Source organism: Malus domestica, chromosome 12 (assembly GCF_042453785.1).
Source record: "Malus domestica chromosome 12, GDT2T_hap1".
In the NCBI taxonomy this organism is placed as follows: Eukaryota; Viridiplantae; Streptophyta; class Magnoliopsida; order Rosales; family Rosaceae; genus Malus; species Malus domestica.
The window spans coordinates 24,897,922-25,182,261 of NC_091672.1; the positions used below are offsets into that span (position 1 = coordinate 24,897,922).

Genomic DNA, 284,340 nt, shown 5'->3' on the forward strand with positions numbered 1-284,340 from the left:
CCACTGCATCACTTCCTCATAGATTTTGGTATCATGTTGTGGCTTATGTTGTGTTTCTAATAATTAGAATGCCTAGTAAGATTTTACAAATGATTTCTCCATTTGAGAAACTTTTTCATAAGAAACCTGATTTGTCTACACTGAAAGTTTTTGGATCTGCGATATATCCGTACCTTTGACATTATAATGCTCATAAGCTGCAACCTAGGTCTACTCAGTGTATTTTCTTGGGCTATATCTATGGCTACAAAGGTTCTGTGTGTTTTAATAAGTTGACAGACAAGCTTTTAATGTCCAGAAATGTGATACATGATGAAACTTGTTTTCCCTTTGCTATATCAACTTATGCTTCATCACCAATTGATACTGATATAAACCATGGGACATCTTCTTCTACTAGGCCTATTGTTGTTCAGTTGGGTACTAATATTACTATGCCACATAATTCTTCTCAGTCTGCAACCAGTTTCATAGTGAATCATTGAATTCACCTATGAGTTCAAATATGATGTCATCTGCATCTATTTCCAATTCTTCAAGTCAGGATCCTATTCAACACTCTCACATTTCAGTTACTACTTATCCTAGTTCTCATGCTACTCTTTCCTCTTCTCCTTCCATGTTGCCTGTCCACTCCTCAAATCAGTTGGAAGTTAAGCTGCCTTCTCTCCCAGGTTCACTTGAAGTTTCTCATGGTATTCAACCAAGGCTTAAAACTAGTGCAATTACCAGAATTGATTACAGTGCTCTCATGGCTACATTTCCTGAGATTACTTCCTTAAATTTGCATGATGATAATCATTTTTCTGGAAGGTTTACATTTATTGCAGATATCACTGATTCCTCAAAACCTACTACTTTTAAGGCTGCTTCTCAATCATCTAAGTAGAAAAAAGCTATGCAAGAGGAGTTTGATGCTCTTCAAACTCAAGGTACATGCTCCTTCTGATAAGAACATCATTGGCTATAAATGGGTATATAAATTGAAGAGAAATCCTAATGGCACTATGTCTAGGCACAAAGCTAGATTAGTTGCTCAAGGATTTAGTCAAGAATAAGGTTTAGATTATACTGAAACCTTTAGTCCAGTAGTTAGACACACAACTGTGAGATTGATTTTATCTTTGGCAACTACTAACAAGTGGTCTCTTAGACAACTTGATGTTAAAGATGCCTTTTTACATGGAGAGTTACATGAGGAAGTTTATATGAGGCAACCTCCAGGTTTTATTGATTCAAAGTGTCCTTCTTATGTTTATAAGTTGGTTAAGTCATTTTATGGGCTTAAGCAAGCACCAAGGGCATAAAATGCCAAATTTACCTATTATCTTTCTGTTCTTGGATTTACTGCATCATTATTCGATTCCATTTTATTTGTTAAACAAGTTGGGATATATGTGGTTATATTACTACTTTATGTAGATGATATAATCATCACAGGTTCGAATTCACATCTTATTCAGTCTGTGATTGATGATCTTGGTAGAGCTTTTGATTTGAAAGATCTGGGACAACTTACTTATTTCTTGGGATTATAAATCCAATACAAGTCCAATGGTGATATGTTTGTGAATCAAGAAAAATATGTTAGAGATCTCATTCGTAAAGCTGGAATGGAAAGTTGTAAGCTATGTTTCACTCCTTGCAAACCTAATAACTCAATTTTTGCTACTGAATGAGTGTTATTATCTGATCCAACCTTTTATTGAAGTCTTGTATGAGCACTACAATACTTGACTTTCACAAGACTAGAAATTGTTTTTGCCGTTAACAATGTCTGTCAGTTTATGAATTCTCCCACATATGTTCATCTTGGTCTAGTTAAAAGAATTATCAGGTCACTACTACAAAATTACCCATAATTGGCGGTCCAAAAACCGACAAGAAAACATAATTTATGTCGGATATTTGGTAAAAATCTAACATAAACTCATGCAATGTCGGATAACAAAACTGACGCCATTGCTAGCGTCACGAAAAGGCTTTTGATGTCGGTTAGTCCCCTTAATCCGCCACAAAGAAGGAAAGCAATATAAAATAAAAAAAGATAGTAGCGTAAGTTAAAAGTGAAATTGAGGCTCACGTTGGATACAGACGACATTAAGTACTGACAATAACTGTCGGATAGAGCAGACTGGTGTCGGTCCTAACCGACACCACCTAATAATTTGATAAATAAAATAATCACTATAATGTCGCACATAAGCGACACCACAAACAATTAATAATAATAATATAAAAAAGTCTGTCTTAGTCAACCCCTTTACCTAACAGTACTATGCAATGCAATTCTATTATCAAGGTACGAAGTCGTTCAGAATTGTGCATAAGATCTCGCAAGTTAAATGCTTTTCAACTTTTATAAAGATAATGTATATACGAAATAATCAAACTGCCAAAAAATACGTACTCCTGTAAGCAGATATTGGACTAAGGAGGACTGGAAAAAATTAACATCCTTCCATTTCCATCTCAAGTACACTGATCCAGCCGCTGGCTTTCATTCCTATACCCAGTATCCGTTCCCGGTGAGCAAACAATAATTAAGAACCTCAAAATTAAACCATATGAGTTATCTCAGCTCAGCTCATAATTATAAGAGTAAAAAAGTAAACCCAAGTTCTGAACTATTACACTCGGAATTTAATACAAACTAAACCCAAGTTTTGAACTTTAATTAAAACCCAACAAATATTGGTAAAAAAAAAAATTTAAAAAAAAAAAAAAAAAAAAAAGAGTTCACTTTACAAAATCTAATGCATCAATTTTGCCTAATACTACTTTGCACAATGAAAAAGACTCAAAATGTCGTTTTCTTTTCCTACATTTTCTCAGTAACCAATCAGGCCAAACACCCCAAAAAATCACAATGAAAAACCAATAACAGGCTAAAAATTTCTTCACAAAAATTCAAGAAAACTAACTCAATCTACAGAAGAATTTTCTGGTAATCCGAATGGAGATCCGCCCACTTGGTACAATAACTCGTCGGAGACTTGTCATTAGCAAACAAATATAGTTGTTATTGCTGCTGCTGCTGCGGTGGTTGTTGGGAGAAGAATGAGCTGCTTTGCTGAAATGGCTGTGAGGGCTGTTGAATTTGAAACGGTGATTGCTGCTGCTGCTGTTGTGGCTGGTTGCGTAGAGAATAACGATGTGAATGCCATTGTTGTGGTTACTGTGGGCTGGTCGAGTGGTGTGAAATAATTTGGATTTCTCTTCATATTTAGAATTTTGTGCGGAAGTGTGCTCGAGTGGTGTGAATATTTCAAATTTCAAAATGTTTGAAATTTTGCAAAAGTTTAGTGACCCGCCTTTTAAATTTTTTTTATATGGATAAATTACATAGTAACCCCTCAGGTTTGAGGTCTATTACAATCTCATACAACATCTTTAAAACATTTCACTTTCATACCTCAAGTACTATTTTATTTCAATTTCATACAACCGTTAAAAATTCTGTTAAGTTAACCATTAAGTGATGACATGGCAAATATGAGGTCCCCATTTGTGCTGATGTGGCTGACACATTTATACCACGTGAATAAACACTTAATAAAAAAAATTAAAAAATTAGAATAATTAATTAAAGAAAAATATAAAATTTATAAAAAAAATTATTAAAAAAAAAAAAAAAAAAACCCAAAAGTCCCTTTTTTTCTTCCCCACCCCTTCCCCCCCACCAGAGCCCATCCCCCCAACACCCACCCTCTTCTCCCATCCCCCATCACCCGAGCCTCCCCCGCAACCTTTAATCTCCATCTTGCTCCAGATCCGTCAATCTCCATCCCAGAAGCCAAAAACTGGAAAAGTTCTAAATTTTCCCACACTCAACAGAACACATAGAAATCCAAACATTTCCTACCCATTTTCTCTCAATTTCCCTCTAACTAAACACACCATGTTGTCTTTCAAAAGAATATGCAAAGCCTACCCATTCGATTTCAAATCCTCAAAAACCCAGCAAAACCAAAAAACTAAAATATCCAAAATTTTCCCCTCACCCTCTATCATTTTCTCAGCAACCAAACACAACCCAGAATCCCAATTAAAAAAAAAAAACCTTAATCAAACAAACCCATTTAGTTGAAACCCATAAAAAATAAAAAAAATAAAAAGCAAATTCAAGAACAATGGGAAAATTATCAGCCGCTGGAATGCAAAATCAAAAGCATAATAGATTTGATTCAACTCGGAATCTAACCGAGCAAGCCCACTGTGGTCCACTGGAAGCATCGTTGATTGTAAGACGTCACTGGCAGCTATTTGGCGGAGCTGAGGTTGCTCGATGCGGTGTTTGATGTGCTCGGGGACAGACTGGGCGAACATAGCCTGGAAAGGTGGACCAGCTATTCCAGCTCTTGCTCTGCGAGTCCAATGACTCTTCCCCTTATTCGAACCGGACCACCCTTTAAAACCTTCAGTGCTCGAGTTCGACCCGACCCACAAACCCCCATTGCGACGAGGCTTCAATCCACTCCTAGATCTCTCATTGCCTTGAGCAACACAGAGCACTCGAGATCGATGACCGAGTTTCTCTAGTTGCTCGGTATGAGAATGGAATAGGGTTTACTGCAATTTAGGTTTTTACGAGCTTGAATCGTAGAGAGAGAATATTAGGGCTTTTAGCTTAAATCGCAAAGAGAGAATGAAGCTTTAGGTTGGGGAAACTGAAATTAAGGTTTTTACAAGCTTGAATTGCAGAGAGAGAAGATTGAATTGCAGAGAATTGGTTGTGATTTCGAGGGTTTTGGATTAAAGGACAAGGGTGCATATGTGGTTTTGGGGGTGAAGGTGGGGGAACAGATGGAAGGGGAAGGAATTAGGGTGCATATGTGGTTTTGGTGGTAAAGGGAGGGGACGGACGGAAGGGGAACCAACAGAAGGGGAAGTTGAGGTTTTGGTGGTGAAGGGAGGGGCCGAACGGAGGGAGGTAAGTTAGGGGGGAAGATGGGTTCTGGGAGGTAGAAGAGGGGTGGGGAAGGGTTGCGGGGAAGGTGGCAACCACGTGGCACACAGGTGGCAGCCACGTGGTATAAATGTGGCAGCCACGTCAGCTTTTAATGGATCAATGGATGAAAAATGTAACGGAGGTACTATATTGAAATAAAATAGTAGGTGAGGTATGAAAGTGAAATGTTTTAAAGATGTTGTATGAAGTTGTAATAGACCTCAAACCTGATGGGGTATTATGTAATTTACCCTTTTTTTTTTAACTTAGGTATATATGAATTCATCACACATTATGCTCATGGCAGATAACAAAACAACACCAGGTTTTAAAATATTTAAAAATAATTATTAGTGTCGGGTAGAAACGACACGATTCTTTTTTAAACCGACACTAACTTTATATCAGTAGAAAGCGACAGGGTTTTCTTTTTATACGACACCATCATTTAAAAAGATTAAAAGCTATGTCGGTTATAAGCGACATAGACACTTTATGTCGGTTATAACTTATACCCGACATTAATTCCAACACTATGTAAAGAGGGTGTCAGTCATATCCTGGCCTAGGCCCCTACCACATCACAGGCTCGATTGCACCGTAGCACGATATTGTCCGCTTTGGGCCCGACCACGCCCTCACGGTTTTGTTTCTGGGAACTCACACTAGAACTTCCCATTGGGTCACCCATCCTAGGATTGCTCTCGTGCGAACTCGCTTAACTTTGGAGTTCCGATGGAACCCAAAGCCAGTGAGCTTCCAAAAGGCCTCGTGTTAGGTAGAGATGGGAATATATATATATAAGGCTTACAGATCCACTCCCCTGGGCGATGTGGGATGTTACAGTGTCAGAAATGTCTTATCCGCCAGTATATTATATAAAACCGGCACCAATCATCGACACAATAAGCCACTTTTGTAGTAGTGGGGTTTTGCAAGGAACAATCAAATATGGTTTGAACTTTACCTCTGGTTCTGGTATACATCTCAGTGGCTATAGTGACTTAGACTGGGCTGTTGATGTTAATACTAGGAGGTCCATAACAAGGTATGTCATCTATATAGGTGATAATCCAATTTCTTGGCAATCCAAGAAACAAAGTTCAGTGTCTAGGAGTTCCACTAAAGTTGAACACAAGTCTTTAGCTCATGCTGCGGCCGATATAGCTTGGATAAGGATGATATTGAGAGATCTTTGCATTGTGCTTCCAATCCTCCATTGCTGCTATGTGATAATCAATTTGTTCTTGCTCGTAGTCTAAATCTTGTTCAACATTTCAGAATTAAGCATTTGGAAATAGATTTTCATTTTGTTTGAGAACACGAGTGCAGAAAGGAGATTTGCTAGTTCAATATGTTCCAACCAAGGATCAAGTTACATATATCTTAACTAAGGGTCTTCATAGACCAGATTTTGTTCGACACTGTAACAATCTTAATCTAGGATATCCCAGTTAAGATTGAAAGGGGAGTATTGGACACACATAAGCAATTGCCACATCAACAATTGCTTATGTCGGTTTACATTTGTATTGCAATTATATAAAGCATTTCTCTCTCTTCATAGTCGGTGAAGTTTGTAACAAGTAGAAATGCAGTTATATGAGATAAGATCTTTTAGCCCTTTTCTTACTCTCTAAGCTTCTTCTCCAAGCTTTGATTTGTTTTTTACATTCCATAAATCTGTGGATTACAGTGTTGCTAATAATATGCTCCAATCAAATTGACCATTACTTGATCATAAAGAGTTGTAATCACTGTCATTTGAGTAGAATCCTTCATTTTACTTCCCTGGTGATTGGACTGTCCATCAACTCTGGACTTTGAGTTTAAACCGGTCCTAGAAAGTCCTACCCCAACTCGAAAACAAAAAAAAACAAAAAAAAAAGAACAATTATATGAACAATTATGCAAATCTAATAAGTTTGGTCCAATGATCTATATGTTCACCAAATATTTGTCAGAAAACATTCCTGAAGTTTTATGTTCAGTTAATCATCCACTAACGACCATTATTTGACTCCAAGATATATTAAGGTGGAACGTCCATGTTCAACCCTAATTCATGGTTGTACTTGTAATACTATTAAGACTAAGCTCAAAAAAAAAAGAACATTATAGTCCAGTTTCACTTACATACATCAACATCTCACCAGAAAATTGTAAGAATATATAAATATATCTTGTTATATTTGCTTAGCCTTGACACATTGCTGCAAATACAATCCAAGCAATATTATCAAATTGGTCCATTGCTGAAAATAAAAGATTACTATTTGGGTCAATTGTCATACCAGACCAGGACCACCCAACTCAAAATGTATTGCTTTCAGCAAACCACCAGGAAAGTGCAATTTTCACAGACTCCTAATGCTGAACAAGAAAAAAAAAATTAAACAATGAAAATTGTTTCTCACCCACCACTCTCATCACGAAGCTTCAAAAGGGAGAAACCAGAGACTCCTCCCACATGCACCAAATAGCTAGCTAGAATATTTTTGCAATGAATCAAATGGCCAAAAAGCAGAAAATTGTGCTTGTTCCCACAAAAACATGGAATATCCGAAGCAGCTTGCATTCCCTCATTGCAATCCTTGTGACTACTGTACTAGTTGCAGCTGTTTATCTAACCCTAGATGGTGGACTGCAATTGTTGTATCAAGATTATTGTCATATAACAACCACACTGGAAACTTCAGCAGCAGCCGCAGCTGGGGAAAACCCTAAATTGCCAAGCAGCAGCAGATGCAATTTGTTTTCAGGGAAATGGGTTTTCGACAACCAGTCTTATCCTCTGTACAAGGAGAAACAGTGCACTTATATGTCAGACCAATTGGCTTGTGAGAAGTTTGGGAGAAAAGACTTGAGCTATCAGAACTGGAGGTGGCAGCCTCACCAATGCGACCTCCCTAGGTCTCTCTCTCTCTCTCTCTCCCTCTTCTTATTATTCTGATAAGAACTTCGCTGCACCTGGGATGCCCCAGAGACAACATTCTTATAACCCAATAAAACACATGATAATGCATGATTAACTTACAACAGGGATTCCAAGTGCAGGGAAGTTTCGATCTCCCTAAATTTTTCTTTAATTTAAAATATGGATTTTTACGTGTGTATAATTTTTTCGTTTTCTTGGGCAGCTGGATAATGAGATTGTAATTTTAAATGGCTGTTTTTTGAGTTTTGTGGGATTGTGTTCATGTAAAATTACATAAGCTAGGTTCAACGCGACAGCGTTGCTTGAGAGGCTGAGGAATAAGAGGCTTGTGTTTGTTGGGGACTCGTTGAATAGAGGTCAATGGGTTTCTATGGTATGCCTGGTTGACTCAGCCATCAGTCCAAAGCTCAAATCCATGCAGACAAAATTCAATGGCTCCTTGCACATCTTCAAGGCCACTGTGAGTTTTCTTTTCTTTTCTCTTCTCTAATTGTAACCCATTTATTTGGGCTTGGCTTGGTGTTTCTTTATTTGGGCTTTGTTTGGTATTTCTTTTAGTTTGGCTTATGTGTAATTGGCAAACTTAAGCTCAAACAATAGTAGTTAACGTCAGTCGCCCACATACATGCGTTAACTATTCGTATTATTGATCATGTGTAGCGTCCAATCAACAACCAAAAACTCCCACACGGAAAACCTTTGTATAATACATTACACTGACAATAGTAGCTAAAACTGAATATTGACGATTTCTAATCATTGACAAGTGTAGCTTGGATCCAATCAGCTGTTAGAAATTGTCCACGCAAAATCCTTGACATGATATGTGTTACATTGATAATAGTAGCTAATGTCAATCGCCTATGCATATGTGTTGATCACTTATGATAATTTGATCATGTATAGCTTGCATACCATCAATGGTAAAAAATCAACCACACGAAAACCTTGAAATAATATGTTATTGAACTGTTAATCAAGATCAAGGTATAAAATATCGATGATATCGGAAATATCGGTAATTCAAAAACATGGAAATTTGGATGGAAATATCAGGATATTATTAATATTCATAAAAATTGAATAAAAACCACGGAAATTGTAAGAAAAACTTGGAAATTTTTATTAAAACTTTGCAGGATGTTTATTTAGTAAATTATCTATTAGTTTATCAAACAAAAATTGGAATGAAATGCATTGCATGATGGATTTAACTGATTTAAGTTAATTATATAGCGAGCTGGCAAATATTGTGAGTGTAGAAAATATGTAGTAATTAATGAAAGAAGTTTAAACACACTATAATCATTTATATATAATGAATTAGTACAATATTTTGCACTTCATACATTACATGGTAAGATACATGAGTGACTTAGTACCACATAGAGTTCCTATCAAGGTCTGAAATATCAATGATATCGGAAATATCGGTAGTCCAAAAACACGGAAATTTCGATGAAAATATTAGAATAATATCGATATTTTAAACCTTGATCAAGATCAACCTATTTAAACACGATTCATCTGAAAACACAACATACTAGTTCAGAAGAATACACAATACTTAGCCAAAACCCAAATAAGATAACATTTCCATTGCACGTATTTCACCAACTTAGAAATAGATTAACAAAGAAGCAGAACCTTCTGCTGTCAGAATCCTTAGCTTGTCATGTTTTCTTTGTTTCATAGCTGTCAGAATCCAATATTATAATTCTGATCAAACTAACTAATCTTTGTTTCAATCAATGTGATTAAATTAAGGAATACAATGCCACAGTTGAGTTCTACTGGGCCCCATTGTTGGTGGAGTCAAACTCCGATGACCCAGTGAACCACCGATTGCCAGATCGGATTGTAAGAGTGCAGGCAATTGAAAAACATGCAAGGCACTGGACGGACGCCGACTTTCTTGTTTTCAATTCATATCTTTGGTGGAGAAGGGATCAAATGAATGTCTTGTAAGTAAAGTTTCTAAATACCAAAATTTTTTGGTGCTTCAAAGTATTTTATATTTCAACATTTTAATCATTAGATATCGGTTATTTTATTTTTTACTCTCAAAATATGAAATACCCCAGAGTTATTGAAAAAATCTTGAGTAATATTAATACAAGATTAGGTAGAAGTTATTTTTTTGGATACAAATATTAGGTAGACGTTAGATAGAACTACTTATTAGACTTTGCGATTAAATTTTAATTTAATTATTGTGAGTTTTGTTTTTGGCAATGATTGAAGGTGGGGATCTTCTGAGAGCTCAGACGCGATATACAAAGATGTCGAGATGTTTAGGGTTTATGAGATGGCTCTACAGACGTGGTCGGATTGGTTGGAGGTCCATGTCAATCGAACCAAGACGAAATTGTTTTTTGTTAGCATGTCACCCACTCACCAAAGGTATCAATATGGTTTTTCCATTGAATATTACTATCAGTGTCACGTTTTTGGACCATATTGATTTTGAAAATATTTATAAAATATAGCATCAACGTCGTCGCACTTGAGATTAGTGGTCTAAAAATGAGACTCATTTAGCCTTTTTTTCCCTATTTGTTTCTTAACGTAATACATACAAATAGAACATGAAACAACTTGTAAAGAAAAAACATATATAGAATTTTGTAGTTTTTACAAAGCTTTAATGAAAAATATATAACACGTTTTAGTGTAAAACGTGTCTCTTTGGTTAAAAAATTTAGGCTAAATAGCCAAAATGGTCATTGAGATTTGCATAACTTATCACTTTTGTCCTCAACATTTCAAATCAATAAAAGTGGTCCCTGAGATTGTCCATCATCCATCATTTTGGTCATTCCGTTAAGAACTCCGTTAAGTGTCCCGGAGCTCTTGGCCGGAAGTTTGGGCAATTTTCAAAGCTGTATAACTCAATCGTTTCTTAACCAAATTTGATCCATAATATATCAAAAACGTTCATAACTTCTTCAATACTCAACGAAATCAAATGATTCAAAAACGAAAATCATACTTCTCGACGAGACGAAGAGAATGGTACCTTTTTCGATGGCTAAATCGTCATGGTTTGGGCGGAAAACTGCTCGAAAGTGGTTTAAAATTTTATATCCTATTTTCCAAATTTTAATTAAAAAATAGAACTATAAGACACTAAGCAAACAATAAGCTTTACATAAGCTACGGTTTAGTGTTTCTTTAGTGTCCCTCTAGATCTACTTTTTTATTATTGAAACATTGTCTTCAATTCTGTTTGTGCATATTCTCTATTTGTATGCCTAAATAAATTTATGATTACGTCATATTTGTTAGTCTAATGGTATTTATCTTTCCTCTTAATGTCAAAAGACGTCCCAAATTAGAACCTCTACTCCTAACCCTAACAAAAAATAAATATACATGCAGTGCTAAAGAATGGGGTGGGGAAAGTGGTGAGAATTGCTACAAAGAAACAAAGCCAATCACTGAGGAGGGATATTGGGGAAATGGATCAGATCCCAAAATGCTACGTTTAGTTGAGAATGCCCTAGATGGACTGAAAGTAAGAGGTTTGGATGTTCAAATGCTCAACATAACACAACTCTCAGAATACAGGAAAGAAGGGCATCCATCAATTTACAGGAAGCAATGGGAGCCTCTGACTGAAGAACAAGCATCAAACCCTAGCACTTTTGCAGATTGCATACACTGGTGCCTCCCTGGAGTGCCTGACGTGTGGAATGAGATTCTCTATGCTTACATTTTCCAACAATGATAAGTTCAGTTTGGAAATAATAAGGTTCCAAACAGATCAAAACTTGTACCTTTTTTTTAAACGAATTAGTAAAAACCACGAATTGTGAATTAGGATTGAATGCAATAGTTGATGTGTTGAACACATCAAACCCATTGCCGCCCCACAGAATGTGTAGGATGAGTTTTTATTGGGTGTTAAAAGTACTTTTTTTTTTTTAGCTATATCTTTCATCACGTGACAAAATTGTACAACAAAATTTCCTCATAAATCGTTTAGGTTAATTTCATTGACGTGGGTTTTAAAGGAGACTATGATGTGGGTTTAAATTGCATGACAATGAACAATGTTGGTGTACTTACCAAAGGAAGATACAGGCATTTATGGGTTTCTTAACAATGATTTCAATGTCCAAAGCCTAACAAAGCCGAAGGGTTTCGCTCAACTTAACCCTTTATGTTGTCATTTACCTTGTTTACTGAATGTACTTTATAATTTCCCAAAAGAAAAAAAGGTAAAAGTATGAATTAAGAAATTTGGCTTCAAAGAATTCTCGGTATATTTCGCTCTTTGTATCTTATAAATCATCCAATATGAAATTGAGAGAGTATCTACCCCCGGTTGCACGCTAAAATCCATAGGGAATAAAAGACCTATTATTTTAAGGGTCATTTGATAACTATTTCGTTTATTATTTTTTATTTTTTTAAACTGAAATCTTGTATGGTAATCACTTTCAATTTCAAAAAAAAAATGAAAACTAAAAATTAATTTCTTGAGTTTTCAAAATTTGGCCTTGAGTTTTCAATTGTTGGTTTTTTGAAAAATCAAAAACTAAAAACGAAATAGTTATTAAACGGTCCATGTAAAATGCATAGTTTCCTGACTAGGAAACCAAAAGAAATAATTAGAGCAATGGTCCCTTAACTTTAACTCAATTGAAATTTTGATTCCTAAACTAAAAATTCATGAATATGTGTCTGGAATTTGTAATCATATGGACCAATTGTGCTTTTAGTTAGCTCTAATAGAATTTTCGTCCATTTTTTACCCATTTAAAAATGCTTATAACCTTCTAATCCTTTTCACAGACCAATACTCACAGAATTTTATTGTGAGAAATTCCAATTGAAGCAAAATTCAAGAGCATTGCTCTAATTTTCTCTCTCAAAAGACAAACCACAATCATATAGAAGCTGATTAAAGTATTGATTTAAAGAAAAAGCTGATTAAAGTATTCATTAAAAAAAAGATTCCGGTCTAAGTGACATCATGTAATGTGAATTTCCAACAAGTCATAAAGTAAAGAGCAGACTAGTTCAACTTTAAAAATCCCAATTCCACATACGACAAATCCAGCGGATGATTTTACCAACAGGAGTCCAACTAGTAAATTATTAGCTCCTTATTAATAACGAAACAATTAATTTTCTATTAACCCGCACGATTATTCATTAGTTTTCTTCTTCGTCTTCTTACCTGCCGCCCTCTCAGTCTCACTCTTTGGACAACGACTCCATCATTTCATACAGTCTCTGTCCCTTTTCATGCGATAATGATTGAACAAATTCGAACCCCCTTTTGATTTTTATTTCCCTTTCAATTCTTCGGTCAATTAATTTCCCGAACCAAGCAAAAAGTCTTAATCTTTTTCACGATGCAGCAGTGGCAGAGGTGGAAGTGGAACAAGAAGAAAACCCATGTTCCTGCGCTGGTGTTCTTCTTCTTTCTGTTCATAGTTTTCTCGAATCTCCACAGCCAACGCAGAATTCTGCAAATTCAAGAGAGCCCTGATCGCGTTTATCACCGTCAAGATTCAGTCACTTTTGTAAAGCCAAATCTTTTCACCCAGCAAAACCATGCTCCAGGTAAGGCAGTGTTTGGTTCTGCTAAACAAGCTTTCTGGGTTTTGTTTTTCTGCATTTCTTGAATCTTAATCTGAATTCTTGATCGATTTCTTTACTGGGTTTTTAAATTTAGTGGTTCTTCTTTGCTTTGGCGAAGTGGGTTTAAGTTGGTTTTTGTGAAATTTCAGAGGTTTTGGATAGATTCAGTACATGCAACTCCACCAGAGAGTACAGTGGCCAGAAAATTCTGTGGACTGACCGGACGCCGGAGTACGGTCACCGGAGAGAGAGTTTGGAGAGGTGTGATGTGTTTTCCGGCAAATGGGTGTTTGATAATGCGTCGTATCCGCTGTACAAGGAGTCGGAGTGCCCTTACATGTCGGACCAGTTGGCCTGTCACAAGCATGGGAGGCCTGATTTGGGGTACCAGTACTGGAGATGGCAACCCCACAATTGCAACTTGAAGAGGTAAAGAGGTGTTTTGTTGTTTGGGATTGGAAATTATAATCCCACATTGTCTTTTCAATTGTTTTATACAGTATAATTGGAAAAAGCACTTAGTTCCGATTCGGTTTAAAGCAACTTCTAGTTCAATATACTTGAATCCTTGAACTGGAATTTGTTTTGCTCTTAATAAACTCATTGGAAAAATTGTAGACTTTGACTTGTAGGACAAGTGTGGTATTTTTGGTTGTTTGAGAATGGAAAGGTTGAATTTCCTTTTAATTTAATGTATGGTTTTATTGAAATTGTTTCTTTTTCTGTATAGATGGAATGTGACTGAAATGTGGGAGAAGTTGAGAGGCAAAAGGCTAATGTTTGTAGGGGATTCATTAAACCGAGGGCAATGGATATCAATGGTCTGTTTGTTACAATCTGTGATTCCTTCAGATAGGAGATCAATGTCACCGAACGCTGAACTTACTATTTTCAAAGCAGAGGTAAACAGAGTTTTCAATCTGGGAGAAAACTAATTGGGGTTGGTACAACTATGTACAATGCATTAGGCTGTTCTCTTATGACTAAGAGAAAATTTTGGAGTTTTGATCAAAGAATATCCTTAGGAAACAATTGAAAGTTGGTAATAATTGTCGTCATGAAACATTCGATTTTAGTTTTGACTTAAATTTTCAGTAGAATCAGTGGCGAGAGTGGAAGAAATTTGGGTGCGGTTCCCTGCAGTAGGTGAGTGCATAAATTGAATTTGTGTCATTTTCAGGAATATAATGCAACAGTGGAATTTCTCTGGGCTCCGCTTCTTGTAGAATCTAATTCTGATGATCCGGTGAATCACCGAACATCCGATCGGATAATCCGACCAGATTCAGTTCTTAAGCATGCATCAATATGGGAGAATGCTGATATATTGATATTCAATTCCTACCTGTGGTGGAGACAAGGCCCGGTTAAGCTGCTGTGAGTATAATCGCGATACTATCCGGGTTTCAGTTTAGAAAGAACTGAGTTATATAGAAATTTGAATTGGTATCTAAATTGATCTGACTTTGAATTCATACAGATGGAGCGCGGAAGCAAACGGTGTTTGTGAAGAAGTAGACGGCCTTGGAGCCATGGAGTTGGCCATGGGGGCTTGGGCAGACTGGGCTTCTAAGGTCAATCCCCTCAAGAAGCAGGTCTTCTTCGTCACAATGTCTCCTACACATCTCTGGTTAGCATCTTGCCCTTCTATATATTCTTTGATACCACATTGGCTGTTATTTCTATAAAAATTTCAATTTTTGTAATAAATATAGGCTTCTTGTTACTTGAATGGAGACGGTCAACTAGGCATTTCAAGGCACACACAGTCACGTCTGGACTTCTTGCTATATGCAATAGTATGCAAAAATCTAATTCTCTAAAGATTTAGAGGTTCTCCACGGGGTTAGACCTGTCAAAGATACTTGACCACAAAACATCCTTTCCTTTTTTTGTTTAATTAAAACAACAATGTCACTTCCACCCAGCCTTATGTGTTTAACTTCGACTGGAAAAGAACAAGGAGAAAGCCGAAGAACCTCATTTTGATTAAAACAACAATGTCACTCCAAGCGCTCTGATAATGCAAACCTCATCAACTGAGTTTAATTGAATAAATTCAATTCATGTATGAATAACTCCTAGTTACTTAAGTCCAAGCTCATTTTACAAAGAAAGTCAACCCTTGAACCAAACGCTCGAATAATTGTACATTTGAATAACAACCGTGCTTACTTTTTCTAAGAAGTTTTCTCAATGTAAGTAGATGCCTTCTAATTTTTTTTTCTCGTGACTATTTTTGGCTTTGATCTCTATACACCACCTATATATCAACACTTCTTTCTAAATATGTTGGGGCAACCTATCCTTCAGATTTTGGAAATTGTTCGAAATTCAATTATATTTGTATCCTCGTACTGCGGACAACGTTAGTTGATGACCTGTGTATACAAAATCGTCGTACTAACCTAGTTCTAGTTGTACAGAGGACAATTTCATCATTTTTGGAAATTTCTTATATGACCTGCATGTATCTAATACGTAATTTCCTGAATTTTTAGGAGTCGAGAATGGAAACAAGAAAGTGAAGGTAATTGTTACAGTGAGAAATCCCCCATTGACTTGGAGGGCTACTGGGGAAGTGGTTCTGACCTGCCTACCATGAGCATGGTGGAGACGGTCCTCAGCAAGTTGAGTTCCAAGGTTTCTGTCATCAACATTACGCAATTATCGGAGTACCGGAAAGATGGTCACCCTTCCATTTACCGCAAATTCTGGGAGCCACTGAAGCCAGAACAATTGTCTAAGCCCACAAGTTACTCGGATTGCATACACTGGTGCTTGCCTGGTGTACCTGACGTATGGAACGAGTTGCTATTCCAATTCTTGTAAACGAACGTATAATTTTTTCGAGGCAATCTTAGTGGTTTCATACAACAGATTGCCTTGTCTTCTCAGCTCATGAGCATTGCGAACCGGACCAGCAACCGTCAATGCTGTTGTTACGTAATTCGATTCTTCGAAAATATAGTGCTTGTATTCACTTTGTACAGAGAGCTTAAGGGGAGGGATCCCCATTTTTTGAAAAAAATGGGGATTAGGTGTGGGGTCAACTTCACATCAATTTTCAACGATCCGAACCGTCTATTTTGTTAGTCTCGATTCATAGATCATCCTTGCAAAAATTCAATTCAATCCGAAACCATTTGCCTATTTAGTTATCAATATCAAATTTCCTATTTTCTTATATAACAAAGTATTCGTTCATTTCCTTGAACCCAATTAGATGTCTTAAACATTTCCAATTTAGTTAATATTTTGCAAGGATGATCTATGAATCGAGACTAACAAAATAGACGGTTTGGATCGTTGAAATTAGATGTGAAGTGGGCCCCACACCTAATCCCTATTTTTTTCAAAAAATGGGGATCCCTCCCCTTAAACTCTTTGTCACTTTGTATATCCTTTGTTCTTGCAATATTACATCCATGCTTGCTGGGAATTATGATGTTAATTTTTGTTACTTTTGTCATCATACATGAATCTGGGTTGGGATTTGGCCCAATCCAAATAAGTTTAAGACCTAATGGTAAGTCCACATTGACACAGGCTCATGACCCGTAAACTGATAAAGGGAAATGATTTTTGTACTCGTTATTCGACGCATTTCTTTTTTGGGAATTTTAACGAAAAAATTCTGGTATTATTTATTTTAACAAAAAATCATAATTTTACACTAAAAATCCAATCCAGATATTATTCACTTTACCATTTATCTTGTCCTTATCGTTAAAACTCAAAATTTTCAAAACATTTTCATTAGTTTTCCTTTCTTTTTTCTCTCTAGCGTTTGTATTAAATAAATCGAACCAGATAATTAGGCGACAAATAAAAGGAGAGGATTAGAGCAAAATGAGAAAATAAGAGTGTGAAATCGGTACACTGATAAAGGGGAGAAATTTTTCATTGTGACAGGAATACGAATGGTACACTACGTGTTTTTATGTAAGTGGTAAGAAATTTTATTTTTTACGTTATTAATTTTTTAACATACAAATCTTACCATTTGTATAATGACACATGGTATACCACCTCATGTGTCGCTCACACTGAAAAATTTCTCAATAAAGGAAGCATTCATAGTATTTGATCAGCACTGACTCTGAGCAACTTGAGTTGAATGCAGATGGAACGGTTTCCAAAGTAAACTGGAGAGAGTCAGATGTGTGCTGTAGCTGCTGTAAGGGAGATAGCTACAAGGCCTTTTATGGCTTTATGAAGGGTTTGTAATCTCAATTCATTAATTGTTCATTTTGAATAATGAAAAAAATTCATAATTTAATCTGTATACATAATCATTAGTAAACTATACGTATAGGTAGATTTTGATGTTTTTGTGCCTACAATAGTTTAATGACGTTTCATCTATACTTTGTGATGGGGACGAATCAAATTGAGGACAAGTTGGATTGAGAAAAAGTCAGAATTCGGATTCTTATTGAAGTTGTTTACTACACTATTTAGATTTGGAGTATGAATGACACTGATTATATACAAGTTGTTTACTAATCCGTCGTGAATTAAAATTGAAACAATTTTCATAATTTGCCATCATCATTACCCATTGAGCGATACTTTTGACCTAATCAATACACTTGGTTCGTTATGTGGTGTAGCACCACTTCAAGGGTTTATGACACAATTTGGTTAGTATTTATAAATATTTCTACTTAAATACGCTTTCATACCTAAAATTTGAAAAATTACTACAAATTCAGAACTTTTTACTATGTACCGCAACATGATGTGAACTGGATTTAGACCGTTGAATTCTTTAGATTCCTTAACCCAACAAAAAAAGAACCAATTTTAACTTTATTTCTCTAGTGCTAAAACTTCTGTGAATTTAAGGTACAGTATTCTTTACTATGAAGTTAGTACACAGCTCATCAGTGTCTATATATACCATATGCATATACCTGTAATACGTTGGGGCCATTGGCTTTTGCGACTGCATGATTGCAATGCATTGCCTGCAGGGCCAGAGGCAGGATCAGTAGAGCCATTAACATCGCCCATTCATCACTTGACAATTGACATCAAGATAGGGTGCCTGATCCGGTTATGCCGTTGGCTGCATTACTCACGCCACGACAACAACACTGTGTACAACTATATTATAATATAATTGAACATGAGTGGTATCCCACCCACGATATATTCCTGGCAGAGGAATCCCTTATCCACAGATGGTAGCGTATTTGTGATCCATGAGTTATACTGTACGCTAAAGTAGAATTTGTAAACTAAAATACATTCGTGTAAATTCAAACTCAGACTCGTAACTCGTTGCTTGCTTTCTAGTAGACAAACCCCAAGTTGAGAGAAGTTTTTTTTTCATGTGTTCCTCTACTTATATAATGACATATGATGAAAGTACCTGTGTTTCAGACATACTGAAAAATCTCTCATCTGCATGAACTCATTGTAACCTCGCCGTTTGATGTCAATTCATATGCTTATATTATAAAACATTGTGCAAAAATCATGAGGTGTTAGAGAGTCTATGAAAAAGTTGTATTTTTAAGAGAGTTCCTTAGAGTTTTTCTTAATATAGAGCAAGGTTCTAAAAGAGCTAGGCGCTAGTCGGACTGCAGGCTAGGGCCTAGCAGCTAGGCGGGGGACTGAGGCGGATTAGGCGAATTTAAGTGAACTTATTACATTTCATATAAATAAGTGTATGCTTATACTCAAAACATTCATAATAGTGTTAGGATACATAAATTACAAAATAAAATGACATATATATTATAAAATATTAGAACATAATGAAAATATGAGGAATAAGCATATAATATATGTTCATTTAAGTATTCAAAAGTCTCGTACAATTTATTGAAAAAAAATAAAATGCAAAATGAAAGTTATCGATTTCTATTTAAGTGAAAGTCGCAACCTAGGAGAATGCTTAAGCGGGTTTGGGCAGGTTAGGCAGGCACGTGGTCAGTCTAGGCATGATGCCTAAGCAGGTCTAAGCATCATTTTTTTTATTTCAAACGCCTAGGAATTTATCGGGGGCTAACAAGCTACCTAGCGCTGTCTAGTGTTACACTTATAATATATTTGTACCATCACATGTATCATGTCACTAACAAAGATAGAGTCTATAAACATATGTAGATCTCATTTCTTTCTATTATAAAAATAATACAAATAGGCTATAAGAACAACATTTTTGGTATATTGTGCCAAAGAAAAAGATGCGTCTGGGGCTGATTCGAATGGGCGGCAACAGAAATCTTGGGGGTGTGGGGGCTACGATATGATGATCACATTTATGCACAGTAAGGGCCCTGATCTCGTGGTTTGACTTTTTGACTCGTTTGGGGTCATTTGGTTTGTCCGTTCCGCCGTGGAAGAAAGATCGATGATATCACTATTTACGGGATCAAGCAAAAGATTGTCCTACCATATTACTCTCTCTCTCTCTCTCTCTCTCTCTCTCTCTCTCTGTGGGTATACTTTCAACGTGTGCCAGTTGCCTTGTCAAAGACTCTGCACGTATGGAATTAACAAGTTTTGTTAGTTTTAATCACGTTTTGATTTATCTTAGTTAACTCACCTCGAAGAATGATGATCAAATTTGTCTCGTTTATGATTATGATTAGAGAAGAAAAATGCTATGGTTAATCAATTACACTCACACCAATTATTGGCCATTGATGCAAGTGACTTTTTTTACCATAAAAGTCGTTCATGTACAACTCCGTAATTATCGCTAGCATAATTCGTATCTGAATAGTTTGTTAGTGAGACAATGGTATTAAGATAAGGTCAAATGTTGATTTAGGAATACGGTGAACTATATGGGAGTAAGACATAATCATGAACTTACCGAAAAACAATAAAACAAAAGAAACAATGTCGGTAAATGAGAAGTTAGCATCAATCATGTACGCGTTTTCCTAAATGATTGGGCATTAAGGTCTTTATGGTGACTGTAAACTCAAGTATTTCAATCGTGTTAACTCAATACAAACATGAATCTAATTCTAATAGCCGGATCATGAGCTTGATCTGTATGGCCCCAGTTTCCCACATTGATAGCCGATCAATGGTCCTGAGATGGCCACCACAACCACTGTTTTCCACACTAACACGAGCTCACTCGCATAAAACTCATCATTTTACTGACAAACTCATGGGCCTAATGATTTGTTTAAGACAACCCTTATAACGAGAGGGACACTTGTAACTTAATTAGGAGCAGATTATTGCAATTTGCATAAAAAATAATAAGCTAATGATGATATGGTAAGGATGAAAGTGGGACACGTGGTGAAAAGGGTTTAATTAGCTCAAATTAGAAGAGAAAAACATGTTTTAATCTTACCGTTTTTGTTTGGTCCAATCAAAAACTAGAAGGTGAGAGGTATCTTTCAGTTGTATCGCATTAGATAAGGGAGGAGGAGTAATTAGAAGAAAATTAGCATAATTAAGATCAAATGTACTCTTCTCATAAGCTCACATTGTGTGCAGAATCTAATCTAGCACAAAAGGACGTTTAAAACACAAAAAAAGTTGTCAAATAAGTAGATACGTATCTCCCTAGTGGTCAAGTCCCAACCCCCAAATCCAACTAACCAATGACCAAATGCTTGTAAGAAAGAAAGATCCTCGGGTAGGGTCGGTAAGGGCAGAATCATTGTGTGGGCTGAGTATGATTAAAATTGAGAGTGTTTTATAAGTGGTAAATTTTGTTTTTTTCACTAGAAGAAAAAAGCTCATCTACCATAGTGGATGCCCTTGATAAATTGCAATCTATCATAGATATCGTGCCCGTTAGTATTCTAGATGTGATAAAAAATCTTTGTTTCTACTATGGGCTATGTTAGTTGTCAAATGCAATGTAACCACGAATTATGCTTAGGGTAGATTGAGAGCTAACACCATGTGCTATAGCCGTTGTAGATTACAAATTGATCATGGCTAGCGCTCGTTATTAAAAAAAAAAATTATTTAATAAATATATTTATTTACAAAATTGCACATTTACACATTTATGAACCAAAACATGTATAGACTTTGTTTCACACTCCAAAACAAAACTCAAGTCCTAGTTCCAACCTTGATCCTCCAATGATATTTGTCTTCTCTGCAATTGTTTCATCAAGAAGACACATATCTTCAGCAAGCTAATCACACTTCAAATTTGCAGGTGCCTGTAAATGTAATAGTTGATATGAGTTATAAATCCTCATGAATTAGAACGACAAACCATCTATGAGGCACAAGGAAAAATATCAAGCTTAGAAATCAAAACTCATCACTCAAGGACATCATATACAAAAAAATATTTAAATCCACGAAACCAATTACACAAAGGTACAAGCAATCATGGTCCAAGTGAGTACATGGTGCCCATAAAAAATAATTGATCGCTATTGACTTTCTTACTAGAAGAGTATTGTGACATGAAAAACAATAGTGATAATCGAGAAGGAGAGACGCAAAGAGACCTCATGTATTAGTATCAAGCATATGAATATTAATGTGCATGCTTTCCTCTCCGTGTGTGAGATAGCGAGAAAGGAGAGATGACAGTTTTCCATGAGACTTACATTACAATAATTAGGCAGTGGCCATTTACCATAAATATGTTCTTAGTTAGAGTAATAGCACTTAAAATGTCCGTGGTGAAATTTGACTTTTTATAATGGGCTTTATATGTCCATGGTCAACCAGTTGTGGTAGATGTGGTGTTGTGGCGTAGCGTTTGTTTAATTTATTGTGTTCGGGGTTAAACTCTCACTCTCCTAATTAGATAAGTGTAAATATCACTTGTACTATAGTAAAAAAAATTGACTATGTTTTTGTGTCACACCCCGATCCTGAGATACGCACAAAATCGACACATGACGGTAGATTGTAGAAGGATGCCAGGAAATACAAACTGAAAAACTGAATTGAAAATAACAATAATCACATCTGTTTAAGGAAAAGTATAGGGGTAACCTAATGCTTCAAGCTCTCTGGACTCTGTCTGCTACCCCAAAGCTCCTCGTATCTACTAAAACCTGCACAGTCGCCCCTACACCATGGGAATGGTGCACCGGGCAAACAACAACCCGGATAAGCAACGAAGCTCGTGTGAGTGACAATAATGCAATGTATGTGATAATAATAAAAACCATCCATTGATCTTAGTTTATAAACATCAAATATAAAATCATACTTTATAATATCGTAAATAAACCACTGAAAATCTCGAAGGAGTCACACAAACATCCATCGGCCCGTCCGAAATCAAACATAAGGTTATCAATCAATAACTCATACAATACACCAAATGCAGGGCTAGAACGACACAGTTCGCTCGAAACCTACATCTTTGAAAAATGGGATTTCAGACCACTCAATGAAATCCAACAACATCGGGTTCCGGACCACTCAACGGAACCAAAATACTGAGCGGGATTCCAAACCACTCAATGGAATCCAAACCAGGATACGATTCTGGACCACTCAACGGAATCACGGAATAGAAGGGATTCCAGACCTCTCAACGGAATCTGAATGGATACAATTCCGGACCTCTCAACCGAATCGTGGAGTACAATGGATATCGGACCACTCAACGAAATCCAAGCTGGATACAATTTCGGACCACTCAACGGAATCGCGGAGCACGAGGGATTTCGAACATCTCAACGGAATCCAGACGGAGTAAGAAACCGGACCACTCAACGGAACCCCAGCGAAACCCAGTTTTGGATCCCTCAACGGAATTGAGTGGAAGTCCAAGAATATGACAACGACTCGAGGAAACAATACATGAACCAAATACTCAATTTAGAAGGGTTGAACGAAACGAAACAAAGCACAAGTATTAAGTGTAGAACGACTCAACGAAACGAGAAATGAAATAATGAAACGAGATATGAAACAAGTTTCGAAACAACAAATCCCCATGTCAATGGGTTAACAGTCCACTACTAGCACTCACATTTCATAGAAAATTCACATGCATTTCAAATCACAATTCACAACCATTTCCAATACACAAGTCAAATCACATTCAATAAAAATAGATCGATGGCTAAATATAAAAATAAGGGTTAATCTCAGTTTTCTACCCTCAAGTTTTGTGGTTTTGAACATTTAGTACATGAAGTTTTTTTCGTCACAAAGTCATACCTAAACTGTTAATTTTGGAATAGTCTCATACATATGTTAAGTTTTCCATTAGAACTTCTGTTAACTAATAACATGACGCTTATGTGGACAATTACTAGGCACCATGTGTCAATGTGGACCCACTTTAATACTAAAAAAAAAAATACAAAAACCCAAAAAACACAAAAAAAAAAAAAAAAAAAACAAAAATCATCTGTACCCACCTTCTCTCATGCACCATCTCCCTCCATTCTTTCTTCTGCAACCCGCACCCCTTCCCTCTTTTCTTTCTTCTGCACTCGCACCACCCTCCTTTCTCTCCTCTGCAACCTGTACACACCCTCCATTATCTCATATGCAACCCTTACCCACCCTCCTAGCTGCGAGGCCTCAGCAACCTCGTCCATGCACAAGGTTCCACCTTTATCCACTTTCCAATTGTTGGGTAGCCATTTTGATACCTGTAAAAAGGGCATGATTGAACTGGCTTTAAATGGCGAAATCCCCATGGCGGCTAGAGTCGAAGAGACGCCGGTGGCGATAGCCGTTGACTTCAGAAGCGAGATTAACCCTAGCACGATCAAGCTCTTGCGCTCTAGCCTAAAATCTCTTCGACGATGGTGGTGTATAGCAGCAACAGCGGCCGACAAAGGCTTCGAGCAGGAGATTTGGGTTTGGTATTTGCGGATGGGGACATAGGGGTCGATATCGGGCTTCTGGTTGGATTCGAGTACCTGAGATCTGACCCAGGATTCGTGAAATCCTTGGCAGTTGCCCATGTGGAGGTTTGATTAGGTTGGTGAGGTAGTGGTGCAGTATGCTCTCAGAGAGTAACGTGATGGATCTAAAAAACCTAGCAAGCGATGGATGCCATTGCAGAGGTTGACGACGATGAATCGGCGGCTGGAATGTTGAATTGAAAGGCGGGGTTACATAACTAGAAGTGATTTGGGGATTGGGAAAATTAGGGTATGTGAAGAAAGCTCGGAGGTGGTTTACCGGAGAGAGAGAGAGAGTGTGTGTGTGTGTGTGTGTAAAGCTCACGAGTGCGGATGTTTTTTTTTAATATTGAAATGGGCCCACATTGACACATGGTGTCCAGTAATTGTCTATGTGGGTGTCACGTCATCAGTTAACAGAAGTTTTAATGGAAAACTTAACAGATGTATAAAACTGTCTCAAAATTAACACTTTAGGTATGACTCTGGGACAAAAAAAACTTCATGTACTAAATGTTGAAAACCACGAAACTTGAGGGTAGTAAACTGAGATTAACCCTAAAAATAATAATTTTATAGAAAACATATTTATAAAACAAATTCATATCCACAAAGGATACTAATACAAGAAAATCAGGGTAATAACCATATCACATATATTAAAGGCACTCACCTGGAGCCCGCACTACGACTCATTTACCCGAATATTGAGGCGTCATGAACGATCGTTGCCTAAAATAAATATCAAATCACGTCACAGAATCTTATCGATAGAACATGTAATTGTAGCTTGTACACGTCATCTAGGACATTCTACAATGATTTGGAACCAGTTGACCAAAATTCAACTGTCGATCAAAGGTTAACCGTAGGGTCCACAACCCTAGCAATTCAATTTGAAAGATCCGCATATCGGATTTCAGATCCGCAACTTCCTAAGGTCCTCAAAAATTACAAACAATAACATTTCAAAGTTTGGTGACGATCCAACAGTCGGATCGTCGTTTTCTAGAATATTCAAGTGGCGGACCTTAACAAAAATATAATTAAATGACAGAATTCTATCAATCAAATGTCAAATATGGAATAAAGGCATCCAAAATAGCTTAGGGAGGCCAAGAGGTATTTCAGCCCACGCATCGCCACACGCGGCGGCCGACCGCCTCGATTTGTCGGAAAAACCATCTAATTTCAAAATTCACCAAATTATACCAAAATAAAGATCATGAGATGAGGATCAATTTGTATACCTGTGATGACGTCCAACTTGGCTGGGAAGTGGCCTGAAAATTCCTTGAACCGTCAGAAACCCTGAAATTGGGTAAACCTCTATTCGTCCACTCCGGTGCTCCGCCACCCCCAAACTTGTTTGGGGTTTGTTCCTCGCCTCAAGGGGAGTGGTTTATTGGTGGTGGTGGTCGACGTAGCTTTCAGGATCACCTGATTTCCGTTGTGGCACCCCTAGAACCCACGGGTTCCATTTTTCACGAATACAAGTTTAAACTTGGTGCAATTTGGTTGGAAATGGAAAAAGAGAAGATGATGGTTAGTTTGCAGGTGGTGGCGAGGTTTAGATCGATGGAAAACTAACAGAAAAGCGTCGAAAAATTCACGGCATGGGTCGGGTCCAATGGGGTAAACGGGTCAACCCGTTTCTTTTTTTTTTCTCCTCTCCTTTTTCCCCTCCTTCCCCTCTTTTTGATTGGTATGTTCCCCTCTCCATTCACTCATTTCTCTTCTTTCCTTCCATCACAGCCACACATATAGCTCTTGATCAAAACTCCAACAAATCTGAAATCTTCCAGATTAATAGTTTAATGACCATTTTGTCCCTATCTTTGTTCGTTTATAACTCTTTTGTTATAACTCCAAATTACATTTTGTTTGCGCTCACACGTCCATATCGACGAGTACTATCCAAATATATAAGAAAATTATGAAAGGATCAAATACATCCTAAAAAATTCCGTTTAGTTCATTAAGGGCGTTTTCATCATTTCACTTGTCGAAAAATTTATACGTCATAAATATAAACGCGTACAACTATGAATAAGAATACGAAATACGAGATACGTAATTTTAAATAGTGAAATTCGGGGACGGTATTTCACATTTTGCCAGTATATAGTTGGTCAGACTATCTATATGATCAGGTAGCCTAACCGAATGTTTATGCAATAAAATGTTGAGCAGAGCAGTTAATTATGAACCATTGATCCATATATGTATCAAAATAGGCAATCAGTTATGAATTCACAATAGAGAGAGTTATCTAATATATCCGCATATATGAGTTACTAGTCTTGTCTTACTAGTTCCTGACAATCTAATTATATCTCTAAGGTCCAATTCCATCCAACCACCAAAAGGGCTCTTAAAATACTTAGATCTAAAATAAAACTGAGCACATTGATATCCCAGAATGCTTTCAATTGATTTCACTTAATGGAATAAGGGTATGTTATTATTGTGGTTGTTCACCGTTAATTCTCGGATTAAAAAAACTTCTTGTTATAGTTTAAAGAGATACTTTGGATGCGGTCCTTAGTTATGAATATTCTTTGATTAAAACCTTGTTGGTTTTTAATTTTTGATCGAGGTCCCTGAAATTAATGTGATAATTTATTTCTGTGTACGTTACTATATTTTTTAAATTAAAAATTAGAAATTTTAGTTGTTTATATAAATGAGATTTTAAATGATAAAAAAACCATAATTTGTGGGATTTAAAATATTAAAATATAAATATACTATTGTGTGTGTATATATATATAAACATGGGTACATTCATCAAAATTAACCAAAAAAATTATTGTATCAAAACATGGGTACATTCTTCAAAATCACAAAAAAAAAAAAAAAATATTAGGCTTAATAAAATTAGTAAATTTCTTTGATTAAACTTGACATGGATACAATTTAAAATCAAAGAAAAAAGAATGTACCCATATAAGTTTAAAAATGGATTAGAAAAAAATTGAATAGATTTTATATAAAAAAAAGGGTACATTTTACATATAACAAATTGATATATTTAAGAATGAGTACATTTTAAGATTAAAAAGTTTTACATGAATGGGTACATATAATTAGCATAGGTACATTTAGCAAAATAAAAAGTACAAATAAAAAATATATATGGGTACAACTACAAATAAACTTTAAAAAATATGGACACAAAAAGAAATTAATATATGGGTACAAATTAATACTGAAAAGAAAAATGGGTACAAACTATAACTAAATATATATGATAAAAAATTTAGTTATAAATATAAATATACTAATTGTAATATTTTTAACATTAAATAAATATATTTAGAAAAAAAAATTATTATTAAAATAATTAATGATATTATTAATACCCAATAATCTTGATCAAAAATTGAAGAAGAATATGATTTTAATCAATGAAGCAGTAAAAGAAAGAATAAGAACTTAATTTCTCTTAGTTTAAACTTGTCCTAGTCAAAGTAAGATTTCTTGGGCATTTGACTATGTCAGGCAATATGAGTGATGACGAGTGAATTCAGCGATCCGAAATACTTAAAACCTTTGAATTGAAGAGAGCGTGGAACAGCAGTATGGCAGGGTCCCGTCATCAATTCCTGCCCCCAAAAGCATGATGACCTAAAAGCTGTACGATGACTGAAATACCCTTGTATTAGTAACAGGAAGGTGGGGTCATGGGAGGGTATTCAGGGAAGAATGTGCATCGGGAGCGTGAAGGGGAGTCTGGAATTCAGGTAGGTTCTGATCCCTCCTTTCTCTCTGGGCATGTAGTAAGTAGGAGACTGCTCTCCTGTCTGGGGCTTCGGGTTGCAGAAAATGAAAGTCAGGACTATGCGATTCCCAAGGCACTCCCATTCTCTGAAGACTAAAGACTTTCCATTACTTTTAAATGGAAAGGGATCATCTCCTGATCTCTTTTCATCTAATTCACAAAGCTCGTTAGTCGAGTCATTGAAATTTGATGTAACAATTATAAACAGAGAGCTTCCTTAAAAGATATAATAATTGTAACCATTAGATCAAATTTCAACAGTCTAAATCTCAAACTTAATGATTTAGGTGAAAAGGAATCCGAAGATAACCTATTTCCCTTTCAAATATATAAATAGGAGATATGCCAAAAAGAAACTCTAAAAAATACTCTTATTTCTCTATAACCTTATATTTTAGCATAGTATTTTACAATATTGACATAAAAAATAACATTAAATTATTAAATCTCAAAAAATCTATTGCGACTCCTACTTTAAAAGTCTTCTTAAGATATTCACAATCTGTATGTTTTAAACACAAAATGTTTCATCTCATGTAATTAAAATCGAAAGACATCAAAAAAAATAATTTAAAATGTGACACCCGTATCGTCTATTTATAATAAGACTCGTCGAATACCTACATTTTCAATTAAAGTTCTTAATTGGTATTTTTTAAATTACGGCGTACTACGTGCGATTTACACGTTTTAAATATATTTAGTGTAAATTGACAAAAGGAAAGTCAAATATTTGAAGTAAATGAATAATCTTATATCATACTAAAAGAAAGCTCTCATAAACCAATTAAAGCAGCTGAATTCACATAATAAAATCAGTCTTTATAGAATTTACATTAAGAATAGAGAAAATAATACTTAATAAACAATTGATTGAATCACATTATTGCTAGACCATTATGAGGTTAAGCCCACCCACTTCTCTCTTAGTGTAGATAATATCGTTTGTTAAAAAAAAAACAATTATTTGACAACTAATTTAATCACATTATTATCCGTGTGCGAAAAACATTTTTTATAACCAGCATTACACGTCTCTTAAGATGTTTTGAACGTGTATAAAAATAGAGAAAATAATGTTTAATAAACAACTAATTGAATCACATCATTGCTACCCCGCACACCCCCTCCTCCTTAGTGTAGATAATATCGTTTTTTAAAGTAAAATAAAAAATCATTTGACAACTAATTTAATCACATTATTATCTGCGAAAGACCTTTTTTTATAACTGGCATTACACGCTTTTTAAGATATTTTGAACGTATTTAAAAAATAGAGAAATTGAATTACATTATTACTAGCCTATTGTGAGGCACTAATTAAAAAAATAAAAAATAAAAAGCATCAAAAAAATTAATTATTAAAAATACTATTAAAATGACGAAAATACCCTTGCCTGATTTGATGCATTATTTTGGGATACCTTTGAAGTTTTTGGTCTTGGGGGCATTTTTGTCCAAATATTTTTATTGAAAGACACCAAAATCACTATTCACTATTCCATTCTCTTTATATATAGATTTAGTATGATGGTATGTTATGCGTGTCATAATACATATTTTATGTATTTTGATGCATGCAACATAAACATGCATGTCATTTATGATTTTTTTTGTCAAAAAATGATCAGCTGGTGGTAAAGTTATGACAATTGATTTTTTTTGGAGCTAAGAAGACTTACAAAGATATTTCTACCTCTCTTTAACTACCATTGTGTGATTCATGAGTACAAGGAATAAAACTCAAAAACAACCGTTTGAAATATGAACTTTTTATTTCGTCCACCACTGAAACACCCTTGATGGTTGTCATTTGTAAATTGATAAAGATTTTGTCTTGTTTTACGATGGTAAAGTTTAGGACCGACACCAAACAATTAGGAAAACGTAACTTTGGCGAGGAAATTCCGAAATCTTGTCTACATACAAATCACAATTTGCATACCAAACTTAAATAAGAAGTCATACGCGTAAAAAGAAAATCACAATTCCTTATTCTGTCAATCAACTTGACGCGTATGCATAATTGATTCATTAAAAACGAAAGATTTTTTTTATGTGTATATATATATGAGTTAAGATTCGGGACACACGCTTTTCATATGCCTTTTGACACATTTTTTTATAGATTCACTCTGTAATATATTTCAATGATCTAACTGTCTATCTTTTATGTCTCACCTCAAATATCGTCTAATAAAAATCATCTAAATCCGAAATCACATAACCGATGAATTAAATGTAGTATTTCTTTGTAGAATCGTATTTATGCATTTTCTTCATTATAAATGAATATTTGATAGTTTTGAATTTGTCTAATTTTTTTGTAAGAATAATCGATGACTAATGTATAAAATTTAGGCCGCGTGTGTACCCAAAACTAACTCATACATATACATATTGTTTTTTCTTTTGTTTTTGGTGAGTTATGCATATGCCTCAAGTTGATTGAGAGTCAAGAAATTGTGGTTTTCTTTTAAGCTTGTATGACTTCTTAATTACCTTTGGTATGCAAGTTCTACGTACGTTCATGATCGTTTTTCAATAAATGTCAATAAATTATTATTAACTACAAAATTACAAGGCACTAAATAGTATGTGATCATATTAATAAACAACACTTCTTCGCATTATTCCTCCAAAAATTATGAAAAAAAATCTCAAAGTTTACTATTGAATAATTGCTAAGATAACAAACTAACGGCAAGATGAACTATTTAAAATGTAATTTAATCCTCGAAATAACCTAGTAAAAAAGGAATCAAACAAATAACAAAATACAAGAAACGTCCTAAAATATCAAAATCCGATTTTGGGCTAGTAAACGATAGAATCTAGTCGAAAAAATCCGATTGCCGTGCTCTTTGAAATGTCAAGTCATGGACCTAAATCGAACATCCAAGCTCAAATTTACAGTGCTTTGTTCTGGTCCGGTTTATGCTTTTCGACTTCATCTTTAATTCATCTACCATATCATACACGATGAGGATTTGTTTGAGAAGAAAGTGGTGCCTTTCGGTTGGAGACAAACATTTCCATTAGTAGTTAAATTATTCAGTGAGATCCAATAACTAAAGTGAATTATGTAATGTCATAATGATAGATCATAAAGATTAACCTATTAAGGGAAAGAGATTTGTAATTATAAAAGAAAAGACTGAAAGAAGGGTTGGGAGTCCACTCTAAAGTATTCTAGGAGGAAAAAAGGGTAACGTACGGTAAGGGCATAAAATTATAAACCTACATAAAATATTAGGTAGACCATACAAATAATTTGTGAAAATTAATGTAGTTTTTTCAAGCTTTTTCATGGCTCCAAGCCTCCGAGAGAGAGAGAGAGAGAGAGAGAGAGAGAGAGAGGTGATGAGAGAGGTGATGTTTGTAGTTTTGTATTTTATATCCCTCACGCACCCTCCTTAGCTATTCTACTGCTATAAATACTGCTGCCCTTCCCATAACTCATAACCCTCCATACTCAGATATTTCAGAAGCTCTAGCTAGCAAGCTTCATCTTCTTCTGCTTCTGTTGCTGCTGCTGCTGCTGGCTCATGAGTTTAAAAAGTGTGGAAGAATCTGTTAAGCTCAGGAGGGATAGCGCCATTCTCGGTTTGGTTTAACCACATATAGCGCTATCCATCCTGAGTTTCATGGCTTCTTCTTACACACTCCCTGAGGAATTGTGGCCTTTTGAGTAAGGTTTGTAGTTTGTTTTCGCAATCTTATTACTCTCTCTTAGTAATGCTTTTGTGTTATGTTTGAGAAGGCTAATATGCTTTACTATTTGAAAAATCTCTGTTGCAAGTGAAACCTATCTGCTTGAAAGCTGAAACATTAGCAGACTCAAAGTTCATTTTGTTAAATAAGGGGATCTCGACGTGTCAAGATTTCAAAGAGACGGACTTTAAAAAGGCAGATTAGCGGGCCTTACATTTGAACAAAGAGATTTTTTTCTAGATTTTAAAGAGACATATCAACAAAACTTATATCCGAATGATGGGATGTAGGCCAGTTGATTTTGATGTTCAATTTATCTCTTCCTTTTACATTTGAATTTGATGTTTTCCTTTAATTATTTTGCTATTTGAAGCTAAATATCTCCTTAATTAAACTCAACTTGTAAAACCCCCAAAAGCCAAAGATTAAGCTAAATATTTCCTTAATAAGTTGATGATTTTCATCTGATTATTATTATTATTATTATTATTTGTTAAATTCCTTTGATTATTTTTGTTAATGACGAACTCCCTTTCATTAATTTGTTGCTTTGTTTGCCGCCATAGCTAAATAAAAACAGATTAAAAATATGCAAAAACAAGAAATATGAAAGTGAAGGACTTATCCGTAGTCACATGTGAAGAACTGGAGGTTGTTGACCACTTCCCAACCCAACCTGGTGAATAAGTCAGGGGCCTCTGATATTTCCCTTTCAATTGCCTGAAGTTTGGCTTAGAGATTGTGCAATTCTGGCACCTATTTTCGTACTCTTTGATTACTTGCTTACCATTTCGGGTAATAATACTTCCTTGGCTTGTTGCTTCCACTAAAATAAATACCATTCACTCATGACTGGCTTTTAATTTTCTTTTTCACATTGGGGATTTTATTCTCTCATGTGGGTTTAGATTTTTCGAGCTCCGTCATAAGGTATGATGGTAATCTATGGCCTGTTTGGAATTGCACTTGGAAGACTAAATGTGTTTTTGACAACTAAAAATATTTTTTTGATTGTATTTGGTAAAGAACATAACATTAGTTATGTGCTTCTTCAGCAAATACTTAACTTTAGTTAGCAATTTATTTATACGTAAACGCATTTTCAACAAAGGCGAGAAGAAATGCTTATATTGAAACAATCCAACGCGAGCTCTACATGCAATTGATTTTATGATAGCTTATTATTGACAATTCTTAAATATTCATCATGCAATCCTTCGTAATTAAAAAAAACGAATAAATTTACAAAAGTTAAAGAATAAGAATTAGTATTAGTATCTAAACCGCAAAGATTATCAACTAAATTTGATGTTCAATGACTGCAGGGCTTTGCCGTTTAGGGTATGGAAGGATGGAGATGAGGACCAAAGCTCAAGTCATGCAGACCTTAGCTTCAGAAATGGAGGCTGTACTATAAACATGTTTACAGATATTGGGGGAGAGAGGGAAACAAGCAAACGTAGAAATCAGGGAACTGAGAAAAAGTTCCATATAAGATTTTTGTTTTTTCTATGCGATTAATGTATAAATAAAATACTGAATTTGTTATGTCCCTTTCACAATTTGATAATGTCCAAGATTAAGATATCGTAATGTCATGTTTAATTGGACAAGGATTGTCTGCCCTTCACTTCTGGTGCCCTTTTTGTGCCCTCCTATTTTGTGTGGTCACGGTTAAGTCACGTCAACATTTTATATTGTTTTTTTTATACATATAATAAGACAAAAATGAATAGTAATATAAAATGTTGACGTGGCTTAACCGTGACCACATAAACAGAATGGCACGGGGAGGGCACCGAAAGTGGAGGGCAGACAATCCTCATCCTGTTGAATCACGTGAAATGAAAACTAAGATTATTACGATTCTTGGCTTTTTTGCATTTATTAAAATGGGTATTAAAATATGTTAATTCCTAACTTTTCTCGTGTTTAGTAACACATGAAATAAGAGCTGGAGTCAATTCTACTTTAATGATTCATTTGAAAGTGTTTTTAAAATAACTGAAAACACTTTTGATGAAACGAGCCCTAAAATCCGTCATGCAATGAATGCGTCCTCTAAAAAAACTTTCAATCATTCTAACATCATTTTCAAACAAACCATTTTTTCTTTCCTTTTTCGATACGATTTTTAGTCAAAGAGTTTTTCCCTTTTTTTTTCATTGGATAATATTAAGGAGACTAATTTTTAGATCAAATTTTGTAAACTAAATGATGTGGTTATTGATGGTTGAATTATTATCTAATTATTGATCAACATGCTTATTCATTATTAGTGACACATCATTTAGGGGGGGTGTAGTCAAACTTGGATTTGAAAGGATTTTAAAATCCTAGTGTAGTCAACTAATGGATTTTAATGGATTTTAAGAATACATGTAAATCTAGGTGTAGTGACTGTAGTCAATGGAGATTTTAATTGTCAGTTTTAAAGTCCATCTAAATCTAGATTTATTAAAAAATTAAAGATTTTGTAGGATTTTATTAAGTTGTGAGAGATTTTAATTGTCAGTTTTAAAGTCCATCTAAATCTAGATGTATTAAAAAATTAAAGATTTTGTAGGATTTTATTAAGTTGTGGATTTTGTAGGATTTGAGAGGAGGAAGTATATATAACAAAGACCAAATAGAATCCTACCTCACACCATAGGATTTGAAATCCTAGTTGAACGACTCCTCTTCTTCTCATTGCCAGCCACTTTCTTTGCTTTATCTTCTTCCTTCATTTTTGCCATATTTTCTTCAATTTTTGTTGTTGGGTTGCATCATTTTATGCGATTTTTTCTTCAATTTTTTGTTGTTGGGTCGCAATCTTTCTTCATGTCCGCAATGTTTTCGTTGCTGCTGGACCCTCATGCTAATTGCTGCTATGTGTGCGGCATGGGTTCATGAATGAATAAGGTGACAACGAAGGAATTCGGTTCTTCATGTCTGCTTATTTATGCTCTTTTTTTTGGTACCATGAATGAATTCGTTTCATTAATAAATATTAAGAATAAATAAGGTGTCAACGAAAGGGATAAGAATAAAGTGAGGGAGGAAGTAGGATTGGAAATGGGTGCACTGGGGATCTTTGAGGAGTTGAGTTTATGTGATAATCTTGACTTCTTTTTTTTCGGCTCCAAGGGATGCAGCTCCAGATCATGAACATCTTCATTTGATTTATTTGATGATTAAGATTCAACATTACAAAATCTATAGAAATTTGTCATTCAAATCTTCTCAAATCTTCCAAAATCTATAGGATTTTGTAGAAGTTTATAATCCTATGAAATCCATCACATATCAAAATCTATTAAAATCCTCTCAAATCCAAGTTTGACTACACCCCCTTAGTTTGCAAGTTTGGCTTAACAATTTGGTCACCCTAACATTATAATATTTTGTGCTTACCTTTTGTTAAAATCACACCATGTTTAGTGGTTATGAGAGGAAAAATTCTAATTTTCGACTTCTCCACATTTATTTAAAACATCGAGTACCTTCAAAATTTAGAAATTAGGTCAACTGGGAAGAGTAATTGATTCAATTCTCATTCCTTACCACCCTTATTTTGGACTTCCCCAATTGCTTACTTCTTTGATACGTAGTAAGTTTTTTTTTTTTCCTAAAAGACTTGTTTGCTTACTCGGAATGCGATGCAAAGAATGATTATCTATACCCATTTCAGTCATATCATATTATTACCAGTAGTTGTTTATCTCGTGAACAATTAGATATCATTACGATATCGTTACCATACCTAAAAATGTAGGTACACATGCCCTATAGTTGAGGTAAGATATTTACCCACAAAATATGTAGAGGAGGCCACCCCATGAGCACTTGTAATTTTGGTAATCGAATTTGCTTGTGGAAGATATTTGATGGCCCATTGGGCTTGAATTGATACGCAATTGGGCTTCGTTACGTTTGGGCTTTGACAGCTCATTGGGCTTCAATTCATGGTAACCGCACTTTTAGTTACGGCATCAGGCCCAACAGAGATATTTTTCTGAGCGCGAAATCTAGCCGTTAAAATCGTCGCTACAGATAAAGATATAACAACAAAAACATATGGTTGCAGGCCTTCTGCAACATTCACTCTTTTCTTTATAAAATGGAGTCTGGAATTTGTCTGTTTAAGAATTTGAAAAATGGCGAGTGGTCTCTCACACCACCACCTTCTCTGCATGTATTCCTCAAAAACCCACCCACCGTTTTCAAAAACGCAAACACTTTTCAGAAACCCGAAATCCTCCTCCGTTGCTCTCCGGACCCTCCCGAAGTCGTTGTCTCCGAAAAACTCCAACACTTCGCTGCAAAGTTCGCCGGAAGAGTCGAAGCCCGCCAGCGCTCTTAAGCGGGCCGACCCGCCCGGCCAAAACCCACCTCCCAGATTGTCTTCTTTCGACTCCCTCTTCGTCCGCCTTCGTCATTTGAGGTAGATTTTAATATTATTTTTATGTACACAATTTCAAATTCATGGGTGATTAGCTTTGGTGTGTTGTGGGTTGTTGTAAATTTGTGATTTGATTCATTGGAATATGATTGCAGAGATGAAAGGTTTAAGCTTGATGGGATTTTTGTGGACATTCTGTCGATTGCATTGCCTGCTGCTCTGGCTCTTGCTGCTGACCCCATTACCTCTTTGGTTGACACAGCCTTTGTTGGGCATTTAGGTATCAACTTTGTTCCTTGATTATGCTTAACTAAATAATAATGTTTGATTTTTTTTTTGTTAATTGATACAATTATGTGTGTATTTGATAAATAATATAAGAATCCATGTCGGATTTGACAAAATAAATTACAATTAACAAATGGTTCTACTCCTAATGACACTGAGGGTTATGTGATAAAACTCCATACCTGCTGTGCTAATAGGCGGTAAGATATTAGCAGTGGTCCTTCGTCCGTGTATCTGAAATCTTGACAGTTTCTGCATTGTGTAGGGTCGGTTGAATTGGCAGCAGTTGGGGTGTCAGCTTCAGTATTCAACTTAGTTTCTAAATTGTTTAACGTTCCATTGCTCAACATCACTACATCTTTTGTTGCTGAAGAGCAGGCATTGGCTAGCAAGGCCGAGGATGGTAATTAGTAACTTTTTCTAGAAAGATTTGTTATATTTGAAGTTTAGTAATAATACTTCACTTTAATCAAAATGGTTTTGTGAAGATTTGCAGGGTGACAGGCAGAGCAAGAAGCTCCTTCCCTCGGTGTCGACGTCATTGGCTCTTGCTGCCACCTTTGGCGTAGCTGAAGCTGTTGCACTTTTTCTTGGGTCGGGTGTCTTGATGAATGCCATGGGTATATATGCTGTATGTCAATCTTCACCAATTATCAGTTTAAAGTGATGCATGCTACTTTGTGCTACTTTATTCTCCAAATGTATCTTAGTAGTACTTCCGTCGAATTCAGTTTGTTTATTGTCTTGGTGCAGTTTCTTTCTTTCACATGATTATGAATATCATGATTGATTTTGGAGTTGAATTTCTTGTTTGTTTAGGTAGTTTTTACTGTCGCTTTTTCACTAGTATGTAGCAAACTTTTTTTCTTCCTTTTCTGCGTTATTAGAGACTTTATCACAGCATTCAAATGAAATTGAAAGGGGTATCAAGGTTTCCATACCTTGAAAGTGGCTTCAAGGTTTCAAAGTTGGCTGATAAGGATGGAAGAGAAAGACTAGTATATGGAGTAGGAAATTTTTCTCACCGTGGGATATGTAGCATTTTGACATTAACTGACTGATGTGTTTCTGGATTTTTTTAATGAAGTTTGATATTGTTATAGGATTCACCAATGCGAATACCTGCGGAGAGTTTTCTTGCCGTAAGGGCATTTGGTGCTCCACCGATTGTAATTGCACTTGCCGCACAAGGCACATTTCGTGGCTTTAAAGACACAAAGACGCCTCTGTATGCTGTTGGTATGTATTGTTCTGCATGTTTCTGAACTCAACTGTATTGTTTTCCAACTGAGAAAATGACAATGTCTGCTCTTTTATCTCAGTTGCTGGCAACTTACTTAATGCTATATTGGATGCAATATTGATATTTATTTTTGATTTTGGAATCCGCGGTGCTGCTATTGCTACGGTGATTTCTGAGTACGTCAACGATGTGGTAAACTTAATTTACTGGTGGATTTTGATCTTGATATTCCTATCATAACATTCTGTCAAAGTTTTCTTTCTAACACAACTCTTCATGTCTATTTTTCGCAAGGTACATGATCGCTGTTATTCTTTTGTGGAAATTGAATAGCGAAGTATTACTTGTCCCTACCTATATTGATGGGAGAAGAATCATCGGTTACCTTAAATCTGGTAGGTTCTTTGTGAACTTGTTTATGGAATCATAGATGATGGGGATAATTGAGTTTTTTCTAAATGCCCCTTGTATTTGTCAGGGGTCCTTCTTATTGGCAGAAGCTTAGCAGTTGTTGTAACTACGACACTAGCCACATCCGTGGCAGCCCGGGAGGGTCCTATCCCCATGGCTGGCCATCAGATTTGCATTCAAGTTTGGTTGGCAGTATCTTTGCTTACCGATGCTTTAGCACTGGCTGGTCAGGTGTGACATTTTTACTTTACAAGTTTCATACGACGTGAACAATATACACAGAAGAACTGAATGAAATAAATTATGTGAACGAACTAGATCTAGTTTAATCATTACAATGATGTTTCTTCACAGACACTTCTCGCCAGTGGTTACTCCCAACAAGATTATGAACAAGCACGCCTAGTAATTTATAGAGTTCTACAGGTTCTTATTTTTCTTTTCAACTGTTTCATTCTCATCGTTAATTGATATCCTTTTTTTCCTCTGAATCTACATTAACTGTTCTTTGAATTTCAAACAGATTGGTTTAGTGACGGGAATTGGTTTGGGAATTATGTTATTCATCGGTTTTAAAGCGTTTTCTAGCTTATTCAGCACAGACCCTCAAGTCCTGGCAATTGCATGGTCTGGTTTATTGGTAGGAAACTACATATCTCAACAGTTTACTTTTTGGAAGCCTATGGACTATTACTTGCTTCATGTGTGCATTAGTTGCACTGCTACACATACCTGATATGGATATTATTTGCCAGTTTGTTGCTGGATCTCAGCCAATAAACGCTCTAGCTTTTGTTATTGATGGACTGTACTACGGAGTTTCAGACTTTGGATTTGCTGCCTATTCAATGGTATTCCCGGATCCTATCAGGAACAACAAAATGGTTACATCATATGGTCTCCTCTCACCTCTCTTTTTGTTTGGGCAGGTGTTAGTAGGACTGATTTCTTCCGCGGTCATACTTGTTGCCTCTCCGTCTTTTGGCCTTGCTGGAGTCTGGACCGGGCTGTTTCTCTTCATGGCATTGCGCGTAGTAGCCGGGATTTGGAGGTAAACTAATTTCTGTACGAGCTCCTGTCATCACGCAACTTGAACTTCTTCCTGACAAATACTATTGCACTCCAGGTTGGGCACAAGAACCGGACCATGGAAATTGGTCTGGGATGAGAGGAAACAGGAAGGTTAACGTGACGAATGTTGAATCTCCTGGGACAGGAGGTAAAAATACTCATCGGGGGGCTATCGAACACAAGTAACTGTCTGAAGTCTGATGCTGCTGGTGTAACCTGTTTTCAAACACAGGTTATCCTAAGGTGGTCAAGGGCCTGCCGGATTATTAAGACGACCTGGATCAACAAGAAAGAGTGACTTCGACTGGTTTCCGACTACTCACTAAATTTAGTATGTCGGGATGCAGATGATGATCGGCGTTCCAAACGAAGCTTTCTTCCCGTCCATACTTCACCAGGTTCTTGTATAACATATGATAGCATAAAACGCCAATAAATGTTTACAAAACAACATCAAAGATTCTGAAATTGAAAGGGAAATCTTCCTATTTCGATTCAAAGAAAATTTCAATAGAATTCCTTATCAAGTAAAAATCACAACTAAGAGTAAGGGAACCATGAATAATGCAGCCCCTGCTCTTCCATTACACCGGAATGATAGCTTTGTCTAACTAAATCTGAATCGAAATCCACGTCTAAATATCCGTCCTGCGTATGATTCGAGCTTCCAGGTATGTCGACTTGTGGTTGTGTCTGAAATTGTATAGGGAGACAATGCATCATCCTCTCCCATTGTTGTTCTTGAGCAGCATCAATGCCATAGGTTTTTTCTGCAGACCAGCAGTTATGCATGTAGTCAAGTCTGTCGTAGAGCTCCCTCTGCATTCCGATGTCATTCGATGCATTGATGCCATAACCTGGACTATTGTTGTACTTATCGTCTAAGTCATCTAAGTAAGCATAAGTATGTATGAAGCCATCGTGATTATGGCCATTTAATTTCGTAGTTTCTGCTAAACCTCCCTGCAATTGTTGACCAGTTATCGATCCCTTCATTCCAGCATCATCAGATTGAACATTTTTCTGCTCGTTATGCATATTGTTGTACATATCATCTAAGCCATTTTGGCTTCCAGATTCCAGAATCACCGGGAACTCTTTCACCACTGCTTCCCTCATTGCCGGTGTCTCAAATTTGACATCATTTGAAGGGTTGCAACCGTCTCTTAAGGTAGCATTGGAAAGCTCTAATTCCTCAGTCACCAATCCCACAGCACAAACCATTTCCTGCTTCGGCTCTCCGGGCAGACAGTCCTCAAAGAAACCCGATCTTTCCTTTGCCTGATCCGCACTGTTATATGTTGACGATGACTCGTAGGACGATGGTTTAGTCGTTGTGGGTGACACAAAATTAGAGCAGGAGTCCTTCAAATCCATGGTGTTCTTTGCGAAGTTGAGCCGGGCCGAAGCACCATAAATTGCCCAAGCAGCTTTATCATAAGCAAGTGCAGCTTCCCAGGCTGTAGGGAAAGTCCCAAGCCAAAGACGGTTATTCTTCTTCTTCGGTACAGCGCCGCCTGTAGCGTGAATCGGTTCTCGGATTTCCGCCACCCATTTTCCCCAAGTCCTCTGCCTAACACCCCTGTAAACACAAGCGGAGTTCTCAGGCCCTCCTTTCCCTCTCATACACCCTTTTGTGGAGCCCTTCGCGGGAACCCTCCGAGTCTTCTTCCCTCCATCTTTTTCAAAATCAAGCCTCTCATTGTAGTTCTTCCACCTAGCCAGAGTGTCCTCTATCGAATCGCACCCGTAGCGCCTCTTCCGCAATTTCCTATCCCTGCAAAGTTGAACCACATCCAAAGTTAGTGTCAGCTTTCAAACAATCAACACGAACAAATTAGCTTCCAGGCACCTCTCGTTTGAGATTGGGATTGCTTCGGTCGAAAACGCTTATGCTTATAAGCACGCTTTCATTACAAGCACTTTGAAAATTTATTATAAAAATCCAAGTACTTCCGTTAACTTAGAGCTTTTGCTAAACGTTCTTTCGTCACAATTACATTGCCAAAAGCACCTTACTAGCACTGCTCCCGAAAACGCTTCTAACTTTTTGCACCAGATGCAGTGTTGAACCATTTTTAGCAATTTCAGAAGCAATCCCATCCCAAAGAGGAAAACGTTCCAAGATTTCCTAAAACTTGGATTTCTCAAAGGAAATGAACCACACAGAAGAACCCAGATGAAATAACAGATAAAAACCCAAGAACTCACCCGTCGGAAGCCTCGGACGCCATGCGAGTTCAGAAATCTGCCTGCTTTCTTCTTCCTTCAGGGCGTCAAATATGCAGAAAATATGACCTTTTCGTTCTAATTAGCTGAAAATCTAATAAGGGTTTATGTAGGGTTTAGGTTTGAACAGGTTTTTGCCCCTTGAGCAAGGTTTCGAGGCGTTTTTGAGGAGCTGGGGTTTTCTCTGTTTGCGGCTTTGTGGGGGCAGATACCAATAAAAAACAACTAGGCAATGGCGTCGCTGTCTGACTTGGGGACGAAGGTACTGTGAGATACTCCCGAAAAGAATTAATATGAATTTGATGATATGAACAGCTCATGGGACGATTCGTGGCCCCTCTTTCGACACGTAAGAGTCGTACTCTGTTTTGTCCTTTCGGTTTCTTGCCCACGAAGGCTTTACTTTACTTTTCTTTTGCATTTGCATTTATAACTGGCAGCTGCGGCTGGTTTATTCAGAGCAGTTCCAATGTATGAAAGGCTCGCCTACTGCCTATTGAAATTTGAATTATTTGATTTATTAAATCTAAAATTTTAATGAACTTTTTTCGTTTTCAGCAATTCATAAAAGAATGAATCGAAAAAAAACCTATGAATATACCGGCTGCAACAAAAGACTTCATGATAGTCAATATGGGCCCCCACCACCTATCAGTGCATAGTGTTATTTGACTCATCATTATTTTAGATGGTGAAGATGTTATTGACTGTAACTCAATATTGGGTTATTTACACTGAGGAATGGAAAAAATTGTGGAAACTCGAACAATTATACAATATTTGCCTTATGTAACACGGTCCGGAAATCACTTAAATCCCCTCTAATGAACAGTAATTGCCTTTTGTATCTCCACCCTTAATTTGAATAGTCATGACAATATGCAATAAAATAATAGTATTTTTTATTTTATGAAATAATAAAAAATAATTTTATTTCAAATTTCAGATATGATTTTTAATCGGTCTCATTGTACCACGTTTCATTAAATAAGAAATTACAACCCAAAGTATTTGAGAAAATATAAAATGATGGTGTAAGGTGGAAGATACAGATAAGATATTTATAGAAAAATTAAATCTTTTTTTTTTTGGATTTTTTTATTAATTGTTTACATTTTATTTTACATTTTTTTTTACATTTTATTAATTTTTTATTGCTTTTTTCCAATTTTTTTATATTAATTTTATAATGTGGCTGACGTCATCCTAACATCAGCCTTGCATCAGTTTGCCCTAAGGCACTTGCCCTTGCGATTCGAGCCCGCCCTCTCACTCGAGCCCTTCTCAGTCCAATCGCCTACATGGGTTGGAGTAAGGAGGGAAGGCAATTGGATTGAAAACCTCCTCGGTCCACCGGGCAATCCACATTAGTGGAGTTGCTCTAAGAATTCACTAGTACAAGCATGGACGAGGTTGCTGTTCGAAAAGGCTCGGAAAGACTCTTATGAGTAGAAGTGCTCGAGAATTATTAAAGTACTTGTTAAAAAAGCACTTTTAATATATAGGTGTTTAAGAGCCAAAGTGTTTTCTCCTAGAACAGTTCTAAACAAACGCTTAATTTTGGTTTGAATGTTTGAGTTCACATGTTATAATTCCTTTTTTAGATAGTAGCCTTGCCAGCAGGCACAGAGGTGGGCATCTTGAATGGGCTTTCAGTTGGGCTTCATTGGCCCATCAATTGTCCTTCAAATATTGGGCCGATGGAGCAAGTTTTGTGAGTTTTGGGTTCTATTGCCTTGGCAGGGACGTCAGCCTTGTCAGCAGGCGCAGAGGCGGACAGCCCTTGAATGGGCTTTCAGTTGGGCTTTATTGGCCCATCAACTGCCCTCCAAATATTGGGCCGCTGGAGCCAGTAAATGCAATAAAGGAGGAAGTAAAAGCTGAATTTTACAACACACATCACATATTTACATTTTACTCAACCGAGTTTGAAATCTTGGCTTCAACCTCCAATCTCAGCCGTTAATAATCTTCCTCGCAGCACATACCGTCCATCTGTAAGACTCTCAAAGCTTGTAGCACAAAGCTTCCCTGCATCCAACGTCATTTAATCACGTACACATCACACGCATTCGAGGTCCCTCCTGCAAAAGCCGCCCTTTGTTCTCGCGCGCTTAAAATCCGTTAATATTTGCAGAGAGCCAAACACCCACACACTCACACACTCACTCTCCGCCATTACCATTTGCCTCCTTCCTTCTCAGCTCCCTCTCTCTCTCTCGCTCTCTCTCTCTCTCTCTCTCTCTTCGACTGATCCATCCCTCTCTCTTTTGCCGTCGTACTCACGCCGTCGACAGAATGTTCTACTCGCACCAGCTTCTAGCTCGGAAAGCTCCTCTGGGTCAAATCTGGTAAAACCTCACTCAGATTCTCCGATTTCTCTCACTTTTTCTACACGATTTTTCGTTGAATCTATTTTTCACATGTATTGCTCTGTTTTTTTTCCCGTATACTTCACTTTTTTTATTCTTGCATTTTTATCGTAATTTCATGCAGTTTGGCCTAGAAACTGACGTTTTCGCTGGATTTTCGAGTTTTATTAACTATTTTGTTTTTATTTAACTATTTTTTCTTTGCAAATGGTGAACTCGCGAAGGAGGGCTGCTACAATGCACGCTAAAATCAACCGCAGGAAGCTCGATAAGCTCGATCTCATCAAGATCTGGTAATTCCTTACCTCTTTCTCTTCCTTTTTCACTTCTTCAAATTTTCATAGTTCTCAGCTTTCGCCGATAATCGTCACTGGTTTTTTGTGCAGCTAAATCCCATGGGATATAATTCTTCATGATTTTTTGCATTTTTGTTTTTAAATTTTGCAGCGAAGAGATTTTGAATCCTTCGGTTCCCATGGCTCTTCGTCTCTCCGGGATTCTCATGGGTAAACTCTCCCTCCCTTCCTCTCTCTCGCTCTCTCCCCCCCCTATGTTACCATTTCGCTTCGTTTGCGTTTCCAGGTGGAGTCGTCATCGTCTACGAACGAAAAGTGAAGCTCCTATACGGTGACGTTCCGATCCTTCTTTCTTTTTTCGTTTCGAATTTCGGACAATTTTGATTTCAAAATTTTCGAACAAATGTTTTCTGACTTATGTTTCTGTGTGTTGCTCTCGTTTCCGTACAGAGGATGCGACTCGTCTACTGGTACTATTTCTCTTCGAATTTCTTAATTATTTTAATTTCCGATTTTTCTCTATTTGTTTAATTGATTTTTATATTATTTTTCACATCCGAGTGTGCTGCTGTAGGTCGAATTAAACGAAGCATGGAAGACGAAACCTGTTGGGGACCCCACCGTCCTCCAGAAAGGAAAATCACAGGCCAGGTGGGTCCCTCCCCCATGCTGCTTCTTCCTCTCCAAGTTACCAAAATTTTCAGAACCGGCGCATTTTAGAACCACCGGCGTAGTTTAGAGTGACATTTGTAGTGGAGGGGCAGGATTGTCATTTGACACGTGGGTTATTGTCGTCTCCTTTTTTCTGCAGAAAGGAAGCTATTACGCTGCCTGAGAATGAAGACACAGAGATTGAAGGAATGCTGAATTTTTCCCACGGCCGCAGCGCCTCCATGCAGTTTCAGCAAACCTCCTATTTTGCTATGGTAAAATGTCGAAACTCTCCGGGTTTTTGTACAACATTTACCTACATTTCAGACTCTCATGGATGGTCCATTGAGGGTATTTTTGTCAATCAGGGGAAACTGTCTGTGTGCCTGTCACTTGATAGTGTATGAAAGGTGTTTGAAGAATTGCCTGAATAGGGTTTGTGAGTAGAAGATTTAAATGATGGGTCAAGTTTATGTGCCCTGATTATTCAACTATTTTTATTGCTTGTGTTTTATGAATTTACGAAACTCAAAAATATTTGATCTAAAAACGCTTTCAATCATTTAAAAGCGTTTCCCGAATGAGCCATGGTTTCCGTTTGAGGAAAGCTATACTACCAGTTATGACACTGATTTATACTTTTTTGTATCTATGGCGATGAGCCAAGGCTCGTTGTTACATTAGAAGGGACGAATTGTGTTCTTTTCCACTGTTGTATTATGCCTTACAGTTTTTGTGTATGATAGGAAGATGCCTATGTAGGAACTGCATACAAAAACATTCTGAAATGATTGAACCCGCTGCATTGCCTCGTTGAGCTATTGTCTATCTTTGCAGCGGCTTGATAGTGTCGATGAACAATATGTTAACAACAACGCAGCAGGGGAGGAAGATCCAGCTCCGCAACTCTACCAAGGTTGTATCATTCTTCTATCTGATTTTGTCGTAATTTTAAGGTTTGAGTCTTTTGTCCACATGTCCAAAGCTTGTTCATCTGCTAACACAAGTTACTCTCTCATTCAGCTGATGTCGAGAATATCACCTTAGCTGAACGCTTTGATCCATTTCAAGCTGATCATTATATGTACAATCGCTTGGAGAGGTGAAACGTGTTTCAAACCTCCTACATGCAAACCCCATGTTTTTAAAGTTGTAGTCATAGTCTTATATGTGTTTTCTATGTGGATGGAAGATTTGAGATCGAAGGGGATGAAGAGACACAGTTTAACTTCACGTCAGGAGAGCACACACACATTCCCATACCCCCTTCCCCTCCTCGCGATGAACATCAGGAAGGTCAGATCATCCCTTTACCTATAAGATAATTTCTAAATTTCTAAATTTAGATGAATTTAGGAGTAGGATACAAGTCAAGTTTAATTTACCTAGTTACAAGCATGAAATTCTTCCTGATCTCAGGGCCTCCTGCAGCTCATACAAACCAAGATGATCAACATCTAGATCACCAGGCCAATCAGCCAGATGAAAGCAAGAAATTTAGACAGGTAGCCAGTAAATATCATGTTTTCATACAACACATCTTCTAAACTTGGAAAAATTAACTACAAACTAATCAATCTTGGATTGTAGATGAAGCTGGTTCAAGAGAGACAGGGGACTAGAAAAAGGAAAACAAGAAAGCAAGCATCTGGAATGGATTTTGAACAAACAATCATTCCTGGTCATGTATACCAATCTTGGCTCCGAGATCCTTCAGATCTATCACGAGATGCAAGAAAACGAAAGGTTTGTCGCTGATCTCTAAGTTGTATTTATCAGCTTAAGCCAAATCCATTTAAGGCAGGTGAGACTAAATGCGTACATACTAACTCCAAGTTGAACTAGGATGGGTTACTTTTCGATTGTGGCTCACAACATAAATTTTATTTCAAGGTTGTTGAAAAAACTGTTGGATTGTATGTTACCAAGTACAAACTATAACTGAGAATGCTTTATACTCTGTGTATTTACAGCGCAAAGATGTAATGGCAACTATGAAGATGGCTAACCTCATGGACCTGCCACCTAAAGTACTAATTGAAGATTTATTTACAACTGGAAGTAAAAACGTATATTATCCACGTCCTCTCCTTGACATGTGGATGAAAAGTGTCCGAACTCCCCGTGAGTCTCCTGCCGGTCAGTACTTGTTATTTTGTTTTGAGAACTTTCTCATATATGATAATTGAAGAAGTGAAGAAAAAGTACCTAATAGTTGCTCTGTCTGCAGGACGAACCACTTCACCCCTGCCCCCAGGACCATCGTCACCAATACCGCCTGAGAGACAAAACTCTAATGGTCCAGTGGAATATGTAAGCCAGTCCACCTTCTATTAGTTGTTCATTTTCCAAAAAGACGATTAAGCTCATGTCTGACAAGTACAATGTGTTAAAATGTGAAGCCTTTTCAAGATTTTCGTAGTGGAGTTGGCTCCCAGTCTTCCATAGATAAGCAACGGCCAAGTTCTGGTGTGGCAAAAGGCAAGAATGATCCAACAAGTGTACTCATGGAAGGACTGACTGCTAATCTTAAGAACATTGGCTTAGAGGGAAATGATACCAATCCAATGGCCACGCCTGGAAATTCTGGTACAGTTAAATTTGTTTAATACTTTTCATACCTTGGATATTTGGTTAAAAGCATTTCAAACATATTCAGTGATTTTCTAATCAGTTATTTGCTTCACTCAAATGTACAGATGACGTAAGATCCATCCCGAGCTCAGCATCAGGGCAGGCAATTCCTTCAGAAGGCAATTCAGGACGGTTAGTAAAATGTTTTTATCAACCAATATATTAAGATTTTCAAAGCTATAAAATGTTTCATGAATTCTTTCTTTGGACAATTGTCAATTACCATGAAATGTCACATGCAATTAGAGATTTGTTGCTTCCTCCTATATCCTGTGATAAAGTACTGGCTGTGGACAGATCCGGCAAGAAAAGGCCTCATTCTGCATCCGGGGGCAACATTAGACTTGAACCACTATTGGAAATGAGTCACCCCGATGTACATTTCGAGTTGTCGAGGTCACCTGAGCAAGGCCCGGCATTTGATCAAGGTATATTATACCTTACTACTCCTTCCTGTTGTTGCAGCAACCAAAGTCATGGTGGTTAACTTTTTTCCTTTCAGTAGGATTTTAATCACCATTGTAACTCCGTTTTGCAGAACTCTTGGTGGAAACAGGACCAACTCAAACTCAAAAACCGATCGTGGAACAACCGCTTGACAAAACAACTGATACTATCAGAAGGTAAGGTCGTCTATGAGATCTGCTGCATTTGCTTGGTGCACAAGTAACTTCCAGTTTCGGTTGCCTGATTGCGTTTTCCTCTTGTGTTTAAATGATTGCAGGGTTCTGAAATCACATTTTGAGACGGAGGGAGCTCCTCAGGTCGAATCCCTGGACAACCTAACTGCTGGAAGGAACCGAAAAGAAGCAGCTATGCTCTTCTACAAAACTTGTGGTACTTACCTATCCATATGTTACGTGCTCCTTTAATTGCAATGATTTGTGTTACAGCATTTAACATATGAACCTTGTTCGAAACTAAGACGGGATCATAATGTATAACTCTGCGCAGTTCTGGCTACACGGGATGTCATAAGAGTCGAGCAGAGGACCGCTTACGGGGAGATTCTCATATCGAGAGGGCCGAAAATGTGAACGAGGTGAGATCACACCTAGTGTCCTACACTTGTAGGTCGTTAATTCCCACCTACATTACGACCTAATCAACATGGAATTAGTGATACAATTAGAATTAGATGAAGAGATTAGAGATTACCTCATCTTTTTACAGTTTAAGCTTTTATCAAATTACTCCTTTTTTTTAGCAGTTAAAACAGCCTTGTCACGGGGAAGTTGCTGTTCCTCGCCAGAGCTCCTTTATAAATTAATAATATCGTTAATTTTACTTTTTGCTAATTGAGTTACTCTTTTTTTGATATATTTTTAATTCAATCTCAATATCTGACAAAGGAAAAATGAAGTTCAATTTTTGTTTGGTCCAGAATATTTTCAATTTTATTATATGGAAAAATGTACATAAATGCTTGGATCACTTGCCCACATGCGAGTTCGTTAGCGGCGAGTGTGTCATGAATCTAAATTTTACAATAACGAAGTAGAATCCAGTGGGTTTTATAAAAGTTCAAAATGTATAAAGGATATGAGAATTTTTTAGTGTGGTGGAAACACTGCCAAATACACCAAATTTCATAATACAAGTAGTTAATTTTTTTAAAGTATTTTGGTGCATCGAGCCGTGTTTCCGGCACATTAAAAAATCTCTCAAATGATAGGGTTGGTATCGATAATACAGGTAATTCTACGCATTGTCAGTGATACTGTGACAAAAAATCTGTTGTTCAAATTGGAAATCATCAACGTAACAACACCATACAAGAAAAGAAATTTAATTGGACAAAAGAATTCCTCCAAAATTTAATCGCCTCGTTCAAGGAGAAATTATGTCCTACAACCGAATATATATCTTTTTGATCACGAGACCACAGAAGCGATTCTTACAAAAGCACAGATAATGCACAGGGCATGATACACTAAAAGCATATGAATACAACAGAACATCTTCAACTACCACCAAAACATGCCAACCATATGACTACAGAAAAACGTCCATGATTCCAACAAATCTTCATCTCAAAAAGTCGTCGACTGCATGATGCACCGAAGGCAATGCCGTGACTGCTAATCTTACATACGTGGTAGTACATCAGCTACCACACCACCGAGTCGGGCATTTTCCTGCATCCAGTGATTCCAACAGAAAACCAAGACAAAAGTGAGACATAGAAAGAACGACGTATGCCCAGGACAAACTTAATTACTTTCATTTTTTACCATGAACGATATTCACCAACTCCAAAAGAATATCAAGAATACAAAAGTGAGACGTAAAAAGCTGGATTTTGTGGGACGACTTAAAATCTTTATGCTTGTTGCGCAAGGAACTTATCATCGACTGATTTGAGCCAACCTACAACAACTTCAAACACAAAATTTGGTGCTAGAGAGACCTTCCATTTGTTGTTTGATTCACTTAAAATCATGGTCTAAAATATCCATAATATCCCGATATTTCCATCGAAATTTTCGTGTTTTTGGACTACCGATATTTCCGATATCATCGATATTTTAGACCTTGCTAAGTCACTCATCTATCTTACCATGCAATGTATAAAGTGTAAAATATTGTACTAATTCATTATATATAAATGATTATGGTGTGTTTAAACTTCTTTCATTAATTACTACATATTTTCTACACTCACAATATTTGCCAGCTCGCTATATAATCAACTTAAATAAGTTATATCTATCATGCAATGCATTTCCTTCCAATTTTTTGTGATAAACTAATAGATAATTGACTAAATAAACATCATGCAAAGTTTCAATAAAAATTTCCAAGTTTTTCTTACAATTTCCGTGGTTTTTATTCAATTTTTATCGATATCGATAATATCCCGATATTTCCATCGAAATTTCTGTGTTTTTGGACTACCGATATTTTATACCTTGCTTAAAATACAATGCGACTCCACACAAAGGCAATTATTAGTTATCATCATAAAACCAGATAACGGAAACCAAACATTTATACAACCATTTAAAGACAAGGTTAATGAAAATTTGTTAAATTTTCATACAGAGGGTGCATGCGACCAAGAGCAAGTTAGGGTAGCTGTAGACTGTAGTGCATCGCTTAAATGTTGTGCACCGCACACAAGGAGACTCGACAGGAATCTAGAAAAAGCCGTCCTAGGCATAAGATATGTCTTTGAGTCCTAAAGGAAGTGGACAAGCTCAGTTACCAGAGAAAGGGTTCGGAAAAGAACCCTAAGAGGGACTAGAACCTGGACTGAAGTAAGTAGATATATTGAAAGCTAGGAAACTTCAAATTCAAATGGAGACGATGCAAGTTTCGATATGTAAAACAAGGAACACCAAGTGACGTGGAAGAAGCAAAGATCACACAGATTCAAGAGACAGTGCAAAACATGGGAGTATTGGTCATCCATTCAAATGTTAAGCTGTGTATAGAATCTCAACCCTATCGGAAACAAAGGCACATGTATAGATGGATGGAAAATTTGACACACTCCAGATTAAATGCAAGGGACTTTGACACGATTTCTCTCTTTCCATGATCTCTCACAACATCTAGTACACGGCACAAGGATATGAAAACTAAGCATGATAAACAATTGCGAACAACACCACTATAATTTTTCAAGGTTTTAAAAAACGAGCCTCAATGCAAGCTTCTGGTGAATTTGCGATGAGATGTACAGGGGTACGTGAGTCTCCCACCAGGCATATGACTTTTTCGCAAAAGTGTACACTTTGCATAGGAAACTAAAGTAAAATATCATGTATTCACACTGTATGAATATAGGAACTAAACTAGCCAGAAAAAGAAAATCACCCTAACATCACCACCACAAAACACCACCAGCTAGAATTGCGCAATTACTTCAACGCAACAGACCTAGAAGCTTTGTACCGTAGCTTCCTATTGTGATTTTCCTGCCGAAATTTTCCAAAACAATGAGTTAACAACTTCCTAATATGGGATGCAGGGCACACAATCTTAACAAATTAACGATTAGTAGGCGGCATTGTCAAAATTCCATCAAGACTCACATGAAATTCTCTGAAAATTTACTAAATTCAGTAAAGGGAATCACAGCATACAAACTCCATATCGGAAATGAAATATCATGATCATTTGACTGCATTGACGAAATCCCATTAAAATTCCACTGCAATCCTCCGAAAATTTACTAAATTCGGCAAAAATGCTCACCTGCTCAAGAACCTTAGCGGAGCTCTGCTCAACGAGCCTGGTCAAAGTCTCAATCTTGACAAGCATTTTCTCATACAAGTCCTCGACGCCGGCAGTGTAATTCGTAGCCTCCGAGCCCATCAGCCTACTGAGGCTCCCAACATCCAAACCCTCACTGCACATATCCAGCTCGCTCTGATCCTTGTTGTACTGCTTCCGCTGATCCAAGGTCTCCTCTCCCCGGTCGACATTCACCGGCGAAACCCTAAGCTCGCAGTGCAAATTTGGGAACGGCGAGCTAGGGCTGAAATTCCCGTAATGGGCTCAGAACGCAGGCCCAATGTTGACGATTTGGATCCGTTTGGGCTCGAATGAGTGCTTGGATGGACGGAACTGGTAGGCCCGGTACTCATGAGTGTGGATCGTCTGATTGAAGCCGGAGAAGCGAAGAGGAGAAAGAGGGAAGGGGTGAGAGTGGGAGCGCCGTCGGAGCCCTCGGAAGGGCCTTGGATTGGGATGTTGCGATTGGGGATGGAGGATAGAGAGTTGGAGACAGAGAATTCTCGGAGGGAGGGGCGGAGGTGGGTTCTGAGGCGGCCGGAGAACCAGCCGAGGAGGTGGGAGGAGGGGGATTGGGCCTGCTGGGCTTGGGTGAGGCGGCGGAGGGCGATGGGGTCGACCCGGCCGGAGGAATTGTAGAAGGAGAGGGTGGAGGCGGAGCAGAAGAAGGCGGTGACGGTGGCGATGAGAGTGGCGGAGGAGGTAGAATTGGGAGAGTCGTCGGTGAGGGTAGGGAGGATGTGGCTGACGTGGCCCAAGATTAGGCCGTCGACGGAGCCTGGTGATGTGGAGAAGCGTTGGATCATGGAGGCTAGGGCAGGGCCGGATATTGTTACCTTGTCTATGGAATGGTCTTCCATTGCACGAGAAGATTGGCAGACGCAGAGAGCGCGCGAAACAGAAATGGGGAGTTTTTTTAATATATTTTATTTTATTATATTATTGAGAGTGCGTGAAACAGAAATGGTATCCCATCAATATTAGGAGGATAGTTCGGCTAAGCCACACAATAAGCAGCTTAATTTGGCATTGAATTCGTTATCTATAAGATTCGAATCTAAAACCTTTCAGTTCCAAGTACAGAGGAATATTACCAGACCGTAGTACTGAATAATATTTTATTATTTATTATTTATTCTACAAAAAAAGTACAAAGGTTTTTTTTACCTTTACATGGTTTTACTCTTGAATACTTACACGTTTCTAAAATATTAGACGATTTGATAGTTGAAATACATTACGAAACGAGTCTCATAAAATTTATGTAAAAAGATAATGCCACAAATTTGTCTTTAAATATATGTAAGTATACAAAAGTATATTTTGAAATGTGAAGTGTTTATTCCATTTCATGAGATATTTTGTGTAGTTTACGTTGTTACAATTCTCTTCTCCCTCATTTGCTTGACATAGTTACTTAATCGAACTCTTCACTTGGTTCGATTGATGGGAAGTTAGAATTTGATATAAATGATGCAATGTTTCGTTTGCTTCAACGGAGACAACTGAGTGATATCAATGGGTGCTTGTTAAGTAATAAGTTACAACGACTCCAAAAATTGTTTGTGCAAATTCTTTTATAAGTTTTTAGATTCACAAGAAATTAAGTGTGATTGCAAGAGAGACAGATGGGTCAATAAGTGAAGCTAATTCCCATTTCCAAGTTTCTTTTGGCAACAATTAAACACATAACCATGTATTTATCAAAGTTAAGCAATCTCATAATATAACATTAATTTACTGATGATTCATTCTTCTGCTTTGTTAACAGAAACACAACTTGAAACAAAAAGAATCGAACAATATAAATCAAAACCTATATTTACATATACCAAAGAATATACCTATATCTCCTCCTTATCCTATCAACAAATTAACCCACATTTATCCCAGGTAAAAGTAATTAACCCATTTTTCACTCAGTTGCTGCTGCCTGCTGGTGGTGGTACTTCTGCTCCTTCTTCTTCTGCAGAACCACCAGTTGCCTGATCAGGCTTAATCTCCTCCAGCTGCTCCAGAACTTGCTGAGCTTCCGGCCGCAAAGCCGGCGATGGATCCACACAATGCAGAGCCAACTTCAATGTGTTAAGCAGCATGTCACCAATGGTTGGCACATCCCTCATGATCTCCAAATCAAAAACTTCATTTGTCCACTCCTCTTTCACTATTGAAGCCACCCACTGTGGCAAATCCATGCCGTTCATCGGCTCCCCGGGGGATTTTCCTGTCAGGAGCTCCAGAATGATCACCCCAAGGCTGTACACATCAGTCTTTGTTGTGGCCTTCTTGGCCTTTGAGAGCTCAGGTGCGTTGTAACCGAGGGTTCCTGCAGTGGCAATCACATTGGTGTTGGCGGCCGCAGTCATGAGGCGCGAAAGGCCAAAGTCTGCAATGTGAGCATTTGTCTGCTCATCAAGCAGAATGTTGCTGGATGTGAGATTTCCATGTACAATGTTCTCCTCGTTGTGGAGGTGGCATAGTCCACGCGTGATGCCAATCATTATGTTCATCCTTGTTGGCCAATCAATGATGGTTTCCGGCCCTCGAGCTGCACAAGGAATATACATCACAAAAACAAGATGGTTAAGGGGTTAAAACCAATAGCGCTTCTGATATATGAATAATGTGAATTAGAAAAGTTGATGAGCATAGATGAATAAACTTACCATGAAGGAAGGATGCAAGGCTACCCTTAGGCATGTAATCGAAGACGAGAAGCTTCTCTCCCTTGGGTCCCAAGTAATAAGCCCTCATAGCCAAGAGATTCGGGTGGCGAATCTTCCCAATTGCTGCAGCCTCCATTTCAAATTCCTTCTGACCTTTCGCCGTCTTTTCCCTCAATCTCTTCACTGCAACTTGGTTCACTTCCTCTAATGTCGCCTTGTATGCAGTACCATATGTGCTCTTCCCGATTATCTCAGCCGTGGCACACAACAGATCATCAGCTGTAAAAACAAATGGCCCATCAAAGTGAACAAGCTTCCCACCAGCCTCGCCACCATATTCAACTCCAGCTCCGCCAGGGACTGCCTTAGCAGGGGCCTGCATGGTGGTTTTACCATTCTTTCCTTTTGAAGCAGACCTTTTCCTGACCAAACAAACAAGCAAAATGCAGCAGAGTAAAAGCAGAACCGCCAGGAGGGCACCCGCAGCTATGAGAATTTTGTCCTTTGTACTAAATTTATGGTGATGCTTTTTCTTCAAAGGCTGCTCCGTTGGCGTAGAAGATGGAAGAATCTGAGGCGGGGGAGAAGAGCACGGAGTTGAAGCACTGTACCCGCACAGCTGAAGATTCCCCGCGAAAGAGCTGGCATTGAACTTTTTCGAGAGCAGAGAAGGGACGGCGCCAGAGAGATTGTTGTGAGAGACATTGAAGGAAGTGAGATTGGCAAGGCTGGAAAGTGAAGCAGGAATTTCACCACTGAATTTGTTTTCGGATAAATCCAGTTGGTAGATTCCAGAGATATTCCCAACAGATGCTGGAATGTGGCCACTGAAATTGTTCTTCCTCAGGTTGAGCAGTGAGAGGTTCTGCAACCTTTCCAGGCCTTGCGGGATTTGGTTATCGAGGCGGTTGCCCTCAAGGTTCAACGAAACAAGGGAGGAGAGGTTGGAAAAGCTAGAAGGAAAGCTTCCATTGATGACATTGTTGGATAAGTCTAGCTTCTGGAGCCTTGTGAGCTTCCCTATTTCGTCGGGAATGGTCCCGGAAATCTGGTTGTTGTCCAGATAAATCTCTTGAAGAAAACCCAATTTGCTCAGAGAACTTGGAATAGTTCCGGAAATCAGATTATGATCAAGGGTCAGGTTCATAAGTTGGTTACTTAGATTCCGATTTCCAGCACCCCAAGTGCTTGGTATGGAACCAGATAGATTGTTGTGTTGGAGTGCAAGGATGGTGAGAGAACGGGATTTGGTGAGACTTGTTGGGATGGAACCCGAAAGCGAGTTGAAGCTCAGATTAAGTCTATACAACTTCTTAGGATTTGCAAGACTAGAAGGAATCGTGCCAGTAAGCGAATTGTTGCTTAAATCAAGAGTTTGGAGAAGAGGGCAGTTACCAATCGAAGGCGGGACAGATCCCGAAAGCCGGTTGTTGAAGAGGTAAACCCCTCTGAGACTGGGAAGGAAGCCGAGAGAGACAGGGACAGGGCCAGCCAAGACATTGTCGTGCAGGCTGAGCTTCCGAAGCGCTTGCAGCTGCCCAATCTTTTCAGATATTCGGCCCCCGAGTCTCCTCCACGGAAGCTGGATTGCAATGACCTGTCCGTTCACACACTTGATCCCTGCCCACCCGCCTGAGCAGGTTCCACGTCCGCTATCGTTCCAGCTGCGCAGAACGCCGGTGAAATCAATGAGCTCACGCTTGAAAGCTCGAAGCGCTTGGTAATCGGACCGAATCACAATCATTCCATCATTCCCTCGCTGGCCCGAAACAGGCCGGTAAGTGACAACCAAAAGATGAACAAATAGTAAGGCATGGATGAAGAAGGACTTATATTCCATAAACATCGAAGGACTGCAATGTCTACAAAGAATCGAAGAAGTTAGAGGAAACAAGCTCTAGAAAACCCGAAAACGATGGGAGAAGCGAAGGTATCGTTTTCGGGTTGAGCTCAAGGTGTGAACTATATTATTGTGTGTGAGGAAGAAACGAAATGGAAGATAAATAAGGAGGCAGAAATAATTGAGGCAGTTGGAGCATGTGAAGATCTGAGCGAGCAAGGAAGAAAAATAATGTCAAGAGGTCAGGCAGGAGAGATTGGATGGGGTCGAAAGACTAGTTCTTCATCATCTTTTGTTTATCAGATAACGGCTATTTATTTATTTTTATTTTTTATTTCTGTGGTGGAATTCCACCATACAACGGTTAGGGTTGAAAAACCTGGAATTTGGTCTTCACTTAGGTAAAGAGTTATAAGATTCTCCAACGGCTATATTTCGTAGGGCACACTTGGCATCCAAGGGCAATGAGTTATGGCTTGCTGCAAGCCGAAATGACCATAATAACCTCTAGTGTCTCTGTCTGAAAAGTGAATCTGGAAAAAGTTGAAAGCCCTTGTTCGAGACGTCCTAGATTGATTCCGGACCAATTATTCCTGGGAAACTTTAAGAAACAATCTGGTGTTTCTTGTAATCATGGTCATAATGATTATAATTTATAAAAGACCACGAAAAACCTTTGGTTTATATACGACTTAATGTCAGGTTATTCTCAAGTTCATTATTTATGTTTTCTATTAAATGTTCGTAAGCGGTCTTGACGCAAAACCAAGCACAATGACGTTCTAGAATTCAAACAACTGACTCTATTTAGTGAGATAGGACTTGACTGTTGTTGTTCGTAAGCGGTCTTATTTGTGGATTTTTTTGGTGTCTGATTATTTACCCAGAAGAAAATCTGGTGTACCGTTTTCTGGTGTACAATTCCTTGAACTCTGCAAACCGAAACAAAACAAATTTGATGGAGGGAGCAACGCAATTAATCCGACGACTATCCCCGGACTAATCACAATACCATCAGTTTGTATGAAGAATAGTAGGACAAGGATCAGATCAACCCTTTTTGTTTCTCTTTGCAGCAGAAAATCATTCATGAATCCGCTAGCACGAGGACAGTTGAAGACTCGAGCAACACATATTTGCTAATGAAAGTAGCTCAGTAAATTCAATTGCAATCCGACAGAGAACCAAAGAAAACTGGACAGAACTTAAATCCTTCCAAGGGGATAGGAAATAACATAAACAACACAAAATAGTTCTCTCAGGTCAAAACCTGATGCAATCCATCCATTGTACTCATAGAGGCAGAACTAGCTTCAAGTGCAACAGTTAGAAACGCTCACGGGTTCTCATAAGCCCATGCCCGATTCAACATTCACTATATGGTTAACTTGAACAACGTCACGCTATAGATTCTATCCCGAAACCTCTGAATCATTTCTACCCACATTCACCAACAATGAGAAGAGCCTAATACCTAGTTGGTTTCGTGAAAATGTTCTTATCTAAGATTTACAGATGTCATGGAGATTATCTAAGAAACTGGTGCTTGCTAGTCCACTCCATGAACAGTTAGCAACCAAGGAAACGACCAGGTATCAGCAATGGCATCTCAAATGCTTGCAAAACTAAACTAAACCTGATTCGGGCAACTTAGCTATCGATCACATAGACGATTACACAATCCTGTGATCGGTTTCAAATGAGTCAATGACATTACATAGATTAGATTTACGGGCAATCTCCTAAGTCCTAACCAAAGCACAACTGAATTGCCTAAACAACAAGAAACATAGAGATCACTACCGATTCAGGATCGTTTGATTTGAACTAAATTTTCACGAGTTCTAACCAATGAACCGAGAAGCATACAGATCCGAAACTCGTGTTAGAGATAATCACAAAAGATCCAATGCCACGAGATTTTTACAAACAAACTGTATAGTAAAAGATGCACACTGCCAAAAAGAATGAACTATACCATAGATCTGTAGCAATTACAAATTGTATTTGACAAAACCAAATGACGACACCAAGGGACAGAAGTTTGATTGATAGATCTACCAAGAACCATGAAAAACCATGAATTTTCTATCTAAATCGGAACGAAGAAGATACACAGATCCATACAAATTCGCCAAGAAAATCCACCCTACATATATATTTATAGAACAAATGCTTCAAATTTATTGTACCATCATCGTCTTGTGTGCGCTATCCAACCACAATGTGGGGAGGTAGATCAGATCAACCGCGAGCGGCGGCGACGATGGCTGGGGATGTGGCGACAGCGACATTGGATGCGGCGTTGTTCAGGAAGGAGAGGAAGCCAGTGGAGGCGGAAGGCTCTTGCTCGTCGAGGAAGAGGTCCTCGGGAACTCTGAAGGCGCCGTGAGCGAAGACAACTGCGGCACCGATGGCGAGAGCGGAGATGAGAACGGATCCGACGGATGTGAGGAAGACGACGAAGACGGAGAGGGCGATGAGGCCCCAGAGGGTCTGGGTGTCGGAGTATGTGCGACCGAAGATGACGAGAGGCTGATCGGAGGGGCGGAAGAGGTAGAGGAAGAGCCAGGCGGCGAGGAGGCCGAGGAGGACGAAGAGGGAGAACGGGTGGGTGACGAGGGAGACGGCGACAGTGAGGGCCAGGACTGCGAGGTAGTTGACGCGGAAGTAGGAGTAGTTCTTACGGACGCGGACGGTGGCGTCGGAGAACGATTCCGGCTTGGAGAAGGCGGATCGGTCGAGGAGCTCGGACCAGGGGCGGCGCTGGGCGAGGCCGTTGCGGCAGGTGTCGGAGATGTTGTTGATGAAGGCGCGGAAGGCCGGGGTAGCGATCGGGGCCTGGGACTGAGCCGTCCCTCCGCCGGCGGCAGTGGCTGTTGCGGTTGTGGAGACCGGGAGGATCGGCGGGGCTGTCGGAGTCGACATTTTACGTTGTGGTGTCGGTGGATCTGGTTTTCTGCCTCGGATCTCTCTGATAACTTTTTGGAGGGATTTGTGGAAAATATTTAGGGGGTTTTGGTTAAATAAGGGGGGACTTGTGAGGTGGAAGGTTGAAGTTTGAAGAGAAGTGGATGGAAAAAGGAATTTATACGGTTCAACTTCCTTCGTCGTTACGTGTCGCCGACGGAAACCAGGTGAAAAATATTTTGACTATCCGATTGGTGAAAGGTGGTTTTTCTTCTTCTTACTGTTTGCTGGGTGGAGGGCTGTACTTGACCCAAAAAAAACCGCGTAAATCGTCCCAATCGTCACTCTATTTTGTGGTTTTTATTTACTTATTTACCATTATTATTATTTTAATCGAGTCGATAGTTAATTGTTAGGAGGAAAAAAAAATTTACTTTTAACCATTGCAATAGAACATCATTTAATAACGGTAAGATATATATTCGATTTCAACCGAAATGTTGATATACATCAACAACAACAACAACAACAACAACAAAGCCTTTTCCCACTAAGTGAGGTCGGCTATATGAATCCTAGAATGTCATTGCGCTCGGTTTTGTGTCATGTCCTTCGTTAGATCCAAGTACTCAAGTCTTTTCTTAGGGTCTTTTCCAAAGTTTTCCTAGGTCTTCCTCTACCCCTTCGGCCCTGAACCTCTGTCCCGTAGTCACATTTTCGAACCGGAGCGTCAGTAGGCCTTCTTTGCACATGTCCAAACCACCGGAACCGATTTTCTCTCATATTTCCTTCAATTTTGACTACTCCTACTTTACCTCGGATATCCTCATTCCCAATCTTATCCTTTATCGTGTGCCCATACATCCCATGAAGCATCCTCATCTCCGCTACACCCATTTTGTGTACGTGTTGATACTTCACCGCCCAACATTATGTGCCATACAACATCGCTGGCCTCATTGCCGTCCTATAAAATTTTCCCTTGAGCTTCAGTGGCTTACGACGGTCACACAACACGCCGGATGCACTCTTACATTTCATCCATCCAGCTTGTATTCTATGATTGAGATCTCCATCTAATTCTCCGTTCTCTTGCAAGATAGATCCTAGGTAGCGAAAACGGTCACTTTTTGTGATCTTCGCTAGATTGCTCCGGTCATGAGTGTGGATAAGTATATAAATGGATGGAATTAGGAAAGCAAACACAAGATGTACGTGGTTCACCCAAATTGGCTACGTCCACGGAATAGAGGAGTTCTCATTAATTGTGAAGGGTTTACACAAGTACATAGGTTCAAGCTCTCCTTTAGTGAGTACAAGTGAATGATTTAGTACAAATGACATTAGGAAATATTGTGGGAGAATGATCTCGTAACCACGAAACTTCTAAGTACCAGAGTGTGGTATCGTCTTGACTTGCCTTATCTGTCTCATAGGTAGATGTGGCATCTTCTCTGGAAGTACTCTTCCTCCATCCAGGGGTGGTATATGTAACTGGTGGAGATGCACAAGGTAATGTATCAATTTCACTTGAAGCTTACTTGTAGTTTCAGGCTTGGTCAAGCGCGATACAAATCATGTAGTAGGAGTCCCCCAAGTCGCCGGACTAGGGGATCTGCTGAAAGAGGTGATAGACAAGGTAAGCAATCAGAGCTCCAGCTGATTGTTCACATTCTCCCTATCTTGCAGGCAGCATGAAGGATAAAGAGAAGAAAAATGAGAAGAGATGATATGGGATACTTTTGCTTTTGAAGAAGTAACTTTCCACAGGCTTATTCTTGAACCGGGCTGCAGGGTTTTCTGGTTTCCTCCAGAGTATAAGGCCGACTGAAGAATTTGAGGGTCAAAACAAGTCCATCAAATCTAGAGTACGTTCGACCCTGCTGATATGTGATACTTTTGCTTTTGACAGAGTAGTGGATGTATCGGCACGTGTGCTGTTACGCTTGTCTCCACATGCTTCCTTGTATCCTTCTCACTTGCCCTATCTGTTCCTCAGGCAGATGCGGTATCTTCCCTGGAAGCATAAGATGTTGAAGATGAGTACTCGAGAGCAATGCCAGGTAAGTAATCAGGTAAGGGGTTCCAGGCAGTCAGTTCCTGGCTGGAAGCTTGATTCCAAGTGCTGACTGATTGCTCTCGTTCTCCTTGTCTTGCAGGTAAGAACAAGGCCAAAGGAAAAGACAGGGAAAAAGCATGATATGGGATACTCTTGCTTTTAACCCTGATGATATGAGATATTCTTGCTCTAGTATAGCTTGTTTACAGAGGTATTATCGGGGGGAAAGAAAGCTGAATATTTCGAAAGGCTTCGTTGGGAGTGCCCTCTCAGATAAGAGAAAGGGTTGAGCATTTTTGCAGGTCTGCCTGTCCGTTAGGGATGGAGGTCAACATATATAAGAGTCTCCCTAACATCAAGTAATAATGCTATTCCTTTACCCTGCTTGGTCATAACACGGTAGTGGGAGCTGCCAGCTTCACATGTTTTAACTCTGTCAGAGCACTTTGAAAAAATGGTCTGTGGTATCTGGAAAGCTGATGTTGCGTGTGAAGATTACAGACAAGCTTTATCCAAGGAGATCCAGCTCTTGAAGTTGGGAAAGTGGTGTCTCTTCGGTTTTCGAACAAGCAATCCTGTCGGGGATCTGGCTCTCGAGATTTGGAGAACGATACCTCTTCAATTTTTGAGAAAGCAATCCTGCTGGGGGTCTGGCTCTCGAGATTCGGAGAGCGGTGTCTCTTCGATTTTTGAGAAAGTAATCATGTTGGGAGTCTGGCTCTCGAGATTCGGAGGGCGGTGCCTCTTCGATTTTGGAGTAAGCAATCTTGTTGGGAGTGTTTTCTCGAATGTGAGTAAAGGTTGGGCATGTTTGCTAGTCTACCTTGCCACGAAGCACAGAGGTTGACACACAGGGACTTTCCAATTATCCAGCAGTGGTACTGTTCCTTTACCCTCTCTTCGATTTTTGAGAAAGTAATCATGTTGGGAGTCTGGCTCTCGAGATTCGGAGGGCGGTGCCTCTTCGATTTTGGAGCAATCAATCTTGTTGGGAGTGTTTTCTCGAATGTGAGTAAAGGTTGGGCATGTTTGCTAGTCTACCTTGCCACGAAGCACAAAGGTTGACACACAGGGACTTTCCAATTATCCAGCAGTGGTACTGTTCCTTTACCCTCTCTTCGATTTTTGAGAAAGTAATCATGTTGGGAGTCTGGCTCTCGAGATTCGGAGGGCGGTGCCTCTTCGATTTTGGAGCAAGCAATCCTGTTGGGAGTGTTTTCTTGAATGTGAGTAAAGGTTAGCATGTTTGCTAGTCTACCTTGCCACGAAGCACAGAGGTTGACACACCGGGACTTTCCAATTATCCAGCAGTGGTACTGTTCCTTTACCCTTGTGGTTAATAATATGGTAGCTAGACCTTCAAAATTTATGTGTCTAAACTTTGTTAGTGTTGTTTCTTTGCAATTCTTTTACCCTTCTTGGTCAGAGCGATGTAGCGGGAGCTGCAAGCTTCACGTGTCTCAACTTTGTCAGAGAACTTTGACAAAGTTATCTGTGGTACCCATGAGTTACTGTTGCGTATGGGAAATGGGTGATTGAACAGTACGATTCATGTGCTTTCTACTTCGCCAGAAATCTTCGACAGAATGCCCATAATTTCTGCAAAGCTGAGTGTGCGTGTGACAGGTGCTGACAAGGCTGGAAAAGTAGGTGCCTCTTCGATTTCTGAGATCGGCCTTCGTGGTCTCTTAGCAGCCCAGCTTTTGAGAAAGCAAGCCTCTTTGATTTCTGATATCGGCCTTCGTGGTCTTTGAGCAGCCCAGCTTTTGAGAAAGCAAACGCCTCTTCGATTTCTGAGATCGACCCTCGTGGTCTCTGAGCAGCCCAGCTTTTGAGAAAGCAAACGCCTCTTCGATTTCTGAGCAGGCGCCTCTTCGATTTCTAAAGCTTCGTTGAGTGCAGATTTTTATAAGGGCTAACATTAAGTTCCAAAGCACACTTGAATATCCACCAGTAGAAGCTCCATTCTTGCACTTCTAAGATCTTGATTTGTCCGACCTCTTCTCTCTTCAACACCTTTGAAAATGTCTGGCCCCTCCGACCGTCGTTTTGACTTGAACCTTGTTGAAGAGGCAGCCCCGCCTTCTCCAGACAACATATGGCGCTCATCCTTCGTCTCCCCTACTGGTCCTCTTATCGTTGGGGATTCCGTGATGAAGAATGATATGACCGCTGCGGTAGTGGCCAGGAACCTTCTCACTCCCAAAGATAACAGACTACTTTCCAAACGGTCTGATGAGTTGGCTGTTAAGGATTCTCTGGCTCTCAGTGTTCAGTGTGCAGGTTCTGTGTCTAATATGGCCCAACGCCTATTTGCTCGAACCTGCCAAGTTGAATCATTGACGGCTGAAGTGATGAGTCTCAAACAGGAGATTAGAGGGCTCAAGCATGAGAATAAACAGTTACACCGGCTCGCACATGACTATGCTACAAACATGAAGAGGAAGCTTGACCAGATGAAGGAATCTGATGGTCAGGTTTTACTTGATCATCAGAGATTTGTGGGTTTGTTCCAAAGGCATTTATTGCCTTCGTCTTCTGGGGCTGTACCGCGTAATGAAGCTCCAAATGATCAACCTCTGATGTCTCCTCCTTCTAGGGTTTTGTCCAGTACTGAGGCTCCGAATGATCCCCCTCCGGTGCCTTCTCTTTCTGGGGCTCTACCGACTGCTGAGACTTCTCCTAAGCAACCTTTGTGAAGGCTCCCTCTTGTTTGTTTATTTTGACTCAAGTATATGTACATATCTGTAACTTATCGGGAATATCAATAAATAAGTTTTCCTTCATTTCAACGTATTGTGTTAAATATACCAAAGCCTTCTTTGCTAAGTTCTTTGAATTTTCTTTTGTTGAAGCTTGTATGTTGAAGCTTTGTGAGTGGAGCATGTAGGTTGAGATAGTGTTCCCTTAATTTCCCGAGTGAGGAAAACTTCTCGGTTGGAGACTTGGAAAATCCAAGTCACTGAGTGGGAGGTGGGGAGGATGCAACACGAGGATTTCCCAGGAGGTCACCCATCCTAGTACTACTCTCGCCCAAACTCGCTTAACTTCGGAGTTCTGATGGGATCCGGTGCATGTGAGTTGGTATGATCGCATCCGAAATGTTGATATACATATCGAATAAAATTTCGTAGCTCAATTGGTTAAAAACATCCACCTTGAATTTAAGCAGATGCCAAGTATGGGTGTGTTAAGCGATCTAGGTGAGAGGGGGATCGGTCTAGGGTGGACTAGAGCTACGCTAGTTATAGGATGTTTTTCTCCGTAAAACCACCGAGATCCATTCGGTTCCATCTCTCCCACTATCGCTTGTATAAGAAAAATAATTATATACACGTTGCCATATTAATGAATTTTATTAAACCACATTAAGTGCATCATATAAAAGAGTTGTCACATTAATTTTGTAAGACAATATTTTCAAAAGCATTTGACATGGTGCAATGCAAGTAATTGTTAATTTGTTAGGCCATGTTGACCACCAAGGGGAGGGAGGAGGTTGTGGTGCCACTTTCTCTCACAACTCGCATGATAAACGCACATGCGTTTGTGTAAAACAAACGAAAGAACAATCCTAACTAATACCAACCAAAGCAATTTAGCTAGACAGATTTTCAACTCAAGGCTCCAAACACGACATTTAACAATTCCGCAATTTAACTACGGTGAGATATTCAGAAAGTATAAACGCAGTTATGCAGATGCAAACACCAAACGGATGAACATAACACTATGATTGCCAACTACGGGTTCCGTAACATCATTGATCAATCGCAGCTGAAAACAACTTACGCCAAACTCGATCGAAGAGTACAACAAGCCTTCGAAAGTTCCATTACGTTCTACTTACGCACACATACGGAAAATGACAATAAACTTGTGTATGATTTCAAAGTAATGCGATAACATGAAATCACCACTTACATATAAAGCTGTCTGAAAGTTCATGGCGAATTTAAGACATTGTTTGAATGGTAACACGTACTCTAAAAGGTAGACCCGTTCCATCCAAAGTTGGAACCCTGCAGAATAGCAAACATCGGAATCATTAAATGTATCAACAAGTGGAATAAATGGCTACTAAACATGAGTTTGATTCTTGAGAAAGGCCAACAGGAGCAATGCTCAGGGTTTTAAACAGTAGAGATTTATTTACATGATCTAGTTCTGGTGTAAAGCATGCAAACACTGTGCATATTCTTGACTCTGATGGGCCTAAACAAGCAGGAAGAATGCAATGAGAAGAAGCGCATGCAGATGCCAATGCCCCTTTCTATGGAAAATTAAAAAAGCGAGATGGTGGCTTGCCTTGGTGTCATAGAACTTGAGAAAAAATCGTGACTTGGGCACAGACAACTTTGTCTCCAGAATTGCAGCAATTGCAGCACTCAACTTCTTGTTCACATCAGGATTAAGGCCGCCAATGGAGACCAACTCCCCATAAGCAGCTGGGTCCTCAGTCCCGCCAAAAGATATGGGTACTGATCCCTTCAGAACAATCATCACATACTGCATATCAACACGCATGAACACAGTTTACATATGTGTTCGACATGATCACCATCAACCAAAGAGTAAAAAGTTTAACCCCAGTAAGTCACTATGAACCTCGCATCCAATATTAGTAGAACATTACCTTTTTTATCATCTAATTTAGGAATAAAACAACATTGAAGTTATCATCAATAAGGCATGCCTATGAGGCTAAAAGTTAAGGGAAGTCATTTCCGCACACCCTTTTACTCCTCCTACACGCCCTGCTTATTTACTGTGTTTCGATTGAACAAATTAAAGGATACTCAATGGACACAAATAACCAGGTTGTGCAGAGGAGAAAACTGGTGTCCGAAGATCATTCTCCTAACTCTATAATTGTCCTCGTCCATGACTAACAGTTTGGGAGTGATTACGGGCAGGCCAAAATAACTTCTAGAGTGTTCAGCAAAATTTAAAAGTTCTTTAGATAAGTGATTACAGGCAGGCCTAAACCCCAAGATTATTCGACGTTAGCGCAAAATGAAAAATGAACTTTTCTTTCTATTCTAAGTGAGGGGCAGGAGAGAGGATCTTGCATCCATCTCGAGTTGCAACCTTATCCGAGCAACTCGTTCTATTCACTCCGTGGTCGAGTAGGTGAAGTGTCTAGCTTATTGGGTCTAGTCGAATCGCTGAAAAGGCCTTGGTGATTCTCCAATTTTGTGAAACAAACCCTAAGAGCTACATTATCTCCAAAACAGAACAAAACAAAATAAAACCAAAAAAAAAAATCCACAATCTCGAACAAGTTCAACTTACTAAGTATTATTTACCATTTCTCCGAGTGTTCAAGTTATACATCCTACAAGTAGAGAAATTACTCAGTCATCCCCCAAAATTCTAAACAAAATCTTGCAAATTACCAAAAACATTCATTCTATTTCTGTTTTAGAAAATTTACTGTTAATTCAGCAGAAATAAATAAACGTAAATTTGAAAAAGCAACGCATAAAATTTCCAATTTGGGACAAATATTCTGAAGTATCAGTAAAATGTTGGTAAATGTGTGTGCTCGAGAGAGAGTGGGAGAAAGTCGTACAGCCTCGGGTTTGCCGATGATCTTGGCGACGGTGGAGGTGGCTTCGGAGAGGACGGCGGAGGTGTCAACGCCGTCCAGGTTCACGTTAGCTGAAATGTTCAGGCACGGCATCGTTTCGTCTTCCCGGAGTCACTCGCACTCTCTGGCTGTTTTCTGGAAATGCGTTGGTAAGTAAACCCTTCTGTCTTTATATGTGAGAAAAATATCGGTGTAAACATCACACACTTTTCAACTACCCAAAATGCCCCTTATGGGCCTGGCCTAATGTTTTCACTCTGGGCCCATTCCAGTACTTGGATTTCTGGGCTGAGAAGCGGGTCCGAAACGCGACGAGAGAGTCTAATGGCTCCAAAATCTAAGGCCATCTCTGGCATCATTTTTTTTTTTTTTTTTAACAAACAATATAATCTATATTCTATACTAAGAAAATGGGTTGGAATTAGCCTTACAATGAGTTAGTAATAATATAATTTAAATTATTTTTTGGTGAGAATCGAACCTAAGACCTCTCACTTACAAATGAAGATGAATACCGCTAGATTGTAGTACTAAGTGGTATCTAGTATCCCTGTTACATTCAATTTTTAGTTAAAATAACAATGAATGTATCTGAATTATTGGTACTCAGTTTTAAAATACAAATTTAGATTCTAGAAGGATACCAAACATGCCTTAAAGAATTATGCTCGATATTCGTTTTTTTTGTCGTTGTTGTCGAATATGGTGTCTGTCAAATTGAATATATGGAGAAATTCTAGCGTTTGAAATTGTCACACTTCAAAATCATTCTAAAATTCGAGGTGTGAGATTAAGAGGAACAAAAAGTAGAAGGTGATAGTTTAAGAGTGTAAATAAATTATTAACAAAAAAAGTCAGACAAAAGAAAATTTAAACTCATTAAATCATATATCCAAAAACTACCAATGGAACTTTAAGATTCCAAATAAAGGACTTCTTGTTGTAATAAAAACTCTGAAAACGACATGTACCTAAAATTCATTAAACATAGCTCATTTGTCCAACGAAAGTGAAAATTTTCCAGATTCATAGCAGACATAAACGACTTACTTGTGTCGAAGTTTTGCAGGTTTTTGAGTTTCAGAAGTATGGATAACTGAAGTCTAAAACAAACATGCTTAAGTTTTTTCAACTTTTCGAACCAAATGTCAGTCGCATATTGTATTTAATCTCATTCACATGTGATTTGTATACCATCTTTTGACATGTTAGTTTGTCACGAGCGATATGTGAATAGTAATAGGGCACAACCCTCCCCATAGAATGGAAAACTACTACTCCCTAAAAGCTGCATATGGGTGGGAATCAAAATTCCCTTTCCCTCTTTCATCTATGGTTCCACCATTTGGATGTCGTATGGGACTACTTCTTTTTGAAGCATTTTGGAACAAAATGCTTTTGTTATAAACTCATTCAAAACTTTATTAAAATTCAAGAGCAAGTGCTTTTTGAAAAAAGCAATTGGGGGAGTACATTCTAGATGTGCTTTTCGGAAGGAGCTTCTACGATGCAAAATTAATTTTAAGTTTTTCTGCAAACATAATTAGAATATTATTTATTGTTCCATATATTGGGTCTCACTTATATAAAAGGGGAGAAAAAACTTGTTTTATAAAAGGATATTTCACCCTCACTGTAGGAGGATGACAAACCGTAGCCTCTCTAGTACCAAATCTCTATGTACAATGTAACCCTCATTTTACATAGTGAAAACATGGTTTACACCAATGTGGACGTAACCCCAACTTAAGTTAAACCATGATATATCGTTGTGTTCTTGTGTGTGTGATTTACGGTCGAATTTACGTTGATTCAAGATTGCATCAATATTTTTAATTAACATAAAACATTTCTAATCATTCTAAAAGTAATCCTAAACAAACTCGAACTCTTATACAACCATTGGATTTGAGATCAAAACCAAATTTGAGTTTTGTGCCTATGATTTATTGGAGAACCCTCATCTATATGGTCCCCCTATGAAAAGAAATTGAAATTGGCCTATTGCGTACATGACATGAAAAAAAGTAGGTTAAGCGTCATTCTAACTTGGTCAAATTCATCCAAATTCTTACAGGACTGGAAAAAGAAATGGAGATATGGCCTCTCCTTTCTGTGTCCAAACTTCACTATCCTTTATTCCTTTCACAAGAAAATAATTGGAATTGTACATAAATTCATGATTCATCTGTCGAGTTTATGCACCACAAGTTCACACCGTGCATAAAAACAACAGATCGATCAGATTAGCCTCTCCTTTATTTTGTTGGAGAACAACATTAGAAATTTTCATTTACAGTTTAGATCCTGTAGCAGTGCTTACATCAACAACTTTAAGGAAAAATCGAGTTTTCGGGATCGAAAGCTTGGACTCAAAAATCGTGCCGAGAGTGGCGATCAGCAGCCTCTTCACTGCCGTGGTAATGCCGCCCATTGCTACTAACTCCCCATATGCCGCCGGTATAGTAGTACTCTTGCCAAACGATATGGGCACCGATCCCTTAAGTAAGACCATCACAAACTGTGCAAGCAAAGAGAAGTTCATCAGTTAAACAAACAGAGGGTGGTTCGAAAAATGCTAAGTACAGTCGTCCACGTGCGAGTGAATAACTCCTAATCGTTATTGATGCAATGTAGAGCCCACATGGCCGAGACTGAACCACTCGCACGTGGACGGTGGACGGCTCGAGTACAACCCTAATTAAGATTAGTGGGTGCGAGTCAAATTAGGCATATATGTGTAAGCAGTACCGATTATTAAGTGAGTAAAATCCTAAAGATCCGGAAAGAAGGTAGTGGGATTCCAACCAAATGGACAGCTACTCCAGTGCTTTATATTATGTCAACAGACAGCAACTGGCTTATACAATTTTAAACCCTAATCTCCATGTAAGCTAGAGACCTTCAATCACTGCCACAGACAGTTTCCTGAATAAATAAATAAATAAACTAGGAAAAATAAAAAATCACTAGCAGAGTGAACATATATAGTTCAGCATCCCTTGAACAGAAGGGCTTTGGCCAAGGCAGGAGAAGAACTTACTTACACTCGGGCAAGTTATTACGATGATATCCACAATCAGTAAGTAATACATCATATCATCAGCAAAGTTACACGCGTGACAGTAAATTATTGGCTTGTGATACTCACACGGTGACTTTTGAGGTGTAGGTCGCTTCTCATTTCTGAACCATCAAAACTCCCCTTATTCCTTCAGATTTGGACATGGCATCCCCATCTGCTTGAGTTGACTTTCCAACTTGGCAGATGAACGAACACAGCCCAGAAATTACCATTTTACACAGATGAGATTTTGAAGTTGATGAATAAAAAATATTATAAATATATATTAAAAATACCCAACCCAGATCAAATCCCACTGTTGATCGACCAAAAGCTAGTTTAGTGGGTCTTTATTTCTAGACTCCAGAAATAATTAATCACTTAGGCCAGTCAAAGATTACCTATTTTGCGTTGCAAACAAAAGTCAAATCTATCGTTCTCTACATGACGATATAGCAACTGCGATTAAACTAATAAATGGTGCAAACTGTTGATGCCCCATCTCCAACATCGGTTGTGTTTTTTTTTGTGTGTGTGAGAGAGAGAGAGAGAGAGAGCTTACGTCTTCGGGCTTTCCGGTAATGTCAGAGATGGCTTTGGTGGCTTCGGAAAAGATGGAACCAGTGTCGACTCCGTCAAGGGTGACGTTTGTGGAGATGTAAAGGCAAGGCATGTTTATCTTCCGATCTTCCTTCTTTTGGAGTTTTGAGTTTTGACCTCCAAAACTAAAACTTGTTTGTGAATTTGTGGGTGGAAGTAAATATGGACTGAAGTTTGAGATGTGGGATTAGAACGAGACCACTGCTCTTTCAAAAAGCAAGCTCACCTCAATCTTGGTCTGGATATTTATCTATAGAGTAAATTGTAGTAATGGTCCCTCAACTTTAATCAAATTGGAGCAATGGTCCTTCAACTAAAAATCTATTACCATTGGTCCCTCAACTTATCAAAATGTGTAGCTATAATCATTTTCATCAAAATTTTGTCAAAATAAGTTATGTTAGAATGACCATTTATACAATTAGGGTCCCTTAACTCATAAAATTATGTAATTATGGTCCTTTTTGTCAACTACGTTAAATTTGTTGTCAAAACGAGTTATGTTGGAAGAACCATTGCTACAATTGGGTTAAAGTTAAGGGACCATTTCTCTAGTTGAATTAAAGTTGAGGGATCATTGGTAATGAATTTTTAGTTGAGGGACCATTGCTCCAATTGAGTTAAAGTTAAGAGACCATAGCCACAATTTACTCTTTATCTATACGATAATGCTGGAGAGATTGGGAGTGTATTCAATTGGGATTTTGAGGGATTTTAATTATTTTAATGAATCTAGGGGTATTCAATCAGGATTTTAAGTGATTCTTTAAAATTGAATGTGTATTCAATCAAGATTTTAAGAAACTATCTTAAAATCCTTGCAAATCTGGGTGTATTCAATTAAGATTTTAAATAAGTTTATAACATTCCATGTATATTCAATTTGAATTTAATTTTGGAGAAATTAGGTTCTCATCCTTCCTTTTACTACTCCATTGATTAAAATCCTATTCCTTTTCAATTTTTGATCAAGGTCCTTGGGTATTAATATATAACATCATTAATTATTTCACTAATAAAATACTTTTTTTATTTCTAAATATATTCATTTAATGTTAAAATGTTACAATTAGTATATTTATATTTATGACTAATTTTTTTGTCATATATTTTTAGTTTTAGTTTGTACCCATTTTTAATTTGTAATTCTTTTTTAATTTGTACCAATTTTATTTTCATTTTTAATTTGTACCCATATATTAATTTCTTTTTGTGCCCATATTTTTTAAAGTTTATTTGTATTTGTACCCATATATTTGTTTTATTTGTACTTTTTATTTTGCTAAATGTACCCATTCATATAAAACTTTTTAATCTTAAAATGTACTCATTCTTAAATATATCAATTTGTTATATGTAAAATGTATCTTTTTTTTACATAAAATGTATTCAAGTTTTTTCTAATCTATTTTTAAACTTATATGGGTACATTCTTTTTTCTTTGATTTTACAATGTATCCATGTCAAGTTTAATCGAAGAAATTTACTAATGTTATTAAGCCTAATATCTTTTTTTTTTTTGTGATTTTGAAGAATGTACCCATGTTTTGATACAATAAATTTTTTGGTTAATTTTGATGAATGTACCCATGTTTACACACACACACACACACAATAGTATATTTATATTTTAATATTTTTAATCCAACAAATTATGGTTTTTTTTATTTAAAATCTCATTTATATAAACAACTAAAATTTCTAATTTTTAATTAAAAAAATATAGTAATGTACATAGAAATAAATTATCACATTAATTTCAGGGACCTCGATCAAAAATTAAAAACCAACAAGATTTCAATCGAAGAATATCTATAACTAAGGACCGCATCCAAAGTCTCCCTTTAATTTTAAAGAATTTGAAAATGTTAAGGAATTAGAGGGAATTGAAGAGATTTCGTAGTGTATTTTTAGCATCCACAAATCTCACCTCTCACCATGAGATTTTGAGAGAATTGAATCAAAATTTTACATGGAATCTCTACAAATCAATTAAACCCCTTAAAAATTCATGGATTTATAAATCTATTGAAATATCTCAAATTCCCAATTGAATACACCCCCCTTTTTTAAATCAAATTTGTAAATCAAAAGATGCAGTGATTGATGATTAAATTATTAGTTAAGTGTTAATTAACATGCTTAATTCCTATTACTGACACATCATTTGATTTGTAAATTTAATATAAAAATTGCGTCTCTTAGCATTATCATTATCTCTATGTATAAAATGAGAAGGAGAAAGTGAAGTTTTCAAAATACTATAAAATACCCTCCAATAATTAGAGATTTAAAATACTACCATTTAATTTGTGAGGGACAAAATAGTAAATTTGAACATTTTGAATGAAATTAAAATCTTAAACAAAATAAATAATTAAAAAAAAAACCACGTTTGTGGTGTCATTGTCACATCCCGGCCCGAACCCCCACCACATCCCGAGCTCAACTCCACTGTAACACGATATTGTCCGCTTTAGGCTCCGACCACGCCCTCACGATTTTGTTTCTAGGAACTCATACAAGAACTTCCAAGTGGGTCACCCATCATGGGATTGCTCTAGTGCGAACTCGCTTAACTTCAGAGTTCTGATGGAACCCGAAGCCAGTAAGCTCCCAAAAGGTCTTGTGCTAGGTAGAGATGAGAATATACATATAAGGCTTACAAAATCCACTCTCCTGGACGATGTGGGATATTACAGTCATGGCGTTGCTTCATTTTTTTAACAAAAATATCTCCTAAAAAACATAATTTAATATTAAAAAAAAATCAAAATACCACACACATGTGTGACAAGAGGCTAAATATAGCAATAATCTTTTAATCATCCATTTTTCAAGGTTATTCATCTTCCATAAATTCAAGTTAGTGTTAAGGTTGTCGGAATGAGCTTGAAGGGGAAATGTATATTAAAATATTAAAAAAAAGGTAATGCTAGGTAGATTAAATTTGTACATAAAATTTGTAACTAAAATGATGTGTCAGTAATATGAATGAACACGTTTATCAACGCGTAGGTCATAATACAATTATCAACTTCCATGTCGTTTAATTTATAAAATTTAGTTTATAAATTTAGTTTCCTTAACATTACCCTTTTTAATAGTTTAACATACATTTCCCTTTAAAGCTGGTTTCGATAAACATACCAGTAACTTTGAATTTATGGAAGACGAATAACTTTTAACGGGTTGAAATAGGCAGAAGCGCAGCTAGAAAGTTAGCACATCTTGTGAAGCTTTCAATATCCTTATATTGTCTCACTTTAGTAGAGAAGAATAATGAACAACTACTCAAATAAAATTGTAATTTACATATTTTAAATCAATATTCCAGCACATCGTGGGGAATTAATTATTCTTCCTTTGGTTTTGATTTTTTTTATTAAAAAAAATATGTAACTAGACTTAAAACATAAACAAAACTTAAATTTAAAAATTTAAAAAGGCAACAGCTACACCCGAATTGCATATTTTATATATGTAGTTGGAAGAAAGGCTAGTGTGTGTGTGCGCGCGCGCGCGTGTAGTTGGAAAAATTAGAGGGTTGCTATTTTTCAAGACCCGAATTGCACAAGTCATTATCCTTGTTTTGCCTATACACTAAAAAATATATTAGAGAAAAGGCCATATTTAGGTCTTGGCTAGTTGAAACTTTATAACTTGTTGAGATAGGTCGATATTAAGAATTAATTTGGCTCCTTAACAAATCCTTGTCAATTTACTATATGCTTGATTTACAAAATTTTATGTTTATTAAAAGTGGTAATTTTCACGCACTCCATTTTACCTTCCACACATTTTTTTAATTTAGTGAAGATGGTAAAACTATCAATATTCCTATAATACCCTCACTTTGATAGAGAAGAACATTGAACAACTACCCAAACAAAATAGGTACAAAATGGTAATTCTACACGTTTTAAATGAATTTTCGAACTCACTTTGTGAGTGGTTAATTATTCTTTCTTTATTTTTGAATTTCTTTAATTAAAAAAATATGTAATTAGATCTAAAACAAATATAAAACTTATTTTTAAACAAAAAAAAAAAAAACCAATTGCCAAAAGGCTAGCATTTATATATGTAGTTGGGAATTTTGGAGGGGTTCTACTTTTTTGGACCCGAATTGTGTAGTATCCCTTTGTATTTATCTAAATTCTTGAAAAGAGCAAATAATTAAAAAATAAATTGAAAAGGTATGTCGGAGGTGAAATGAAGTGTGTGAAATCATCATCCTATTATTAATGGTGCATAATTTGTCACATCTCGGCCCGGGTCCCCACCACATCCCGAGCTCGACTCCGCCGTAGCACAATACTGTCCACTTTGGGCCACGACCACACCCTTACGGTTTTGTTTCTAGGAACTCACACGAGAACTTCCCAGTGGGTCACCCATCATGGGATTGCTTTCGCGCGAACACGTTTAACTTCGGAGTTCTGATGAAACTCGAAGCCAATGAGCTCCCAAAAGGTCTCGTGCTAGGTAGAGATGAGAATATACATATAAGGCTTACAAGATCCTCACCCCTGGCGATGTCAAATCTTACAATCCACACCCTTTAGGGGCCCCACTTCCTCGTCGGCACACTTCCGACCAGGGATTGGCTCTGATACCAAATTGTCACATCCTGGCCCGGGTCCCCACCACATCCAGGGCTCGACTCCGCTGTAGCACGATATTGTCCACTTTGGACCTCGAACACGCCCTCACGGTTTTGTTTCTGGGAATTCACGCGAGAACTTCCCAATGGGTCACCGATCATGGGATTGCTCTCGCGCGAACTCACTTTACTTCGGAGTTCCGATGGAACCCGAAGCTAGTGAGCTCCCAAAAGGCCTCATGCTAGGTAGAGATGAGAATATACATATAAGGCTTACAGGATCTTCACCCCTGGGCGATGTTGGATCTTACATAATTCGCCAAGCACATGAGACTTAAAACTCATATTAATTACAATGCTTGGCTACTCAAGAATGATAAAAATGAGGATCGAATTCCTCCAAAACATTTAGCTACCAATTTACATAACTTTGTACTTATGATCAAAATTGTTAATATAATAAGTGACTCTGTAAATCTTTGTAAAAAAATCAATAAAAAATGAGATCGTGTAGTTATCGAACTATATAAAAAAGACTTAAGTAAAACCATTACGAACCATCTATATATTTGCTATATTTAATCGACTAAATGACCTTAATTTTAATTGATTTTTTTTTTGTTTTTTTGTTTTTTTGTAAAAATAGTCTTTACATAGTGATTCATATATTAACGATTCATGCATGAATTTTCTTAAACAATCACAAAATATTTTGAGAAGGAACTCCTCCTCATCTTTTGGGTAGCCAAGTTATTTCCCCTTGTAAATTATAACTATACTAAAATGATAGATAAAGAAGAAATAAAACGAAAAGCCAATACAATCTTTGTTGAATATAAGTCCCACATTGGGAATTAAGAATATAGTATAGAATATATAAGTGTATGGGAAAAAAACCCAATACCTAACAATAGGCGAATTTCAGTAACTTAAATTGGAATACTATCGGTATAGTTAAGAGAAAGCTAATAACCCGCCTATTTGAATATTTGATAACCTTACCCACCGGACTAACCAGCAACCTCCATCGTCGTTTGTCGTCATCTCTCCGTACACAGTACACTTAAAACAATGTAAATAAATGTCTTTGACAAATTGAGTTTTTCCCCAAGTTTGCCCACATTGAATATACATCATTTATAGAAAGTGGCCCTTTACCACAGTGGTAAAAATATGTTGAGCCATTGCATAACGGTGTGGATTTAAACCCTGCAGGTGGCTAATCTAACAAACTCTATCGTTTGACAAAAAAATAAGGTCTTTATCACAAATTGTCCCTGAAATTGACTAACTTCATCAAGATGGTCCCTGAAATTGAAAATCAATCAATGCAGTCCCTGAAAATAGGTGTCGCAAATCAATGTGGTCATTTTGTCATAATTCCGTCAAAAATTCTATTATGTGCTGACGTGGCACATAAGTGAGTCCCACAAATCTAATTAAATATTACCATGTGAAACTAAAAATATGTAAATAATTAAAATTTTATTTTTATATAATTAATAACTTAAAAAAATAAAAATGGAAAAACTTGGTTGAGTTGGGTTTGGGATTCGACTGCGCCACGGATCGAGTCCGGCGAGTTGGGATTGAGTCTTGGTGGGACAAACTTGGTTGAGGATGGTGAGTTTTTAGCAAGTTCCGATGAGGAAGAGAAGGCGATGGTTGTGGCGAAGGAATGGAAGCCACTAGAGCTGAAGCCCAAGAAAAGGCGATGCCGATGTTAACTATTTAACTAGAAGAGAATGTTCTTTTGGAATAATTGTGTGTTATATTCATCTCTCAAGGTGGGATTTATAAGATGTTACAATCCTATCAATAAGGAAAGAAATAATTTACATAAAAAACATATTAAACTAAGAATCCCAAGATTACAGGAATATACACAAAAAGTCAACACTCCCCCTCAAGTTGGTGCATATATGTTACACATGCCCAACTTGTGTAAGAAACTTGAAAACTTATGACTTGAAACAACCTTTGTGAGGATATTTGCCAACTGATCTTCCGTTCTTATTGTCGGTACCTCAATTATCTTCCCTTCCAATTTTTCTTTGATGAAGAACTGGTCAACTTCAACATGCTTTGTTCTATCGTGTTGTACTGGATTATGTGCAATGTCACGGGCAACTTTATTATCACAAAACAATTTCATAGGCTAATCATGTTTTATACCCAGATCCCTTAGCAGAAGCTTAAGCCATAAAATTTCACAAATCCCTAAGGCCATACCTCTGTATTCAACTTCTGCAGTAGATCGGGCAACCACATTTTGTTTCTTACTTCTCCATGTAACCAAATTACCCCCAACGAATGTCAAGTAACCTGATGTCGAGCGCATGTCATCCACTGATCCTGCCCAATCTGTATCAGTATAACCTTCAACTCTAAGATGATTATTCTTTTTAAACAAAATTCCTTTGCCTGAGCTTCCCTTCAAATATCTCAAAATCCACATCACTGCATTCATATGGTGTTCTCCAGGATAATGCATGTATTGACTCACTACACTCAAGGCATATGCAAGGTCTGGTCTTGTGTGTGCCAAGTACATTAAACGGCCTACTAACTTTTGGTATCTCCCTTTGTCAATTGGTACTTGATTCGGATCAACACTAAGCTTCAATCATTCCTCTATTGGTGTAGCTACTGACTGACAAGCTGACATGCCGGTTTTGTGTAGCAAATCAATAATATACTTCCTCTAAGATAAGTAAATTCCATAATTGCTTCTCGACACCTCAATCCCTAGAAAATGTTTTAGGGATCTAAGATCTTTCATCTCAAATTCTGTAAACAAGTATCATTGCAAGGCCGCACGTTCTTCCGGATCATTCCATGTTACAACCATATCATCTACATACACAATGAGTACAATAAGCTTCCCATTTCATCTTTTCAAAAACAGAGTATGATCGGAATTACTTTGTATGTAACCAAATGCTCTTATAGATTTTGTGAACTTCCAAACCATGCTTGAGGGGACTGCTTCAAACCATACAAGGATTTCTTCAACTTGCATACCTTTTTTTGTATTTATCCGGAGCACTACATCTTGGTAGAAGATCCATATAAATTTCTTCTGTCAAATCTCCATGCAAGAAGGCATTCTTCACATCAAACTGTTGTAAGGGCCAATTAAGATTCGCAGCCAAGGACAACAAAACATGAACTGTGTTGATCTTGGCCACATGGGCAAATGTATATGTATAATCGATTCCATATTTTTTAGTGTACCATTTTGCTACCAGTCTTGCCTTGAAACGATCCATTATCCCATCAACTTTGTACTTGACAGTATAGACCCATTTGTATCCCACAGGTTTCTTGCCAGCTAGCAAGTCCATGATCTCCCTATTAGCATTCTTCTTCAACGACTTCAATTCTTCATTCATTGATGCTTGCCAACATGGATCAGCTAAATCCTCATGCACACTGTTAAGAATAGATACAGTAAATAATTGAAACATAAATGACTTATTTAATTCTGATAGGTGGCTGGTAAACACATAATTACCTAACTGGTAAAACACATTAGATTCTTGGTTGGGTCTATTCACCGGGTACCTAGTTTTGCATTTAGGGTCAGCTTCGTAAGTAAGTTTAGGAATACCTCGGTTGACACGGTTAGGGAGATGATGTGGTGGTGGTGCATCCGGGATCGAAGACGATTGATTATGGTTATTAGGGCTCAAGGGTGGTGAGACCGACTGTGAGGTAGCTGGCGATAATGAGTTGTCCAATGGTGATGAGGCTGGCAGTAAGTTGTCCAATGGTGATAAAGGCAATGAATTTTTTGATGGTGTCTGTTCATCAACATTGTTTTCATGTGAATGATCACTATTTAACTCCAAGGCATTACCACTTAATTCCAAGTCATTCACATCATTATTTTCTTATGAATCATCACCACTTGTCTCTAATACATCACCACTTAAGTCCAAATGATTCACATCATTATGTTTTTGTGAATCATCACCACTTGTTTCCAATACATCACCACTTAATCCCAAATGATTCACATCAAGAATAGTATAATCAAGAGTTTGAACTTTTGTCTGATTTTCCCCCTGAAGTGCAGACTCAAAATGGGCAAAGTACATATCGTTTTCATGAAATGTAACATCCACAGTGACAAACATCTTTTTTGTTGGAGGATGATAGCAGCGATATCCTTTTTTATTAGAGGTATACCTCTACAAACACGCATTGTAAGGCTCAAGGTTCAAGCTTACTCCTCTGTTGTTTATGGAAATAAACGAAAGCCACACATCCAAACACGTGAGGTGAAAGATTTGGAACTGCATGAGCATCAACATGGGAGGAAAGAGCCTGAAGAGGTGTCTGAAAATCAACTGATCGGGATGGAAAGCGATTAATGAGATATGCAGCTGAGGTGAGAGTTTCTCCCCAATAGGATAACGGGAAACGCCCTTTGAGTAAGAAAGCACATACAACCTCTAGAAGATTACGGTTCTTGCACTCTGCAACCTCATTTTTGTTGTGGAGTGTATGGACGTGTAGTTTGATAAACAATACCATGATGATCCAGAAAGGCACGAAGTTCAGAGTTCACATACTTGCCACCATTATCACTCTTGAGAACCTGTATTTGTGACTTATACTGTACTTGCACCATTTTGTGAAATTGCTGGAACAAGGAAGTAACTTCACTTTTTGACTTCATCAAACAAACCCAAGTCATACGTGTGCAATCATAAAAAAAAAGTAACGAACCAATAAGCATCACCAAATGTAGCAGTTTTAGATGGTCCCCAAACATCAGAATGAATTATCATAAATGGAACATAAATTTTTGTCAAACTGGATGGAAACGAAGTACGATGACTTTTAGCTAGTTCACAAACACCACATTTAAAACTAGAAACGTCATTCTTAACAAATAGGCTAGGAAACAACCTCTGTAAATAACCGAAAGAAGCATGTCCAAGTCGACGATGCCATAACCAAACCTACGAAGCTTTATTCCGCTCCCCCTGAGATCCTTTCACAGTAAGAGCTTGAGTCAACATTTGGGTACTGTTCGATGTCAGCTCCAAGTAGTAAAGCATCCATTTTTTTATACCATAACCAATCATCTTGCGAGTCTGAATATCCTCAAAAACACAAAAAGAATGCCAAAAAATAATAAGACAATGTAGGGCGACGATTATTTGAGCAACAGATAATAAATTATAATCAAGAGAAGGAACAACAAGCACAATATCAGGATTAAGGGTATATGAAAGGAGACAGTGCCTTCCCCAATAATGGGGGCATGATTACCATTGGCAACACTTACAACAGTTTTGGTGGATGATTTTAGGGTTTGTACCTGTCTAGAATCACAAGTCATATCTTCAGTAGCACCGAAATCAATTATCCATGTATTATTCGTAACAGATGCAGAAACTTTTAAAGCTTTACCATCGTTGTTTGTATGTTCAGAAGCTACCTTAGCTTTGGCAATCAATGCACACGACTCAATACAGCGAGGATGACGAGTCCAGCGTGTCATTGCTCTGCATGAGTTGAGTGCAACGTCTGACGTGATTAATAAGGCCAAGATTCCAAACCATAGAGGTCAACAATGTGAGACCCTGGAAAACAAGCAGTAGCACAAAAAAACAATCTATTTTTTTTCCTTTTTTTATTTTATTTTTTATTTTTTTCCTTTTTCCTTTCCTTACGCTTGGGGACTTCCTTCGAAGCACGACAAAGCAAGAAAATTGCAGATCACAAAAAAAAATAGTTTTGCAGAACACCGGTTGGGCTGCAGATTGGTAAGATGGTTAGTAGCCGTTTCGCGGGTCTCGTCTCTAGTGTAGACGGAATTGCAGACACAGGTGGTGACTCTCAATCGAGATTTGCAGCTGTAATTTCTGGGTTTTGGACCTCGGTTTATGGCCATGTGATGCAACATTGGGTAGTGGTAGGTGGCTGCAACGATCAACTCAGTGAACTCAGGTCAGCAACGACGGCGTCACTCGTTGGTCGAACGGTGTGCTGATGGTTCTCGGTTCTGCGCATGGCGCGCGACTTTTATATTTTTTCTAACCTAGGCTCTGGTGCCAAGAAGAGAATGTTCTTTTGGAATAATTGTGCGTTCTATTCATCTCTCAAGGAAGGGTATATAAGATGTTACAATCTTATCAATAAGGAAAGAAATAATTTACATAAAAAACATATTAAACTAAAAATCCCAAGATTACAGGAATATACACAAAAAGTCAACATAACCAACCAACCAAATTGGGGGTTGATCATGTGGTGGACTCTAGTAACGAAAATCTATCCAAAGTGTGAAGGATTTCTGAAATCCCGAAAGCTTTAAAAAGCAACGAAGGTTTTGAATTGGGGAGGGGAAGAAGAAGATGTCTATTCTTTTTTTATTATATATATATATATATATATATTTTTTTTTTAAGTTTTCGATTATACAAAAATTAAAATAGTTTTTTTAATATTTAAATATTTTTAATTTCAAGTGATAATATTTAATTACATTTGTGGGGTCCAGTTATATGCCACATTACCACATAACAGATTTTTTGACGGAATTGTGACGAAATGACCATATTGATTTGGAACACCTATTTTCAGGAACTATATTGATTGATTTTCAATTTCAATGATCATCTTGATGTGATTGGTCAAGGAATCATTTGTGATAAAAACTCAAAAAAATATACAACATTTATACAACTATGGAATTTCTAGAACACGAATCATGCCCGGTTGGCCTCGCCGGCAGCTCCCCAAAGTGAACAAACACATTCCCAACGAGTGAGCAACACGACTTTATCTCTCGGTTGGTATGGCCTAGAATAAGTAGCTATATCAGATTTTATAGTGGAATTTCACCAATAAAATTCAACCCATCAGCAAGCAATTTGCTTGGGAATCAGAACTTCTTTTCAGTATCAAATGCCCAAAGCCAAAGGAGAGAGATAGAGAGAGATTTATGAATCGAAAATAGATGTGGTGGTGGAATTGGAGATGCATGCAATAACTTATGAATATCATGCACGTTTGTCTACTTACAAATATAGAATAATAACACTAAATTGTAATGTTAGATACACCGTTCTTATATTAAGATAAAAATACATATGTTAATGAGTAATGACCCATAAAAATGAACTAAAAAGAGCATATTTAAATGAGATGTCAAAAAATCCATATCAGCAATTGTTTTCCAAACGAAATGCCAATTCCTATGTGGCATGACAGGGAAAGAAAGCATAGGAAATTGTTGTCAAATTTGGCAACAGCTTCAAATATATTTAGTAATTAATAAATACTTTTCATAATATATATATTTATCTTTTGTTTTAAAATACTAATTACAACTATAAAAAGTAAATAATGTAATAAATAATAGTTTAAAAATTTGACATATTTGTTGGAGAACAAAATTTATAAAAAGATCCATATGCCACATAAGCCTTCAAATCAAAATTTTCTTTGAAGATGGTCTAATTAATCTCCTTTTATGCTAGTAACTAAAAGAGTTCAAACCCTTGGAAACTTTGATTCATCGCAAATTTGTGAATCGGGTCAGAAAAACTAGGCCAAATATCTTAAGCATCATAGTCTTTGCGGGCCAAATATTTAAGAATCATAGTCTTTGTGGTCACACCGTGCTCTTACTTTGACGTTTCTGATGAAAAAGTTATTAATTAAAGTTTCGTGGCGAACTACATTAGCAATTTAGTCCAAATTCAAACTTCCGTTATTATTCCCATTAAAGAAAAAAAACATGTGAGCCTCAGGTAGGGAGGTTAAAGTCGTCTTTTCAAACTAAATTAAGAAACCTAAAAGTATCTGTCCTAAGATTTGGTATGACTTAGAGTTCGACTGCAATTGGATTAGAGGAAAGATAGGCTTGAGATTTGAAGGAAGTCAAATGGTGAATGCAAACTGTGGGAAGGTGATTGTAACAAAATGAAGCTTTGACCCACTTCCAAATGATAATGTTATCATAGTTTAGAAAACCAGAAGCAGAATAAAAACGTGTTGAGATTAGTCAACATCTTGTTTGTGATCAAGCGGCCAAGCTTGACATTTCTTCAAGAGAAGAGAGGGCGTTTAGGGAATAACATCAGCCCCAACAGATTTAACAGAAGATTAAAACTTTGCTCGATCTGCGGTTTCTAGGAACTTTGGGAGCAGACTTGTTTTAGATGACGATTTTTATTAACAGCCTTTTCATCACAAATGTCACAATAAAAGTGGAGTGTCACCACAAACATTACAAAAAAAAATTCGGCCCAAAAACTACGACGTTAACACCAAATGTAAATATATAACAATAAGGATAATTAATAATGTCATAGTAATTGAATCATTTACTCCTTCTCACCATTTTGACCTAATTCATTGTCTTCAAGCCCCTCATATTTTAGTAATGAATAATATTAGGAAGACTAAAATTTTAAATTAAATTTATAAACCAACTGATGTGTCACAATATAAAATAAGCACGTTAATCAACACTTGAGTGATATCTAATCATCAACAATCACCTCATTTGGTTTTACAAAATTTAGTTTAAAAATTTTGATTTTCCTAGTATTACCCTTTAGTAATTTTACCCAGTCTCTATTTTTCTAAAGTATCGTCTAATATTTTCTGTATGTACCTCTGTTTGTTTGTTTGTTTTTTTTTTCTTTTTTTTTGTTTGAGATAACCGTATATACCTCTGTTACACATTAATGATAGATTAATTATTCTCTCTATGTACTCAAAAAAAAATTATTCTCCCTATGCATCTCCATCATGAAGCAGCAATATACTTTTGGCATATAGGTCAAACTCAAATTAGAATAATTTAGGAGCGACCGTATAAAATTATAAACGCAGAAATGATCTGAGTGGAGATGTTGACTAACATGATTGGTCCATGATTGGGATATAAAAACACTATTTAGTTACGAAAATGACCAAACGAACAATTAGGAAGAGATCAAGTCATGCTTTGAACGATTTAGAGGCTTCGAGTATTTGTTCACGACGTAGTATTTTTTTTTTAATAAACGATATTATCTACATTAACGGAATGGACGAGTAGGTTAAGTCTTACAATAAGCTAGTAATAATATGGTTCAAATTCGCTTTTGGCGAAAATTGAACTTAAAAAATCTCGCTTACAAGTAAAGAGAAATATTACTACACAGTAGTACTAAGTGGCACACCATAAGTTTTAAACATCAACATATGCACTGGTTTTTAAGGATTGAATACAACGAGAGGTTGCTCGGTCGATCTTCTTCTTCTTGCATGTGCGTCAATAAAATGTAATATGAGAAAATGAATAGTCAGACATAGAATAGCATAGAGAGTTGTATCTCTTTCTTTGACACGAATTAATATGAGAAAATGAATAGTCAGACATAGAATATTATATGCAGCGGTAAATAATTTTAATAACTTGAATTATTGACTTTTTACTTAACACGAATCTAGGAACTTCGAAATAAAATAGTAAGGATAATAAACTATATCAATTAGTCTCCCCAAGGTGATCCTCATTTCTGATTTTCAGGTATTAATTAAATCACAGAATTTCACATATTTTTCAGTTTTTATATGGTTAATAAACACAGAGAAAATTAGAAACTGAAATGATATCAAAATCCAAATTTTAATAGCACATGGAACTCAAAAATCACAAAAAAAAAAACCATTTTTAATTGGGTACGTGAGTAAGCATGACATGTTTAAGAACAATTCAGAAAATAAATAATAACAAAATTTGGAGAAAGAAAAAACAAGGTTCGCGTTGAGAATGTGGGATTGATATTTAATCTCTCCACCAACTTAGAGAGAGAGAGAGATAGTGAGAGAGAGAGAGAGAGAGAGTTCAACATGATTCATGCAAGTAATGAAATATGAGCGATTCACCCAATTAATAATTATGCATGATTTTGTATTCAATTAGAAATTTAAGAGATTTTAATATAATTATAAACTCACATGGAGTATATGGATTTTAAATGATTCACACATACTCACGCGGATTGTAAAAGAATTTGATAGAATAACGCGGATTGTAAAAGAATTTGATAAAATATTATGTTACGAAGTTTAATGATTTTGGTGGAGTCTTATGGATTTTTTAATTGATTCATTTTAAACTCATCAACTCCACACACATAGCCAACTCAATAAATCATATGACTATATTTGGCTGCAGTGGTTTAACCAAGTCTCAATTCTGAATAAGAGTATTATTCAACAATTATAATAAAGAACATATTGGTTACGAACAATCCTTGCTGCCTGTTTTTCTTCGTCATTCCTTTCCAGCAATTAAGTGTTATTTTTTTTTTCCCATCTCTAATGTTATTCCATAAAATGTAAAGAATATCTTCTAAAGAGGAGAAAATATAGTATATAGACCTCTGTGTGTAGAAAATGAGACTGCTCGTATTTATAGAGGAATCACGCTGAAATCTTGAGGGGATGCATGATTTGTGAGGGCTTTTGATATTTATACCTCACACCTTAGAGTCCATCAAATCCTCTAATTCATTGAATTATACAAATGCATTGGCTTTTTCAATACCTCCAGAGATTTTAAAGACACTTTCAAAGTCTATATTGAATACCACCATACTTGAATTGAATCCTTAAGATTCTGAATTGAATACCACTTGCGTTTAAAAGACTCATTTAAAATCAGGGAAATTTAACGAAAAGTTCATGGTACTGTTCACTTTAACGAAAAACCACATTTTTACACTAAAAAGTCAATCCTGGTACTATTCATTTTACCCTTTATTTTGTCTTTATCGTTAAAACTTAAAGTTTTCAAACTCTTTACATTAGTTTTCCTTATATAATATGATCAACATCTTCATTAATTGAAATTTTTTGGTTATGGTGTCATTTGATAACAATTTCGTTTTTAGTTTTTAGTTTTTTATTTTCATTTTGTTGTTAAATTGAAATTTAAAACTTGTTTGGTAACTAATTACAATTTTCTTATTTCCAATTTTTTTTTTTCGAAGCTTAAAACCTCAAAGTAGTTACCATGAAAACTAAAATCTAATATTTGGCTTCCATTAGTTTTTAAAATCATTCATATTAGTTTGGATGAATGTGGTGTTCCCAAACACATAAGTTTGAATCCTTCTTCAAAAACAATTTAGATTAGTTGAAAATCAATCGTAATTATAACAAGTTTAAAATTAAATATCGTTTATGAAAAACGTAGTACAAAGCAATATTTATTCTAGGGAAAAAAAACTAGTGGAGTTTAAAGCGTTTATCCTCGCATCTGTAGTCAGAAGTTCAGTTTAGAGCGTAATATTAACTTTATACAATAAAGAAAAAACAATTCAAGGTTCCCAACAATAAAGAAAAAACAATTTGAGGTTCCCAAAAAAACAAAAAAAAAACGATAAAAAAAAAAAAACAAAAAAAACCAAAGGGCTATAGTAGTTAAGCCCACCCATAGTTTAGGAGCTGACCCATCTTACTTGAGTTATGGACCCCAAACAAAGACACAACTCCATGAACCGGCCCAAGTCGAACCTTAAATAGTGCATTATTTTATGGATTCTATAGTAGTTGACCCTATACAACCTTAGGAAGCTACTTTGGCGTCTAGGACCATTAACTTCATGTGTTTTAAACTTTTTTCACATGATATTATTTGTGTGTGACGCCAAAGTGGCATCCTGAGAGTATATGTAAGTCTCCCTTCTATTGGTCAAATCTCTTCTCGTTTTTCTTTTCGGAGGCGATTCATGAAACACTAAAATTTCTCAAACCAAAGTGTCAGATCACAAAACGTTTACTTCAATCCTCCAGTATCCCCACCATGCATTTTTTCTACTAAAAACACATTTGATGGACCAAAAGACTTTCCTGTCTAAGTTAACACCAACGAACATTGCACGATCAGGTCGAAGAAGCAGCCGCAGACATGAAATACCTCCTACCGATGGTCATCGTGGCTATTTCCCGCCAATCTTGCCCCTCCTTGTAGTACTCAACCTACCATTTTATAGAACTGTTAAAATTACCCACAAAAGTCTTGCTCATACTGATGGAAACTGGAAAGCATGATAAAATGAAACTTACCGTCTCTGCTATGGTTTCATCGTCTTTCATCCCTCCGATTACATATATGGTATCTTCGACAACAGCAGCGGCTGAATATCCCCTGGGGAAATACATTGTTCAGCCCGCATCCATGACCCGAGCTGTGGATCAAAACTTTCCACACTACGGACCAGTGAATCTCCATCAAAGCCTCCCAGAACATGTCTGCAAAAGTGAATGTCCATAATTGTGAAGGTGAAAAAACGAAGTTAAAACACCAAAATTGAACAAAATAAAAGGGAAACTTGCTGTTGACGACTCGATGTATATGAAGTGAAGAAATGGATGTCAACTTCAATTTTTTGTCGAAGTTAAAGGTAGAACAAGAAGGAAACATATCCATTTCAATCCCCAAAAAATTGGTAAGATTGGGAGGGATAAGTTTCCCCTGCAACTAATCCCACTCCATCCTTTAACATACATTTAATCTAGTGAGTTATCTAATTGATATACAACCAAGAAACCAGAAATTAGGGTTTAGAACTAGAATTCAGAAAAGAGAGAGGCCAAAGAGAAACTTAGAAGACATTAATCTGCATCACTAATCCAACTCAATCTTGACACCAAGTGATGCCCTAAGTGGTTTAGGCAACCGGATAGTGGAGCAATCATGGACTATCTTGTGCAGAGATGCTCATCAAAAGAAGTGATTTATGTCTAACTTATGACAAGTTCTCATTCGAAAACGAAATCCGAAAAACTTCAATACCTGTCTGAGTTTACGACAAGTTCTCATGTCAAATTATGTGCATGAGTTGTGCATTTAGCGGAATATCCATGTCTAAGTCATTGTGGGAGCGCGTCTGAGATGCTGATTGAAACAAGTCAAAGAAATGTACTTACATTTTTTCACTCAGAACAACTGACGAATGGCAGCTCCTTTTCGAATGCATAGAGGCAATTTTGGTCCAACTGCGTGCTCTGGGGTCGAATCTATCAACAGTGCTGAGATATGAATATTTCAAGTCAACCGTCGATATGGGAAAACTAAACAATAGAAAGGAGGTTCAATATCTTACTTCAAATAACTATTCCCATCATATCCACCGGTGGCATAAAGCACACCTTTGAGTTCTACCGCAGCAAGAGCCATACGCTGGAACAACAAAAGATGCGCAAATCAAGAGCCACGAGGTAAACTTTTTGTACAAGAAAAACACATCATAGGAAAAGGGACCAAATATATATTACTTTTTGTAACATTGACTGTGTATGGATCCATCGTCCCGCGTCTAAATCAAGCATCTCAACATCTGAAAAGCAATCAACTCTGTTCCCACCATCCATTGCAAAAATTTCGTTGTTTGTGGTAGCTGCAGCCAAGCTACCTTTTTCTCTCTCTCAGAGAAGGGCACTGCTTCCACTCATCGGTAACAGGGCAGTACAATTCAACTTCATAGAACGACCATAAATAGATGTTAAGAAAGTATTCGTTCCAGTAAGAAATAAATTTCAAATGACCAAGATCTAATACCTGTATCATAGCACACTTGACCATTGCTACCACCAATTACATAAAGATTGCCAAAAAACCTACCATAGATTGAGCAGCAGAAGCATATGAACGAACTGCACTCATTGGGCTCAGAGGTTTCGTCTTATCTTCAGAAGGATAATAAGCATCAAATGCCGATAAACATGATTCGCCATCATATCCACCAACTAGATATATTGACTCATCAGGATCATAATGCAGCACATTCCATGATTCAGTATCCTTCTCATCAGTGTGTGCCTTGGAAGGTGTAGACCTAGATTCCAACCGTAGACAAAATTTTAAGCATCGAATTTCCGCCTCTGCCTGCTCCTGAAATGCCAGTGAAGAACTTCAAATTAAGAAGAAAATAAGATAAATGAAGTTGATTATGAACTATTAGCTATAGAGAGTTCATGGGTTCTGACTGACACAGATCATAAGAAAGGCAATGAAAGATTATCTTAATTGTCTAAAAAGAACAAAACAACAGGAAAGCCCAAACAAACAAGAAGATATATGTAAAAAACATAACAGCAAAGGTTCTCTACCAAAATTTCTAACAATTTTCCAAAAACATAAGGCAGGAACTTAAAACCGAACTCCTGACAAAACTATGCTTCCTTCTACAAATAAAAGTAAAAAAAAATATCCCTTCGTCTTTCAAACACCGCTTTCATCAGGTCTGGACGTGGAAATCCTATATTCATGAATTAGAACAGAAGGTGTGTATGTGGTTAACAGAAGCAAAAAGTCCGAAGGAAAAAAAGGTTTGACAACTTCTTGTGTCAATCAAAATGCCTTGAACCTATTCAGTGCCAATGATGAGACAATGCATCCGCAATGCATGCTACTGAATGTTGCTTGCATGGCTTAGCATTGTATTAAGTACCAGTTTATGCTCCAAATAATCAATCTTTTTAGATTGTTTGGTGAACTCTGTCTTAAAAGCCTTGACCTCCTCCACCTCTTGAATCTTAAAAGTCTTGAGCTCCTCCACCTCTTGAATCAACTGATACAAGTGTAATAACACATAAGGTCGGTTGTAATTTAACAGAAGCTTACAGAGATACCTAAGATTGGAAATTTTAATTTATGGACAACTAATTGTTCATTTACCTTCGCAATGATTGCCTGATACTCAGTCAAGGATTGAGGACCCTCTCCACTCTTCTGCTCAGAAGAGTAGTGCGGACTTTCTCCCCTCTTCTCCTCCAAACCCCATGGCTCCCTTGGATTCTCAATGTCCTCCAAGGTCAATTCATTTATGACATGATGATCTTCAAAAACTCCTGACAACGACGTGTGTTCACCTTCTCTACTCTTGAGGTTAGGTTGAAGTGCTAACTCTTGCAGTTTCATGTATAAAAGTTCCTCCTCCGCTTGCTCAGCTTCCATGATATCTATTTGGGCGTTGAATGGATCGTTTCTTTCAATGAACTCTGTGGAATCCTCTGAAGTAAGCGGTTGAAGAAATTCTAATGTGCGAGCTGAGGTAAGAGCTTGAAACATATGACTCCACTTTTTAATCCGTGGTAAAGAACCTACAGATGTACCTGAAGTGATTCCCGTAGTTGCCAACAAAGATATCACCTTACTTGTTTGAGCATGGTCAAGCTCAAACCAGAAATTACGCTGACTGTAGTAGTTGTCGACAAGTATCGCTTTAAACTGACTTTCAAGCACTGGTTGGCACTGCACCCGTACACGGATTGTAATATTACAAAGATAATGCTTTCATCACCAAGTCTCACTACAGGACACTATTATGCAGGTATTCATAAAAATCTTAACAAATTTGAAAAGATTAACAGCATCAAACGGAAAGTTAATGCAATGCGGGTAATCCGCGGAATCAAGCAATAAATAAACAATTAAAATTACAAATTGTAGGGAAAAAATCCAGCAAAGAAAACCCATTCATTCAATTTTTGTGCAATGAGCAAGCTCATAAAAGCACAAAATAGCTAAAATATATCGGAATTCACAGTTTTGGAACCAGAAACAAATAAAAACGCCATTTAAAAAAAAAACTTGAGTCGCTGATTAAAAGAAAAAACGAAGGATATATGCACAAAAACACTAATTTATTATTTAAAAAACCAAAAAGATTATATCTTGATGAAAACAAATATCCTCGAAACAATGTCTCACCCTAGAACCCTAAGAATTCCATGCAACTCTGCAACAAATCAAAAACAAAAAACAAATAAAAAGGCAAAAGCTTTTCGTCTTGATCAAACCGGATGATTCAGATAACCAGTACAATTAGCTATTTTCGTGTAGGAAATAAAAACAGAGACAAAAAACAGTTAGAGGAAGAGATGAGAGAGAGAACCGTATGGTGAGTGTCTGACAAGGGTTTAAGCGGGACGAGGGGACCTTGCCGAGAAAGGGAACGCAGAGTGCGAAAATAAACCAGCTTCTTCTCTTTCCTTCAAATCACGGTTTGGCACATATTTTTTACCCTTTTTCATATTACCTTTTGACAATATATAAATTACATTTGTTAAAAACACCATGATAAAATTTGTACATACTTATCAAAATGTGTCAACTAAAATTTGTGTGTATGCTAACACTTTGATTTTATTCTGGTGAACTTGTCATTTTTAATTTATTGCTAATTGATACCAAATTAGATTTGTTCATTGTGTGGCTTAACCGAACTCCTGCATCCTTTAGACCATCTCCAACCCTTAGGCTAAAAGCCAAATTTTTTAGCCCGGAAAATTTGGCTTTTAGCCCATAAACATCTTTTCTGCTCCAACCTTTATGCCCTAAAATTTTAGCTCGGAATTATTAAAGAATGAACTTAGGCTAATTTTTTTCTTAAATCAATTTAAAAAAAAATAAATATGTAGATTATTGTAAATTAATTTTATGAACATTTTAATCTAAAAAAATTTAAATTCCGATAAACATTTGGCATTTAGCCCGGGGGGAAAGTTGGGGGGTATTTGGCCCAGAAATAACATTTGGCATTTAGCCTAAAATTTTAACATGGGTTGGAGAGTGTTTGGGGGGGGTAATTTGGCTTTTAGCCCAGGTTTGGAGATGGTCTTAGTATAAAATATATTGTCGTACTAAAAAAAATTGTTGAAGGTATATTTTCTTTTTTAGGCCCATTCCATCAGGAGGCAGATTGTCTGCCCTCCTGTTTGGGTGCCTTTTCCATCCCCTCCTATTTGTGCAGTCACGGTTAAGCTACGTCAACATTTTATATTAATTTTTTTTATAGAAATAATAAGACAAAAGTAATAAAAATAGAAAATGTTGACGTGGCTTAACCGTGACCGCACAAATAGGAGAGGATGGGAGGGGCATCCAACAGGAGGGCAGACAATCTGCCCCCATTCCATCAAAGGGTAAAATTGATAAAAACAAAATAATAAAATAGAAATAAAAAGAACCTATGAAAACAAAAAAACCCAAAAAACAAAAGAAATTCCATGAGACCTTAAGAGCCCAAAGAGACAATGGCATGAAGTGAGGCCCAATGGGCTGGAGTTTGGAGGTGGATTTCATTTTATTTACAAAATTGCCATCGCGTGCTGTTCAGATTAGAGCTTTCGATTTACTTACGAACTTGCCACCGCTTCGCAAAGTGGAACGAGTCAGTCATCGCTGCGACTTCTTCTCCCGCTTTTTCTTTGCTTTTTGATTCTCTCTCGCCATTCTCAGTTTCTGCTACTCTCCACAAACCCAAATTTCTTCATATCGTTCCAGTATTCAACGACAAACCAAAACCCAGATCCCTAAACCCAAATTTCTTCATGTTTTTCCCTCCTCGAGTTCCTGCAGGAGCATCAGATGTACCCATATGAGCAGATCCTCAAGTCCATTTCATGCTCCTTAACAGGACAAACACGGTCGACTACGCCATGGACATCCACAAGTCCCTCCATCACACTGAAGATGCTCCCCAAGGTGATTATATAGACACCCCTTCTGCATTTATAGGTGTATGTGTGTTTGTTTGTGGTAATTTTTGTATATATAGGTCTGTGTGTATGTTTGTATATGCGCACCCATTAGGTGTTTGACAATTTGTCTCTGTGGATGTTCAGATATTTACAGGGTAGAACTTTTAGTTACGGTGGGGAGGGACGTAATGGCATGCTGATTTAGTATTTTTTTGGTACGTAGTGATGAGCACCTGAATTTTGTGATCAATTTAATTGAAGCTTTTTGTTTTTGGCATGTTTGTGTTTCTTATTCGCATTCATGATTCCATTATTATTTACATTTTCTTTTTGCATGATTTCTCATAAATTGGATGTGAATCTATTTATTGTATTTTCACCTTTTTAGCCAAGCAAATGATTTGATTGAGCAACAGATGCATCAATCATATACCGCAAGTGTGCGATGCCCAAGACATTACAGTGAGTTCAAATTATCACTCTCTTTGGTTTTTGACAGATTACATTAGATTTTATTGTTGTTTATTTGATGAAGTTCTCGATTAAGAGCATATATTTTTTCAATTTACCCCATTTTTTATTTAGTAGGGGAAAAGGGAATGAGGCGGTTTTGTGAGGCAGTACAGATAAAATTTTTTAGTTCTTGCGATGACAATCTATTATTTTACTCTTCCACTTGATTTTACAAATTTGTTCGAAAACTTGCAGGAAGGTGTGCATAATCTGTGGTTCGTTTGAACTTTGATATATGTCAAACTTATAATACAGGTACTGGGACATTGTTTGGAACAAATCCTCAAGTCCAGACAGCCACCACCGCCGCTTTGTCCAAATCTGACGGCTCGCGCTGTAGCATCTGCATGAATCTCCCCACACAACTGGACTCCGGGACTTTTTCCAAATAAACTCCAGACTCCAAAGGGTGTGGCTGAAAGGGTAGAATCTGAGGCAATCAAATCCAATCCAGCGAAGAGATTGGATAGTTTCTGAGGTGTGGCTTTCTATTTTTAATCAAGTTTTTCTTTTTACGAAATTGTAAAACCACTTCAATTTTTCAGCAGTGGTGTTTGTAAACTGGGCAGGCTAATCCGGAGAATACAATTGGGGTATTGACAATGGCAGGCAAAGGGGTTCGGGTTTTGGCTACTCCAACCTCTGATCTTGGCAGGATTTTGGCATGCATGCAAGGTAAAGTTCTCAATTCATAACTAATTTGTTTGTGTGGAACTGTGGATTCATATTTCTACTTTCTTTTTTTTAAATATGTCTAGAAATCATAAAGATGCTTCTGAAGAATGATAAGTTACGATTTCCAAAATTTTATTGTAATATTTTTTTAAAGGTGTCAAAGAGCTAAAACTGAAAGATGGGTTCTTTTTTGTTATGTTTATTGTTGTTGTTTTTGGATTGCTCTTCTGGTTGACAAAGGATGAATATTCTTTGTTATTTTCTCGCTCATTTCATTATCTATTTCTAGAAAATCTCATACTCATGAATATTGTCATCAAGGCGGATGGTATGAAAATGTTAATGCATTTTCCTCTGCCAGTTTATCAATTTGAATTCCACTTTATTTGTGGTTTGTTAATTGAAATATGCACGCGAAATTCATTATTTTGAGTATGTTCTTACTTGGCATTTGTAAGCTTCTGATTACTTATGAAAGGTTATATATTTTATGCGTTTATAAACTTATGACATGGAATTACTTTCTTTTTGGTTGGGTTAAAATGATATTGATTGTGGCGTTATAAAGCTCCTTTTTATAGTTAGGTTAAAATAACATTAATAGATTCTTTATTTGGTTGATCCGATTTAATCCTCCTTTTCTTTTAGTTTTGTGTTAGCACATGGGGTATATTGCTTTGCTTGCTGGCTATTCAATGTGTCGTCAAATTTGAGTATCTTTATGTGGAAATGATTCATGGTTGTTGCGGATTATAGCAATATTTCGTTTTGATTTGTAAACAAACTAGATACTTTATCTTTGTCTTGGGTTACAGTATAATGTTTAGCAATTGAATTTGTAAGCCGGTTTAGCAATTTTTTCTAAAAATTACTATTCCTGCCAAATGCTCAAGTATTATGTCTTCTACTTTTCTACTTTCCCTTTTCTGTGTTTTTTTCTCTATGTAGTAGGCTGATTACTTGAAATTATGATATTGATGACACAATACGAATGAATGTTTCTTATAGCTATCCATATATAGGAAGCAAAATTTGACTTCATTGGTTCTTTGGTACTACGTCTTTTTAGTTGCTTTGTGTGGAAACTATTCATGTAGTTATGCCTGAAACAGTTGGTTCATGTCGCAACGCGTGAGCTTATTTTCTAGTTTGGTCTAAATAAAGACGTTTCATTCCAAGTAATCAAATAAAACTCGCATTGGGAAGGTGCTAGATTTTCGCACTTTGGATTTATCCGTTTGTATTCACTTTTTTTTATTTATGTAATAAAGCATAAATAAAGTGCAAACGGATAAAAGTGGAGTGTATATGGTATTATAGTAAGAACTAGTAGTTTCAGTGCTGAACACTCAATAGTAGATTAACTGCTAATTAATGTGTTAATGCAAACTATAATTTTGAGTGGTATATACTACAAATAGAAACAGCCATGATTTGATTCTTCAGAATTCGATTGTGCAGCATTAGCTAGAGCATGAGAGTTTTTGAGTTTTGACCGATATAGATTCATAATTAAAAAATGTAAATTAAAGAAAAAATAAATTACACATTGGTATTTACACACCCAAAAAGGTGTTTATTTTTTTTATTTGTTAGTTTTTATTATTTTATTTTTATTGGTAAATACAACAAACCCAAAGGTTAAGAGATACAAGCAGTCCAAACTAAATAAAACGAATGAAAGCATGATACAATCAAAACAAGGCAGTCCCAAGACAAGTATGTGTGCTGCCAAAAGAAAGAAAAAAAAAACTCAAAATAATATCAAAACACAGCAGAAGAAACTTGGAGATAGATGGGGAAAGATAGCAGACCCAGCCCCCTTCAACATTAGAAATCTTTTGCCAATCTTCGTTGATTTCGCACTAGATTCCCCTCTTCAATTGAGGACAATCCTCTATTTTAACTTCGAGTGGATGCATCCCTTCTGGCAGAGCCAACAATTTTGGACAACCTGAAAGGTCAAGTATTCTAAGGGATGTGAAACTTGTCAACCACTCAGGTAATGCATCCAAGTTTTCACAACCCCAAATATACAAGACTCGTAGGGTGTTAGCAGCTCCCTGCAACCATTCAGGCAATGCCACCATCCTTGGTACTCCACCAATAGCCAATCTTCGGAGCCTCAATGGAATTAGTTGATAGTTTCCGTTCTCCAAATCAAGCTGCTCACAATTGCCTATAATTAGAGTGTGTAATGCATCAAGATAACTCATATCACGTGGCAAAGAGGTTAGATTACCACAATCCGTAATACAAAGATACCGAAGTGATTTCATGCATCCCACTCCATTGTCTGGAAAAGTAGTTTGCTTTGTAGTTACCTCAAGCCATCTAAGGCTGATCAACTTGCTTATATCTCTAGGCAATTCTTCAAGATTCACACAGCCAAAAACATTTAAAATTTCCAAGCTTTGCAAATTACAAACTGCATCAGGGAGTTTCGTGATTCTTTCATTTCCAGTCAAGTCCAGGTATCTCATATGCTTCAAGGAAACAATGGAACTTGGAAAAGCTTCAAATGTTGTAGCATGAAGAACAAGCATCCGCAAATACTTGAATCTTGAAAAGCAAGTCTGAAGGAAGGATTCATTGATATCTATATCTTGCAAAGTTATAGATCGCAACCTGTTCCGCTTATCCAAGATTGATGGAACATTTTGTGCTGGTCTGAATACTGACAAATGTCTGACATTTTCAGAGATTTCTTTGGTGCCTTCAAAGTCTACTGCAAAGCACTCATCTTGTGCAACTGATCGTACGAGGTCATGGATAAGATCGTGCATATCAAATTTGCAGTATAGACTAAAATCTTCAACATTTTGAAAGAAGGACCTCTCCCATAACTCTTTAAAATATAGCTCACCAACATCTTCTAACTCCAGATTCCCATGATCATGAGATTCAAGGATTCCATTTGCCATCCAAAAATTGATCAATAGCCTGCTATCAAGCTTCTCGTATGTCCTTGGAAGAAGTGAACAATAAGCAAGACATCTTCTCAAATGGGGAGGCAAACGGGTGTAACTGAGTCTCAAAGCAGGTAAAACGTGCGCAACCCCCTCTCTTTCTAATTCCTCTAATTCCCATATTGCAGAATCCCGTATCATTTCCCATTCCCGCTCATCAGTCTTTGAGAGAAGTTGACATCCTAAAATTTTCACCGCTAAGGGGACCCCTCCACACTTTCTCACAATATCTTTTCCAATTTCTAAGAGGTTTGGATGTTCTCTCTCTTCTCCTTCTTTAAATGCACATTTCACAAACAAGGACATGCAATCCTCTCCGGAGAGAGTTTGCAAATTAATGTTTGTCGGAACAGTTCCCATGATGGAAGCAACTGTAACATTACGGGTTGTCACTAAAACCTTACTTCCTAATTTGGCCCCCTCTACCAACAAATCTTTCAAAGCATCCCATTTATATGCATCTTCGTTCCACACATCATCTAACACAAGTAAAAATTTCTTATCCTTCAAAGCATCCCGTAGTTTTTCTTGCAACTGATTCATAGACAATTCACCACTAATATTTGTACCTAATACAGAACCAAGAATCTCCTTTGTCAATCTAGCAACATCAAAATCTTCTGACACGTACTGCCAAATCATCAATTCAAAATTCTTAATGACTCTTGTATCATTGTACACCAACTTGGCAAGTGTAGTCTTGCCTAAACCTCCAATTCCAACTACAGGAATAACTGAGACATGATCGTCACCTTGCTCAATCAAACGATCTACTAGCTCTTCTTTCTCAAACCGTCTACCAACAACATCCGAAGCACGGACGAAAGAGTGTGTCTCTCTCGCCTTGATCATGTGCTTCAGATTGCTATCATGGTCATCATGGTAACCTTTACTATGACTAGTGAGAGAATCAAAGATAGACCTATTGGCTTTAAGCTCTTCTAACCTCTCCCTTAACTCTTTGATTTCATGAGCCACTCTGAAACGGAATGCAATTGGATTAGACGGGGAGAAGAATAGACGTACCTTTCCACATGTACCATGAAACTTTTCCACCACTTGCTTTTGCAGATCTTCACAGTCAAACTCATCCAACACATCCTCGGCATCAAGAAACACATTTTTAACTTGTCTGAGCCAACTGCGTAGCTGCTTGTTATTCGCTTGCTTCTCTTCAGCATCCAAGAGCACGCCTTCAATTGTGGACATGGTGTCCGCAAGCTTTCTCAGATCGGATTTTACCCCCCATGCCAAGCAAATCTCGTCGTAAGCAAGGGAGCCTAGCTTCTCCGTGACTCTGACTGCCAATTCAAAGGCAAGCTCAGCCATGTTAGCAGAGTACAATGATTGTGGTGCGTAGTGAAGGTATGATTGTATACAAATTGATAGTGAATATGCGTTTAAATGGCCAAAGATGAGGGTTTTACAGTAAAGAAAGATTACTGTAAGTCAAGGTCAAGGGTGGGTGGCATAGGACAATCATCAGAAATTTAGAAAGATTTTATAAGATTTCCCGTCGACGTCGAGGTGCCACTTGCCAATAAAGAAAGACTACTCAAGCAGTATAATATAATTTGTGGTGCGTAGTGACGGTATGATTATATTCAAATTGATTGTGAATACAAATGAAAGAGATTCTGGTCGGATTCTTTTTTTTAAGGATTCTGTGATTTCATCTGTTTTTCGTATATCGTATGGTTAGAAAGTATTTTAAAATTTAAAATTAAATTTGAATAGTATATAACGAAAACTAACCGTACGATATACGATAAACGGATAAGATCACTTAATTCGTAGGATTCCTACGAAAAGATCCGACTAGGATACTTTTCTCGTTTAAGGGGCAGAAGGTGAGTTTTACAGTAAAGAAATACCACTCGAAGTCAAGGTCTCGTTTAAGAGGCAGAAGGTGAGTTTTACAGTAAAGAAAGACCACTCGAAGTCAAGGTCAGGTGTTGGTGGCATAGGACAATAATTAGAAATTTAGACAGATTTTAAAAAATTCCCTGCCAACGTCGACGTCGTTGCCACTTGCCAATAAAGAAAGACTACTCAAGCAGTTTCCTATAATTTGGAAGACTTTCTTGACGTATGTTTCTCTTTTTTCATACCATTTATTTGTATACAAATGCTACCTTTTGACTAGGGGTGGGCGCAGGTTGAGTTAGGTCGGTTTTGGGCCGAAATAAAATCAAACTGACCTAATCAATTAAGCTAAAATTGCAAACCGAAGCCAATCAAGTCGGGACTAAAGCCATTCATGTCGTTTAACCAACAATGACGGATTGATTTGGATCGGTTCTCGATTTTTGGATGACGACAGAGTGAGAGAAAGATAATTGTCATCTAAAGAGTCTCACGATGGTAATGAAGGAAGGAAGAATGGAGGTCGCGGCTGTGGGGGCTATTGTGCTAGGTTTGAAAACTAAGTCTAAAAGTGAGAGAAAAGAGGGGTGAGCGAGAGAAAAGAGAGAGACTGATTTTTTTTTGTTTGAAAGCAAATGATTTAATAAAAAAAGAAAGTCATTTAATACTACAATTTAATGATATTTTCTTTCCTTATAAGTGGATGTCTTATATTCGATTCTCGTTAAAAATAAATTTGAATCACATTACTACTAGTCTATTATGAGATTATTTATATTCCCTCTTCTTTAATATAAATAATTTCGTTTATTAAAAAATATAAAAAATAAAAAAAAGAGAAGAAACCACACCAACCCTCTGGAAAATGCGGGTTCTTTTCTTTTGTCCATTGGATTCCTTCTTTTATTATTAAAAATTTCATTTCCTTTTTCACAATACAACCTTCGAGAATCCAAGAGTTGTTTTGTTCGATAAATTTTTTATTGTGGTCGGAACACATTATATATTTTTATATAAATGATAAGAAATTTATTTTTTAAGTTATTAACTTTTTAATACATATATCCCACCATTCGTATAGTGACATATAATGTACTACCCGATGTTCCGGTTATATTGAAAAATCTCTCATTTTGTTCCAGAATTCCTTTTTTTATTATTAAAAAATTAATTTCCTTTTTCACAATACAATATTTTATTACTAATCAACAATTTTAAAATAAAAAACCACTCCACCACCCTCTAGAACAGACGAGTTCTTTCATCTCCACTCCATCCATTACCCTTTTTAATTTTTTTTAGAGAACTTTAACGAAAAGCTCTATGTACTGTTCACTTTAACGAATAACCACATTTTTACACTAAAAAGTCAATCATGGTAATATTCACTTTACTCTTGATTTTGTCATTATTATTAAAACTCAAAGTTTTCAAGTCATTTTCATTAGTTTTTTTTATTCACTTCATTACTTTGTCTCCACTCTATTCTAACTCCTCCTTCTGCCTTTAGTCTGTTGCCTTCTCTCTCTCTCTCTTTCTCCTCTCCTGCATGATGTGCCTCTTCTTCTCTCTTATAGGGTAAAGCCAAACCATAGCTCAAGAGGAACATAAGTTTTATGGGTCATTTGAACACAATTTAATTTTTCATTTTTTTATTAAATCGAAATTTGAAACTTGTTTGGTAACTAATTTCAGTTTTCTTATTTCCATTTGTTTTTTTTTTAAATTGAAAACTCAAAGTAGATACCATGAAAACTAAAATCTAAAATTTGGCTTCCTTTAGTTTTTAAAGTCATTCATATTAGCTTGGATGAATGTGGTGTCCTCTAGCATATAAGTTTGAATACTTCTTAACAATTTAGATTAGTTGAAAATCGATCGTAATTATGGTAAGTTTAAAATTAAATATCGTTTATAAAAACAACGTAGTACAAGTCAATACTTATTATAGGGAAAAAAAACTAGTGGAGTTACAGTGTTTATCCTTGCATCTATAGTCATAAGTTCGATTTTCTCTTCTTGTTTTGTTTTCTATTCAAAAAAATTTCTCCACCTTAATATTAACTTTATACAATAAAAAAAGAATTAGAGGTGCGGAAAAAAAAAATCAATTAGAGGGCAATACTAGTTGGGGTGTGATATCCACACACCCCATTTTACTTGTCACAAATATTTTTAATTTTCAATCGTCTGATCGGATGAATTGAAGAAGATTAACGGAAATAAATTATCAAGGGGTGTGTGAGAAGTAAAATGGGATGTGTGGATAGCACACTCCTACTAGTTAAGCCCACCCATAGTATAGGAGCTAGCCCATCTTACTTGAGTTATGGACCGCAAACAATGACACGCCCCATGAACCGGCCCAAGTCGATCCCTGAATAGTGCACCCTTTTATGGATTCAACAGTACTTGGCCCTATTTTCCAGGAAGGACATACCTTGTATTGTAACCCTGCTACTTTGGCATTTACGGCCGCAAGTTTCATGTGTTTTAAACTTTTTGCACAATATATTATTTGTGCGTGACGCCATAGTGACATCCTGAGGGTTTATGTAAGTCTTCTTAATATTGGTCAAATTTCTTCTCGTTTCTTTTTTCGGAGGCGATTCATGCAACACTAAAATTTCTCAAACCAACATATCAGACCACAAAACGTTTTACTTCAATCCTGAAGACACTTCCAGTATCTCCACTATGCATTTTTCTACTAAAAACACATTGGATGGACCGAAAGGCTTTCCCTTCTAAGTTTACAGCATCTAACATTGCACAATCAGGCCGAAGAAGCAGCCGCGGACATGAAACACCTTATACCGATGGTCATCGTGGCCATTTCACGTCAACCAAAAATCTAATCCCTGTATATTTTCTCAAGGCCTCGTTTGGTGTCAATGATTGGATTGCATTGGAGAACTCCATAGACTCAATGTATAAGAAATGAAGAAACGGATGTCAACTTTAAATTTTTGTCAAAGTTAAGGGTAGAACATGACGGAAACTTATTCATTCCAATCCCAGCAAAATTGGTAAGATTGGGAGGGATAAGTTTTCCCTGCGACTAATCCCATCCCATCCTTTAATGTAGATTTAATATAGTGAGTTATCAAATTGATGTAGAACCAAGTAACCAGAAATTAGGGTCTAACATACATTTATTCTGCATCACTAATCCAACTCAATCTTGACACCAAGCAATGGCCTTAAGTGATTTGGGCAACCGGGCAATAGTAGAGTGGAGCAACCATGGACTATCTTCTGCAGAGATGGTCAACAAAAGAAGTGATTTATGTCTAACTTTATAACAAGTTCTCATTCGAAGACGAATGTCTTATCAGATCAAGCTAATGCTTAAAAAATCATTACCTGTCTAAGTTTATGACAAGTTCTCATGTCAAATTATGTGCATGAGTTTTGCATTTAGCGGAATATCCATGTCTAAGTCATCGTAGGAGCATGTCTGAGATGCTGATTGAAACAAGTCGAACAAATGTACTTACATTTTTTCATTCAGAACAACTGATGAATGGCAGCTCCATTTTGAATGCATATAGGCAGTTTTGGTCCAACCGCGTTCTCTGGGGTCAAATCTATCAACAGAGGCGAGATACGAACATTTCAAGTCAACCATCGATATAGGAAAACTAAACATTAGAAAGGAGGTTCAATATCTTACTTCAAATAACTACTCCCATCATATCCACCAGTGGCATAAAGCACACCTTTGAGTTCTACCGCAGCAAGAGCCATACACTAGAACAACAAAAGAAGCGCAAATCAAGAGCCACGAGGTAAACTTTTTGTCCAAGAAAAACACATCATAGGGAAAGCGACCAAATATATATTACCTTCTGTAACATTGACTGTGTACGGATCCATCGTCCCACTTCTAAATCAAGCATCTCAACATCTGCAAAGCAATCAACTCTGTTCCCACCACCCATTGCAAAAAATTTCTTGTTTGTGGTAGCTGCAGCTAAGCTACCCATTTTCTCTCTCAAAGAAGGGCACTGCTTCCACTCATCAGCAACAGGGCAGTAGATTCAACTTCAGAGAACGACCAGAAATAGAAGTCACGAAAGTATTCGTTCCAGTAAGAAATAAATTTCAAATGGCCAAGATCTAATACCTGTATCATACCACACAAGACCATCGCCACCACCAATTACATAAAGATCGCCATAACATTGTGCAACGGAGACAAATGAACAAACTGTGCTCATTGGTCTCAGAGGTTTTATCATATCTTCAAAAGGATAATAAGCATCAAATGCCGATAAACATGATTCGCCATCATATCCACCAACTAGATAAATCGACTCATCGGGATCATAATGCAGCACATTCCATGATTCAGTATCCTTCTCATCAGTATGTGCCTTGGAAGGTGCAGAACCAGATTCCAACTGTAGACAAAATTTTAAGCATCGAATTTCTGTCTCTGCCTGCTCCTGAAATGTCGGTGAAGAACTCCAAATTAAGAAGTAATAAGATAAATGAAGTTGATTATGAACTATTGGCTATAGACAGTTCGTGGGTTCTGACTGACACAAGTCATAAGAAAGGCAAGGAATGGTTATCTTAATTGTTATCTATACCTTCCGCAGTTATAGATCGCAACCTGTTCCGCTTATCCAAGATTGATGGAACATTTTGTGCTGGTCTGAATACTGACAAATGTCTAACATTTTCAGAGATTTCTTTGGTGCCTTCAAAGTCTACTGCAAAGCACTCATCTTGTGCAACTGATCGTACGAGGTCATGGATAAGATCATGCATACGAAATTTGCAGAATAGACTATTATCTTGAACATTTTGAAAGAAGGACCTCTCCCATAACTCTTTAAAATATAGCTCACCAACATCTTCCAACTCCAGATTCCCATGATCATGAGATTCAAGGATTCCATTTGCTATCCAAATTTTGATCAATAGCAAGCTATGAAGCCCTTCGTATGTCCTTGGAAGAAGTGAACAATAAGCAAGACATCTTTTCAAATGGGGAGGCAAATGAGTATAACTAAGTCTCAAAGCAGGTAAAACGTGAGCTTCTCCCTCTCTTTCTAATTCCCATATTGCAGAATCCCTTATCATTTCCCAATACCGTTCATCAGTCTTTGAGGAAAGTTGACATCCTAAAGTTTTCACCGCTAAGGGGACCCCTCCACACTTTCTCACAATATCTTTCCCAATTTCAAAGAGGTTTGGATGTTCTCTCTCTTCTCCTCCTTTAAATGCACATTTCACAAACAAGGACATGCAATCCTCTTCGGAGAGAATTTTCAAATTAATGTTTGTCGGAACAGTTCCCATGATGGAAGCAACTGTAACATTACGGGTTGTCACTAAAACCTTACTTCCTAATTTGGCCCCCTCTACCAACAAATCTTTCAACTCACCCCATTTATATGCATTTTCGTTCACAAGTAAAAAAATTTTATCCTTCAAAGCATCTCGTAGTTTTTCTTGCAACTGATTCATAGACAATTCACCACTAATATTTGTACCTAATACAGAACTAAGAATCTCTTTTGTCAATCTAGCAATATCAAAATCTACTGACACATACTGCCAAATCATCAATTCAAAATTCTTAATGACTCTTGTATCATTGTACACCAACTTAGCAAGTGTAGTCTTGCCTATACCTCCCATTCCAACTACAGGAATTACTGAGAAATGATCGTCACCTTGCTCAATCAAACGATCTACTAGCTCTTCTTTCTCAAATTCTCTACCAACAACCTCCGAAGCACGGACGAAAGAGTGCGTCTCTCTCGCCTTGATCACCTGCTTCAGATTGCTATCATGGTCATCATAGTAACCTTTACTATGACTAGTGAGAGAATCAAAGATAGACTTATTGGCTTTAAGCTCTTCTAACCTCTCCCATAACTCTTTGATTTCATGAGCTACCCTCAAACGGAATGCAACAGGATTAGACCGGGAGAAAAAACGACGTACCTTTCTACATGTACCATGAAATTTTTTCACCACTTGCTTTCGCAGGGCTTCACACTCAAACTCATCCAACACATCCTCGGCATCAAGAAACACATTTTTAACTTGTCTGAGCCAACTGCGGAGCTCCTTGTTATTCGCTTGCTTCTCTTCAGCATCCAAGAGCACGCCTTTGATTGTGGACATGGTGCCCTCAAGCTTTCTCAGATCGGATTGAACCGCCCATGCCAAGCAAATCTCGTCGTAAGCAAGGGAGCCTAGCTTCTCCGTGAGTCTGACTGCCAAATCAAAGGCACGTTCAGCCATTTCAGCTGAGTACAAGGATTGTGGTTCGTAGTGAAGGTACGGATATATACAAATTGATCGTGAATATGCGTTTAAATAGCCAACGGTGAGGGTTCTACAGTAAAGAAAGATTACTCGAGGTGAAGGGTGGGTGGCATAGGACAATCATCAGAGGTTTAGAAAGATTTTAAAAGAATTCCCGTCGAGCCGATAAAGAAGACTACTCGAGCCGTATTATATAATAATTTGGAAGACATCCTTGACGTGTGCATGGAGAAAACTTATTCCCATAACATTTCTGAGAGATTGGAATGTTGATTTCCCCTTTATCTAATCCATTAAAAAGACAACGGATTGGAATCTATCGAACGCAATTAAACGCAAGGCGTCTAAGCTGCGGAATCAAGCAAGACATGAATGATTAAAAACATATTCTTGAGAATAGATAAAGATTCATCCAATTTAGGGTTTAGGACTTGGAGCACAAGCTAGTGTCCAAAAAAAAATAGATGAACCATATTTTTTTTAAATTTGGAATTAATAGTACATTTTTTTTTCTAAATTATTATTATTAAGGGCAGGGAGAGAATTCAAAACTTACAATAATTTAGAAAATGGGGAGTTTCGAAATCGGAACTTTGGGTGGAAACCCAACACCCTATCCAGATGATTCAGATAACTATTGCATTTAGTATCTCTTTCCTTGTAGAAAATAAACACAGAGAAAACTACTCATGAGTCTTTGACAAGGGAGGGATGAAGTGACCTTGCCGAGAAAGTGAATGCCAGAGGGCGAAAGCTTCACCCCTTTAGCCACTTGCTTTAATTTCTAGACTTTGATTTGATAAATTAAAGAATAATCGCGAGGCAGAAATAAGAGGAAGAGTGTAACAAGAACAACAGAAGTGTGAAAATCATGATTCACAAGTAAAAGAGCCCAACTATGCGCCCATGCTCAATTTCAAACCATGACAACCTGTATGAGTATTACAATTTGACATGCACAATATTTTTTAAAAACCCAAAAAAAAATTATGTGCACATGTATTAAATTGTGATTCTTAAGAAAGTAAACATGCCTCGATCCAAAAGGAGCAAAGTATTTTTCATTCACGAGTTAGTATATGCTCACACTTTTTTCCCTCCAAAAGGAGCAAAGTATTTTTCATTCACAAGTTGCATATGCTCGCATTTTTTTCCAACTATTGTTCATGAATTTGAACAATAGCCTCTCCAATTGAGTGAATTAAGCTTGAGTTTTGATGATCATGTGTTTTATCAGGTGGAGCTATCAAATACAATATAATCAAGCGAAATAGTTTCCACACCTATTTTTTAACTTTTAAATTAAATAATTCAAAAGAAAATAAAAACGTAAATAAAAAAAATTATTATAAAAAAAAAAAAGTAAACAAAAGGCAATGTGAAAAACGGTTCTCGTTAAAAATCATAGGGAAATGACTTTGAACTGCCTATTTAGCCATTTATATTGAATAAACAAAAGAAAGTCGAAGTATAAAAACAAGGCAAGAGTGCAAACAGACATGACTGGAAAAGATTGTTGGGAGTGCGAATCCCACATCTAAAACTAAAGAACTCTGCAAAGGCTTGAAAATAGTTGATTCACTCTTCCTTTGCCAGGTGATTTCAACGTGGCACCTCAACTTCCAAAAAAAATCATTATCCTTCTTACGATCAAAAGAAAAGATGATTCCTTCTCGTAAGTAAAACCATTCAAAAAACAGATCAATCGACCATTTGATAATACGCACCCTAGAAAAAGGCTACAGTAGATTAGTACTAGATTAATTTGATAATACAAACTATATAATTGTCAGTGGCATATACAAACAACCATGCCTTCATTCTCCAGCTTCTCTACCCTTGCCTCCCATGTCACCACATACAACTTCTAAGGTGTGGACTCCGATTCAACCTTCATACCAAACTTTTAACTGCTGAATTTCAAGCTCCGCCTTCTTCTGAAATACCGGTACAGAAATCCAAAGTCACAAGAGGAATAAGATCAGTGAAGTCGATTATGCAGCATTAACTAATTTCACAGTTTAATCTGACTTTTTTGTTGTAGCAAAATATGCAATCTCAGTTTTCGTTTATTCGTTAATTGAGTTATCGTAATCGGTTTAAAGAACAATGCAGCAGGAATGCCAAAACTCACAGTAAGAAGACAATTAAAACCAGAACTGTTATCGACAAGAGTATGCTCCCAACGATTTCTCAGTACAACAGTTAAACGCAGTCATTCAAACAAAACTTTCATCAGGTCTGGACCAGGGATTCTGTCCGGCAACCTCTTATTTTGCAGATTTGAGGAAGAAGCTAATATGAAAGCATAAACCGGGCCTTCAATACGCATTAAGTATTATGAATTTTTATTTAGGTACCAATGCAGTGCCACTGATGAGCAAATGCATTCTTAACTTGCTATTTAATGTTGGTTAGATGACTCCGCAGAAGAAGAAAAGCAAAGAAACCGAAATATAGTGGATGTTTAACAAACATAGCATGTGTTACTTACCAGCTTGTGCTCCAATAAACCGATCTTCACAGATTGTTCTTTCTTAGAAGCTTTGAGCTCCTCCACCTCTTCAATCAACTGATGCCAACATAATAATACATAAGAGAGTAGTTGTAATTAAAACAAAAAAAACAACAAGGATACCTAACATTAATTGGATTTATGATTTACAAACTACTAAAATGTTCATCTACCTTGGCTATGATTGGATTCTCACAGAAGGATCGGGAACTCTCTCTGCTCTTCTGCTCAAATGAGGAGCGAGAACTCCCTGGCCTCTTCTCATCTAAACCCAACGGTGCCATTGACTCCTCAGTGTCCTCCCAGGTCATTTCATTTGAGACAGCGCTATCGTCAACATTTCCAGAGAAAGACATGTCTTGACATTCACCGTTAAGATCATATTGAAGAGCCAACTCTTTCAGTTTTCCGTATACCCGTTCCTGCTCCACTTGTTCAGCCTCTTTCACATCATATTGGGAATTCAATGCATTATATCTTCCAAATAAAATTGGGGCATCCCAATTCGGACATGAATAGCTCAAATGCTCAGTCTCCGAGGTAAGCAGTTCAAGCCATTCAGGTTCCTCTATTGTGTCATGTGAAGTATAAGCCGGACGTTTCTCTTTTGTGTCATGTGAAGGAGAAGACGGAGGTTGCTCTTTTGTATCATGTGAGGGAGGAGCTGGAAAACAAGCTTTTCTCCAATTCAGCGTACCTTGTGGCACAGAAGTACTTGGAGCAACATTTACAGATGATGACTTAGGTATCTGTGGTACGGGATTACTTGGAGCAACTTTTACAGATGCAAACTTAGATGTCAGCTTGCTTGTTTGCGAGTGATCAAGCTCAAACCAGAAATGACTCTCGGTGTAGTAGTTGTCAGCAATGATGTCTTTATACTCGCTTTCAAGCAGTGGTCGGCACTGCATCCGTGTATGGAACTTAACCTTAAACGTAGGAAACAAAATATATCAGCACAAAAGCCTCATCCTGACTAACTTGTTCTGAATTGCTAAAAGTGCTTTTTGACAACTAAAAGTATTGTGTTTGGCAGAAAAAGTTAAAAGTGCTTCTAGGTCATAGAAGTTTAAGAAAACACTTGGATTTTTGATAAAAATTTCAATGTGTTTCTAACTAACGAAATCGGTTTTATCAAAAGCGCTTATGAGCAAACTTTCTTCCTACATAAACAATCCCAAACAAGCCCTTGTTTACCTACAATATAACTCAGGACAATCACACCAAGTTTGAGAAACTATTTATTTTATACCTGCGCAGGATACTGCGTTCTCTCTGAACCATCAGTGCTCCATCCATATGGATTGATATTCATTTGTCCAAGGCCAGTAGCCTCAAAAATTCCATGTAGCTTCCTATCAGAATAGTTGAAGAGAAAAAGTGGCAAGCCAGGAGTAATGTTCTTCACATACATGTAGTGTGCAGCTGGTAAGCCTGGAAGAATATAGAATAGAACTCATGAGTGCATAGACCCGAAACTAAACTAAAACATGAAATGAGCAGTAGTATTGCACGAAGGCAACAGACAAAGTTCATCATTTGCAGAAAGTTGTGTGCTTAATAAACTGGTTACACTGTTTTCAGGCTCACGAAAAGGGGATTTTACGTGAAGATGGCAATGCACTTGCAACATAGACAAGGAAAAACGAATTGGTGCATATTCACTTCACTACACCACTGGTTTAAACCAAATTAAAAACCGAAAACGGAAATGCAGAAGTTAGGAACAAACAAGTAATAAAGCTAAGAACACTGACCAAATAGTTGTTTAGATAGACATTCGTCAATTGTGAATTTCGTGGCACCGAAGATGACACCACCAAGGCTATTCCGCCGCAAATTCCTCATGGACGCAGAGTAGGTTGCCATGTCTTGAGAAGAAGATAAAGTAAAGGTCTGTGTCTTCCTGCCGGCCCCCATTTTCGATACAGACAGGTCGAATTATATTGTAAACCTGAAAAAGAAACAAAGATCATGTGCTACATACAGAATCATTTGTGACACAAAATACAGTCTACCACCAAATGAATGAAATAGGACTGGGAGGGGGGGAATACTCAGAGGTTCCAAGACCCGCATAGACATGAAATTGAAGGAAGGAAAGCGGTTAGGGTTTAACCCCAAACTCTAAAGGCCGTAAGAATTCCGCCATCGAAATACATCAGAAATCAGCCGAAATTTCCAAATGAGTACAGTTATGACGATACATAAAAGATTATAAACATGGTTGTAGAGAACAAAGAAAAAAATGAATGATCAGACGCCATTTTTGAAACACAAAATAGCTTCACAAATTTCAGAACCAGAAGAAGAAGAAGAAAAAACGCCATTTTTGAAAACTCCATCCTCCAAAAAAACACAGTTTCAGAATAAAACCCGAAAAATATGCACTGCCCATATTTTTATTTACTTCATTAACCCAAAAAGCTGCTACCTTTTAACAAAACCAAGTTCTTGAAAACAGTTTCTAATATAAAAACCCCAAGAATCCATGAAAACTCTGCGACTAAAATTCAAGTTCGTCATCTCGATCAAACCGAGTAACTCAGAGAACTCAAAAAAATTCTACCTTTTTGATCAAACAAGCGCGTCAAAACAGTGTATTGAGTAAGAATCCTAAGAATCCATGGAAATGTGGAGCTACCCAACAAATAACAAGCTCATCGTCTTGATTAAAAACCCGTATGATTCAGAGATCCAGTACACTCTGTATCTCTACCTTTCCAGAACATTAATTGAGAACTTAAGAAAGAGAGAGAGGAGAGAGAGTGATTACCCTACTCTTGAGTCTCTGACAATGGTGTTCTGAGGAATGAAGAATCTTTCTGCAGGAAACGGATACGAGGGAGCGCGAAATGGGACGAGATTGATCCGTCGGCTGATCCTACGGCTCCTATAATCTTATAGTTCATAAAGAACGAACCATAATTGAGACTCAGCTGCAGTACGTATACACCCAGGCGCACTTTAGCGGGAGGCGCGCTTTATAACCCAAATTTGGAAACTCACAAATTGAGTATGTGAAACACCTTTTCTTTGTGAAAAACACACTTTAATTATGTTTGGACTTTTTTTTTTTTTTTGGGTGTGTTTGACTTCTTATTTTAGAACTGGACTTGACTGCTGTAAATTCTGTAGCGAAGTTCTTTCCTTTATTTTATTGGTGTGTTATTCACACTTTTTTTTTTTTTACTTCTGACACCTTTTTTGTTAATTTATGTTCTTTGATTTCTTTAATTTAGTCTATCCGACGACTACAAATTAAAAGGGTGTGTAGAAAGTAAAAAGAAATGTATCAATAGCACCCCTTTGTTTTTGCCAAAGTATGAGGCATCCCACATTCTAATGGGTAGAATTAATTTCCATTAGGGTTTGGAAGGCGAAAGACATTTCAGTCTACTTCTCACCACGGTCAAATTAATGGTACATGTGCTCCCAAAGCTTTCAACCAAATAATCATTTATGTTTTTGTCACGTGCCTCGAACACAAGACAAAAGAGCAAACTTGACTTGAAATTCTACCATGTATAACTAGACCACTTGTCATAATTTATGTAATTATGTTAAAATATTTAATTTGATGGTAAAAAATAAAATAAAAAGTATGCGAAAGAGATTGGCAAGTGAAAGTCCACTTATTTTCTTTTCTTTGGAAAATGAAAATATTTACAAAAACACTTGCTAAATTGACTGAAAAAATAAATTACAAATTTGAATTGTTAACATATCATTTTTCAGTATTTAATATAAATGTGAGTATGACCAGTTCATGAATTTAAATCGTAAATTGATCAATTTAGTAAGATTTTTCAAAATATTTTTATAACGGATCAAACTTCCTATACTTAATATTGTTTTCTTATTTGTGTGAGTCAAACATGAGACATTTTTCAATCAAGTAGAGATTTAGTGCACTACTAATCACGTGCGCTGTACTAATCCTTTACAATATGTGTTGAGAGGTGCTACATAGAAAAATTATTATGCACTTCTCTAAATGGTTATGTAAATGTATTAAATTTAAATTGAGGAATAACATTCACATGTGAACATTAAAGTTTTGTGAAACAAGGAAAGGAAAAGAAAAGGAAAAGCTATTGACCAAAAAGAAAAAGAAAGGGAAAGTTGGGATGAAATTCTAAGTTTGTACTTTGATATAAGCCATAAATGTTATAAAGTAATGGGATATGTGGTAATTAGATTTAAACTCATGTGGTGAAATCTGTTAGGATTTATGCCCACAATTAAAGCTTATACCATTCCTTTGTAAATAGTCTGCCCATGAGCCTCACAAGTGAGGCTAAGATGGTCATTTCATCCATTACATTCATTGCTCATAACCAAAACTTTCATTCACAGTTGCTCCCTATTTCGAAGCAATGAAACCGCGAATTGAAGTTGAATCTGATTATGACCACGGGAACCATTCCGATTAGGCCATAGTTGGAAAAACTATTGGCCAAAAAGGAAAAGAAAAGAAAAGGGAAAGTTGGGATGATATTCTGAGTTTGTACTTTGATATGTAACAATTATAATAAATTAAAATATTGGTAGTTGTGCGTCTAAAGTATGAGAAATTTTTACATTGTAGGTGTACATTGTTATAGTGGTGTTATGTATTAAAGAAATCAATATACGTGTAAGTTTTTATTTACATATCCTTAACTCATTAGCAAGATGTCACGTGTCAGTTTACTCGTGCCATATAAGTCATTCTCTAAAAGTTGCCAATTTCAAGTTTCATGTCACTTCACATTGCCTATGATGACAATGGATACTAGTAAGTTGTTAGTCTCTACTTAGTCTCCATCGCCGTCGTAGGCGTTGGGTAATGCTCTTTTAAGTTAGAAATTAGGGAAGTTAACTTAAATGAGGATTTTACACATTTTGATTCTTAAAAAAAAAAAACAAAAAAAAAAACAAAACAACATCAAACAAAGAATTTATACATCTCAAATTCAAAACTCTCATATTTTCTAAATTATTGTAATAATTTTGTTAATAATAATAAATTAAAAAACACACACACATCGATCAGATATTGACAATAATATTAATTATTGACGAAATAATCGATAAAATCTCCAAACAATTGAGATTTGTATTTTCATCATTTCATCCAATTTTTCAAGAGTAATCATTGACCCTAAATACTCATGATAAGAAATTGACTCTCGCATTTCTTATTTTCACTTTTACCTGTTGTGGAAAACCAACATAAAAATGCAGTTTCATCTTGTGCTATATGTTTTCCATCTCATCGAAGATTAATTCGCATTGTTGTTGCCTGGGCAATACCAAATGTAGTATGTTTGGGTGGGTCCTGGACTCATATGCTCCTACATGGATCATCGATATACTTCTTGGGCCCAGTCCAATGTTTCTCAACTGGGCTGGAACCACAAATATTCCTCATAGGCCCTGTTAAAACCAAGCTTGTCTATTGGATCATACCTTATTTGATTTTTTCTCTCTCTTCAATTGCGATATTTTAAACTCGACATAAGAGAGAATGCACACTATCTTGGTCATCTGTTCTAATCCGCCTTCAGATTGTGTAAAAAAGTGTTTGCTCATTTACAACTTTTTCTTCGATTTTTTTCAGGTGCCTACAAACACTCAATATTGACAAATATTTAACCGTTAAATTTGATTCAAAGATCTAAAGTGTGTGACCGAGAACCGTTAGATCAAATATGCATTGGCCATGAGTGTCCGTATGCATTCCTTTGCTTTCTTTTCTTCACTTTCTCCATTTTTTTCTTACTGGGTGCCTGTATTTGTTCAGTTTCTGGTTGTGAAGTTTGGTCAAATCAAAATCCAATGGTCATGTGAGGAAGGAATCGGAGCGTGTGAAATTGGGAGTGAGACAGAGAGTCTGAGAGAGTGGCAGGGTTACATCTATGTCAATCCACTTAATCGGTCCAATCACTCAGTCACTGAATTTTTTTTAAGGTCCAGTCCATCTTTACATCTTTTTTTTACCAAATAAAGTAACACACTGATTGCGTACATTTTTTGTGATCGATTCATTTTTATTTCTCAAACACCGTATGCACTTCTTTCTTATTTTTGCAGTAGTTGGAATGAAAAAGTTAAAAGGTGATTCAGTAAGACAAAACAAAATTAGTGCATAAAAAACAACTTGTAAAAATTACTATTCATACAAAGATTACGGTTCAGAGTCGCTCTTATATCTTTCGCAATCCTTTTTTCATTTGGGAATTTTTTGTGCGGTTGAAAATTGGAATGCATAAATTAATGTAAACATAACGACAAAAACCATGAAAGAAGTACGACATAGGAAAACATTTTTCTTCAATAATGCGTAACATTGAATGATGTATAAATATATGATTGAGAATAAAAATAACAGATCGAAGAGTTGTGAAAATTAAATTTAATAGTTATGACATCCGTAGTAGTGAACAAAGTCAAGAAATTGTAAATGTAAGTGAACCAGTTTTCAGCAACGGTTTCACACGGAAAGAGGCCAAAGAACTCTCCAAATTTAGCATTGGGTACGAAAAGAGTTTGAAATTCTGTCCACCAAGCCTTGACTATTAACCCCCATGCTCCCATTATAATGTCCAACTTTATCATTTGGTACTGTAACTTACCCCAAAAAAAAAAGCAATCTTCCATTCGTATATATGCATTATGCTACTACAAACATAATTCAAAAAGCAATGATAGGCTAAGTTTGTCTCGCCCGTTGTTTAACTCTGGTCGTTGATACATGTGAATTATATTCAAAGGTTTTTTTTTCTTTTTTAAAAATGAAATCAGTTGGTGATTTCATCAAGACAGACCATTTTTTCGAAGGCTGAGGAAACTCACAAATTATATAAAAGGTTTTTTAGGGTCACTAATTATATGTAATTATATTTTATCTTTTCTATCATATAATTGATCATTTAAAGATATAAATATATAATTATATACAATCGGTGATAAAATAAACTTCTTTCCGAAGGACCTGGATTGTCTGCCCTTCCCATTCCCTCTTATTTATGTGGTCATAGTTAAGCCACGTCAACATTAAAGCAATGAGAATATAAAATGTTGACGTGACTTAACTGTGATCACTAATATAGAAAGATATGAGATGGGAAGGCCAGACAATCCAGGTCCCTTCAGGAAACAGAGCAGATGGGTTTGGGTTTGGGTGTGTAAGAAGATGGATGAAAGCTAGGGTTCAGACGGAGGACAGCAACAGTTTATAGACCTCCATTATTGAAACTTATAAATTGAAAAGAAAATTAGTTTTTTTAATAATTAATGCCAATGCTACAAGAGTATGCCCATCATTAAATCTACTTATATCCACAGAAAATCGGGCATGCCCCAGTTGGTGTAAAAAACACTGCCCCCCCCCCCCCCCCCCCCCCCAATATTTCACCAAAAAGAAACCTCCTTGGTCTGAGACTCCCTGCAACTCTGCACAAACCCTATTACTTTTAAAGCAAGTTTTAGTTCATTGGGTCACCACAAATATTAAAAAAAAAAAAAAACAATTTGGCCCAATTAGAGTATTAATCCATTCAAAATTCAAGATTATTTATTATTCAATTTGTCGCAACGTGAGTTTTTTGGGTGGTATTATTTAAACACATTTTTTATTTTTCACATATTTTTTTAATTTATGGTTGTTGGATCAAATGAATTAAATAGGATTAACGGACAAAAATTAATAGAGAATGTGTGGAAGGTAAACTCTCATCTCTCATTTACCTTTTTAATCTTTTTAGTTTTGATTCTAAGACCTACTCCTATCCCAACTTGCTTCAAACTTTGGGCAAAATATGAGTTTTAAACCAAAATTCATTTTTGGGACAAATTGAGATCAGAAATCCCCCCTAAGTCAATAGGCTTGCTCACCATATATATGTATTTTTTTTAGTTTTATATTTATAAATTCATTGAATCCAACCTCTAAGACCTAACATGATTAAATTCAACGGTAAAAAAAAAATTTAACAGTTCAAATTTAAATCCAATGGTTAAAATAATTTAAAAAAATTCTTTAATGTGTTTATACTTTTATAGTGTTCCACGAGTTTTATCGTGTTGGTTTAATGATTTTTCAATAATTATCGAAATCTAAATATTTTTAGGTTAAATGTTCATAAAATTAAATTAGAATAGTCTACATAATTTATTTTAAAAAAAAAATTATTGTAAGAAAAAAAATATCCTAAATTCATTATTTAATAATCTCAGGTTAAAAATTTGGTCAGATAAAAATTTAAATTTTCTAGATTTTAACTCAAAAGTTAGATATGATCTAAACTCTAATGGTGTTATCCAAAACTATCAGCGTTAAAGATACATTAGACGTTACTTTACATTCAAATAAATTCATGATAAGTACTCACAACTTTTCAGTTCAGGAACCGACTAAATTTCAAAGATCCATGTTCCGGTTTTGTCTTTACTTTTGGCATTTAATCAAGTAAACCCAAAACCTTATCTGCGAAATCAGAAATTTCTGAATCTCTGGGTGGTAATGGGCTTCCTTGCCTCTGAGAATCCCATGAGGGAGGAACTGACAAAATTGAAAGAGAGATGGTAAACTGTGTCCACTTATTCAAAAGCTTTCCACTTTGCTTGCTTTTGTTTCTTCTTTTTCTTTGTCTAATGCTGCACTGTGTCTCTCTGCAGTATTGTATTAGTTGCAGCCCCTTCATATAAAAATGTTGGATTGGAATTTGGAGAGAGTAAAAAAATGATGATATCTTTGGAAGGAAAATAGAATCTTGGTGGGATTGAGCGGATTTGTGGTTTAATCTCCTGTCATTAATCTGATGTTCTTTTCAGGTGTGGTAGAGTGTTGTGTTTTGTTTTGGATTAAAAGCATGTTTGAACTTCTAGTGGCCACATTTCACATGCAAATCACTTTATTTGTTGTTATGTTATGTCATGTCATGTTTTTTAATGCAATTTCTTTGCTTAATTTCACAAATTAAGAGAAGTTCTTACTTACGGTCGGTCGTATATGGTCCTCTGCCATAAAAATTTGGGTCACAGGTCGGGCTCGGTAACTCAATAGAACAAGTTGAAGTATCGTCTGTGTGGCAGTATAAATTCTATTGGTCATGTGTTATAATTTCTCACTAGTTCAAAGCAAAAAAAAACGAGAATAAAGAGTTACTTTACACCCTCATAGTTTAGGTTCAACGACAATTTGAACGTGGTTAAATGATCAATTTTGATAGAGAAATAGACAGAGTTGACAGAAACGTAAAGATGCATCTCAAGACCTAATTTGGAGGACTCGAATGCAACTCGAACTAAAGTTCAGGACCATTAATGTAAGTAACCCTAAAAGTGAGGTGGTAATTAAAGGGTTTATTAATCAAGTGGGGTGGTAGAACAGGTCAAAAGTGATTTGGCTCACCCCCGGAAAAGTAGAAAAGAATGATTTACTTTGATCATTTTTTTAATTAAACATTAGCTTTCACGGTTTTCAAACTAATTTAATGTCAACAAACTCTAGTTAATCCTTAAAAAATCTGTACGTTTAATATGTCCAGATGAGATTTTTTAAGGTTTAAATGTGGGGAGCATTTTTGCTCACTACCATAAATTATGGTATATGTTCATCATACACCTAATCCATTGACATATGTCATTTCACTTAATCTTGGTTAATTTTTTTCAAAATTGAAAAAACTAACATTTAATATTAAAGTTAACTAGAGTTAGGTAAAAGAACACGTGTCAATTGATTAGGTGTATGGTGAGCATTGTGTTGATATGCCTTAGCCAATTAAGGATATTTCCATCTAATTTTTGTAAAAAAAAAATATAAATGATTATAAACTTGTTTATAAAATTATTTATTTGATTTAAAATATTAAAAAATGAAATAAAATTAAAAATTAAAAGAAAAATTATTCTCCTCCCAACTTCCCTACCCTCTCCCTAACATTAAAAGAAAAATTATTCCTCTCCCACATAAAACACATAAAAGCAATAATATAATTGGTTGATTTGAAAAAAATAATTTCTAACTAATTTATAACATTTGAAATAACAAGTTGTGTTCACAACACACTGAAAATTTTCTTCAATCACAAGCCTGGGTTGTTTTTTAAAGCACATACATGGATAGTGCCATATGGTACATAGTTTTTAGGATAATACTTCATATCAGCATTGCTATAAGCATGTATTTTGTATAGATAATGCTACAATTCAAAGAACTAGCTGATCCACATAAGTTAGTGTATACATTTGTCTCTACTTCAACTATTTTACACAGAAAATTATCTTTGTTAATTTGATATTCTCTTTAAATCTACCTATTGTGTAAACAAAATGCTAGATAAAATGTCTTAAATAAGTTGAGGTAAGCTAGGTAGCAAATGACAACTAGGGAAAAGCGTTGTGCATTATTTAAGTCTAACACATGGGTAATCGGTGAAGTTGAAACATTTTTATTGTTGTGCTCAACACATGGATAATCTACTTTGATATTATGGAGGAAATTAATAATTAATCCTGAAACCAATTGGCAATAAAAAATGATTGAACTCCATATGAGTCCTCAGTACAAGTTTCACTCTCTTAACACATAATAATTTAAATAAATTTTTCTGAATCCACCGCTACCAGATAGGGATATCCCATTTGAGACTAACTTTTGAAGTAAGGAGCATGACTTTCAATGATTTAGAGCTTGGGTTGGTAAAATGATGGATGGGTCCTAATCCCATGGTTTATTGCTAAACAACCATATGCCTAAGGATAGTAGGATTCAATATTCTACGGTATAGGATGTTGAATTTTACTTATACACCATATATTTGAAATTTTATTTTCTCCTAAATTATAATAGTAATTTTGAATCATTTCCGTCTCTTTAATAATAATAAAATAAATAAAAAGTCAGATCACAAAAAATTCTTATTAACCTCCTTTCTCTTAGTTTATATTTTTGATTTTCTCAATCCGATGCAAATTATTCGGGGTTTCTTTAAAGGAGGCAGATTATCTGCCCTCCAATTTCATGTGCCCTTGTTTTGTGTAGTCACAATTAAGTTACATTAATATTTTATATTATTTTTTTATAGAGATGATAAGATAAAAATAAATAATAATATAAAATGTTAACGTGACTTAACCGTGATCACACAAACAGGAGAGCACGGAAAATGTGAGGGCCGGAAATCTGCCTCCTTTAAAAGTGGGGCCGAAAGGTAATTGCCCAATTCTTTTCAAAGTCTGTGGTCTACGCTTTCACATTTTCAGGCTAACTAGTGGTAAAAGGGAAACCTGCAAAACATAGCTCACATGCTTACATTTTGCATGACATCATCTATATATAAAGTGAGTAGACAAAAAAATAAATATTCTTAATTTTAGAAATATTTTTCTCCAATTAACTTTTAAAATAAAACAATTTAATTTAAAACATTCAAATTAACAGAATAAATTACTCATGCAGTGGCCATTTCTTCTTGGAGAAAGCTTGGCTATTGAAAAAATCAGCGACTGCTGCTAGTGAATTACGGGTGAACATGTGTACTTGGAGAATGATCAATTTATGTGCATGATTAACTTGACAAGGATCAATTTCTTCTTATAATCATGCACATCAAGTTGTACTTTGACACGTGTCCACCCGTAATGATTCATTTTTAATAAAAAATATTTTATACAAAAATAAAAGGAATAAAAATTACAACACATATGATTTATATTGTTTGATTTCTTATAATAAATCTTCATCGTTTAATTTTTTAAAATTAATCTTTATTGTTCTTTTATCAGGCAACTCAATAGTTTTGAATTATTAGGATTTAGGATGAAATTTTTTGAATTAGTCTTAAATTATTAAAGAAAAATTTCTCAAAATATATTAAAATAATTTTTCGTAAAAGTAGATGATTAACTTGCTCTGCATGATTATAGGAAGAAATTGATCCTTGTCAAGGAATAAACAAGTGTGCTGTCTTCCAAAAAAAAAAAAAACAAGTGTGCTTTGCAGCTTTGAGGCGTGGGAACGCGATTGGGGCCACAGAAGACTGATAAGAAAAAGAGCTAAACCAAATAGGCCCACTGCCCCCACTCCTCCCTATGGGCCCCACCTTCCTAAGCAACGATCCCGTGCTCTCTCTTCCCCACTCCCCCGGATAAAATCCTTCAATTATTATGACGCTTTTTTTACTCGGCTCACCCCCTCCTCGGCTCGGCTTTGTTCCCTCGAAAACCTAAACCGCCCGCTCAACGGCGCGTGTAACCCACTCCATTCAAATTTTGCCACTGCTACAAGTACACCCCAACTCTATTTCCCAAGCCGCTTTTCAAACTTCAAACCCAAAACCGCGAAAGATTTTTCAGTGACCGTCACACAAGGTAGTACACTACGTGTTTTTATATAAATGGTGAGTTATGTATGTTAGAAAGTTAATAATTTAAAATTTAAAATTTTTCACCACTTACATAAAAATACATGATATACCATCCGTGTTTCCGTCGTAATTAAAAATTTCTCCAAAACCGCGGCTCCTTCAACAAATCTCTCTCTCTCTCTCTCGCTCTTCCAATCTCTGTCTTTCTCTCTAGACTCTCTCTCTCCCTCCTCAAATCCCTGTCTTTTTCAACCTCTTTTGTTCGCTTCTGTCTCTCCCCTCGTTCTATATGCAATAATAACACTCCAGAAGAACCTCTCAGCTCCCAGAGAATCGAAATCACACCTCCACCTCTGGTACCGCAAACCCAGCACAGCCACCAAAAACCCAGTAACTCCAGCTGCATTTCCTCACCTGGGTATCTCTCAAAACCCCAAAATGGACCAGAAAACTCCTCTGCAAGCCCTACCGGAAGCCTCCCCAAAACCCAGCAAGAAAAGCTTCGTCACGTCCCTAATGTCCCCCCGCACCCCCTCCTTCCATGAAGACACCTACTTCGTCTCCAACCTCAAATCCTCCGAAAAGAAATCCCTCCAAGAACTCAAAGACAAGCTCGCCGTCTCGGACTCCTCCTCCGCCGCCATGTGGGGCATTCCCCTTCTGGGAAACGACGAAAAGGCCGACGTCGTCCTCCTTAAGTTCCTCCGCGCCAGGGACTTCCGCGTCCCCGACACTTTCACCATGCTTACCAAATGCCTGGCGTGGCGGAAGGAGTTCGGCGCCGACGGCGTCGTGGAGGAGGACTTGGGGTTCAAGGAGCTGGAGGGGGTGGTGGCGTACATGCACGGATTCGACAAACAGGGGCACCCTGTTTGCTACAACGCCTATGGAGTTTTTAAAGATAAGGAAATGTATGAGAGGATTTTCGGGGACGATGAGAAGCTGAAGAAGTTTCTGAGGTGGAGAGTGCAGGTTCTTGAGAGGGGGATCAATGCCCTGCACTTTAAGCCAGGCGGGATCAACTCGCTAATTCAGGTGACTGATCTGAAGGACATGCCTAAAAGGGAGCTCAGGGTTGCTTCCAACCAGATCCTCTCTCTGTTTCAGGACAACTATCCTGAAATGGTTGCAAGAAAGGTAATTTGATTAATGTCTTAATTGTTTTCTACTGGGTTTTTTATTTGGCTTAGTGGACTGTAATTTTTGAGGTAATTCTCAAGTTTACTTACTTGCTAACTTAATTGTTCAAAATTTTAATTGATTTTTATTGGGGTTTTGGTTTGATTTACTGGGATGTAATTTTTCGAGGTAATTCTGATGTGGGTTTTACTTGCTTCCTCACTTGATGTAACAAAATTTTAATTGATTTCTTGTGTGTTTGTAGTTTGATCTGTTGGGATGTATGTAATTCTGATCTGGGTTTTCGATTTGAATTGGACTAGTTTTTGAGCTAATTGGGGGTTTTCTTCCAGATTTTCATCAATGTGCCGTGGTACTTCAGTGTTTTGTATTCTATGTTCAGCCCATTTCTGACTCAGAGGACAAAGAGCAAGTTTGTGATAGCCAAGGAAGGAAATGTTGCAGAAACACTATACAAGTGAGTCTCCTTGTCATCGAACCCGTTTCTGCGAAGGCGTTATTGTTTCTGAACCGGTTTTTTATTCCTTCGCCAGTTTTCCGTTTGTGTTTGGGGTTTTGAAACAGTTTCTTCTCTTCTGTACTCTGTACAATTAATGGCTACTTACTAGAAATAGGTGTTTGTTGTTCTGAAACAGGTTCATAAGGCCCGAGGATGTTCCGGTTCAGTACGGAGGCCTGAGTCGACCGAGTGATGCACAAAACGGCCCCCCTAAACCAGCTTCCGAGTTCACTGTCAAAGGAGGAGAGAAAGTGAACATACAGATTGAGGGGATTGAGGTTCATAAATCTTCTGCATTATTGTTACAACCCTTCATTTTAAGCTCTATAAATTAGCGATTTAAACGCGATTAATGTTTGTTAATTTTTCGTATGTTGGTGTTGAAATTGATTAGGCTGATGCAACAATCACATGGGACATAGTAGTGGGAGGGTGGGACTTGGAGTACACTGCAGAGTTCGTGCCTAGTGCAGAAGGCAGCTACACTATCCAAGTGGAGAAGCCAAGAAAAGTGATGCCCTCTGAAGAAGCAATCCACAGCTCCTTTACTCCCAGTGAAGCAGGAAAGATGGTTTTCTCAGTTGACAACTCTGGCTCCCGCCGGAAAAAAGTAGCTGCCTATCGCTACATTGTCTGCAAATCTGCTCCTGTTTAGAGCCAAATCAACAACTGGGAGGGGCATAATTAGTTATAAACTCGTAGTAAGGTTTTTGCTTTTGCATCTTGCTTTCTGTGTCCTTTTTCGAGGGGTTTAGGTTGTGAACCCTGTTTTTAGTCTGCTTGAGAGTACTAGTAGTGTAATCTATAAAAAGGATGGCATGATATATATCGTTTAATATAGAGGAAAACATATCTATTGACTTTGGTTTGATACCACTCTCAATTTTTATTTGTGGGTTTGGGCGAGTGGCTTTAAAGATCCACGGAACTTGAGCTAAATTCGCTGCAGCTAGAATTGAATGCGAAAAGTATGGAAAAACATCTTGTAATGTATTCAACCAGAAAATAGGCGGCAGCTCTGTATATCTTTTATTTTTATTTTTATGGCGGTATCATTCCCAGATCCATCATGCAACAACTATTGCTTTATTTCATAGGAATCTCCTGTCACCTTTCTTTTGATATTTCAGGCCAATCAGTCTTTGTAACTTTTAGTTACAAGGCGATCAAGAAGATCCTATCCAAAAGGCTCAGTCGACTTCTTACTGTCAAGTTTTAAAGAGATCTTTTGGGACCAAATACAATGGCGTAGCTAGGAATTATTCGATGGGTGGGCTAAGTTAAAATTATTACTATGAAATCAATTTTTCAATCTTTTGTTGCCTACATAAAGTTATATAATAGTAAACCTGAAAGTAACAATTGAAGCAAGAAATTTATACTATGTTTTCTTAAGCTTCTAGCCTCAAAACTTTCAAGTGAATAAAATAAGGAACCATTTCTAGTATGGAAGTTTTGACTTATTACTTTTAAATTATAATATTGGTTAAAGTGATGAATTTATTTAACATTTATTAGCCCTTATTTTACTCAAAAGTAACCTTAAGATTCAAAATTTTCATTTCCCAAGTAGAATATGACAATTAAAAATTATAACATAACCAAAAGATTAATATTTTTAAACTTAAAGAACCAAAACTCTCCCTATGCTATAGCCTAGGGGAGCCTTGTACTTGGCTCCGCCATTGACCAAATAGGAGCTGATTTGATTGGTCGAAAGAGAGATTTTCTCTGCAGTTTGAATTCGAACTGCAAAGATTATGATAGTAAGAAGTCGACTCAGCCTTTCCTAACCTTTCCAAAAGCCTGAGTCGACTTCTTACCATCATAATCTCTAAAGAGCCACTAAAATAACTAGATAGAGTTACTTGAAATTGCCTATGTGCAAATTATTGGAGAGAACTTTCAAATGAAAAATTGATAGGTGTCTTCTTGGAAGTCCTTTATCTAGTGTGTTTGCGGTGCGTTTGTAATGTTCGAGTTGCGGCTTTCTAGGTCATGAGTTGGTAATGCTCTTGTATATTTTTAAAAGCCGAGTCAAAAGTTTCATGAGAACTTTCAAGTCGTTCATTCAAACGCAGCATTAAGTTTGTCTACCTGCATCGAAGAAGATGGCATTTTTTTTTTGGGGTCATTGGGTAATGGAAAGGAGGAGAGCTTCTTACATATAACTTGAAAGTTCTCTCAAAGACATTAAAAATGTGTAAACGCAAATACATCTGAGAGAACTTTCAAATGATGCATTGAAAAATTGTGTGATGAGAGAGAAGAGAGACAACGATTTTTCACTTACATCCAAGTTTTTCTTGGAAGGAAGAGCTTTTGCTGGTGTGCAGCTGGTTGATTTGCCTAATGGCTCCAAATAATAGTCACTGCTGAATTATCATATATGTCTGGAAAGCTTGAAACTTGAAAGAGACGGATTAATGGTGACAATATTTGCTTTGATTTGCTGTCGCTTGTTGTACAAGATATGGGGGGAGGAGTGTTGGGACTAACAAAAGGTAGCAGAAGTGGGGATGATAGATATTGATCACACTCTGGGGGCCCCTGGGTTTGTTGCCTGGGCCTCTAGAATCTGCATTGGGTTTTCGGAGGTTTGCCAAGGAAAATTATATCTTTCGAGTTAAGAGATAGACAAACATATACATCTTATTGCACTGATTGGGAGCTTTCATAGTGACTGAGGTAATATATCATGTAAATATGTTTAGATTCACAATATGATAAGAAAACATTGCGATATATGTAAATATAAGCTGATGGTGATCAAGTTCATCAACTAAAATAGTGATGGTAACGCTAAATAATTTCTAAATTACAAAATTGTAAGATACAATAACAGAGCGTGTCTGTATTTCTCTATTAATGTGTAGTCGTCTAACTATCTCGCAAAAAAAAAAAATACTTATATTGTCAAACTAGAATCGTGTTCGCAATCAAGAAGACGATAACAAGCACAAAAACATTCGAACTAGAAACTTGGCTGAATCCATACATGTAGTGGTTCCAAATAAGGAACCGAGCAGATGTACTGGATGGTTATATCTTTCAAATTGGTATATATAGCTCTAAACTTGGCACCCCTCACCACTACAATTCCATGAAATCACATACAATTGGCTTGAATTGAGAGCAGTCTGAGACTTCAATAGAGAACGAAGAACTATCAAATCTCAAGAACATGGTATTATTCCCTAAGTTCTTTACCTTTCTAATGTATAAGATTGTAAGATAAAACAACCAATTTGACGAAAGAAAATGTCTTATATATTCTTCCGTTAATACATGTAATCGTCAGACTATTGAAACAACATATACTTGTGTTGTCAAACTAAATTCACGTTCACAATCCGATGAGTATACAAGGATACATACCAACAAGAAAAAAGAAAACCACTACTCGCAACAAAAGGGCAAATCATGACCCCCGAAAAAAAAAAAAAAAAAAAAAAAATCAACATATCCAGATGGAATGTAACCTCTAGTAGATGATGATATATGCAACATATGTTGTCATCTACAAGAGGTATTATCCCAAATTTTTAGTAGCGATCCATGGAAGATGGAAAAACCAAGCAATATAAGGAGGCGTGTCCTAATACTTATTAACTGTATTCATGGATCACTACTTAAATTTTGGGTCAAGGGTCACAGATTCATTTGCTATAATATGCTTATCATCCCAAATTTTCAGTAGTGATCCATGAATATGGTTAATAAGTATTAGAACACGCTTCCTTATATTGCTTGATTTTTCCATCTTCCATATCGAGGTCTCAGCGCGATACGAATTAGTACGTCATTTTGGGAAGTATATGCGATTGGTTTCACATCCAGGTTAGTCTGAAGCCTCAACAGAGAATGAAGAAGAACATTCACCCAAGTTGTTTAGCTCAGCGTTTGAATTCTATAAGATACCACCACCATGGCATTGGTGCTTGATCAACTGGTAAAGTTGTTTTTCGTCGCGAATGATCTCCTACTCGTGGCTAGCTAGGTTTTTGTTTCTTGGGTAGGATTTTTATTTGGGTATTTCAATTTTCAATTCACATGCTTATCTGAGTAAATAACACCAAACGACATGTGACCGTGGCACCAAACAAAACTTCAAGGTAGAAGCCAACTTCATATATTTTATATATCAGTATTCCTCGTTGAAATTGCACTTCTAACTTCATGGTTAGACAAATATCTACATGTACTCTTTTCTCCTAGCCAATTCTAAAAGCAGAATTTGTGGCTACACTTTTTCTTTCGAATTTGGCAGGAAGCTGAAATTGCACCTTCCGAGAGATGTTTGATGAATATTGTTGATTGCTAATCCTTAACCACGGTCGCAAATTGCTCGATTTAAGGCCTCGTCACGGAGGCTAGTTAATCAATGAGCTTCAACCTCTTCGTAATCCTTTGATGTTTTCCTCCGACTCAAACCATTAGAAAATTGAGGAAGCTTCAACATGGTATTTACTCTGTCAACACTTTTAATGGCATTCCACTCTTCCTTTGCGTCTTGTGAGACATTGCAGTTCAACACGGTATCCTTCTCATCCTCCATCATCTTGCTGTTGATCTCGGATGCAGGGCCTCCCTGATCGCTTGCAACATTCGATCTTTTGCTATAGTAAGAAAGGGAAAGCTCAGAGTCATTTCCTTTGCCTACACGGCTCGCATGGGAATCGGATTGTGTTAATGAAGAAGCAGGTTGGTCCTTCAGGTACAAGCATATAACTGCACAATCATCAATTTTCGATTGGGGGAACTTCCGTTTCCATGCTCTAACTGCACGCTTTACTAGTAATTCTGCTGCCATGGATCGCTTCCTTGCTGATGCAACTATCTTTACCACGTCACTGTTTGTTAAAGCATCCCAAATCTGCGCAATGCACAACATCAATATCTTATGCAGCTCGATACTGTTAAGAGTCGCCAAATATATTCGACTTAAATGAAACTCCATCACATTACTCCGTAAATAAATTTCATGACCGTGTAGACCAAAAAATGAGTTTTATGAAGCGAAACACCAAACCCAGTGGAGAAAAAAAATCGAACACTAAGAGAAGAACCGAACCCTACAAAGCAAAAGAACATAACCGTATGAAGCTAAAAACTAAACCCTACGAAACAAAAAACCGATCCCTATGAAGCAAAAAAAGGAACCGTATGAAGCGAAAAACAAATCCTTAATTGAAGGGATATTAAGTACTAGAGGGAAGCTTATAAGTAAAACCAAATTTTTTCTGCACTCGCTTCACAAATAGTAATTAGAATATTAGTAAAACAATTTTTTTTTTGTTTTCTTACCCCATCAGTTGCCAAGACCACAAATTCATCATCACTTGATATCTTCCTGTAGAAAACTTCCGGACTTGAGGTTAGACCGTAATCTTTGACACAGAAATCCCCGAAAGCCCTTGCCATTGCAAGACCAGGGCAGTCTTCATCCGGCATCCATAATCTAAATACTTGTGGTTCTCCCTCCACTGATAAAATCCTGCCCTTGCATTTCATAATTCTCTCAGCTTCACCTAAGTTTCATCAGTAGGAAAAAAAATACAAGAAAATCAATCAGGCTCAATAACTTGATCGTCATCATCATGCAACTCTTAAGGAAAATATTAAGTGAAGTGATTTCTGCACTCCTCTTTCTCCGCTGGTACACCCGTCTTCCTTTATGGCCTTTGGACTATTGAATAATTCAAAAGAGAACCAAAGGAACGGAAATATACAGAAGTGAGCAGAAGGAGAGAAAGTTGTGCGGAAACCATTTCCAAAAATTTGGAGCAGAAGTACTAAACATACTTGGAGTATCAGGTTTCAAATCAACTGTGAGCTGGACAGGAACGATTTGTTTTTTCTCTCCTGATCTAGTTCCAAGAACTGCACGAGAATCGCCTAAGTTGGCAATCACCAAATGATCACCCTGAAAACCAAACAGCACAAAATTAAAACAAATATCAAATTTTATTGAATTCCTATCTCTAAAATTTAATTGCAAATAAAAATTGTACCTGTTTAAGTACAGTTACAGCTGTTGAACCACTGCAGAAGCTATCAATGGTGTTATCGAGGCTAAGTTCTTCATCCATTTCCTTGAATGATTTAACGAAACTGGCTTCCCATGACGGAAGAGAGAGATCGCTACTGGCTTTCCTATCGCGACTTGTACCGTTGTTTGCATTGAGCTCGCTTCCGGCAACATTGATGTCGCTGAATATGCCGGTGTTGAGCTGGTAAATTTTGATGACTTCGGAGAGCTTTGAGGGTAAATTGTCACGTACACATCTTGCAACTTTGTGACCGTCGGGGCCATGACCATCAAACACACCGCAGAAGTGCATGCCTTTCTCGGTAAAGTCCTACAAAATTCAATGACATAAAATAATATATCAAGGGAAAGGACCAAAGGGTTTCTATAGGCTGATGTGCACATTGAAGAATTCATGGATATAATAGCAATTGAACATGATAAAGAAACTTGGAAATGGGAAAGAACAAGTTTTGCTGAAAATAGGGGTTCAAGAAGATTTGATATACATAGTGAACAAACCAAATAAACGTAAACATTATCGGCATTTACTTACTTGGAATGAGCAAGTTTTGGTATCGAGAAAATCATGAATATAGAGGGAGAAGGGAATTGAATGGAAACAACTACCCTTCCCCAAATTAATCGATCAAATTCCTAGTTTTTTCATGTGTTAGATAACATATTATAATGTGGAGCCACATATTTTTTGAGTTTCGTATGAATACAATCAAAGATGGGAATTAGAATGATTCAAAGTCAAAATAATTAATATTCGTTCCGAGTAATTAAATATACCAATGTACGTCATAAGACTAGAAAACATAGCAGAAATTAATCACCACAAATGAAAAAAAAAAACTAACAAATTGAAAAGAGACAAGTTGATATATCGTACCTCCCAAACTGTCATTGCATCTTGATTGATCCCTTTTCTTCCTTGCTGGGTGTACATGGATATGTTCCTAGAACACCCTTCCAACCTTATGCGTGCCCCATCGTCCCCACACCTTACACTATCCTCTTCCTTATCGGCCTCGGAATACTCATTCCGATTGGCCATATGATCATCCTCCATGTAACCTCCTCCATGCAATTTCTCCTTGCTACAACAAGCTCCCATGTCTCTCTAGAAATTAAAACAAACCTCCCACAAACGAAAAGGACCCACAAAAAACCGATCCACACCCAAAAGACAATAGTGGGTGAAGAGGCAAAGGAGGGGAAGAGAATTGAAAGGTGATGGTGGTTTTAGGGACTTTTGTATCTGTGGGAAAATCGAAATTGATTGATATATTTCTCAAAAGACGAAATGTAAATCGTCGATATTGGAATAAGCATGCAGCGAGTCAATCACGATTTCTTGTCGTTTGGTTGAGGAGCATGAAGAGCACAACACACAAAATTTTAAGGATTTTAAAATGTCGTGTGTTGTTGTTGTTGGAGGTTTTGCATATTGTGGAGGAGGGTGTTATGCTCTCTAAAATCTCGACGTGCTAATCTCAAGAAATTGTTACACAAAAATCATACTAACACCCTTTCTCTTTGCTAAGGAGGAAGATAGTAATACTAAATTTTGCATTTCCCAAATGTCTTTAGCTAATCAAAGTACATAAACCATAATTAGGTAGAAAATCTTCCCTATATCGTAGTTGGTCAACTAATTAAATCCTATTTAAAGTGCATGCACATTAATATTTAGATTTGTATGTATTTTAGTCAAAGAAGAACGTATTGCATTGCAATCACAAATTCGTAAGATACAGATATTTTGCTTGGATTTAGAACTAAAACTGATCCGATTATCTTAACAAATTTTTTTGCCAGCCATTAGCTGAAAATCCGATGGTTATAATCCATTCCCCTAACATTTTAGAGTAGATTTTTGTTTAACTAATCAAAACTAAATTCGTTTTATTTTGGTGGTAAACTACAAGAAATCTTCCTTTTTAATCACGCGTGCGACGCTCCATTCATCTCGTAGCATAACAACAGTCAGGGACGAAGCCAGAGATTTGTGTGAATGGGGGCATCCTCAAACAACAAAGTCATAATTAAAAAGCTCAAGAATTTACTAAACACAATACTTATATATTAATCCATAAAGTTTTTCATACAACAGTCCTTTACAATATCCCTCAACACGTTTTCATGTTCTGAAAGCGTTGCATGACAACATCATTACCAATACCATCAAATATCTCTATCTCTATAAAAATAACCATGTTGTCATTCATCCATTGATCTCCCATCCGATTTCTTAATCGATTCTTCAGAATTTTCATGGCCGAAAATGCTCTTTCAACGGTTGCAGTAGCAACTGGAAGAGTTAGTGCTAATGTCACAAGCAAGTAAACCAGCGAATACACCTTGTGTTTCTTGCATTGAACCTTTTTTTTTTGCAAGATCTCCAATCTCTTTTAAACCTGAAAACTCAATGCTAGACCGCATATCCACAATGTAAGTCTCAAGTTGAATCTTAAGTATCACCAGCTCATTCATAGAGAAGTCTTTAGGATAAAACTGGACAAGACGCAATAGCTTTTGGTTATCAAAAGCAGAGAAGGAGTCGGCTGGACATAAACATGCCAAAGTGTGAACCCCAACGTGTTTCTCCAGCACGTTTCAAAGTAGTTTCTTGATTTTTGCCTTTCCCACTTGTAAACTCACCACTGTTTAGTGCTTCAATAACTGCAATAGATTGCTTCTCCCGAAGAAGATCATAACGCTTCGATGAAGCTCCAACAACATTTACCAAAATAGTAACTATACTAAAAAGAGACTCAATTTGAATGTTCTTCTTTGCCACAGCTACAAGAGCTAATTGAAGTTGATGTGCAAAGCAATGAATATAATAGGCACAACCACTTTCTTTCATAATAAGAGCTTTAAGACCATTGAACTCACCTTGCATATTGATGGCCCCATCGTAACCTTGCCCATGCAACCTAGACATGCTCAATTTATGCCTAGAAAATACCTCATCAATGGTTTCCTTGAGTGAGAGAGCAATGGTACTAGTAACATGCTCAATGCCAATAAAACGCTCAACGACATGCCCATTCTTGTCCACATAACGCAATACAATAGCCATTTGTTCCTTCGTTGATACGTCACGAGATTCATCAATCAAAATAGAGAACAACGAAGTGCCAACGTCTTCAATAATAGCCTTGATCGTCTCAGTTGCACAAGCATTTACAATGTCTTTTTGAATATCTAGTGATGTCAATTTGTGATTCTCTGGAGCATTTTTCAAAGTAACGGCTTTCACATCCTCATTGTGGTCGGCAAGAAACTGTAGAAGCTCAAGAAAGTTTCCATGGTTGCTTGAATGTTCAGATTCATCATTACCACGAAATGCAAGCCCTTGTCTCAAAAGAAATCGACAACAATCGATTGATGCATTCAACCGAGCTCTATATTGAATTTGAGCTTCATCATGAGTTTTAGAGAAAAAAGACTGGATATGTTGCTTTTGACTCCTTAAAGCTTCAAAATTACTCCACGCTTGATTGTGTGCACTATTGACGCCTCCAATATGAGTTAGAAGTCTTTCTTTCTTCTTCCAGTTAGAAAATCCTTCGCCAACAAAGAAATCACCACCTGTTTGTTCTCCAATGTTTGGTTTAAAAAGGTAGCAACACAGACAAAAGGCAGCATCTTTTTCTACACTATATTCCAACCAAGTAGGAAAATCATCAAACCAAGCAGGGTTGAATCGTCTTTGCGTGTCTCCATATTTCTTGTAAGGAAAATTAAGCTGTAGAATTGAGTTTTCTTGGAGATGTTGACAATGTTATCCATATTAATATATATGCTTTCTTAACCAAAAAAAAAATGCCTAATAACGAATCCATATCCAACCAAGGCAACAATTCAATTAACCAATACCAATAAGCATACAAATTATTCAACAAATAAACATTTAATTCAACTAATCATATGAATAAATGTATACCCATATTCATAGAATTCGTAATTTCATTCATCAATAATCATATATTTCATATCAATAATCAATAATCAATAAGTCAATAATCATATTAGTGCATACCATATCCATATGATTCTATATTTCTATACCAATTAAACAAAAATTCATCTTAAATAATTAATTAGGGTTAGGAATTATAGATTTAGGAATTAAAAAATTTACCTAAATATATATATATGTCGGCTAGACTAGAGAGTGGCTAGTTGGAGTGGCTGGCTGCTGGCGTGGTTGGGAAGAGCAACTTTGCTCCTGTTCCGTTCCATTTCAAAGTGTTGGTTGGGGGAAGACAGACAGAGCAGCACCAAGCTGCTCTCTGATTGGTGCGGCGCAAAGGGCAACGAAAACAAAGGGAGGGATGGAAATGGGAGTCTAGGACCGTGGGGACAAGCGGTCCCCCACTATAACATAACTTTTTTTTTTTAAAACATATACGAAACGACGCCGTTTCGTTTACATTTTTTTAATTTTTTTTACCAGGACCAAAACGACGTTGTTTTGGCCTGGTTTTGAAAAAAAATAAATAAGATCAGGCTTCTACAGAACCAGATCGGAGGAATTGAGGTTCATTTTGCCTTTGGCCTGGTTTTGAAAAAAAAAATAACACCCAGCTTTGCTTCTGCAGAACCAGATCGGAGGAACCAAAAAATCGCAGTGGGGGCTTTGCTGCTGCAGAACCAGATGAGTTTGAGCAGCATGCTAACATCAGAAAAATCTCAGTAGGGGCATCCGCCCCCCTAGGCCCATGGTAGCTCCACCCTTGACAACAGTATAAAATTGGGCTTAAACAGATTGTTCCTTGACTTAGTCAATCAGATGGTTCGAACCATATAATAATTAGTTTAGCTTACAACCATCCTATTCAAAAGATATTCGTTAATGTAACAAATCTATAGTTATATACTTGAGTAGCAACAAACACTATATCATGTAAATGTTTAGTCTTCACAACTCTAGTAGTACGTATCTCGACTTACAAGTGTGTCTCATTTTCTCTGTCGGGACTAAAGGGGCTCGAGCCAACAGCTTCCACCTTAACAGGGTGGTGCGAAGGAACTTCCTAGCTTCGCGCGACCAACTAATTAGACTTCCTCTAGTAACAAGTACAATCTATTTTTAACCTTGCCAAAACCGTCATGGCCCAATCATGTATAGTTTGTACCAAGGGTGAAACTCACCATTAAAATGTGTTCGGGTCATAACCATTAAATACGGGAATATTTTTCTTCACCACCTTTAAGTAATAGTGATGCTTACCTTCCATTAATTGTCGTTAGATGAATTTAAATCTTGAGATTTGTGTAATAGATAGACACAAATTTCAAAATTTAAACTCATTCAACAATTATAAATATGATGGTGAGCGTAACCACCACTTGAGAACTATGGAAATGATGTAATATTTGGGCTGACCAAATTGATCAAGAGAAGAGGAGTCACTTATTCAGGGCAACGTGGACTGGTTGTTTGGCAGGCTTATAACTCTATCCTGATCAAGCAAAACATGTGCTGAATTCCTAATTCCATGTGCACAACCATTTCAGAAACAAATTGCCGGCAATTGCAAAATTGAACCAAAAATTATCAAATCTCAAGTCGATGACCCAATGATTGGTTCAAATAAGTAAATATCTTGTCTGATCAAACTTCCTATTTTAAGGCTCAATTTATAGTCTTTCGTGGGAAAACAACTTATATGAAATAAATTTATCGTCACTTGAAATCATACGTTAATATATTAGAGCAGAACGTCACAAAGTAATGTACCCATTACATATAAATCATTCTCCCTCCTGCAACCAAGCAGTACCATGCATTTAGAAGCTTTGGTAGTTAGAGAGGGCCTCATGTTGGCTATTAACAGGGGTTGTTAAAACCTTATTCTCGAAAGCGATTCTCACCAAATTGTCTTAGTTTTGCAAGAGCAATCCCTCAACCTCTCGCCTGTTGGCCCTACTGTTGAGGATGCAAAGACTTTGCTAGACCAGATCAATGGAGATTTCACCATCCATATCCGCCACCAAGCGAATGAAGCAATGCACCACCTTTTCAACACATCACTTCTTTATAATGATTTCGTTCTTGATTTGACGAACCTCTTGATCTCTTAACAGATCTTTTACATGAGGAGGGTCCCTCTTCTGCGTGACTCGTCTCTTTTATGCATTCCAAAAGAAAAAAAATATGTGGGATGACACCTATTACCTATAGCAACATTTCACAATTCCAAAAGGAGCCGCAAACTCCATGGATGTATCCCTTTAATTGTCTGTCAAGGGGTCCTATTGCAATGATTCTGTTTCCAAATACTTTGAAACTTAACAAACAAGCTATTTACTTTTTAAAAAGGAAACAAATATCATTTATTAATTGACTTTTATGGTCCACAATACTTTACACTTTGAATCATCTCAAAACCAATTTGCAAACTTTCATGAAATTACCCAAAAATGCTTTTGAGACGTTATCACATCTTCTGTCCAACCATTTTCAGAGTAAAATTATGTCCCCTCTTATTTACATTCTCTTTCTTTTCATTTTCTCACATTTTACTTTTTATCTTATTATTTCTCATTAATTTGCATTTTTTTGTAAAGAGAAAACGTAATTATCTCTCATATGATTTTTCTTATGAATTTTTTAAAAGAGATTGAATGAAATATCCTTAATTGACTAACAGAGACAAACTAAATTAGCCAAATCGAAAACAATGGCATCGAATTGACCATATGACTATAACATAAGGACCATTTTGACATTTATGCCAAAAATCAATATAAATGTTGACGTAACCTAATAGTAACAGTTCAAATAGAAAGGAAGAAAAAGAAAAAGAAATTAAAAGAAGAGAAGATCCTCCTCCACCATTTTCGAGGAGCCGAATGAACTTTCCTGCAATGTAGACGATAGCGTGACGGTATCTCAAGATAATTACTCGCCACAACACTGAAAAGTTGAAATGCAATAGTTCCCCAAGGCAAATAATGTTAGCGAAATAGCATTGTACCGGTATCTCGAAACAATCATTCACCGTTATTCCGAAACAATCATTCACCGTTATCCCGAAACAATCACGCACTGCGCCCGCCGGAAAGTCAAAATGCAATAGTACCAAAGTTCTAACTAAATCAATACAAGAAAATGAAATCTTCATTTTAAATTTTTTTTTTTTTTTATTTCAGCTGCAATTCTAAAAACAAACGAATTCTAAAGTTATTCCTTTTTCTTTTGCAAAACAAAATTACAAAAAAGAAAGAAAAAGCCTGCTAGAATCAAAGAACCTGCAACAATGTTACTACCACCATTGATGAACAAGAACTCCACTTTGTCTAAGTGAAGCATACAGGTCCAAACACTGACCGTAACTCTTCTCATACTTGGAACTCCTCTCGCCGGGGCAACACCTCTGCCACCGATTGTAATGGCACTCGAGAAAAACCTCGTCGATCAAACAGATTGCCCCTGTCTCGAAAAGCCTCGGAATCAAATCGAATTCCGTCCCTTCCACATCCATCTTCATCACCACAAAATCCTTTTCCGAAAAGGTGTTCTTCAACCAATTCACAAAATCAAACCCCTGAATCCGATCCACCTCTCCGTTAAACCCCCCACTGGCTGGATTCGCCGGCTGAATCCTCCCCATTCCTCTCCCTTTATCCTTCACCTTCTCACCCGGGTCGCCATTGATCTCGAAGGACAATGTCTCGTTCCTCACCCAAGCTGCGTAAGGCAGCAATGTGACCCCCTTCTTCAACTTGTACTGGTCATGAAAAGTCTTATCGGCTTCAATGGCGAAAACTTCGAAAGTCCTGTTCTGTTTCGGGTACTGCTTCTTGAACCAGCTGCCAATGCTGGAGCCATAGCTCCGAGCTCCGACATCCACGTAAGCATACCGCTTCTTGAAGCTTATATCCGCCATTGTCGGGAGGTACTTCACGTTCTGTATGTTCTTCTTCAGAGTAATCCACGGCTTCAACGGCTCTATTTCAATCAAAGGCTCGGCCTTTCTGATGAGATCCATCTTATGCCCAGGAACTGAGCACTTATTACCAGCACCGCCACCAGGGTTCTCGGCCCTGTGACCGAAACCCTCACTCTCGCCGCAATCCTTCCTCAAAACCATCTCGCGAATCTTCGGCATCGGCGGATCGAAGCCGTCGATGTCCCGCGAAGTCACGAGCTTGCTGCAATTGAACAATTCAATAAACGAATGGAAGCTGTAAGTGTCTCTCGCGCCGACGTGGACCACCGCAAACCCTTCGGGCTTCAGCGTCCGCACGATCTCGGCGGCGACATCCGCCGGCTTTGGCGACTTCTCGAGCCGTCCTCCGCCGGAGAAAACAAAGTCAAAGCTGTTGTCAGCGAACGGCAAACGGTGCGATTCGCCGGGAATTACCAAAGGTCTCGACGCTTTCTTGAAAACACCGACCGCGCCCTTGACGCCGGACTCTCTCAGGGCGTAGACGTCGTGCCCGGCGGGGGTCTCGACGCAGAGCGACTTGGCTTTCCGGGAGAGGAAGCCCTGAGACATGAGATCCTGGAACACGGCGGAGTAGAAATGGACAGCCTTGATCCAGTCCTTGCTGGTGTAGAGTTCGGGCTTCGTGGACCCCACCGAAATCGACGGAACGGCTTCTTTTTTTGCGGCGATGGCCGAACCGCCAGTATTCGCTATAACGAAGTTGAGATTTTCCGGCAGAGAGAAGAAGCAGAAGTTCCCGAGCTCGCACGACTCGCCGGTGACGGTGACGACGTAGGCGAAGCGACAGAGCACGATCAAAACGCCGAACAAAAAGAACCGTATAAAAACGTTCTTCAGTAGGCCTGGCTTGCCTGCCGCGGCGGCGCCGGGTTCCATCTCTGCAAAAGCTAAACCTTTTTCTCTACAAAAACTTGGGGAAAAAAAAAAGAATCTTTTTCTATCTGTTTTCGGAATCGAAATAAAAAAATAAATTGAATTTGTATAAATTTGAAGAAATCGTATTGGGGGTTTTTGGGGTTTTGGTTTAGCGGGAGCAGAATCGGGCGGTGGTGTGGTTGCCGCCGATGAGGGCTGGTGATTTTAAGAGGGAGTTGCAGATCTTGGAGATGTGAGGGGACGGAGAAGCCATGGCTGGTAAAAACTTTATTTCTGTTTCGGCATGAATGTCTCTCTCTCTCTCTACTTTATCTCTCTTCCCTGCTCCCTCTCTCTGAAACTGGGAAAACTGAAAAGACTGCGTTCGACTGTCGGAGAAGAAGGTGCAAAGAGAGATAAAGAGGTAGAGAATGACGCGGTCGCACTCGCAAGTTTGGTGACCGGGAGAGCCGGTTTGGCACGCGTGAGAAGAAGATGCGAGAATGGCGTTATATTTCCAAGAATATATATAGAGGGGCTTTACGAGGGCGCTTGCTGAAACTTGAAATGACGACATTGCCATTCCATCTTGCCCGTCGATTTGAGAAAACGGGTTTACCCGAATTACTCTCCTAATTGCAGTGTTTGGTGAAAAACCTAATTAAATTGTTACAACTTATTTTGTACTTTTAATTAAGAGTGTTGTTATTGTCTCGTTCCTTCTTTACATTTCCCTAACTACTCAATTAGTGTGACAGTTCCTCCCTCACTTTTTGTTTAGGAAAATGCGGAATAATAGTTCACTCGCCTTTTGTTAAAGGGCGATTGTTCCGTTAGTTGATTTAGAAAGAATACAAAATGAGTAAACAAGAAATAGTATAAGATGATTGAGTAGATAAGGTTGGATAGATTTTTTACTATGTCCGGAACATGGAGTGGTACACTATGTGTCACCATACAAGTGATGAGATATTTGTATTAAAAAAATTAACAACTTAAGAAATAAATTTTCCATCACTTATATAATAACACGTGATGTACCGTTCGTGTTCCAAACACAATGAAAAATTTCTCGTAAGGTTGATAGAAATACATTAAATATTTTTTTTTTTTTGATATAGCTCCATGTATTAATGAGTATCTTGCTTAATTCTAAGGTAAGGATGTGATAAATAATCGAAATCATGTACACGTGGCAGATTGGAACTTGGGGGAAATGCTGCATGTGATTACAATAAATAGATTTCTCGTTAAGTGAGTTGATTATATATAAATCCATAATTACTTACTCCCATAGCAAGTAACAATGTGTTAACTTATCAAAAAAGAAAGTAATAATATGTTAAGAATCTTATGACTTACGTCAGCAAGTTGATGCAATATCAAATAAGATCATAGACCCCCATTCTGGCTTTTCACTTATTTGGATTACGAGGGGTTCATTTTTTTTTTTTTTAAATTGCTATGAGCCAGAAAAAAGTAGACATTAAACTAATTTGACGAGTAAATTTAGAAGATTGTTTTGTGTATAAAGAGACAAAGATTATAATAATTGTTCAATGACCAAACCTTTATGCATTGTTCAAACGTTTAATCCTTGTAACTCACCTTTTTTTTTAGAAAAACTAATGAAAAATACTTGAAAACTTTGAGTTTTAACGATAAAGACAAAATAAAGGGTAAAGTAAATAGTACTATGATTGACTTTTTAGTGTAAAAATATAATTTTTCGTTAAAATAAATAATACCAGAAGCTCTTTTCGTTAAAGTTCCTTTTTTTTTTTCTGTCCAGTTTTGTGTGTTTTGGTATTGCCTTCTCTTTGTTAACATAACATCGAGTCATCTACCCTCATTGTAAAATAAAACTTAAAAAGATTCCCAAGGGCATGAATAAAATTTTGCCTTATCAAGGGGTATGAATTTACATAAACAAACCTCAATGTTCTCATAATTACCGGATCAGCCGGTCACCGCATCCGCATTAAGCTTTTTGGCGGTGCTACACACGGGTAAGCATGGGTGCCATGCTTATGGCCGGTGCACAGAACGCCGCACTAGCCGTTGTTGTGAACTTTTTCTGTTTTCGTGATGTCCTTTTCCTGTCGATGTTAATAAGTCATGTAAAAATTGACATGCTTAACTTATTGATCTGAGCAAGGTCTAAAATATCGATATTATCCCGATATTTTCATCGAAATTTTTATGTTTTTGAACTACCGATATTTCCGATATCATCGATATTTTAGACCTTGATAGAAACTCTATGTGGTACTAAGTCACTCATGTATCTTACCATGCAATATATAAAGTGTAAAATATTGTACTAATTCATTATATATAAATGATTATGATGTGTTTAAACTTTTTTCATTAATTACTACATATTTTCTACACTCACAATGTTTGCCAGCTCGCTATATAATCAACTTAAATCAGTTAAATCCATCATGCAATGCATTTCCTTCCAATTTTTTGTGATAAACTAATATATATTGACTAAATAAACATCCTGCAATGTTTCAATAAAAATTTCCAAGTTTTTCTTACAATTTATGTGGTTTTTATTCAATTTTTATCGATATCGATAATATCCCAATATTTCTATCGAAATTTTCGTGTTTTTTGACTACCGATATCATCGATATTTTAGACCTTGGACCTGAGAAATGGGTGATATTCGTGTTATTTATGCATCATACTCATTATCTTAACAGATTTTTAACGTAACTCGTTAACGAATTCTTAACGAGTGACCATAATAGTTTTGCTTACTTGTTAGACGTCAAAGGTAGAAGGAACAACTGTAGCACCGACACAAGGATATAACGACTTGGCTCGTTGAGTTTACCCAAATTTTGCTATTTTCGTTTTGTTTTACGTTGAGTTGATTAGTGGTGCAAGAACTTGTTAGGTCTTTCAGTCTAATAAGCTCTATCCATTATGTAATTTGAACCATTCTCGAGGCTTTGTTTGCCTCGCCAGGTCCACAAGCATTTTTTATGTTGCAATCTGGACTAGTGGATTGGGATAGGATTGTCTTCGAAATAGGGCTGGGTTCGGTTTGAAACGGTTCGGTTTTTAGTCAAAACCGAAACCGAACCGAAATTTCGGTTCAGTTCGGTTCAATTTTTTTCGGTTTTTTTTCGGTTCTGTTTTTTCGGTTTTGATTTTTTTCGGTTCAGTTTCAGTCCGGTTCGGTTTTTTCCATGATTTTTTTTTTTAATTTGGAACAAATCTGCAACAATTGATTGCAAGCACTGAAGATGCAGAAACTTATTGGGTGTTGGTGCAAATGAATATGAACTGGAACAAATCTGCAAATCTGCACTGGAAGAAATCTGCAAATGAATACGAACTGGAACAAATCTGCAAATGAATACGAAAATTACAATATAAAATCCCAACAAATCTGCAAAGATTATAACATGCAAAATCCCAACTAATAATTAAAAGAAAAACCCATTTTAATTCAGTAAATCACAATATAAAATCCCAACAAATCTGCAAATGAATACGAAAATTACAATATAAAAACCCAACAAATCTGCAAAGATTATAACACGCAAAATCCCAACAAATAATGAAAAGAAAAACCCATTTTAATTCAGTAAATCACACTATAAAATTATAAATCATATTAGTTTTGATTCGAAAATTACCTTTGAGAGATCGGAAAACCCGGATTCGAATCTTCCAATTTAGAGGGGGTTCTGATTCGAAAGGGGCGAGGGAAAATCATGGTTTGGAAGAAAGAATCCGTGAGGAGGACATGAGAAGACTGGAGAGAGAGTGATTTGGAGGAAGAGAGGAAGGAGAGAGAGAGAGAGAGAGAGGGGCTGAGGAAGCAAAGGCAGAGAGAGGAAGCAGCGGAGGGGAGTGTTTGAAATCTAAAATGGGAAGTGAGACATAGTGTGAGACGGCTAGAGTTTGTAAAGTTAAGAAATTTTATAAAGCATTAAATACAAGAAACCTATAAATATTGTACTGGTACAATTATAACAACTCGAAGCCTACAGTCAAGTTGGCTGGCAGCAACTAATCCCAAGCTATAGGGAAGGGGTTCAAACCCCGGCGCCAACATATTTTTTTAGAATTTATATATGATTTTTTTTTCGGTTCGGTTCGGTCCGGTTCGGTTTTCGGACCTCAAAAACCAAAACCGAACCAACCAGATTCGATTCGGTTCGGTTTGGCAGTTTCGGTTTGGTTTTTTTCAACTTTGGTTCGGTTCGGTTTTCGGTTTTTTGAACCCACCCCTACTTCGAAACATACCCATCCAGATCCTCCTTCTTTACAGTCCGAGTCGACTTCCTAGCTTCCCCGGAGTTTGCGTGGTGGCTTCCCTGGAGTCAGCGTGGTGGCTTCCCTAGCGTTGGTAACCGGCAACATCAAAGTCATCTGGAACAAGCAGAAAAAATGAAGAAAAAGAAGCAGGATTGAAGAAGAATAAGAATTGAAGAAGAAGATTGAAGAAGAAGAGGAAGAAGAAGCAAAATTGAAGAGATGAAAGAAGAAGAAGAAGAAGGATCTGGAGAGGATCCTCCCTAGTGGATTGGCCGAGCCAATAAAAAAGTTTGTAGCCCTTGTGTTGGGGTTTGTAGTTTGCACACGTAAGAGGTTAAGTGATATCAAAATACAAATATAAGTGGGAGTCTGTAAGTTTTATTATCATGAATCATAGGGAAGGAGCTAGGTTTTGCATGTCAGTACATTTTTTAATACAAACGATATTATTCTAAACTACTAAAAGGGGAGAAGCAATATTTGAACCCCACACATAAGTGTTTTGAAGAAGAAAATCGTAATTATCAAGACAATCTAGCATTTTTTTATATGTCAATTAACTTGAAACAACATCCACAACAATACCCATGACGGGAGGAGCAATATTTGAAACCCGCAGGAGCGTTTGGAAAAAAAGTCCTAATTACCAAGACAATCTGCTATTTTTTTTATATGTCAAATAGCTTAAAACGACGTCCACAACAATACTTATGCCGGGATGAGTGATATTTGAACCCCATGCAAAAGCGTTTGAAGAAGGAATCCTAATTACTAAGACAATCCACCTTTTTTTATGTCAATTAGCTTGAAACAACGTCCACAACAATACTTATGACGGAAGGAGTAATATTTAAACTCCATGCGTAAGCGTTCGAAAGAAAAAGTTCTAATTATCAAGACAATCTACTATTTTTATCAATTAGGTTGAACAACGTCCACAGCAATACTAATGCCACATCGGCTCCAATTCGTTAAGTGTAGTGTTATACGACACGTAGTTTGGTAGATAATCAGCATATCATTGAATTCGGGAGATGAGGCCTTTATGAATATGACCTGGCAATGGTGTGGGAGGTGTGTTAGGGATGAGAATCCGGATCCTCTTTATGGGATCTTAGGGATTTTCACATCATGATCGTTTATCGTACATCGTACGATCAGTTTTCGTGAAGTACTATTTGTGTTTAATTTTAAATAAATAAATTCAAAATGATTTATGACTGCGTACGATAAACAACTAAGATGTAAGGATTCTTAGCATCTTCACAATTTGAATCCGAATGAGATCCAAATCCGGGTATTAGTGGTACGCGTAGGACATGGGTGGTCAGGATGGTTCCCATGGCAGCGCTGATGGCGTGGATAGGAAGTTGGTGCACCGTGGAAGATGTGGGTCATGCAAGAAAGAAAGAGCCCAGAAGAGCAAAAGAGTGAGAGGAGGAGGCCTACATGTCGTATTAAGTGCAGCGTAGCCAGCGCCGGAATCAACGCCCTCATTGACTCGTCGTTTCCCCACACCCCATCTAACTTCCTATTTTTTCCTTTGCTTTGGTTGACATCCCTTCTATCAAGTTATGATTGTAGCAACTGTAATTTCATGGAATTTTTTAGCATGCTCAAAGGTGCTCTATATATTGTACTTCAGTTTTTGTTCATGAATTCTAGAACGTTACTGTATTTGATTTTATTTTTTAGTATATCGATATTTTTACATTAAGGAGATGGGGAGTTCAGAAAAATCACATAATGAACAGTTTAATTTGATATCGAATTCGCCATCTACGAGATTTGAACTTAAGACCTCTCACTTTCAAATAAAGAGGAATACCACAAGACCGTAGTATTAAGTGGTTGACAGAAAATATTATGAAGTTTAATAAAATTTTCGATAATTTTGTTGTCTGGGACATTAGTTCGCATCATGAATTTTGTCTTGTAAGGAATCGTAATTTTTCTGTCCAACCGACTAATTATATATTGATCTAGTAATACTTCTCAGTCTAATATAAAAAAATTTCTCCGACGAATATGCACTGCTCACTCTTATAGGTTGGACCAAGTATAGTCGTTTCCTTTTGTTTTATTTAAAATAAGTTGTAGAGTTATCATCTAGTTTGACCCAAAAAACTAAACAATTATTAACATCCATGCTAAAGTTAGCATTGGAGAAGGTACGTTTATTTTATGTGCCTTTTCAAATTTTAACTGGGTTTGTTGATTATGTCATGTCATCCTATAAGGCCACAAACATCATTCGCTGTTTCTTTCCTTTATTTTCATATAAGTAGGTATATGATATTCATAAACAACCTTCCAAATATGACAATTTGATTCAACATTAAATTAAATATTTACATCACATAAACAAACCACTAGTAATATATCACTTTACTTTTCACAATTGTAGTTGCTATGCTTGGTGCTAGTTTCAAATTGAACTGGATAATTCATTTTGGCTCGTTATTTATTACATTACGATTATTTTTTTTCATTTTGACCTTATTTGATAGATATTTTTTACGAAATGATCAAAAAAATTGATGATGGACAAACACAAGGATCACTTTTATCGATTTCAAAACTCAAGAGCCAGAATAAAGAGTTATGTCAATCTCATGAACTATTTTGACTAAAATACCTTTAATATATGAGTTTAAAAGTAGAGCCAAATAATTTTTCATTTGTGGGATCGAAAGAGATAAGATTTCTTAATGCATAATTCAATTTTACTTTTTATGTTTTCCCTTTCTAACATATTTTTAACGTAGCCAGTCAGTACTACGGTTTGGTGATATTATTCTTCACTTGGAAGTGAGAAGCCTTCGGTTCAAATTTTGTAGATGGCGAATTCGATATCAAATTAGGCTGACCATTGTGTGGCTGAGCTGAAATCTCTCTTTTCTTAATGTAAAAATATCGATGTACTAAAAAAAAAACATATTTTAAACCTAACGAATCATCCAATCCAACGTGATCATAACAGTAAACCCGCCCTTTTTGTTTCCACAGTTACCTTCCATTGAATCTAATTCATTTTTTCTAAAACATGGCTGAGGAATCAATATTGTGGCTGAGATGGAGGATCCCATGCAGGGACGGAGCCATTATAGGCCTAGAGGGGGTGGATGCTCCCACACAATTTTTTTTGGGGGTGCAGAAAAATTGCACAATTTTGCATCCCAATGACCAACCCTAATTAAAATAAAAATTAAACCCTATATGTTAATTGGTATCAAGGAAAATGTGCTAAGGAGACTCTTCCAAAAGTGAACATCTCCATGAACATTCCGTCACCTTATGTTTTTAGTACAATTCCCGTACCAACATCATTAAATATTGTGCCAAAAAACATGAGATGATAGAGAGTCCTACTTTGAAAGAGTCTTCTTAGAATTTCTCTTAGTATCAATATGATTGACTTCGTTAACAATGATTCTAAATGTTTTGTATGAAAAACATTATAGATTAATATATAAGTGTTTGTTTAGTAAATTTTTTTTAGTTTTTTAATTGTAACTTTGTTGTTTGAGGATGTTCCCATCCATACAAATGTTTGACTTCGTCCCTGATCCCATGCATGCTTGTGAACATTTTCAGAACCATTTGAGGATGCATGAAGAAGTCAACATCACATTTACCCATCGATTAGAAGCATTTGTACGCTTTCCTTGTTCGGTTATGTATTTGTATGTTACTCGATCGTTTTTGTTGTTTTGCAGCAGTTGGGACTCGTCTCGTGATACTGCACCGTTAAACTTGGCCATGCATGCAATTTTGTATCTAGCAATACGAATTAGTGGTTTTGGAGTGAGTTGCTTAAAAAAAAGCATTCATGAAAAAAAGCTGTGAGGGTTTTAGGTGTTTGGTAAACTGAAAAAAAAATGGCTTATTTTGGAAGCTGCTGTGAGAATAAGTTGAAATCAAAAGAAAAAGCTGAAGCTGCTATTTGTAGCTTTGGAAAACTGGTTTTTTTCCAAAGCACACTGAGCTACATTGCTCTTTTAATGAAAAGACCCACTATCAGACTGCTTTTTTTCTTTTTCAAAAGCACTTTTACAAAAAAGTTTACCAAACACTCTGCTGATTTATTTCACAGCCGCTTATTCTTATAGCACAGCCACTTATTCTCACATCAGTTTTTTTTCAAAGCACAGCAATACCAAACCAGATCGAAATCTTGAGCGGTTACTATTCTCAAAAAGAGAAAGTTCCATGGTGGCGATTCTCACACCCCTTACTTTTGGGATGGTGATTCTCTCTCTTCCCTTCTTTTCAGTTTTTATTCTTCTTTCTCTCTCTACATTTTTCTTCTTTTTTTTTTCTTTACAAAAAAGATGAAATCTTAAGCGTTCAAACAGAAAAAGAGGAATGAAATGGTAAAAAGAGAAGAAATAATCATTGTCCTTACTTTTGTGCTTTACTTATACGTGGGGTCCTCTTTTGTATATAGAAATTCTATATAAATCGACGGAAGAAAAAACCTTAAATCAATTAAAGAAAAACCCTAATCATCAACTAAAGATAAAAAGGAAAACTAATGAAAAAAGTTTGAAAACTTTAAGTTTTAACGATAAAGACAAAATAAAGGATAAAGTGAATAGTGATAGAATTGACTTTTTAAGGTAAAAATGTGATTTTTCGTTAAAGTGAACAGTATTGCAGACTTTTCATTAAAATTCCCAAAATAAAATCTAAAGGATTTGTAGTCAAAATGGTCCATGATGTTGACATAATATCTTACTTTGGTCCCTGACAAAGAACATTGATAGAAGCGGTCCTTGAATTTGTCTAGTATAAATCATTTTGGTTATTTCGTGAAAAATCTGTCAATATCCTCATTAAGTGGAGGGGTTAGTTTGACAAAAATATCGTTAAAAAGATGGTCACTTGGTCGTTCACGTAACAATATAACAAAGATATTGATAGATTTTCCACGAAATGACAAAAATAATTTACGATGGACAAACTCAGATCATTTCTATCGATTTTTATTTCCAGGAACAAAATAAAGAATTATGTCAATCTTAGATATCATTTTGGGTAAAAAGCCAAACTCTAAATAATCAACTATGGTTGTGATCCTTCGCAGGCTCTCGTGTTTACATCTCCGACATTCAACGAAAATTGTAACTTATAGATTGGCCAAGTTAAAGTTATATTTAGGACATGAGTCCCTTCAGTTTGTCAAATTGTAAGGACAACATGAAAACACATAGAATATGTAATTTGGTCGCTTGAGTTGCCGGTGATTGATGCCGATGCTTTGTCCAGATTGCCAAGTTCATCTGTATGAATAATGATCAATTGGAATTCCTTTCAGCCACTTTCAGGTGTGTGGATGAGATGTCTATGGCTACAAATGAGTCGGTGTCTGGATGCCGGTGGCCCTGAGCCATGGATTAGCATTAGAAGGTTTTGGATGCTGTCACAAGGGCACAACAACACAAGGGCCCCGGGTTTACTAGCGGCCACCCTCTTGACAGCACACCCAGTAACATGCACATGTAGGCTATGGCTGGTCGGTCATGCGTGTGAGTGATTTTTTACTGTTTATGCATGTGGCAAACATGTTGACATTAGCAAAATCCACAATTTTGATATCTTTCTCGTGCATTTGTAAGACATAATCCATACAATTTCTAGTAAGATACTAATCCTAACATTACAATCATCAATGCCTCATTAAATCTCCTGAGGGTTTGTAATCTTTTGTAGAAATCGTATGGATTCAGTCTTATACATGCGGAGAAACGTATTAAAATTATTGTTAGAAGGTTGAACGACCTACCCTGGGCCCTGGCCCTTATTTAACGAACAGAGTTGCGCATCGCATGAGTCTAAGTCAACATGATTGGGCTTTGCCTAGAAACGCTATATTGGGCTTTATACATTGTTATTATTAAACTAAGGCCCTCAACTGGTTCCAAATAATTTTTTATTTTTTATTTGTATACAATAGATACTAAATCATGGAGAGGGGACCGGGAAGAGTTTAAACCTGAGACACAGTGGAAGACCTCATTCGTCAAGGTAATCCATCACTTGCATTTCTGTTCGTTTAGAAAAGTTTAGGTCAAGCGTCCGCCATGTTATCCATGTGAAGTGACCGCTTTTATTACAAAACATACTCGTACAGATGACGTGATCACATACACCTGACGCAATATGTTCTCCATTGTGATACTACACAATTATGCAAAATATAACTGGAAAACGACTGTATTCTAGAAGATAGTTGCAATCACATGTGAACGTGCTTTTTTCTTTGTGTGGTCTTTCCTTTGGTCGGAAGGAAGAGATGAATATGTCAACACATGATGCACTTACCAATTCATTTGGTGCTGCTGCGCTCTACTTTCCGCCTTATACTAAAATACTATATACATTGACCACCATAATACTTCGGATTAAAACTTGTAGTTAGATGTCACATTTTAGTTACAGCGTGCAATTTCATTGAACAAATCAACATTAATGTTCATCTACTAGGAACTGAAAACTAAGACTTCACTAATTATAAATGGTACCTTTTAATCATTCAATTACGATTGTTTATCACAAGCATTTTGATATGTATGCATATTTTTCTCGCCTTCTAATCTTTCATTTTACTCAATTATGTTTCACGTATGCATACAAGAAATGAACAATAACTACCCCATATAGTGACAATGTAGTTGTTGTTGTTGTCGTAACAATGATGTTGTCAAAGAGAAGTATGTGATAAAAAGCCAAAAAGTAGGTAATAGCTACACCATAATAGTGACTAATGCATTATAATATAGTTTAACATCATTGTTACCCAGCAACGTAAAACAAATAGCCACTATATGTGGTTACTCTTGTTCACTTTTCTTGCAATGACGTTTAACGCATTCTCGACCCTCCTTGCAAGATGAATGTCTAATTGCAATCAAAATAAGTTGAGCCCTGGTTTCAAATAAATATGATATAGTAGCGACAATTGTTTACATATAAAACCTCAAAACGCACATGTTGATCACATAGTAATATTTCACATGCATCAATGATAAAGTCACTCACTGTCTGTCCTAATCTTGATTTGTACAAAAACAATCATCATCGATCTAGGAATCATCTGGAATCAGTGGCCTGCAGTCACCAAGGAAGTTAGTTAGTTAGTTACGATCGATCGGCAGTGCACCAACCAACCATATAAGTGCACCACTCACCCAATCAATCTATGCCACGTTACACCATTTGCAATTTTACCCCAGTCACACACGCATTCAATGGTTCACTGAGGCGTAAGCGCGGTGTTTCCCACGCGGCACGCCAGACCGCCACCAAAACAAAACGCTGACTTGTCACTAATCACTATAAAATCACCCGGCAAAACTCCCTTCCTTTCCTCCAGTTCCAATTCATTCCCCAGCTGAATCAATGACCAACCAAGACGACACGCCCCCGATACACGAAGAACGGGCAGCCGGATCACCGCCGCCAGTTGTTCCCACGGCTCCACCGGAAAATGATGTGGAGAACCAGACCCAGTCCCACGCCAGGACTACTGGGACGGGGATTGGCGTCGGGGGAATCCTGCGGCGGTGGAAGAGGGAGGACTTGTTGAGGAGAGGCTCTCTGGCTCTGAGGGGACTTGCTCTGGTTTTTTCATTGCTGGCCTTCATCATCATGGCCAGCAACAAACACGGTCACGGGAACAATTTCGACGAATATGAAGAATACAGGTGAGGAATCAAATTCGGTGATTATTTGTTAATCTGAATATCTGTTGTAATTAATAAATATTAAATTATTTTTTTATGATTTAATTTGATAGGTATGTGTTGGCTATAGCGATTCTGGCGACGTTGTACACAGCGCTGCAATCATTCAGACATGCACGCGAGCTTTCCACCGGAAGAGAAATGTCTCAGCGACGGACGTCGGCGTTGGCTGACTTCATCGGCGATCAGGTAATTTGTTTATTAATATCCTTCATTTTTCTAAAACTTGTTTAGAATTTTTTAATGAATACGCGTAAGCTAAGAAAAGAAGGTTCTCCTAAAAGTCTGACTACAAAGCAGACGTCCATAAATATATTCAAATTTTTTGTCAAATAGTTTTGAGAGTGGCATCACTTTTTATTTCGGTTCCTAATATTTAAACTTGATAAAAGTGGTTCATGAGTTGTACAATATTAATTATTTTGATCATTCCGTAAAAACTTTCTGTTTAATCAAACTAAAGTGACAAAAGTACACTCAATTTTTGTCAAATCACAACGGCGTATTGTTTATTAAATTGATAATACTTTGTCATTTTTAGTCCTTATTTAATAGAAATTTTTTCACGAAATAACCAAAATGATTGACGGTGGACAAACTTTGAGATCGCTTCTATCGATTTCAAATCTCAATGACTAAAATGAGGAGTTATGTCAATTTCAGAAATTATTTTAGCTAAAACTGAGAAGGAAATTGGTGAAAGGACCATGACTTTTCGTATGAGTACCAACCACCACTTAACAAAACTAGAAATGCAAATGAAACAATTGACAAAAAATTGATTTGTGAGTTGATGGTGTGCTGCAGATTATGGCCTATCTACTGATATCATCGTCATCATCGGCGATTCCGTTGACGAATAGAATGAGAGAATATCAAAACAACCTATTTACAGATGCTGCAGCATCTGCCATTAGCATGGCCTTTCTTGCTTTTGTTGCTCATGCACTATCGGCTATAATTTCTGGTTACAAATTATCGACTCAATCTTACATCTGATAGATTATTACGAGCTTTTCTTCATATTTGTAACAAAATGTGTTGTAATTAGGTGCGCATTAATTCCTCTGCTTATTGGAGTTCAGTGTTCATATTTGGTTTTGAGGTGATTTCCTCATTTTAGATTAGGGTTTATGATGTGAATAATATGATGAGATATGTATCTTGTTTTACACATGAGTATAAGAGATATATACTTATTGTTGATTGATTGTGGGTTGAATCATCGTATTCTAACGATATGTATGTTGAACAATTGAGTGGCTTTCTTTATTTAGAGTTGAAGTTTCTGAAGTCACTTACAATGGGATGTGCCTATGTAGGGCCGGATCCACTCTAGCTCTCTGTGTCCGGAGTAGTCGGATTTGGATATTCGAACCGCTCAATTTAAATTATACAGTCCTCATTAGCACATTTCATTAGCCCATCGTACAGAAAAGGAAATCTTTATGAACGGTTCGGATCTCTCTCTCTTCAATGGCCTGGATTTCTAGATTCAACTGCTCTGGACAGAGATTCGAATAGGATCTCAACTCTCCAAATGCAAAGGTTCATTCCTTTGTGAGAGTCACATGATCAACTACGTACTAATGAATTTTGTGACATGATCAACCATGTACTAACGAATTTTTTCTTAGTGAGGTTGAGTTGTACAAAATTATATGACTTCTAAAACTCTAAAAAGTTGGACTTGGAACGCTGGCAGACATCGTAAGGCTTTGTTGTTATATTTTGTAGATGTTAAGGGTTCTTCAAAAGCCTATTACGGAAAAACAGAAACAATTTGGTCTGTCCATTATTCAGGCAGCCCATTAGGATTGGATTGGCTTTTTCTTTAAGCACTTTTGGAACTTAAACAAATCCTAATTCATATCATTCAACTTGTTACTTCTCTTCAGCTTAGACTAAGAATAAACAAATGCAATACTACCAGTCTTTACATAATTACTACATAGGAACTATACAACAAAATGTGTCGTCATTCGCTTCCTTGGCCCCGAAGACACATCCTCGTGTAACATCATTTCCGATTTGCAGCGCTCTCAATTCGCTTTCAGAACTCAGAAAATCCATAACTTCCTGCACTCTGCATTTTGAGTGTATACGGCGGTTGGCTTTCAGTGGTTGCTGGCTGCCTTGCGTTCTGAAGAGAGTTGAGGTAGCTCAAATTAGAATGGTTAGGCAATGGCAAGGGCCTCACAGCCATGGACACATTGTTGCTGTTATTATCGGCAGCAGGTCTACTTGCATTGCTATAATTCCCGCTGCCTCGTGCTGCCGGAACATCGTGGTTGTGCTTCCCTTCGTACGTGGTGATCACCGCCCTTGTGTCCTGCGATGCTCTTTCCACATGCTTCCTCACTGGACAACCTACGGACGTGCATTTGTAGTAGCTCCTGAAGATTGGAAAGCAGTTGAAAATGTTAATTAGCAGCTAATTTCAAAAGGGGTTGCTTGTAGTTAAACACATTGATAGGGTTTCTACCTTGGATTTGGATTTCCCTTCACTACTTTCTGTCCATATTTCCTCCACCTATACCCGTCATCCAGAATATCGATTTCGCTCGTTGTCTGCACTACAATTCTCGGTTCTTTCACAATTCTACCGCCAGAAGATGCATATGACTGATCATTTGCATTGTCTCCCTTCCTGCTAAATACGATAAATAAGTAAACAAGATTGAATTTTATAAAAAAAATTCTACGAACACATACAAAATTGGCAAATCCAGTCAGAAATTTGTATGAGCTTACCATCTTTTCGCCTCAGGTTCGTTTTCATCTTCAGCTCCTACTGAATTACTTATCGGAGAGTTTTGTTCAAACTCATCCTCTCCAATTGAGGTAGAAGAATCCTCCTGTAGTGAGACGGACTCAACTTTCGGATTGGATAACGTCGGAACGGATTGATCAGAGATTCCATAGAAAGAACCCTGAATCGAGTTGGAGCTTGATCTTCTTGTAGACTGAGGCTTAGGATGGTTGTGATTACCCTTGTACACAATTTGAGTAATCTGTCCATCCAATGATCTCTCAACCTTCTTCTTTGTGGGGCAATTCGGAAACGTGCACTTGTAATAACTCCGCGGATTTTCGCTACCCTTCACTTGTTTCTGCCCATACTTCCTCCAATTGAACCCGTCATCCGATTTTTGTTCTCGAGCATATTGCGAACATTGATTAGAATGCAAGTAATCGGACTTTGGAGCACCATTAAGTCCATTACTCTGCGTATTCGCTTCAATTGGCTCGAATTCGGACTTCACTCCCGTCTTCTCAGCACTAAAATCCCATGCTTGCCTTTCTCCTTTGAATGGTTCTTCCTGTTCAAACGAAAACGATCATTAAGCTACTAATATCGCCTAATCCTCTATTTTATCGCAGTTAAAAAAATAAAATAAAAAAATAAAAAGCTTCCAACTTTAATTAACTAGTAAAAATAAGCAAAGAGCTCTTACCACTGAAACCATGCTAGAAGAAGATTGAAGATTAGTAGCAGGCCTCGATTCCGGTTGGAACGAGAAATCGGAGAACAATTTCGGCTCCTCTTTATCCTTAATTCCTTGCTGGGTGTCTTTAGTATTATTCATCCAATCGAAAACCTGACTCGAAAAAGCTCCTGTTGTTGGAGATTCAAGATTCTGCAGAAAAAGAAAAGAAAAAAAAAACCAGAAAACCCATCAATAAACACACAAAAAAGAACATAAAAAACCCATCAAAAATTTAAGATCGTATAAATTTTATATATCTTACATATGAGGAGGAGAGGAACATGGGTGAGCTGAGAAAATCGGTGGGACTAAAAGCCGGCGTGGAAGTCAAGTAAGAAGAAGGGGAAACAGGGGGAGGAGAGAGAGGCAGAGAAGGAGGCTGGAGTGACTTGAACTTGGGGATATCAGTCCCGTTTCTGTCCGCGAACCGGTTCGGATTAGAAGAATAGTCCGAGAATAGTCCCCCCCAATTAGTCCTGTCCTGTCCAATCCCGCTGTTCTCCATGTTGCTTGTGAGGAGGTGAGTGAAGGAAGAAGTCATGTTTTTTGCTTCTGGGTTTGAGAGGAAAATGAGAGGGATGAGGATAGCAATTTAAAGGGTTGAATGCAAGTGACATATGTAGGAGAGAGAGGAGAGAGAGAGAGAGAGAGAGGGTATTTTGGTCACTTTGGGATGTTTCTAGGAAGCTCAGTGAAAAGTTTGACCGTGGAAAAATGGAAGAACTGGTCAAATATTGTGGGTTTGACTTGACTGCTCAGAGTGCCCACGTAAGACTGGGTGGTGGCTCATAATGCACAAGCTAGGATGACAATTTAGGAATAAGATTCTTTCTGGATTCTTTTTGTAGAGATTTGGATAATCAATCAATTTTGTTCATTTATTATACATCGTGCGATTAGTTTTCATTAGGTAATATTTATATTAAATTTAAAATTTAAAATGATTTTTAACGTACATCGTGTGGTTAGTTTTCGTTGAGTATTATTTATATTCAATTTAAAATTTAAAATTTAAAATAATTTTTAACAGCACGATGTACAATATACAGACATGATTGATTAATTTCCGGATTTCCACAAACGGTTAAATTCGGTAATCGACACAAACGGTTTGGTTTTAGGATTAAATTTTGGTTGCTTCACGGTTATGGTGGGTGGCTCATTATGCACAGGTTCCTCCTCTGATGCGATTAGATATGGCGGCTTCGCCACCCTGTGCGTTCCAATCCGGCAACTGCCACCTTAACTTGTGAAATTTGCGGAGCTTGGTTGAACGATGAAGTTGTCGGTGGCCTTGGTTTGAGTATCACAATCCTCCACAGAGATTAGCTGATATTGTGGTTTCATTCTCGGAGTAGTTGCAGCAATTTTGTTGTCTCGTCTAACAAGCGTTGTGATCGTGCTTTTGAAATGGTTGTATGTGGTTGTCACCCATGTGCGATGAGTTATGTGGTACTATCTTTCAATGATGATTTTATGTGGTCTTGCTCTTCTGCGATGATTTTATGTAGTCTCGCTCTTGAATGATCATCAGTTTGCACACTTTATATTTGTTGTGTCTATCATTTTTGTGACAAAACTATACTGGCAGTGTTTGTGCGTATATGCTTGTGGTATCCATACAAAGATTTTACTCTAGTTGTTTAATTGTGTAGGTTCATTATAGATCATTTACTCGGTCACTAGAGCTATGTAAATTCACACTTGTGTATTTGTTTATGTTGATCAATGAATACAACTCTATCGTTTCTTATAAAAAAAGTAACAAAATATTTCTTTTTAAGATTAAGAACCAAAGAAAACAAATGAAGACTAATGTGGACCAAACATAAAAATTAAGGGAGTTTTAATGAAAATGACCTGACACTATTCATTCTTAATCAAAAAGACATTTTGTGTATGAAAAGTCCATAATTTTGTGTATGAAAAGTCCATAATGGATCGGGCTCTTTTCTTTATTTACTCTTATGCCATTACAGCGGGGTCCATAGTGATGTTGACATTTCTGTCTGGGAATACATCATTTTACATTATGCTATTAAACTTATGCTAATTTACAGCTAGCTCTTCACGCTTCCATCATGTTGTGGATGTTATGCAGCTCTTCTTCTGTCAAATTATTTCAATATTGTTCATCGCCTTCTACTAGCTCCGCATCTCTTTCGAATGGTTGAGATAGTGGTGGTCTGTATGGGAAGAAAAGCTCCCTTATATACAAATCCTAGAGTAGAATAACGTTCCAATATTTACAACTTTTTGAATAGTGACAACACACTGTTTCTGAAAGTTGTCAGCACTGTTTCTGAAAGCTGCATGTCATGTCATGTGAATTTATGTTGTCTTGGTTGCTGCAATGTTTGCCACATTTTCTTTTGCATGTGAATCCATGTTGTCTTGGTTGTTGCAGTGTTTGCCACATTTTCTTTTGCATGTGAATATGTTGCTTGATTTGTCTCCTGGTGCACAATTTTTTGCATGTGATATCCCTGAAATGTTTTCTCCCTTAAAATACTCTCTCCCTTGTCTTCTTTTACATGCCCATTTTGGGTATTATTGAAATGTTTTGTCCTTATGGTTAAAATGAAAGTTTTTTTGGGGGGGGGGGGTTTGGTTAGTTTTCCAAAAAATTAAAGGGGAAAATTGGTAATGAACTCTTATTATAATACTTTGCTTGCGACCCTTTACTCACCAATACTCCAACATAGAGATTTTATATTTGTCTTATTTGGTTCATTTTTTAATTTTGCACTTTTCTTTGCTAATTGACAATACCACCTAGTTAAGCTTTGATTATTGCTTCATTTTTTAATGATTGATTAGGTCAAGGAAAACATGAAATAAACAGAGTGTTGCTACACCTACCTTATTGTCCTATTTTTTCACCCACTTCGTAATAAAAATATTAGTGACATATTTATGCTTATAGAAAACGACTTTTAAACCCCTATTTATAAATTCATTATAGAACAATACTTGAGTAATCACCAACGAGGCATTTTTAAAAATCCTTTAAACATGCAACCAAACACCTCCTCCCTCTTTCAAACTCGGTGAAATTCATGCAACTCACCTTTTCTCCCTCTTCCTTCGCCTACACCAACCAGACCTTCCATCGTCCTTTTTCACCACCGACGTCGCTGCAAAAGTCGATTATAAAACATAAAGCCGTATTTTAAAGTCAAATTCGCAGCGGATTTCATCTCTATCAATCTCACTAAGAAAGTGGAGTTGATGGTTGGAGAAAAGATTAAGGTAGTGTTAACAGAGGAGAGAAGTTGGAGGAGGGTGGATTTGGGGGTTGCCGGAGAAGAGAGCAACTGGTGATGTTGCTAGATCTCAATGGTGGAGGGTGGATTGGGGGTGAACGCTGGAGAAATGAGGGACTCGGGGTAGGTCGCTGAAGGAGTCGGGGTGGGTCGTCGGAGAATATTGTAATATTTAATAGTCATTCTTCCAAAAATTTTAAAAGGAATTTAGATATACCATTTCAATTTTTTAACATTTTAGGATGGACGGGATTATAATGCAGGTGAGAAATAAGATAATGTGGTGGGTCTAGCATCACTCAATAAATAAAATGTAAGTTCAAATTAAATACCAATATTATAAAGTTTTTTTTTTAACAAACAATATTATCTATACTAAAGGGTGGGGAGCGAGTTAAGCCTCATAATGAGATAACAATAACCTAAGAAATGGTGGGCAAATACACTTATAAAGCATATAAACGTTTATATTTTTGTCTCCATTGCACATCACCCACATACCACTGGTGCAAGTGCAAGAAATTATCGCCATCGTCACTGTTGCCGAATTTGTTGTTCGATTGTCGTAAATTTTAAGTTATTGTTGACCAATGATTTAAAAAAATAATATGTGTAATTTTTTCACCTTCAATTATGTTTTGTTGTGAGTGTATTGTTTTTTTTTTTTTTTTTTTTGCATGTATGCATAATAAAATTGGAGAACTTATCAAAATTTCATTACTTAACATATTTTTTTAAGGTCACTTTTGGACAGTAAAATTAAGATTGAAAATTTTGATCAGCTAAAATTTGATCAACCGAGTGCAGGAAAAAGTTGGTAGGATTGAGTGGTAATCATGTAATTATTTTGAATTACAGTAGTATTTATAGAATTTTTTTAGTTGAATTTCTATTGGAATGTAAACTAGAAACATGATATTTTAGCTAAAATTTTTCTTAGAGTAAACTAAAAACGAGGTACTTTAGCTAAAAAAAATTCTTAGAATTGGGAATTAAATTTCACCGGAGAATCACTGCTACAGATATAATTAATAGGCGCCCCTTGAACAAAATGGGTTTCGTAGTGTAGTGGTTAGCACTCTGGACTTTGAATCCAGCGACCTGGGTTCGAATCCCGGCGAGACCTTTTATTTTTTGTGACAGCTACATTTAGTTATTGATTAGGCTCGTTGAGATTGTCAGGGTGTTCATAGAAATAAAGAATTATTTGGTCATGAGAATCCTCATGGGAAACATTTCAAGCTAAGGAGAAATGAACGTAAAAGGAAATGCGAGGAAAAGTAAGAGCATTACTTTTTACTTTTCATCTATGTACTCATCATACTATGCATGTCAATGCACATAAAGATATGTATAAATATTTTAACTTGAAGAAGTTCACAATCTCTTTTAATCCATGTTAATTATGCACCAAAACAGTAATGAAACCAAACTTATACTATTTACGACATACGATTTTTGACATTTCTACTTTTCCACTCTTCATCTTTAACCATATGCGGGTCATCCACATTGTTACAACAATAAGGATAATATTTAGGGCAACATTATGCATATTCCCTTTTGTACAAAGGCCATCTCATCTCTCAAGTTAATGTCCAAAATAACATCACAAGAACCAAAACGCATCAGTTAATAAAGTATAATTACATGACTAACTAGAAACGAAAAAAGCAGTATACATGGAGCAAGTTGAGGATTCTGCCTCCTTTACAATGTAAATACTCCAACCAAAAACTTCTCAAATAAGCAAACGATTACAGAGAGCATTTTCTTTTTAATATAGTTCGCTGGAAACCCGCTTTATCAAGTAGACTAACAAATAATTTGTTGGCTCCTCCTATAACCAATGCGAGCCTTCTTTCCTTCCACCTTAAAGCCTGTTTGCTCAGTGCAATTTTGAGAAATGGGTTTGCAGTTTTTTATCGAAAATTGTTTTATCCGAAGCTTTTGGAGCAATCTCATTTGTTTGTTAGCCATTTGAAGCTAAACTCAACCTGAAATTTGTAATATTTTCATTTTTCAATTTACATTTTTTTTACTAGGATTTTTTATAATTGATTATATGACATGGTCACCGATACTTATTCGAAGTTGACGTTCGAAATGTCAATACAATCAGTGTTCGAAATGTCAATACAATCAGTGTTGTAGAGCGCCGATTATAAAGAAGATTTGAACATGTTGATTCAAGAACAAAGTGGCAACATAAAGAGAGCGAGAGAAGAACTAAACATATACAGTGGGTTGGTGTCACCCACCATGGAAGGTTTGTTCAACGCTATCGAGGGCTTGTTTGAGGCGTTCACACTGTTGAGGTTCACAAAATACAGCAACAAAGTCTTTGTAACTGAACAAAAGAAGAGAAGCCTTCACTTACCTAGTTAATCCGCATTTGTTACCCTAAACATTTGTCACATGACATTTTAATCCTTTTTCTAATTCAAACATGTCGTGTTCTTCGTTTAATAGCACACTGGCTCCTTATGTACTCAAACATTCCCTACTCTTTACCCGCAAGAATTTTCCAACATCCCAAATAATTTTCTACTCTTCACTGGCCCCCTTCTATACTCAAACATTCCCTACTCTTGACTTACAAGAATTCTCTAACATCCCAAATAATTCTGTACTCTTTACTTGCAAGAATTCCCTCGTCTATTGAATGATTTTTCTAAATGTACTAAAAAAAGATCAAATTTAGTTTACTCCAACATTCCAAATAACAAGATGATAACCAAATAATAAGGTAGAGAGAAAATGATACAATCATACAAATAATTCTATAGTCTCAATTCATACTTTTTCTTGCGACGCCTTCCTCATGTGATTCAAATGATCGGTATTTTACAACAGGGTGTTTTTTCCAGCCAACAAGAACACCAAGTCGGCAACAAGGGTAAGGGTTTAGAGACAGGTCAAAACCTGTTCTGATACCATTTGTCACATTCCGGTCCAGGACGGACCACTTCCTAGGCCCGCTCCACCACCGTAACACGATATTGTCCGCTTTGGGTTCCGACCACACCCTCATGGTTTTGTTTCTGGGAACTCACGAGCAACTTCCTAGTGGGTTACCCATCATGGGAGTGCTCTGGTCACCTTCTTGCTTAACTTCGGAGTTCCGACAGAACTCGGAGCTAGTGAGCTCCCAAAAAGCCTCGTGCTAGGTAGGGATGAGAATATACATTTAAGGATCACTCCCCTGGGCGATGTGGGATGTTACAATCCACCCCTCTTAGGGGCCAAACGTCCTTGTCGGCACACTTCCGGCTAGGGATTGGCACTGATACCCAGATAAAAGTGTTTAGGGTTTGAATTGTATGTTTATTCTTTTCTCTAGGAGGTAAATATATAGTTGTACAATATCCCACATAAAAAGAAATAAGTATCCCAATTATACAAGGAATAAATTATAAGATTACATTCCTAAACTAAATTGTTGACTCACGCCAACAGGCTCCTCCTATAACCAATGCGAGCCTTCTTTCCTTCCACCTTAGAGCCTGTTTGCTTAGTGCAATTTTGAGAAATGGGGTCCCAGTTTTTGATCAAAAATTGTTTTATCTGAAGCTTTTGGAGCGATCTCATTTGTTTGTTAACCAATTGAAGCTAAACTCAACCTGAAATTTGTAATATTTTCATTTTTCAATTTACATTTTTTTTTACTAGGATTTTTTATAGTTGATTATATGATATGGTCACCGATACTTATTCAAAGTTGACGTTTGAAATGTCAATACAATTAATGTTGAAGAACGCCGATTATAATGAAGATTTGAACATGTTGATTCAAGAACAAAGGTGGCAACATAAAGCGAGCGGGAGAAGAACTAAACTTATACAGAGTGCGTTGGTGTCACCCACTAGTGGGAAGGTTCGTTCAACGCTGTCGAGGGCTTGTTTGAGGTGTTTGCACTGTTGAGGTTCACAAAATACAGCAACAAAGTCTTTGTGACTGAACAAAAGAAGAGAAGCCTTCACTTACCTAGTTAATCTGCATTTGTTACCCTAAACATATGTCACATGACATTTTAATCCTTTTTCTAACTCAAACATGTGTTCTTTGTCTAATATCACACTGGCCCCTTCTATACTCAAACATTCCTTACTCTTTACCTACAAGAATTTTCCAACTTCCCAAATAATTTTCTACTCTTCACTGGCCCCCTTCTATACTCAAACATTCCCTACTCTTGACTTACAAGAATTCTCTAACATCCCAAATAATTCTCTACTCTTTACTTGCAAGAATTCCCTCGTCTATTGAATAATTTTTCTAAATGTATTAAAAAAGATCAAATTTAGTTTACTCCAACATCCCAAATAACAAGATGATAACCAAATAATTCTATAGTCTCAATTCATACTTTTTCTTGCGACGCCTTACTCATGTGATTCAAATGATCGGTATTTTTAAGGTAAAAATAAGGGGAACGTTTACTCATCACTTTCATACAGCAATCTCATAAATCAAACTCATCCGGAGTCATGCTCCAAATATCACAATAACCAAACTCATTAGTTGATAAAGTACACGAGTTACAAGGAAAATGAACATTTAACATAGCATCCAAACCGTCCATTCATTAAACCTTTTCGATGGATTTGGTAAGATTGGTGCCAAAGTCTACAGCTTACATAGAAAAGCCATTGTGTCAAGGTTTCAGAACTTCAAAAACTTACATCCAGTAAGCTGTGACAAATAAAAGAAAAAACCAGTACTATACATCAAGCAACACGGGGACTTTGCCTTCTTAACAAGAGTCTAAAAATACTTAAAAACATCTCAACCGAAACAATCGTGGGGAAAACTCATTGCATGATATCTTCTAATTGTATTTTCCAACACTGAGGGTCCAATTCAGCCTGTCAATAATACAAACTGAAGTTAATAAGACAATCAAGTACAATCAACAGACAAATATTATGAGTTCTCTAGCAGGGATATTGGATCGAAGGCACAAATCTGAGTGCAACGAACATGTAACTTGATTATTGTTTGTTATCGAATCACAATTTTTTTTCAGTTATGTCCTAGATCTTTAATGACATCAGACTAAACAAATTTTCTGGAAAGTTAGCATCTTCGTAGCTTTAATGATTAAAAAGTAAAAGCACTTACCCTGAAGAACTTATTTCTCCACTGAAATACACAACCGCGTGCTTCTAAATGTTCGTAAAGAGCTTGGGGTAGCAATGACTTGAAGGTTGCTTGGAGCTTTACTTTGGTTAGCCCCCCACAGGCCAATAAGGCAGCTGCCAGTCCACTAGGGCTCAAGCCCTCCAAGTGCAGGATGGTTAAGCTCTGTAGGCAACTGATACTGCCTAAGGATAATAGCCCCACATCTGTAACTGAGGTATATGACAAATTAATCTGCAAGACAATAGGAACGGTCTGGTAAAATACAAGTGTCTCTATCAAACTGTAAGCTCACATGAAAGCAAGAAATGAGAAAGCGTACTTGTCTAAGGTTCTGAGAAAAGTGAGCAAGCAGGATCATTCCAGCATCATCAATATTTGAACACTTCTTTACATCCAGCTTGGTCAGTTGCTTGCATCCCACAGCAATTGCTGCTAGACCCAGAGATGTGATAAGAGGACATCCTCGACTTTCAACAGTGTTCAGACTTGAGCATTTTGACAACGAGATTAACGAACTATCAGTAATATCTTTGCAATAGGCTATGTTAATAACCTCAAGTCCAGGACAACCTCTAGCAATAGCTGATATGCCTGAATCTGAAATTCCTGTGCACCTAAAGAAAACAAACACATTCAGATTAATTCCTGGTCCAGTCAGTCCATGAATAGATGTTTACGCAAACAAATATTTGGCACCAACACAGAAGATCTTGTAGAGAAGTTCGGATTTGTTTCCTATTTGAATTAGTTAGACTTTTGACGACATAGATTAGCATGCTTTGAAATCAATGAGACCTTAGATTAAGCATTCAATAGTTTCTCTGGCAGACTGTATAACATTGTTGCACTTGCATGACCTACACGTTTCTGTGCACAAAGGGAAAATGAAAGGATAAAAAAAAATTACAACGAAGGTTCAACTGTTCAAGGATCACGAGCTACACACCTGTATAGATCGAGCTCTACTAGTTTTGAACAGCGCATGCCAATGTTCACAACGCCGTCATTAGTTATGTTCAGGCAAATTCCTACTTTTAAGCTGGAGAGGTTGGAACATCTAGAAATGGACTTCAGACCTGCACATAGAAGCTACATAAGTATGCAATTAAAACAGCAGTTCTTTATTACACTGAGGTTGAGCGAGAGAAAAACCTTCGTCGTCGACTTCATTATCTGTTATGTCAATCTCCTCAAGAGTTTGGCATCTCTGTCCAATAAGGACAAATGCTTCTCGAGGAACCAGGGTACATGACTCCATCCTAAGAGAAGTGAGTGCGGTACATGATTCTGACAACTGGGCAATAGAAGCATAAGTTATCTTTCGGCAGCATGTGATATCTAGCTTCTGCAAATTCTTGTGCTTTTTCAAAATAGAGGAGAGACCCTCATCAGTCACCCCCACACATTTACTTAAGCTCAGCTCCCTTAGAGAAATGCACCAGTTTCCGATGGCTTTTAGTCCAGCGTAGGTAACCAGGCAACCATCTAATTTGATTGACTGCAACGTCGGAAGCTTTCCCAAGCTATCGGCAAGAGCAAGAGTCACCTGAGCACCAGTGCCACCACAGTGCAACGTGTGAGTTGAGAAATCAAGCTGTTAACTATTAAAAAGACTCAACGAAAGTCAATACTTACAGGAGAGCCATATGACAATACGAGTTGCTCTAAACATCCGTCACTACCGCTTGTTAGGGCAGACAACCCAACATGACTAATGTTCTGACAGCTAGATATGTCAAGTTTCTGTCAATGGTAATAACAGCATGTGTCAAAATTTGTCGAAACAGAAATGTTAACTCTGACGAGTAACTAGCACGAATTGTCTATTACACTGAATAGCATCAAATTTAAATATCGTCCCAACAAAATAATCTCGAGTAATCAGAAGAAATATAATCAAAGAGTCAAAGTTTTCAATTTTTTAATCGCACATATGACAACCCCAATCCAATCTTCGGATGTTATGTTAAATAGAACCAGCTAATCATATCAATATATGATTAAAACAAGACGCTAAGAAAACAGGCAATCTCGAACCGAACCAGCTAAAGCATAGGTATACCTTAAGTGACTTGCACCCATGTTTGAAGGCCGAAAGGCCATCATCATCGATACTGAAGCATCCTTCTAGAACCAAATCTTCAAGATATTGTAACTCGAAGATCGATGGCAAGCATCTATCTGTGATCTGCAGCAAATCATGAACAAACATATCACTATGCAGCCATTAAAAATCATTAAATTTGACAAAGACAATCCAAAAGCAGGGTGCCTTTCAAAACAAAACAATATTAAATAAATAAATAAAAAACAAACATTTACCATTAACGGTATAAGGCTAAAAACATAAACTTAAATCAGTAAAAACAAGAATTTACCGGCAAGTAAGAAAGATCCAAACTTCGAAGATCTTTACACTTTACAGCAAGCAATCCGACCCCCAAGTCGCTTACACGGAGGCACCATTTCAAATTAATTAATCTCAGCTTTCTGCAACCAACTGCGATACACCCAACACCCATATCCGTAATCATCTTGCACCTCCCCATCCACAGCCTCTCCAAATTCTTCGCCTCCGCCAGAGCCGCCACCGCGGAGTCTCTGAGCTCGGTGGCGTTCGACAGGTCGATCTCCACCAGATTCTTGCAATTTGCAGCCAAACTGAGCAATCCAATTCCCGAGAAGCAATTCGACCGCGAAAGATCGATCGATCGGAGGGTGGACCTGCAGGCATTAGAGATGGCGACGAGGGAAGCGTCCGGGACTCGCGAGCAGAGCGTGAGATCGACGTGGGAGCCATTTGGGTAGCGGTGGAGGACTCTCGCGAGGTGGTCGGAGCGCAAAGGCTTGAGCTTTTTGCGATGCTTGGATTCTGCGGCGTGGAAGGACTTGCAGACCAAAGAGAAGGACTTTTTGTCAATTGGTTTTTTTTCGAGGAAGTCGAGGATTATGAATATGATTTCATCGGAAAGAACATGGAAGACGTTGTTGTCGTTGTTGGTGTTGTTGGGTAGAATGGTCCTTTGCCTCTTCATGGTCTGAGATTTTTTTCTGCGATTTGGATGAAGAAATGGGAGCTGATTTTATAGGTGGAAGAAGATGGAGAATAATGGTGTTATGGGAAGTAACCGTTCGGCAGATACACTCTGGTTTTCGGTTTTTGGGTAGGTTGTGGGTGGAGAGAGACAGAGAGATAGAGATAGAGATAGAGAGAGAGAGTTGATGATGGTGGAGTGAAGATGTTGGAGAAAGGAATTTTACAATAATGGCCTTGTGCTGGGTACTTCCTATTATTGCTTGTTTCCATATGCAATGACTATTTTATCCTTTCTTTCCTAGCTTATCCTGGAGTGACCCCAATGACTTAAACTAAATCCAATCAATTGGATCTTCTTATTTGTAAGAAATAATGGATGGTGTATATGAGAAATTTAACTTTTAAACTATAGAATTACATGATCATTTCTTTTAGGTAGTGATTCTTGAACTTAATTTTTCTTCCCATGTAATCCTTTTATGTTTTTGTAGGCACATTTTTTGCAAAATATTTTCATAAGCCATTAGATTAAATAATGAAACGAGAATTTATTGACACATAAAGAGAAAGGGGTAATAATAAACATCGCTATTCCTGTGGCTTTATACTTGAATATACACATTTCATAAATTTATATATGAAAAATGACCTGATTTTGAAACTCTTTTTTATGCACTTGTTTTTGTTCTAAATTTAGATTAAATAAATCAAGAAAAAAAATTAGGTAACTGAATTAAAGAAACGGGCAAGTGTGAAAATCACCTTGAAAAAAACCCCAACGAAAATGGCAAATTGGTAAAAATGAAAAGCACCAAAGATGGGGTAGTGTGGTCATTTAAGATGGGAAAGGAGACTCCGTACGGGGAAGGACGGGAAAGGACGGGAGCAATTGGCGAAAGTATGGGAGGGCACGTTCGGTATTGAAAAAGTCGTTTTCTTATCGCAAAGTGGCTTTATTTGGTGGAGGACATATGTGAGGAAGGACAGATGCAAGTGCAGACAGTACGAACAACCTGACACAAACAAATATAAAATAATAATTTATAAAATAAATTAAAAAAGATTTAAAAAAAAAAAAAACCAAAATGGAATAAAGATATTCGGAGCAGATATCGCCGTACTTATATAGTTGCAACTATGTAGTACCAGCCTTACTCAGATAAGAACGGATGGACAGAAAAAAAGAAGATAAATTAAAGTTTATATATAATTAAAAAAGGAGCTTTTCTCTGATACTGGTCAGGAAGGTTGTGACTCATGCAGGGCTATTTGGGTTACCATCTTCCGCTTGCTTGGTCATTTGTATTCCGAATTGCCCTCTTTGTTTTAGGATATTACCATCCTGCCATCCTTCGAGGCATTGGCAGATGGACATTGGGACCAAGATGGTCTTAGGATCACTCGGAGTTCAGGAAATATACGCATGAAAGTCTTTTAAGGGTCCTCCGAAAGTTTAGTGCGGGTCCATTTTGTATCTACCAAGTGTTTAAGGTAATGTTTGCTAGACATATCTCGACAGGTTGAGTTGACAACACTTGACAAATTCTCTCTATATTACTCATCAATTGCTTCGACATATGTCGATATTTGTTGACATGTGTACAACGTGGTTTGGTTGATGCAACAAGCCCATCCAGTGTTCGACGAAATGAGTGTAAATAAACTAAATATTTTTTTGTTTCTATCTAAAAACTTATATTTTAAAACTAGGACCCTCAAGGTTCGAATTCTGGATCGGGTCACTGATTCAATGACTCGAAATCATTCTTTCTCTTTATAATCATTAAAAATTATTTAAAAAAAATTATTTATTTAAATCATTTATTCATATATATGTGCCAGATAAACCTTCTATGATTACAAGTAACAATTTATGGTAAAACGTCAATTATTTTTATTATTTAAAAAGTAAATAAACTTTCAAAATGTAATCTTTAACATCGATGACGATAAAAGAGAATAAAAGTTTTGATCACGAGAAGTGTACTATAGATTTTATTTTTTTGTGGCAAGAGAAATAGTTCAAAAGCTAAGTATTGATAAGGAAGGATGTGACTCATGCGGCGCTATGTGGGCTATCATCATCTTACAACCTGTACGATACCTTATGTTCTCAAAACACCCCTCTGTTTTTCTGATATTACAATCATGCCATTCTTCCAGGGAATTCTTTCGTTTTGGGTGGCGGATTTGCAGCTGATCTGGCCTTCAATTCCTGATCGATTTCATATTTTATTCGGATCATATCTTGAAAGAACTCTGGTATGATCTGAGGAAAGTATTTAAGAAAAAAAGCAAAGATAAATTCAAGGTGTAGTGGAGCAGGAAAAAAGTGTGTGAATAAATAAAGAAGTAATACAGAATATTAATGTATGCTCTTATTTTAGGATGATTCAGGGTAGCTAAACCTAATAACCCATCCATGTGTTGGTTGAGCTGGCCACAACATAAATTTTTCAATCCATTTGTTTATATTCTTGCCTTTAGATTTTGTGAACATGAAAGTTGGTAAAAGGCATCTCAAGAGTATTAGTAGTTTCGCAAGTGATGGATTGCCCAAGTGATTAGAGATGTTCTTTTTAGCTCACTGCGTTTCGTGTTCAAACATTCCTCATCTTTATACTAGTTTATGAGCTTCTTTCTTGAAAGGCAAAGTTGTTACAGCACTCAAAAAGTATTAGGTAGTTTTTCTGAAGAAAAAAGCTCAATTTTTTTTATGTTATTTTTATGGAATAAGGAAAATGTGAATCTATATATAGAGAGGGGAAGATAAAGTTGAATATCAGAGTGCGCAATGAATGAGACTAACAAAATAATAGAAATATTATTAAACAAACGAGAATGCTGAAAGAGTTACAAAACCCTAAGAGATTACATTGTGGCTGACTTGTTAAAACTACCTAATACAAGCACTATTATATATAGTGAAAACTAAAGCACAATCCTAATCCTTAAAGGATATAGAAAATTCAAACATCCTTGTCCCACAAGAAAACCATAAACAAAAATAAACTAATAACTAATTTTCCAACACCCCCGTCAAACTCATGGTGGTACACGTCATGAGTTTGCCAACAAGTAGATGCGGATGCAAGACTCCAAATTCTAGTGCTAGTGCTAATGCCAATTCCAATGCCAATGTCAATACCAATGCCAATACCAATACCAATGTCGATGTCGATGCCAATACCGATGCTGATGCCGATGCCAATGCCGATGTCGATGCCAATGCCGATGTCGATGCCAATGCCGATGCTACTGCCAATGCCGATGCCGATGTCAATGCCGATGCTGATACAAGATTTCCAACTTCCGAACAAACTTGAACAAAAAACAAAAAATCCAACTTTCGTAACGTCACTCAAGTGGTCACCAGTCCAAGCATTCGAGCGATCGTCGCAGTGAGAACAACAGACAAACCAAACAAATCATATTTCTTTCTTGCCCGTGTGGGCCTAAGCCTCAAACAATCAACCAATTTTTTCTTTTTTCCTTTGCAGCAATACAGACTTGTGGGTACTCCTGCAGGCTGCGGTGTTCAAAGGTGCAGAAGCAGAGTCATGGGACAAAAAACGAACGAACAATTTTTTTTCTTCTTGCAAACAATCAATACCAACTAACAATCTGAACACAAATGACAATGGAAACAAGCAAACAGATACCAACCCGAAGCAGATTAAATCTCAAAGGATCAAACCTGCTCTGATACCAAGTTGAATATCAGAGTGCGCAACGAACGAGACTAACAAAATAATAGAAATATTATTAAACAAACGAGAATGCCGAAAGAGCTACAAAACCCTAAGAGACTACATTGTGACTGACTTGTTAAAACTAACTAATACAAGCACTATTATATATAGTGAAAACTAAAGCACAATCCTAATCCTGAAAGGATATAGAAAATTCTAATATCCTTGTCCCACAAGAAAACCATAAACAAAAATAAACTAATAACTAATTTTCCAACAGATAAAAATGGTGAAACTTTCATAATCTCAAAATTATATGTCTCCCCTTAGGAAAAAAAACAAATTTACAAAAAAGAAAACCACTCAATTGAGTAGGACTGTGAGTGATTAGTAAGATTTAAATTGAAAATAAAAAATAAAAAATAAAAATGATGATTATCAATCCTTAATGTGTATGCCATGAAGAACCCTAGAGAGTCACAAACCAGAGGCAGGACCATTGTTTTTTTTGGTTAACACCAGAGGCAGGACTTTGGTGACGTGATGAGTGCATGGTTCGTACACGAAATGATTATCGTGCGTGGCAAATGGTAGTTGACAATGTTATTATCATTATCAATCACTTCCCATTAGCACACCATAATAATTCATCTGCATTTATGCATAGCAGTTGTGTCTCATTTAGGTATGTGTCTCTTTCCCCACCAGAAGCGTAACAAGCTCAACTTGACTTAAACAAAATGATACTCACTAATTAAGAAGAATAATAGATAATCTCAACTGTCTATTTTCTAGCTCAGCTTTTAAATATTATTTATGTAAAAAATTAACTACATATGAAATTATTTTGTGATTTGACAGTTAACTAATCAAAGCGAGAATTTTTTTTTAAACTATTATAATAATTTAAGATATAACCATCTTCGTGTGGGGAGGTGAGACAAGAGACACAAAGAAAAGAAGGTTGAAAATGGTGGCTGCATTACATTTGGGTATTAACCAGGGTACGCCCTCACAATTATCCAATAAATAGGCTAAAGGATTTCTATATAGTTTGTATTGTGAAATTAAGGATATGTGTGTATTGGAATATTAAGTAAATAAGAGATAATATAATATTTATGAGGTTTGGCAAGTGTGCCTACGGTATATACGTCCTCGAGACAACAATAGTATTTTCTTTCATTATCTGAAATAATACGAGTATAAAATAACTCTCATTATTTTCTCTCATCTTTCTAGCATGACTCACTAATATTTTTCTCCTGCATATCTCTTCTTTATGTTCTCTCTAGCATGCTAGTAGTTTTCTAGCATGACTCACTATTTTCCTCTTTTTTTTTCCCTTTCCTCTGTATGTTTCTCTTTATTGTTTGTCATACATTGCATATTCTTTATACAGAAAACTGACCACGCAAAAGTCTACAATGTCAAATATTGAAGGTTGAAATTCTGTACAGCCAAATTGTAAATATCAAACTTCTTTGACTTTCATCCTTCCATTTCACATGCTTGTTTACGTGGGCATTCACATCTCCATTTACAACAGTTTAGTTAGTTTTTAACATGATTGATTTTCAAAACGTGGCTTCAAAAATGAACGAATTCGATAACCAAACAAAATGCAGTAGCGTAAAAAAGAAATAAGGAGGTCCAAACAAGAAAACTACTAGCATCTCCGCTTAAATCTGCAAATTTACATACTTTTCTACACTCTGCAATAAAATAATCCTTATTTAATTAGCTGACCTAGAGCAAACGTCCTTTTTAGCTTCTCTTTACAAGTTTTTAACATTGATTTTTGCTGGTGAAATAACATTGAATATGTGCAAGTCAAGCTTTTCCGCGGGTTTGAATATGTACTGCTTTTCTTGGAGAAAGAATATAGTCATTTGGTACCACAATATATGACCAAGTCACCAATCTCAAAAGTATACAATTTGGCAAAGCAACCAAACCCACTTTCTATAATTTTAATCTTCTTAATCAAAACAAAAAAAAATCGTAGTACGGTAGCAAGGTACCTTCTCCACGTCGATCTGTACCTCTGTGATAAAGTCAGTCAGAGGCTTAGGTCACAAATATACGGTTTGAATTGCAGACCAAGTTGCTTTCAGTATACACACAGTATTGGACTAAGATTCTCTTATCGTCTATTCTCTTCCCATTTCCTTCCATCTCCTCATTTCACATTTTATATTTTATCTTTCTCTTTGTATAAAAAATTAATTTAGGGTATTGACGTGATTTAACTGTGATAGTTCAAATAGAAGGGAAGAGAAGGAAAAGAAAAAAAAGAAGGGAGATAATCCTACTCCTACAGTATTACATTATTAGTTTATCTGGGTCGGATTTCATTAGGGTAGCAAGGTACCTTCTCCACCAGCACCAAGCTAAAATATGGAGTTCAAATGTCCCCAAGTATTTCACCAGTACTTGAGAATGGAAAGTAAGCAAACATTGAATGGAAACAACTAGAACAAGCATTTCTAAATTAATTAACATATCATTGTCTAAATTATTAGAAAAAATTGATGGTACCTGCTTGTACTTTGGCTGGACTTGGATACTACCTACTTCCGCGCAAGGACGGAGCCACCTTGGGCAGGTGGGCGGATGACCCACTCAGTTTTTTTTTTTTTTTTTTGTGTGGAAAACAATGTATATGCTTGTGACATTAGTAAGGTGTATGTGTATCACTAGTTTATTTGCTTATGATATTAACATTAACTCTTCTATGTTATTACTAACGTTGAAAAAGGGTTTTCGGCTATGAAATTTCTGAAGAATCGATTGAGTAATAGGATGGAAGATCTAGGTGTGACAATCCGTCCCTAGTTCTACGATTTTATAAGTTTTAAAAATGTGAATTTACGAAAATGCCTAGAGGCAAATGCATTAGCTTTTGTTGATCAACGTTTAGTGAGACGTATGACATGTTTTTTTAGCATATTCTTGAAGTACTCAACGGTACAAACACGGAGGCGCAAGCGAAATTGAAATCGGAATTACGACGGAGATTTTACAGAACTACGAATCTGAAAAAAAAAATCTTTTTAATAAATATTACTATTTTATATCTATTGATTCAAATTATATTATTATTATTATTTTAAAATTTGTTTTGTGAGATTTGAGGGAAGGGAGAGTAAGGGAATGGAGAGAAAGCAAAAGGGGTAGAGTTGGCCAACCGGCGGGAGAGAGAGAGATTAGTTGAATCAGGAGAGGAGAGAGGGAAGGCTAGCGAATCAGAAACAGAAGAAAGGAGGGGAAAGGAGGGAGTGGAGAGGCACACAACTAAGGCCTTTTTCCCTTGACCCATTTCCAAATCGTGACCCAATCTTCAACCCGCACCTCCCTGAGCTTTTTCTGATGATATCTGCCACTTTTCCGACGAATTAGGACACTTCAACATTTGCAAACATCATCACGCCCCTCCTCCTCCATTGATCACCAAAGATTCGACGGGATTAGGTATATAACGGCAGCGGCATCGTGAGATTTGGGGTGGCAATTCATCAATTTCTAAAGCAAACTTTATTGATCTTCACCACCATTAGACTTTCCCCGAGCTCTAGAACAAAGCCCAATCAGTTGTAGGAGTGGTGGAGCACTGAGGAGGTCGAATCGAAAGACACCCATCTTAGGGTTTCCAACCGGTTGAGTGAAATTGGGGCATTTCTCGGCCAAATTGGACTTGACCACATGTATAAAACTTGCTCTACTCATTGAGATCTTCATTTTTGTGAAATTTGGTAATTTTTGGAAATAGGTGAATTTTTTGGCAAGTTGGGTCGGCCGACCGCCACCCACGGCGGCGAGTGGCCAGAGGACCGTCAAGGCTATTTTTAGGATAAATTAGATGTCTTGAATTCAGTTCTGATAATCGTATGATGTGGATTGATCCTTGGAATCTAAATTATCTATGATACGTTAATAGGTCATTATAGGAATCGACGATCCGACCGTTGGATCGTCACCGAACTTTAATACATTATAGTACGTAATATTTGAGAACCATAGAAACTTACGGATTGGGAATCCTACGAACAGATCTTCCCAAATTGGATTTGTAAGTTGATAAAATAAAATGTTAACCGCCACTTAAATTTGTAATTGGTGAAGATCTAATCGTTGAATCGTAATGAAACTTTAGGATGTTGTTCTAGAAGTATAATGTGGATCTTTGGAAGTAAGGGATCAGAAATCCATGATGCGGATCTTCCAGATCAAACTACGTAGGGATATGTTTTATGTAAGTTACATATTCTATTGATAAGATTTCTGAGACATGATTTAATAATTGTTGTAGGCGCTGATCGTTCATGATGCCTCGATGTGTGTGCTAGGGAGTTGTAGTGCGGAATCCAGGTGAGTGGGCTTTTGGTTTTCAATATATGTATATATGCTTTATGTTTTTCCAGAAAAATTGATTTAAATGATTTCGTGTTTTATATGCCATGTCAAATGCTTTATATTTTGGTATATGCTTTTAGTAGTTGTGTATGTTATTGTTTGACGTTGCGGACGCTCAAGTAAGTTCCAGGTGAGTATATGTATTGATGATTGTGAGTTGCATTATGATGATTATGCATAGAGGCATTTAGAGCTCATAAACTTGCACCCCGGTGTTAGTGCTCCCGCCCATAGCCTGGGCACAGGCCTTCACATGATGTTCACCTCCCACATCGCACGCTCACCTTGGATCCAAGTTAGGTGCACAGTCCTGTCGTACAGACTACTACAGGTGGTCCTGACTCGTAGGTGACCTGCGATTATTTGCACAGTCTTCATGTGATCGTAGCACTTGAACGTATTTATTTACACCTAGTCCTGTCGTACATACCACTCTAGGTGGTTCCAACTCGTGTGCAAATATATTTGATGAGCTATGAGTTTAGCCGTACAGGCCACAATAGGTGGATCCGACTGACATATTACTTTTCATTGATTATTTCACCTGGTTTACTTATGTCATTATGTTGAGCTATTTGGCATGGCATACATGTGATTTTAGCTATTCCGAGTATGGTTTCGATATAGATATGTATTCTATTTTCTGGGAAATTATACGGGTTTTACGGCGATGGGTTATTACTTTTGATAAGTGAAATGGTTTTGAAAAGCTTTGTTTTTGTCCACTCACACTTTCTGTTTTGCACCCCTCCAGGTTCTAGTAGCAAAGTTTCTTCGTCAACGAGGATTCTTGGCATATCCCAGTTCAAGTGGCTTCCTATGATGGTATAATCCTTATCTTACCTTACTGTACTTTACTTATGCTATGTAATCACGTGTGAAATAGGTCCATACTCGCTCACCGCGCACTCATGTACTTAGACACTTTTAGGTTTAAATTTATTCACATTTTACACATCATCACACTTTATGGCTTCATCACCTTCCAGGTATCGGCCATCACATCTCGATTCGGTATCCTACAACATGATAATTTAATGGTATTAGTAATGAAGTTGTCATGCAACACTTTCAAAATCTGAAAACGCGTCGAGATATATTGTCCGCTTTGGGCCACGACCACGTCCTCACAGTTTTGTTTCTGGGAACTCACACGAGAACTTCCTAGTGGGTCATCTATCGTGGGATTGCTCTCGCGCAAACTCGCTTAACTTCGGAGTTTCGATGGAACCCGAAGCCAGTGAGCTCCCAAAAAACCTCGTGCTAGATAGAGATGAGAATATACATATAAGGCTTAGAGGATCCACTTCCCTGGGCGATGTGGGATGTACAGTACCCATGTTTTGTTTTGGTACAATAATTTTTTTTTTGTTAATTTTGATGAATGTACCTATACACACACACACACACACACATAATATAATAGAGAGTATACTTTATATTTTATTATTTTTAATCCCACAAATTATGGGTTTTATTTAAAATCACATTAATATAAACAAATACAAATTTCAATTTTTAATTTAAAAACTATAGTAACTTACATTATTACACTAATGTCATGGGCTTTGATAAACAACTAAAAACATGTAAGGTTTCAATCAAAGAATATTAATAATCAAAGACTGAATCTAAAGTGTTCCAAAAAAAAATAGGGGTGTGATATCCACACAACCCATTTTACTTCCCACACACCTTTTTAATTTTCGGCTTTCGGATTGGATGAATTGAAGAAGATCAACATATATAAATTATCAAGGGGCGTGTGAAAAGTAAAATGGGGTGTGTGGATAGCACAAATATAAGTTACGTGAGCAATTCAGACTAAATATTACTAAATTATAACTTCACTATAAATTGTTATCCAAAAACGTGGAGGTAATCGAATTACCAAATAACTAAAACATGCATGTATATGTTCATCATGCTTTAAGAAAAGTATGCTTTTCTCTATTCGTATCAGATGATTGAAATGGCTTTTATGTGTTTGGGTTAACTTTTAGTCAAGCCCACCAATGTTCTTCAACGTTTGAAGCCTCAAGGAAAAACTTTCAGTTAGTCATTTGCACTCGATATGCTTTGTTTATTTTCTTCTCTTCTTTTCTTTGTCGAAGTTACGTTGCATGTTCTCTTCTCGTCCCACAGAACCCACACCCTCTTTACTTTTCCAAGTATTCAGAAATTTCTGGTACCCTCCTCTTCGAGATACTCTCATGCATGCAACAAATTTTTAGTTCGTCCAATAAATGCTTCTTACGTGTTTCAAAAATACTTTATCTATCCACGATTGATAAGTGGTAAAACTCCTCGTCCTCCTTGAGAAGAGTCAAACTGTACGGCCAAACGCCTGCATTTCCAAGTTTTGACTAATACTATGACAACCAGCTACTGCAAATTTATGCTGACTAGATATTCAAAACCCAAAAAGATGGACTAAGGTGAATGGAACTTTTGCCCAACAAAATGAGATCTAACTTACCATTCTGCCCTTTTCGAGCATTATCCTGTGGCATTTCAGTATAAAATTGGCTCTAGGAGTTTGGTATGGCAATGGGATATTTGGAATTAATAAAAAAATGGTGGTCGAACGAATCTGATGATCCTCTACCACAGTTTTTTCGAATTCTCCCTCCTGTTGTTTACAATCTTTGATTAATTATTTGTATGTCCATCGAGAAACTTTTTTATTATTTTTTTTTTTCAATAGATTTTTTTTTTAACCATTGTATCGTTTTGAACAATTCTAATTGCATCAAATAATAAATTAAAAATTTTGATTCGATCGTATGAATCAATTCTTACTTATAAGTTGAGGATTTGGGGGTTAAATGTGGACTTAACTACAAGCCTACAACACAACTAGAATTTGAATTTGAGTCGTATTGTTTTCAAAATGTATCATTAAAATTCATTTCACATGCATAATGATAAAAAAAAATAAAAAATCCATTTTTAAAAGTACCTGTAGAAAAGGGTCATTTCACCATTTCCATTACAAGAATGGGAAAATCTTAGGTATGATCAAGATTTTATTTCTATGTTAGTGTCGTTTTGTGACTTGATCAAGTAATGAGCGAATACTCAAATAATGTTGTAATACAATATGTGGATGACTCATATGAATAGTTCGTTATTATTTATCCAAAGAAAAATCAGATGGATTATTATAATTTATTCATATGAAGAAAAACGGATAGGTTACTATTCATGTACAATATTTCACTATTCATTTGAGGAAAGTTTGTAAAGTGAATAGTATTGCTATAGTAATCTTTTGCCTATAAGATGAGAGCATACGGAGGAAGGAAGAAGAAAGAAGAAAAAGAAAGAGATGGGAGAAAAACATACAGAGGAAAAAAAGAGGAGTTATGGAGGAAAGGAAGAGAAGAGGAAAGAAGAGAGATACAGAAGAAATTACCAATGAGCCAGGCTAGGGAGAAAAGAGAAAATAGTGAGAGTTATTTTGTACTCCTATTATTTTAGATAATGAAAGAAAATATTACTGCTGCCCCGAGGACGTAAGCACACTTGCCGAATCTAGTAAATATTGTGTCTTATTTACTTTATTCCACTGCACACATACCGTCGATTTTACAACACATTATCAGCGCGAGAAGCTCTTGTGTCGGTGGAAAGCACAACACCATAAATCCGGTGAAGCACTACCTACCTCTCACCTCTGTCGGCTGGAATCTCACAGATAAGAATTTTTTTTCATTTTATCTTCATATCTCTGTATGACTAATTTTCTTAAAGTAAATATACATTTGGTTATATAACTATTATCATTGGCAGAAAATCTGACAGCCATGTAAACACTCTCTGAACTCAAACTTGCTGACCTCGGATTGAGATACTTCTTCCTTGAAAGTTGTTCATCCGTCTAATACCTATAACATATCAAATTTTCAGAAAATTCCAACGGTGATATCGTCGCCGATGTCTGAAACACCAACCCAGTTTCCAATTTCGTAGAAAACTGGACAGCCATCTTATGAGTATCGAAACTCCTTTTTCAGTTTCTCAGATCGAAATTATGTCTTCATGAAAGTTGTTCAGTATCCTCCTATCCATATCATACTAAAATTTGAGCCAAATCTAACGGCTTGATCTTCTCATAAGTTGCAGGCACTACTCTTGACTCCAAAACTTATGGTAACAGTATTGATTTTTTTGAAACTCACCGGAGGAGGAACACCAATTGAGACTTATTGTTACTATTACTTCCTGAGTAACTAAAAGGACCTAGAGTTGTGAAAGAAAAAAAAAGGGATGGGACAAAAGAAAGTGGCGGACAAAGAAAAAGAAAAAGCAAAAGATAGGGACTTAATCATTACCTTTTCTGTTTTGGCATATTTATGTGAATGATGCTGGTTTAAAGCCCTATCATAAGTTCTATTTATTTACAATGGGTGAAATTATTACCCTTTGCTTTAAGTTTTGATATTTATGTGAATGGTGCTGAATCAAAGTCCTTGTCATAAGCTTTATTTACTATGATTGGAATTACCGCCTATTGCTTTAATTTATTTAGTGTACTACATTTTATGATGAGTATATAAAAAGACCTGAAGTTCCTTGATTAGATTAGAACATGAAGTTTCTTGATCCTCATCATATAAAATGATTGGACATGAAGTTCCACCATTAAAAAATGATTGGACATGAAGTTCCACCATTAAAAAAAGATCAGACATGAAGTTCCTTGATCATCATTATATAAAAAAGATTGGACTCAAAGTTCCTTGATCAAATCAAAACTTGAAGTTTTTGAATCAACTGAGAGAACATTAGTTCCACAATTAAATTAAACTGAAGACCATAAGCGCCTCAGTCCACAAACTATTACATGAGAGCCAGAAGTCCCTTGATTCATGTAAATGAGGACCATGAGTTCCTTAATCCATGTACAGATTAAGTATAAGCATGAGTTCCAAAAAATATGAACCTAAAATGATGTCGATATTGAGAATAAATTTTGAGTCCATATGAATTATGTTTTGACCTGAAGTTCAAAATATGAATAATTTTAAGAACTTGCAGTTCTAACATTTTGTATAGACATATGTTATATGTGCTATGAGTTAATTATCGCAATTTCTGTCATACCTGAATTTCTTCCTCTTGGAAATAAGGAAATGGTGAACTTAGCAAAACCCGATTTTGTGGCCATCGACATCTTACACAAGAGATACTTTCATGAATTCATAATGCTTGAGAATTCATGCAGAAGCATATGATATTAGAAAACATCTTTGCTTAAAGGCTCTTTGATTCATATTAATGGAACCCATAGTGTCCTATATCTAACAAACTGGAAGTTTCGAGCATTTATAAAACCAGAAGAGAAGGAAATTTTCTACACACACACACACACATGTATATACACATGAGTTACAACTACAAAAACAAACAAATGGGGGGCCTTCACAAAGGTTGCTCATGTGAAACCTCAGTACTTGGCAGCACCTCAGAAGGGGGAGGCACTAGAGATTGATCATGTGACGCCTGAGTACTTGGCAAAACACCATAAGGGGAAGACATCAGTTGCCTTTAGAATCTAGCCACGAATCTATGGTGATCACTTTGAATCTGACTTTCGGATTCCTACAGCTGGTCGATCTCTCTTTTCATACTCGTCGAGTAAATATTTGCAAGTTTATGCAACTCTTTATTCTCGTGTTTGAGCCCTCTAATCTCTTGTCTAAGACTTGCCACCTCAGCCATTACTATTTCGACTTGGCGAGTTCGAGCAAGTAAGCATTGGCCCATGTTAGATACAGAACCCGCACACTGAACACTAAAAGCTAAAGAGTCTTGAACGGCCAATTCATCAGACCTCTTTGAAAGTATTCTTTTGTCTCTGAGAGTGAGAAGGTTCCTAGCTACTACTGTAGCCGTTATATCATCCCTCATCACAAAGTCTCCAACCGTAAGAAGGCCATTAGAAGATAAGAAGGACATGCGCCATATATTATTTTGATGTGGCTCGTGTGTATTTTCTCCTGGACTCAAATCTAAACAAAGGTTAGATGGGCAAGCCATTTTCAGAAATGATGAAAGAAAATGGTTGGATAGAGTGAAATCTCAGAAATACAACAAAGATAATTTTCACATGCGGGTAACCTTCAAAGCGTGCATTTTGAAAGCAATTGATACCTCTATAAAAGGAGAGGCAACACAGCCACCTATTCAAAAATTGAAGAGACACCGCTCTCCGAATTTTAAAAGCTGGATTTTCTTGAATAAAGTTTGTCAACATTTCTTAAAACACGTAAAGTTCACTATTCTAACTACATCACTATTGCCGACAAGTATGGGTAACAAAGCCACATCCGCACCACTACCTGTTATTGGGAAATCCCTATATATGTCGACCTTCGTCCTTCATGGCAAAGAACACCTCCAAAATGCCTAACTCATCTTCCTTGCCAATAATGCATTTGCAACCAAACCTCTTAACATATTCAATCTTCCTTTTCTCGAATACCTTTTCAACCAAGTCTATCAAAATGCCAAACTCATTTTCTCAGCAAGAAACCCCTTTTGATCAAAAGGTTTACACCAGCATCAAAATCTTATATTTTTTCCTTCAAGAGTAAAAGTATCTCATATTATCAATCTTAAGAGCAAGAGTATCTCATATCATATCATGTTTTTTCCCTGCCTTTTCCTTTACCCTTGCTCTTACCTGCAAGGCAAGGAGAAATAAAGCAATCAATCGGAACCTGAAATCAAATTTTCGATTAGGAACCGACTACCTAGAACCTTTCCTGATTGCTTACCTTGCATTGCTCTCGAGTAGTCATCTTCAACTGTTGTTGAAGCTGGATCTCAAGTCACCAACATGATAGAATAATTGATACGTTGTTGGCTCTATACAGTGAAGCTGCCAATTATGGATGAGTCACCAACAAGTGATGAACCATCCAAGGGTAAAGATTGTGCACCACCTCTACTGGGCAAGAGACTAAAGTAGAATGATTAATGATGAGTTTATGGAAGTCTAAAGGGAGAAAATTGGTGGTTGACTGGGTAAATGGAAGACCAAAGTTCAATGATGGGAATCCTACTCACAGCCCCAACAAACTCTACCAGTTTATGTCATTCACATGATGTACAAAAGGGTAATGAACATTACTAATTGATTACAAGTTACAGAGATGCCGCGCGGATTGAAGTCTCAGTCAAACTATCCATAGACTTGGCACTACTAAATTGTTGCATGCCCGAAGCATGATAGTCGCTGCATAGATTCAAGTTCCAAAAGGGATAATCCATGGACACGACAATTTTAATATATTTTTTGCATGTAGCATAATCGATGTGTAGGTTCCAATGATTCAACTCCCAAGAAGTGGATATTAAAAATCCAAGCTTTATAACACTCTTGAGGAGGTTATGATCCAAATTCTCAAACAATTCATCTAATAAGATATGACTGTCCTAGAAGAGACAATGTAAAGCCCCTGAAGAGGCAAGGATATCCAAAGTAATGATATACTTATAAATATGCATGTGCATGCACATGAGAAATATGGGATCACAAATTGATGATTACCAATGTTAATTTTGGTTTTTAGTAGCTACTAAATTCATCAATGAGCTGTGTTGATATTGGGCCACATTCTTTTGTTCGTCGACAAAAAGAAAAATTATTGGCCAAAATGGAGAAAGGCAATTCCATTACCATTTATTAAGAATGTGGAAAAATAAAACTATAGTACAAATTGGGCATTTGTAATACAGTGAACTACACTCAACATGATATGACACAAGGTTCCTAGTTGAAACATGAAATTGTGATATACTCATGTAAACATGATTTCCCATTATAAAACTTGTTCATTTAAATGGAGAATTATATGTTACACGAAGTTTTATGAAATACCTTAAGCATATATGCATAAGTAAATCCCTCAAGTATACATGGAAGCAAGTTGCTCTGTATAAATTCCAAAGAAGAATGTGTCATAAAGTGTAGAAAACCCTGGAAGGTAAAGCATAAATTATGTACTCAATACCAATAGATGGTATAAATTGCCTTTGTTTGTACCATACTTAGGGTCTCCGTATTTAGACCTCGTATAAATACTCAGATGACTCAAATGTAATTATTTAATAAATGAATGGGCAAATATGTAATAAGTGAGGAGCCCTTATTCTATAAAAGGGACTCCTCACTCTCACAATGGGGGAGGCCGGAGATCCCAAAGCCTCACTCTCATATTCAAAGCTCTCTCTCCCTCACAATCCTCTCATAAACGGAGAAATACAATATCAGTGTGGACGTAGCCCAAACATTGGGGGTAAACCACGATACATCTTATGTTCTTTACTTTCTTGCAGATTCACGGTCGGATTTACGTTGTTCCAAGACCCTTCCGGTTTTGTGCATCAACATCCTTAGTGAGTACTATCTTTATGATGTTGTTGCAACATACTAAATCTCTTGCATGAGTTGATAATATTAGAATGGGACTCTTGAAGAGTTTAGAAAGATTATAAAGCGTTGAAAGGAATATTGTCTCGAGTTGCAGATCGAACAATATGTCAACATAAATCTTATTCAAAATGTTTATGGTAGTAAAAAACTATATGGATTGAAGATTATGAGTTGAATACTCAAATGATTAACCAATATTTAGACACTAAGAAAGATCATTCATCCTCGTGAGGGAAATGATGAATTGATATTTGGTCCAGGAGTACTATACCTTAGTGAGGTATGTGCCTTACTGTATTTAGTACAATACACTGAACCAGATGTTACATTTCTTGTGAAGCACAATACCAACATATGGTATTAGAATGAAGTAAAGTTTATCTTTTGATAACTCCAAGAAATTATAGACATGTGTTTGTTTTATTTCAAGGAACTCACCAATAGCCATGGTCTTATTGGGCAAGCAAAAATATGAATATCTCTGTAGCCTACATACAAATCGCTCTTAGAAATGTTTTGTATTTACATATAGAAATAAATTGATCCTACAATGATCAAGGAAGCAACATTCATTGCCACATCTTCATATTTCTCAGAAATACATGAGTTTAGTTAAAACTTGTGGGCATTAAAATTTGGAGCGCATGTGAACTACTTTCAGAAGCAAACACTCCAACTATAATGATTACATCAACATAGTAATCAATCAGATTAAAGAATTTGAAATCAGGGGGAGATACTCATCAGGGGGAGCATCCAAAACATATCAAGGTTTTAACGAGGCAACCGAAATTGACGTATGGTCATCCAAGGGGGAGTGTTGTAATATAATATGTGGATGGCCCACCTGAATAATTCATTACTATTCATCCAAAGAAAAATCAAATGGATTATTATTCATATGAAGAAAAACGGATGAGTTACTATTCATGTATAATATTTCACTATTCATTTTAGGAAAGTTTGTAAAGTGAATAGTGTTGCTATAGGAATCTTTAAGATGAGAGCATACGAAGGAAGGAATAAGAGAGAAGAAGAAGAAGAAAGAGATGGGAGAAAAACATATAGAGGAAAGAAAGAGGAGTTATGGAGGAAAGGAAGAGAAGAGAAAACAAGAGAGATGCGGAAGAAATTACCAGTGAGCCAGGCTAGAGAGAAAAGAGAAAATAATGAGAGTTATTTTGTACTCCTATTATTTCAGATAATGAAAGAAAGTGTTACTGTTGCCTCAAGGACGTAGGCACAATTGCCGAACCTCGTAAATATTGTGTCTTATTTACTTTATTTCACTGCACACATATCGTTGATTTTACAACAAATAAAGAAATATTTCACTACAAGATAAAATCTCTCCACAAATACGAAATACTCATCATTACTCCTGAAAAGCATCCACAAAAAAAATACCAGATTCAATTGATATGTGACATTCTACACGTTTCTAATTTTAGCAACAGCAGAAATTTTTTTCAAGATAATTTATTTTTTTATTTAATACAACGATACTTGAGGAAAATGAATTTGAGCTTACTCATACAATGAGCCCATCATGTGAATTGAACGTGATGCCTCACTCTTACAACAAACAAAAATAACTAAACCGTAATACTAATGACAAATGCCTATATACATGCATGATGGAGGCCCAACTTTAGAAGTTTTATATGAACAATAGGAGCAAATTGGAGACCCAACTATGCAATTGCAGATTGTGATGATGATGTTGTAAAAAATTTAAGAAGGGCATATAACTTCTCAAAGTGAATGAGGTGCTTTCTGATGCGGTAGAGGTGCAGAGTATAGAGCAATGCAGCCAATGTCACCACACCAAAAGACAGCAAAGTCAACTTCCAAAAATCCTGCAAAATAACAATGCAGTTAAACAAACACCCAAATGGGTTTCATTAATAAGTTTATTAAATATTTTAGAAACTTAAAAAGTTTCTTAAGTGAGAAATATAAAAAATTAGTGTCACACAAAGTCACCAAACTATGGATTCTGGGGTTCAACATGGGGATTGAACACATGAACTGGACTATTTTAGTCTTTAGGTGCAAAACAAAAATGGAAGCTGTTCAAAAGTCAAAACTAGAAGAAGTTGACCATTAGGCTTTTGGTCTATACTCTATAGGTTGACTAATATACGAATGATGTTTGGGTCAATCGAACTAGGGATGCAACTCAAGAGAAACTTAGATGCAGCTGATCGTATATTTTCTCGTGCGTATTATTATTATGTTGTGTATATCGCTCTTATCACCTGACACAATCACATGAGAAGAGAGTAGACACAAAGTGATATACTACGGATTGAACCTTAGCTTTTTCTGTAGTACTTTGTGGGTTAGGTAGTTTGTAAGGTCGACCTAACTTTAATTCATACTTCACAATTTGAGTTTGAACTTACTTTTCAATTTCTGACAGGTTAAAAGCCGATTAGGGTTTTGTGACCTTTGTTGGATTTGGATTGACCTTACCTGAGTTGCACCCTACCTAGAATCATCAAGCCATAAAGTAAAATATGATTACCTGTGGATTAGAGATGATTATTCCCATGACATAACCCATCAGATCCATAATTGACTGAAGGGAGTTTTGAACACCTCCCACTTCACATCGATCCGATTCAGGAACTCGATCCTGTCCAACATATGGATACATCTAAATGTCAAGGCATCATAGAAATGCTGAAAACACTTTCATCACAAATCATAAAAAAACCTATAAGATTATTAGTTTAGTTTAAATTAATATTGTTTTACTTTACCTGCATTTGTTGGATTACCGCTAAATCAAACATCCACAATCCAAGCCTAGAAGCAGCCACTCCTGCCATCAGCATATATGCCGATAAGTTGCTATTAGATATCCAAATTGAAGCAACACACAGTAGGAGGAAGGTCCACTGCATTAAGAAATAAATATGAATTAAGATTAGAATCTGAAATTGTGATCACTTGAAAATAAGTCCGGTCTAGTCAAATTTAACTGAAATTGTCCAGTTCAGACCGATCCATCAAAGGAGCCCCAAAGTTTTTACCTGAGACCAGATGGACCAAAGTCCGGTTCTGAGTTTTTGAATATGAGATTGCACTATAGGGTACACAATTGTTGCAGCAATTCCAATTGCAGCACTGATTCCACGTGCTATCCCAATGACATATGCAGGTATGCCTTCCCATTCCAGTGTAGCTGTCATCAATGTCCCAAAGCTGGAATAAGAGATTCAATTGGTAAGAGACTTACTCACAAATCACAACGTTAGAATAAATACATGCACAAATAGAACCGGTTTTAAGTTTTTAATCAAAAAGTTTAGACAAGCTACATGACTAAATTTCAAGTGCAACAAAAAAGAATATGGATGTTATTTTCAAACTTCAAAGATAAAGGACTATTCGGAAGAGGTTTATGTCTAAACTGTATCCCTACTAATCCCCTAAAAAATGGTGGGATTCCTAGTGTCACGGGATGACTCTTTAAGCCTTCCGCCCGTGCGGCACTTAGACTTGAATACCTCGATGAACAAGCTAAGTAAGCCTTCGAAGCCTCGCTTCCCCGGATCGAATCACAAAGAAAGCTAAGATAGCTTGGAGAATGCTAAGATCACTTAGAAGATGGGAGAAAGGAAGCTTTGTATTGAAAGTTAAGAGAACTTTACAATTGCTTACAATTCTTGGGTGGTTTGGTCAAATGGCCTTACCTCCTATTTATAGGCCTAAGTCACCTCCTCAATGGAGGGTTCTAGAATCCCCTACTTACATCCAAAAATATCTAGCATAGTTCTAGATACAACTTGCCTAATCTAGATTATTCTAGGTGAGGCTTAAATATGTACACTTGTGTGGAATGTTCCGGAATGCCCTAGATTATCTTGAATGCTCCGCCACGTTCTTGATTTCTCCAGGACGTTCCAGAAGCTTCCATGAAGACATGGCTTCATGGGCTTAGATATATGATGTCTTGGGCATTTTCTTTGTTTTTAACATGCGGCCCGTGACATCCTCCCCCACTTAAGCCGTCGACGTCCTCGTCGACTCTTGCCTCTCGAATGTCTGAATCAAGTCCTTATATTGCCATAAGGACGTCTCCTTCTCCCAGGTTGCTTCGGAGTATGGTAGCCCCTTCCATTTGACAAAGTACTCCACATGCTTTGGTTGTCTTGGTCGCACCACGACACGCTTGGCTTCAATGCTCTCCACTTCTTTGTCAAATGCCTCCGTCATCAAAGGGGGTGCTCGATGAGACTCACCTCGACTTGGTTCTTCATCGTCCGCATGATAAGGCTTCAAGTTGCTCACATGGAACACCGGGTGAAACTTGAGGCGGGGTGGGAGTTCCACAACATACGCGGCTTTGCCAACCTTCTTGATGATAGGGAATGGTCCCTCATATTTCCGCAACAAGCTCTTATGCAAGCCACGAGTACTCTTGTGCTGAGACGCATTGAGCTTCACAAAGACTTGGTCGCCAGTTTGGAACTCCACATTCCTTCGCTTGCGATCTGCCCATTTCTTCATCTTCTTTGAAGCCTTCTCCAAATGAGCTCGAGCAAGTTCGTGGGCTAATTGCCACTCCTTAGCAGTTTTGAAAGCGGCTGGACTATTCCCCGTGTAGCCAGTCACGACCGTGTTCGGGGTCAAGGGTTGTTGCCCTATAGCCAACTCGAACGGACTTTTCCCCGTCGACTCCGAACGTTGCAAGTTATAAGAGAATTGGGCAACATCAAGTAACTTAGCCCAATCTCGTTGATTGGCACTAACATAGTGCCGCAAATAAGTCTCCAACAATGCATTAACCCGCTCCGTTTGTCCATCAGTTTGGGGATGAAAAGCTGTGGAGAAGTCTAACTTTGAGCCAAGTAGCTTGAATAGCTCCTTCCAAAATCTTCCTGTGAAGCGAGCATCTCGATCACTGACTATGCTCCTCGGAACACCCCAATACTTCACCACGTGCTTTAGAAACAAGCGTGCAGCTACTTCGGCTGTGCACTCCACAGGTGCGGGTATGAAAGTGGCATACTTGGTGAATCTATCGACCACGACGAAGATAGATCCACATCCATCAGACTTGGGCAAATGTGTGATGAAATCCATGGTTAAACATTCCCATGGTCTTGATGGGGTGGGAAGTGGTTCCAACAGTCCTCCCGGTTGCTTTTGTTCCACTTTGTCTTGTTGGCACACAAGACAAGTCTTCACGTATGAATCTACATCATCCCGCATTTGTGGCCAATAATAAGCATCGCTCACCAAAGCCAACGTGCGGTGAGTGCCAGGATGTCCTGCCCACATTGAGTCATGGCACTCCTTAAGGATTTCTTTCCTTAAGCTTCCCCACTTTGGGACGTAGATCCGCTTGCCCTTGGTGTATAACAAGCCGTCCTCAAGCCAAAACCTTCTTGTCTTCCCATCATTGACAAACTCCACAATGTTCTTGGCTTGGACGTCATGTGATAAACCTTCTCGGACACGGCCCAAGAGATGGCTTTGCGGCTTGAGTACCGTAGCCATTAACTCTACTCGTCTACTTAGAGCATCGGCCACCACGTTCTCCTTTCCTTGCTTGTACTCTAGCTTGTAATCAAACTCCGCTAAGAACTCTTGCCACCTTGCTTGCTTAGGTGTGAGCTTTTGTTGGGTTTGAAAGTAGCTAGTGGCAACGTTGTCCGTCTTGATGACGAATGGGGTACCAAGTAAGTAATGCCTCCAAACTCTAAGGCAATGGACGATGGCGGTCATCTCCTTTTCATGGGTCGTGTACCTCTTCTCGGCATTGTTTAGCTTGCGACTTTCATAGGCTATCGGATGTCCCTCTTGCATCAACACTCCTCCTATGGCAAAGTCGGAAGCATCAGTGTGCAACTCGAATGGCTTACTAAGGTCGGGCAACCTTAGTACAGGCTCCTCCATTAGGGCCTTCTTCAACTTCTCAAAGGCCTCTTGACACCGGTCCGTCCATTCCCATGCCTTGTTTTTCTTAAGAAGGTCTGTTAAGGGTGCTGCTATGGCTGAATACCCTTTTATGAATCTCCGATAGTAGTTGGCTAGCCCCAGAAAGGATCGTAGTGTTGGTACCTTGGTCGGCGGTTCCCACTCTTGAATGGCCTTGATCTTGCCCTTTTCCATCATAAGTTTCCCCTCCTTTATCTTGTGGCCAAGAAATTCTACTTCTTTTGTGGCAAAGGAGCATTTCTCCTTCTTGACATAGAGTTCATGCTCCCGAAGGGTCTTGAACACTATGCGCAAGTGCTTGACGTGCTCCTCCAATGTCTTGCTATAGACAACGATATCATCAATGTAAACGACGACAAACTTGTCAAGATAAGGATGGAATACCTTATTCATCAATGTGCAGAATGTTGCGGGGGCATTGGTTAGACCAAATGGCATGACTTTATACTCGAACGCTCCATATCTGGTCACCATCGCCGTCTTCGATTCGTCTCCAGGGGCTATCCTCACTTGGTAGTATCCCGATCGAAGATCTAATTTTGTGAAGTACCTTGCTTCACCAAGTTGATCGAATAAGTCGGCGATCAACGGAAGTGGGTACTTGTTCTTGATGGTAATCTTGTTCAATGCTCTATAGTCGATGCACAACCTTAGGCTACCTTCTTTCTTGCGTTGGAACAAGACAGGTGCACCATATGGGGACTTGGAGGGTTGGATGTAGCCAGCATCAAGCAGCTCGTTGAGTTGCTTCCTCAATTCCTCCAACTCGGGTGGCGACATCCTATAAGGTGATTTGGAGGGAGGCTTAGCACCAGGCTCCAACTCAATTGCATGGTCGACCTCTCTCCTTGGTGGCAACTTCTTTGGCAGTTCCTTAGGCATCACGTCCGCAAACTCCACAAGGACGTCTTCCACTTGTTTCGGCAAAGGCCCGTGCTTCTCCTCCCCTTCATTCAACATTAGGGTTGCAAGAAATGTGGCCTCGCCTTTCTTCCAAGACTTGGCAAATTGAATTGCCGACAAGTGTTGGGTACACTTCTTGGCTTGCCTTTCCAATGGCACCAGGCAAGGTTGTCTTCCGTCGGCTAGGATACAGAAAATATTGTAGAAGGGAATGGGAAAGGCTCGTACCTTGTCCATGAACTCTAACCCAATGACTACGCCATAGTCGTCCATCTTGACTACGGTGAAGTCGATCGTTCCCTTCCATGTGCCAATGTCTACGTGTACATTACGCGCAACTCCAACAATGGGGGTGGCAGCGGAATTTACCGTCTTCACGCTACCGGGCTCCTTGGTGACTCGGAGGCCAAGCCTTGTGGCTTCCTCCGACGTCATGAAGTTGTGTGTTGCTCCCGTGTCCACCAACACACGCGTCGTCTTGTCACCAGTCTTGACGTCGACGAACAATGATCCTCCCCCAACTTGAGCCTTAGGTTGTGGGAGGGTTGTCTGGATGGCATTCAGTAGACGGATGCATCCCATCGTTGCATCGTTACTCTCCTCGGCCTTGTCCTCCTTGAAAGCCATGGCCTTAAGGGCCTTCTTTTGTTGGCAATCTCGCATCATGTGAGGGCCGTCGCATAGGTAACAAGTGGGTTGCCAAGACTTACCTTTGCCTTTGTCATGCTTATCGGCTTTCTTCTCCTTCGGTTTGCTTGTCTCGGCCTTGTCCTTCGGCTTGTGTTCTCCCCCACTTCTTTCATGGTTACCCCTCTTCCCCGTGGACTTGGAATCCCCTTGGTGGCTTGATTTAAACTCAATCAAGGATTCAGCGGCGGCAATGGCATCAGACAATGTTTGCACGTGCCTCCTTTGTAGTTCGAGTTTTGCCCAATTTTGCAGTCCACTCATGAAGTACATGAGCTTGTCTTCCTCTAACATGTTGGGCACCTCGAATAACAAGCTCACGAAGGCGTTGACATAGTCTTTGACGCTCCCCGTTTGCTTGAGCCACCTTAGTTTCTCCTTGGCTTCGTACTTGGCATTTTGGGGATAGAAGTGCAACATAAGATCTTTCTTAAATTCATCCCAAGTGGTGAGAGAGAACGTACCTTGCTCAATCTCCATGCTTCGGCGACGCCACCACATAAGGGCATTGTCAGCTAAGAACATGGTTGCCGTTGAGATTTTGGACTCGTCATCTTCAAGCTTTAGGTACTTGAAGTATCGCTCCACGTTCCACACGAATGTGTCGAGCTCCTTTGCTTCCCTCTTCCCATTATAGGATTTGGGTTTAAAGGAGTCGATTACCTTGGAGTCCAACGCCTTGATTTCCCTCGACCCTTGCACGAATTGCTTCACGACTGCTTCTTTACAAAACGCCACATCTCCCTTAAGTTCCCTTGTGTCCTTTATCTCTTCTTGAAGCGCCACAAACCTTGCCTCTATGTTGTCAAGGTGAACCTGGACTTCCCTCCGCATCTTGTCTGCCATGGTGTTGAGAGCGCCAAGGAGCTCATCTCGTAGCCCTTCCACCAAGCCACGCAATTCATCCTTACCATTGTCCACCATGGTTTGGATTTCCTCCTTGTCGACAACATCCTCATCAAGTCGAGTATCGAACTCGAGTATGGTTCGTTCCACCTTCTCGAGTCGCTCTTCCATGGTCTCCATCGATGCTTGCAAGTCCTTTAACTTTGGCTTGCTCTTGGCAACATCTTGGACCTCGGCAGTACGCTCCCTTAGGTCGGAGACTCCGGACACCATCTCTCCACTTGCCATATCCTACTTTCCTTCAAGTGATTCACGAGCTTGGCTCTGATACCAGCTGTCACGGGATGACTCTTTAAGCCTTCCGCCCGTGCGGCACTTAGACTTGAATACCTCGATGAACAAGCTAAGTAAGCCTTCGAAGCCTCGCTTCCCCGGATCGAATCACAAAGAAAGCTAAGATAGCTTGGAGAATGCTAAGATCACTTAGAAGATGGGAGAAAGGAAGCTTTGTATTGAAAGTTAAGAGAACTTTACAATTGCTTACAATTCTTGGGTGGTTTGGTCAAATGGCCTTACCTCCTATTTATAGGCCTAAGTCACCTCCTCAATGGAGGGTTCTAGAATCCCCTACTTACATCCAAAAATATCTAGCATAGTTCTAGATACAACTTGCCTAATCTAGATTATTCTAGGTGAGGCTTAAATATGTACACTTGTGTGGAATGTTCCGGAATGCCCTAGATTATCTTGAATGCTCCGCCACGTTCTTGATTTCTCCAGGACGTTCCAGAAGCTTCCATGAAGACATGGCTTCATGGGCTTAGATATATGATGTCTTGGGCATTTTCTTTGTTTTTAACATGCGGCCCGTGACACTAGGAACTAGTTTAAACATCATTCTTTATACGAAGAGTCCGTCTTAATCCTACAAATTAGAAGATAACATCATATATTCTTCCAAGGCTGCACTTGAAATCAAGTCGTTTATCTCGTCTAATCATGTCCGACATATCAAACATGGCCTAAACCATAGTTTATATACGGTTTATTGTCCATTTAGTATCCTTTTGGTTCTATTTTTGATTAAAAGTTTGCAACCAGTTCTATTTGTGTGTATAGCCAAAGCCCGACGGAAGTTAAGGTTAAAGGAAATTAGTATTGGTAGGGTTTTTACCTAAGCACAGTAAAAAATAACAGAGACAGAGCAACACCAGGGAGCACAACATCTTGCTGCAAATACACTCTCCATGCAGCCACATAAGGGATCCTTGAGACCATTTCAGTTACTCTCTTAATCCAGCTTACCTCGGCCGGTTCCAAATTGTTTTTATCATGAGAAAGCAAGCTGCTTGTCTCCTGACCATCAGTAGACACATCACTTCTTGAAGGCATTGATATCTTCCGTTGGCTGCTTTCGCCTAGAGCCGGAATCCCTTTGTATACAGACATGAAAAGCCAGTATTCCAACCAGATAGTTGTAGTGTTCCAGAGTGCTAAAGTTAAAGCAGAAGCCTTTAGGGACACAAAGCTGATAATGAAGCCAGTTAGCACAGGAGCACATAGCTTGCAGAAGAGATCGATACGCCGAAGGACCGAGTTCATTTTTGTCAGTATTTCTGGATTAGAATGGCTTTCTGATATCACCACAACCCTGCAGAAAGAGCAATTGATATATAATATGCACAACAAATCTGGGCTAAGGATAAACAAGGACTTATCTTTGACCGACCCAAAAAACCTCATCCTAGAAATTACTTCTATTAAAAGTTAAACATGGCCTGTTTGGGATCTTATTTTGGAAGGGCTAAAGCCTAAAGGTGTGTTGTATTTGTCAAACATAAGGGTGCTTCATTAAGAAGCGCTTTTCCAGAACCACTTGTCAGGTGCTTCATCAAGAAGCACTTTCAAGTTTTTTTTTTAATTTTTTTATTTTTAAACTCACTTGAATTTTTAACAAAAATTTCAGCATATTTCTAATAAGTGCACTTTTAACATAAGCGTGTTGTGCGCATAAATTCGTCATTGTAGTCATACTAATTCTCCTTGTATACACCTTTGCTTTACTCTTTTATATAAGTTTTACATTCTATTTGCGTCTTGTAGGTTGTAACAAGCAAAGAGTGAAAATGAGCTAAAAAGAAAGTACGAAGACTAAAAAAGCTTTTACAATCCTATTCAGTCTGCACTATCTGTGCAGATCAGCGGAGTTCGCAGAATAAATTGTACCGACTCGGAAAGAACCCGAAGATGAGCCATACACCCTTGTAAAACTACGAACATCTATTTTCTATAGAATTTATGGTCATGAATATCATTTTTGTAGAGGGCGTTGTGACAATTTTAGTACATGAAGGTCGGGCTGCACGAGAATTCAAAGTTTTTTACAACTGGGTATATTAGGGGGTTAAAATTTCTATTTACGGTTGGGATGAGCCAAAAGTTTGGAAGAAAACAAATGAGAATGCTTTTTGATATAGGGTAATGCTAGGGAGATCAAAAATTTTAAACTAAATTTGCAAACAAAGTATGTGGTTGTAGATAATTGGATTAATTAGTGTCGATTAATATGCTTTTTCTTATTAGTGCCACATCATTTAGTTTGCAATTTGGTTTTAAAAAATTGGGGTATCATTTTTGTTCACCATCATAAATTATGGTGTATGTTCACCACACACTTAATCAATTGACGCGTGTCATTTCACTTAATCTTGGTTAATTTTTTTTCAAAAATAATAGAGTAACATTTAATGTGAAAGTTAATTAAAATTATGTGTATGATAAGCATACACTATAATTATGTTAGTAAAAAAATACTCCTAAAATTTAGTTTTTCTAACGTTACTCTTCGATATAATGAAACTTTCAAACTCAATAGGTGAAAAGATAAGGAGGCTATTCTTGGCCTTTGGCTGTTACAAATGAAAGGGGACATATTATCCCTGATCAGAGCAGCGTGCAAAACAATAGAAAAAATAAAAGAAATAAAAAAGAAAGCAGCCACCAAACAGAGGAGGCAGCAGCAGCGTGGAAAACAAGAATTAAAATAGAAAATTCAGTGCCAGCCGCACCATCTAATCATTAGAAATGTCTAAGTCAAGTTTGTTTTTTTTTTTTTTAAGTTTTCGATTATGCTTTTGTTATAAACGAATTTGACGATGTTTATTGATAATTTCAGATTATATTTCACTTTTTACATGTATTTGATATGCTTGATCACCATAATTATTTCTTATATTGAGTTTGTTAAATAGATAAATTTAAATGATCGAGTCTTGTGTTTATACCAAGAGACAAAAGAACTATTGCAAAGTTCTTGGAGTTAAGCAGCACGAAAAATCGAAATAGATATTGTGTTTTGGGCTTTGTGTCTTTTGTCAATTCAATTGTATTATGCTTTCTCGAGATGCAACTTAGCAGATAACATTATAAATGCTTCGAGTTTGAAAAGAGTGTAGAAACCATGCCTTATTCCATACTTAGGAGAATCAATATATAGTTTAAAGAATAAATACCATGCCTTTAGGTTGACAAACACTAATATCTCAATCTGTTTGCATGTCGTTGCTTTAGGAAGGTAGTTAGTAGTGAATACTGAAACCCTAACTCGTCTTCTCACTGTTTCAAATCTTATTCCAAATCTGTTTGCATTTGATTATTTTTGTTTTATTCTATTTTGTTTATTATCAGTTTCAAATAATCTTCAACATATTCTATTAAATCTCTTGTGTGCATCTTTGTTAGTTTTTGTGAACAAATTAATTTAAATTCTTAGGAATCATAATCTAGATACGTATTAGTGCAATCTTGTGGGAATGATCTTGTACTTGCTTTCTATACTAGGTGTTTGATCTTGTCTATTGGCAAGTTTAAAACGTGTAATTAGTAGCATAATATTTAGATTGTTAATATTCATGACAAAGCACTTATGAGCAAAATGCTTCCTATAGAAGCAATCTCAGAGCAGCATCGTTCTAATGAAAGTCTGAGCAATTAATTAGAGAATTTACCAGTCTCTTTCAACTAAGATGGTGCCGGCGAGAGTAGAAGTAACTGCAACAGCTCCTGCGACGTTGGTTAATATTACTAGCATGATAAACGCATGAAAATTTGTGCGGCTTAAATCAGAGTAGACCAGTAATGCCATCACAGTGCCTCCAGCAATAATAGAAGAGAGATTTTGTGTTACCAACCAAAGCCGGAGAACCTGTTCACAGAAGTGAAAGATGTGTATAATTATGTAACAATTTTTTTGTCTCCCTTTTTCTTCTAAGAATTCACATATATAAGCTAGCCTATACCTTTATATATGTAAATCTATCCACCCAGTGTCCAACTAAGGGTCCGAAAAGCGCGGTGGAGGCTGATTCCACCGCGCCATAGATAGCAGCAAAGAGTAGGGAGTCGGGCCAAATGCTTATCATGTATAAACCAACAGAAAATTCCCACACCCTGCAGAAAACAGAAGAAAATTCAATAGAAATTAAAGTTTGATCAAAATCCAACCTGCTCTTTCATTTGTTCCTTTTTAGAGATTTCAAGTGATATCAATAATCAACAAGTTCATAATCTTCAACTTAGTTTCTGATCTTTAATTTATCCTTTTTTTTTTTATTCTTTCCAGCACTTGATGTGGTTTCATAAAACTTTCAGCAGCAAAGTAAGAAAAACAAATTATTAATTTCAACGCATCATTTGACGTAATTAAGGAAGTTCACAATAAATTTAAGGAAAAAACTCAAACCAAAAATATAAAAAAATTATACATGAAAAGTAGTAAATTAACCTGGTGCCCCATCTGGATAAAAAGTGGCCAAAGTAGAGATATCTGATTAGATGAGGAGGAACTCCATCATCTTTTGGATTAGGAGGGTGTTCTTGCACTCGGGATAAAAAGGGTTCTCTCACTTCCTCCATTTCAGATCAAAACACCAGACGTGCAGAAGAGCGACCGAGGGTTTGTTGTTACGTGGTGCAAAACTGAAACACTGCAGCTATCAATACAACAATCATAGATATTAATGCTGACTTGAGGATGCGAATCTCTCTAGCTACGTGGTTTTGATCTACTCGGAAAAAAATAGAAAATTGGGTCTCAATCCAGTGCGTCTACGCCTCAGAAAAACCTAGCTGCTAAACAGAAACTCACATTTGATTTGATCACGTGATCGCGATGCTACCAACCCTTCCTGAACTTTCCAACAATAAAAATCCAAATAGTAAAGGCATCTACTTTTTCTATAGCCTATTCGCCTCATAGCAACTCTATCCATGGAGCCCTCCCTCCTCACTGGCAATCCACTATTGAATTCATCCTATTGAACAGTAACTGTCTTTAATGAATAGTAACTGTCATTAATGAACAATAATTGTCATTTGCATCTCAACATTTTGAGCCCTCTCCCTGGCAATAGGCAATAAAATATTAGTTTTTTTGTTTGTTTAAATAATACAAAATAAAATTATTTGTAATTTCGGATAAGATTTTTTAAATCGTTCTCGTTGCGCCACGTGTCATTTTATAAAAAAAACAATTATTGAGCGATGGAGTTCGATAAGATTTTTATCCAATGTCATCGTGCCACGTGTCGTTATCTTTTGAGAATTTTTACGATAGATTTCGATCAAATTTTAACTCGTTCAAAATTGCGCCACGTGTCATTATCCGAAAAGATAATTATTGGAGATCGATTTCGATAAGATTTTTATCCAATACGATCGTGCCACGTGTCATTATCTTTTCAGAATCTTTGAGGATAGATTTCGATCATATTTTTAACGAATGACGGCATGCCACGTGTCCTCATCTACAATCTGATCCTTTCTGAATCGCCCATATAATCCATCATCCATCCTCACAAATCTCACAAATTGGATTGAAACTTTGAGAGAAAGATAGGAATTTGATTGAAAGTAGTTGAGAAAATATGAAATTGTGGTGTAAGGTAGATGGAGAATAAGTGGTATTTATAGAAAAGTAAAAACAATTTTTTACAAATTTTTTTTCAGATTTTTTACAATTTTTTTCGAATTTTTTCCATTTTTTTAAATTTTTTTATTCAAATAATTAATCTCTGCCGTTGGATTTTAAAAAATTTGAATTCCAACACTCCAGATTGTGCCACGTGTCACAACGGTAACTTTTCTTAATTTTAAAACTATTTTTTCTTTATTTATAAAGCATATTAATATCGACCGTTGATCTCAGATCGAATGGTTGATATTAAATAAGATTTTTTTTTTTTTACCGTTGAGATCCAACGGTCCAAATTAAGGAGCCGTTGAGATCGAACGGACCGTGGGAAGCCACGTGGCTTCCCAACGGTAACTGAGACCACTGCAAAAGTGGACTGCTTTTTTGAAAAGCTGTTGGGCGACGCACCCCCATGCGCGAGTGGGGTGCACGCGCTTGACAGAAAAAAATTAAAAAAGGGTTTGGAGCTCGGGCTCACGGGCTGTCAAAAGTTGACAGGCCTTCTGCTCGGGCCTTCTCACCAGCTCGAGCTCTTCAAGGCTGGAGTTGATTCATAGGGCCTCGGGCCCTTTCCTCTCCCCTGCCCCCCGGGCAACTCCCATGGCTGGAGCTGCTCTCATATGCAACTAAAGTAGATAAAATTGTACTATAAAAGTTGACTTGATAGGTTGCCTACTCAATTATGTCATGAAAATATTTGTCACTCATATGGATTAAGCAAGCCAAGTAGGCAGAATTATATTTTAATATTGTATTTTATCCATAATAACTACTTAATTATACATTTTAGTTCTGGCATCCGAAACTTAATTTTCTACTTATGTTATTGTAGTCAACATTGCCTACTTTGGGAAGTAGCTAAAATTTGAAAACTCAATTGCCTATACCAAAGCTAGTTTTGCTTATGTGGCTCATCAAAATGGATTTGCATACTCAATTGCTATTGGAGATGCTCTAATATGATAGAAGGATTAGTTTTTAGACCATATTATGTGACAGTAGTTTACATGTTCAAACAATCGTTACGATATATTAGTGATTCTTACGTACATGACGCTTTACGTAATATTAAAATCGAAACCCTTCAACTGGTGGATTTCTACAAACATTAGATTAATCAGATGAAAAGTCACATCTTCGTTATAGGCCAATCTGTCTGCCACCCTTCCATGCCCTTGTGATTCAACTCTAATATGCTTTATATCTGATCATCAGATGGTAATTATATTAAACACATGAAAGTATTATAGCAAATTCAAGCAATCCTCCAATCCTTGGCCTTCAAATAATGTTAACAACTAGGATATTTAATCATAGTATATACTTTGCAATATTAAATTAAACAAATTAAAAAGTGTGGTCCAATATTTTGGTGGATAGGATGTTGGTTTTTACTCATGTGTCTCGGGTTCGAAACTTCTCACTCCTCTAAATTATTGTAATAATTTCAAACTTTTCCCTCTCCTATTAATAATAATAAAATTAAAAAAAAAGTTAAAGGTGCGCAGGGTAACTGATACAAATGGACAAAGTTGTAATACAAATATTAAGGAGGAAATTTTTGTGAGAAAGGTTTATATTAACTCATCCGTTGAGTTGGATACTTAATCATAAATATATACATTTTTCAATTGGCAGTTACGTAAAACTTTTGACTTTTTGCTAGTAATTATCTTTTAATGATTAAATAAAGACAACTGTTATTAGCACTTTAAAAATCTCATTCTACACTCCTCACAAGTATATTTTTCTTTCTAATTATATAAAGTTTAGAATGCAAAATGAGATTTTTGAAGTTTTAATAACAATTCCCTAAATAAATATATCTTCCTATCAGTCAGCTGTGTCATGCTTGAAAAATACCACTTGCAAGTCTCAACGGCAACCTCGCCGGCAAGTCCCATGTTGTTGTTTTTGCTTTCTTAATTTTAAGAGTATCTTAAGTTGTAAAATACTCACTCTTCACATGCAAAGTGTTTTTATTCTTGACAGATTAAATCATAAGTTGGCAGTGACACACGTAAAGATGACTTATTAAAAATGTAAAGGTGCAGCCACACAATACTACGATTTTGTAGTATTCATTTTCACTTGCAAGTGGGAGGTCTTAGGTTCGAATCTCGTAGATGGCGAATTCGATACTAAATTAAGTTGAGATGAACTCTAAGTGTAAGGTCAAAACCTGTGTGGATTATGTTGTTGTAAACATAGGATAGTGCTACCTACATACTTATTTTTATTTTTCAAACATTCAACTTAATTTTCAACTGTCAAATCGAATGAATTGAATGAGGTAAATGTCTAAAAATTATCAAGGATATGTGGGAGGTAAAAATAGACGTGTCATCGCACAACCCTATTGCAATTCTACATAATCTAAATTACTTAATAACAAAATTTTCTTTGTCAATAAAAAAAGAGAGTAGAAGTTAGAAGGATCAAATTAAGAACTTAAAAAAACAATAATCAAAGTAAACGTTATTGACAATATAGTAAACTAAACACAATTTTTTTTTCACAGCCGCAAAATGAATGCGGGGAAGGCAGGATTTGAGAGCGTTGAATCAGTCAAATTATTGCATGATTTATAACTTGATGGAGTCTTTCATGTTCCAAAGTTTCGTGTTAATTTATTGTGTGTGAGTAAATTAACACGAGCTAGCGTGATGCAAAACTGGCCAAGGATTTGCTGTCCCTAAAATAATGTCTCCTTTCGTGTCTCATTTTTATTTGTTTGACACGTGTCTTTCACCTTAATAGTGGTTAACTTCTGTTAAGCTTTATTATCTTGTATTGAGAAATAATAAAAAAACCTCCAAAATACCAAAAGTCAAGCCGAAGCGGCCGAGACTGTCTATTTCCCCAACGCCTTCGTCTTCATCGCCGAACACCCCAACCATCCCAAAAGTTGCCATAATTCTCATTGATGGTGTCCATGCTAAAACTCGAAACGATGTTCCATGAAAAATATATCGATAAAGATCGGAATTGAATCGGATCGGAATTGTCGTTTGGAATCTCATTGAACCGGAGCCAACGATTTGATTTGAGTCGAACTAGAGCCGGCTATTTAAATTGAAATGAACTGGATCTGTCGATTTGATTTGAATCGAACTAAATCGAAGCCGGCGATTTGGATTGAATTTCTGAGGAATTGGGAGATAACGATATCGTGGGGATCAATTAGGCTCTGAAGCGGGAGTTTAGAGGGAGAGAGAGGGAGGGAGAGATACAAATCGAGGCCGAGGGTGTTGTCGTCGGTGAGGTGGGGTGGTTGAGGTGCTTGGCTGACGGCACCGGTTGCTCGGGAATCTGATACTCCTCATGTATTTTGGGGAATTGATTTTTCGACTGAACTCACAATAATACAACTTAACAGACGTAAACTTCTGTTAAAATGGATGACACGTGTCAAATAAATGAAAAAGAGACATAGAAGGAGACATCACTTCAGGGACAGCAGATCCTTGGCCTGCAAAACTATTAATTTATTGAGCTGAGTGTTTGTTTTTCACTTAGCACGTCTTGGTTTCGATTTCTGGTGATGATGAATCACATGATGGTGATTAGGAGGAGGCTGAAATGCCTTTGTTAGTCTTCCCGATCTCTGAAATTGTGGACTGCTGTGGTGAAGTCATTAGCTATTCCCCTTTAGGAAAAAAAAAATAGGCATAGTTATATTTTAATATTTTATTTTATCTATAACGTCTACTTTTACTTGGGATTCTTAACGAAACACTCCTGGTACTGTTCACTTTTAACGTTAAGGACATTTTAACTCTAAAAAGTCACTTTTGGTACTATTCACTTACAACACATTTTTGTCATTTTTGTTAAAACTCAAAGTTTTTAAGCTCTTTTCGTTAATTTTCTTCTTTTACATTTTAGTTTTGGCATGCAAAGCTTGATTTGCCTACTTGTGTTATTGTAGTCAACATTGCTTATAGTAGGCAAAATTTGTAAACTCAATTACCTATACCGTTGAAGCTAGTTTTACTTACATGGCTCATCAAATGAATTTGCATACTCAATTGCCATTAGAGATGCTCTAATATAATACATGAACTAGATTTTTAGACCATATTATGTGACAGAAGATCACATGCTAAAACAACCGTTATAATATACTAATAATTCTTACGTACATGACTCGTTACGTCATAGTAAAATCGAAACCCTTCGGCGGGTGGATTTTATAAGGAACGCATATGTTAGATGATAGTACAAATCAGATAAATTGAGCAAAATTAAGAGAATTAGAATCCTGCACATGCAATTCTACAGACATAAGATTAATTAGATGAAAAGTCAGATCTTCATGAAAAGTATTGAGTAAACTATAATGCTAAAAGTACTTTTAGCAAAGACAGATGGGATTAGAATAGTTAATATGAAAGTTTCATTAATTGATATTGTTCACCTGTCTTCAATAAAAAAAACATTTTTTTATAAATATGTACATAACTGTTTTTGCTTTCTACTGTTTTGAAATCATAATTTTGACAAAAAAAAAACATTTCTTTTTCTCATTTACCAAACTCAATTAAGGCTTCAATTAAGTATATACTTTGCAACGTTTATTTAAAAGGAAAACTAATGAAAAAGGTTTGAAAACTTTGAGTTTTAATGATAAGGACAAAATAAAGGGTAAAGTGTATAGTACCAGGATTGACTTTTTAGTGTAAAAATGTGGTTTTTCGTTAAAATGAACAGTACCGGATGCTTTTCGTTAAAGTTCCCTTATTTAAATTTGCACACAGAAGCAATGCTGCAATCCTTGGCCATCAAGCAATGTTAACAACTATGATTAGTCATTAGTATACACTTTGCAACATTTAATTAAATAAATTAAGAGGTCGAAGGTAGGCCTGTAAACGGGTCGGGTTTATTGGGTTCGGGTCGGGTTGAACCCGACCCGTTAATTTAACGGGTCACCCAAACCCAACCCGTTAAGCTAACGGGTCACCCAAACCCGACCCGTTAAGCTAACGGGTCTTAACGGGTCACCCGTTTCATGTTTTTTTTTTTTTTTTTTTTTTTTTTTTTTTTTTTTTTAGGTTCTGTTCCATTGGGGGTATTATGCCAACAGCTCTGCCTGCTGTCATGCCTCACCAGCATATTACGACGTCAAAGCAAATTACAGGAAAGTAAGAAACAACACAATGGACCAATGTTCCAATTGTAGAGATCAAGTCGGAAGAACCTATCTTGAACTCCTTGTAGGACTACAAATTTCTGAAACAACTGCATTGCATGCCATGCCCTGTTGCTTAACAGAAAACTAAACTAACTCACTCCAAGAAATAGTACTGTAAATTGTCCGTGAGACATCTCAACGCACAAAACGATCGAACGAAAAACAAGCTTGAGACAGACAATCCATATTCCGAAGAAGACAGCATATATCTTAAATCATTTGATGTTTATCTGCCTACACTCGATAGTCGGTGTATTCTAAACTACAGAAACAACAATTACTTTAACACCAAACAAACAAATCATATTTGATCACAATTAACCATATATCCCATCAAGCGGGTTTTTCTAAGACAATACAAATCAGAAGATTCGAATCAAAATTCGTAAAAAATCCAAATTTTGATTTCTGGGTTTTCAATCTCCACTCAAAATTAAAAAAACCCCAGAGTTGAGTATTAACACTACAATTGTATTTGTTTGTGAATCAGAGTCCGCCTAGAATCAAACCACACAATCTGAAAGAGACATGCCGAACTTTTGAATGTGAGAGCCTCCAAATTCAAGAAGTTCAAGGACTTGTGCATAAAAAGCATGCATGCGGAGTGCGGACATTTCACAACAACACATGCTCTAACAAGCTATGAGCAACACGCTATCTATGGGAGAACAGACAAATTACGAAACATAAACTGAGGATGGAAACACAAAGGGTCCGTTTCGAAATGTTTCTATTTTTGTTTTCCATTAAAGATAGAGGAAAAAAGAAGAGAGAGAGAGAGAGAGAGCGAGAATATAGAGTTCGAAGCGCTACTACAAAGGAGGTCTTGAATCAAATCACACAGCATGCCAAAGAAATTTTCTATTTTCTATATTGTGAATACCTTTCAATTCCCCATACAAAGGCTAAGCCGAAACAAGTGATTATCCAGAGAAGAATTATACAGGAACTGCCTTCTATTTATACACCCGAAAGCTTAACAGAGACTCCAATGTATAAGGGAAACAAATATATCATCATCATGAGACCTGCTCCGTGTTCCTACCTCCATGATTATCCGCACTCGCCATAGAAAATTTGTAAATGGAAGAAATTATCAAAGCCCTTCCTACAGATAATGACCATTTTAGAGTGCAGCGACAAACCGAGGAGTCAAAAGTAGTCCAAACAGATTCCAAAGATTCAAACCCATGAACAAAACGCATGAACAAAACCCATGAACAAAGAAATCAATACTCTGTACAAAACCCATGAACAAAACGCAAAACCCATTATCCAAAACACAACCAAAAATCTAATCTGCAGAAACGAAAAGTAATCGAAATGAAAGAAGAGGTGGAAGGAAATCGGAGCTTACCAGAGAGAGAGTGGTGGAGTTCAGTAAAGTTTTTGAGGGAAGAAGATGAGGGAGATAACCGGAGCTAGAAGGAAGGAGCACAGGCTGCACAGCGATCTCAGTCTCAGAGAGCAATGGCGTGTGAGGCAGCGAGAGAGGTGAGGAACGTGAGGGCTGACGGCTGAGGTCCTGAGGTTTTGAATTAGGGCTATTGAAATTACACAAAAATCCTTACAAACGGGTCTTAACGGGTGGCTAATGGGTTTCGCGGGTTCACCCAAACTGACCCGTTATGTAACGGGTGACTAACGGGTTGACCCGTTAACTACCCGACCCGTTAACCACCCACCCGAATACTAATTTTAACGGGTCGGGTCGTGTCGGGTTAATGGGTTTGGTTAAAAATGACAGGCCTAGTCGAAGGTGCATGGCAGCTATACAAATGGACAAAGTTGTGATACAAAAATTAAGGGGAAAAAATCATTGAAAAAGGTTTATATTAACTCATCTGTTGAGTTAGATGCTTAATCATAAATATATACATTTTTTCAATTGGCGGTTACCTAAAACTTTTGTATTTATGCGAGTAATTCGCTTTCAATGATTAAATAAATACATGTATCAGTCAGTCAGCTGTGTCAGGTTTGTAAAATACCACTTGCAAGTCTCAACAGCACCCTCGCCGGCAAGTCCCATGCGGTTATTTTACCTTTCTTAATATCAAGCGTATTTTAAGTCGGATGTGGTGGATTGACAGACCCCCATTTTCGTTAGTTCATGTTTTATGTAATGATGGTCTTCTTTGTTCTCGTTAGCCGGATGTGGTGGGTTTGGGGTGACACTTCAACTTAGTTCAAGTGTTTGTGGCTTGTATCCCCGCTCACTGTTTTGCTTTGTTTTTAGTTTCGTAGTGTTTGCCTTTGTGTAAGCTTTCTTGCTTTTGTTTGGCTTCTTAGCCCTGGGATGTGTTTCTCCTGGTTCTCAAAAAAAAAAAAAAAATCAAGAGTATTTTAAGTCAGAGAATACTCGGCCCCTCACATGTAAGGTGTTATTATTCTTGCACAAATCAAATCACAAGTTGACCATTGACACACGTCAAGATGACTTGTTAAAAATGTAAAGGCGCAAAAGGAAATCAAAGTTCTTTTAAATTTTATTCGTGTCTCACTTATTTAGAATGAGTTTGAAGCTGTTTCTTGTAAATTTTATTTGTGTCTCACTTATTTGAAATGAGTTGGAAGCCACTTCCAAATGAGTCTCTTAACTTTGCTTACATTTACCAACACATGCAAAATGAAATAAACCTTTTAGTGGCAGAATAGTTATCTTAAAACAGTCGCTAAAGATATGCACAACCTCTTCAGTGACAAAAAATCGTTGGTCCTCACCGAAAAAGCTTCAGCGACCATTTTATATATATTTTTTTTCTTTGTAAATTTTAGTAAGCGCATGCATAGCATCTGTTCAATTGCTTGCAAGTAGGCCTGGCATTTTGGACCCAACCCGTTAACCCGACCTGACCCAACCCGTTAATATTTGTATTTGGGTGGATGCTTAACGGGTCGGGTCGTTAACAGGTGAACCCGTTAACAACCCGTTAAATAACGGGTCACTTTGGGTCAACCCGTTGGACCCGTTAGGACCCGTTAACACCCGTTAGCACCCGTTAGTTGAGGATATTTTAGTAATTTTAGTAAAATCTTAATGACAAAAAATAAACTTTATGTAAAAAATAAAAATAAAAATAATTGTTAACGGGTGTCAACAGGTGAAACGGATGATCCGTTAGCTTAACGGGTCGGGTTCGGGTGACCCGTTAACTTAACGGGTCGGGTTCAACCCGACCCAAACCCAATAAATCCGACCCGTTTGCAGGTCTACTTGCAAGTAACAACTCAAACTTTAGAGATGAAAGTGCATTTAACAAATAATTGTTTTCCAATGAAAATAAAGGTTTGGGTACATTGATAGGTCCAGGAAAAAAAACAAAGATGAGCGAAGAAAGTATGAAACTTGTTACAGGCACATCCATGGCGGGCGAAGGTCAGCACGACTCCAAGCACAGCCTACGACATCCTACCACAAGAAGCAAAGACACTAGAGATCAGTTTAGCCGGATATGCGCAATTGACGACAGAAGACATCAATTATCTGGCAAAGCATACAGTTATGATATCTATTGACCACATCATCCTCCACAAACTTTGGCAAAGCAAATCATTCAAATATTCTAATAATTCTGAGACCACACCTCGACTTCTCAGCATTATGTATCGTAAAACTACTTCCGATTCAGTTTCATATACGTTGTCATGGGGAAAATGAATGAACGGTCCTTAGAAATGCACAGTGATGAAATCTATTCTATATTTTTGTATGAGAAACAAACGTTGGACTTTTTATTAGGAAAATGAGAGAGATCCAACGATTGGTTGAAATTTTCTGGTAGACAGCTATGTCAATCCACACACACACAGATATTAGCAACTTTCTCCTCTTCAGAATTCAAGTTGACCAGATTGCCGCAAATATTTAACAGAGGCAATACAATGACGACTCGACAAACCAAACCCAATACAAATATTATGTCAGCAATAAGGGCTTTCCAAAGCGCAATGCTATATACACTCCTAGTTTTGTCATCCTGCACTGGTTCCGTGAGTTATGAAGATGATAAAATATTGATTTCGGAGTACAAAATGAACCGATAGTGAGACCCTTTCAAATGGTAAAGAAAATTATTACCAAATGCTGAGATCTTAGGGGTGCTGTATACCACTCAAGATTGATTGTTTTAATCTTAACAAACGATGAATCAGGAAGGATGGAGAAATGAAAGGATGCAAAGGGTTAATCATGAAGGACAACGGAAAAGAAATATGTGTTTCTCCCTCCTCTTACATTGGTGATGGGAAGGAAAGTAGGGGGGAATGGGAAGGAAAGTAGGGGGGAGGGAAAAATAAACTTCAAAAGACTCAACAAAGAAGATGCAAATTCTAAGCTTGAAAACCGATGTGAAACAAATTTTTTTTTTATGTATCTCATAAATGAAGGAAACCAAATACAAATGAGCTATGGAAGTCAATCAACAAATACTAAGTATCAAGTAAGATCAATTACATACATACACATAGAAGACGTTGTCCGACAAAACGAATGTTCGTAGGATTACAAATTTTGAAATTTCTCACATACGGGATCACACTCGTTGTTCACTATTTTTGCGGACTCGAATTATTCAAAATATTGAACGATGAAGTAAAACAAGTACAAAAAGGGCAAGAACAAAAGCAATACCAGCTCAAAATTTGATCGGGCGTGAAGGCTAACTTAGTCGTGCTAAGAATCACACTTCAGTTCATCTGAATCTGAATCACTTGCATTATAACCTGCCAGACACAGAAGACCAAACAGAGGCAAAGCTATTAAGGCAAGGATGATTAGCACAACGATGACGATAACAGAAATTGCAAAGACAGAAGTCAAACCTGGCTGCTTATCACCAACTTTCCAAGCTGAAGATCGCGTCCTCGACGCTCTTGTAATCCATACTCTTCCCTGTAAAATCGCGAAAACCGAAAAGCATTAGCACAAATAAGAATCATAACGCAATCACAACCAGAGCTCTAATTAAGTACTAATCCTAACATTTAACTCTACAATTTGTAGTGCCAAACACAAAGCTTGCAACTTTAGCTAATCAAATTGATCAAAAAACAAGTTCAGCCACTTAATGTAAAAGTAATTAGGATTAGAACACGAAAACAAGATCAGAAAACAAAAAGCTCAGAACTTGAACCCTAAAACCCAAAACCCACATAAAAAAACCCAGAAATCAAACCAAACCCAGAAAGGCAATTACCATGTGGGCATCTCTGGCGACTCCATAGCCGTTGTAATACATCTGGCCCACCAAAACCTGCATGTTAATATCGCCGGCTTTGGCCTCCTTGAGCGTGTCCTTGAACCACCGCTTTATGCAGTCCGACACGACGGCCGAGAGCGGCACGCGGTGTTCGTTGCTGCTGCTGTTCGCGTTCACTGAGCTGCTCTCAGACTCCATCTCCTTCCCCTTCGACAACCTCGGCCGCTTCGACGATTTCTGGGTTGTCGGCGAGGTGGGCCTCGTTTGCTTTGCGGGAGAGGTCACTAGGCTCTGCGACGTCGTTTTGGCGACTTGGTACAGCCTGGCGGTGGAGGGAAGCGACTTTCCCATATTATTAAATTGCAAAAAAAAAGACTTGAAATTTCTGAATTAAAAAAGACTGCAAGAGATTCGAAAACGAAAACAGTTTTTTGAAGATCGCGGATTTTTGGGTTTTTTTGAATTTTTTACTTACCTTTTGTGTTGTTAAAGTGGAAAAGCCAGATTCGAAAACAGTTTTTAACAAGTGGGGAGCCGAAACTGCGAGGCGGGTTTTTTTTTCTCAGGGGACACGGCGATTCGTGACTGTTTGGAACTGAGCGTGGGTGTTAAGGTACGAGGGAGGACTGAGGAGAGAGAAAGTGGCGGCCCGGTTAAATCGCTGCCATGTCCAGGGGCCGTACGACGTCTTGTTGGCGGTGGATGTTGGTGGCGAACGGGGTGATCTTGTTTGCTGAAGACTTCGTTTGATTTTTTATGTCTCTTATTTTTTCGGATTACTTTTTTACTTTTAAATATAAAAATGGCGCTATTTGACAAGACTACTTTGTAATATTTATCAGCATCGCCATGAAAACGCATGCTAAATAGTAATATCAGCAGCTTTTCCATGTCATTGTGGGCCCTCAGCCACCAGTTTCCACCTAGCTTATGTATTCCATGACGTGTGTGGTTGGTGAGCGATGACATTGAAATGTCTAGTCATTCATGCAGTTGAACAGTAGTAATCCCACAACATGAGTTTGTGCCATGTGTTAATGTGTGAGCATAATCTGAAATATCGATAATATCGACCAAATATTGATGATATTTCGATTTTTTCGAACCACAAAGGGAATTTGAACCCCTTCCATTTTACTCCTTCAACACCATAACCACCATATATCACTTGTTTTATGATAATATGCTAAAATATTTATATTTATATGAGGGGAATGTTAACAATTACATGCAAAACTATTTTGGGGATTTATCATTTGATGAATACTCTTCACAATAAATTTACTCTACACATAGAGACGATGAAGATAGTGAAAATTTTGAACCTCATAAGAACTTTATGTGGTACTATATCACCCATGTATGTATAAAGTGTAAAATATTGTAGTAAATCATTATATATAAATGATTATGGTGTGTTTAATCTTTTTTTCATTAATTAATACATATTTTCTAACAGTGTTTGCCAGCTCGCTGTATAATCAACTTAAATCAGTTAAATTCATCATGTAATGCATTTCCTTCTTCTTTTTTTTTGATAAACTAATAGATAATTGACTAAATAAACATTTTCCAAAGTTTCAATAAAAATTTCCAAGTTTTTCTTATAATTTCCGTGATTTTTATTCAATTTTTATCGATATCAATAATATCCCAATATTTCCATCGAAATTTCAATGTTTATAGACTACCGATATTTTCGATATCATCGATATTTTATATCATGTGTGTGAGTGATTGTCTGTCGTTGATTTTAATAGGAAGTGAAGTTGATTAAATGCTAAGTGAGTTTGACTGTTGGAGGCAATCATGCAAGTGGACCTTAGTAGGCTCATGTGATCATTGGCCGCTACTGTTAGTCAGTTTGAATGGTGACTGTTGATGAAAGTGAAACTTGCAAAGGCAAGTTCGGATCTAGCATCCGAAGCTAGGCAGTACTCTGGTTTGTATTGCCGTTGCTTGGATTAGAGAGAAGGAAGGGCTTACACCAAAACTTAGTTGATCTGATCTTGTATGCCCGGGAAGGAGGAGTCGATAGAGAGAGCTTCAGATCGAATCTTTAATCACATCCCTAGAGGCAATATCTTTCTCTATGCCCATGATCCAAGTAGACCTTACTAGGCTCGAGTGACTGCTGATGGTTGATGCTACTGAGTTTGATGGTCAGTTATTGATGGAGGTAGAACTTATTTAGCACGCACGAGTTATTGCCAGGCGTTCATAATAGTAAGTTGATTGTCTAACCGTCGTTCGTTGATACAAATGTTACTCACTAGGTAGGATTGATGCTACCATTGCTCATCCAAATATCACAATTGGATAAATCTGATGTCTCCCTGCCCAGTTAGGGCTGGTTTGGTATTGCTGTGCTTTGAAAAAAAAGCTGCTGTGAGAATAAGCGGCTGTGAAATAAATCAGCAGAGTGTTTGGTAAATTTTTTTGTAAAAGTGCTTTTGAAAAAAAAAAAACAAACTGATAGTGGGTCTTTTCATTAAAGGAGCACTGTAGCTCCGTGTGCTTTGAAAAAAAAGCCAATTTTCCAAAGCTACAAATAGCAGCTTCAGCTTTTCCCTTTGCTTTCAGCTTATTCTCACAACAGCTTCCAAAATAAGCCATTTTTTTTCAGTTTACCAAACACCTAAAACCCTCACAGCTTTTTTTCTTGGGTGTTTTTTTTTAATCACCTCACTCCCAAACCACATCTTAGTGTGCTTATTATCTATGGGATTATTGGCACCATGCCATTTGGCTCTTTCTTTTTTCTTGCAAGCACCGTTTGTATATCAACAGAACGGATAAGAAACCCTCCTCAAATGTGAATGAGATTGTGAGGATCCTGAGGATTCTCAAATCTTGTTTGTTCATCGTACATAGTGCAGCCAGAAATCATTTTAAATTAAATATGAATAGTACCTGACGAAAACTGACCGCACGATATACGATAAACGGACACAATTTGAGGATCCTCACAAAGAGGATCCAGAGAGGATCCTCACAAAGGTCAAATGTTGTCATCAAAGGGATTGCTATGAAAAAATAGTATTAATTATTGCTAACATGAACGTGAACCATCAATGAAACGACGAAATCGGTTATTGTCCCCAACGATGATCTCTCACCCTGTAATCTTCGAGACGAGCTTTATCGCTTCATGACAATTGCGGCACACCCGAAGGTTGTTCACAACTCGATTGGTATATGTAGGAGCAGTGCTGATCAGACCAAACGCAACGGCCAGCTTCTCGCTTGACAGCCAAGGAAATGCTCCTTTTCTTCCTCTTCTATGTCCCAACAATATACGAAATCTGTGGTCGGAACATAACCTGCTGCTTTCAATTCCTTAGCCAACTCGTGAAGTTTTGCATATATCTTATCTGACAATGCGTGGGACTTGTCTCCAACAAGGAGTTCGTGAACAACCCCATTTACTTCGATCCAACTGCAACCCGGGATTTTCTTCATCCCTTGCTGACTCGTTCGTGATCTGGTATCTGCTGCCCTCATCCCATTTATGACTTGCAGAGTAAATATTTGACAGGAGAACATAGTGTGCTGAGTTCCATGGTTCTAGCTCAATGATTTGTTTCAGTACAAGTTCAGCCAATTGTGTATTCCTATGTAGCCGGCATCCACCCATGCTTCCCCAAACGCTGCAATTCGCATCCACTGACATACTTTTAATTAACTCATAAGCTTCATCCAACAAAGCTGTGCAGCCAAGAAGCTCCACCATACATCCATAATGCTCAATTGTCGGAGTCAAGGAAAAGACCCTCGTCATGTTATTGAAATACCTCCGACCCTCGTCAACTAGACCGGCATGACAGCACACACAAAGCACCCTCATCAAATTGCTAGCCAGTCACCTAATTCTAGCGCTCCTAAACTTGCACAAGCAGAAAGAACGCCGACCATGGCATTGCAATCGCGTTTCAAATTCTCCTTCTGCATTTGAAAGAAGAGGTCTATTGCGTCTTTAGGAAGCCCATTTGATGCATATCCTGAATCATGTTACCCCAAGAAACCGTATCCTTTTCCGGCATCCCATCGAACACACAACGCGCTTTCTCCATCCCGCACTTGGCATACATGTCTAGTAAAGAAGTAGCAACAAACACATGCCTCCAATGCCAATATCCGTTATGTACCCATCTATCCACCACCCACTCCCTAAATCCCCTAACCTCCCACACGCGAAACCCGAACGAGGCTGAAACCATCAGGCCTCAAACCCATGTCCAACGACCTGCGAAACTTACCAATAGGTTCTCTATACCGGCAAGCTTCAATGTACGCACAAATCACGGCAGTGCAAGAAAAACATTCTCCGGCATTTTATCACTACTTGCATGTTTTGCGTTTCTTTATCCTTGATGTTTCCCAAAAATTTCATCGTACTTTAAGGTTTCACTTAAAGAGTCAATATTGGGGACGGATTTGACCATGTAGAAAGTCTTTGGTCTAGATGCCATATGACCAAGAGATTTTTTAGTATACGCGAAACACAAAACAGTACACCCGTGTTTTAAGTTGAGACATTAAAAAATAAACCCTAAAATAAATCTCTGCAGAGAAGAATTTGCAAGGAATAGAAACAGTACAGTTAATAATTTGTAGTCTTGAATAAGTTCCACACATCGACATTTATATGAACAACAAAACAATGGCCGCTAAAATATGATACATACAGACTATATAGGGATACATATATGCACCCTAAGAACCATTACATTACATATAGGATTACAAAAATTTCATTCCCGCTACGCTACATGGTACATTTATATCACAACAATTTACACCTAACAAGATCTTAAAAATGAGTATATGTGGACATACATTGGAACCGCGCTTGCACGCAGAGCTGTATCTGTCGTTCTTGTATAAAGCATTTTGCCTCAACTAGATTTTCCGTGGATAGAGCTGAGCGACGTTTCAACAAATAGATTCTGAAGGGAGAGAGGAGAAGGAGGGGAGTATACTACAAGAATTTTGAGTAAGGAGAAAGGATACTCCAAACTACAGAAACGTCCAGCGTTCTGTGAGAAAGAGAAGTGACCACCCAGTTCAAGCGAATAACTGCACTGGTGAAGAGCTGTAGTAGAATAAACCCCTTTAAGTATCACTCCAACTATCATCATCGTCATCTTCATCACTTCCTGCATGTGCCTGTAACAAAATTCTTATCGTATTAATATATTAACGAACAAGGAAATACTTAGAGGGAGTGGGGGACAGAGTAACCTGGCGAATTGCATTTGCTTTCTCTAAGATAGCAGCAACCCTCAAGTTGGTTGCCGGACCCTGAATGCTGGGTCTTGTCACCGTTGAAGATCTTGTCATCATTGCAGGCTTCAAGTTGAATGACTAAGACAACAAATATTGGTTCAGTCTTCAAATTCAAGCCCAAAATGGGGAAAAGGTGGGTGATGCAAAAGCAAGAAGTAGAACAAAAAAAGACAGCTCTAACCTTAGTTCTTATCTGTTGCAGCATTGAATCTCTTTCATCTACCTTAGGTTCGACCTGAGGCCGAACTCGTTCGGTTACTTTTCTCAACTGCAAAATGTTAACATGTCAGAAAGGTATTTTGTAGAGCATAAATCTCAAGAAGAGCATGTGCTGAAAGACACCATCATATGATTTTCATTTACCTTGCTTTGGCCATGAGCAGCAACAGCATCAATAAGGGGATTTCTAGGACGAGGGAGCTTAGAAACTGGAACTCCATTAGACCTTCCACCTTCATAGTCTGACATTACAGCAGAGTTATGGGATGACCATGCTATTTCTCCCTCTGATGTTGGCAAACTATGCTGAGGCTGCTCAACCATTGGTGGTGCTGTCACAGATGTGGAAAGAGGTTCTCCTAGTTCTGATTCTGAATTTTTCAGTGAATGTTGAAGTATCTTAGGCTCAATACCTGTCTCCGGAGTTACCTGCTGCACTGGCTGGATAATCGATCCATGAGAAGATTCAGGGTCATGTGTAAAAGTTATACATTCCGAGCTTGGTCCAGTGAATGGATTTGAACCAGTCTTAACTTTTTCTTCCTCTGAAGCTAAGTGATTACTTCCAGACCCATCATGAGATGCCTCTGGTAACGATAAAAATGAGTTTGAAAATTGTGCCCCCCCTAAATCAGGTAAATTGTACTGATGATTAGCATCGTTAACCATGGCTGGTAAATGCAATGAATACAGAGCAGGATGCACCACATTACCCATTACAGGTTCAGAAACATGTTGGAACTTCTCGCCTTCTTCAGACGTGAGAGGCAAAAATGGGTTCTGGGGAGGCAGCACCTCTCTCTGTGGTGCTGGCATATCAAATTGAGCTTTCTCATCAGATTCCGGTGGCTGTATTGGCAGCAACGAATCCTGACCAACTCCAACCAATTCTCTCTGTGAAAAAAGGGAAGCGTGTTGTTTTCCCATCCTCCATTGCATTGGTGGTAAAGGTGGCAATGGTGGCATGTCTTCCAGATTGACCACGGTAGCTTCAGGGGGCAGGACTGATCTAGGAAGGGTAGAATCTAATGATTCTAATGTTTGCTTCGTAACAAGAAGTTCCTGGCCTGATGATTCTGGTAAGAACTCTGATGTTAAAGCTTGGCTTGGAAGATATTCAGGATGAGATTCCGGGGAAGCATCCCAGCATACTTCCTGATTGATGTGCTCCGTAGAGGGTAACTGGTTGGGTTTCTCCAGATCCATGTGGTTTTGAGACCCTGCCTGTACAGATTGAAGACTTGATAAGATGATACTCGCTTGATCTTCTTCAGAACTTTCCACATCAAGCTCAGCAGATTGAACCTGCAGAGAACGCTTTAAGTCAGCTTCTGGCTGATCCCTTGCTCCATCTGTTGGCAAATCCTTGATATCAACTTGATTTGCTTGCAACTCCAATGAATTCTCCAAACTAGTTTCAGGCTCTGGGAGGTAGCAGGTAGGTGAAGACACAACTTCTGTATTTTCTAAAGATGCTGAGTCTATGGTCACATCTCCAACAGCCAAACTGCTTTCAGTTAGTTCATCCAGAGTGAAATTATGACCATCGTCAAATACTTTTGAACTGGAATGGTCATAAGTAGTTGATTCGCTTGGGTTTGATTCTGCAGGGACATCACACACAGCCAAACTGTTCTCAATCTGTTCATCCAGAGAGAAATTTTGACCATCATCAGATGCTTTTGGACTGGAATGGTCATGAGTAACTGTTTGACTTGAGTTAGATTCTGAATCTGGAGAAACATCTGTTTTACTTGCTTCCATTTGCACTTCTGAGTCTGTGACAGATTCTGGAGAAACCTCATCCAGTTCAGATTCTTTGTCACGAAAATCCCCAAATCCTGGAAGAGATCCATGCAAATTTATAAAATTCGTTGGTGAAGAAGAAATTGCATTTGGAGATGAATAACTGACATCATTGACGTCATTATCAGGTTCGGCAACAGCAGCAGAGGGCACAGCAACAGTTTCTACATTTAGTGTTTCAGGCACCACTTCATCTGAATCCACATGATCCTCATGGCCTGGGAAAGTTGGACAATTAGATGTCAGTTCCACAGAAACGATATCACCTCCTACATCGGCATGGCTGGTGAATAATCGTAATTCCTCGTCATCCATGGCCCTAGATCTCTCTTCTACATTGAATTTTTCTTCATAATGTGGAACACCCGCTTCTTCTTTAACAGATTCAATTTGGGGAACGTCCTCGTCTAAATCAGATAATTGCTGCTCTATTAGGCCATTTGTCTGGGGAACATCCTGCTGCTCTGTTAGGCCATGTGTTTGTGAAGCATCCTGCTGCTTTGTTAGGCCATGTGTTTGTGAAGCATCCTGCTGCTTTGTTAGGCCACATGTCTCTGGAGCATCCTGCTGCTCGGTTAGGAAATGTGCCTGCCAAGCATCCTGCTGATCTATTAGACCATGTGTCTGTGGAGCATCCACTACAGGCTCTTCTGAGCTATGACTCTGTGCAGCGTCCACTGCAGGCTCTTCTGAGCTATGATTCCGTGCAGCATCCACCATAAACGGCACTACTTCAGAGTTGACTGCAGTTAGTATAACAGGATCAGCAAATCTGGAAGCCGTGCTACAAAGATTTGTAACATCTCTATAATAAGGCAGTAATGTATTACCTGAAGATGTTTGTTCTTCTGGCAGAGCTGAGGAAAGCTGCTCTTCTGTTGATGAAATACTTAAACGTGGTGAATCAAACTTTCTCGCAAATCTTTCTAAGGAATCTTCATCAGCACATTGTGTCTGAAGTATTTCATTCACAGCAATATTTCCACTTTGATCTTCAGAAGCAAGGGATTCAACTTTTGATAAATGTGGCAAAGCATCAGAACTGACACCTAAAGCTTCTATATCTGATTCATCAACAGGATGTCTTGGTGAAGTACTTGGGGATTCATCGTTAGTCTGGGAGTTGGGGACAACAGCCAGAGAATTATCCAGATTTGTCACATTTTCATCAATGTCTAGTGATTTATAACCAACTTTAATTTCGTCAGAGGGGGTATCATCTAACACAGGTCCGGCCAATGATACCACTGGCGAGTTTGCTCCAGGGTCTGAGTGCTGTAGTGTAGGACTTGTATCCCTAACAAATGAACTGTAAGATGTATCTCCAGGATCAGGGTTTATGTCTTCCACAATGCATGCATTATGAGACAACGCATGCTTCTTTGTTGTGGCTGCTAGGGGATCCACGAATTCAGATTGCTGGTTGGACGACATCTCAAAAATCTCAGCTCCACAGGTTTCAGTGAAAGGGAATTCTTTAGCTGCTCCATTACACTCTGATGGTGAATTCTCAACCACATTGTTTGGATTATCAGAGTGCGAAAAACTGGCTGTATCTTTTTCAAATGAATTCTTCCCGTCATCTGATGTAGAGGAGTTTCCAATTGATTGAGAATCCGAAAATCGAGTTTGAAGCTCCAGATGCCCATCATCTGCATTAGAGTCTATCCCATATTTCTCCACATTCTGGAAGCGTAGATTGTTCTTAGGCTGAAATTCATTGTTAATTTCCATTTCTGATTCTATATTTGCAAGAGCATCCATGTAATTGTCTACCTCACTTGTCCTCTCAACATAACTGGAGAGGGTGGACCCCTCCATGCTGCCTTCAGTTTTATGTTCTCCACCAACTGCTAATTGCATATCTGCTGCCACCTGATGAAGGTTGGAATAATTTTCATTTGTCTCAACATCAGAGTTTGGATCAGACCCCTCTGGAATTTCTCTATCAAAAACCCCCCTATTAAAGCCATCTATGGATGGTTTTAATATATCTTTATGGACATCAGGTGAAAAGCTAGCAATTTCCCTTTCTGGGGACATTTCAGCAGGACTCACTGTAGTGATGTCAAGTATTCTAAGGTCTGGCTCACCACTATCATCTAAGGTCAATCTCAAGAGCGGTGGAGCAACAGAAGTTTCACAAATAAGTTTGTGTTCTGGTGAAAGAGTCTCCAGAAATGTTTTCATGTAACTTTTCCCAGTTTTTGAGTCAACTGCAGATCCATTCAAATGCCTTTTCTTCAATTTCACACGACATACAGGATCACTGGAACGATTCTCAATACGCTCCTCCAGGAACAATTCATGCAGTCTGCATTGTTTGAAATATAATAAGTAGCCACTCATCCATCTGTTATTTAAACATGAACTTTTACACTAGCGTGAATGAGAATAGTGCAGTAATATAAAAAAAGAGCTCTTACTTGGCATTTGACTTGGCATGTGACGTCAGTGCAACTTCTGGGGTTTCTCCATTCCTCCAGCGGGATCCTTTCTTCTGCTACACATTAAAGACGACAGTAAATATTGTAATGACATAAGTTGTATTGTATAGTATAGCAATGACATGCCAACAGAAAAAGGAGAACCTAATTTGTAAATTCTTAGTACAAAAAAGGTAACATTTCCCGGTTTCCACATAGGCCTGCATGCAGGTGCACGCTCCAAACAAAATTAGGAGATGCCTAACACATTGATTGAGTGGCATCTATTTAAGTAATATCTTTCTCATACAGAACTAGGCCACCAAGACCATGGATAACAATCATGGTCGCTGCCCATTGGTGTCGGCGCTCGTTCCTGAGGAGCAATGCCATGTGTTTTTCCTTTTCTTTTCGTTTTATACCTTTTAAGTAATTTTGTGAGAGGTCAAATAGTAAATAAATTGCTAGGCAAAAAAGGTCCGTATGGCTGGTTGCAGAGACAGATTTTAATGAGCATGATGTGTATAATAACATGTATTACAAATTCACAATTACCTACATGACAGAAAACCTCATACAATAGTAACCATAGCAACTAAAGAATAAGAAGTTAATGAGAAATGATCGTTCCATTGCAATACCTTCACTTTACGGGTTTTCTTTTCTCTCTGCATCTCTACTGTTATTGAAGATGCTGATTCGACTTTAAAGAATGATGGATCAGTGTACCGCTTCAAACATGCCCCAGCTCCAGCAACATCAAACCTGTTAGAATGGGATAAAGTGATACAAAAACAACAACAAAGCCTTTTCCCACTAAGCGGGGTCGGCTATATGATAAACATAAATATTTAAAATTTTCCAATATCTTTGCATTTGAGTTTTTAGGTTAGAGTAGCATAAGTTAACACAAATTGGGTCATCATACTTGTCCAAAAGGAACAGCCGGGGAGGACCACGGCATTCTTCATAAGAATCCATTACAAAGCGAGGTAAGTCTCCACGGGTGATCATATTCTGTTCAGAACGCAGATTAGGATGCCAATCAACCCCTGCAATAGAATTATGCACTTGCATAAATATGCTGTAATCAATGTCTATTAGCAACATGGACAAAAGGAAATTACTTTTTACTAATGCATTAGATTTTTAAAGCTTTAAGCAGGTGCAAAACAAGTTACGAAGAAGAAATTACATAACATGTAGTCAAACCTGGGTTGGAAAAGAATGAAGAATGATTGGTTTGAGATAGAAGTGCCTTCTCAATTGAAGGAAAGTCTGCTTCAAGCTGTTGGACACGAACCACTAGACCGTGGCCTCGTGTAGCGGTTCCCATTACTTCCTCGTGCAAGTCATGAAATATTTCAGCAGCAAACCTATAAGTAAAAATTGGCAACGAAGTGCATTTCTCGTGAGTCCATTACCAACTAACTTAAAACCTAGCTGCCAAATAAAGTATTTAAAATGCCACCATAAAATCTCAGTTATGTGATACAGGCATATCAACCGGAAAGACCCAGATTACAAATCAGCTGAAAGCGCATTAAACATCATTTCTTGGACAAAGAAGTACTTATGTATTGATGCCCACGTTCGCAGTAACCAAATTAAATCCAAATTCTAGAACATTCGGATTTCAGTTTGATCCTACAACCAAAATTCATAATCCAATACATGGCAGACTCATTCCCGTAAAATATTCCCAATTACGCGCACTTCAATAGCCCTAATCAAATGGTAATCTCCAATAATCGCATATTTAATCACCGGCATCGTTCAGTACTGGTGTCAACTAAGTCAACAAATTTCACTCACGGTTAATCCAGTAATAAAGTCCAAATAAAGCATCGTAATTCTATCACCTCCAAGAGTCCAAATTTCAAACCCTAAAGTCTCAGCATTTCTGGTAAAAGCAACAATTTTCAACAGTTCAAATAAAAAACCACATAAAAACAGTGAACAAAGATACTTACTCGGCAAGGTCGCCCAGCTGCCGCAAAACGCCGACGAGGCCCGCCATGGCCACGCCTTCCAGAAGAGCCTCCGGATCATCCCTATCGGCTGCTCCGTACAGTTCCGGATCGGCCAAGCCGTACTCGTTCCTTATCTGGTACCTCGTCAACGGCATTCTTCAGCTCTCCACTCCGATAAACCCTAATCTCCCCAAAACTGCAAATTGTATATGGTACCTCCGCTCTTCGATTTCACATTTCCAGAAGAGAGAGAGCAGAGAGAGAGAGAGGAGTGAATGAATATGCGGTGGTCAGAGAGAGAGAGACAGAGAGAGACAGACGTGAGGGGAGTGAGAGAGACAGACGTGACAGAAAGAGTAGGGAGGGGAAGTTATTAAATGATTTTGTTTTTATTTTTCACTGAGAATTTTGGAATGAAAGCACCGGTGAGAGAGAGGGACCTCGGCGCGCATCTTGCCGCTTATAACGCGCTCGCTGTATAGGATCATGGTGTATAACTAAACCCTTAATCTCGTAGATGGCGTTTTACTACAGTGATGAAAATTAATTATGCACACTCACTAGTGCAAGTTTAATTTTCATCTAGACCCGTTTGGTGGTCTTTAGAGATATGATTGAATTGGTAGAGATATATAAGTCATAATTTATCTCAACCAGCCTACTTAACAAACCTTTTATTCTCTTTTTCTTTTTTTCTTTTTTCGTATTTTTATACAAACAATAATTTAAAAATGAGAAAATGAGTGCGAATAAATCATTTGTTATGTAGTAATTAGTATGTTTGTTTGTTTGTTTGTTTGTTTGGAGAGATTTGTCTCGTTTGTTTGGGTTGGAATCGCTTGCCTTGAAGACCACAACGTGTTGGTGCTTCCAATAATCCAAAGTTAAAAGGAGGGCTAAGTTGCTAATGATGAAACAATTGGCTTGGAAATTACTCTTTTAGTATTTTGGGTGACTAGGCTGTTGAATATTTGATACTGAATATGAATCATTTTATATATCGATTAAGCTCATCACATTGCTTCTCAAAATGCTAAAAATGTTTGCTAACAATTGTAAACGCTTCCAATAAAAACACTTCTAATATAAGTGATTATGAGAAGAAGAAAAAAATTGCTACGAAAATAGTTGCAAACGAGTCCTAAATCAAATTCTTATAATCACATCAAAATCATTCATGAGGTTACACCCGATTCAATTAATAAAGATTCACCAATATGATAGGCAATGACACAGCCATCAAATATAATTGTACGAAAAGATGATATGTATTTGTAATGAGTTCGATATTTAATTGTGATTAATTTTACTGTGGGGCATTAGTGCCTTGTCACAATTGTAAATACTAAATACCCTATGAAAAATATCAAAATAAACTTGTTTACTGCTTATAAGCACAACGTAGTTCTAAATTTCCCTTGCTTAATTTATGTTATTTCCACTTTATCCATGTTTATATATATCTCATTTCATTCCATCATGCTCTTTATCATGTCGGTCTCTCGATTTCATCACACTCTGTCATCTCAATTGAATCTATTTGAATCAAATTCAAATAGATGACTGCATGTTGTTTTTATGAGAGTTGATTTTCGATTTGAACTCTATTGATGGCTATATATTATTTGTAGAGAGCTGTTATTCTCACCCTAATGTCTTATCTTCTCACCCACCTTTTAATGACTTTTTAATTATAAATTTGTCCATTTGTAAAATGACTAATAAGGACCTTAGTTACCCTCTTTTGCATTATTGTTTTTTTTTATATAAAAAATAAAAAAGAAAAGTTTGAGTTTGATAACTCTTTAGACTATTTGTCTTCTTTAAACCGTAACTCATCATTCTCATCTCTCATCCTTCTCATCTCTTTTCATTTAGAGAAAGGAAAATCATTCAGAGAAAGCAAAAAGAATGAACTTAGAAAATAACGTTTTTATGGAAGAAGTAGATGATTATGTTTCCATCAAAGAGGTAAAAGAATAATTTTTTGTGTGCAATTTGTTAGGATTTAAACATTTGCCTTTCTGGGTTTTTATTTTACACGCAATTGATGAAAGTTTTAATTCTCGGAGAAATACAAATGTATTAGGTCTTGTAACTATCATTTTTGTGTCTCATGTTACACAACAAGATTTCAAAAATCGAATGGAATGGCTTTTTATTTTTGGGTTTACTTGGACAATAAAGAAGTGCTCGAATGTTGGGTCTAAGACGAGATTATTTGTATGTGTATGCAGTGTCTTTAAAGCCTGAACTGTTTGAAGGGATGCGCTTCGATTTTACTAAAGGACTCAATCAGATGATCTTATTAAGGATTGAATGCATTTAATTTAAGTTTAAGTTATAAATTTCTTGTAGTCTAGTTTAATTAAGTTGTACTTTTATGCAAATGTTCTTGAAATCAGGTCATTCAATTCCTCCTATAGCAACAAATTGGGAAATATACTGTGAACCATGGTGTTTAGAATGGGCTATTCCGTACATTACTCATATACAACAGTTCAAATCTATTCTAGGGTCTACAGTCATAACTAAAGAGATTGTGCAATTGATGAAAATTGAAGTTGATGCAACGCTTGTCCGAAACTTTTAGCTTTTACTTTTTATTCAAACAACCAAAAGGATGTTATTTATAAATTGATGCAAACGTATGCCCTTTTTGATGAAATCTCAGGTGGGAGAAGTGGGAGAGCTATCTGAGATATTTCAATGGAAGGGGAGGTTCCAAAGGGGCTGCCAGATTGGAAAGAGGAGGAAAAGCAGCACCTGGTCAGGCTCTCTGACATTTGTGCTGCTTCATCGAATTTATTCCTATTTGAATGTGTTGTATCTACGATTTCGTATTACGTTGCCGTACAATTTGGCAATAATGGATAGTGTATTGTGATTAATCGAACTAGAAACATGAAGCATGGTGTTGTAATTAACTTGACTAAACTCAGTTCGATAAAACAACGAAAACGTGAATCAATTAGAAAAATAAAACAACATGACTTGAGAAACGGTGAAAGTGCAGCATAGAAAGTTGAGTTGAAAAAAAAAAAAAATATATATATATATATATAAGGGGTTATTTTAGGAATAATAGTGGGTGGGGAAATAACATTATTTTTTAACTTTTTATAGTGGGTGTAAATATAACGTGGGTGTGGAAATAAGACAACGGGTGGGGAAATAACATTTTATTTTTTTAATTTTTAATGTGAATTGTGTAGATGGCTGCATGTTGTGTTTTTATGAGTGTTTGTTCGAATATGTTCTAATTTTGGCCCTAATGTGACAGAATTATACTGGGAACGTTTAAATTTTGGTTTAGCAGTCCATTTTTTTTTATTTTAATTTTTTAACAGTCTGAAATCTGAATGGGAATATGGAAGCTTCGTTGAGTCTTTTTTTTTTTTAATTTTGATTTGGTTGAGGGAGAGTGAAAAGAAGAGAAAGGTTGGTGGAGAGCTAGTAGTTTTAGTGGGAGTAAAAGTCCAAAAGGGGTCGCTTTTTCAAGGTGTCTTTGCTTTCTGGTAACCATTTTTCCATGGGATATAGTTTGTACTAGGGGTTGTTCCCTTTTGGTTTCTTAGGTTATGTTTTGCCCTTTTGATCCTCTTCTTGGGTCTTGCTCATTCACCTCTCCTATGTTAAGCTCCAAGTATACAAGATTTTTTAGTATGCATTGATGTATAATGAATGTTATATATTTAGATTTTTGGCAGTTGAATTCTTATTTGTTGGATATTTGACTGCACATTGAACAATTCATTGTTCTGATACATGTTATATATCAGAGTATATAATAAAATTTTCATATGTATAATAAAAAGTTAAAGCTAGTTTTAGCTCCCCTTTTGCACTTCTAAAAGGGCAAGGCCGCAGTTACACCTAGGTTTGAAAATATGCCTCCACTCTCCACCAAGATACAAATTAAGTTGTACCCTCTCCAAAATGTAAGAAAAAAAGTGTAAATCTACCGCAAGTTTTAGCACCTCCACCCTATGTTGTATTTACACCTCATTGATCTTCTTTTATTGAAGCATGAACAATGACAAACATGGCTAAAGTCGATAATAACTTCTCGTTTATACATCAACATTCAGCATTGAAGATAAGCTATTCCTTAAACCTATCTTTTTCTACATAATGAATTAGGTTCACTTCTATTGTCAATGTTTTTTATTTTCACAATAAAAACAATATATTCATATTTAGATGATGCAATGTAGGTAAATATTGCATAATTAACAACCATAGTATAGTAGGTGAGTAGGTATAGCTACAAACAATCATGTAAGCTTTGCTTAAAAGCTTTAAGTCATTAGTAGTGGGATGCACATGCTTTCAAGTGTGTGTACATAGTTTATGGTGTGTTTGTGTAGCCGCAATTGAATTGCTTTTCCACTTGCCAGCAACTTCTTCTCCAACGACTCTATCTGTATGGCCGACTTGTTTGTTAATGCTAAAAAGTACATATACGTGGGGGATCATAATTTTTTAGGGTCAGAATAAGACAAATTGGAACACGAACTAAGGTTGGTTATAAACTCAACACCAAGTAATCACACTACTAAGAGTATGCAATATCTAGTTCTAGATGTTCTTTGGGATTCTCCTGGTTTAATACGAGTTTTATATCCTATAAGGACTCTCTCCCGACTATTATAAATACGTCGTTCTAGGTTTATCTTTGGTAATGCAATTATAGCATACTCTATTCTCTTGCCTACTGCTTGAGCCTCGTAAATTGCTTACTAACTTGACCTGGAGAGTCATTGGCCGATACCCCACCGGTACTAAGGTAATCTTGCAATCCTTTGTTGTTTTACAGATAGTCAAGCTTGTGTATCTCCTCCTCAGATAGTGGCGCGTGAATTCGGTTCCAATAATATGGATTTTATGAACTGAAATTCCACCATTTTATTACACATAAAACTTTGTCAATCTTTTTTAAATAAGGTTAATTTTCATAAATATTGTGTTACATTAGTGGTTGTTGTTACAAGGTACTTGAGTCTTTGACCCACCATGCCTTAGCTTATTTGTTACCTTACGTATGTCTCATTAGGGTAAACACTCTTCTTATTCATTTACGGGAAAATAACATGGCAACCACAAGTTTCCTTGTTAACTATTTGACTTGCACAAAAAGTAAGTGTATAGGCATTCTATTTGGACAAAAGAGCAACGCCTGAATTCCATAACTACATGTCCACAACCTTCATTGAGTATATAAAAGGCCTGTACAAAGTTTAGCCCAAGGTTATGGGGGGCTTTTACCCAAACTTTTCGAACAAATCACTGGTCCAATCCATTTTTACCATGGTTGATAGGTCCCATTTGTTTCTCTTTGTGCTGATAAATGACCTACTTAACTCAGTGGTCACTCTCGCACTATCATTTTGAAGAGTTGCAGGGATATATGATTGCGCATTGTGAGCTAAAACATATTTTCAAGGAATTGAATAATGTTGCAGCTAGCCAAATGGAGCTATAATTTAGACCTTGGTCTGTATAGTTTTGAGCTTCCCCCTAATGACTTATGCAACATTTAACAGATGATCTTGTAGGAGCCCTTTAAGGGCCACTCTATTTATATTAATGATATGGTTTAGTTTTTTTTTTAGTACATCAATAATTTACACTAAGGGGAGGGGGAGTTTGGCAAAGACACACAATGAGCAACCTAATTTGGTATCAAATTCGCCATCAACGAGATTCAAACCTAAGACTTCTCACTTCCAAGTGAAGAAGAATATTACCAGACCGTCGAGCATGAGAGTCTTCATCCCCTCTGTTCATCAAAAAATAAAATAAAAATAGCCGTCTCCCTCTTAAATACTCCCTTATCTATATATTAACTCCTCCTTTTTATTCAATTTTCTCATCATCCTCTTATTCCTCAACACCCAACTTTTTGTAGTTGTAGACTCTGCATCCAGACCTCCACGATTTCATCGGGTCCGACGGGTACAATCTGGATCTCTCGTGAGTCAATGACGATTGTGAGTTAAAGGTTCTTCTGATACAGATGACGACAAATCGATTAGTATAATTGAGGACTTGGACCAATATTTTGTAGAGAAATCCGCAAGTTTGAGTTTTTCGGGTATATCAAATTTCATGGATAGGTTGCTGAATTCGTGTTTGATTCGTTTTCACGATCATCATAGTTGTCCCTCATGTTCTTCCATTCTGCTATTTGAGTAGAGTTTCAGAGAAGCTTAAGTAGAAATTTAAAGAAGTGAAGTTTAGATTAAGCATGGTAAGCTGAAATTCACTAGTTGCAAAATTTATTAGTCGCTTGGTTACCACGTTGTTTATTTCAAAACTCTATGGGTGGTCAAATAAATAATTGTTTTCTTTAAAAAGTTACTAAGTCATTCGTGGTAATTTTATATAAGGAAAACTAATGAAAATGGCTTGAAAACTTTGAGTTTTAATGATAAGGACAAAATAAAGGGTAAAGTGAATAGTACCAAAATTGACTTTTTAGTGTAAAAATGTGGTTTTTCGTTAAAGTGAACAGTACCAGGTGCTTTTCGTTAAAGTTCCCTTTTATATATGGGTATAAGAGTTTTTTTCCTTATAAATAAAATTGATGGGTGCCCAGATATGAAATTTGGGTACACGAAGAACCACTTTTAAGGTGCGTTTGTTGCATTAAACTATCTCGGACTGAATTAGCTTCAGAGATTAAGCTGAATTGATTTAAGAAGTGTTTGGTGCTGTATTAAATAATATAATCATAAAGTTTATTAGTTATCATGCTTCGTAGACCGACAAATATTTTATTATTAATTTATGTTTTATTTTTTTCTTTCTAGAATCCTCTTTCTCTCTATCTGAACCTCTCCCTCTTTTCCTTTGCCCACTATTTCCCCCTCTCCTATTTTTTTTCTCCCATTTCATCTTAAATTACTCTGGTTTTCTTCTTCTTCGAAGTTTGAAACTTTGAATTCGTTTTGTTTGCCTCAAAAGAAATGGCATGGAGCTGAAGCTGGAGTTGTGGGGTAGCAAAGGGATATGAAATTGCAGTATAAAACTTGAGTTGGATAAGATCCATAGTAAATCTAGCTTCCATTATTTGTTCTCAGATCCTAAGTTCTTCAAGGGGAGTTCGTTATCTATGTTTTCTGGGTACTGTTTCCAGTTCAATTGACGAAAATGGAGGAACCCATTTTCGCATATTAGGTGTTCCTCCATGAAGCAAAGAGGGCAAATTTGGGTTGTGGGCTCGTTGGGTCTCATAAGAGGGAGAGAAGTCAATTTGAAGCAAGGAGACGGTTGAGTTCGCGGGACGAAGGAGATTGGCGAGAAGGCATGGTTTGGTGACTGGTTCGCAGGACGATAGTATTGGAGACGGGATTAGCAATCCCCTAGGTTTCAGGGGTCTCACTAAGACCCCTAGTGAAGGATTTAGTCGACACGAGAGCGATTTAGTCTCATTAAATTCAATCATTGCTCGTACCAAATCCGGACTTGTAATTTTAACTAAGTCAGTCCAGTCTAGTGAAGCTTAATAATGAGGGATAAAAACATGCATTAGGGGAATTAAGTAGAGTGCATTTTTGCTCACTACCATTTAGTGTGGTGTATGCTCATCACCCTATTTATCACTATTAGATTAGTTTGAATTTTGAGATTTGTGCTTATTCACTACACGAATCTCGAAATTCAAACTCATCTAACGGTGATAAATAGGGTGGTGAACACACATCACACTAAATGGTGGTGAGCAAAAATGCTCCCAATTAAGTAGACTCAGCCCAGTTGATCTTATTTGGGCCTGAAATCTACAAAATCCAGTAACCAGAGAAAAACATAAGCCTTAGCAGTTTGGCTCTCCCTCATGCTGCATGCACATGAAATTATCATAATATACAAAAAGGAACATTAATATTTTGTTATTCTTAATATACAAACCATCATGTCCAAAGTAAACAAACAAAAAAACCCTGAGTATCTTTGTTTTATGGTGGGTCAATTTAATTATTAAAAAGTCGTATTATACAATAATAATATTCGGATGGACGGAGTCATTGGTCCCGTTGCTCTTTTTTCCTTTTGGTTTATGGGAACATATACAAGCATGAATGGTGGTCCATTAGTTGCAAAAGCATATCATTAGGAGCAATTACTCGTAAAGTATTTCTCCAAGTACCCACTAATCATGAAGATTGTACATAATGCATACTAGTTCAAGATTTGATGCATTAATTATAAAAAGAAAAAGCATTAAATTATCGCCTATGTTGGTCTTGTATATGAAAAATACAGAGTTAGAGCCAGCCCTAAGAGAATGCAAATAATAGATCACCGACTTTGGTCTTGTATATAAAAATGCAATGTTAGGGCCGGCCTGACCTTGAAGAGAACACAAATAAAAGACTACCGACTTTAGTTTTGTATATAAAAATACAGTGTCAGGACAAACTCGACTTTAAAAAGAACCTTAATAAGAGAAACTGCTCAGATTTTTGGTGAAGAGTTGACAATAAAGAAGACAATGACCCATAGCATCTTTTCTTCCTTTATTTATTTGCTACAAAAGTATCCATAAATAAATGACGACCCACAACATAATCATAATTAGGAATTAATTCATTTGCAAAATAGGGTTCGTTTAATTTCTTGCTTTGGCTGCAAAACACAACTCCTGGGAGTTTTCACTATACTATGTATCGGGAGATACATAATTAAAGAGGCCAAATATTTAATCTCGATATTGCATGTAGAATATAGAAGAAACTAAATTTCATACACTCGCATGAAACACGTGAAACTGGTGGTTTATATTTATATTTGTTGTTTCAACTTTTTATCGATCTTGAAGAGTAAACACAGACAAGAACACATAATTCATATTGGTTGGGTAAATGTGCCTCTCATCTCTTTGAGAGATTTCACTGGAAATCAAGAAAACCTCTTTTGTTTCAAATTTTAGATCTTATTCTCTTTCACATCCCGCTCACACCACTCAAAGTATTTCCCTTGTAAGTCTCGTTCTGTTTTTAAAACCCTGAAGTCCTAAAATTCCATATTACAAATTGCCGCTTTAGCATACTCGTATGTTACAGTATTGAATCTCGCTACACTAAGTAACCAGTGATCGCATCTTAAAGATTAAGTCAAACACGAGAATGCAAGCCAATTTCACAAAAATATTTATGTTAGTATTCAAATATAACATCGTAACTTCGAAATGTCTGCTTTCATTTCATGCAACTGGTGCATGAAAGTATTTTTTATTCTTTTAATTTCGAATATCAATGTCCCAACCACATGAATTTATGACTTTTTTACTTCAAAATTTCAAATCGTCTTGAATCGTAAAAAAATCTCATGCATGCACCTCAGTATGGTAGCATATAGAAGCCATCAGTCAGACTTGCAATTGGACCCGGAGCAATATAATTAGGTTTACGTAAACAATGATATACAATGTACGTACAAGGACATATTAAAGGTTAATTTATCCAAATTAATTGAATTCAAATTGAATCGATGACTATATATATTTTTTTTCTGGTCAGAATTGTTGACTTCTTTAGCTACCGTCTTTGATCATAAACTTGAGGCCCAATCTCTTGTTACAATACGTCATCAGAACCAACGCTTCTCAAATTAATAAGTAATCGGGGGTGTTTGATTAAAGAGAGTTTTAACGAAGCACTTTTTTACTATTTATTTGAATGAAAAATGATATTTTTATTTTAAAAAGTCACTATTGATATTATTCATTTATAACACCTTTTTGTCATTTTGATTAAAACTAAAAAATTTTAAGTCATTTTCGTTAGTTTTCCTTTGATTAAATACCCCAATTTTCTAATGGAAGCAAGGAAGGCGCTTTGAAGTAAAAAATATCAAAGTAGAAGACGGATTTGCATGACACGCGTGTAATGTCATGGTGATATTCATTGTTAATAAATTAAAGATAAGTGTAAATTTTTATTCAGTGTCTTGTTTTAAAAATCCAAAACACATACTCGTATCATGTAAGTTTGTTTTCTCATAATAAACACCAAAACCGAAATACGAGCTTATCGGTTCTCTTCCTTTGTTACAACTTGCAACATTTGGTAACTACATTACCGCATGGCATTTTAATTTCAAATATTGTAAGGACTAAAAGTTCAAAACCCTAGAATACAGTCTGTATGGCATGGTTTTGTCTGTTCCCTCTAGGCATAAAAAACAGACCAATTTCCAGAAAATAGAAACTTGCTTGACTCTGGTACTGATAGAATCTAAATCTTATTACCTTTCTTTTAGGAAATCTCAATCTTATTACTTAAGTCAAGAAATCTTCTTTGGTTTAATTTAACTAAATTTGCTGTCCTTTTTGTACGCAAAAACCATTAGTATTGCCTAAATTGGAATCAAAATCTTGTTACTTAAATCAGAAGATCTTATGCAGTTGTGTGTTTAACTTTAATTTATTAAACTTTAATCTTCATTTTCTCCCATTTAGTAGGCATCCAATCAATCCTAACTACTAGTTAATCATACGCCAGCGCAGGGAAACCCCACTGGTCCCTCGTGGACCTCGTGGTATCTCATCTGCCAGCTGAAACTATAAACAAATTCCCCAATTTTTCCCCAGCTCTGGTTCATCTTCAATGCGAGCTCTCTTCTTTCAGCAAGCACATTCTTCCCTTAAAGTTCACAAGGCAGAAAATTGTAACATAATAATGTAATTGATATTAAGAGTATAGTAGATATGCAGGTGCACCTTCACCTAACGAGTACTATTAGTTGTTTGACATTGTTGACTAAATGTGTTAATGCACCTAATATTCAAAATCTATTGACATTAGAACAAAAGATAGTCAAAGACTAACAGTAGTTTGTCTTGCATCACAAAATTAACAAGGGAAATATAAGACCCGCAAATATTTTTTTTGGCATGCACCCTCCTGTTTATTATTCGTATTGTGAGATGTGTATACGAAGAAAAAATCACTTCCCATAAGAATATCTCTTGTATATCAAACTATACATATTTACCCTTATCTATATTGAGTCTAGAATATTGGACATCCGAAATTTTATGGCGTCTCTCACATCTTGTAATGTGAATTCATTTTTGAAGGTTTTTTCTTATTGGCCTTTATATGCATTCAAATTAAACAAATATCTGAATTGAATGAAGATTCAAACCTGAAATTCTTTCAACATTAAGAAGAAAACTATCACTAGTGACCTAAAAAACTTGGCTATGTACATGAAAAGATACAGAAAATTACTTCATGAATATAGTATACGCATTGGGCCACTCATCAAGAAAAGTCCTTTATAATTGGCAGCTTAACTAGCTAGTAACCAGTAGTTGTAATATTTTATCTGCTGAGATTAATGCTTTCTTCGTTCATACAGATCTGCCGCCATGCTTCCCAAATTAGGCCATCTACTCAAGGATTATTGACCACAATTTAGCTTTAAAATTGACAAAATCAGTCTCCAACCAAAAGGTTAAAGGGAATCGGACTAATGAATCATGCTAAATTTGGCTCCAGGATAGGCAACATGTAAACCCAAGATATGCTAAGTTTGACCCTAAAAAGTAATAAAATATGAAGAGAAATAACATATAGACCTGCATGGTTGACGATAAAAAATTAACTTTAAAGTAATTTTTAAAATATTAAATTTTAGAGAGTTAAAATACAACCAAAAATTACGTTTAGCCTTCATGAATGAAAATGACCTGAAAGGCAAGGCCAAGGAATAGAGGTACAAAAGATGAGATACATATGTATCTAAGTTATCTTGATAGGACAAGCAGCCCTCTCTGGAACCCACTCACCTAACGCATGTGTATGTCTGTATGTCTCAACTGCGCCTATAAAACCCTTTCTTTCTTCACTCAACACCACATTCATCCTTGTTATAACTTAAAGCGCCCGCCCGCCCCCCGCGGGCGCCCTTTCTCTCTCTATCTGTTTATAGAGTTAGTTGCCAAGCATGCGTGCCCAAGTTATGCCAGAAAAAGCCCTTCATGGAATCCATGGATTGGGAAGGGACAACATTACTACTACTCCTCCCCCCAAAAGGTACTTTCTCCTCAATTCATTTTTTCATTTGTTACTAAAATGTATTACCCAAATTGCACATACTTTCAGAACCTTTTTAATCCAATATTTTGCATGGAAAAACAATGCCATATTGAAAAGAAATCAATTATATTCGTTGTTATTAAATTACTTTTTATATAAATAAAGTAGAGAATAAGCGATATTAACTTAGGAATTTTAATGAAAAGCTCCGGTACTGTTCACTTTAATGAAAAACCAATGTTTACACTAAAAAGTCAATTTTGATACTATTCATTTTACCCTTTATTTTGTTCTTATCGTTAAAACTCAAAGTTTTCAAACTTTTTTCATTAGTTTTCCTTATGAACTTCTACTGTCAATTTCTCAGGTTGGATGGAAAAGTTGCTATAGTGACAGGTGGTGCTAGAGGCATTGGAGAAGCAACAGTGAGGCTTTTTGCAAGGCATGGCGCCAAAGCAGTCATTGCTGACGTGGAGGATGCAGTTGGCACAGCCCTAGCAAATTCCCTGGGCCCTTCAGTTACCTTTGTTCACTGTGATGTTAGCTTGGAAGAAGACATGGAAAACCTAATTGAATCAACAATTTCCCGTTACGGGCAACTGGACATTATGTTCAACAATGCCGGGGTCCTCGGAAACCAGTCGAAACACAAGAGCATCATGAACTTTGATGTCGATGAATTTGACCGCGTAATGCGGGTGAATGTTAGAGGAGCTGCATTGGGGATGAAGCACGCTGCAAGAGTGATGGTTGCTAGAGGAATCGGAGGGTGCATAATTTCAACTGCAAGTGTAGCCGGAGTAGCAGGCGGCCTGGGGCCACATGCTTACACAGCTTCAAAACATGCCATTGTAGGGCTCACAAAGAACACAGCTTGTGAGCTGGGAAGGTACGGAATTAGGGTAAACTGCATTTCTCCGTTTGGGGTTGCCACGTCAATGCTGGTCAACGCTTGGAGGATGAGTAGCGATGGTGATGATGAAGATGAAGAGGAATGTACGGATTTGGGGATGCCTTGTGAGCAAGAAGTGGAGAAAATGGAAGAGTTTGTGAGAGGGCTTGCCAATTTAAAAGGTCAAACTTTGAGGACAAAAGACATAGCTGAGGCTGCTCTTTATCTTGCTAGTGATGAATCCAAGTACGTTAGTGGCCATAACTTGGTTGTGGATGGTGGAATTACCACTTCAAGAAATTGTGTTGGCTTGTAGCCTTTTTTCATTTTTGTTTTTTTTTTTTTCATTTCATGGTGTGATTTTGTATATTCATAGACTAGGAAAAGGTTTGCCGTACGTGTTTGGGTTTGTAGTTTGGTTCATTTTTTATTTCTACATTCATCCGAAGTTGAGTGTAACATTTTTTGTGACCAATTTGGTGGCTTAATTGATACTCAATCTCTTAATTTAGCAAACTATATTCCAATTACATCGTCTTTTTCATTTTTCTTTTAGGTTGGAATGAGTTTATAAATAACTGAAACATAATGTCAAGTTGACTATATATAATGTAAGTTGACTATAGTAAGTGATGAACAATAAATTTTATACATCATGTTTGCACATGTATCTTGATAATAACTCTTTAATTGTTAAATTTATGAAATCATATTTTATATTTGTTTGATTAGGTCATATCAAAAGCATAGCATTATAACTTTTTTGAAGCAGGAATTCTTCAAACTAAAGCTCAACCAAAAAGAATTAACTATCATAAACCCTACGTCCCCTATGGAAAAGGGTTCGCTAATGCGATAAGCACTGCTACAGCCATCCACTAGCATTACTTTTTTGGATTTGAATGTATGAAGAATATGGGGGATAAAGGGGACGGGAGATGTGCATATTTGTGTATCAAAGCTGTCATGGCCATGGTGTTGACATCTAAATAAGAGCTGCACATTTGACTCGTGAATGAATCAAAATTCAAACAAAGCCATTGATTCTTGATGAAGAGCAATAGTAGGGAAAAAAAGACACCAATGGAAGACCGGAAAGTTTGACAAAGTACAAGAAAACTGTGTTCACTAAAAATGCTTAGCCCAAAGTTCGAGATCAAATGTTTGTTTAAGAAAATTTTGTCCCCCACAGTTTATATCAATCTATTTTCCGTACAAAAACTTTCATACATTTGTTACCTGAAACACGTATATTTATTATATTAAATGAGTAGAAATTTTTTTATACACTTGTTACATGAGATGAACATGTCTTATGTAATTATTGTAACATCCCGTAGCGTCTTGGGGAGTGGATCATGTAAGTCTTATATGTATATTTCAATCTCTTCCTAGCATGAGGCATTTTGGGAATTCACTAGCTTTGGGTTCCATCGGAACTCCGAAGTTAAGCGAGTTCGCACGAGAGCAATCCCATGATGGGTGACTCATTGGAAAGTTCTCGTGTGAATTCCCAGAAACAAAACCGTGAGGGTGTGGTCTGGGCCCAAAGCGGATAATATTGTACTACGGCGGAGTCGAGCCAGAGATGTGGTGGGACCCGGCCGAGATGTGACAATTATACTATATGAGTGGCACATGATCGAGAATGTGAAACGTTTTTGATATATTTAAATTGGTAAATAAAATATTTTCATATCTCTACTGACAAGGCTATGGGCTTGTTTAAAAATATTTTTAAAATGACTGAAAACGTTTTAAGGGAAACTATTTTTAAAACCAATCATTAGTAAAAATACAAATGCAAGTGAATTCTGAAAAACATTTCAAGTATTTTTAGAATCTAAAAACTTTTTTTTTTTTTCTGAAAGAAGAAGAAGAAGAAAAATGCTCTCAAATATTTTGTTAGAGAATTATTATGTTATATATTATATGAGTAACAAATGCAAATGACACATCTATTTTGTTTACAGAGTAAACGATAAATGAAAGTCAATGACTGATAAAGGTCTTGCTTCCTACTAAAATTAACAAAAGCTATTCCATGATCCATGATCTTTTTATACACCTTCAAACTTTTGACACTCAGCGGAATATACGTGCAACTATAAAGGAGCATATCTTATCTGCACATATCAACCATTTCAACAACTAAGAATGGCTCATAACTGGATGACAACGAATATGTTTGATGTTGCATTCATACATGAATGTCTAATATGTTTTGATATCATGAAAAAAAGAAGTTTTATCATAAATTTAATTAACAATATAAGAAATCAATTACTGATAAGCACATAAAAAGTCAAATAAACTTCCGAATGAAACTTTTTTTTTACATTCGCATAGTTGTCAACCTGGTACTAGAGAAAATTAAAATACCTAAAGGCCATTTTGAACAGCTCAATCAAACCTTAGAAATCAACATTGATCAGAAAATTAGATCGACTTGGAATTAAGCTGTCAATGTTCAAACATTACCACATCCTTAGTTGTAAAATTTCTGTCTTCTTCCATTGTTCATGGATCCAGGACTAAATTAACACACAGTGGGTTCCCCACTTGTTTTTCTTAGACAAAAAATCCTAGGTAATGGGGTGCAACCATTTTTATTACCCAGATGGCCAACAATTTAGTACAACTTGTAGAGTCATAGATTTAATTATTTATGTGACTGGGCAATGCGCCCCTGGCATCCTGGAGTAGCAGGTCAAGTGGAAAGACTAAATTACCAATGGTCTGTATAAACTATATGCTAAAAATAATACACAAATTAATATGACTGTAAGAATAGTGAAGTGAAGAAAACCAACATCTATGTGGAAGATGAATCAATGGTAGAATTGAGTGACACTTATCAAGAGATAACATAGGTTGTTATAAGGTAGTTAGTCTTTAGCTTAGTGGAAAAGCTTTGTAAAAACTATATAACAGACCTTGTAAATTTGTTACTTCATTGTCAAGAAATACAACAAATTTTTCTCTCTCTAAAGCTTGATTCTCTCTCTCTCTCTCTTTGTCTCTCTATTTCCTTTTCTACGATTACCTCTTAGTTCTAAGTCTTTTCCCTCAAGATTTCTGCAATCTTAACATGGTATCAGAGGTATAGGTGGATCCAACGCTTCTGCATACTCTCTGCAACATATATTTCTCTTCTCAACCCTCTGATTTGTTGATTCTTTGTGATTTTCTGGGTTCATCAAATTCCCAGTCTTGGAGATACTTGATTGATAGAACAGTGCACATTACCTTTTCGATAAAAGTTCAAAGTAAAAAAATTTCTTGCTGCTACAACAATGGTCACTGCGGTGCAATTGCAAATTATGCAATCACCCATTACAAATCTCATCACTACTGTATCATCTTCAGTTACAGTGAAATTAGATGACTCCAACTATCTTATATGGAGCTTTCAGATAAATCTTTTGCTTGAGAGTCACGGCATTCTTGGTTTTTTTGATGGGTTTAAGAAGTGTCTACAAAGGTTTTTTGATGAGGCAAATCTTGAAGGAGTTGAAACAGATGCCTATCAAGTCTGAAAAATGCACGATCGTGCTCTTATGCAACTTCTCATAGCTACATTGTCATCATTTGCGATTTCCTGCATTCTTGGAAGTACTAGTTCCCATGCAATGTGGACAAGTCTTAAAGAACGATTTTCTACAGTCATAAAAGCACAATCTTTCAAATGAAGACAGAGCTACAAAACATTCAAAAAAGGTCTGATTCCATATCTGTTTATCTGCAGATAATCAAAGATGCAAGAGATCATCATGCTGCAACAGGTGTCTTATTTGAAGATGAAGACATAATCATTCTTGCTCTTAAAGCGTTATCAACTGATTATAATATTTTTTGATGTGTTGTTTGAGGAAGAGAAAATGAGATTTCATTGAAAGATTTTCGATCACAACTTCTTGCTAAGGAAACAATAATTGGACAATCTTATGAGTCTTCTATGAATTTTGGGTCTGCAATGGTTGCAAGTAATCAGTCAGCAAAAGGAAAAGCTCTTAGTCTTGAACAAATTCCATCTCAATCTCAGGACTTTGATATAGGCTCCTTAAGCCAAGGCTACAATATCAATGGATGGTCTAGTTCCAATGGGTATAATTCTGGTTAAGGGTCATCTTCTCAATATGACTCTGGAAATTTCAATGGCAATTCACTTCATTCTAATGGATAAAAAGGTTTAACTATAAAGGAAAAGGAAGAGGAATATTTCAGTACAATAATGGCCCCAGATTTCATTCTCCATCATACAACTTAGGCCCTGAAATTCTTAGCTCCCCAAAACCATTCCAACACACATGTCTTGACTATCCAAGTGAGATTCCTACTTGCCACATCTGCAACAAAAAGGGTCATGTAGCTGCAGACTAGAAATGGTGCAATCATACAATGTCAAATTTGTTAGAAGTTTGGGCATTCAACTACTTAATGCTACCACAAAAACAATTTTGCATACCAAGGGAGACCACCCTCAGTTAATCTCACTGCAATGCAAGCAAGTTATAATCCTTCTACACCACCTGAATAGTTTTGGGTTGCAGATACTAGTGCCACATCTCACATGACCTCATAACTTGCAAATCTAAATTTGTCTACTCCATATCAAGGCACTGATATCATAACCATTGCTAGTGGTGTAGGTTTGACCATTTCTAACATTGGTACATCAAAACTTCAAGGACCTAGCCATACTTTTACACTAAAAAATGTGTTGCATGTTCCTAAACTCTCATAACGCCTACTATCTGTATATTAGCTCTGTAAAGATAACAAATGTAGATTCATATGTGATGATATTTCTTTTTGGGTTCAGGACAAAATCATAGGGAGAATACTCCTCAAGGGACTGTGAAAGCTGGTTATTACGTCATTCCATTCATTCTCCACAGAAGACATTATTTGCATCAACTCACATGCATGATATCTAGCCAAACATGTTAATACAAGTTTATGGCATTAGAGATTAGGACATCCATCAAATGCAATTACTTCTGCAATGCTACAACATACAAAGGCTTCTACACTCACAGACATTTCTTAAACTATTTGTACACCTTGTTTGGAAGGCAAATTTACAAAATTTTCTTTCTTATTTCCTACAAATAAATCTGTAACTCCATTAGAAGTGATTTATAGTGATGTATAGGGACCTGCCCCTGTGTTGTCATTTGAAGGGTCTAGGTACTATGTTAGCTTCATTGATGAATGTACCAGATACACATGGATTTTTCCAATAAGTAATAAAGTTGAAGTTTACGCAATATTTGTTAAGTTTCATCTTTTCTCAGTACTCAGTTTTCTGCAAATGTTAAATCATTTCAAAGTGATGGTGGTGGTAAATATACAAGTCACTAGTTTCAAAAATTTTTAGCATCAAAAGGAATTTTTCATAAAAAATCTTGCCCATATACCCTAGAACAAAAAGACTTAGCAGAAAGGAAACACAGGCACATTGTAACATCCCACATCGCCTAGAGGAGTGGATTATGTAAGCCTTATATGTACATTCTCATCTCTACTTAGTACGAGGCATTTTGGGAGCTCACTGGCTTTGGATTCCATCGGAACTTTGAAGTTAAGTGAGAAATAGGCCAAAGCATTCCCAAGATTGGTGATCCACTAGGAAGTGCTGTTTGCGTGAGTTCCAAAAAACAAAACTGTGAGGGTGTGGTGGATCCCAAAGCGGACAATATCGTGCTACAGTGAAGTCGAGCCCGGAATATAGTAGGGGCCTGGACCGGGATGTGATAATTTGGTATCAGAGCCAATCCCTAGCAGGATGTATGCCGACGAGGACGTCGGGCCCCTAAGGGGAATGGATTGTAACATCCTACATCGCCTATGGGAGCGAATCATGTAAGCCTTATATGTACATTCCCATCTCTACCTAACACGAGGCCTTTTAGGAGCTCACTGGCTTTGGATTCCATCGGAACTCTGAAGTTAAACGAGAAAGAGGCGAGAACATTCTCAGGATGGATGACCCACTAGGAAGTTCTGCTTGCGTGAGTTCCCAGAAATAAAATCGTGAGGGCGTGGTCGGGGCTCAAAGCAGACAATATCATGCTACGGCGGAGCCGAGCCTGGGATGTGGTGGAGCTCGGGTCGGGATGTGACACACATTTTGGAAATTGCTATTACATTAATGTAAACAGCTAAACTTCCATCCAAATTTTGGTTCTTTGCTTGCTCTACAGCCATATATTTGATCAATAAAATGCCCTATGTTACCTTAAAAATGCAATCTCCCTACAAGTTGTTGATTGGCAAACTTCTAGTACTTACACATCTAAGAGTCTTTGGATGTGCATGTTACCCTTTACTGAAACCATATATCAGTTCTAAATTACAACAAAAAACAACAACTTATGTCTTTTTAGGGTATGCAGAAAACTACAAAGGTTTTACATGTCTAGATGGGAGTACAAATAAGATGTATATTTATAAACATGTTCTTTTTGATGAAACACAATTCTCATATTCAAAACCGTCATCTGATACACATCACATCCCAAAACCAACATATGTGTCATCATTGCATTTATCTACACCATCAATACCATTAGTTTCTCTGCATAATCAAGTCACATTACCCTCATCTTATATGCATTTATCTTCATCTCAAGCTTCAGAATTCTTGAATCAGACATCATCTAGTGCCACATAATCTTTGACTACATCTATAGCCTCAGAGTTATTGGAAACACAATCATTTTGTGCCTCAGATTCTATTCAAACACTTATGTGTTACATACTTCAGATACACATTCAATCTCACCAATCACAGAACCTTACCAGCATGCAATTAAATAATTCTCTATCCATGTTGATCCTGATTTCCAATAAGAACATCTCATTGTTGTTCTACCTATCCATATGAATCTGCATCCAATGTAGATAAGGTCAAAAAGTGGAATTATTAAAAAAAAGGCTTATTATGCTTGAGTAGCTGCAACTTCCACACCAACAAAACTAAGAACATTCAAAGCAACTACAAAAAAAAACCATAATGGCAATCTGCAATGCAAGAGGAAATTGATGCTTTTCATTCTCAAAACACATGGTCACTTGTTCCTTTTCCCAAGCATAAAAACCTTGTTGGTTGTAAGTGGGTGTACAAAATAAAAAGAACTGTAGATGGGTCAATATCCATATATAAGACAAGGCTTGTTGCCAAAAGGTATAGTCAAGAATAAGGTATAGATTATGGAGAAACTTTCAGTCCAGTGGTTAAACCAACAACAATCCGATTCGTTCTTGCATTGGTAGCTCAGTTTAAATGGACTCTAAGACAATTGGATGTCAAAAATGCATTCTTGCATGGTATACTTCTAGAATGAGTATATATGGAACAACCTTCAGGTTTTCAAAGTTCTAACCATCCCTCAAATTATGTCTGCAAACTTCAAAAATCACTTTATGGTTTAAAACAAGCTCCCAGAACTTGGAATAAGAGGTTTACAAGCTTTCTACCAGGATTGGGGTTTCAAATGTCTCAAGCCTATCCTTCATTGTTGTTAAACATACATCACTAGGCACATTTGTTCTCTTGCTCTATGTTGATGATGTAATCCTCATAGGCAGTGATCCTCAGTTAGTTTCATATGTCATTGCAAATCTTACCAAGGAGTTTGATATGAAAAACTTGGGAATCTTGAACTACTTTTTAGGGCTACAGATACACTACAACTGTAATGGTTTGTTTGTCTTTCAATCAAAGTACATAAAGGAGTTAGTGGACAAAGTTGTTTTACAAGATTGCAAACCTTGTGCCAGTCCATGTCTTCCTTATCACAGGTTGCTCAAAGATGATGGCAAACCTTACCATAGCCCTGAGCAATACAGAAGCATTGTTGGAGTATTGCAATATCTTACTTTCACTAGACTTGACATATCTTTTTCAGTCAATCAAGCTTGTCAGTTCATGCACAATCCCATTGAGTCACATGTTATTGTAGTAAAGAGAATAATCAGGTATCTCAAAGGCACTTCTGAGTATGGCATCAATTTAAATCAGGACCTATTTATCTGCAATCATATAGTGATGCATATTAGGTTGGGGACCCAAATAATAGAAGGTCTACTTTTGGTTTTATTGTCTTTCTTGGTTCAAATTCAATTTCGTGGGCTTCAAAGAAACAACATACTGTTTCCAGGTCTTCCATAGAAGCTGAATATAGAGCTTTTGCCATCACTACTGCTGAGCTTACCTGGATAAGGAAATTGTTATGTGATCTTCACATTCCAATAACATTGCCACCCATGATTCATTATGACAATGTCTCAGCTATAACACTATCTACAAATCCAGTATTTCATGCCAAATCCAAACATATTGAAATCGACTATCATTTTGTCAGAGAAAGGGTTACAATGGGAGATCTCCAAATTCAACATGTATGTTCCTTGGATCAGTCAACTGATATCTTAACCAAATGATTGTCTGCACCATTGCTTCAATTGCATTGTGACAATCTCATGCTCAGCTCACTCAAGCATAAGATTGAAGGGGCATGTAAGAGTAGTGAAGTGAAGAAAACCAATATCCATGTGGAAGATGATTCGATGGTAGAATTGAGTCACACTTGTCAAGAGATAACATCGGTTGTTATAAGGTAGTTATTCTTTAGCTTAGTGGAAAAACTTTGTAAAAACTATATAACAGACCTTGTAAATCTATTACTTCATTGTCAAGAAATACAACAAACTTTTCTCTCTCTAAAGCTTGATTCTCCTCTCTTTCTCTCTATTTCTTCTTCTGCGATTACCTTTGAGTTCTAAATCTTCTTCCTCAAGATTTCTGCAATCTTAACATGGACTACTGCCATAGTTCTTTTGTTTTGTTGTAGTCTCTTAACCTTACTCCTTACCCAGCAAAATTATATTAGTTCTAGTTACTACGACTAATAATAATAATACAATATATTAGTCTCTAATTTAATCCAGTTCGATATGAATTAACAGGAGAAAATTAGACATAAAAATTAAGAATTAAACAATTTTTTTGTTATTGGTGGAGAAAGTCTCTCAAAAGTTTTTAGAATGACACAATTAGAAAGTAAGGAAAATTAATGAAAATGGCTTAAAAACTTTGAGTTTTAACGATAAGGACAAAATAAAGGGTAAAGTGAATAGTAACATGATTGACTTTTTAGTGTAAAAATATGGTTTTTCGTTAAAATGAATAGTACCAGGAGCTTTTTGTTAAAGTTCCCTAGAAAGTATCCCATACCAATTATACTCAAGAATGTGAGGGTTCCTGTAACAACATTACGTACTGGCAACAATTTTTGTTGGTAACTTTTACAAGATATTTAGAGCATTTTCACCCCTAACAAATAAGCTAGGCCAAAGTCTATTTTTCAGGCCAACCTTCCTAAAAATCCACTCCACCCCACCCAATAGGTGGCCCAAAGTCCACCCTAGCTTCTAGGCCAGCCCATAATGGATTGAGTGAGGAACCGACTCATCTGACGTTAGCCACTGGCTTAGTTTTTTTTGCAGATTATGTGTGGGAAACACCTATGCGTGGGTGCTCGTTGCCGACAACTAGCAGAGTTAGGCCCCACGTTGCATGCGCACTAACTAGGGCATCAGACTTGGGCTACGTGGCGCGGCGATGGTCGTTGGAACAGATTTCCAATGGTAAAAAAATTTGAATTTGAAATCTAACGATTAGTGACGTGGCAAAATTTGGACTGTTTGATATCCAGATCAACGATCCAGGATTTTTGGCCAAAAAACATTAAAAAAAAGGAGTTAGAAATCTTACCGTTGGCCACGTGTCCACTTTTGGGTTGTTGGATTTCAATCTTTTTTAATTCCAACAGTCTAGATTAATTACTTAATAAAAATTATTAAAAATTATTTAAAAATACATAAAAAATTGAAAATTTGGGTACTTTATTTAAATCGGTTAAGATTCTACTTAAAAATCTATTAAAAAAAATTGTACCGTCGAATAATGACACATGTGGTGACAAGATTGATTAAAAATTCTATCCAAAAATAAAAATAAAAATATTTATTATTATTTTATAAAAAAAATTAATAATATTTTAATATGAATTGGTAGAGATGGGCACGGTGCGGTTCGGTATAGTTTCGAGTGACCAAACCGTTTAGTTCAGTTCGGTACGATTTTAAACAGTTTCGATTCGGTTTTTGAAAAAAAATATATACAATTTAAAATATACATTTATTTACGCATAAGACAACCTTATTTTTCTTGCTTTAGATCACCGACAAGGATCCTTTAAAAGTAGAGGAGGTTTGCGATCACTCCAAACGTCATCAATGTATTGAAGAATGATGAGGGATTCACATACAAGCTTATTGTTATGAATGATGATAGGAACTTTCTGATGCACTGGGTTGACTTTGAGAAGCAAAGGGCTCTTGTTTTTTTTGGAGAGGATGTTCTTCTTCCAAATAGAGGTAATGGACTCTCTTCTCTGCCAAAGCAATTTTCACTCTCATGACATAAAGGACTTGTCCAGAATCCCATAAGTGCAGCAAAAATAGCAACAACAATGCAGCAAAAACATTCAATATATGGTGCGGTTTCCGTTTCGGTGCAGTTTTGAAAACCCAAAATTGAAACCAAACTGTTTTCTTTACTGCGGTTCGGTTTCGAAACCGCAACCGTTTCAAAACCGTAAAACCAAACCGTTCGGTGAGGTCTGATTCGATTCGTGTTTCGATTTCGGTTTTTGGTTCCAAGTGCCCACCCATAGTGACTAGACTCTTGCCTAACTCATTTTTTTAGAAATAGAGATGCACTTAGCAAATTATTGTTCATTGCAATCAATTACTATTTATTTAGGTGGATTAAATAAACTTTTGGCCGACTTATTTTTTAAGGATAGAGTTGCTCTTAAAGTAGATCTAGTTTTGGAGAAATTTTTTTAGAACATAAGTAAACTGTTATTGTGATATTACATGTCATCGATAACATGAGTGGCACATTTGAGTATCTCACCAAATAATATTTTAGCATTGACACCAGACGGCTGATCTAAGGGAAAGAATCCTTGCCAAATCATTTTCTTAGAATCATGTGATTATGATCGTTAATTGTAAATCGTGCGATCAATTTTTGTTAAATATTATTTATATTTAATTTTAAATTTTAAATTTTAAAATAATTTCTAACCACATGATATACTATAAACGATCACAATTACTAGATTTTTAGGATTCCAGAAAAAGGATGAGACGATGATCCTTTTCCTACAAATTGAACCCGAAATAATTATGAAGATTAGAGTGATAGGACAGGGACAGAAATCGGATCTAGGACTGAGAGCCTGGCAGGACCAGCATGAAGCCCAATAGGGTCGACTTCCAAGGTTTAAATGGGCTGCTTTGAGATGGTGAAGGTAAAAAAGAAAAGAGATCTCGACCAGCTGGCTTGAACCTGAAGCACTTGAAGAAATGTATGTTTATTTATGAGCTAGGGAAAAGATGTCAATTACTCGTAATTTACTTCCTGTTTACGCAAACGTCAACTCAAACTCAGCTGATGCAGCAAGCGTCAACAAGATCTTGAAGAGATGTACAACTGTTTTTTCCTCAAAGTCTTGTGCTAAGTAAATAAATTCACCCAAACACTTGCTTCTAAATTGACAAATCAACGAGGTAAATGCTAACTTTGGTTAAACCCTAGATTTCAATTTTTCTCTCACTTGCTCGAACTATCTTGTAATTCTGGTTATGTTAGATAATCTCCTCAGATCCTATTTATACTTAATAGGATTTTTAAGTCACAATAAGAATCTCAATAAAAACCTAAGGTCTCGTTTAACATTTCGGACTGTACTGATTATTTTAGTCGAATAAGATAAATAATTATCGAATGGTATTGACTAAATTAGTTAGAAATTTGGTACATATCAGCCTAAAAATCGACTATTAATATTTTGTTTGTTACCGCACGGAATAAGTAGTATTGCTAAATATCCTTATTAGTTTTAAGAGAAAAATTGTTAATAAAATGAAAAAAAAAAGGAAAATAATGATAGAATAATTCACAAAGGGCAATGCCTTTAATTTGTCTTTCATCTTCTGCATAAAACCCTTTTTGGTTGATCTTCTGCAGACAACACGGATCAATTAAGGATGTGTTTCATGACAAATCAAGGCACTGTGAAGGTGCGGCTTCAAGCAGAGACGATGGTCGAGCCACGTCGGCGAGGATTGACAGAGCTTTTGGCTCTTGAAGTTTTCAGGGAATCGATGAGATCTGCTCCAGATTCCTGCTAAAGGGCGATTGCAGGTCGTTGATCCTGTTAACCAACTCGATTACTTGGATTTCTGTTGTGGTGGGTCATCGCAAACGCCGAAATTGAGCCAAGAAGTTGTCCAACCCTCAGTAATTTCACAGAATTTTATAGAAATTATGGAGTTCTAAAACTAATTTGAAGGGCACTATTACTTCCCCAATAATTTAGGGCAGAACAGAGAAAAGAAGAAGAAGAACGACAGTGGATGAACGACGACAACAAGAATGAGTCATGCGAACGATGCGAGAGAGAGGAACGCGACGAGAGAAGGACAAAGTGGGAGAGAGCGAGCGTTGTTTCCCATCCGACTAATAATCCTTAGGTAGGATAAATTAACAGGTGTGTATCGTATAAATCATGTAGGGCCGGTATAATTAATCTGGGTGCTATTTAGTACGTAACAGCATCAAACACTCGAGTCCAAATTATTTATCTTATTCGATCTCTTATACAAGCTGCAAAATGAGGCCTAAACATCCAACCCCACTAATTAAATCCCCTTAGAAAACTTCTCCATCAGAAGTTGCTCGAGCTCATGTTGCACATGCTAATGCGTTATCACGAGTTGGGTTGACAATGTAATTTTAAACAAAATGACTCAACATTTAACAACTACTCACAAATGAGCAACTGTTTTTAATATATTACACAGTGTAATGATTGACAATAATTCACGTGCACGTGAACGATTGTCTTTAGCATTTCTTGCTTAGTTAACAACATAAACTACATTTGGTGGTGGAATTGATACCAACTAAAGCGTAAAAAGGGTTCCAAGTTGGGACCATGCATGAATACAACTGTACCAGGTAGTTGGAAGAATTTAGTTCAACTGTGCTTCCAAATTGGATTGGACCATAAATGAACAATGCAAAATTTTGAAATGGGGTTCGCTTTGTTGCTTCTCATCTTCCCATCCTCACAAGTCTCGAAGCCACATACATCCACTGCGGTGGTACGTAGTGATATTGCAATTTGACCTAAAAAGTTTGTAGCTAGCAAAGGGATCACTGTTTTGCCTAGAGGAAAATCCACTGCTTTAAAGTCCTTAGCAGGAAAGTACGAAAGATGTATAAGGAACCGTAGACTTTTGCAGAGTGACTGTGAGACAGACAGCGATCTAGCTCTCCAAACTTAAATTTGATGTGCCCATTGAATTTGAATCCACTACGTGTAGGCTTACATGTCATAGCTTCTGACCCATCTTTTCTCTTTTCAACTTATTCTTTAGAGCGGGACTAAGACCATTTCTAACTAAAGGATTTGGATCCTCTCCTGAGCAGCAGGAGATTAGGATCCTCGGGATCAAACAATATGGGCCGTTGAATTTTAATCCAACGAAGAAGATGAAGCATAGAAAAGCAGTAGGCCCAGACGATATACCAATCAAAGTGTGGAAAGTTTTGGGAGAGACAGGTATAACATGGCTCACTGACCTTTTCAATAGGATTTTGAAAACGAAGAAGATGCCAAATGAGTGGCGAACGAGCACTTTGGTGCCTATCTACAAGAATAAGAGCGATGTACAAAATTGCATGAACTATAGGGGTATTAAGCTAATGAGTCATACAATGAAGCTCTGGGAGAGAGTCATTGAGCATAGATTAAGGCAAGAGACACGGGTTTCGGACAACCAATTTGGGTTCATGCCAGGGCGCTCAACCATGGAGGCAATCTATCTCTTACGAAGATTGATGGAAAGATATAGAGATGGGAAAAAGGATTTACACATGGTCTTTATAGATTTGGAAAAAGCGTATGATAGGGTCCCAAGAGACATTCTTTGGAGGATTTTAGAGAAGAAAGGAGTACGAGTAGCATATATCCAAGCTATACAGGATATGTATGAAGGAGCAAAGACTGCCGTAAGAACTCATGAAGGACAAACCGAAAGCTTTCCCATAACTGTAGGATTACATCAAGGCTCATCCTTAAGTCCTTACCTTTTTGCGTTGGTAATGGATGAGTTAACATGACATATTCAAGATGATATTCCTTGGTGTATGCTTTTCGCAGACGATATAATGTTGATAGATGAAACTCAGGAAGGGGTAAATGCAAAGCTTAACCTTTGGAGAGAAGTGTTGGAATCTAAAGGTCTTCGCCTAAGCCGATCAAAGACAGAATATATGGAGTGCAAGTTCAGTGCAAATGGAGGCCAAAACGAGTTAGGGGTGAGGATCGGAGATCAAGAAATACCAAAGAGCGACCGTTTTCGTTACCTAGGATCTATCTTGCAAAAGAACGGAGAATTAGATGGAGATCTCAACCATAGAATACAAGTTGGATGGATGAAGTGGAAGAGTGCATCCGGCGTGTTGTGTGACCGCCGTATGCCACTGAAGCTCAAGGGAAAATTTTATAGGACGGCAATAAGGCCGGCGATGCTGTATGGCACAGAATGTTGGGCAGTGAAGCATCAACGCGTACACAAAATGGGTGTAGCGGAGATGAGGATGCTTCGTTGGATGTGTAGGCACACGAGAAAGGATAAGATTAGGAATGAGGATATCCGGGGTAAAGTAGGAGTAGCTGAAATTGAAGGAAAGATGAGAGAAAATTGGTTACGGTGGTTTGGACATGTGCAAAGAAGGCCTACTGACGCTCCGATTAGAAGATGCGACTATAGGACAGAGGTTCAGGGCCGAAGGGGTAGATGAAGACCTAGGAAAACTTTGGAAGAGACCCTAAGAAAAGACTTAGAGTACTTGGATCTAACGGAGGACATGACACAGGACAGAACACAATGGCGTTCTAAGATTCATATAGCCGATCCCACTCAGTGACTTGGATTTTCCAAGTCTCCAACCGAGAAGTTTTCCTCACTCGGGAAATTAAGGGAACACTACCTCAACCTACATGCTCCACTCACAAAGCTTCAACATACAAGCTTTAACAAAAGAAAATTCAAAGAACTTAGCGAAGAAGGCTTTGGTGTATTTAACACAATACGTTGAAATGAAGGAAAGCTTATTTATTGATATCCCCGAATAGTTACAAATATGTACATATACTTGAGTCAAAATAAACAAACAAGAGGGAGCCTTCACAAAGGTTGCTTAGGAGAAGTTTCAGCAGTCGGTAGAGCCCCAGAAAGAGAAGGCACTGGAGGGGGATCATTCGGAGCCTCAGTACTGGACAGAACCCTAGAAGGAGGAGGCATCAGAGGTTGATCATTTGGAGCTTCATTACGCGGTACAGCCCCAGAAGACGAAAGCAATAAATGCCTTTGGAACAAACCCACAAATCTCTGATGATCAAGTAAAACTTGACCATCAGATTCCTTCATCTGGTCAAGTTTCCTCTTCATGTTTGTAGCATAGTCATGTGCGAGCCGGTGCAACTGTTTATTCTCATGCTTGAGCCCTCTAATCTCCTGTTTGAGACTCATCACTTCAACCGCCAATGATTCAACTTGGCGGGTTCGAGCAAATAGGCGTTGGGCCATATTAGACACAGAACCTGCACACTGAACACTGAGAGCCAGAGAATCCTTAACAGCCAACTCATCAGACCGTTTGGAAAGTAGTCTGTTATCTTTGGGAGTGAGAAGGTTCATGGCCACTACCGCAGCGGTCATATCATTCTTCATCACGGAATCCCCAACGGTAAGAGGACCAGTAGGGGAGACGAAGGATGGGCGCCATATGTTGTCTGGAGAAGGCGGGGCTGCCTCTTCAACAAGGTTCAAGTCAAAACGACGGTCAGAGGGGCCAGACATTTTCAAAGGTGTTGAAGAGAGAAGAGGTCGGACAAATCAAGATCTTAGAAGTGCAAGAATGGAGCTTCTACTGGTGGATATTCAAGTGTGTTTTGGAACTTAATGTCAGCCCCTATAAAAATCTGCACTCGACGAAGCTTCAGAAATCGAAGAGGCGCCTGCTCAGAAATCAAAGAGGCGTTTGCTTTCTCAAAAGCTGGGCTGCTCAGAGACCACGAGGGTCGATATCAGAAATTGAAGAGGCGTTTGCTTTTCTCAAAAGCTGGGCTGTTCAAAGACCATGAAGGCCGATCTCAGAAATCGAAGAGGCTTGCTTTCTCAAAAGCTGGGCTGCTCAGAAACCACGAGGGCCGATCTCAGAAATCGAAGAGGCACCTACTTTTCCAGCCTTGTCAGCACCTGTCACACGCACACTCAGCTTTGCGAAAATTATGGGCATTCTGTTGAAGATTTCTGGCAAAGTAGAAAGCACATGAATCGTACTGTTCAATCACCTACTTCTCACACGCAACAGTAGCTCATGGGTACCACAGATAACTTTGCCAAAGTTCTCTGACAAAGTTGAGACACGTGAAGCTTGCAGCTCCCACTACATCGCTCTGACCAAGAAGGGTAAAAGAATAGCAAAGAAACAACACTAACAAAGTTTAGACACATAAATTTTGAAGGTCTAGCTACCATATTATTACCCACAAGGGTAAAGGAACAGTACCACTGCTGGATAATTGGAAAGTCCCGGTGTGTCAACCTCTGTGCTTCGTGGCAAGGTAGACTAGCAAACATGCCCAACCTTTACTTACATTCGAGAAAACACTCCCAACAAGATTGCTTGCTCCAAAATCGAAGAGGCACCGCCCTCCGAATCTTGAGAGCCAGACTCCCAACATGATTACTTTCTCAAAAATCGAAGAGAGGGTAAAGGAACAGTACCACTGCTGGATAATTGGAAAGTCCCTGTGTGTCAACCTCTGTGCTTCGTGGCAAGGTAGACTAGCAAACATGCCCAACCTTTACTCACATTCGAGAAAACACTCCCAACAAGATTGCTTGCTCCAAAATCGAAGAGGCACCGCCCTCCGAATCTCGAGAGCCAGACTCCTAACATGATTACTTTCTCAAAAATCGAAGAGAGGGTAAAGGAACAGTACCACTGCTGGATAATTGGAAAGTCCCTGTGTGTCAACCTCTGTGCTTCGTGGCAAGGTAGACTAGCAAACATGCCCAACCTTTACTCACATTCGAGAAAACACTCCCAACAAGATTGCTTGCTCCAAAATCGAAGAGGCACCGCCCTCCGAATCTCGAGAGCCAGACTCCCAACGTGATTACTTTCTCAAAAATCGAAGAGACACCACTCCCCGAATCTCGAGAGCCAGACCCCCAGCAGGATTGCTTTCTCAAAAATCGAAGAGGCATCGTTCTCCGAATCTCGAGAGCCAGATCCCCGACAGGATTGCTTGTTCAAAAACCGAAGAGGCACCACTTTCCCAACTTCAAGAGCTGGATCTCCTTGGATAAAGTTTGTCTGTAATCTTCACACGCAACATCAGCTTTCCAGATACCATAGACCACTTTCTCAAAGTGCTCTGACAGAGTTAAAACATGTGAAGTTGGCAGCTCCCACTACCGTGCTATGACCAAGCAGGGTAAAGGAATAACATTATTACTTGATGTTAGGGAGACTCTTATATATGTCGACCTCCATCCCCAACGGACAAGCAGACCTGCAAAAATGCTCAACCCTTCTTCTTATCTGAGAGGGCACTCCCAACGAAGCCTTTCGAAATATTCAACTTTCTTTCCCCCCGATAATACCTCTATAAACAAGCTATACTAGAGCAAGAATATCTCATATCATCAGGGTTAAAAGCAAGAGTATCCCATATCATGCTTTTTCCCTGTCTTTTCCTTTGGCCTTGTTCTTACCTGCAAGACAAGGAGAAAGAGAGCAATCAGTCAGCACTTGGAATCAAGCTTCCAGCCAGGAACTGATTGCCTGGAACCCCTTACCTGATTACTTACCTGGCATTGCTCTCGAGTACTCATCTTCAACATCTTATGCTTCCAGGGAAGATACCGCATCTGCCTGAGGAACAGATAGGGCAAGTGAGAAGGATACAAGGAAACATGTGGAGACAAGCGTAACAGAACAGGTGCCGATACATCCACTACTCTGTCAAAAGCAAAAGTATCCCATATCAGCAGGGTCGAACGTACTCTAGATTTGATGGACTTGGTCTGACCTCAAATTCTTCAGTCGGCCTTATACTCTGGAGGAAACCAGAAAACCCTCCAGCCCAGTTCAAGAATAAACCTGTGGAAAGTTACTTCTTCAAAAGCAAAAGTATCCCATATCATCTCTTCTCATTTTTCTTCTCTTTATCCTTCATGCTGCCTGCAAGATAGGGAGAATGTGAACAATCAGCCGGAGCTCTGATTGTTTACCTTGTCTATCACCTCTTTCAGCAGATCCCCTAGCTCGGCGACTTGGGGGACTCCTACTACATGGTTTGTATCGCGCTTGACCAAGCCTGAAAGTACAAGTAAGCTTCAAGTGAAATTGATACATTACCTTGTGCATCTCCACCAGTTACAGATACCACCCCTGGATGGAGGAAGAGTACTTCCAGAGAAGATGCCACATCTACCTATGAGACAGATAAGGCAAGTCAAGACGATACCACACTCCGGTACTTAGAAGTTTCGTGGTTACGAGATCATTCTCCCACAATATTTCCTAATGTCATTTGTACTAAATCATTCACTTGTACTCACTAAAGGAGAGCTTGAACCTATGTACTTGTGTAAACCATTCACAATTAATGAGAACTCCTCTATTCCGCGGACGTAGCCAATCTGGGTGAACCACGTATATCTTGTGTTTGCTTTCCTATCTCTATCCATCTATATACTTATCCACACTAATGACCGGAGCAATCTAGCGAAGATCACAAAAAGTGACCGTTTTCGCTACCTAGGATCTATCTTGCAAGAGAACGGAGAATTAGATGGAGATTTCAACCATAGAATACAAGCTGGATGGATGAAGTGTAAGAGTGCATCCGGCGTGTTGTGTGACCGTCGTAGGCCACTGAAGCTCAAGGGAAAATTTTATAGGACGGCAATAAGGCCGGCGATGCTGTATGGCACAGAATGTTGGGTGTTGAAGCATCAACACGTACACAAAATGGGTGTAGCGGAGATGAGGATGCTTCATGGGATGTATGGGCACATGAGAAAGGATAAGATTGGGAATGATGATATCCGAGGTAAAGTAGGAGTAGCCAAAATTGAAGGAAATATGAGAGAAAATCGGTTCCGGTGGTTTGGACATGTGCAAAGAAGGCCTACTGACGCTCCGGTTTGAAAATGTGACTACGGGACAGAGGTTCAGGGCCGAAGGGGTAGAGGAAGACCTAGGAAAACTTTGGAAGAGACCCTAAGAAAAGACATGAGTACTTGGATCTAACGGAGGACATGACACAAAACCGAGCGCAATGGCGTTCTAGGATTCATATAGCCGACCCCACTTAGTGGGAAAAGGCTTTGTTGTTGTTGTTGTTGTTGGTTATAATTATTATAACTTTAGAGGGAACGGTTATAATTATTATAACTTTAGAGGGATCCCCTGTTTGTAGCCGTTCGATCAAAATCCAACGGTCTATGTTGTTTGATCCCGAGGATCTTGATCTCCTGCTCAGGAGAGGATCCATAGCCCTAACTAAAGGGGGTAGACCGGTAGAGAGCTTGTTTTAATAAATAATGCAGTACTATATTTCTTACCGTCTTTAATCGAGGATCAGGCCAATCATAGCCCTATTATAAAAAATCATCTTCAATCGATGGCTAAAGGACCATAGACCAAACCTAATTTATTATTCTAATTGAATTACTATAGTTAGTTAAATTAAATTATCTCAATAATTTTATGTTATGGATTGTCAATAATTTTCATGTTGTTAAATGTTTTAAAAAATGTTGTTTAAGTTTCATGTTGTTAATTTTTTAATGTTGTTTAATGTTACTGAATGTTATTTAATGTTGTTTCATGTTACTTAATTAAAAAAAATTGTAAAAAAAAAAAATCAAATATGACGTCAGGATGTGGCCTGGCCCGAGGCTGGCTAGCTGGCTCATTTAGGCTGCTCGGTTGGCCCTTAGGCCCTTTTTTTGTCTAGTGGGGCCCACGAGCCTTTTGGCCTGGCCTTTGGTTGGAGACGGTTTTTGGACTATTTTTGAACATCTGGACCCTTCGGTTGGAAATGATCTAAATAACTAGGGAAGGTATTCGGATCCTTTTCCTAGGAATCTTAAGAATTCTTGATCGTGACCGTTTATCGTACATCGTGGTTAAGCACTATTTATATTTAATTTTAAATTTTAAAATAATTTCTGACTGCACGATATACGATAAACGATTACGATCATCAAATTCCTAGAATCCTCAGAAAAATGGTTTTTCAAATAATTATTATCTTAAAGTTTAATGTTAATAATAAAAGACGGGGGCTCATGTCTCTTTGGTTCCTAGTACTTCGGGGACCTCGACTTGGAAGGCTATTTGGCAAATTAAAGCCCTGCCAAAAATTCGTCACTTTTTATGGCGGGCTGTGAGTGAGGCTTTGGCAACTGTGGGGGGATTATATCAACGCAGGTCTGTTTCATCTCCCTTGTGTCCTATTTGTAAGACTTAGGAGGAATCTATGCTTCATATGCTGCTGCGGTGTCCATGGGTTGAGACAATTTGCTTTGGTGGACAACTTGGTCTTTGGATGGTTGGTGAAGGTGTTTCTTCTTTTCATCAATGGCTCAGTGATTTGATTAACCTGACTCATAATCTTCAGGACCGATCGAGGCTTCTTTCTGTCATTGCTTTCTCTTGCTGGTACATTTGGAAAGCTAGATGTAACTATGTCTTTAAGGCTTCTACCATTGCTCCTTCACAGGTGCTGCATACTATTTCTTTCTACCTGGGTTCTTTTTTGGAGGTGCAGGTCCCTTTGTCCCACTTCCAGCCATCCTCCAATCCGGATCCTCGTTGGTCCTCCCCAACTGCTCCCTTCATAAAAATTAATGTTGATGGAAGCTGGTTTCAGATGGATGGTAAGGCTATGTTGGCAGCGGTGCTGCAGGATCATAATGGGCAGTTTGTTGCAGCCCACAAGTTGTCTATTGGAGCTCCGTCGGTGGTGTTCACTGAAGCTATGGCGCTGTTCAAGGGCTGTGAGTTGGCGGCGGAGCTAGGCTTCCGGTGGATTGTTGCGGAATCGAATTCGCTTGAGGTGGTCTCTTCCTTGCAGGGTGATATTTCTAATGGCAGCTAGGAAGTGTTCCCAATCCTAGAATCTACATTGAGGTTGGGGAATTCTTTTCAAGGCTGTCGCTGGTCTTGGGTTCCAAGACTGGCCAATCAGTCGGCGGACCGTCTAGCGTCGAGGACTAATTTGGAGATGTGAGGTAAAACTTGGGTCAGGCGACCCCAAACTTCGTTGGTTCACATTCTTAATAAAGATGGACTTCCTTTTCCTCCGTAAGTGTTTTTTGGTGTGGGTGTGTGTTGGGACGACGTCTCACCTTTATGGTAGCGTCTTTGTTCAGTTGTTCTCCTTCACATAGCCCTTTGTGTGTTTTGCTGTGCTTGCCCTTTTGTGGGCTTTTTGTGTTCAGTTGGCTTTTGTCCTGGGTTTTTATAAAAGCTTCGAGTACTTGTCCAAAAAAAAAAATTTTAATAATAAAATATATTAAAAATAATAATTACATTATTAATCTGAAACGTCATAATAAAAGGATTTGAATTGTCTGCCCATCCCTATCCCATACCCTTCCTATCTCCTCCTATTTATGTGATCATGATTAAGTCACGTCAATATTTTATATTGATTTCTTTTTATAGAAATGATAAAACAAAAAACAATGAAAATGTAAAATATTGACGTGGCTTAATCATGATTACATAAATAGAAAGGGACGAGAAAGGTATAGGTTAGGGGAATGTAGACAATCCAGGTCTATAATAAAAATATATATAGTTGCCCTCTGGTCTCCAATCGGAACTTCCATTAATACACATCAAACCTTCTTAACTTTCAACCTCCATGACAAATAAAAATGAGTTCATCCTCAGAGAAATGCAATTCTTCAGGGAAGCCAACAAGAAGAAGGTTTACAACTAAAAGAGTTTCCAAAAAATGTGACGTCGATGCTGCTGAAATCAGGAGGCAGATTTTCCATGCCATACAACTCCATAGATCATCATCATCAGCTGCACCTGCAGCGGCGGCGCCACCACCACCTGTTTCTATGGGTTCACAGTTTAATTCATTGGTGGAATCTATGCCTCTGCCTGGGCCGGTGTGGTCAACAACTGCACCTTCAGTATCGCCTCATGCTCCTTCAGCAGCCATGGAAGCCTTGGAATTTGAGTGGGGGGAGAGCCAAGCTGCGTCATATTCTTGGTGGCTAGGGTTTCTGAAGACTTTGGATGGCAAGAATGCTGACAAGTCAAACTACCCTTTGCCATTGGGGAGTCCTAATTGGTTGTTTGGTCAGAACCAGAACAGTAACTGTAAAGTAGGTGATCATCAAGAGACAGCTGCTTTGGTTGATGCAAATGATCAGAGCCCTTCACCAGATGAATGGTTGATGTTTCCAGAAGATGAGGGTGAGACTGTAATTCCTTAAGCTTGCAAATTTAGAATATATGTGATCTAGCTAGCCAATTGGGTTTTGGAAATATAAAGCTTAAGTTCTTGGTCCATCCTTAACTATGTGTTTCATATTTTGCTTAAACTTGAGGTGTAGATGATGATTATGATGATACTGTACTTGTTTCTTTTTAGTGCAATCTTCTACATGTTAAGGGAAATAAATTACACACGTCTTTCTTTTTAGTGCACTCTTGTATTTGTTTTGGTACCTTAATTTGTGGTTAAAAACGGCAAGTGCAAAATGATAAAGAATGAGAGCGAAAATCACTTCTCATATGTTAATGTGTCAAATACAATTTTCCATTACCATCCAATGATATATGGTGTTAATGCACAAAATCGGATCGATCTTGGATCAACGTAAATCCAACCATGTGAATCACACACAAGAACACAAAGATATATCGTGGTTCATCCAAGTTGGGTTACGGCCACACTAATGTCGATTCCGTTTCATTATGTAAATGAAGGTTACAATATACATGGAGGCTATAAAGGCAGTGTTTGCTCTCTTTGCACTCCTATGCTCTTCGTGTTATCTCAGAGTCTAATGTTTTTTTAAGTAAATGCGAGGGAGCCCTTTTATAGAATTAGGGTTTCCTCCCTTCTTACATGAATTATGGGCTAAGTAATGAAGCCTAAATAACGAGGTCCAATATATGGTACAACAGAAGTCCCCCAAGTCTTCAGTCAAGAGAGTTTTTTGGCTGGAGACTTCAAATCCAATCCATGTGTGGGTCGAAGTGACCGGATGCTGTCATGAACCAGTACTTGACATGAGGCAATGCTCAACGTAAAACAATATTCAGCTAGAGGCAGCACACGTTGCGAGGCTGCTCGGATAGAGGCAATGTTCACGGCGAGGTGATTGCTCGGCTGTAGGCGGTGCTCGTAGTAAGGCGGCTTGGCTCGTGGCGTTCCTTGTTACAAGTATGCACTCGACGTTAGCGTGCATTCAGTATGAGTTAGCTCTCGACATGACTTGGATTCGCTTGTTGGGTTCGTATATGGGTCTATGTGTTGAGATAGTCTCTTGACTGAAGACTTGGGGGACTTCTTGTACCATATATAGGGTCTCGGTATTTTGGCTTTATTACTTAGCCCATGATTCATGTAAGAGGGGAGGAAACCTTTATTCTATGAAATGGCTCCCTCACACTCACTTAAGATGACATGAGACTCGGAGAGTAGAGGAGAGCAAAGAGGGCAAGCACTGCCTCTATAACCTCCATGTATATTGTAACCACATTTTACATAGTGGAAAGGAATCAATATTAGTGTGGACGTAACCCAACTTGAGGTGAATTAGGATATATCTTTGTGTTCTTGTGCATTTGTGTGATTCACTGTCGGATTTACGTTGGTCCAAGATCGACCTGATTTTGTGCATCAACATATAGTATTTACAATAATTTTATATGCGTCGAGTTTGTTCATTAAATAATTTGTCAATAAGTTATTTGTTAGTCATAAATAAAGTTGACCTAAACTTCAATTTAACTTATATATAAGCTGATGAATAAAAATTAGTGAACAAATGTGAAGATCTAGTACTCCTCTATAAAATAATAATTGACTGAGTTAGAAACACTAATAAACTACATAGAAAAGGTTATTAGTTGAGTGATAAGATGATTATTGTTATGGTTCCATTTGGGGTTTTGAGGTGGTTGAACTGTGAAAATTGTAATAGGAACTAGTAAGTGGTAAGTTACTGCTTTTACATGCGTTCACCAGAAATTCAGAATGTAACTTTATAGAGATGATCATGTATGTGAGTTAATCTTTTAAATGTGTGTATATTTTGGATGTGACATTAGGCTAACATATAAATCCAGTGTGGAAATATAGGCTTTAATTTCGTTGGCGTCTAATTCACTCCATTCTCAACTTAAAGAAGAGTCAAGACTCAAGAGTGGCGTGGTCTTTTTAAATGATTCAGTTGTGGAAGAAAAAGATCATTCATCTTTTGAAATGATTCAATCACAAATGGTCCATTCAAATTGGGACTGATTGGAGTTGAGTTGGAAGAGTTATTGTCACGAGCACTGTTCTAAAAATCCTCGCCGAGGCGCCCAACATTTAGTTGTGGAAGAAAAAGATCATTCATCTTTTGAAATGATTCAATCACAAATGGTCCATTCAAATTGGGACTAATTGGAGTTGACTTGGAAGAGTTATTGTCACGAGCACTGTTCTAAAATCATCGCCTAGTGCAGCTGGGCACCTAGGCACTAGGCAGACCACCGTCCCTATTAATGCCTTGGCGTTTGAAAAATAAGAAATGGTGCATAAATCTACTAATGGGTCTGCCTATACCACCTAGGCACCCGCCTAGCCTGTCCAGACTCGCCTAGACACTTGCTTAGGTTGCGACTTACTTAAATAAAAAATAGATAACTTTCTTTTTGCATTTTATTGTTTCCAATAAATTGTAAGAGACTTATTGAACCCTTAAATAAACACACATTATATGTTTGCTCTCCATGTTTTCATTATGTTCCAATACTTCATAATATTAAGTCATTCTATTTTATAGTTTATGATGAAATTAAATTTAAGTATAAATAAACATTTATTTATACGAAATACAATAGATTTACTTAAATCCGTCTTATCTACCTAGGCTCCAACCCGCTGTCTGACTAGCGCCTAGCGTCTTTTAGAATATTGGTCACGAGGGTTGGAACAGTGAAAGGATTGCAGGTTTTTGTTTCCAGTTTAGGAATGGAGTCATAGACCAGAAGCAACTACTTAGTAGTGTGTTTTATGAGCTAGCTGTGTTCCTTAAGCAACAAATTCTGCATGAATTGGGCAATAAACAAAGAAAGAAATATACTTGTGTTGTGGATAAGCCTTTATTATTGCACCGTTAATATTGATAATCTTTGTAGGCCCAAGCATGGTACACCATTATTATTGTCTCAACTTAATCATCTATTATGCAAGTGATTTTTTACCACAGTAGTGGAAATGTGTTGAGTATTTGAATGACGGCGTGGGTTCAAAGCTCATTGGTGACTAATCTAACAAAATTTATCGTTTGACAAAAAAAAAAAAAAAAACCACCTATTACTAGGTGTTGAGTTATATCACAAAAGGTCTCAGTAATTTTAGGAGTGGAAACTCCCATACATTAATTGTATATTATTTTGTCATATGACTGAGTTGGAATCCTATACTCAAATCACATTCTCTCGCTAGTGGCCCTACACAAGGTTATAAGGGAAGCCAATTCCCATATTAGAAACTAGTTAAGTCATTATAACGGAACTAGCACCAATCTTTTCAAGAACCCGGTCAGTCAATATTCAGCCTTTGGGGCCAACGCCAATCTTTTTGAAGGCCCAATCATTTAGTTGTCTTAAATTGGAGTTAGCGCATCTTTTCGGAAGACCAACTTTAGGAAGCATGTTCAAGCCCAATAACTTAGATCCAAAATGTATCGAGAGAATAACTTGCTATGATACTATTGTTAGTACCTTGTGTTACATTCTTATTTGTCTCTTTTTTTTTTTTTTTTTTCCCAATACCATTCCTCTTTTCCCTAAAACGAAGTTCAATAACTCAAAAAAAAAAAAAAAAAAAAAAGAGAAACTTGTAAAAATTTCAAGAACCAAGGGCGAAGAAGAAGAATGAAGGGATTGCACGTTGTAGGTCAAAATTTCGGAGAAGAGATCCTCTTCGGATCTCTTCCACCAAGGCCTTGATCCGGGCCTTTCAAATTTCATCTAATGGTTCACCTATTTTGATTTCTTAAACACTGTAATAATTTTTTACCATTGGATGAAATTTGAAAGGTCTGGATCACTTAATCCGGTGATCTTGGTGGAATAGATCCGGAGAGGATCACAAAATTTCGGGGTGTTCTTGGTCGGAAAATCTAGTCATTAGTTGCACCAGTCGTAGCCGCCACACAATTTTCGCACAATAGAACACAGAGTCAATTGTTAAGCCTAAGAGAGACAGATCATAGATGAAAGACCCTATGTTGATCACACATTTCACAATCAATTTCTATAGGCCCATCATTGATCTCAAGATAGCATATCCAAATGGGATGGAATGGAGGAGCTCCAGGCTTTGGTAACTTTGATTCACAAGAGGACATAGCAAATCCAAGCGACCACAGGTTGCCTCCGTTCAAGGTCCATGAAGAACCACGATATCAACAAGAGGCAATCATATCCAAACCCAAGAAGCACGAGATCATCAATTTTACTACTTTTGTTATAAAGCTTACCCGAAAAGAGAAAAACAACTTGCTTGCATGTGGAACTGATAAACATCAACATTCGGATTACCCTCGTGCGCACGTGAGTGATCGACATTCGACACTAGCAGAATTCAAACCCCTATGAGAAAGAAAGCTGGTGCTGCTGCAAGTTAGCTTTAGCTGAGTTTGGGCTTAAACGTTGGTCTGGGCTACATAGAGTTTAGTTTCATCCCCAGTCTGCCAGGGCTTCCTGGTAGTGCATTTTTTAGGCCTCAAGGCTCAAGTGCCCATTTACAAAAACAAATTATTACAGACTAGTCAAATACTGATTAATGAGAATTCTAATATCCAAATCTCTCTCATATGCATGCAATTATGTAACTTGTCATTGCCAACAAAGAAGCAGCAGCAGCTATAATATTGAGGCACAATTAAACGTGAAGGCCATCTGCATGCATGCGACCTATTTGACCATTCACCAAATGAACCTCAATGAATGGCCACAACCTCTATGACTTTGTGACTTTGCAACTACCATATAGGATTTTCACTCATCACCAAACACACTCTTGCAATGATCAGTCGATTACACGGCTGTCCCAATGCTAACTGAGGTCTTTAACGAAACAAACATGCTTCGTTGCTAAAAGAATGAGCTGCTGAAAAACCAATCACAAATGAATATGTGATTGAATAATAAAATGGAAAACTATGATTAGACATTTTTCTGTTTGTGGTTGCTTTTCAGCAACATTTGTTGCTCTTTTTTCAACAGAGAAGCATGGTTCTTTACGAAAATACAAAAAAATTCTTCTTAATTTAGTGCCTATACATACATACATACATACATACATATATATATATATATATATTAATAATCTCATGTAATTATAAAACTTTTCAATTCATTCTATCAATCATCTTCACAAGATTACGAATTTGAGGCACATCATATTAAATTAATTTAGAGAATAAATCTTTGTTTTTTTTTCCTTTCATTTGTTGAGAACACGATGAAAGAGAAATCTTTTATGATATATATAACATAAGTGTATGAAAAACATATGAGGCCTGATTCAAATTGAGGCCTAAATTACATGCCTTATTCGTCTTGCCTGTGGTCCGACTCTAGTCGATCATAATGTGTATTGACGATTTTTAACTATTAATGCATGTAAGTTTTGCATACATCAACTAACAACTATTAAATTTCACTTATATGCGCGTGAGAATCTATCCTCTTTGACTTGTTTGTGGAATGTACCTCGGCTTAATATTGATGTCTTGTCGGGGTACCCACATATACCAAGCTGCAAAAAATGGAGGAGGATTCTTTCTTCTCCTAATCTCTCTCCCATTTCTTCCCCTCCTATTTGAATTGTTACAGTTTAGCTATTTCAACATCTTATATTGATATTTTTATAGAGACAATAAGACAAAAAACAATATGTGAGAGAAGGGAAGGAAAGGGAGTGAGAATATGAGGGGAAAGAATCCTCCTCCACAAAAAATTGTGAAGCAAATTCTAAGAAGCATGCACCACAGAGTTTTAGCAGCCTAGCTGGCTCATCTAGCTATACCTATCATAACTCTACCACTCATTGAAATAGTACTAATTTCATGTCGCAGAGAATAATTTCAGTCCACAAGACAATAAGCCTTAATGTAATGATCACTAGTTATTCAACCAAGACAAAATCCTAAAACCAACTTTAAGTTGATCCACATTTTAGGTTTATCAGGGTTTCCCTCCTGGGCATATGGTTTGTGCGCATGAGATGTGCATGGCCTGGTTAAACTTGATATCTAGACCTCGCATTTTTATAACTTGAAATCAGCGGCTATGATGCGTTTTTGAAAGACACAGAGAACCCTTAATTGAAGATACGAGCTTTGAGGATCGCCAAGTTCGAGCTCAGTGAGTGCGCAGAGATGACGGTGGGGTCGCGAGGATTGGAGTAGAGAATAGTGAGACCTCACCAGACCAATTGGTGCCGAAGTCCTTTGCAAATCGAACCATACCTGGTGGGAATATAGGGTTGGAGGAGGTATATGAGGAAAGAAAAGGAAGAACATGAATATAGGGTTCTCTTGGTTGCGTTTTCAGTGGTTCCTCGAGAAGACAATGGAGATGGAGGAGGTAGGGTTTTCAGGTGGTCTTAGTGGCTCTGCAAATTATTCTCTTCAAACTAAATCAGGAGCGTTGGTTTAATTACTAAGGGTAATGCTAGGGATACTAAATTTGAAGACAAAATTTACAAACTAAATGATATGTCACCAATAGGAATGAGTACGTTTATCAACGCTTAAGTCATAATCCAATCATTAACTTATGTCATTTAGTTTACAAAAGTTTTGTCTACAAATTTAGTCTCACTAGCATTACTCCCAAAGGCCAAATTTAGCTTTAACCGGGTCATGCACGTCTCATTCACACAAAACCATATGCGTATCGGAGAATTTCTCATAGGTTGGTAAACCCAAATTTGGGCCAACTTCATTTTTCAAGATAGTGCAGCCTAAGTTGATCTGAAAGTGCCCATATATAATACAATCCCTTATGCCAAACTTTGTAGCCTAATTTAGCTTCCCAGATTTGAATGCTGATTTGGTTAAGTTTCATTAACAAGGAATTAGCTTAGTTAAGTTTGGAAAATGGACTTCCTCCTATTGGGATAAGATATTCACATCGGAGTTGGCGATCATTGTTTCTCCTTTTGTGCCTAAGTTCAAATCTTCTTCGTTGTAGTTATACGAGTTTAGTGTAAAACATCACTTATATATATATATATATATATATATATATATATATATATATATATATTCATATGTAAATATGGATAGCATGAATTTTGTGGATGAGAAGTTGTGGATTTGAAGATGAAAAAACGATAAAAAGAAAATCAATGTAGATCACATTAAATTGATTTTTCAAACATCCTATGAGAGAGTCATCAGACAGCAAGAATCTAGAAAATTATAAATGATCGATAGAAGACATTAATTTATAGAAATAATGCATTGTTGGTTCAACGGTTCACATCCATCCATATGAGTTTTCAGTTCATTGAACACTCAATAATTTGCTTATGTGGGCTTCACCGGGATCAATCAGAAAAGAATGGCTATCCCCTTGTGTACGAGGGGTTCTGGTTTTAGGGTTGGATCCAACTGTTGGTCTTCATAAATATATGGGTCATTCAAATATCATTGTCATATTTTTGTTTTCCATATAAGTTATGATTAGGTTTTAAACTTCCAATGAAAATCCAAAATTTAAATAATATATAGGTTTTAAACACCAAAATACTTTGTTATATAATTAAGGGATGGTAATTCCAGTTAATGTAACCATGCAGACTACACCATCCTTCGACTCCTCTTCGAATTACAAAAATAAGATCATGCATTGCCAGCATGCATAAGAAAGAAACTAGTGAGGTGGGTGGGGGTGGGACTGGATATAGGAAGGAAGAAAACAAAAAACACAGGAGCTCCATTATTGACGTGGTTCGGGGTTCCACCAATAAAAATTAAGATAGCTTGGAAGGATATTCTGGGTATTCCATTTCCATGCACGCTGATAGTGATGGGGAGGGAGGCTACCTTCACTGGTTAAAAGGTTATTAGAAAAATATATTTTCATTTCCTTAACCTCAATAATATTACACCTTGAGTATATATACATGTAAGACAAGTCTAACAAAAAAAACTAACTGTCCTAACAACCTGTAACAATTACTTAGTCTCTAAGATTTATCTCTTGAAGAGATATTTACACTTTTGTCCTTAATATCCCCCCTCAAACGAAACTGAGGGAGCCGAAGAGAGAGTTTGTATCGGAGAAGTGTAAATCGGGATTTGGACAGAGGCTTGGTACAAATATCAGCAATCTGATCTTGTGAACACACAAAACGGATAGCAACTTGGTTGGCTAAAACTTTCTCCCGTATGTAATGATAATCTATTTCGACATGCTTTGTGCGAGCATGAAAAATAGGATTCTTTGCCAGAGAAATGGCAGAGATATTATCACACCACAGCTGAGGAACACAAGGAAGAGAGTAGCCTATATCAGTTAAAATTTTAGAAATCCAGGACAGTTCTGCAGCAGTATGAGCAAGGGACCTGTATTCAGCTTCAGTGGATGATCTTGCCACTGTTGGTTGCTTTTTAGCACTCCATCTGATAAGAGAACTCCCAAGAAAAATACAAAAGCCACCAGTGGATCTCCTGTCTAAAGGGCAACCTGCCCAATCAGCATCAGAGAATGCTTGAATATCCAAAGGAGCTAAAGTTTTAGAGAACCATAACCCCAAATCAATACTACCTTTTAAGTACCGAAGGATTCTTTTGACAGCTTGAAGATGAGAGACTCGAGGACGATGCATGTACTGACAAACCAGATTAATAGCAAAGCTCAAATCAGGACGAGTCCAGGTGAGATACTGTAATGCTCCTACCAAAGACCTGTATTCAGTAAGATTGTCAAGAAGTGGAGAGTCATGATCAAGCTTGTCTGTACTCAGGGGTGTTGCACAAGGTTTGGCTCCATCCATATGAGACTTGTACAGAAGATTAAGAATGTATTTTGATTGATTAAGAAAGATCCCAGAAGATGACCTCTTGACTTCAATGCCTAAGAAATAATGCAACGGACCAAGGTCTTTAACAGGGAACAAACTGCTTAATTTCTTGATCACTGTTTGACATGCTGCAGAAGAGGGTCCAGTGACTAAAATGTCATCCACATAGACTAAGACAAAGACCAAATGGGGATCCTTTTTAATGAACAAGGAATGATCATTTTGGGAACCAGTAAATCCCAAGGAAACAAGAGCACCATGCAACTTTTCATACCAAGCTCGAGGAGCTTGTTTCAAACCATAGAGAGACTTGTGAAGATGGCAAACATGATGAGGCTTGGTGGCATCCTCAAATCCAGGAGGTTGTTGCATAAATACATATTCGGTAAGAGTACCATGCAGAAAAGCATTGCTAACATCAAGTTGGTTGAGAAACCAATCAAATTGACAAGCAAGAGTGAGAAGTATGCAGATGGTAACTGGTTTGGCCACGGGACTAAAAGTCTCAGAATAGTCCAAGCCCTCCTGTTGATTGTAGCCTTTTGCAACCAATCGGGCCTTGTATCTGTCAATAGACCCATCCGGATTCCTCTTTATTCTGAATACCCACTTGCAGCCTACAATATTGTGAGATGATATAGAAGGGACTAAAGACCATGTACCTGTGCTGAGAAGAGCATTATACTCGTCTTGCATTGCTTTGCGCCAGTGAGGATGTTTGGATGCTTGTAGGTAGGTATGAGGAGTATAATCAGAAGAGACATGAGTGGAAATTGGATGCTTTGTGACTGTGAATGCCCTGGGTTTGAATATTCCAGATTTGGACCGGGTTTGCATCTGGTGATGATTAAAGGAAGGTAAGGAAGATGGTAAGGGTTGATGAGGAGGGGAGGAAACTTGTAATTCTGTGGAGAGGGAAGGGGGTTGCTGAGATCGGGATAAGGCAGAAGGTGGAGGAGAGGGTGGAGATGGTGGTGATGCAGCAGGAAGGGATAAAGAAGAAGGAGAGGAAATGGAAGTGGTAAATGTGAGAGAGGATGGGATGTGCGAAGAAGGAAATGGAGGAGGAGTGGTAGGAGCAGGGACTAAAGGATGTTGACAGGGAAACCGAGTTTCATCAAAGAGAACATGCCGAGATATGTAGATTCTCTTGGTCACTGGGTCAAGACATTTGTATCCTTTATGATGTAGACTATAACCCAAGAAAATACATAACTTGCTCTTTGGATGTAGCTTGGAAGGAGAATAGGGTTGTAACCAAGGGAAGCAAGCACAGCCAAACACTCGAAGAGTACTGTAATTTGGAACTTTGTGAAATAATAACTCCCAAGGTGAAGATTTTGATGTCGTAGGTAATCGATTGATGAGATAAATTGCAGTGGCAAAAGCATCAACCCAATAGAAATGAGGTACATGAGAAGCTGCCAACAAAGTCCTTGCAGTTTCAACCAAGTGTCTATGTTTCCTTTCGGCACACCCATTTTGCTCAGGTGTATGAGGACAACTAAGTTGATGTTGAATGCCATTATCCACTAAAAACTGAGAGAACGAAGTACTCATGAACTCACCTCCAGCATCAGATCTTAGAGCAATGAGTTTAGTACACAGAAAGTTTTCAACAAGAGTCTTGAATTGCACAAACACAGAGAAGACATCAGATTTGTATTTCAAAGGGAAAAACCAAGTGTACTTGGTGTAATCATCCATAAACAGTACATAGTATCTAGAACCATTAAGAGAAGACACAGATGCTGGCCCCCAAACATCCGTGTGAACAAGTTCTAGAGGTTTACTTGTAGTGCAAGGAGTAGATACAAAAGGAAGTCTAGAACACTTGCCTAATGCACAATCTGAGCAAAAAGCCTTATTTCTACTATTTGAAATGGAAATACAAGAATTGGCAGCCAATTTATGCAAAATCTTCACAGAGGGGTGGCCCAACCGTTGATGCCACACAGTATTTGAAGCCTTAACAGTTGCAGTCAAAGCCTTGGGATGCACAGCAGAGGATGAAGCAGGATGAAAAGGATAGAAACCTTCGTTGACAGGACCTTTAAAAAGCGTCATCCCCGAAGAAAAATCCTTCACAGTGAAGTGAAAATGATAAAGATGCATTGAGCACCAGTTGTCAATTAAAAATTTGTTTGCAGAAAGTAGATTGTGCTTAAGATCAGGAACATGAAGCACATTTTGTAAACGAAAATTATGATGTGCAGTAGGCAAAAGAGAAGAGCCAGAATGAGATATGGATAAACCTTTTCCATCACCAATATAAACTTGTTCAGGTCCGGTATATGCTTCTGGATTCTGAAGATTGCCATAAGAATTGGTCATGTGAGATGTAGCCCCTGAGTCTACAATCCAAGTAGGAGCAGAAGTAGAGGTGTTCGCCACCATTGCAGAGGAAGAGGATTTCACACCATAATGTGCATTCATGCGATGAGGACAGTCCCAAGCTTCATGATCAAATTGGCGACAGATTTGACAAGGAACTTTCTTGCTAGAAAATTGAAAGTTGTGACGACCTCCACGATTATTATGATAGGTTGGCCTCTGATTTGGGCGATACAAAAATTGCCGCTGATTGTTATTGTTGTTTGAACGAAAGTTGCCTCGATTGGAGGAGTAATTCCTTGAATTTCGATCCACACCACGGCTGGCGGTTGTGGAATTTGCAAAATTCTGAGCAGTGAATGCTTGAGGCGGTGTAGGCAGAATACCAGGGGAGGATGAGAAAGCCTGAAAAGGGGGCGCAGATGACAAAGGCTTGCGACTGTTGAGTTGAATTTCTTTGTTGATCAAGAGGCCATGAAGTTCATCAATCGTTGTAGATCCAAGGCGAAATTGTATCGCATCAACAAACGAATCAAATTCAGGAGGCAGGCCATGCAGAGTGACAAAGATGAGATCAGAATCATCAACCGGTGCACCGGCACTGGCAAGAGCATCAGCAATTTCTTCAATTTTCTGAAGATACTGAGCAGCCGTGGATTCACCTTTGGAAAGATTGCGAAGGCGAGATCGGAGCTCATGAATATGCGACTGAGAGGCGGTGGCAAGGCGAGATTCCAATTTAGCCCAAAGCTTACGAGCAGAGGCAACACCAACGGTGTAGGGAATGAGAGACTCCGAGAGTGTTGAATTTAACCAAATGAGAATGTTCTGATCATTCTCGAACCAAGTCACAAAATCCGGATTCAATGTCGTAGTACAATTTCCGGAGGCATCAGGAAGAAATTGAGGTGGTGCCGCCATGGATCCATCGATCAAACCAGTGAGATTATACCGACAGAAGATTGGAGCAAAAAGAGCACGCCATGTCAGATAATTCGTAGTAGTGAGCTTAATCGGGACCAGAGATCCAATATTTTGAATCGTAATGGATGTAATTGCAGAAGAGGTGGAGGAAGAGCGATGAGAATCGGCATCAGAGGACGGAGATGCACTAGTCGCCATGGCTAGGGTTGAAGTTGGGAAAAGAGAAAGAAGACAAATCGGGGAAGAAGATCAAAGCGGGAAGCGGAAGAGTTTGGATCGAAAAAGGAGAGGCGGTCGTTAGACCAAAAAAGGCGGTGATACCATATTAGAAAAATATATTTTCATTTCCTTAACCTCAATAATATTACACCTTGAGTATATATACATGTAAGACAAGTCTAACAAAAAAAACTAACTGTCCTAACAACCTGTAACAATTACTTAGTCTCTAAGATTTATCTCTTGAAGAGATATTTACACTTTTGTCCTTAATAAAGGTTTCCTTAGAAACGACGACGCAATCGAATCGAGTCAAGGCCGTCTGATTCAGTTTCCAGACACCATCAATTATTTTAATATTTTCCTCTCCTTTTTTTCTTTTTAATTTTCCAAATGGCAGAATTCTCCTTCCATTTATTTATTTTTTACTTTTATAAAAATAATTGAAAATAAGAAGGAACTCTTCTTTATAAAATTCATATGCAAAGCTCCTTTTTATCGTCGATGTCGTATCCATGCTTTCATCACGCTTTATTATGTGGTGAATTTTCGTGTAGAAGAAGAACGTTGTTTGATTCTGAAAGATATGTTATTCATCTCACATTGAGGTATATATTTATATGATTTACAAACATAATCCCATAATTACATGACTAATTACAACTAATCAAGACTATACTAGGAAACCCAATATTACAAGTAATTACACAAAAGTCAACACAAAAACAAGTTGACAACATAAATTGAATGACGTGGAGCACGTATGATCTTTGAGCTTTTCACGTGAGTCAACTTATTGTGGTACAATAAAATTGTTGTTCCACCATAACTATTGACAACATGATGTTGAACTCCTTACAAATTTTCACCAATATAAAATTCATACTCTCGACATGAAAGTTTGAACACTCAACCTAACTCCTACCCATCATCCTACACTTACTAATCACTAGGCTAACCTCAACATTGTCACCTTCCCTAATTCTTTCCACTTTGTTTTGTTTATCGTTATGGTGATAAACAAATAATTCGTTTTCACCACACTTGGACAAATTAATAACAAGGGAAAAGTTTAAATTACCCACTATGCAACCTCTTCGTCTTAGTCGATGTACACTTTAGGATAGCGATGTGCATCTGTTTTTGTCTACAATTCATTGTCTTCTATTACGGTGACCTTGGAGATAAAGAAGGAAAATATGTCTGTTTTTGGCTACAATTCATTGTCTTCTATTACGCTGGTTTTGGCTACAATTCATTATCTTCTATTACGGTTATCTAATAATAAAAAAAATATTACGGTTACCTTGGAGATAAAGAAGGAAAATACTTTTTGTAAGTTATGTAAAATTTGTGAGCAGTCTATCCCATGCATGTAGGGATGTGCATTGGGTTTGGGGAAAACGCTACTTCCATGAGCCTTTTTTAACTGAACAAGTTTAGGCAACTCTTATTTTGGTGAACAAGTAATGTTAGGTGGATCAAATTTTTAGATTAAATTTGCAAACTAAATGATACGTCACCAATACGATTTAAGTATGTTAATCAATAACTAAATGATAATCCAATTATCAAGAACTACATCATTTAATTTAAAATGTTGGTCTACCTAAACTATGCAACCGGAGTAAAAATGTATAAATACAATATCTTGATTTATTTTGTGAAAAATGTATAAATACTATATTTTGTTTAGACAAAAACAACATCTTCGTGCCAACTTTTTGGATCATGTTATATAATTAAAACATGTTAGATAAGCTTAAAGGTAGGGAAATACCCAAATACAGGACGTTTTCTTAATTTTGGGACAGAAATAGGACAAACGGTCATGCACAAGCTATGCATATCATGCATAAAACTGAAATTATTAAAATACCCACATATAAATAATAAAAATCATCAGTCCATTGCATCACTTTTCTCATTTGGAAGAGAGATGTAGAGCTCTGTGAGCTATGGGTATTTGGGTTGAACTCATATCTCTGAACTTAGATTTTGAAGAGAGGGAAGTCCAAAGAGAGGTGAGAAGAGTGAGCTGGGTTTTGGGTTAACCTCATACCTCTGATTTCGATCAAAGGGATGCAAGAGAGAGGTGAGAAGAATGAGCTAGGTTTTGTATCATATTTTCCGTTTTGGCTTGAAAGTTCCATTTTTTCTGGTGACTGAAACTTCGATAGGCATAATAAGGTAGGATGTTTAGTTCCAAATTTCTACATCAATGATTTATGTAACATGGGTTGTGGAATAAACTTTACTTTTTGACATGCTACAAAACTGGGATGAAACAATTTCTGATTCAAGTGTTCAAATGCAGAAATTTGCGAATTTTTTTCCGTAATGTGCATGTGGTGTGCATGACTACAACTTAATACGAGAAGCGGGAATGTCTACTAGTTATGATTTATGTATGTTGGACCCGGAATTTAACGACTATGACCACAATCTAGTTGGCCTCGGCGAAAAACAAAATTAAGAAAAAGCTTAGAGGAAGTTAAGGGTCATGCATGTCCATGAAATAACAACAATGAGTATCATGTTTTCTACGTGCACGGTTAAGTGGTGGTTGATATACGTAATAAGACCTTTCAAACTCACTGTAACCTTATATACTTAACAATTATGTTTTAATCGTATTCACTATACCAATAGGTTGCCGTTAAAGTTTTTTTATTAATGCAAAAAGCAGCTCATTGCTCGATCTCCAATTCTGTGCATATCATATGCATGTACTGTACATATGATGTGCATATAGTGTATATGATGGTGACATCACATGTGATGATGTCATTTTTCTAATTCGAATAGAGAGCTGTGAGCTTTGGGTTTTTGGGTTGGCTCATATTTGTGAGCATATCATGTGCATGTATACATACGGTGAACATATCCTGAAATATTCATCCAACAAAGCATCAATTTTTACCAATTTTTGGTAAACACCATCACAACATTCAAACAAGGTAGGGTAGGGAATCCCATGATATGGAAGAGGGAGAAAATGATAAAATTTTGTTTCACTATTACTTCATACAACTTCTAGGTTTATTTGCCCCCTTCCCCAAATATGAAAAAGCTCACTTCTTTAATTCCACTAATATGCAAATATTGGAAGGAAGAGAGCAAACAACAAATGGGTTTTCTTATTTTTGGTCAACAACAAATAGGTTTTCTTGTTTTGGTGGTGTTGACCCCTCATGCTCAAGATGTTCGTGGAGAGAGAAAGAGTGGGCTTTGTTCCTAGCAGACACCGTGAGTGCAGCAGCAGTTAATGACTGGGCTTTGTACCCACCCTCGATGCGAGTCCAGTGGTTGTGGTTTTGAGCCTCGATTGTTTGTCGTGTTGCTAGAAAATGGCTGGAAAACTCGCAGCCTTCTTGAGTTTCAATCCCGACGATTGAGGATGAGATTCATGACAAGGCTAAGTGTTTTGAACACGTGAGGATGAGAAGAAATTGGTGGTGACTTCACTTTGGACGGTGTTGGTCATGACGACTGTGCACCGTGTGGGCACAGTGAGAACATGAAAGAGAGTGCATGAGGGAGAAAGTGAGCGAAGAGAGAGGGATGGAGAGAGAAAGAGTAGAGAGAGAGGGAAGGAGAGAGAGTAGAGAGAGAGGGAAGGAGAGAGAGTAGAGAGAGAGAGAGAAATAAGAAAATGGGAGGAAATAACCCATTTATATACGAGGGCAATTAAGTCATTTTAAGGTGTAGGAAAAATCCTATTTTTATCTGATTGCTGTTCATGATGTGTGCATGGTAGGTGCATATTAAAAAAAAAAAAATCCTATTTCTGTTCCAAGATTAAGAAAATGTTATATTTCTAGATATTTCCCTTAAAGTTATTAGAATATGAGCATCCATGTTAAACTAATTGATAGAAGGGGAGACAACTCCATTATTATTTCAACTATTAAACATAACTTTCCTTCTTCGGTGTATGATTTATACTCTTAAAATAATTTACCTAAACACACGCCCTAGCTTTTATTATAAGTCGTGAAATTTAATTTAACATATTAGGTATATGTGAACAATATATTAAACTATTGTGTGCACTGGTTGTCACATCCCGGCTCAGGGCGGACCACTTCCCAGGCCCGCTCCATCACCGTAGCACAATATTATCCGCTTTGGGCCCCGACCACGCCCTCACGGTTTTGTTTCTGGGAACTTATGAGCAACTTCCCAATGGGTCACCCATCATGGGAGTGCTTTGGCCACCTTCTCGCTTAACTTCAGAGTTCCGACGGAACCCGAAGCCAGTGAACTCTCAAAAGGCCTCGTGCTAGGTATGGATGGGAATATACATTTAAGGATCACTCCCCTAGGCAATGTGGGATGTTACAATCCACCCCCTTAGGGGCCCGACATCCTTGTCGGCACACTTCCGGCCAGGGATTGGCTCTGATACCATTTGTCACATCCCGGCTCGAGGCGGACCACTTCTCAGGCCCGCTCCACCACCGTAGCACGATATTGTCCGCTTTTGGCCCCGACCACGCCCTCACGGTTTTGTTTCTGGGAACTCATGAGCAACTTCCCAATGGGTCACCCATTATGGGAGTGATCTGGCCACCTTCTCGCTTAACTTCGGAGTTCTGACGGAACCCGAAGCCAGTAAGCTCCCAAAAGGCCTCGTGCTAGGTATGGATGGGAATATACATTTAAGGATCACTCCCCTGGGCGATGTGGGATTGATTCCTTATTTCACCTGTTATATTGATGCATCTTTATTATGTTTTGATGCATAGCATGGCATATTTTCTCAAAAAGTGTTAAAGACTTGTGATTTGAGTTTTGAGATTATATATGGTTATTTATATACTATTTTCTGGGAAAGTATACAGGTTTTACAGCGAGGGGTTAGAAATGTTTTAAATGAAATGTTTTCGAAAAACTTTTATTTGCGCCCCTCTAGGTTCAAGATAGCAGAGCTTTGGGTGGCCACGAGTAATCCAACGATGTTCTGACAGAATTCACAAAAGTAGGATTCCCCCTCGGGTGTTATATCTTAGTAATGGTGTCTTTAAAGCTTCCGAACTGTGTAAATGGTTACGTCACTCTCACGTGACGGCCAGCATGCCCTCCTTCAGGACGGGGTGTGTCACTGGTGGATCCATGTAGGGACCCTTCGGAAGCCCGAAGAAACACTTGTGATCGACCTTCGAGACCCTCCAACAATTTGGGCAGGTGCAGTGGAGAGGCTTGTTGCCTCCATGGATGTGCAGGCAGCAGTGCTTATAACAAAGAAAAATAAGAGGTTTTTAATTTTTTTTTATAAAAGACCTAGCCAAAACGACTTCATTTTTCAGCCTAGTCATTATAAAAAATTTAAAAACTAAAGTATCTCTGTTTTCTCTACAAAGCCCGAGAGCCCCGGTCTTTTCCAATATCCCCAAATTATATTTAAGAACCCCCAGCCCCAATCGTCGCAACCTTCCAACTTTAAACCCAAGTTACCCTATTCCCCACCACCATTTGCCATTCTACCGCCTTTAGCTGCCAAATTTAATTTCTTCCAAATTCATATAAGTTTTTTAATTCTAGACTTTAGTCCCAACTCCCAATTAATAAGATATATGTTACATTAGCAAATTTTATCTTTGTAGAATCACTAATTGCGTTATGTTGTTGATGAGAATTTGTTGGTTTTATTACCCTTGAGATTAATCTTGATTTATTCAATGAACCAAATTCAATAGAAAATAGTGATATAGAACCAAATTAGTCTAATATATTGTTTTTTATTTTTAACTTTTATGTTGGGATCCCCCAATTTTGAAAACCTAGATCTGTCACTGATTGTGTGGAACTACTGTAGGAAGCTGCTAGGCAAATTAAGTCGGTGGAACATGACAAATTAGAAAGAATCCAGATATGAGATTTCAAAAATAGAAGAAACTGTTGTATGAAGATGCGCAAGTAAATTGACATGAGCAAATTTTTTGTAGATTTTTAGTGTTCATCGGCTGTAGCTACACAACCTACAACAACCCCTTACGTTTGTCCCCACAAAGCATAGAGCTTTATTAATATTTAATAAATCACAATATTTAACCTCATTAAGATGCAGGCTTTTCCTTGACATATTATCATTTTTTAATAAGCCGGAAGGAGAATATCTCATTCCGAATAGTAAACACCTCCATTGTCTTTGGAGCAATTCCTTACCAATTAATCATACATGCAATGAAAAGAAATCATTCAAATAGTATATTCTCAAGAAGGCTACTTAGCTCATTTACTTATTTATCTATAACTTACAATTTGACACATGAAAAAATAATTCGTTAAAACGGATAAAATTCTAAACGAATACAAAATTGCGATTTATTTGTAAGAAGAGAGATTGTGAAGATGTAAAAGCTAAAGAGTTCCACAGAAAAAATGAGAAATTTTGCAAGGACTTATAAGTAAGTTTGGCTATTTCCCAAATTGTCAATTAGCTTTACGATGTAATCCAACTTTCTTCATGGTAAGAGTAGGTTGGTCAACTGTGAAGCCCAAAGGCCACTCCACGTCGCCCATTTTGTATTGTCCATATGCATAGTTTGAAAATTCTCCACACGTAAGGAGGTGTTTGAGGATGTGAAGGTTAAAGAGTCCTATGTCGGTTAAAGAAGAAACCTTATAAGGGCTTATAAGTAAACTAAGCTACTCCTCATATATTATCAATTGATTTTATGATGTAACCATAATTTTTTTATTTTTTGGAGACAATAATTAGGTAGAGGGATCTAAATATTTTTCTATTATTCTCAAGCCATGTAACTTTATGCTGTTGGTGCTATAAATAGGGGTTCAAGAAAGCCATATTGTCATGCACCCAAATTAGAGAGCAAAACCCAATAATATTTTTAGTCAACTCCGCTCCCCTCCTAGCTAGCACCCTCAGTTCATCCTCTCTCTCTCTCTTACAATCTACCAAAAATGCAAAACAAGGCAACCGTTGAAGCTCTCTACAAGGCGTTGGCACAGAGCCAAACAGACACAGTGGGAAAGCTTCTAGCCAGTGACCTAGAATGGTGGTTCCATGGCCCCCCAAAGAGCCAGCATATGATGCACGTGCTCACGGGGGATTCCAGCCACACTGACTTCAGGTTCGAGCCCAGAAGCATCACAGAGATTGGTGGTGGTGTGATCATTGCTGAGGGATGGGAAGGGGCAAAGGCCTACTGGGTCCACGTGTGGACCCTCAAAGATGGGTTGATCACTCAGTTCAGGGAGTATTTTAACACGTGGCTGACTGTAAAGGATCTGAAGCCGGAGGGATGGGAGAGCTTCACTGTGTGGCAGAGCATGCCGAGGGACCTGTTCCACCGCTCCTTGCCAACCCTATTGCTTGCTATTTAGAATTTTAATTAGAGTCTTTGATGTTGTGAATTAGCAATAAAAAATATGGGATTTGAGAAAAATAAAGGGTACTTGTGGTTTGTAGATTTGAGTTTGAACAAGGCATGATTTGGATGTGTTGAGAAAATTGAAGTGATGTAGTAAAATGGAACTACTAATAAAGATGTTTCCAAAACACAACTTTCGTTCTTGATTAATGAAAACATCTTTGGTAAAATGTATTTCCAATCATTCGTTATTCATAAATTCAAAATTTTACTTCTGAATATAATATGAATGCCCTCGATAAAGTTATAAAGTGATATGTGTAATGAGAATTTCACATGAGAAGATACGTCTATTGGCCAAGAGGCATGACTATAGGAAAATGGGTGTTAGTCAGAGTGAAGATATACACCACTTCAGTATGTGAACTAGATACAATTAATGTACAAGGAGGTAAACCCTTGGATAGATGGTTACACCCTATAAAGGTTATATCCATGCAACAAGAGTTACACATGTTGAATGGTAACCTTCAGTTGTCTATAAATAGGTTTGTAGTCAAAACATTTATTTTCTCCCAACAAAATAATACAACCGAAATTCTAAGATGTTATCCCATGTTAATTTCTTCAAAATGGGACCATTTATTTAATTGTTTGATGAATTGTTGATGTCTTAGTTTGTACGATCCTTTTAATGATAGGAGTGTCCTGCACTATAGGTTGGTGTAGAACTTATTTCTGGAGCTTTAATTGGGGGATTTTGTGAGTAGTCATCAAAATCATACCGACTCCTGTTGATAAATTACAAACAGTGATTTAAACATTCTCGGTTTAGTTTTTGTTGTGCGAAAGCACACCAACTGGTCACACACACATGAGTCGGTATTGCCAATATTCTCCTTACTTTAGCCACCCGAGAGTAACGGATAAGAAGTTTTACTAAAAAACCTCGACAAGTGTGTAATACCATTCCTTATAAAGCATAAATGGCTCTCCTCCTTAGCCGATGTGCGGCTCTAATCTAAGCCACCAAATTCCAACAGTTTTCAGTACCTCTTTACTTGATAAAATAAGAAAAGGGATTTCGCCACTCCTAATTTAGCTTTCGGTACCTTCGGTTCTCCTCTACTAAAATAAGGGTAGTGATTTTGCTACTCCCAATTTAGCTTTTGGTACCTTTGGTTCTCCTTTGATAGAATAGGAGTAGCGATTTCGGTACTCCCAGTAGCTTTCAGTATCTTCAGTTCACCTCCGATATAATAAGAGTAGCGATTTTGGCACTCCAAGTCCTTGTTTACTGCACTCCAAATTGCGTATTTTATAATTTTTCTACACAACAATAGTGCCAGAGGGTATGATGGAACTGAAGAAAATAAAGATGCAGTATAATTTCATATTTCATTGCAACACACTACAGGTAAAGATGATTGAAGACATGAGGCACTGATTAAAACCAGAGGATATGATGGAACTGAAGAAGCATATACGAAGATACAAAATTTATGTATGTTTATCAAAATCACATAGCAGTGCCAGCACTCTTCTGAGAGCTTCATCAGTAGTTCATTCCTTTTCACGTCTTCGGTTCGATTTTTTCTTCTCTCTGTATTCTGGATGGAACAGGGGGTTCCATGGGGAGCTGTCTGTCTACATTAGGGTAATCTTTTTCAACTCTGCTTGAAGGTAGATGATTTGCGCCAGATCTATATTGAGTTTTTCCGCTTTCACGCCGCAAAGGGACTAGTGAGGGATTTTCGTGCTCAGACATTTGCTTCCTGCACAAGTTATCTTCCATTATGCTGTAGAAATTCGCAGTTCGAACTTCCTGAGCTAGTGAGCACCAGCAGCAGAAAAGCCATTGTGCACAGTCTGTTACCGCAGGCTTTCCACAGCATAAGTTATTCGCCGGCAAGTTGAACCTCTTCCTCATTTGGATTCTCCAGAAGCCACCGTACAGCAAGCCAAACATACAAAGGACAATGCCGGTTATAGTCATGGCTTCTCTTGCAACGTTGTTGTCAATATGGAAGGCAGCTAAACTGAGGATCCAAAATGGGGCTGTGCAGAAGAGGAGAAATGTTGCAATGTGAACATACATGTTGCCAAATCCAAGCCTTTTGGCGTTCCATCCAAAAACACAAAAGGTGCAGAAAAAAGAGAGATAAGATATGGCAATATCTTCCCGAAAATCAAATAAACCCCCTCTCCATTGAGGTGCAAATTCAGCAATCCCTTGCTCATTCCTAGATGCAAATGAAAATTTCCTCGTTTGATTTGTGAGAATATGATCCTGCGATTCGCTATCAACTTCGTACTCCTTTCCAAGGGGGCTGACAATGCAGTACACACCTGCGATTGCAGGAGCAGCAATTGCAACTGAAAGGCAGATACCGACACCAATAGCCGATCGCTCAGATCTTTTGTATCTCAAGTTAAGCGTACACAAGGCATACTGAGCAAAGCAATTCAGATGGAGGAACGCAACAACAACCAGAATGTGCATCCGTTCATGGGGCTTGTAAGTTCCGTTCTTACAGTATATTTTTCTGAGAAATGTGACATCTTTCGGCTTCCATCTTAAGAGAAGTACAAGGTGGTGGATCCTTTTCGGGTGATGGTAAAGACTCATGAGAGTGAAGAGAGCATTGATGATTTGATTGTTAATCTCAAACCACTCATTTCTCTGAGACTGCGCCGGTAGGACATGGTTTAACATTCCTGTCATCACAAGAAAAAGGATTGCTCCGGAGACAGCAACACAACTTATCCACAAAAGGAGTGCCATATTCAGAGGGTTCTTGATCCACTTTTTGCATATTTTCCTCATGGACTCCCAATCGATCTTCTGAGAAAGAATCCCATTGAAACGTTTTCGAAAACCTTGGCTATTTGAAGAAGGTGCGGTACTTGAGATCTCGTCTCTTGTGCGATTTTTGTCACTAAGTAAGCCGTCCCTTTTGTGATGTCGAAAAACAAAGAACATTTTTGTCATCAGCCTTGTAGCCATCTTAGTGGTACTCCAATCTCAAGTGAACCAACAGAACCCCGATCTACAGACTCTACACCAGCATGCTCATTCGTCGTAACTGCAATTTAGAATGCTAAAACCAAACTGTACCTCGATCGGCATCTTTTACATGTTCATGGAATCACGATCAATACCCTAAAAATAACACCAGATGGTCAATGCCAGAGTCCCAAAAATCATACGACAACTCATGGGTGCACATTCGACATTTCAGATTGTAACCCCATCTCTGAAAACCAAAGATACAGGTCATAAAAATTACACGAAAAGCAAGCAAATCATGGAAACTTGACCATCCCAAGAAGCTGATGAAAAATTCGAACAAACAATGGACAAAACTTTAAAAAGAAGATTACAAACTATCATTCATGGCGAAAGAAAATCGCTACGACTTCTACTACTACAGTTGAAGCTGCGGTGAAAACCAACAATTGAAATCCAGAAAAAGAGAGAATTTTTACCTATCAATTCAATGGATCTTGCTGTGGCTACTGATGATCAGAGAGGAACAGTGGAGCACATACAGACGCAGTGCATACGTTGATGTTCAAATTTGTTGTCTGTCTTCTGTCATCAGTCTTTACCAAGTCCTTCACAAGCTCCGGTTTTTCAACTAGTGACATATGCCGTCCGGTTTTTCAACTAGTGACATTTATCTGTCAGGGATCAGAAAAATATCTGCACCTCACAGACAAAGCAAAAAGTGAAAGAAAAGTTGCAAAAGGTTACGTTGCAATATTGTTTTCTTTTCTTTTGAAAAAAGAGAGATTGAATTTCAATTCGAAAGTTTACGCCCGCGCACCTGTCCGGCGGTCCGCATAATGTTTGGCGGGACCCCCAGACAACAAGTAAACGACGTTATTGGAGTTGTTTTAGGAGTTGGTTTACCCGAAATCCCTTCGACTAATGCTAGATATATTAAATTTGTAAATAAAGTTTTTAAAATTAAAATATATGAAAGTTGATGATTGATTTATTACTTAAAAATTGATAAACATGTTTATTCTTATTAGTGACCTATCATTTAGTTTGCAAATTTAGTCTTCCTAGCATTATTCAATGCGTTCACAATCGTATGACGTTTTGTTCACGAGTAATGTTTGGCAGACCAAACTTTTTAAATCAAATTTGCAAACTAAATGATGTGGTTGCAGATGATTGGATTATTAATTAAGTATTAGTTAACGTGCTTGTTTCTCATTGGTGACACATCATTTGGTTTAAAAAATTTAGTCTCCCTAATATTACTTTTTTATCACTAATACATTATTATGTACAAGTTATTTTAGATTTTACTCTAGGCTTGATGTCACTTTGAGGGTAAAGGGTAAATATTTTCTTCGGATCCCTTCCATTCAGATCCTTCAATTTTCTGCGTTCTCCGATGGATGTTGGCTTAGGTTGCCGACCCACCGTGCCCACACCCACACCCACACCGTCATCTTTCGGCCTCCGGTTGCCCAAAACTCCAATCCTCTCAGATAGAGAGCGAGTGAGAAACGAAAAAAATAAAAAAAAAAGTTAATTAATACCTAGCCGTTTGATTTTCGATTAAACGAACATGATTAAAAAATTTGAAGGATCCGAATGGAAGGATCCTCGGAGGATCCGAATAGAAGAATCCGGAGAAGATCCTATTACATCACGAGAAAGTCTACTTTTTCAAATCCAAATCTTAGTGGTTGGCAACTCAAGTGGCACGTGTCAACCCAACAAGGGATCAGATCATAGAACAGATGCGGTGATGACATCTTAAAATTAGGGTGTGATTATATTCAAAACGAAAGAAGAACCCTAAGATGAATGCAAATGTAGCCTGAAAAATTCATTAACAATCCAAACGAGAAGTTCGGGAAACAAAAGCTCAATTATAATAACAAGATTAGCAATCTGAGTGTAATCACAGTACCTTATCCGTCAAAATAAATAAAGAACACCAGAAAAGATATGAAAACGTCGTAAAATTTGTATTTTGTAAAAGAAACAAACATCACAAAATGCATCATCTAAAATTACTTTGCCTCAGATTAGTGAAATTCTGATGCTTCTTCATTGATCAAGCTTTTGCTTTAATTAAGTTCGTTTTAGGTAAATTACAAACATGGATATATATTGACTGAACAAATACATATGCTGCTTTGGATAAGTTCACAAGTTGAGACCTGAGAGGGGTACCCTCCAACCCAAACAAAAGGAGTTTATCAAGACGAAAACAATGGAGAGATATCGACAAAGATTTATTTTAAAGTATATATGGTCCTCTCTGATGCCAAATCGAGCAGTGTACGGAAAAACTCGTGAGGGTACATCGGTGGTTCCTCCGCTAGTGCCTGAAAATTGAAATGGACCAGAAAGAAGTCTACCTAGTTAGAACTTCCTACTTCTTCAGTACATGAGCTCACTCTAAAATAGTAGTTCATTTGATCATCCTCTTTTCAACGCGTTTTAAACTTCCTCAATAAGTTTGGAAGACCAATTCTTTTATTACAGATAAAGAGTGTTTTATTCGAACAATTCTGTGTTTCCTTCCTCTCATGCAATGCAAAACCAAAAAAGTCTGATTTAAATTCCGTAGCAGGTTCAAGAGAATATTATTGATGCAAAGTAACCCTCGAAAGAATTTTTTTCAGTAGAAATAGAATACCTGGTGAATCAAGACCGTGGAAGGCGTCATTCCAGGCACTGTGTTGACCTCTATCATCAAGACCTTTGGAAAGAAATTAACAACAGATGAAAATGAGTTAGCAAATAATGTGCGCACAATTTTTTGACTCCAAACTTGATCAGTTAGGCAGAGAAAAAACATCATACCTCTCCACTGTCCACGTTGACAAATGCATCTATTCGTGAAAACCCTTCTAATTCAAGAGTGTTTGCAATTATTTCGATATGTTTTTTACATTTCTGCAACGCCTCGTTGCTGATTTAAGAGGGGAGAAAGAAATCAGAACAACGATTCGAACAATCAAAAGCACAAAATGGAAAATATCTTTTTAAGTCAAACACGAGAGAGGGACGAAACACAATAATCAATCTAGTGTGGAAATTGAATTTTAAATGAAATCAGTCACTTTAGAATAACGTCTGAGAATGACACTGAAACATCTAACATATGAGAAAAGGTTTTACTGCCCGTGTATGGAACTTTTCTACAACAGTTTCTACCCTTCTTTGACTCAAATAACAGAATGCAGAAAAACAAAGAACGAAGAGCACCACTAACAATAATGACTAGAGAATCCTCTATATATATTATTGTGTAAAACATAAATTACAACATACTCAATAAAAGGAACCCTCATTTCCTGAAAATAAAGGTTCTGGACAAACCTAATAATGGATGATGGAGGTGGAGTCAGATTGATGCCAGTCCCACCTGCCAAATGCAAGTGACTTATCATTAATGACATTTTAGCAGGAAACTATCAAGGGACAGAGAAAACAATGAACAAAATATTACCTTGGAATTTCTCCTCGAGCGTCAAAATGTCACCACTCTCCCTGACAGTGATGCTAGGAGTCAGTGAGCGCATTGATCCTTGTTTCCCAACAACTCCAACAGTTATTTCAACCCATCTACTCTCTCCGCTCCACAAGATCTGATGCCCCTTTTCATTTCTAGATTTTGATGATAAGATTATATTATCGGTCTCGATAAAAGGCTCGAAGATTAAGAGCTCTGGAGGGGGGTTTGGCATCTCAATAGTTCCATGTGCCTACATGAAAAACCAAGATCAAACTTGAAGGTGGTATATAATTTCTGTAAAATGGCTATATAAAATTACACAAGCAATACGTGTGTGTGTGTGTGTGTGTGTTATCCATAAATCGTATCTCACCAATTAACATTACCTACTGATCGTCGATAAAGACGTTAACTTTCAGGACAATAAACACTTAGTGAAGAAGAGTGGCAAGGCTTGTGAATAATCAGAGGAAGCCAGAGAATGGAAAGACTGTTGAATTAACATGGGTCTCAATCACTTAAAGGCAGTCAAGCAAAATATTGTACTGCCTAAGGAACATGCTACACTCGACTTTCTCATGGTTACTGAGAATACTTGCAGCTAACGTGGAGCAATGTTTTGAATGAAAAGAGTTGAGTGGTGGTTGTGGAGTAACAACACTATTACATATCATACGGTAAAAAATAATATAAACGAACAGTCGTAACGACTATACTGAAATGAAACTTCAGAAAGAGATAGAGGCCACTCTGAGAAAATCTACAAATAAACCCTTTTATACCTTAGAAAAACTATTAGGAGGAATCCGGTGAAGACAGTCTTCCAATGCTTTTACATACACCGAAAGGTCTTCAGCACAGCTGCATGCACAAACAAATTTGACTGAAAGAGTACATCATAACTCCATTGCAGACAAAGCAATTACGGGATTGAGTGCATAAAGAGCTTACGAGTCTAACGATTCAGTACCATTGAACAGAAGATGAAAATAAGGAAAAAGTAAAACAAGATAAACCTACCATAACCTTGCAACCCCCGTTGAGCATCCATCTCTTGCAGGTTTAACACATAATGTTGCACAGTGAAGCTTTGACGTCAATTCATGCCATACATTTGGTGTTGATGAACTAATGAGATCTTCTTTTCTCCTCAAATCTTTGTTGATAGTAAGAACTCCCAAATCCGACAGCTGTTCATTATAAAAGATCAGAATGCTTTGTTAGGCAGCAAGATACATGGGTCATATAAAGCACCAAAAATATCAACAAAGTCCAATTCATCTTCTTGGACATTTAATTATGAATTAATTAGCATACATGATTAAGAGCAAGCGATGTTGCAAGTTTGTCCATACAAATCTTTGAAGACATCACTCCAGGACCTTCAATTAAAAATTAAAAGGATGGTTAACAATGAAAACAAGACAACAAGGTCCTCCTAAACTGAGTGTGGATTAGAATAAACCTGTATGTGGAATCCCTTCAGCCTCTAACAATGACTGAAGTGTGCCATCTTCACCAATGCCTCCATGCACTATAAATAACAGTAGATAAGCTCATAAGTACTTTCAAACTTTGATTTCTGAATCTTCTGATCTCTAAGCACAGTTACATAGAGCCTGGTCACACTATTCGGAGAGAATTAAAAAAAATATCACTCTACCACTAGCAGATAATGGGTGACAAAGAAAACCTGAAAGAAAAACTGTAGCGTGAACTTCCTTGGCTAGCTTGATCCACTGTTCAACCGAGAATTTTACAGGCAGTTCATCAATGATATCAAATCCAGTAAACCAAGAATGTTTCTTCAAGCCTTCCATAAGATCATGAACAACTCTGTTCCTTAAGTGAGATGTCAATGCAACTCGGTCTGGTTCAATTGCCTCTACACATGCATCAAGAACTTCCTCTACAGTGTGTCTCAGCACAAGAGAATAACTGTTCACATAGAAACCTAATTAAATGCCATGAAGGAGTATTTAGGGGAAGAGGGCCCTACAATATGCTTTTGTTAAAAACTTAGTGAAATATAAATCATAAGCAGCAATGAAGCTTCACTTCATTCCAAATATTTTAAAGCATCAATGCTCTTTTGGACTGCATTGTTAGATATATTGATTTCCAGGTCTTCAATTGCAGATCACTTCAAGGGGCAAACAAGACAATATCTCAAATGTTCCACAGCACATTTTATTTCTGGTTATAGGAACCTTGTACTTCGAACAAATGAGTAAAACTTCAAGAAGAGAATGGAAAGGCCACATAAAATAATTTATATGACCACTAACAAAAGAAAGATGATATTTCCCCGTCTGTAAGAGAGAGAGAGAGAGAGAGAAACTTACGGTAAAGACCAAACTGTTCTGGAACTCACATCAACTTCGTTTTTGTCAATTGTGGGGGCAAGCAAACATGGAATCACTTCAAGCTGTAGCCAACAAGATTATCAATCTCAGACAAAAACATAATATCATCTACTTGATTAATTAAAGAATATATTCAATGACAATACACTTATCTACAATGTGAATTAATTCTCAATCCTTGATTAAGTACTGAAGATAGTAGGATCTGCTGAAATTTTTCAAACACAGAATCAAAGCTTTAATGAAATCTTCCTCTTCTAAATGAAAATGAATTCAGAGTTTGAATGAGTGTAAATGCTAGTTAACTCATGCTTATACATTCACCAGCTTCATATATTTCAAAATAGTATTTCTTTCCAAATCCCCACCCATACTTCTATCCATTGTCTTGAAAGTTTAACCAGTGTCCCCATTCTAAACCTTTCACACCCCAAACATTAGCATATGTAAACCATTTAGCATTGGTAAACTAAAAATCCAACAGTATGAATAGGATACTTACATCGTCAAAAGCTTGCAAATTGAGCCAAACATTTGTTCCGCTGATAAGAGATACTTGCCTCTCTGAAGAGTCTCCTCCAAAAATAACAAAAACTTTACGAGTGTCGTTGCAAACCGGTTCATTACGCAGTGACGTTTGTGATCTTCTAGAAACATGATCTGATGCACTACAAAATGGTGCAAGATTCGGATAACGCATGCAAGCCCGACGAATTATGCTCCTGAGAATATTTGAATGAGAAAGTCCAACCTGAATCCAGAAGTGGGGTGTTCGGGCAAGGTCGTATCACCAAAAGTATTATTGTAACAAGTACTGAAAAACATTCTTAAAGAAATGTTTAAACTTTTCATAACAAATGGTATTGTAGTAATTAATGTACAATACTAAGATGCTAAACAAGACAATCAAAATCAAAGCACCTTCGAGGCTTGCTGAAATAAAAAGCTGGTCTGTTCCATCCCACTAATCTGATGAATCAAAAAAAGACAGTATCAAAATCTAAGAAGAATCAACACTACAATGCATATCATTGAGATTATAAGACAACCCTCATACCAGATTAATGTCAGTATACAATATTGTACCCATCTCAGTCTTTCCGAATTTGCTATCTGATGATGATGGTACATGAATAGAATTAGGGAGAAACCATCCATCAATTCGAGCAAAGTCACGAAGACCAAGCTTTCTGAATAACTGAGATGCTCCTTCTCGAATACTTTCAATGACATCAATAGGAAACCGAGGTGGAGTATGATAAGCAACCTGTTTGGCAATCCATAGACTAAAAATCAGAAAGATGACACAAGAGAGATGTATTAAACATCACACTTGGAGTCAGATAATAAACATTGCATATGAACTATGAACTAACATTCTAACACAGATTGTGTAAGTCTGTAAGTCTACCTGTTGTGTTGGAAGATATTTCCTCCGGTAGTTGAAAATTGCATCCTCATCAACATTGTCATGGAACTGAAGTTCTACCTGGCCATTTTAAAGACTATTATTAATCCAAATACTCCTGGTACGGTAGTACCTATTACATATGTAGTATACCTTCATCTTCTCTACGCGGTGAGGATGATAAGTTGATATTAATTCCAATATGATGAAATGAAGCAAATGCAGTCATGGAGCATTCATACCTCGCTTGGGAGTAATACAACAGGATGGGAATCTAAACCAGAGCCCACATCAAGAACAATTGCTGTAAACTCGCTCCCACCTTCAAGAAATATTTCTACAAGGACTTTGGAGTCAATTCCCTATATACATAAAAGAGCACAAAATTCATTAGAAATGATTTTTACTAAACCCATGTTCTTACAAAACTAATATCAAGATATTGCAACTTCCTTTTTCAGAAAAACTCATATTCATATCAACATGGTCCAAATTCATGTATGCTAGTTAAATTTTTTTTGAAACATTTACAAGAGTTCAAAAAGGGCACGAAAGAAACAACGAAAACTACCTCTGTAATAATTGCATTAGCCTTGCTATAAGTATCAGCCAGACCATATGCAACTGTAACACCAATGCTTGATCCTGCTCGTGCTGGTTTTACCTGAAACAAAATAATAAACATGTTACATCTCGTAATCTGACCAAATAAAAGTATCGCACTCTGGGTTTGTTTACATTACAACACTAGATATGTGTCTTACCACAACTTTCCCTGACTCAACATCCAGTTGATTTCTTGCAAACCATTTTGACAGTTCAGATTCATCTGCTTCACTTCCCTACAGATCATTAAAGTCAGAGAAACTGAATTTTTGGAAATGTCATACATAGTTACATAAAGGGGAGTGCTATCCACACACCCCTCTCAATTTTATCGAATGAATTGAAGAAGATCATTGGCCAAAAATTAACAAGGGTGTATGAATAGCACTTCCCTTACATAAATTATCGTACACATGCTAACTTTTAACTAATACAAATTGGGATAGTACCTGTACTAAGCAACTTGGTACTGTTATGAATCCTTGTTTGCTGAGCTCCAATGAAGCATTGTACTGAGATAACTCAAAAATCACACAGTTATTATCATCTTCTTTCTTTCTTTATCCCTTATACATGTATTAAAACAAAAATTATTGTAGATACGTTATCTCATACTTTGTCGAATGCTTGGCAACATTCAATTGATCCCGTGCCCACAAATGGAACGTTATACTTTTCCAGAAGCTCCTGAAACATCATATGTTGAATATTACAAACGAATAAATAGAAAATCAATCCAGAATTGTGTGTGTGTCCCCGTCTAGAAAACTTGCAATGGAAGTAAAGCTTGTACATCAGTATACCTGAATGCCACCATCTTCACCAAATTGACCATGTATGACTGGGAACACTATGTCCACAGAGGCAGCTAGATATTCCGCGAACTCGGGCAAAGACTGGAAACCCTGGGCAAGGCTACAGAGAAACATTTAGACAGATCAACATACAAGGACACCAAATTCCAAAATTAAAGATACAAAAACTCACCTTTCGAGTTTAAAATCGAAGTCCGCAGGAGTGTTTGAGTACATCTATATGAATGTGCAAAATTAACAAACTTTAGAAGAAAAAGGTTACGAAATTTCGAATTAATTAATTAATTTTTACATAAACAAACCTGAGCAGGGGATATTGCAAACGCATTAAGGCCAGCGTCAACGTAATAGCAACTCACATGTATATCACCTCCCTGTTTCAAATTCAAAGAAAAATGTTTCTCACTCTCTACTTCCACTATTTTCTCGGCATCCAAACAGAACCTAAAGAAAATCTAATAACTCTAGTAGTGAAGAAACTCTTACCTGAATGTGATCAAGAACTGATCGAGCCGAGTTGAGAGAAATCCCACGCTCCGCCGAGGGACCTCCGCAAACGACGCCAACTCTAAGAACCCTACATTTCTCCTTCTCTTTCACCTCCCCTTCCGTCTCAATAACTCGACCTTCCACCGCCTCCGCGGTGGCGCGTGTGACTCCGACCCCGCGCCACCGCGTCGTCGAAGCACAACTTCTCCTCAACCGCAAGGAATTGAAGTTCGGGGAGTACAGCACCGAGTTCCGAACGCCGTCGCTTTGCTCGGCGCGAGCTGAAACGAGGCCGGAACCAAATGCGATCGTCGCCATGGGAAATGATCGGCCAGTCGGAAGCGGTAGCGAGTGAGTGGGAGCGAGGAATTGAAAGCATGTTTCGATTTTCTTGCAATTTATTTTCGAATTTTTTAGATTTAAAATTGGTATCGGACGGCTGCAACAGCCAAATTTTGGAGGGAGTACGTCCTGCTCATTGGCCGTTGGTGTTGTCTTTTGTCTTTGTAAATTAAAAAAAGGGGTAAATTACATAGTAGCTCTTCAGGTTTGAGGTCTATTACAACCCCATACAACATCTTTAAAACATTTCACTTTCATACCTCAAGTACTATTTTATTTCAAAATAATACAACCGTTAGATTTTCCATCCATTGATCCGTTAAGCGCTGACGTGGCTGCCACATTTGTGCCACGTGG

At 37.4% G+C, this 284,340-nt stretch overlaps 25 protein-coding genes, 4 long non-coding RNA genes and 3 other non-coding genes across 42 annotated transcripts; 12 read left to right on the plus strand and 20 right to left on the minus strand.

The window, feature by feature from the left end:
- The first annotated feature begins 7,310 nt into the window (after positions 1–7,310).
- Positions 7,311–11,887, plus strand: LOC103430539 (protein trichome birefringence-like 34). The gene is made up of 5 exons (XM_029089697.2): positions 7,311–7,864; positions 8,172–8,349; positions 9,657–9,853; positions 10,134–10,292; positions 11,271–11,887. Exons 1-5 carry the CDS (start codon positions 7,455–7,457, stop codon positions 11,617–11,619), a joined length of 1,293 nt encoding a protein of 430 aa, XP_028945530.1. The 5' UTR covers positions 7,311–7,454; the 3' UTR covers positions 11,620–11,887.
- A 1,059-nt stretch (positions 11,888–12,946) lies between these two features.
- On the plus strand, positions 12,947–16,474 carry LOC114819948 (protein trichome birefringence-like 35). The gene is made up of 6 exons (XM_029089698.2): positions 12,947–13,466; positions 13,634–13,913; positions 14,215–14,386; positions 14,665–14,861; positions 14,965–15,114; positions 15,986–16,474. Exons 1-6 carry the CDS (start codon positions 13,256–13,258, stop codon positions 16,314–16,316), a joined length of 1,341 nt encoding a protein of 446 aa, XP_028945531.1. The 5' UTR covers positions 12,947–13,255; the 3' UTR covers positions 16,317–16,474.
- Positions 16,475–31,382: 14,908 nt separating this feature from the next.
- LOC139190214 (uncharacterized) lies at positions 31,383–33,365 on the plus strand. The gene is made up of 2 exons (XR_011574295.1): positions 31,383–31,799; positions 33,143–33,365. It is a non-coding gene; the product is annotated as an uncharacterized lncRNA (long non-coding RNA).
- On the plus strand, positions 31,665–31,767 carry MIR390B (microRNA MIR390b). Its single transcript, NR_120933.1, has one exon. It is a non-coding gene; the product is annotated as a microRNA MIR390b (primary transcript).
- A 2,516-nt stretch (positions 33,366–35,881) lies between the features above and the next one.
- On the plus strand, positions 35,882–39,719 carry LOC114819949 (protein DETOXIFICATION 44, chloroplastic-like). Its single transcript, XM_029089700.2, has 13 exons — positions 35,882–36,243; positions 36,357–36,481; positions 36,755–36,892; positions 36,978–37,120; positions 37,593–37,728; positions 37,812–37,908; positions 38,027–38,127; positions 38,211–38,374; positions 38,498–38,569; positions 38,667–38,783; positions 38,899–38,994; positions 39,073–39,194; positions 39,270–39,719. The coding sequence occupies exons 1-13, from the start codon at positions 35,957–35,959 to the stop codon at positions 39,328–39,330; spliced, it is 1,659 nt and encodes a 552-aa protein (XP_028945533.1). The 5' UTR covers positions 35,882–35,956; the 3' UTR covers positions 39,331–39,719.
- On the minus strand, positions 39,703–41,629 carry LOC114819950 (dehydration-responsive element-binding protein 2B). The gene is made up of 2 exons (XM_029089701.2): positions 41,426–41,629; positions 39,703–40,991 (listed from the first exon to the last, which is right to left on the minus strand). The coding sequence occupies exons 1-2, from the start codon at positions 41,446–41,448 to the stop codon at positions 39,755–39,757; spliced, it is 1,260 nt and encodes a 419-aa protein (XP_028945534.1). The 5' UTR covers positions 41,449–41,629; the 3' UTR covers positions 39,703–39,754.
- Positions 41,630–43,598: 1,969 nt separating this feature from the next.
- On the plus strand, positions 43,599–48,694 carry LOC114820029 (sister chromatid cohesion 1 protein 1). Its single transcript, XM_070809647.1, has 20 exons — positions 43,599–43,794; positions 44,040–44,108; positions 44,263–44,321; positions 44,398–44,442; positions 44,562–44,581; positions 44,686–44,762; positions 44,923–45,037; positions 45,600–45,678; positions 45,786–45,864; positions 45,955–46,058; positions 46,182–46,267; positions 46,353–46,508; positions 46,736–46,901; positions 46,993–47,075; positions 47,165–47,351; positions 47,462–47,528; positions 47,694–47,824; positions 47,935–48,019; positions 48,121–48,233; positions 48,351–48,694. Exons 1-20 carry the CDS (start codon positions 43,742–43,744, stop codon positions 48,431–48,433), a joined length of 1,857 nt encoding a protein of 618 aa, XP_070665748.1. The 5' UTR covers positions 43,599–43,741; the 3' UTR covers positions 48,434–48,694.
- Positions 48,695–49,201: 507 nt separating this feature from the next.
- On the minus strand, positions 49,202–52,550 carry LOC114820125 (uncharacterized). 3 transcript variants are annotated; one of them, XM_070809704.1, is made up of 3 exons: positions 51,600–52,550; positions 51,219–51,319; positions 49,202–49,534 (listed from the first exon to the last, which is right to left on the minus strand). In XM_070809704.1, the coding sequence occupies exon 1, from the start codon at positions 52,496–52,498 to the stop codon at positions 51,830–51,832; it is 669 nt and encodes a 222-aa protein (XP_070665805.1). In that variant the 5' UTR covers positions 52,499–52,550; the 3' UTR covers positions 49,202–49,534; positions 51,219–51,319; positions 51,600–51,829. The 3 variants fall into 3 exon arrangements, with proteins under 3 accessions (XP_070665805.1, XP_070665804.1, XP_070665806.1); XM_070809703.1 differs by having other exon boundaries at positions 49,631–51,319; XM_070809705.1 differs by lacking the exon at positions 51,219–51,319.
- Positions 52,551–53,337: 787 nt separating this feature from the next.
- LOC103433706 (probably inactive leucine-rich repeat receptor-like protein kinase IMK2) lies at positions 53,338–56,484 on the minus strand. The gene is made up of 2 exons (XM_008371975.4): positions 54,305–56,484; positions 53,338–54,186 (listed from the first exon to the last, which is right to left on the minus strand). Exons 1-2 carry the CDS (start codon positions 56,148–56,150, stop codon positions 53,558–53,560), a joined length of 2,475 nt encoding a protein of 824 aa, XP_008370197.4. The 5' UTR covers positions 56,151–56,484; the 3' UTR covers positions 53,338–53,557.
- Positions 56,485–64,092: 7,608 nt separating this feature from the next.
- LOC139190260 (5S ribosomal RNA) lies at positions 64,093–64,211 on the minus strand. The gene has a single exon (XR_011574355.1). It is a non-coding gene; the product is annotated as a 5S ribosomal RNA (ribosomal RNA).
- A 619-nt stretch (positions 64,212–64,830) lies between these two features.
- On the minus strand, positions 64,831–66,872 carry LOC139187445 (uncharacterized). The gene is made up of 3 exons (XM_070809706.1): positions 66,689–66,872; positions 65,422–65,622; positions 64,831–65,135 (listed from the first exon to the last, which is right to left on the minus strand). Exons 1-3 carry the CDS (start codon positions 66,797–66,799, stop codon positions 65,100–65,102), a joined length of 348 nt encoding a protein of 115 aa, XP_070665807.1. The 5' UTR covers positions 66,800–66,872; the 3' UTR covers positions 64,831–65,099.
- A 1,944-nt stretch (positions 66,873–68,816) lies between these two features.
- Positions 68,817–70,588, minus strand: LOC114819951 (uncharacterized). Its single transcript, XR_011574208.1, has 2 exons — positions 70,333–70,588; positions 68,817–69,227 (listed from the first exon to the last, which is right to left on the minus strand). It is a non-coding gene; the product is annotated as an uncharacterized lncRNA (long non-coding RNA).
- A 16,141-nt stretch (positions 70,589–86,729) lies between these two features.
- Positions 86,730–90,296, minus strand: LOC103414059 (uncharacterized). The gene is made up of 8 exons (XM_070809391.1): positions 90,121–90,296; positions 89,684–90,006; positions 89,457–89,576; positions 88,628–88,897; positions 88,110–88,482; positions 87,934–88,035; positions 87,070–87,255; positions 86,730–86,982 (listed from the first exon to the last, which is right to left on the minus strand). Exons 2-5 carry the CDS (start codon positions 89,960–89,962, stop codon positions 88,432–88,434), a joined length of 720 nt encoding a protein of 239 aa, XP_070665492.1. The 5' UTR covers positions 89,963–90,006; positions 90,121–90,296; the 3' UTR covers positions 86,730–86,982; positions 87,070–87,255; positions 87,934–88,035; positions 88,110–88,431.
- Positions 90,297–92,155: 1,859 nt separating this feature from the next.
- LOC139189972 (uncharacterized) lies at positions 92,156–94,709 on the plus strand. Its single transcript, XR_011573843.1, has 5 exons — positions 92,156–92,494; positions 92,635–92,705; positions 92,879–92,952; positions 93,259–93,481; positions 93,573–94,709. It is a non-coding gene; the product is annotated as an uncharacterized lncRNA (long non-coding RNA).
- Positions 94,710–95,543: 834 nt separating this feature from the next.
- LOC139189899 (putative disease resistance protein RGA3) lies at positions 95,544–97,976 on the minus strand. Its single transcript, XM_070809165.1, has one exon. The coding sequence runs from the start codon at positions 97,974–97,976 to the stop codon at positions 95,544–95,546; it is 2,433 nt and encodes an 810-aa protein (XP_070665266.1).
- A 3,524-nt stretch (positions 97,977–101,500) lies between these two features.
- Positions 101,501–110,338, minus strand: LOC103450706 (uncharacterized). The gene is made up of 12 exons (XM_070809166.1): positions 110,096–110,338; positions 109,077–109,273; positions 108,572–108,753; positions 107,493–108,248; positions 107,299–107,376; positions 106,696–106,741; positions 103,135–104,752; positions 102,643–102,983; positions 102,362–102,558; positions 102,190–102,266; positions 102,014–102,103; positions 101,501–101,771 (listed from the first exon to the last, which is right to left on the minus strand). Exons 2-12 carry the CDS (start codon positions 109,237–109,239, stop codon positions 101,765–101,767), a joined length of 3,555 nt encoding a protein of 1,184 aa, XP_070665267.1. The 5' UTR covers positions 109,240–109,273; positions 110,096–110,338; the 3' UTR covers positions 101,501–101,764.
- A 9,287-nt stretch (positions 110,339–119,625) lies between these two features.
- LOC103450707 (patellin-6-like) lies at positions 119,626–122,177 on the plus strand. Its single transcript, XM_008390080.4, has 4 exons — positions 119,626–120,815; positions 121,151–121,275; positions 121,454–121,595; positions 121,712–122,177. Exons 1-4 carry the CDS (start codon positions 120,117–120,119, stop codon positions 121,970–121,972), a joined length of 1,227 nt encoding a protein of 408 aa, XP_008388302.1. The 5' UTR covers positions 119,626–120,116; the 3' UTR covers positions 121,973–122,177.
- Positions 122,178–125,433: 3,256 nt separating this feature from the next.
- On the minus strand, positions 125,434–128,618 carry LOC114819952 (probable protein phosphatase 2C 65). The gene is made up of 5 exons (XM_029089704.2): positions 128,247–128,618; positions 127,332–127,679; positions 127,123–127,243; positions 126,625–126,848; positions 125,434–126,193 (listed from the first exon to the last, which is right to left on the minus strand). Exons 1-5 carry the CDS (start codon positions 128,469–128,471, stop codon positions 125,699–125,701), a joined length of 1,413 nt encoding a protein of 470 aa, XP_028945537.1. The 5' UTR covers positions 128,472–128,618; the 3' UTR covers positions 125,434–125,698.
- Positions 128,619–129,486: 868 nt separating this feature from the next.
- Positions 129,487–132,606, minus strand: LOC114820030 (uncharacterized). Its single transcript, XM_070809167.1, has 4 exons — positions 132,600–132,606; positions 130,019–130,717; positions 129,775–129,921; positions 129,487–129,668 (listed from the first exon to the last, which is right to left on the minus strand). Exons 1-4 carry the CDS (start codon positions 132,604–132,606, stop codon positions 129,487–129,489), a joined length of 1,035 nt encoding a protein of 344 aa, XP_070665268.1.
- A 1,885-nt stretch (positions 132,607–134,491) lies between these two features.
- Positions 134,492–136,887, minus strand: LOC114819953 (uncharacterized). The gene has a single exon (XM_070809707.1). It carries the CDS (start codon positions 136,198–136,200, stop codon positions 134,638–134,640), a length of 1,563 nt encoding a protein of 520 aa, XP_070665808.1. The 5' UTR covers positions 136,201–136,887; the 3' UTR covers positions 134,492–134,637.
- Positions 136,888–147,719: 10,832 nt separating this feature from the next.
- Positions 147,720–149,417, plus strand: LOC103413902 (CASP-like protein 4B1). The gene is made up of 3 exons (XM_008352337.4): positions 147,720–148,172; positions 148,265–148,400; positions 149,019–149,417. Exons 1-3 carry the CDS (start codon positions 147,868–147,870, stop codon positions 149,208–149,210), a joined length of 633 nt encoding a protein of 210 aa, XP_008350559.2. The 5' UTR covers positions 147,720–147,867; the 3' UTR covers positions 149,211–149,417.
- Positions 149,418–150,053: 636 nt separating this feature from the next.
- LOC103413903 (probable WRKY transcription factor 26) lies at positions 150,054–152,830 on the minus strand. Of its 2 annotated transcripts, none has more exons than XM_008352339.4 (5): positions 151,965–152,830; positions 151,670–151,852; positions 150,966–151,534; positions 150,697–150,861; positions 150,054–150,607 (listed from the first exon to the last, which is right to left on the minus strand). In XM_008352339.4, exons 1-5 carry the CDS (start codon positions 152,241–152,243, stop codon positions 150,265–150,267), a joined length of 1,539 nt encoding a protein of 512 aa, XP_008350561.2. In that variant the 5' UTR covers positions 152,244–152,830; the 3' UTR covers positions 150,054–150,264. The 2 variants fall into 2 exon arrangements, with proteins under 2 accessions (XP_008350561.2, XP_070665809.1); XM_070809708.1 differs by having other exon boundaries at positions 150,697–150,864; positions 151,965–152,289.
- Positions 152,831–156,022: 3,192 nt separating this feature from the next.
- TRNAQ-UUG (transfer RNA glutamine (anticodon UUG)) lies at positions 156,023–156,094 on the plus strand. The gene has a single exon. It is a non-coding gene; the product is annotated as a tRNA-Gln (tRNA).
- A 3,375-nt stretch (positions 156,095–159,469) lies between these two features.
- On the minus strand, positions 159,470–163,324 carry LOC103430431 (F-box/LRR-repeat protein 3-like). Its single transcript, XM_008368568.4, has 8 exons — positions 162,493–163,324; positions 162,177–162,302; positions 161,750–161,857; positions 161,267–161,660; positions 161,061–161,190; positions 160,434–160,728; positions 160,094–160,345; positions 159,470–159,837 (listed from the first exon to the last, which is right to left on the minus strand). Exons 1-8 carry the CDS (start codon positions 163,147–163,149, stop codon positions 159,784–159,786), a joined length of 2,016 nt encoding a protein of 671 aa, XP_008366790.1. The 5' UTR covers positions 163,150–163,324; the 3' UTR covers positions 159,470–159,783.
- A 17,772-nt stretch (positions 163,325–181,096) lies between these two features.
- Positions 181,097–193,263, minus strand: LOC103451218 (solute carrier family 40 member 2-like). Of its 2 annotated transcripts, XM_070809709.1 has the most exons (9): positions 193,114–193,234; positions 192,880–193,071; positions 192,395–192,545; positions 192,104–192,300; positions 189,271–189,747; positions 182,747–182,918; positions 182,474–182,611; positions 182,236–182,346; positions 181,097–181,564 (listed from the first exon to the last, which is right to left on the minus strand). In XM_070809709.1, exons 2-9 carry the CDS (start codon positions 193,008–193,010, stop codon positions 181,400–181,402), a joined length of 1,542 nt encoding a protein of 513 aa, XP_070665810.1. In that variant the 5' UTR covers positions 193,011–193,071; positions 193,114–193,234; the 3' UTR covers positions 181,097–181,399. The 2 variants fall into 2 exon arrangements, with proteins under 2 accessions (XP_070665810.1, XP_028945539.1); XM_029089706.2 differs by having other exon boundaries at positions 192,880–193,263.
- Positions 193,264–200,110: 6,847 nt separating this feature from the next.
- On the minus strand, positions 200,111–201,016 carry LOC114819955 (uncharacterized). Its single transcript, XR_011574237.1, has 2 exons — positions 200,622–201,016; positions 200,111–200,372 (listed from the first exon to the last, which is right to left on the minus strand). It is a non-coding gene; the product is annotated as an uncharacterized lncRNA (long non-coding RNA).
- Positions 201,017–202,501: 1,485 nt separating this feature from the next.
- LOC103450711 (uncharacterized) lies at positions 202,502–205,308 on the minus strand. The gene is made up of 5 exons (XM_008390084.3): positions 204,941–205,308; positions 204,463–204,787; positions 204,089–204,158; positions 203,898–203,989; positions 202,502–202,676 (listed from the first exon to the last, which is right to left on the minus strand). The coding sequence occupies exons 2-4, from the start codon at positions 204,661–204,663 to the stop codon at positions 203,940–203,942; spliced, it is 321 nt and encodes a 106-aa protein (XP_008388306.1). The 5' UTR covers positions 204,664–204,787; positions 204,941–205,308; the 3' UTR covers positions 202,502–202,676; positions 203,898–203,939.
- A 3,735-nt stretch (positions 205,309–209,043) lies between these two features.
- On the minus strand, positions 209,044–216,640 carry LOC103450712 (protein SCAR2-like). Of its 6 annotated transcripts, none has more exons than XM_070809374.1 (11): positions 216,179–216,614; positions 215,418–215,581; positions 215,134–215,257; positions 214,847–214,970; positions 214,206–214,279; positions 212,610–214,093; positions 210,687–212,522; positions 210,118–210,599; positions 209,936–210,022; positions 209,710–209,832; positions 209,044–209,634 (listed from the first exon to the last, which is right to left on the minus strand). In XM_070809374.1, the coding sequence occupies exons 1-11, from the start codon at positions 216,331–216,333 to the stop codon at positions 209,581–209,583; spliced, it is 4,707 nt and encodes a 1,568-aa protein (XP_070665475.1). In that variant the 5' UTR covers positions 216,334–216,614; the 3' UTR covers positions 209,044–209,580. The 6 variants fall into 6 exon arrangements, with proteins under 6 accessions (XP_070665475.1, XP_028945541.1, XP_008388308.2 ...); XM_029089708.2 differs by having other exon boundaries at positions 214,206–214,282; XM_008390086.4 differs by having other exon boundaries at positions 210,118–212,522; positions 216,179–216,640.
- An 11,406-nt stretch (positions 216,641–228,046) lies between these two features.
- LOC103451221 (short-chain dehydrogenase reductase 2a-like) lies at positions 228,047–229,636 on the plus strand. Its single transcript, XM_008390652.4, has 2 exons — positions 228,047–228,225; positions 228,596–229,636. The coding sequence occupies exons 1-2, from the start codon at positions 228,137–228,139 to the stop codon at positions 229,434–229,436; spliced, it is 930 nt and encodes a 309-aa protein (XP_008388874.1). The 5' UTR covers positions 228,047–228,136; the 3' UTR covers positions 229,437–229,636.
- Positions 229,637–269,171: 39,535 nt separating this feature from the next.
- On the plus strand, positions 269,172–271,693 carry LOC103450714 (uncharacterized). Its single transcript, XM_008390088.4, has 2 exons — positions 269,172–269,357; positions 271,006–271,693. Exons 1-2 carry the CDS (start codon positions 269,172–269,174, stop codon positions 271,474–271,476), a joined length of 657 nt encoding a protein of 218 aa, XP_008388310.3. The 3' UTR covers positions 271,477–271,693.
- Positions 271,694–272,842: 1,149 nt separating this feature from the next.
- On the minus strand, positions 272,843–275,246 carry LOC103450715 (uncharacterized). 2 transcript variants are annotated; one of them, XM_008390089.4, is made up of 2 exons: positions 274,953–275,246; positions 272,843–274,626 (listed from the first exon to the last, which is right to left on the minus strand). In XM_008390089.4, exon 2 carries the CDS (start codon positions 274,468–274,470, stop codon positions 273,037–273,039), a length of 1,434 nt encoding a protein of 477 aa, XP_008388311.2. In that variant the 5' UTR covers positions 274,471–274,626; positions 274,953–275,246; the 3' UTR covers positions 272,843–273,036. The 2 variants fall into 2 exon arrangements, with proteins under 2 accessions (XP_008388311.2, XP_008388312.2); XM_008390090.4 differs by having other exon boundaries at positions 272,843–274,720; positions 274,953–275,143.
- A 1,272-nt stretch (positions 275,247–276,518) lies between these two features.
- On the minus strand, positions 276,519–284,144 carry LOC103450716 (uncharacterized). Its single transcript, XM_008390091.4, has 24 exons — positions 283,639–284,144; positions 283,455–283,526; positions 283,325–283,368; positions 283,141–283,252; positions 282,953–283,024; positions 282,787–282,849; positions 282,496–282,573; positions 282,303–282,395; positions 281,974–282,093; positions 281,735–281,812; positions 281,381–281,590; positions 281,245–281,292; positions 280,826–281,074; positions 280,303–280,385; positions 279,651–279,895; positions 279,423–279,491; positions 279,275–279,339; positions 278,978–279,147; positions 278,740–278,818; positions 277,952–278,207; positions 277,822–277,867; positions 277,303–277,411; positions 277,136–277,198; positions 276,519–276,821 (listed from the first exon to the last, which is right to left on the minus strand). Exons 1-24 carry the CDS (start codon positions 283,957–283,959, stop codon positions 276,729–276,731), a joined length of 2,838 nt encoding a protein of 945 aa, XP_008388313.2. The 5' UTR covers positions 283,960–284,144; the 3' UTR covers positions 276,519–276,728.
- Positions 284,145–284,340: the final 196 nt, after the last annotated feature.

What these genes read in the sequence shown, in the direction of transcription:
- LOC114820125 (XM_070809705.1), bottom strand. Translation starts at nt 52,498, where the DNA reads ATGGAAGACCATTCCATAGACAAGGTAACAATATCCGGCCCTGCCCTA.
- LOC103413903 (XM_070809708.1), bottom strand. Translation starts at nt 152,243, where the DNA reads ATGACTTCTTCCTTCACTCACCTCCTCACAAGCAACATGGAGAACAGC. An exon ending in CTTCTAGCATGGTTTCAGTG is followed by an intron (nt 151,535 to 151,669) that starts GTAAGAGCTCTT and finishes TCGTTTGAACAG; the next exon opens with GAAGAACCATTCAAAGGAGA. An exon ending in GAACCTGAGGCGAAAAGATG is followed by an intron (nt 150,865 to 150,965) that starts GTAAGCTCATAC and finishes TATCGTATTTAG; the next exon opens with CAGGAAGGGAGACAATGCAA.
- LOC103414059 (XM_070809391.1), bottom strand. Translation starts at nt 89,962, where the DNA reads ATGGAAGCTGAGCAAGCGGAGGAGGAACTTTTATACATGAAACTGCAA. An exon ending in ATTATTTGGAGCATAAACTG is followed by an intron (nt 88,898 to 89,456) that starts GTACTTAATACA and finishes CTGGCATTTCAG; the next exon opens with GAGCAGGCAGAGGCGGAAAT. An exon ending in CTTCTGCTGCTCAATCTATG is followed by an intron (nt 88,483 to 88,627) that starts GTAGGTTTTTTG and finishes CGTTCTATGAAG; the next exon opens with TTGAATTGTACTGCCCTGTT.
- LOC114819949 (XM_029089700.2), top strand. Translation starts at nt 35,957, where the DNA reads ATGGCGAGTGGTCTCTCACACCACCACCTTCTCTGCATGTATTCCTCA. An exon ending in AGCCTTTGTTGGGCATTTAG is followed by an intron (nt 36,482 to 36,754) that starts GTATCAACTTTG and finishes TGCATTGTGTAG; the next exon opens with GGTCGGTTGAATTGGCAGCA. An exon ending in TTGCATGGTCTGGTTTATTG is followed by an intron (nt 38,784 to 38,898) that starts GTAGGAAACTAC and finishes ATTATTTGCCAG; the next exon opens with TTTGTTGCTGGATCTCAGCC.
- LOC114819950 (XM_029089701.2), bottom strand. Translation starts at nt 41,448, where the DNA reads ATGGCGTCCGAGGCTTCCGACGG. An exon ending in GCGTCCGAGGCTTCCGACGG is followed by an intron (nt 40,992 to 41,425) that starts GTGAGTTCTTGG and finishes TCAACTTTGCAG; the next exon opens with GGATAGGAAATTGCGGAAGA.
- LOC114820029 (XM_070809647.1), top strand. Translation starts at nt 43,742, where the DNA reads ATGTTCTACTCGCACCAGCTTCTAGCTCGGAAAGCTCCTCTGGGTCAA. An exon ending in AAAGCAAGAAATTTAGACAG is followed by an intron (nt 46,268 to 46,352) that starts GTAGCCAGTAAA and finishes CTTGGATTGTAG; the next exon opens with ATGAAGCTGGTTCAAGAGAG. An exon ending in GAGATGCAAGAAAACGAAAG is followed by an intron (nt 46,509 to 46,735) that starts GTTTGTCGCTGA and finishes GTGTATTTACAG; the next exon opens with CGCAAAGATGTAATGGCAAC.
- LOC103430539 (XM_029089697.2), top strand. Translation starts at nt 7,455, where the DNA reads ATGAATCAAATGGCCAAAAAGCAGAAAATTGTGCTTGTTCCCACAAAA. An exon ending in TGCACATCTTCAAGGCCACT is followed by an intron (nt 8,350 to 9,656) that starts GTGAGTTTTCTT and finishes GATTAAATTAAG; the next exon opens with GAATACAATGCCACAGTTGA. An exon ending in AGGGATCAAATGAATGTCTT is followed by an intron (nt 9,854 to 10,133) that starts GTAAGTAAAGTT and finishes CAATGATTGAAG; the next exon opens with GTGGGGATCTTCTGAGAGCT.
- LOC103450714 (XM_008390088.4), top strand. Translation starts at nt 269,172, where the DNA reads ATGGTTACGTCACTCTCACGTGACGGCCAGCATGCCCTCCTTCAGGAC. An exon ending in CCATGGATGTGCAGGCAGCA is followed by an intron (nt 269,358 to 271,005) that starts GTGCTTATAACA and finishes CTCCCCTCCTAG; the next exon opens with CTAGCACCCTCAGTTCATCC.
- LOC103413902 (XM_008352337.4), top strand. Translation starts at nt 147,868, where the DNA reads ATGACCAACCAAGACGACACGCCCCCGATACACGAAGAACGGGCAGCC. An exon ending in GACGAATATGAAGAATACAG is followed by an intron (nt 148,173 to 148,264) that starts GTGAGGAATCAA and finishes TTAATTTGATAG; the next exon opens with GTATGTGTTGGCTATAGCGA. An exon ending in CTGACTTCATCGGCGATCAG is followed by an intron (nt 148,401 to 149,018) that starts GTAATTTGTTTA and finishes GGTGTGCTGCAG; the next exon opens with ATTATGGCCTATCTACTGAT.
- LOC114819948 (XM_029089698.2), top strand. Translation starts at nt 13,256, where the DNA reads ATGCAGCAGTGGCAGAGGTGGAAGTGGAACAAGAAGAAAACCCATGTT. An exon ending in CACAATTGCAACTTGAAGAG is followed by an intron (nt 13,914 to 14,214) that starts GTAAAGAGGTGT and finishes TTTTCTGTATAG; the next exon opens with ATGGAATGTGACTGAAATGT. An exon ending in TTACTATTTTCAAAGCAGAG is followed by an intron (nt 14,387 to 14,664) that starts GTAAACAGAGTT and finishes TGTCATTTTCAG; the next exon opens with GAATATAATGCAACAGTGGA.
- LOC139187445 (XM_070809706.1), bottom strand. Translation starts at nt 66,799, where the DNA reads ATGCCGTGCCTGAACATTTCAGCTAACGTGAACCTGGACGGCGTTGAC. An exon ending in TCATCGGCAAACCCGAGGCT is followed by an intron (nt 65,623 to 66,688) that starts GTACGACTTTCT and finishes GTTGATATGCAG; the next exon opens with TATGTGATGATTGTTCTGAA. An exon ending in TCAAGTTCTATGACACCAAG is followed by an intron (nt 65,136 to 65,421) that starts GCAAGCCACCAT and finishes GCTATTCTGCAG; the next exon opens with GGTTCCAACTTTGGATGGAA.
- LOC103430431 (XM_008368568.4), bottom strand. Translation starts at nt 163,149, where the DNA reads ATGAAGAGGCAAAGGACCATTCTACCCAACAACACCAACAACGACAAC. An exon ending in TGGATCTTTCTTACTTGCCG is followed by an intron (nt 162,303 to 162,492) that starts GTAAATTCTTGT and finishes GATTTGCTGCAG; the next exon opens with ATCACAGATAGATGCTTGCC. An exon ending in TAATGAAGTCGACGACGAAG is followed by an intron (nt 161,191 to 161,266) that starts GTTTTTCTCTCG and finishes TTCTATGTGCAG; the next exon opens with GTCTGAAGTCCATTTCTAGA.
- LOC103450716 (XM_008390091.4), bottom strand. Translation starts at nt 283,959, where the DNA reads ATGGCGACGATCGCATTTGGTTCCGGCCTCGTTTCAGCTCGCGCCGAG. An exon ending in AGAACAGTTTGGTCTTTACC is followed by an intron (nt 279,896 to 280,302) that starts GTAAGTTTCTCT and finishes CTATGTGAACAG; the next exon opens with TTATTCTCTTGTGCTGAGAC. An exon ending in CATCGCTTGCTCTTAATCAT is followed by an intron (nt 279,148 to 279,274) that starts GTATGCTAATTA and finishes TATAATGAACAG; the next exon opens with CTGTCGGATTTGGGAGTTCT.
- LOC114819953 (XM_070809707.1), bottom strand. Translation starts at nt 136,200, where the DNA reads ATGGAACCCGGCGCCGCCGCGGCAGGCAAGCCAGGCCTACTGAAGAAC.
- LOC103450712 (XM_008390085.4), bottom strand. Translation starts at nt 216,333, where the DNA reads ATGCCGTTGACGAGGTACCAGATAAGGAACGAGTACGGCTTGGCCGAT. An exon ending in TTCATTCTTTTCCAACCCAG is followed by an intron (nt 215,258 to 215,417) that starts GTTTGACTACAT and finishes ATTCTATTGCAG; the next exon opens with GGGTTGATTGGCATCCTAAT. An exon ending in AGAAGAACAAACATCTTCAG is followed by an intron (nt 212,523 to 212,609) that starts GTAATACATTAC and finishes TACTAACTGCAG; the next exon opens with TCAACTCTGAAGTAGTGCCG.
- LOC114820030 (XM_070809167.1), bottom strand. An exon ending in TATTGAAGCACTAAACAGTG is followed by an intron (nt 129,922 to 130,018) that starts GTGAGTTTACAA and finishes GTTTATGTCCAG; the next exon opens with CCGACTCCTTCTCTGCTTTT. An exon ending in GTCTAGCATTGAGTTTTCAG is followed by an intron (nt 129,669 to 129,774) that starts GTTTAAAAGAGA and finishes TAACTCTTCCAG; the next exon opens with TTGCTACTGCAACCGTTGAA.
- LOC103433706 (XM_008371975.4), bottom strand. Translation starts at nt 56,150, where the DNA reads ATGTTTATGGAATATAAGTCCTTCTTCATCCATGCCTTACTATTTGTT. An exon ending in CCTTGCATCCTTCCTTCATG is followed by an intron (nt 54,187 to 54,304) that starts GTAAGTTTATTC and finishes TTCCTTGTGCAG; the next exon opens with CTCGAGGGCCGGAAACCATC.
- LOC103451218 (XM_029089706.2), bottom strand. Translation starts at nt 193,010, where the DNA reads ATGGAGGAAGTGAGAGAACCCTTTTTATCCCGAGTGCAAGAACACCCT. An exon ending in TTATCCAGATGGGGCACCAG is followed by an intron (nt 192,546 to 192,879) that starts GTTAATTTACTA and finishes TGTTTTCTGCAG; the next exon opens with GGTGTGGGAATTTTCTGTTG. An exon ending in TTTGGTCCATCTGGTCTCAG is followed by an intron (nt 182,612 to 182,746) that starts GTAAAAACTTTG and finishes TTCTTAATGCAG; the next exon opens with TGGACCTTCCTCCTACTGTG.
- LOC103450707 (XM_008390080.4), top strand. Translation starts at nt 120,117, where the DNA reads ATGGACCAGAAAACTCCTCTGCAAGCCCTACCGGAAGCCTCCCCAAAA. An exon ending in CTGAAATGGTTGCAAGAAAG is followed by an intron (nt 120,816 to 121,150) that starts GTAATTTGATTA and finishes GTTTTCTTCCAG; the next exon opens with ATTTTCATCAATGTGCCGTG. An exon ending in TACAGATTGAGGGGATTGAG is followed by an intron (nt 121,596 to 121,711) that starts GTTCATAAATCT and finishes GAAATTGATTAG; the next exon opens with GCTGATGCAACAATCACATG.
- LOC114819952 (XM_029089704.2), bottom strand. Translation starts at nt 128,471, where the DNA reads ATGGGAGCTTGTTGTAGCAAGGAGAAATTGCATGGAGGAGGTTACATG. An exon ending in ATGCAATGACAGTTTGGGAG is followed by an intron (nt 127,680 to 128,246) that starts GTACGATATATC and finishes TGAATTTTGTAG; the next exon opens with GACTTTACCGAGAAAGGCAT. An exon ending in CTGTAACTGTACTTAAACAG is followed by an intron (nt 127,244 to 127,331) that starts GTACAATTTTTA and finishes TTTGGTTTTCAG; the next exon opens with GGTGATCATTTGGTGATTGC.
- LOC103450715 (XM_008390089.4), bottom strand. Translation starts at nt 274,470, where the DNA reads ATGGCTACAAGGCTGATGACAAAAATGTTCTTTGTTTTTCGACATCAC.
- LOC139189899 (XM_070809165.1), bottom strand. Translation starts at nt 97,976, where the DNA reads ATGGCTGAGCTTGCCTTTGAATTGGCAGTCAGAGTCACGGAGAAGCTA.
- LOC103450706 (XM_070809166.1), bottom strand. Translation starts at nt 109,239, where the DNA reads ATGGGGGCCGGCAGGAAGACACAGACCTTTACTTTATCTTCTTCTCAA. An exon ending in TCTATCTAAACAACTATTTG is followed by an intron (nt 108,754 to 109,076) that starts GTCAGTGTTCTT and finishes ATATTCTTCCAG; the next exon opens with GCTTACCAGCTGCACACTAC. An exon ending in GAACGCAGTATCCTGCGCAG is followed by an intron (nt 108,249 to 108,571) that starts GTATAAAATAAA and finishes CCTACGTTTAAG; the next exon opens with GTTAAGTTCCATACACGGAT.
- LOC103451221 (XM_008390652.4), top strand. Translation starts at nt 228,137, where the DNA reads ATGCGTGCCCAAGTTATGCCAGAAAAAGCCCTTCATGGAATCCATGGA. An exon ending in ACTACTCCTCCCCCCAAAAG is followed by an intron (nt 228,226 to 228,595) that starts GTACTTTCTCCT and finishes TCAATTTCTCAG; the next exon opens with GTTGGATGGAAAAGTTGCTA.
- LOC103450711 (XM_008390084.3), bottom strand. Translation starts at nt 204,663, where the DNA reads ATGGAGTCTGAGAGCAGCTCAGTGAACGCGAACAGCAGCAGCAACGAA. An exon ending in TCGCCAGAGATGCCCACATG is followed by an intron (nt 204,159 to 204,462) that starts GTAATTGCCTTT and finishes GCGATTTTACAG; the next exon opens with GGAAGAGTATGGATTACAAG. An exon ending in AGTTGGTGATAAGCAGCCAG is followed by an intron (nt 203,990 to 204,088) that starts GTTTGACTTCTG and finishes TGTGTCTGGCAG; the next exon opens with GTTATAATGCAAGTGATTCA.